Consider the following 288,358-nt stretch of genomic DNA (forward strand, 5'->3'; position numbering starts at 1 on the left):
AATTGAAAAGTGTGTCTCTGGTGTATTGGTTAGCGCAATTGCCCGGTATGCAAGGGGATCTGGGTGCGATTCCCGGAGGAGACAAATCATGTTCTTTCCAAATATCAGTTTCAGCATAACATCCAGAAAATTCAATTTCTCTCTACCGTGTACAGTTTTACACGGTAATGTGTTTTATATTCAATAATATTTTTCTATAAAATCACCTTCATAAAGGGAAGAGTAAGATTAAAATCTTGTTGGAAAAAAAAATTATTAGTTCTGAAAAATAAACTCAAATTCTGATTTTTAAAAAGAGCAAATAATTAAAATCCTTGTTTAGTGACTTGTGAATGGAAAATTTATTATCACAAAAAGTACATGAAATTTAAACATGACTAAAAACCAAATTGCATTGAAAATGGACAATCACTATATATAATGACTACATTTTTTAAAATACAAAATAACAGTTTTTAATGATGTCCAATCACAGAACACATAAAAAAAAATGATATGTGAAAGACACAAAAACCCTTATTCTCGATTCCACTCAATAGAATCACATAAAACCACACAAAAATTTTGATCTAACTTATCACAATATTACAAATTTTAGCTTGTTGAATTTGCAAAATCCATAAAAAATAATGAATTCCAGTAATACTTAAATGTTATTTCACATATAACCGTAGAACTTCCCACATCAACCCCCCTCCCCTTTAATGGCCAATATCTTGAATCTTCAGGATTAAGTCTTCAATAGATTTGACTAGCGTTAATGGACACTCCGTCAGCAGACAAAACAGAATACACGTTTATTAATGAGAGGTTTCACAGTATAAGTTTTGAATTTTTATACATTTTCCAGGTGAAATTGAAACTAAAGCATCAGAAACTACATAGCTAAGGTTAGTAGGGCTCTTTCCTTCCATAGTGATAGATAATTAAAGGAAGGTGGCACAAGCAGCCACAACAAGTTCAGGCAGTGCAAGTAAATGCAGCAGGAAACTGATTTTTATGTTTCAGACTACTGTTTGAATGAAATGCATTGAGATATTAATCATTATAAGTCTATCAGATCATACACATTAAGCAGGCTCCATTAGATCAAATGCCAGTATATGCAATCTGCAATTTAAGAAATGTGAAATATGGAAAATATGATTGGATGAATCATTTAACAATTCTCTCAGTGGCATATTTACAGGGAGGGGGGCTTAGCGGGCTATAGCCCAGGGTGACGAGTTCAGAGGAGCTGCAAATTTCAGGAATGAGTGCCCAAGAAAGTTAGTAGAATGGGAGAAGGGTGGTAAAATTTTTATGAATCTCAATAAATCCACCTATGTCCATACAGAGGGACTAGGTTAATGAGTGACCAAAAGAGTGGCCTAGAGAGTTTGCAAGTACAGGAGTGAGCAAAAAAAGTGATTGAGTGATTTAGAATGTGAGTAAGCATGTGAATGACCAAAAAGAGTGACATACAGAGCAAGGGATCAGGTCAGTGAGTGACATAGAGCATGTGAAGGACCAAAAGAATGATTTAGAGCGCAGGTGTTCAACCCTTTTCCAGTGGCAAGAACTGCCAATACCCATCATCAAAAGAAGAGCACCCTTACAGTAAGTTTGACACATCATTGTGGATGCATGAAATTAGGATGATTTCCATCCTTGAATGCTGTTTGCACAAGGTGTTTAACTGGAAAGTTGATCAAGTGCTCGTGAGCATAAAATTGGACACGGGAATTCAGCATCTGGGTGCTTTAGAGAGCACCATAGAACTAACTCACGAGCAATGGGTTGAAGATGCATGACAGTGCATATGTAAATGATCAAGAGAGTGACCTATAAAGCAAGGAATCATGTCAGAGAGTGACCAAAAGACTGACTTAAAGCGTGTGAAGGTATGAGGGTGACCAAAACAGTGTGCAAGCATGGGAGTGACCAAAAGAGTGACTTAGAGACACGGGTGTACTTGCAGGAGTAGGGGGAGGCCAAGCAGGTTTCAGCACGGGGAGGGGGGCAAATTCAAGGAAAAAATAGTCAAGAAAATTAGACTGGAATGGGAGAAAGGCGGCAAAACCATAAATGCGCCCCTGAACTCTCTTCAACTGAAGTTGATAATTTTATCATCATTCATCCAATACATTTGATAGCCATTTCAAAAACAATTTTTGTATTGTTAATAAGTCTAATATTTAGAGAATACATATCCCAAGTAAGGTAGAAACAGAATTCCATAATTTTACATGAATTGGTCAGCTAAACAAATAGCTTAAACCAGGGATGTTATACTTTGTTTCATTTCATTACTTTGTCCATAAAGTAAAAACAAATACATGCTTTAAACTTGACTTCTACAAACACAAGTTAGAAAGTGTGCAGTAAATAACTTTGCTACCGCCATAAACAGCAGTTGAACAATCAAGATACATATTATTAAACCACCCCCCTCCATTGTCACTATTAAAACTGCAGAATGCAATAACATCCTGATAATTCCAGTAAACATGCATAACAGTATTATAAGCTCACCTTTTTCATACTGATCATAATTCACAGTAAAAAAATATATTTATTCAAGATAAAAACAACATCTCTTTATCCTCTAGCATTGTGGAATCAATAACCGCTGCTCGTTGTTTACAGGATTCGTTGTATCTGAAACAGACAATCCTGCAGAGTCAAACGAAGACTGGTTTGCATTAGTAGTTCCCACAGGTTCAATACTTTCAGCATTGCTTTGTGGGGTATTTTTGTTGAAACCATTCTCTGGGGCTTCCTCTTTCTAAAAAAGAGAAATTGAATAATATAAAATGAGAATAACTTTTTTACCTTCCAGTGAGTGAATAAAACCCACTGTTTACACAGAAGAAAATATTCACTAAAACTTTTGCCATTTAAATTGGGGTTAAATTTGATTAAAATGTTTTGATTATATCAGATCAGAAGCATCATTATACACATTAGAACTATTCCCCATACATAAAGACATCTAGGTTTGCGGTTCAAAAAAAGACAAAAATTGTCTTGTTTGCAACATTTGTTTTCTATTGTAACTATGTTCATGTTTTGCATATTACATAAAATGTTTACAATCTCTAACAAGTAAGCACAAACTCAATGTAAAAAAAAGGGGCAAAAAAACTTATTTATGAGAAAGAGCATAATTTTTTTTTGACAAATTTAAAAAAATAAATATATTTGACAGTCTTTTTTTAATATATTTAAAAAATGCATTTAATTCATTTAACACATTTAAATTGTTACATTTTATATAAAAAGGTTTATTTTAAAATAAACTTCAATCATAAACAAAATTTGTCAGATTCAAAGAACTTTTGTTACAGAAAGCACAATGGATATAAATTATGATACCTTAACACCATTCCATATGAATAACAATTCTTTTCGTTTCCATGCTAAAACAATAGGTGGTATTATTGTGGCTGGGGCTAAATACAGAAGAGCTGGTTGTGCTGTTTCCATCAATAAAAGCCCAACAAATGTTACTATCATTCCAAGTCCATATGCTAATTGAATTTTAGTAAAATTATAATATGAAATTGAAAATCAGAAATGTGCATAAATGCACTAAAATCTCAAGTACTTAAAGTAGGTATTATGTTTACATCTCCATAAAATTAAAGTATCAATCATCCTTCATTTAACCACAAAGATTCTATATAGCTGTCAGTAATTATGACAAGCAAAAACCAAAAAAAGTTATTTAAAATACTTACAAAAATATATTGAATTTATAAATCATGATTACAAAGCAGAATATATTTTCAAAAAATTTTAGAACATGTAAAAATATTTCCATGATTGATAACCGGTTCATGATATTTTTATTTATTATTCTTTTGACAGTGTACATACTGAAAGTTAATTTGCAGAAGATGGCACTGAATATTCAATCATGTGGCTCCTCTTTTTAGATTATCAACTGATCTCAACTTTCATTATTAAATATCTATTGCTTCAACTTTCAAAATGGTTTTGTATAAAATTTATATAGACAAAAAATGAATAAAATTTTTTTCTTCAGCTTTCATAGAGAATAATGAGATAAGACTTACAGATGACCACGGTGAGAAAGTATATGTGTTTACTGCAAGCAATCAAGTCAAAGCCGTGGCAATACGATATCAACAGACCTATATTTAAAAAAATAATTAACAGATGTTTTTAGACCACATGCAGAATTAAAAAAACTGTTACTGAAATCACGAAACAAGCTAAGACTTAACATAAAACAATGCAGGCAACAACTTTTAGAGTGTGCATAATGTTGAATAGAAAGAAAATTCAAAGCTATATGGCTTTGAATAGGGTGAGGTTAATGGATGGTACATATTATAAGTATATTGGATTATGGAACTCTGTTCGGGAATTTCAACATTGTTACATAAGCTGTGTTTGACTGTCAATTATGCCCTAGGAAAATGAAAGCTTGTAGGCACAACAATTTTGTTTAATCAGAATCTGTTCAACCCCATTCTCACGGCGCTGAGCTTTGCTAACTAATTTGAAACCATAATTCTACTTTATAATATTTTTTAAATAAAACTTTCAAAAGATTATTTTTATTGAATATTAATTTGATGGCAATTAATTAGCATACACTATTTAGAGTATTTAATTATTCACCTGAAATTTTCTGGAAGGCATTCGCCTTCCCATTCTCCTGAGGAAATACACAGAGTGCTTCCAAGATCTGCCTCTAGAGTGGCTCTTTGTTTTACTTTACATGATGCCAAAAAAGTAAAGTGTTCTGATAATGGTGAGTCTAAAATTAGAGGGCTTAATCAGCAAATCAAATGTATTTACTATTCAGAGTGTCACCATTCGGCTACATTTTAGGTGTTATTTTACACATAAATCATGCATATTTATAATTCCTTCCTTTTGTCTGCATTTTCTAGTTTGTTGGACTATTTTGTATTCCTGGAAAAAAAATTAAGTTCAAATAAAACAAGACCTAACATTGCCTTCCTTATAGAGCAGTCACTACTATAGTCTTATGTTGAAATCATGAGGGGAGGCCTAGGTTTAACTATCCTTCACAGTGATGATCGGCTGAAGTTAGCTTTCTGTGATTTTCTTTAAGGCAGGAGTGTGAGCTAGTCTCTCCATTTAAAAATGTCCCTTGTAGACAGCAAGCAGCCCAGCACAACAATACCAAAAAACTCAAAACTAAAAATTTTATTGTGTATCTCTAGCTATAATCAAATTATTCAACTTCTTGAATGCTCTGAGAGAGAAACAATATCTTGAGAACATAATTTTTATCTCTAATACAGCAAAGGCTATGCATAAGGACAGATGATGGGAAAGCTAATTTGCTCTTTTAAGAAGAGATCAAATAATTGAGTTGTAAAATGTCACAATAATATATACAGCTAATATATTTCCCATTTGAAACTCACCATTTAACCTTTTAATAGAGCAAAGAATTCCATCACTATTCTTGTCTTATTTTATTTATGGGTTATACATTTTTTATTCAAAGGAAAAATAATTTAAAACAGGGGTGAATAACCTCTTTGGTCTGTGGGCCAAATATACGAGATTGTTACTGCTTGCTGGCTACAAATTTGTATGTTTATCATGCTGTGCAGCTATAACACCTTTTCAGAACACCTTTTGCAAACTGGATGGAAACACTTCATGTGCACCAGAGGTTGTGCATCTCTCATTTAAAACAAAGGGAATATTTATTTCAAAGGAATCATTACCTCAAGGTAAGTTGTGGTACATAATTTTCCAAGAAGCATGGCAGTTGGGCCTTTCGTGTCCATTTCCAAACTAAAATGCAAACTTAATCATATTCTAAATATTCACTGTCTTTTTTCTTGATTAACCATGCTAGACATCAATAACCATGGGCATCTGAATTTTGATACTTCCGGTATTATCTACAAGCCAACATATATCTCTAGCAGACTTCGCCATCTACATAAGATAAACCCTATCTCTGTTTCCACCAACTGCTTTAAATTTATTTCGATATTTTCGAAAAATGTAAAACATTACTTCCGTCACCACCAATTGCATTCTCATGTATAGGCCTCGGCCAACATTATTTGCACAAATAAATAAAAAGTAACATCGTTTTTTTAATTTTTTTATAAATACATATTTTCCTTTGCTTCCAGTTGATGGGAACAGTTTAAAAAAAGTTTAAAAAGGAACAGAGTTAAAAAAACATGATGGGCAGGGCATCAAGGCTCCAAAAATTTTACAAAATATCATTGAATGTGACAAAAGTCAATGTTCTTGACCAAACATGGAGGCAAAAAATAATTGTTTTTTATAAAAGTAATCTTGGTTACTGGAAAATTATTGAAAGTTCACATGATGTAATAATGTCTCTGTTACAGAGATGAGCAAAATTTGCTAAAATGTCCCAAATCATGTGTGTCATATCCAAATTCATATCTATGCCACCCCTCCCCCAGTATAGGCACACACACTGCCCTTTATCATATTAACCCTTTAATCTAAAATTGACGAAATGTCTAATTTTAGAATCTTCTTATTTTAGCTTTGACAAGCCCAGATATTTTGTAAAGGATTTCTCAATGAAACAGTTTTTCCGTACACCGCTCAGTTTACACCTGCCGGAAATTGGAAGGAAGCTTACTACATTAAAAAAGATATTCCATTTTGAAGAGAGTTTAGTGATTTCTGCTATGCCGCTTAAAGGGTTAATTAAAAATGAGTTGTGCTGCTTGTAAAGATAAATATGCCCCATGTTTTCCAGTTCTAGGAAACTGGGAACTCTGTACTGTTTTTTCTTTGTTAAGAAAACAGTGAGATTGAAGTTCAAATTTTTGTATTCACCTTCTTCACAAGTTTAGCCTTATTGTGCTTTCATTAGTTTCCCAGCCTAAAAAAAGCAGTGGTGTAAATGATCTCTTTCCTTCAATCGAATAGCTAATATGTACAGCAATAAGCTATTTCAACGATTTTCCAGAAACTGAATTTAAGGCGGCATAAAAGCAGTGGAGTATCACAATGGAAAAAGGTTTATTGAAATTCAGAAACAATATATTGAAGGAAACAAAATTTTAAAATTATAGTTTTCTTTTTTATTGTTAGATTGTGAACCTTCCTAATGGCTCAGGTATGAAAATGATTAAAATAATGATAATTTAAGTACAGTACTCTCTCGCTAATTTGGCACATATCAGACCAGGGTGTGAAGGATTACTGGAAGTTAGTTGAAAAAGCACATTTAAATAATATTAACTTCGCACAGAAATTCAGTGAAATATTTTCCTCTTCTACACTCAAAGAAATTCTACCTAAAAACGCCAGTAGTAGGTTTTTGTGCGGATTTACTGGATTAGCCCACAGCCCGATTATCAAGAGTCTACTCTAATTAAATATGAAACATGAAAGTTTCATTTTCTTTCAAGTAAACAATGACACTCATGGGTGAATAATTATGATGAAATTACTGTTAGAATATTATATACCACATATGTTTGATTAGATTTAGCTGTTGTTGTTGTTGGACTTAAATTGTATTTAAACATTAATTTTTGTCTTAATTTTTTAAAAAATGTAGTTTATGTGGTATAGCAACCATAATATTATGCATAGGAAACATTTTGACCAACAAACATTAATGTCTCTTATATGACAAGGGAATAGCCACAGGCATATTTGCAGGGGCAGGCTATAGCCCAGAGCTGAAAGTTTGAAGGGGCACCAATATCAAGTAATTTGTAGTCAAAACATCAAATTAGAACAGGAGAACATGCTGCAAAATTTGAATAACCTGCAAGCAGTGCAGTCATAAATCCACCTGAGAAAAGTAATTTGAAATATAATTTTATTTATAAATGTGATTTCAAAATTTATGGAATCTGCAAAAAATTTTTCTTAAAAATCTAAACTTACCAGGAACCAGAATATCACCAAACCCAAGCACTGAAAAGTGAGTGTAACACACGGTGAGTGCATCCCAAGTAAAATGAGGAACTCTTAACACCATGGGCAGCTGTATCACATTAAAGAAAATTAAAATGAACCAAAATACATATATACAAAAATATATAGTTTAGAACAAGCAGATCAAGGAAAAATTTCATGTTCCCCATGATGAAGTTACCAGACAAAAGATGTGTGACATAACTTAATTAACAGAAACCAAAAAACTTGAAAAGAAATGATAAAAGTTAAAGCTGGACTTAGGCAGGTGCGAAGGGTGTGACCACATTGGGTCACTAAATTTTAGGGGTACAAAATGAGATAAAACTTTGATTACAGTTTGAATTTAACGTTCTTAAATCAAATAACTTAAAATTTTGTCTAAGACCTTTAAAGTTCAAAGATCAAGCCCTCTAGCTTAGGGTTTTCACAGAACACCCCCCCCCCCCCAGCTAAGAGAAAGATGCAGGTGGATCTAGTGCCTCGGATGCTGGACCAGAGGGGATGCTAAATTCTTTTAAAATTATTCAAAATTACACAAAGAAGGCATAATGCATACTTGACCAGCTGAAAGAGTATCTGGCACATATTTTCCAACTAGGGTATGGAATTTCGGAAGTTACCATGGATTTCTACCATAAAATATGGAACTGCAGAGAATCATGAAAAATTACAGAAATCTGGTTTTTTTCAGAAGCTTCTTTTTGTTCACTGGGATTTCTTCTTTGAATTCCATTATCTTATCGAGTACACATGCAAAGACTGCATTTCCAAAGAATAAATATCAAATTAATAACAAAACAATCGACATAGAAAGGTGGGGTTTACACTAAAATAACTTATGACCTAGAGTTCTTTTTTGATTAAAAAAAAAAAAGTTAAAATTTAACTCACAGATGGCCCTGTAAAACAAAAACAAAAAAACTCAACACATACAGTTGCGCTCTAATTTAATGAACTCTGATTCAACATATTTTTTCTGAAATTCTGGCAAAAATAGAGGTCAAATGTTCTTTTAACGAATAAAAAACCTCGATATAACAAATATTTTTTGAACTATCCATAATTTCTTATTTCTCGTTACCCAAAACCCCAATCCGAAGATTTGACTTCCCAGGAATTAACCTTCAGGTCTTTTTTAGGGAAAAACAAAAAAGGGAGAACAGGAATCTGTTCTTTTTTGAGTAAAGGAGACAATAAAGCTATTCAGAATGTGTGTGAGAAGGTTCCAGCAATCGATATATCACTAACACCTTACAATATTGTGCTATCCAGATGTTTAGATTTTCAGTAAAAAAAATACAGTTACTTCAACTTTGTGCTCTGTCTTGACAAATAAGGGATGATGGGCCATCTGAAAAGAAAACGCTTTTCAATTAGCAAAAAAAAAAAAAGACAATTTTGACAGAATTTGTTGGACGTATCAAACAAACTTCTACCAAACAATTTTTTCTTGCATCCTGACTTTATTCTCAAGTTTTTTGTTTTTTTCCAATTGTTATCAGAAATAAGTTGCACCCCTACAGTAAGTAGCTTTTAATATTTGCTTTTTCAAGTGTGTTTATGTTCCCGATCTATTTGACCCAGATTTAATGATTTCCTTGATTTAATGAATGAAATTGTTGATCACTTCTGATTTGTTAAATTGGGTTAGACTATATATAAATAAAATTGATTTTTTTGTGTGTTTTGGAATGTCTACTTTGGTTACCACACAATGGTTTGTCACATTTTTAATGCTACCAGTATGGGAAGAAAACCTGGGTAGTACCCAGGTGTTACTGCTAGTTTGATATAGATAGAATGACAGATTTACAATTTTTTTCTGAAGTTGAAGAAAATTTATTTGAATTTAAAAAAAAGTTGGGGGAATTTAGTGGGGGGGGGGGGACTGTCCCAAAATTGGGGTATTATTTTATACCATCTACAAATTTCTGCATAATAACAGCTCACATATTATATGGAACAGTGTTTCACACTTTAGGGACTTCATATGATTTTTTTTAAATATTTCAGCAGATACATGATCACTGCACCTCGGCAGATCCTGCCTAGGCATTGCTCAGCAACCCCATTTAAACTTAGTTGTGAAAGATATACTAAAATTGCTCCTTGGAATGAAAATAAAAAGTTGAATTTTAAATTGTTACTAATTTTTAGGCCAAGATTTCTGGTACGCTATGATACATTGATGTTCTAGTATAGAGAATTAAGAAAAAAACAAATTTGATCCCTGAACCCATTGGAGAGCCATCATTCTGCTTATGCAAGGGTCAATATTAATGCTTGTCCAATCTTGTTCATGCAAAACAATAAGTACCAAAGAAATTATTTAATTGAGCTCAATTACTCCCATCTCTTATATTTCTTGGAGAGATCAATACGATTGCAGAGTTTGCCAAGAGATCTTCGAAAAGCTACATCCGACTACAACACTGAACTAAGTGGAAATTGCATTTCTCTTTTTACTGACAGTGAAGGCCTCAGAAATAATGCAGAATGTATTTTCAGTATACTACGTTGTGTTAAAATGTATCGTTGAAGTAGAAATCGTACGAAGAAAAAAAATTTGTAAACACAGGATCAAAAATGAGACATTAGCGTAAGAAACATGACATAAGCTGAAGAGCCAAAAAAACTGGTACAGGCATGCGTATGCAAATAAAGATATATGAAACCAATCAGAGTACTGCGCTGCGGTCGGCAACGCCTATATAACACAACAAGTGTCTGGCATAGTTGTTAGATCGGTTACTGCTGCTACAATGGCAGGTTATCGAGATTTAAGTGAGTTTGAATGTGGTGTTATAGTCGGTGCACGAGAGATGGGACATAGCATCTCCGAGGTAGCGGTGAAATTTGGATTTTCACGTATGACCATTTCACGAGTGTACCGTGAATATCGGGAATCCGGTAAAAAATTAAATCTATGACATCGCTGCGGCCGGAAAAATATCATGCAAGAACGGGACCAACGACGACTGACAAGAATCATTAAACATGACAGACGTGCAACCCTTCCGCAAATTGCTGCAGATTTCAATGTTGGGCCATCAACAAGTGTCAGCGTGCAAACCATTCAACAAAACATCATCGATATGGGCTTTCGGAGCCGAAGACCCACTCGTGTACCCTTGATGACTGCACAACACAAAGCTTTACGCCTCGCCCCGACAACACAGACATTGGACTGTTGAGGACTGGAAACACGTTGCCTGGTCTGACAAGTCTTGGTTCCAATTGCTTCGAGCTGATGGACGTGTACGGGTATGGAGACAACCTCATGAATCCATGGACCCTACATGTCAACAGGGGACTGTTCAAGCTGGTGGAGGCTCTGTGATGGTATGGGGCGTGTGCAGTTGGCGTGATATGGGACCCCTGATACGTCTAGATACGACTCTGACAGGTACGTAAGCATCCTGTCTGATCACCTGCACCCATTCATGTCCATTGTGCATTCCGACAGACTTGGAAAATTTCAGCAGGACAATGTGACACCCCACACGTCCAGAATTGCTACAAAGTGGCTCCAGGAACACTCTTCTGACTTTAGACACTTCCGCTGGCCACCTAAATCCCCAGACATGAACATTATTGAACATATGTGGGATGCCTTGCAACGTGCTGTTCAGAAGAGATCTCCACCCCCTCTTACTCCTATGGATTTATGGACAGCCCTGCAGGATTCATGGTGTCAATTACCTCCAGCACTACTTCAGATATTAGTCCAGTCCATGCCACGTCGTGTTGCGGCACTTCTGCAGGCTCGCGGGGGCCCTACACGATATTAGGCAGGTTACCAGTTTTTTTGGCTCTTCAGTGTATTAATGATGATATAAATTCCTTATAAGTATGACAAAATATAGATCTACACACTCTGAGCAACACTCAACATTTTTGATTTCCGGAGCCCATCTTCATTTGCCTTAAATCTTATATTACAGAGTCTTTATATTTCTTTACGGTATAAGGTGAAAAAGTATGAGTTCTTTAACCCTCTAAGAGGCATTAACGAAATATCTTGCTTCCTTCAAAGCCTCTTATTTCAGCATTGACAAGCCCAGGTATTTTAAGTTGATTTCTCAATGAAACACTTTTCCCTATACCCCTTATTTTGCCCCTGCTAAAAACCAGAAAAAAGCCTATTTTATTTGAAAAGATAGGAAACTTTTTGAAATTTGACCCTCCAGTTAATGGGTTGGGTCTCACAGATCTATACCACAAATTATATATTATACATAAAATATTCATATACTTTTGTTTTGATACATTTATCACTTTAGCTACAATATGAACATAAAATGAATAGAATTAACCATTGTTGTACTATTTTATAGTAAAATTCAAATGAACAGTTCTGGAACACTCATAACATCATTCTAAAGCAGAAACTCAATGACAATAAAATAAATTTATTTTGATGTATGAGAGATAAAACTCGTAATACACAGTCAAATCCTGTTTAAATGAATACCGTTGTAGCGAAAAAAATCTTGTTTCAATTAACATTTTTCTGATCCCCAGATAAGTTTACATGGGAATGAAATGAATATAATGAAATAAATGAAAAAATCTGAAATTCCTTCATAATGAAATTTCATTATAATCAAGTGATTTCTTGGGTCTCTTGGAGTTCGTTATAACTGGATTCCACTGTATGAAAATATGAACATTCATATCTCATTTTTACAGTCATTTTAATTAGTCCCTTATTAAACTGAAGAAAAAAATGTTGCCTTACTGCACGGGTTAGGCCTCAAAGACCCAGATACAGATAAATCAACAGTTCTGAAAAAAAAAAAGAATAGCCACAATGCCCAAAGTTGGTACATTAGATAAACAAGTTTGAATAGAAAATTAACGAGACCCTCAAAAACATTTTTCCTGCCACCAGCTGTAAATGAAATACGTATGCACAGACCCAACTCGTACACTCGAGGGAAAATTAACACATAAAGACAATACAGTTAACACAGATACAAATACATATTATATAGAGGGTTTAGTGATTTCTACAATGCCACAGAAAGGGTTTAAATATTACTCACTTTTTCTTCTGATTTTCTACCTGTAGCAACTTCCTCCATTACACTTTCACCCTTCTAAAAGAACATGATAATATTATACATACAATTTACTGCCAGAAAATAAATACAAAGACAGATTGTAATGTTAAAGCAATCACATGTTCACTGATGTAAGACATTTCTTTCATTTCGCTTATGTTTAGCTATTGTGTGTTAACCCCTTCCCTTTTTACTAATGTTTTGTTGAGTTTTTAATAAATTTTTTGTTGGAATTTTTATCTGTACTTTTCTCCATGTTTTTAACAGCCATGTTTTTTCTGTACAGCCCCTGCTCAAAAAGTTTAAAGATAAAAAATTAAGTTACACTTGGTGTGATTTGGCAATACCAATACCGGTTTTGTTTGGTATAGATGTAAAATATATATATACCCACTTCAGGAGAGAAGTGATTTATTTGTCTAGTTCCTTTATACACAGACATCTGCAGGACCAGCAGCACGTTGTGAGAACAGTTTTGTGGCCCCCTTCAATATTATGAAAGAGATGTGATGGGGGTTAGACAAAGAGATTGAATTTTGAGGATATATAAAGCCAAAATTACTTAATTTCACAGGTTCAGATCCGTCAAAAAAAGACATTCCAGAGGATAAGGTCTTAATGTATAGGCATACTCCGTTGTACAGGAGAATATGGAGTCTCTTGTTAACGAAACGTGCAAAACAAAATAATGCCTAATACATGAAATAGGATTTTGAATTCGGGTGACTGTCACTTTTAAGTGTGATAGTATGGCAGGTAAAGAGAATTAGTCACCTTTCTCGAGGGCTTATGGTGCTATTGAGACCATAGTCCCCGCATGGTGAAGGCTGATATAGCCCCCCGCTCTGAGAGCTTTATAGGTATCGATCTTATATTTTCCCAATACAGTCAGCCCCCCGTATTCGTGGGGGTTACATTCCGGGAGTGACCGCGAATACGGAAATCCGTGAATAACAGAAACCATAGGTTTTTTTATTGTATATATCGTTTATTGAACATCATGAGAAAGAGCAGGGTGACGCAGAGGTAGAAGGGAAAGTAAAAGAGGGTGCAGCGATTGTTGGTGATGTTTTCTGAAAGAATTTTATGATTTTTATGTTTGCCGTGTCTTCTTCTTCATATCATCAAGTATGTTGGAGTATGTCGACAAGGCTTCCTCTACTAATTTTTCTACATGTGAAGAACGTAAAATAGAGGGATCTATGTTATGAAAATAGTCTATTGCTGATTTGAGATTGCGATTCCCTTCCGCTATGTTACTTGTGATGAACTTCTACTTCTTTATTTCGATCTTCATCTGGTGCTGCTTCAGTTTCAGGACCAGTCAACTGCATTAACTCCTCCTTGGTCAACCCAATATCAAAGAACTTTGAGAATAGCATGTATTCACTATCAAGGTACTGTACCTCCTGACTTCTCGAACGAAAAACCGTTTAAACCAATCCAGAAAAAGGGTTTTTATAGTCCATTGTTTGTCCAAAATACTGGGAGCTTTGGCTTATCCTTCCCTTCTTATTCAAGGATGTGGGGGGGGGGCATATGGATTTAATACCATATGTGTGACTGTTAATATTAAAAAAAAAAAAAAAGACACATTTTTCATCAACAGATGAATGGCTTTGATCTGTTTTTTAAAGCAGATATAATGAAATATTATGCCTAATCAATGTAATAAATTCAGTTTTATGGCCTGAGTATTTTGTGACCTGGTGCGATTGCACCCACTCAAGTATGGACCTAGACATTTGTTTAATAGACATTTTTCAACAGTACATCAGCTGCATCTAAACTCCAAATTAGAAACGTGATCAATATTTATCTACGGTAAATGGCAAGCACACAATAGCGTGTCCAACAACCGTGAATTATAGAAATTGCCATCATGCCAGACATTTTCTATGGAAGAGAGTATTTCTTCTATTTTGATTTTGACCAATACCTCATTCAAATCAAGAGATGGAATCATTCTGTTACATATTATAAACACTAAAAAACAACACACAGCTTGAAAAACAAAGGCTTGTTGGAAAATTTAATATAAGACATGTGGCCACATGCACTGTACAGCCCTGACTTACCCAGTGTGACTTTTACTTGACTGATAAAATGAAACAAAATCTTGGAGGACAACAATTTATGGTAAAATGAAAACTGTCGTTTTGAACTGGTTATAGACAGTAAGCTGATGAACCCTTTTTTTACAAAGATTTCAAAAAAAAAATTAATTTTACATTGTGATAAACGCTTGAATTTATTAAGAAATTATGTAGAAAAATGAATGAAGGTTGTTTTTAAAATAAATGTGTATAATGTGTGCATGTCTTTTTATTTTGAATATTTAGACTTATATAAGTGCAAACTTGCTTTTTGATTCACCTACATCAAAAATGAGGGTTGTCCACAAAGAAAAGAACAGGAGATTGCGCACCACACCCGGTGCCGATCCTCCAACCACAGTGAGAGCACGAGTGCCAGTTAGCACCTTCCCTCGCTTCAGTGTGAGCAGAGTTTTGTTGCTGATTTATCGTGCGTTTTTGCTCTGCAACCTTTCGAAATGGCTGCACCCATCAAAAATCCCACCAAATGTAAAGTGCGCAGTGTCATTTGTTTTCTGAATGCACAAAATGTTCGGCCTATCGAAATTTATAGGCAAATAAAGCATGTTTATGGTGATAGTGCAATGAACAAGGCTTCAGTGAGGAAATGGTGCATAATGTTTAATGAAGGAAGAACCCGTGTGCATGACGACGATCAGAGTGGGAGGACATCACTCGTTACGGATGAGTTGAAAGCAAAAGTTGGAGACAAAATTCAGGAAAACTGGCATTTCACTTTAAGAAATTAAATGCACCTTTCCCACAAATTTCACGATCGCTCCTACATGAAATAGTGACAGAGCACTTCGGTTACAAAAAAATGTGTGCTCTGTGGGTGCCTAAGAATTTGATGTCCATAAGATGAAATGGATGGGAGCAGCCCTTGAATTTTTGACCCAATATCACAATGATGGCGATGAATTTCTCGATCATATTGTAACAGGAGCTGAAACTTGGGTTTCTTACAGGACTCTGGAAAACAAGCATCAGTCTATGGAGTGGCATCACACAAACTCACCCTCAAAACCCAGAAAAGAAAAACCAAATTGCAACAACAGAAAATTGATGGCAAAGTTTTTGGGATCGAAAGGGTTTGATCCACGTGGAGCTTATGCCAAGAAGTCACAATAAACTCAGAGACCTATTGTGAAACTCTTCCATGACTTAGACCAGAGTTTTCCAACCGGTGTTCCGCGGAACCCTAGGGTTCTGTGAGAGCTTTTTTGGGGTTCTGCAGAATAAAAAGAGACGGAACCCCAAAAATCCCGGAACTCTGGTAGCTTCAAAAATTTTCTTGTTACTGTTTCACCAAAGTAATTTTTTTTATATTTCTGTTGAGAACGGGTACTCTAAAATAATTCAGAGAAAATATTGGGGTAATCGACCAGTAGGAGGCAAACAATATTCGTGCTGGCTCCTTTCTTCCTATTCTCGTTAATAACCGAATATTGTGAAAAAATAGTTCTGCCCCGGAAAATATGGTCACACTATGTTAACTCATAAATATAGGCCTATATACAGGGTGATTATAAAAAAACAATCCTGACATATGGGCCCCTAACTATCATACCATTCACAGAAACTGAATGAAATTTTGGCATAAGGTATTTTGATGTATGCGCTCAAGAATGATATGGAAAACAACAGTGTCACTCTAACAGTTACGGTTACAGTGAGAAAATTTCGAAAATATCAAATGGCAACACCAAGTTTTTTGTATTGGAATGTGATCTCCATTGTGAAAAACCCTAAATAGCGTTTGAACGGCAACTGTAGCATGAAAATCACCGGCAGTAGATAGGCTAAAAGTGAGGACAACCAATAAGGACAGAGAAGCAGCATAAAATAAAGCATTTTATTGTGTTTCACAAATTTTCCACATGACCTTGTGGAGGACTAATCAGGCTGGGATCTCAGCCAAAGAAACGGTGTGACGAATGAAACGAACATTAATGCTCTGGTGCACGGCAAAGTCCTTTTTACTTTTTCCTTGCCTAGCTCCGGGGATTTCCGTGCTACAGGTGCCGTTCGAATGCTATTTAGGGTTTTTCACAATGGAGATCACATTCCAATACAAAAAACTTGATGTTGCCATTTGATATTTTCGAAATTTTCTCACTGTAACCGTAACTGTTAGAGTGACACTGTTGTTTTCCATATCATTCTTGAGCGCATACCTCAAAATACCTTATGCCAAAATTTCATTCAGTTTCTGTGAATGGTATGATAGTTAGGGGCCCATATGTCGGGATAGTTTTTTTATAATCACCCCGTATATATTTTACAATTTTATCTACTGCAAGTGAGGATTCTTGTTTCGAAGAGCAAATGCGGACTTTTAAGACACCCTGTATGTTGAAGAAATATTTAAAATTTGTTAAGGGTTCCATGGAATAGCCTCGTTACCATCAAAGGTTCTGCGTGAGCTTTCACATAGGAAAACCCTGACTTAGACGCACCATCCAAAATAAGAGATGCGGAATGTTGCGGAATCAAAAAAATGGTTTTGATTCACGACAATGAGCGCCCTCATGCATCAGCACGAACACAGCGAGAACTTCAATGTCTTGAGTGGGAAATTTTTGGACATCCTTACAGCCGTGACTTGGCATCAAGTGATTTTCACTTATTCCCTAAACAAAGAATGTTTGGGTGGAAAAAAGTTCGCAAACGATGAAGACCTCAAACAAGAAGTGACATCCTTGCTCAAATCTTCGGCGGTAGAAGAGTATAACATCTGAATTAAAAAACTGATTCCACGTTACAATAAGTGCATTGACAGCTATGGCGACTACATAGAAAAATAGATTAAGGTAGTGTGACTTTGTAAATAAAGTTTTGTGTTGACATTCTTTCATTTTTATTTAGCTATGCCAAAACGTTCTTTACTTTCTGGACAACCTCCTTATCATTTACTAGCATATTAGATGCACCTACATACTCGTACAAGAGCAAACACTCCGATTTTTTAAAACTCAATCAAATTCTTAGTATTACCCTATCTTAGATGTAAACTTGAATTGGGTTCAGGGGTTTGACCCCCCATCCCCCTTATATTTGCTACACAATTCTCATTATAACTACTGGAAATTGTGTCAGAGCCCTCCCAATATCTTCAATAACTTTGTCTATGTAATTCATATACTACAATAAAACTTCGGATTGCAAGTGTTTTACAGCATGAACAAAAAAACTTTACACAAATTTCAACGTGATTAACGAGTAATGTCTTGTAAGACAAGCAAACATTTTAAAATTTTCAACAGATTTTGACTTAATGAACTTTGATTTGTTGTAATTTTAGTAGTATGCAGGGCCACAACTAGATGTTTGATCAGCTGGGACAAGCAAACATTTTTGCACCCCCTTGTCATGATGGAGAGGTTAGAGGTTTGTATTGTCTACAGAACGACACATGATCACAATTAAGCAACAGTTCTCTTTCTAGCGTTGCGATCAAAGCCATCCATCTTAATGAGTTCACGAGCTAGACCCAAATATTTCCATGGCTTTCTATTGTATCTTCTTTATTATTTTAATGAAAGACCGAATTAAAAAATATACATTATATATGTATGAGCGTATTAAAGAAAACACTAAATAAATTAGGGACTGTCATCTGACTTAGGCCTATTTGTTAAGAAACCACTGACTATGGGAGTGGTATTCAAAGCACAAGTTCACAAAAGACTGTTTCACCCTCACGTGTTAATGCAATCAAGGATTTCAAAGCAAAATAATGCAGTGAGGATTTGGAATTCCCTTCTGTTTTGTATCATTTCAAAAATATGATATAAAATAAATAAAATACAATAGTATAAAACAAATCAACCTGCACTTTATCATCGAAAATAATTGTGGCTGGTGTGAAGGAGACAGTTGTGGAATGAATCATTTCAGTTTGTATTATTTCTTATGGGAAAGTTTGCATCATTATCTGAGTCTGATTATGGTTGTAAACTTAAGTTCCACTGCACTTTCAAGGGAGAAAAAGCGTGCCTTATAGCACAGGGAAAAAACAATGTTTAATAAGCAATACTAAATCAGAGTACAATAACTATGCTAAATAAGTGCATTCATAGAAAAAGAAATTTAGTTAGCATAAAAAAATTAATTTAAATTTTCAGAAGGACTATGAAGTTCATAACTTAAAAAGTTAATTTTAGGCTTTTACTGCAACTATGAAAAAAAAGCGTGCACACGCACACACTGATTTTTCCTATAACTTTATTTAAAAAAAGGTTACAGATTATCATAGGCGTACACAGGATTTAGGGGAGGGGTTAAAAATTTTTCTTCTAGGAGGAGTATACTTTTTCCTGCAAAATAACACTATAATCTCGGCTGGGGGGGGGGTGCTATAACCACCCCCCTTTGCAAATGCCAATGCAGATTATATGGACAAAAAGTTTTCTATCTCAGTTTTTAGTTTCATACATGATTTTAACCATGAGCCCTGGCTATCTTGTATTATAAGAGTCAAATGCTCTTACTATTATATGTATATGTATGAGCTATAAAATTTTAGCCTTCAATAAAATTATATAAGTGAGGAAAAAATATTACTTACAGCAGTCAAGAAAGGAGTGATAAAGACAAAGAATATATCATAGAAGAACAAGAGAACCAAAAGAAATGTGCAAATCTGAAAAAATAAAACCATTAAAGATATCAGAAATAAAATGTATAAAAATATAGATTTTTAAGAAAAGTAGGTGAAAATGAATTATTTGGAATCGCATAGAGTCGAATCCCATTATAACAAACTCCAAGAGACCAGAGGAATCACTTCGTTATAACGAAATTTCGTTATGAAGGAATTCTGGTTTTTTGGAAAAAACACACACATAAGCAGGGCTACATTGAATGAATTTAAGTCATGGCAATCTTTTGGCACTGTGTACTGTATTTGTCTCAAAAGAAAAACTATATTTCTTCTACACAGAATACTGTGTATTGTATCAGGCTAATTGGTTTTTATATGAGTATTAGTATTGTGTGAATATGAAACAAATTAAACACATTTTTATTGTTTTAAATGAGGAAATTTGCTTCGAGATAGTTTTTTTATGATATTTGTAGCTATACTATTACATAGCATTCTTACACTATAATATGAAGTAAATTTTAGGAATGAATTAAACTCTCAACTTTCGAGGTACCATTATATATAATAATAATAACACAATAATATTGTAATAAGATACTTAAAGGGAAAAAAAGCACAAATAATTTCAGAAAACTGTTTTGATTAAAAGCATTGACTCACTTTAAAATTTGGTAGTCGAATTGTCCGCAGCATATTAATGCAAAATAACACTCCTAATATATCTTGAAGAATCCATGAATACCTGAAATGAGTCATATACTCATAAAAATAATCAAATACAAATCATTAAGATAAAATTTGTTAAAATTATTTTTTCAAGTTAAAATGTTTAAGAATATCTGTTTAACACTTTATAGGCCTAATTGATGAAACCTGAATCACTCAAAGTGCTTAACCCTTTAACCGCACAAATGATTGGATATTCCTCCCCCCCTTCTCTAAACAAGAGAAAAAATTTCCATTTTTTTCCCAGCAAGTTTAGAATTCATCTGTTTTATTTTTGTGGAAGATAGACACTCAAATTTAGTCGTTGTGTAGATCCAACAAATAACAAATCCAAAAAGGAGGGGGGAATATGGCACAAACAAACCTGTGAGAAAATAGGAAAATGATAAAAGAAAAAACTAAAACACATATTCATGCCCCATATACAGGTCATTTTAAGAATTTCATTTCAAGAAAGCAATGATATTGCTGTAATTTAAATTCTTCTTCCCCCCCCCCACCCCTTGTTTTCCAGAAGCATTGCCATACATAATTTTTTCCACAAGCATACAATAATTCTTTGAAAAAAATCAAAATAATCTTTGCTAGATCATAAAATCCATGTAGATGCAAAATCCATGACAATTCACAAATGCTAAATTACTCAAACTCACTCATTTGCTTGTTTTGTCCTACTATGGCCATTTTATGTATTTATATGGGCTAATTATTAAGAGACCTTAATTTAATCATATGCATTCTCAGCAGATGCAATTTCAAGACCAAACTTTATGAAAAAAACTGGTTTTCATGGACACCAATTTTTATCAAAGTGATTATAAAAAACATGAATTAGACACATGCCAAAATAAAAAAAATGAAATTTGATATAAGAATTAGATTACCTTTCATTCCTAGTTACAACCCAAGTTATAGGAAGAGAGACTGATATAGCAAATAACAGAATATGCCTATAATCAATCAATCTGAGTTTTCCTCCACAATGACACTGGAATAAGCTGAAAGTATTTTGCACATAAATTAAACAATGCTCTAGCTATCAATGATGCACAATTTTAGCCATTTCTCTGTTAAAGGGCAGGACTATGTAAGAGAAAACTGTATTATATAAATAAAACATGATATACATAAATAATATGATGATAAAACAGGGTGTTCAGTTGAAGTGGTGACGAACTATATCAATATACTAGGAAAACAACGTCGTTCAACCCAAAATAAAAAGAGAACAGCAGCTAGATGCATTTTGGAAGTGTATGAAGTTCCTTCTTCAGTATCCAAGAAAAACTGAAAGATAGAGAAAAGGCAAATACTCCATATAGCAGGAGTAACTCGTTCAAGACAAAAAGTTGAAATGAAATGACCAGCAACATGAGAAAAGAAGGAGCCAATCACAGACAAGAACATGATAGTGATGCTGATGGGAAAAAAATTATTGTAGAAACTATTGATAGATTTTTGAGAAAGGTAGTGTGCTAGTTAGGTCATTGACCAGTTGGTTTGAGTTTTTGTAGATGTGTAATAATTCTTAGAAGTCCAAGTCAAATGGTGAGGGGTATTTTTGAATAATTTTTTCTGATCAAAAGTCGAATTTATGGTCAAAGGACCAGCAATGTTGGGCTATGGATGTGTGGTTAGAGTTTTGGTTGGTTAAACATATCTTCTATGCTCATTTAATTGGTATTAAAGGACATGTTTAGTTTGACATATATAATAATCCACACTGGCATGAAATGCTGTAGATGCCCCAGTACTTTTTATACTCACAGAGAGGTTGGTACGCTAACCCCTTGGTATGGGATTCCCTGCAGTAGCAATCTTTCTCTATAGTCATGTCACCGTTTCAGTTGTACCCTTGCATCAGCAAAGTTTCTAACAAAGATGAACCCGGTATCAAACTTGCAACACCTATAAACATCTTTTGATACTTTAGTTGAGTATCTTGACCTATGCTACTGCACCCACAGAACATTGTAACATAAATTATAGACCAAGCACAAATGTTTGGAAAAAGTAGCTGAATTTATAAGTTATTGTTAAAAAGTATTATTTTTCCCTTTTTGTTCAACCAATCATCAGCGGCTGATCAATTTCTTATTGTTGCCACTCAAATTGATATAGCTTGGGTTATTATTTTCTATGTTGATTCAATATGCAAATTTCTGTAAAATGTATGTTCTATGACATTTTTGTCGTCTTGAGAAGAATGGTACCTGTACTCTTTCTGTACCAAGATTTAAACAGGTTATTATTGTAGAAATACCATTCAAGTTGGTAGCAACATCACATTTCATTTAGTTTTAACATACTGATTGACACGTATTCAATGCTTTGTTGATGTATTCTCATTCATAGTACCTAAATCTCATTTGGGCGTTGGCCTGAAAAGTACCCTATATACAAATACAACGCCACAACAGGCAAATTGCCCAACGAGGTGGCTGACTTAAGAACATCATGGATCCCCGAGCCCCTACCTACTACTGCTACACCACACATGCACCCCTCCCCCCCCGCGGAACCCCCCAACAAATCGGTACATGCGGGAATGTGCGTGTACGTGTAGTGCAACCTGACGTAAAGTTTGTTTCTGTGTAATGCTTGTTATGTGTAGTGCTGCCATCTGCCCCCAGTTTTACTAACTATGAGTGAAGTGTTATGGTTGAATGATTTACCGTTGTAGGACTGTTGCTCTCTGTGGCGAGACTTTTTAACGGGGAGATCGGCTCGCATTTGCGCCTTGAAGTTGGGAACCACAGAAAACCAACTTCAGCCGACCACCACTGTGGGGTTCGAACCCGGATCCTCGCATCACGAGTCCGGCACTATAACCACTCGACCACCACAGCGGTATATAATGAATTATTTAACGTAATATGATCCGTAATAATTAATAATATGATAACGTAATAATTATGCGCATATAATGAATTAATTAACGTAATTTATTGTCAATGTCTTGGCTGGCCTAGATTTTTATGTAAAATTGAGTCTAACATTCTCTATGAATAGATTCTTTGAAGGTTTTACTGAAACCCTAGTCTTTGATGAACTCTTGCAAAAAATTACATCCTGCTATACAAGGGTTCATTTCTGAAGAACCGGATTAGACTGGTGGCTATGATCCGGTTCATTCCTGAAGAACCGGATTAGACTGGTGGCCATGATCCGGTTCATTCCTGAAGAACTGGATTAGACTGGTGGCTATGATCTTCAGTTGACAAAACCGCTACAACTGGTGAGATTGGGAAATTCCTTTTCAGGCTCTTTTGGTTGCTCTTCATTACGTTGCATGTTCGTGACAACTACTTTATGAGATGATTCGCAAAGATCACCTGGGTTGATCTGCTACTTCACCAAACACCAACTCTGGCCATATCGCTATATTGCAATTTACTGCCATTTGTGAGATGGGTTGGAAGTGAAAGCGCTGTCTATCGGTGGTCGCCTCAAGTTCGTTAGGGAAAGTATGTTATCTATATCCTCCCTTGGGTTCGAACCCGGGACCCAGACAACACCCTTCACGATGGTAGACGAGTATCTTACCACCATGCCACTCGGGCACCCGAGTGCCCTCATGATCTGCTGCCATCTGATATAAAGGATAAGATGATGACGATCTTCTGTTTGTTCTCAGAAGTCAACTTCTGTGAAAAGGTTAATTGTAAAGTTGGCAACAAAACATCATGAAAACTTATTGAATCTCAGTGAGGTACATTTTTATTTTTGCAGTGAAAGCATAATTCTATGATGAACTTTTAATGACTAAAAAATCATGTTGTGATGAAAAATTAATTGTGATGTTAATTGATAGCTTTCTCTGTGATAATAAATGTCTCTTGGTGGAAAATATTTTCTCATAAGTCCATTTGTTGTCTGCATGGTTTGGATGTGTTAACCAGTCATCTGACAACAATGGCATAGGACGTCGTTCTAATTATTTCCAATTTAGAAAACTAAAAAAGTATAAAAATCTGTTGATAGGTGGCGCTGTAACACAAATGGTATTTATTTGCATATATTGAACAAGTAAAACACCATCAGCATTACAGCGCATGCTCGTTGCCATTATTTCTTGGATTAGAAGAAGGTAGATTGTGCATGAGCGTTACTCTTATCTGCACATCATACCTATGCTGCAGCTGCCGCATGAAGCAGATACAAAGAGGTCCAATGTCTTTGTGTACCATATGCAAGACGATTAAGAAATTTGAAAGAACTGGCCAACTTGGCATTCTTCCTGGTAGAGGACAAAAGCAAATCCAGTCTGCCTGCATCTAAAATGTAGCCACCATGGTAGTGGAGAAGCCAACAGTCAATTGCCACATGGTAGTGAGAGTGTGTTAGCCGTTTCCTGTGCTGTGGATATGCCATACCCCACTGTAAACCATCATGCGATGAATTTTATCCCTACAAAATCAAACATGTGCACCTATTGAATGAAGGACTCGGAAATTCTTAAAATCTGCATTTCAGTTCCTTGCTTGAATGGTAATTGACATCACTTAGCCATAGAACATTCTGTGGACTGACAAAGCCAACTTTTGCTTCAAAGGCCAAGTTAACACCCAGAATTACTAAATTTGAGCAGTGGAAAACACTCGCACTATCCAGGAACCCTTGCGTCCTGAAAAAGTCACAGTATGGTGTGGTTTTATGGCCTCTTATCATTGCGTTGTATTTTTTTTTTTTTTTTTGGAAGAAATAACAGCCAATGGAATCAAAACCTGTTCAGTCACCGGGCAATGATACCATGGTATGCTGAGGGATTTTGTAATTCCACAACTTTAACAGCATGGATGCCTTCAAAGACATCACTTTTATGCAGGATGGCATACCTCCTCACATTTCTGGGCCTGTAAAGAGATTGCTACACAAGCATTTCACAGATGCATGGGTGATCAAGCAGCATTTTACTACAGCATGACCCCCTTGCTCACTGGATATCGCTCCGTGGCACTTCTGGTTATGGGGTTTTCTGAAGGACACTGTTTACCGTAGAAGACCCACATCTGTGCCATATCTCAAGGACACCATTCGGTGCCATGTTCTGGATATTTTGGCAGACTCACTACGTTCATATTGTTCATATATGTACAATATGAATGCATGTTTGTACACATATTGTTCAAAATAAAGGGAGACATATTGAGCAGTTTGATTGCTTTATATTAAATATTTATAAGTAAGCATATTCATGTATGTGCAGCAATGCCATCTACTGATGGATTTTTTTAAAATAAATGACAAGCGCATCATTTGAATAATCTGTTGCACAAATTTTGACTCATTTGGAGCAGTAAAATACACTCCAGTAAGTGGGAAACTTATTTCTTGCTGACTCTGCATATGCATATAAAATTCAAAGGATATGAAAAACAACTATGTATGCAAAACTTCCTTATATGCATGTTTGTGATAAGTGGGTCTGACGATATATTCATGTATAAGTTTATAAAACAACATATGTACTGAGAATTATACAAGTCTTACTTGAATGAATGTGGTAATATTTTCATTAGCACTGGATACACGCAAACATAGGTAGAGTTTATAGTTGCCAATACAAAAAGCCCAATAAGGAAATAAACTGAAAAGAGATTGATTATTACTATTGATCATTAGTGTTGTGCGTGTTTATATACACATGTATAGTATATTGAAAATGTATACAAGGTAAGATAAAAATTTATAAAATTTTCCCCAAAGAAAAGGAAGAGGTTGAGTTAGAGACTGCTGCTCTAGGATGTTGAGATTTTATTCTTATGCAGTGAAAACCAAAATTAGATACTTATGGTTCCATTAAAATCTGTCTAATTAAGAAAGGTGTCCAAGATATAGAGGCACAAAGAAGTATCGTACACCATAAAAAGACTTAACTTGTAGAACATAGGTCTTCAACCTTTCTCTAGTTGCGAGCACTGACTGTACCCATCATCAAAAGAGGAGCACCCTTAGGGGACAAGTTTGACATGCGAATGCTTGAAATCAGGATGATTTCAATCTTTGAATGTAATTTGTACAAGGTGTTTAATTGTAACATTGAACAAGTGCTCACAAGCATGAAATCGGAAACAAGCATTGAGCACTCTGGGTGCTTTAGGGCGCAGGTGGTGCTCATGAGCAATGAGTTGAAGATGCCTGCTGTAGAATATGACAAAAAAAAATTAAACATGTATACTTATAAACATTAACCTTTTGAATAGGTGTTGGAATATAACTATGTGCAAAATCTCTCTTTAATTACTAATAACACTTTATAATGAAGAAATTTACATGCAATAATGAAATATGTATTTTTGAGTACATATAATAGCCATTTCATTTTTTTTCACTTATATAAAAATCAATGCTTATGGAAAAAATCAGTTAAAAGGCATTGCTTTGTTCTATGGTTGAAAATGCTCCACTTTCAATTTTACATTGTAATCCAAACAAAGTTTCAATTATTTCAGGTTGATTTTCAAAGTCATCAAGCATTCAATAACTTCATTTTTCTTTTTGATGGTCAACTCTACAAACTCTTTTGTTCATGAGCACTCACATACTACAGCAGAGCCCTAGGGCTGGGATCTTTGGGAGTCTCCACAGGTCAGATTTTCATGGACTGTAAAAAGCTTCACATTCTATAGTGAATTTAAAGTAAAAAAAAATTGACAAGAATCATTCCGTGCCCCAGGCTCGAGTACTGTCGATTTCATCCTTGTAGAGGCCATGATTTTGCTTACTCATAATGCCAAGTTTAAATTTACTAGCAGAATGTCAAAAAATGATACTTCACATACAGAACACCATTGACGACTGATTCAAAGTTTAAAATGTATAATGATAGAAAAAAAGGCTTAAGAAGTAAAGGGATGCACAGGATTGTGAGAAAAACACCATAATCATATTATTACACCCTATTTTGCAGGTTGATAATAAACCTGTTTTTTAAATCTGCCTGACAGACAGGGAAACCTACTCTCCCAACAACTTCATATACACTGCTAAGTATTTAACACTTAAGCAGATAATCAACAGATCCAAGATATCTAGTATTGTGGATATGCTTTGATATAGGATTATGGCCAGTTCCATTCAAAACTGTTGAATATAGGGAGGTGTTCAAAGTGACAGGTTATACTATACATTGGTTATTTCTTTTTGTCACTTACAGAATGAATGAAAAATAGAGAAGTTTGCTTACATGAAACACAAATATCAGATGTCATGCCCCCTCAAAATAGCATTTTATGTCTCGTACCATTTCTAATTTTTATTGATATGAGCTGTGTGTTAGCAGGATTTCAAAAAAAAATTTGCAGATAACAAAATTAATGGGTGTAGTCAAGAACTCTAGAGGTGGAGACTTGAATTTAATTACAATAAGAGCAGATCCTTCAATGCCCATGACAATCATTAAATTCGGATTTCACTGAGGGATATTCATGCTGAGGAAAATTGAGAAGCTATCTATTCTTAAATGAATAAATCGTGTTTTAAAGGACATTGCATTTCTTTATAGTTTTTAATTTATTTCTAATATTTCTTAAATTTAGGGTTACTGTACCAAACAACATTCATATTTGTTATGGAAGATTTTTCATTATTTCAACCACCTCGTTGTGCAATTTTTGTCATGGCCTTAACATTTCTATTTCAATAAAATTATATACAGTATGTATATATTAATTGAAAAAACAACAAACACAATCACATACAATACAACAAAATAATATACACTTAAGGACCTATTTAGTCTGTCCTAGAGATTAATAAAATTTCTATTATAATAAACAATAGCACGATCTGTCATTATATATTTCAAATTTCTTAGACATTAGTTCAAATTTTTCTTGAGCATTTATTTATATTTCCGATGAATGTTTCAAAATTTGATGTGGAACTTACAAATATAAAATTTCTTTCTTGAGATGTTTATTGTTACATCTGATAATATTTCTCTGAATTTGTTACAAAAATGGTTAGTCCCAAATAATTTATACTTTTTAAATGAGGTATTTATTTGTTTTTAGCATTAAATAAAAGAAATTATATCTATTTGAGGTTCTATCATTGTTATTTCTAAAGAATAAATTATGATTTTTTGCCATGAAAGCTATCATTTTATACACATAAATTTGCCTTATATCAAAATTAAAATTTCTGATTAAAGTAGGTTTGTATTATTAAATGTTATAACTTTATATTTTATACGATTGGAGGTGTTAAATTCTTGATGTTATCATGGTAATCACTTTCTTATGGTGTTTGATACCGTAAGTTACACTTAATTGAATGCATATAATTTTGCAAAATAAAAACTAGTACACCAGGCTGGTTGCAAATGAAGTGACCAATTTTGAACATAATTGAAAAAGAACAGGATAAAAAGTTTTTTTTACATGTATACATATGCATATTCTTTATTGTTTCTTTTAAAATAAGCACATTAATGACAAACTACAGTCGATACTCGTTTTTACGAACACATATAGACTTGATAAATAGTGATATGAAATTCCACCTATGAGTCTTGTGTAGGTGAGATTACACTGTGCTGGCGTTATACTTCATTACACCATGGTCCCATGTCATGTCCGACTGTAGGTACCTTAAATCACTCACTTATATTTGTTTGCTTCATCACAACATTTTGGTAAATATAATACTCCATAGGATTTATGGTTGGCTGGGATTATACTATAAAAATAAAAAAAATATTTTGCAAAACTTGAAAAATGCAACCAATATGTGTATCGGTTACATTTGAGAGAATGTAACCAATAGGCTTATTGGTTTTTTTTTTCAAGTTTCGCAAAAAAATCTTTTACCAAAATTTTAAAGTGTAATCTTGACTTAAGAAACGTAGAAAGTCCAAATTGAAGTTTACTTTTGGTTACAGCTGAAGGTGGGGAAGAGAGTTAATAGACATACTATGCAGGACCAACTGCAACGAGGAAGTCCTGATTGCTCAGTTGCGCATAGGACACAGTCGCCCAGGGATGCCAGAAGTCAAAAATGACTGATGTTGCTCAAAGTGTTTGCTTTACAAAATTATAAATAATAATGATAAAATTGCAAATAATTTCTTATATTCCCTAGAGACCATACGTCCCACTTTCAAGTAGAATGTCCTGCAATGTCCCAGGCGAGTGTGGTGGACCAGTTGGGATCTTAATTCACCCTTTGGACATTGAATCAACACTGCAAGAGTCTGCCAGAATATAATATATTCTTGTTGACCAGGTATCTAATTGTGGATTAGGATGTGTTTATGCATGTATTGTGGGTTTGGATTGAATTCTGTTTATGCAATGATTGTGTGGCAGAGATAGATTGCATTTTTATTGGTAACATGCGCACACATGGTGGACTTGAGAAGGTATGGCCGTACCCAGGGTCGCAACTAAGGTAGTCGCAAACAATTCAATTGTTTTCATTGCTAGTCTCTACTATGCACTCCCATATCTCGTGGTCACCTCACTACGTATTCAGTATAAGAGCAGTCAGGGAGTCTGGTGCCTTGGCCATTGGACCAGAAAGGGTGCTGGAATTACGCTTTTCCATTAAAAATTATGGAGACTGGGACACCAAAATGAACACCATCTCCAAGAGACAGAGTAAATTCGAGTTGCGAGTCGCAAGTTGCTTAGGTCAGGGTTGCAGTCCCACTAGATCGTAAAACAGGATTAAAGTCCATGATAATTCTCATTTAAATTATTTCATTTATATTAACACATCTCTAGAGCAGGGCACTGAGATCTCAGTTCAACCTCGTCTGACTCATACAGGGGGGCAGAGTGGGCATGGGTATCTCCACCCATGATGTGGGAGGCATTGTCTCCCTCCCCCAGCATCACAGGCAATTTACTATCTAGTGAGTTGTGCTGGAAGTTCAAGTGTGTACCTAGTGTTGTGCCTGATTTTTCAGTGTTGTTATCTATATGTCAGAAGTGAAGTGTAATGATTGAATATTTGTACTATTTGTAGACTGTAGACAGTAACCTACTGTTCTCTGTGGAAGGACTAACAAGAAGATCGGCTCCCATTCACACCTTAAAGTTGGGAACCACAAAATAGTTTTACTGTTATAGCTGAAAATTGCCCATGCAAGAAGTGTTAATTTGATTATATATTTTGTTTTGTCTGCAACTTTGACCAAAAATTAACTTGAAATTTATATTAGATATTTGTATGTGATGCCATACGAAACATGTGTCTTACGCTTTCTAAACAACAATTTGTAATTTTTTAAATGTATGTTTATTATTGATTAGAATTTTGTGCACATAAACTAACGCACCTTTTTTAAAAATTCCTCATATATGTTATTTGAATAATCAGTGAAATATGCACATAAAAATTGTGAAATTTGGTCATAAATCAAAAAGTGTGGTGGGAAATAGAACTTCCCCACATCCTTCAGGAGGGAACCAAGGTCGGTGAAAGAAATCATTTTGGAAATGATGAATGAAATATTAAAGAATTGAGGTAAATTCAAAATATGAGGCGTAACTTTGTATCCAGAACTGCCGATTTGCTGCATTGTCAACATTGCCATGTGGTCAGGTGTTACCTTGAACCATTAAGACTCCATGTCTATTCACGACTTTTTGGAGCCACAATTTGTCATGCCTTTGCATACAGAGGTTCATTTTGTAGCCTCAAATTTCCTAAGCAAAATTTTGCAAATTAAAGGTGAGTGGATCAATCATTAGTTGTTCCTTTACTGAATGCTTTATCTGTGTTTTTATTTTGCTGCAGAAATTTCCCAATTTGAACTGGTATACGTATATCAATCTTAATCAAATGAGTTCAGTGATTGACTTGTCAGCAATATTCAATACTCGTTGAACGAAACACAAATACAGTAGACTCACACTAATCTGACATATATCATACTAGGGTTGTATTGGACAGCGCGAGAGGGAGAGAAGGCAGGGCTGTTCCTTGGGACACAGGACCAGAAAGGGAGCAGAGTTTTTTATTTTTCCCTTAAAAATCACAGGGAAATGAAACAATTGCATCACTTGCAAGTGGCATTGTCACATGACAAAAAATTTGCATAAACCTTAGTGCTTACTTTCCTCTGCAACCAGTAGAAACCTAGTATCATGCAAAAGCCATTTAAAGAACCCAATATGTACTACATCAGCATAAGAACTATGCTGTTCTAATCAAGAAGCTATACAAATCAGGATTCATTATATTTACTTTATGATAGTTTGGAACCTAAGTTTATAATGGCTAGAAAAATATATCCATGCCCAAATCAAAATCTGAATTCTTAAACTGTTAGACTGTTTGATTTTGAATCATACTTTTTTCCTCATCTTTAAAAATCCTCCGCATGTCTACACCTATACTGTATACGATGCCAAGTTTTTATTTTCTTTAATGACATAAATTCCTATGCACCCAATGTTTCAAACTGACATTGAATGTGGTAATTCAAACCTGGCACAATGTCCATTACACAGCCTTACACTGTATTCCTTTGTCAAAATTTGTAACTTTTGTTCAAAATTTTACTTATCTCTGAATTCTATGTTCCCTGTATTTATAACACATTTATTTCAATTTTCTATTTGTTTAAATTATACTAATTCCTGAGCAGCTTTGTTTGCATCCTATATTGATCTTAAGACTGTTACCAATTGGCTGTTGTGGCCTTTGTGTTTGTACATAGATTTATCAAATTTTACAAAGTACTATGGTGCACTACCACACTTTCCTGTGGCATTATTGTGATTGCAGTTATTTTTACCATGTATTTGATGAATATTCATTTCTTCTTTCTTTTTTATAGCTATACATTACTCACTTTTTGCACCATGTACTCTTTTTCTTTTGGCAAAACCCTGCTGCACCCAGGAGTAACTGCAGCAAATTGCCACAAGGCAAGGGACGAAGTTGTAAGCAATAAGATCTATTCAGCCAGAAGTTTGCATGCTCATCACACAACTGCCATACAGCCGAAAGAGGCTTGGTTGGGAACAATTCTTACTGATTTTTATGAAACTGCCAGACAGCACTCTTTTCTGATTGATCATCACTCATGCTTCATTATTAAAATTTATTAACAAATATGAAAGATAGTAAAAATGAGTAATTAAAAATATATATGAGACGTAATTTAGAATATAACTTTATGTTGGAAGATATTTTCCATTTGATAATTCTTTAGTCTAAATAAATTAAGATATTACTTTTATGGTGAACCTTTTACTTTCATCATTCGCTTAAGAATTTTTCTAATACAGTCAAATTGTGAAAAATATGAGACTGAAATTCATAAAATATTTTGGGAAATACTACCAATAATAGAACTTTGCATTTTTTAGCCTTACCTAGATAACTATAAAAGAAGTATAACAGCAATAGTGTAGTGCCCATGCATACAACAAATAGTGCCACTTGCCATGAAGTTACATTTAATGAACTTTCTTCGGACTGGTTTTGTTGATTATTTGAAACTTCTTCTCTTTCTGAAGTATTACAATCTCCCTCTGGAGTAGGTACTTTGTTCTTTTCCTGAATATACCTTTAACAAAAACATCAGTATTGAAGTACACACTAATCAAAAGTCAACCATACAATTATAAGACATGTTCCATACACCTTAGAATAAGCCCTGCATTGGTATATGTACAACAGTGCGGAAAAGTATTCAAATATATTTGTGAGCTTAACTAAACACTGCACAGTATATCTGCTGATATACTTTTCTGGGATAAAATTAACTTCCCCATAATACAGTAGAAATTCCACAATCTAGACTTCTCAGAACATAGGTGATTACAGATCAGATTAAGTTCTATTCATTTCATAAAAATTTTCATATCTAAAATAGTAGTAAGCCTCTTCCATTTTCTGAAAAAAAAGACTATTTGACTATTTCATCAATAAAGCAAAATGTATATGTGTGCATAATCACATTAAAAACTCTTTTCATTTACCATTTACAGTTTACATTCAGTTACTACAAATCTATAAATCGATTTACTTATTCTTAAATCCCACTCAGACTTTAGGAATGCTTCATCTGCTTCTTTGGCAAGTGCCTATAATGTATTTCGATTATTGATTGATATCATCCATACTGTTCACACACACTGAACATCTGACACAAGAAAATTAAAAACACAAAGCTTCACTACAGTGTATGAACAGCATTGTCGATTTTCACTTTGTTAAGAAAAACAAAACATTGTCTCCTGCACTGAATCTGTGTTCAAGGAAAGTATTAAAAAATGTAATACTCAAGTGACTGAAAATAGACACACAGTCAAGTTCGGTTATAACATACACTGTTGGTGGCTTGAGAAGTCTATGTTATAACCAACGTGTATGCTATAAGCAAGGTCTTGAAATTAGCTTAGGCAGCAGTTGAGTACTTGCATCAAATGCATCAATGAGATTGCTGCGGCCAAGTAAGCATATGCAATACACAATTGAAATGTAATATTACATATTGTTTTTGATTGATATTTGAAAAGTTTTGAAAATTATTTATTATTAAACATGATATGCACCAACATGCATATCATATTTTTTTGGAAATTTTTATAATTTTTAAATTTATGGGGCAATGATTTTTACTTGAAGTTGACACCATTGTACATAACACCATGTTCATAAATTTTACACTTTGCCAATACCTTGAATTACCATAGCTTTTCAACAAGAAGTGATTCGATTTACAACAGATGTTCCTTTATCATTGCCATCCAAAAAGTAAAAAGAAAAAAAAAGTAAAATTTCCATAATTCAAAAAACATAGTAAAACATTACTTTATACAAAAATTTTATAGTCAAAATAGTTACATTAATTGTCGACAGATGGCGGTAAAGCTTAACAGAATTTTTTAGTGCTATTTTTTGGTGACAAGTAACTATATTTCATAGGCGGAGATAAGACCTGGAAGTCTGGGGGGGGGGAGGCACGGTCATTATTGCTGGGGGCATGATGATGTCAATTCATATATACATTAGATCAGTCGACATTCATATATACAATAGATCAGTCCTTTGATGCTGGGGGGGTGCAATGCCATCCCACGCCCCCATATCTCCGCCCATGCTATATTTTGGCAGTGAAATCTCTCGTTATTGAAAAAATTCATGTTATTTTTTTGTGAGAAAAACGTCAAGACATCACTCGCAATAATCATGTTGCACAAATGACCCAGTTTCTGGCTTCATTTTACCCTTTTTTTTTTGGGGGGGGGAGGTGCAGTATGTCATATCCGAATTATTTTCTAGGTTGAGGGAGTGTTTTTGGTATGTTATATCCACAATGTTTGTTTTAGCAGTGTATGTTATAACTGTTCTTGACTGTATTTAAAAAAAAGGTTTATTCATACATTAACTTTTATGGGGCGAGAATTTTACTTCGGATACAGATGAAATGCAAACATAATTAAAGTACAAATTATCTGTAAAATTAATTGAAATAAGTAATTAATTACAAAATAAATTTAAATTTTTAAAAATTGACTACTGGTATTTTAGAATGAATGTTTGTTTCGGCACCCCCTCCCCAGAATTTTCATCCACAAGCCACCACTGCTTATTATTATGGGCATCTTTTTCTCAGCCACCTCGTTGGGCATTTTGTCTGTTGTGGTCTTGTATTGGTATTGATGGAATATTGAGGAAAAGATATCCACAAAATTGAGTTGTTTAAAGCATATTACTCAAGAAACTTTAATTGACATTTACCATAGCTTTAATCTTGAGTTGTGAAAACAAACCTAATTTTAAACTCCCTTAAAAAGACCTTACCATCTTTTATTTTACTGATAGATTTCTATACTGGCCAGCCAATTCTTTGAAATTTTTAGAGTGACACTTTCCCAAGCTCTTGCACAATTTTCCATCATCTTCTTCTACACTGGCCTGTTTGATATGGTCATACACATTTTTACAGTTCAAAAACTGTTCTCTTCGCAAAATTTTGTACATCGTCAAATGCCCAGATCCATGGGCTGCAAACAAAAGTTCAGTTCAGAGGCAAATTTTTAAAACAAGGTGTTTTGAAAATGTTTTCTCATTGTTTTCATTCAAACAAGGAAAAACAGGAACAGAAAAAAAAATGATAAACAGATGAAACAGGTTTTGGGTAAATGAAAATATCAAAAGTCTTAGTTGGGAAAAAATAGCCTGACAAATTCATCTGGATCATAAGAGTTTCTACTGTACATTCTGCAAAGAATTATTTGTAATTGAAATAATGAATAACAAATAATTCTTTGAATGAATTCACTGAACGCTCATGACCAACTCTGAATGGTGAAAATGAAATTAATTGGCATTTAACCCTTTCAGTACATTATGAAAAAAATGAAATACAGTAAAACCTAGATAAGTTGTCACCTCAAGTTATCGAAAAATTATGATGGCTTAAGCGGAGTGACAACTTAAGCAGAGTGTCGTCAGTTTCAATGTGCAATGTTGTGAAAATCGTATAAATTTAAAGTAATATGAAACTTATTAAAGTACGAATCAAAATAACAATATATTAATAAAATTTATAGATCATGAAAGAATAAATAATAACAATTTTTTACCTTTTTTTATCTCTTATTACTTAAATTATTGTGGTAAAATGTACTGTACACTTTGATTTATGATAGTAATTTACAATTTCTAAAGCTATAAGTAGCTTTCTTGATAATAGAACTCTCTATTGCACATTAATTTTACATAGACATCAAATTTAATATTTTAGTAATTTAATTCTTCATCAGTAGTTCATGATACAACTACAAAGTAATCTCTAACACTTTTGACTTGGTGGAGGGGCCCTGGGCAGGAAAAAGTAAACAGAAGACCTCAACTTGGGAAAGAATGTCCAATTTTTTTCAGTAAAGATATTTTGTTTAAATTTCAAGCCCTAAATTAGGAGAGCCCATGCTTTCTATGATTATTTATTATCCGTACCCGTGCGTTGCACTTTGACTTGATTAATTTGATTCTTTGATTTACATAATTTTTGATTTCCTTGCACTACGTGTAATCTTTGACGTATCAATAAATTTTGGTTTTGCTGGAGATGCCCTGGGGGGCAGAAGTGCTTACGTTGCTTCTTGCGACAGAGCCTGGGTGTCTCGCGGTTTCTCCAGTAGAGCCCATGCAAAAATGAGACCTAGCTTGAACAGTCAAAAACCTTAGTCGGCAAATGAACTTTCCCAGCGTAACTTTCGTTACTTAAACTGTTCCATTTGGGTATATAGGACTTTATGGTGACTTTTAAGCATATGGCAATGCTATTATGGCAAGCTCTTTTTTAATGGGAGCCATAAAATAGTCTCTGTTCCACTTTCTCAAATTTTTTCATAGTGATGAGTTAACCGAAATTAGCGACGAGTAAACGAGGGTTTAATAACATTGTTGTCTATGAGAGGTGAAAGGGCCTGAAGAAAAATGATGACTTAACCGGAGTGACGACTTATTAGGGTGATGACTTAACGAGGTTTTACTGTAATTACGATGAAAAATTTTTGGTAGGTTATTTCAGTTCTAATTAAGGCTTAAAAACAAAAACAAAAAAATTCAAAAAATTATTTGGTACACACACAATAATTAACCTGGTACTTCAAAGTTTCATCAGCACTATACGCTTACAATAAAAATAAAAAATACCAATAAAATATGCTGAGTACATAATAATGCTTATTTATTTTACCACAAAGGAAGTCATAATTGGTTTTGTACTGCATTTGGTGTTCTACTGCATTACACTTTTGCATATGATACAGTAAACATTTTTACAGGGGCAAAACATCCAAATGAGTTTTATTAATCAACATATTTAAATTACTAATAGTCCCACACTTGCAGGGCCCAAGAGATTTTTCTGAAGCCGTATACCTGGCGAACTCTCGAAAAATGCAACTACTCATTTTTCTGAGGCCCATCTACTCTTGAGGCCCTTAAGCCATGCCCATATGGGCCCATGGGTCAAGATGGCACTGCTGAAATCATAAAATAATTACACAGCCTTTATACTTCAAAATACCAACACGCAACAACCTATGTAAAGGATGTCATGGGATTAAGAATAGGTTGGTGGTACTTTAAAGTACCATTGGTACTGAAAGGGTTAATACAACCTCTGACAATAAAGTTCGGTGAATAGTCCTGTAACATTAACGTAGATGAAATGTTAACGAAAGTTACCTTACTGTCCTTCGAAATTCGAAATAGTCACCTCCCATTACTATGCACCGCTGAGATCTCCTATACATGTCCTGGAAACTTTGAAAGAATTCTTCTTTTGGGATGGCGTTCAAAAGCCTCGTCACGTTTCGTTGGATGTCAGGAATATCATCAAATCTCTTTCCTTTCAAAGCGAGTTTGAGTTGTGGGAATAGGAAGAAGTCTGGAGGATTGAGATCTGGCGAGTATGGTGGATGTTCAATTTGCACCACCCCCTTTTTTGCCAGGAACTGTTTAACGATATTGGCTGTGTGGGGGCGAGCATTGTTGTGAACAAGAAACCATGAACCTTGTTGTGCGTACTGAGGTCATACCCTGCGTAGACGTTTCTTGAAACGGGTCAAAATTTCAATGTACCTTGCAGCATTCATCGTCGTTTCTTCAGGTAGAAATTCCTTGTGGATAATGCTTTGACTATTAAAAAAGGTGATTAGCATCGTTTTGATTCGTGATTTTTCTGCTCTGACCTTTTTCAGACGAGGTGATGCAGGAGAACGCCATTTCATGCTTTGCCGTTCAGTGTCATACCTGAGACACCAGGACTCATCCTCAGTGATCTTTTGTTCGTTCATTTTCCTGTTCTCAGTTAAGAACCAACGCACTAAACAAGCACTTTGTGAAACAAGTCTTTCACGGAACACAAACGACGCTCAACTGAACAACGGTGGCGGCAGATGGTCAACACCTGCCGCTACGCATGTGCAGCGTTTTGCTTCACCAGTGTTGCCAGATCGGCCGTTCTGACTTCATTCACTGAACTTTATTGTCAGAGGTTATAAAATAATACATATAATGTCCACAGTCAATTTCTTTGAAATTGTGGTTTATCAGAACAAAACAAATGTATAAGCTGTATCAGTGTAAGTCTTATACATATTTTTAAGAACATAAGCCCTGCGGAGAGTATCCCAAAATACACAGAATGTAAAAATACAACAGAAAGTAGTCACATCATGAAACGTTTTCAGCACTCACCCTAAGAATTACTCTCCTACACCCCAGAGATTGTGCCCCCCACACGTCACGTCCAGGGATGTGTACACCCTTGGATAAGAACTCCTGCATCAAGACAATCATCTTTTGTCATGAAATGCAGTCAGAAATGAAAATTTGGGCCCATCTTTTTTGAAGCAGTGACTGGTGATGTATGTGGAGAATGACATGAATGAATGAATTTTATTTAGCAAAATGAATGCTTGTAGCACTCTCTAGCACCTTTATATTTAACTTTTGATCTCATGCATCCTACAAAAATATATTTTCTCTGGATGGGGATGTTCTTAACACCTCCTAGGTTTGACCAATCTCCATACAGCCATTTAGAAAAAGAGCCAAGACAAAAATTAACTACTTGAGCAGTAGCTTAGTGTGTAAATATACTGTTATACTCATAAAAATCTATATAATTTTATATGTAGATAACTCACAATCTATGGCGTACTACACCAGACCAATATCCTCCCACAGTGACAGCAAACATTGCTACAAACCAAATGACTAGCAAGCTAAGATCAAAACTTGGTCCTTCAGGTGCAAACATGCTAACAGTTGAATCAGCCATGTACTGAAAAAATAAAAATTGGATATTGAGCCAAAATAAAACAAACCACATGAGAAATAATGATATCATTAATGTATTTTTTGCAACACAAATATTTGACACAGTGGAAATATCCAATACTTACTCTCAGTTGAGTTGCAAAATTTTCACTTATCAAACCAACAGTGATATTAACACCCTCAGTTGGATCATCTTTATCAAAGTGAATCTGAAAGGAAAGTTACTTAAAGATGCCACATTACTGTTTTCAATTGAACTGAAATAAATGTGCTATTATCTAAACAATTATTTTTATCTTACAGTTTCATTTCCTTCAGTTATGAACAAAACTCCAGCTGCACCATGATCTTGTAAAACACGAGCTTGTGATGCTATGCTGCAGTTGCTTGGAGAGAGTAAAATAATATTTTGGTTGTAATTCCACCTTGGCTCTGTGACACAAAAATCAAACTTAACATATTTTGGAATATGGGGAATCTGTAAAAGAAAAGAATTAGAATCATTCAAGTTACATAAAAAAAATTAATAGACACCAGGCTTTAGTATAGGTAGCCAATGAGGGAAAAAGTGATGGAAAGTAACTTGTATAACCGAAAAAAATAACATATTTCAGATTTTTCACACAGGGAAAGTATAATCTCTCAATTGACATCAAGCTATGACACATTGACTTAAATGAAAATGAATTTTTCATTGCGAATGTTATCAGACTAGCTTACAGTGATGTAAATGGTAAGTAAGTATATCTTTTAGGCATGAAAAGAGCTGTGCTAAAAGCTAAATATAATACACAAAATTTTTTTATTTTAAGTACAGTAAACATTTTTATTCTAAGACTGATTAGCAGCTGAAAATTAATGTAACTGATTTATAGGAAGCAAGCTCAAAATGTTTTATCATATAAAGATTTTTCAGGAAGCTGAATAGTGTTTAGATTCCAGTCAGATGAGGTTGAACTGAAATCAGTGGGAGTGAGTGTCTCACTTGTGATGTGTTAAAAACATCCTAATTCTTCATTATCAATTTTATCTACTGCATACTTATTATCTGCTACATTTTTTTCTGAGAGGTTGGAATAAAAAAATAATCAACAAAAATTAATTTTTTCAAAGATAACAGGCTTACAGAAGTAAAAGAATCAAAAAATTTTCTAAATAAGAGTAACCAACAACACCTACTTTTCCTTTTTTGTAACAACCTTTCCCCATGCCACTCCAAGCAAAATTGCATATCACCCAATGGCAACTAGGCAGTAGTACATAGGGCGTAACCTGCCTAGTTATCTTTGGATCAGATGCGTTTTTGAAATTATAAAATTGAATTATAAATATTGTTTTGTATTAATTAATATTGCAGTAGTGCACAGAAGCTATTGTTCAATTTAGGTTTTTTTTTCATAGTTTGGGTTTTACTGACAAAACATTTAGTAAAAAAAATTTTTTTTGCTTATTGTTTCTTCCCTTTCAGATTTGCCCCTCCTGGTGCACTATCCAGTGTGGCTGCATGGGTTGCAAACCCAAGAGTTCAGGACGAAATGACTCATTCTTGTAAAGGAAGCAATTAATATTCATAGATTTAAATTTATTAAATTGATTAAATAGATAAAAAATTAAAGAATAAAATGATGAAATATACTTACAGCTTCTGATCTTTGACTCGGCAATGAAGAAAATTGTGGAAAATATCTGATGCAGAAATTTCCTTTTGCAGAAGGGGATTCCACAGCTAAAACTGCATATTTCATAGCAAGCACCTATCAATAACAATTAAATATCTGTCAGAGATAATGTCTTAATTAATTTGTTTTTCATAAAAGGCTAGGAATAAATATATGCTTAATATAACTAAGAATGTTAATTTTTGAATAATCAGTGTAAAATTGCTTTTACCATAAATGCTTTAAAACATTTTTAATACAATATAATTTAACATTCTCAAAAAGTTACATTTTACCAATACCATATTGCCGGCATGCCACATGACATCAGCTTTTTTGAATGTTGGAGTCTGGTCTACTCCCAGAATGCCGGGAAAAGTGAGGTATGTTACAAAGTACACATACATGTGATTATGAAGGCCACAGTATATTAAAACAAGCTGCCATGCAGTCGTGTGGTCATAGTGACAGACTTGCATCACAAGGACATGGGTTGAAACCAAAAAGCCTCCTAAATGCTACAAGTCATAATGTATCACTCCACCAAGGCTATGACGTCGAAATCCGGGCCCATAGCATAGCTGTTATTGACGTATTCAATTCAAATTTCTCATGGTTTTAATCTATAGTTTACAATTTACTTGTTGCTATTTTATTCTTCAAGTTATTTTATATCTTGGCTGGTGGAATTTTGACTTGATAATCAACGCGAAGTTGAGAGAAATTTGCTATTTATCTGATGAAGGATTTGTAAACACTAAGGTAAGTTGCTATTCAAACAATTCAATCAATGTGTCTGAAATTTTTATTTTTGCAGACATAATTTATTTCAAGAGTAGATATTTTCCGATATATAATGTGTCTGAATTTAATTTCCTCACTTGTGTGTTTGACAGAAGTTTTTTAATTTTCCCATTTCAGGAAATTTTTTCATTGCTTTATTACCCTAAGAACTATAATTGAACAAATTTTTCAGATCAAAATTTTTTTTTTAATATTTAAAAGACCAAAAGCTGAAACTCCTTACAATTAAGTAAAGGGATAATTTTGAATAAATAAAAATATCTTCAAAAGCTAATTTGTGCTTTAAAAACAGCATGACATTTAAATGCATCCCCTCTCTTTGCATAAGCATTCCCGTAGTTCAATAAATTTGTTGCCTTTATGCTGTATATATTGTAAATACCACATCTGTGACATTTCACATTTTCTTTGTAGACGCCATGACTCTGTTGTGTTCTTGGCTGCAGGTCGAACTATAATGAGGAAATATACACGAATGTATTTACCTTGGAAGGTAAATACATTCGTGTATATTTCAAAAAAATTTGGAAAGAAACTCCTCATGACGATTTCAAGAGCACAAATGAATCTGTTGTGCTTCAAACACTTTGAGGAAAAATTCATTGAAAGAGACCAAGTAACAAGACAAGATGGAACTCTTCTTGTTGTACCATGAAAAAATCCAGTATTACCACCCGAGGCATATCCCACTATCTTTCCTGGACAACCGTCTCTTTTGACAACTAAATTATCATCAATACAAAAGATCCCAGAGAAAAGAGAAATTGACAACAGAAAGGAAAAACACTTTTAAGAATGACTCACCTCGGATAAAATCAGTAATCCCGAAGAATTTAAAACTGGCTTTGGGAGTAGACTGGACAAATCATGGTTAGTGTTATCTAATGTAAGCTTCATTTACTTGAAGAAAGCAGAATTGAGTGATGCACCATTATTTGTTATTGCAGTTAAAATAGCTGAAGATTTGATTTGTCACTGTCTGGAACAATAACCACCTTTTACCAAAATCACATTTACAGTGGCTCCAAGGGAAGGACTCAAAATGTTCTTCATGGTCAGAATCTGACTACTTGATTTTAGTCATCTCCATTCATTTGGTAAAGAAACAACTTTTCATACCTGGTTGGAAAATATTTTTGACAACTGTGAAAGTACACCACTGACTGAAACTTTATCCTTCCTACATGAACAGTTGGAGCTAAGTTCAATGAAAGCTGCTCATTATTCTACCCAAATGCCATTATGGGCATCCATGTTTTACTTCAACAGCCCAGCAGCATATAGCTTTGTGAAGGATTCTAACAGACTCTGATACTGCCTCATCCTTATTACTTGAAAACGTTGTTAAAAAATTTAGGGGGGTCTTCAGAGTGGAGTACAAAACTCACATTGGAAGTATCTTGCAAGAAAATTGGTGAACGTCTTGAAACTGGCTTAATGATGAATGAAATATATGTTAAACCTGGAATGTTTTACAAGGGTGGCACGATTAAAGGTTTGGCGTTTAATTCAAGTAACACAATTTTATGATTTCATTTTCATTAAAAAAAATAAAGATGCTGTTGTTCCCAGTTGAGATAGAGTGGAGGGCCATATTATGGTTAGGAGGAGGCTTGTTCCCAGTGAAAAATCAAACAGCAGATGATTTGTATTCAATTTTGAGGTACTCAGTTCTCCATGAAGCTGGATATATTGTTTTGTATGTAAGTGCAGGCAACAACAGAATAAATAGAAAGGCTTATGAAAAAATGTGTGGTGGATCATTGAAATCTTCTATTCAACATCCAGAAAATCCAGACAGAGAACTTCATTTTTGACACTGTACATTGTATGAAAAGTGTGTGCAATAATTGGCTTAATCAGAAAAATACTAATCAAACATTAAAATTTTACATACCCTGAATGAAGCCGCTGATATATCAGGCAGTTCTAATGACACCCCAGAAGATGCCGTTATGTATGCAAGTGTAATGAATTTAAAGACATTGCACAGAGAGGAATGTGATAACATTAAACTGACCCCAAGTTTGAACAGAAAAGTTTTATATCCAAACCACTTGGAACATCAAAATGTTGACCAAGCTCTCAAGCTATTTGATGAAAAATTCCTTTAACATTGCATCATGTTATACACCATCCCGCTTTGCTGCATTTGTGTTTCAGTATCTATTATGCCTATTATTTTCCCTCTTGCATCATGTTATACATCACCCATTTCACTGCATTCATGTTTCAGTATATATTGTGCCTATTATGTTCTCTGCCCACATAATGTTGTTATACATCATCCCACTTTGCTGCATTTGTGCTTCAGTATTTATCAGCCTATTATTTCCGCCCCCCCCATCATGTTATATCCCATCCTGTATTGTTGCATTTGTGTTTCAGTATCTGTTGTGTGTATTTTCTTCAATGGTGCAATTGTTTCAATGGTGCATTTCCTTTTCATATATTGCCTTTTACAATTTTATTGAAAAGTTAAGTATATAAGTCCTATAAAAAAATATTTGTTTCAAAAAAAGTCACTTGAAAAGTTTAATATAAATTTCTTTCCTAATTTTGTAAGAAATATTAAACAAAACTTTTAAGTACAAAAGATTAGAAATCAGTGTTTCATTTCTGGATTATTAGTTATATATTACTAATTAATATTATGTTATACATTCATTACACGAACTGTTAAAAAACTATGGCACCTCTGATTTCCCCCTTTTGATTTTATTTTTCAAAACAAAATCATATAGAAAATATGAGTTGTGTAGATGAGTGAATAAAGTGCAGCGTGTATATACAGTAGGACCTGGACTGTGATGTCATGAAGATATGTTTCAGGCTAGTAATATGTTTCAGGAGGTTTAGGTTCAAACCTCACTGGTTGGTCGATGGAGTTCAAACAATGGTGGTTGGCTGAGGTTAGTTTTCTGTAGTTCCCAACTTCAAGGTGCGAATGTGAGTCAATCTCCCTGTTATAGTCTCTCCACAGATAGCAACAGACAATGGTACAAATATTTAATCACTGCACTTTGATCAGTTTTAAAAATAGATGACTACACTGAAAGTTGCTCACAATACTAGATACACACTCAAACCGTTAGGTACACATGCACACTTTTGGCACATCTTATTCTGCAGTAAATTGCCCACGGTGATAAGCAGAGATAGATTTGAAAGATAGGGAACAGCGAGTAAAAATATGGTCCAAAAGGGGTCATGGGCTAAAAAAGGTTGAGAAAACACTGCATTAGGATATGATCGAAGTGTTTAAAGTTTTCAATGGAATGGATAGGATGGACCATGAGTTATTAATACACCATCAATCAACTGCTTCAACAAGGGGGCACCGCTGTCATTTAGTAAGGGACAATTCCAGGTTGTGGTGTCACAGGGAGTTTTCCTCTAATATGGTTGTCAATAAACGGAATAGCTTATCCCTGGGGGTTGTGAATTCTACACAATTTTTACATTTAAAAAGAAGTATGATAGACATAGCGGGATAAATCGAGAAGATATCTGTACATACCCCCCCCCCCTTTAAGATATAAGACAACCATAATCTCTTTTATGGGCAGTGAATTATATATTATTCAATTCTTTTTTGGTGATATATGCTTTTGTATTGAGTATTTTGACATTCATATCTTTTATGAGAGAATTTTTTCAGCCACCTCATTGAGCAATTTGCCTGTTATGGTCCTTGTGTTTGTATTAGATCAGTTGGCTCTGTCACTGATTATGGGGAGGGAGAAGAAGAACGCCACCGTGTCTCTGACCATGCTGATAGACTGGAGTTGAAAGAAAATCAGAATTTGAAAGAAAAAGTATATTCAAAAGACTAATCAATTTATAAAAAGTGATGAATAAATAAACAAATCAGAATAAAGTATTGTTTTCACTGTAACAAACGTGTTTGCCCAGAAATTTGATAATGATTATGGAAATTTGAGCATTCACTTATTGTTCTAATTAAATTATATTAAATAGAGATGGGACAAATATTCAGCTGCTATTTGATATTCAGCAATTTTTCAAAATATTTCATTCGGCCAAACAATGCTTAGATATTCAGCCAGTGTGTTCCATCTGTGTAAATCTAAGCACAACAAACTAATTTTAAAAAATTATATTAGAGTTTTTTGCATAAATTAACAATTTACTGATTATATTTTATTGTGTGGTGCATACCTATCCCTTTCTGTGGAAAAGGTTATGTCAGGGGAATTTCTCAGACAGGAAAAACATGAAACTGAAAATAGAATTCTACTGCAATAATGTCAGAGTGAGCATGAATTACACAAGTTTACTAACTGAGGGACAAAAATGTATTGAGCTACTGAAAGGGATAAAAAACATCTAGAGTGGAAAAATAAGTCAAATTTTATGACTTAATACTTGAGAGTAAATAATGGTTGACATTTTTTTAATTAGATGTAAAATTATAACAAGTGTTGAAGTGATATCTTGGATAATAAATTTTCCAGCTAATGAGGATTCTTTTGCTTCGGCTAACGAATACAGATCCAGCGAACAAACATTTTCGATAATATGATGCACACACCAACATAAAACAGCAGTGTCATGAGCTGAATTTTTGCACCAATCATCAAAATTATTGCCACATGGGCCAGATTAACTCATGTCCACCTTGGAATCTTTTTTCAGATGTACCTACACTTTCTGAAACACCTTTCTGAAATTCTTTGAACCATTTCATATCAAATGAAAGATTATAGCCAAAATAGAAAATGCATTTAAAAAAAGGTAGCCTACATTTTTCAGAGCATGCATTCTTTCAGTGCAAGACTCTTAGCATCAAGCTGAAAAGTCTGGAAAACTATCTTCTGCGTCTACATGTATCAAGACTGACCAAATCACAAATGGATGGGGACACTTATGAACTCGAATGGGTTGTGCCAACACGAGCTGTATGCTGTATAGTAGACTAAAGCTGGTGTTGGTTGTGTACATACAGGAAAATAAAAAGATCTTCAGCATCTCTCATCTTCCTGTATATTCTCATTTATACAATTTTGAAGCTGTTCATTTTAACCTTAAATCTGTTTTTGTATTTTTTATAGCATTTCTTGGTGTTTTAAAAAAACTTATCTTTAAATTTTGAGCAGAAGCTGGAACAAACCAAATGATTTTCCATAGAAGCCTATGGGAAATCATGTTTCTGCTAACGAACGTGATCCCAGAATGAATCATCTTTGTTAGCCGAGGTATCACTGTAATATTAAAATACATTATATTAGAGATGTGAGATGAGAATATTCTCCTGGATGTAAAAAAATTTAAAATAATTGAGAATATTCATTTTTCTTTTAAATAATAAAAATTTTTTTTACTAATTTTATTTATATTATAAAATATAAATTTCTCAGTTTTCATTGCCTGAAACATTTATAAACAAAGCAATTTCTGGCATAATTACTACCTAGTTACAACTTTTATTTCAATGGTCATGATGAGGGGTTTTAAAAGTTTAGTTATGAAGATTTTAGAAACCTTTAGATTAGAACCTTAACAAATTACTTTAAAATTAGATAAATTTTTAGAAATAAGTTCAAAACAAAAAATTAACCCAAAGTTGATTGATAAAGGAGGCTATTCTTATGTAATCATGATCATTCTAAGAAGATAAAGAACTGTTGTTTTCTTCAATGTACATACACTTAAATTTTCTGTATCATTCATATTTCTTTAAAAGTTGTGAAATTTTCAGCTTTGTTGGTTTAATTTTCTTGCTTTCAAACTTTAACATTGTGGGCTACAAACTTCAATATTTTCTGTCTTCTTGACGGAAAGAGAGAGTATTCTCAGAAATATTCGCAAAGGGCTACTATTATAAATTACTAGAGAATTTTCTTATCGAAAATAATAAGAATTATTCTCAAGTTATTTATAGAGATTATATTTATTATACATGTTATTACAAATATTCTTGCGGAAGGACTCCGTGGAAGGGCTTCTGTAACTGAAGAATATTCTCAAAAATTCTCCTTGGTGAGAATATTTTCTGGAAAGACTATTATTAACATGAGAAAAATTCTTATTTTCAATGAAAATATTCCCTAGTAATTTATAAAGTAGTCCTTCCAGAGAATATTCTCAAGGATATTATATGTAACTATATTCCAAATAACAGGAGAATTCTCATCAAGAATTTATAAGAATATTCTGAAGTTATTTATAATAGTCCTTCCAGAGAATATTCTCCTCAATTAAAATATTCTCAAGAATATTCTCCTAAAAATTATTTGAGAATTTTACATCTCTTCATTATATCATCGCTAAATTTGATTGTCAGTATCATGGTAATAAAAATCTTTCTCTAAAAGCTGCAGTTTTTAATATTTATTTAATCAATCATTTGAAGTTGCCAATAATTTTATTTTCAAATTAAAAATGGCCATTTTATTTATAATTGTGATGAATTTTAAGAAAATTGATATTCGGCCAAAAAATTAGCAGAATACCTGGTATTCAGCCAAATCACTATTTGTCCCATCCCTAATAGTTGACTTCTATAAAAAATACAGATACTTTTTTTTGCATGTTTTTTCTACATGTTTAGAGATTGAGGAAATATGCTGCCGCTTTTGTATTACATCACGTTTTGCTGTGGAATTCTTTGATTTACTTATACTCTACTTATTCCAATTTCACACACATGATCAAGGAAATACTTTGCAATTTCCTATTTCAATTAAACTCATGTAGTCTATGCAAATGAATATGCTTAGAAAAGCAGTTCCCACATACTTCAAGTCGTGGAACCCCGGAAATCTTGATGTCTGCCATGGACTGCACATCAAGGAGCAGGGCCAATAGGCTGGAATCTTTGGCGAGCCCCACTTCATAGTAAATTTATATAGCGTGAAAAACAAAAAATGATGAGAATATACCCGGGCCTCAGGGCTGGAGCCCACCCCATTTTCAATTGTGAATCTGTAACAATAGTTGGGAACCTTTTGGGGAATTTGCCAAACCTGCCTCCTTCTCTTATTTTTGAAACATGTTTATATAGTTGTAATTGTATAATCCTTAATAGAATTTTTTATGTTATCTTACCTTTTTATAACACTGCACGGTTGATTCAATTAGTCTGTGATGTTTTTATTGTCCAATTGTCCATAGTCAGGTAAAATGTGCGATCTTGATCACATCGCCATTTTAATTTATTGTTGTTGCCATTCTTATTTTTGTAAAAGTTCCTATAAAAAATCTATTGTCATTTATTTATGTAAATTAGACGTTGTATTTTCCTATTGGCTGTGCTCTGATGTGTATTTTCTGAGATGGTCGGTCCCAGGAGTTGGATCGTTCCGTATTTCCTTTTATAGGTATAAATTCCCACCGCCATTTCGCATTAGCCCGCATTCGTTCTCGCCTTTCAAATCGAGATACATCACTTTAGGTGAAGGTGAGTCATCTGAAGTATAAAATAGTTCGTCTCTCTGTTGCTATTACATCGCCGGCTGGTTCCGGACCCATCATGCCACATCTCTAGTCAATCGTTGTCGTTCCCGGTTCCTGTCATCGTTCATCCGTCCGTCTTATGGTTCCGCATCGCTTCCGATCATCATTTCCGGCCGTCGAGTTTGCAGCTCTTCCCGCTTCGGGTCGTGATCTTCCGACAAGGTCGATGAATGGTTCCGCATCGATCTTTGCTTCCGATCGTCATCTCGGCCGTTGTTTGCAGCTCTTCCCGTCACGTGAGGTTTCATCTCGGATCGTGACCTTCCTCCAAGGTCGATGACGTCACGGCACGTGTGATCCGATAAAGATCGCCTAACTCCTGCAGTCGGACTAGATTTAGGAGTAAACGGACTTGCATTGGTGTACAGTATGAAAATTGAGAAATAATTCTGTTATTCGTAACCTATTTAGTTATTAAGGAATTAATAAATTTACTTTTGTTAAAAACTAGAAATTTCTTTGAAATCATTTGTCTCTCTCCTTTGTGTATCAATTGCACCGATTTCGCCAGACTAGAATCCTGGGTAGTTATGCTGGGTTGTCGCAAATCCCCTAAAAATCTTGGTGTCTGCCATGCCCCCCCCATTTATAGCAGCAGAAATTACAGTCATCTGACAGGATGCTCTTGAACAATGGAGGGCATTCTATCCAGTACTAGTAAATAACTCCCGAGTGGAGTGGTGGTAAGATGCTTGTCTACCACTGAGAAGGTTGCTGTCACGGTCCTGGGTTTGAACCCGTGGGGGATATAGATAGGATATTGTCCCTAACGAACTTGAGGCGATCACCAATAAGCAGCGCCTCCATTTCCAGTCCATCTCATTAATGGCAGTAAATTGCAATACAGCGATATGGCCAGAATTGGTGCTCTGTGAAATAGTACTAGTAAATGTGGTGCAATAGAAATGACACCTACTGGACTGGAAAAAAAACTAAAGCAATGTTTCATACATCTATTGAGAGCTGTCACTAAAAAGTAAAATTTTTCTCAAACCATAACAGTAATACTACTGCAGTCTACCAATATTGCAGCAGTGCTTTAATTTTTAGCTGTGCATTAATTTAATTGAAATGTTTCTTTTAAGTAATTTATTTACTTTTTTTTTCAATTTAACATTAATTTTTTTATAATTCTAAAAATGGGCTGTGGACCACAAGTAAAAAGTCAGTGGATCGCTGGGGGCCCAGGCACTCCCAATTGGCAATCACTGACTTAGAGTGTATCCAACATTTTTAATAAATCATTTGCGGTAGCAAAAAGCAAACAAAGCTAAATATCTGGAAGTATTTTTTTAAAACAAAAAGAATCCCAAAATGCAGAGAGAAGACAAAGTTCAATTCAACAGATTCTTAGTCCAGATATTTAAGAATTATCTGGAATCTATGACTCAAATTTTCCAGCATGCTAGAAAATTTGAGTCACAGATTTAATAAGAAAATCTGATCTGTAATGTCAATTAAAAAAATAAGCATATGCATGTTTTTATAATCACCAATATGCACTTGAAATGACTTGAAACAAGAGAAAAAAATGTTTCTTCGAGTCATGATAAAAAATCCTGTTCATAGTTGTCAAAAAAATAGGCCTATAAAGTGCATTGTAAGTCTTTTTAAAATTATTTTTGTATGTCTTGTTTAACCATCCACCGGGCATGAGTTTTTTGTCGAATCGTTCTCAAAATGGCACGTCAAAAACACAAAACCATTCCAAAATCGGCAGGCTTCTCTAGTAAAACATGATGCCTACCCCCCCCTTGCGAACAACGGTATATAATACCCCGGACAGTGTGGTGACAATAAAGATTGACATTTCGGTACCGCCCAGTCAGTAACACTTTTTTCCTCTTCTGTAAAAAACATTTTCTTTTCCCTACGGTATTTGCAATACGGCACATTCAAAGGCAGTAAAAACGAAAGTCTCCTCATTGACTACAAAAACTAGTTGAAAAGAACTTGCACTCAGAATTCTGTTCATTTATTGACTTTTCATTTCTTTCAGATAAAAATTTCATGATAAAAATCCTTGGAGTTTCGGACACACTCCAGTTTATATATATATTTTTTTTGCAGTAAAAATGAACCCTCGCTTTGAGGGAAGAAAAGTCCCTCTCCCCCCCCCCCCGAAATAATCTTGCTCATGCTACTGCTCGTACATATCTGTAACATGTTCTGTAAAAAACAGTTGGGTAAAATAAACATTTTCCATTCTTAAATTTTGATAAAAGTGAGGAGAAATAAAAATGACGTTTCTCTCATAAACAAAGCGGTCACTCAATTAGTACGTAAACTGTGAACTCTGCAATCCCTTCCCAGGGCAAGCGTGGGTCCCGAAGGGGAGACGAATAATATTGGGAAAACTTGTCTGTCCCGTAAAATACTGGATTATTCGATGCACCTACACAAAAAAGCCGGATACATACTGGACCGATATCTATTCGCAGTTGGAGATTTATTTATTCATTTACATCCATAAAAGGCTAGTTGCATTTACATTGCGGGGAAAAAACGAAAAGAACATGATAAAATCAAAAGAAAAGGACCAAATAATGACAAACTGTACGTATATGGGGAGCATTAAATTAAAATGGATATCTGATCAAGAAACTCGAAATGTCAAAGCTTAACAGTCGTTTGAAAAATAACGTGTACATCGGTGTAAAAGATACCTAAATTTATAATACTTACAATGATTATGTATGAATCCAAGTTCATATTGGGAAATATGATAATCTTTCAATTAATTATTTGATTAACTGAACATAACTCTAGTCCAGGATGATGATTCCGAATGGCAACGTTGGTTTTGTTTGCACATGTTGACAGGCGTGAAAAAAGCCAACATTACAAGACTGATAAAGGTTTTATAGATGCTTTTATCGTCTTCACACTTATGTTAACTTGATTAAATTTTTATTGCAAAATATGTCAGAACCATTGAACATGTGTTCACTTTTACTGTATTGAACAGTTAGAAATTAATTTGTAATATATAAAGGGCATTTTAACATCAAAATTTAGTATAGAAACCAATTGCGACCAAAGTCAAACGTCGAATAAATGTGAAAGTTGTATAAATGAGATTCCACTGTTTTTATCGTACCTCCCATAAATTGACACTTCCCGTCAGGGCCGCAACTATGGGGGAGCATGTGGGTCTGCTGCCCCGGGTGCTGGACCAGAAGGGGCGTAAATTTAACACTTTTAGCTCTCTTTCAACATTGACAGGGGGAGCCAAAATGCTTGCTTGTCCCTGCTGCGGCTCTGCTTCCCGTTAGCGGACAAAATTTTTTGTCCCATGGTTGACCATTATCGAGATGCTCTATTGTATCTGCATCGGTTTCATCCGCTGCTGAAGACATCCGACTCCATTCCATTCGAAGCTGAAGATATCTGCCTCGACTTTATTAGCCGCTGAAGATGCCTGTCTTCACTCAGGTGGGGATCGTGGAGGCGATGGAAACAACCACCCCCTACCAAGAGCCAAATAAAATGTGAATATTTGTCTGCCCCATAACATATCAATATGGGTCTTGAGTATTACATCTGTCTTGAGTATTATATTTTATGGCCTTGCGTCTCTCTTTCTTTCCTGAGTAACATGGCAAAATCAAACTATGTTCATCATTAGTTTCATCTATCTATTTTGGCTTATAAGTGTCACTGAATACGAGAAACAATTATTTCCTATTTTCCCGTTTTCTGATGGTCACTGATCATTTTTCACGCATTCATCTTTTTACACCAGCATTTTTTAACCTTTTCTTGCCCGTGGCTCCCGTCTTACCCAGAGTCTTCGACCCTCATCTAGAAGCAAGGTTCTTTATACATATTGAATTGATTTCTTCAGTGAATTTATACTGAACGAAAATTTTGCAAATAAGATTGGCCTCCAGAACACTGGCCTAGAATTTATTGAGCTCCCTGTGGATACTGTAAGTGTATATAGTCACTAAATATAAAAGCTTTATTTCTTCACACCTTAATTTTTCTTCTCAGCTCTCTGCAGCCCTCCAAACCACCTGTCATGGCCCCCTTCTAAATTTTCTTCCGTGGTTCCCCCCTTGAAGTATCCAAGTGCCACCAGGGGGAAGACATATGGGGCCCCCCCCCCCAGTGAGAACCATTGCTTTACACGACGATTGGCCAGAACTAGCCAGTTTATTGAAAGAATTTCAATTGTTTTGTTCCATTAACAGAATAAGGGAAAAGTGTGCATGGGAAAATATCCAAATAAGCCGTTCATAACTGTTGACATTCTTTACTTCATTTTCAACAACAAAGACTGACGGAACATCAAAAGTTGTTTTTTTTCCCCTTTGCTAAGTGGCCATTCCACAATAGAAATCCTACGCCTCAATTTATTCAGTAGGACCTAGACAGAGCTGCACCCATCAGAACAGGTGCGTGCCGGGTATTTCTTTCTCTCCCCAGCGCGACCCAACCCGCAAGGGTAAAAGGCTTATATCCCTGGAGGGACAGAGCCTGGGTCGTGACTGGTCTGTCGGGTATTTCTTTCTGAAGTGAGAGAATGAGATAGCGACATATATATATATATTATGCTCGTGAGGAAGCTTTATCGATTCTGAAAACTGATAAGAATCACTGTAGTACCGACACAAGAAACTGCATGAAAATAGTAAAATGTCCTTCATCAAGTCTGCATTGTATATGGAGGCAGAAAAGCAAAACTAATTTTTTGTCTCAATTTGTTTTCAACTAGGAAGCCATTATGAAGTATAGGCGGTGCCAATTGTTAGAAGCAATGGCAAGCCCTCCAGTTACAGACTGGCCATGAATTGAAAGCTACGCCGCTGATTGAATGCTTGTGCTATCAGTGTCGGATTTATGGTTTGGTCGCCTGTGGCATAAATTTTGCCGCCCTTTCTTGTCTAATTTTCTTGATTTCACATTCTCAAATTCGCCACATTAGGCTGCAGCCCGCTAATCCATTCCCCCCCCCCCACCTAGTAAATATGTCTGTCTCTAAATCACTCTTATGGTCACTCAAATGTTTGCAGACTTTCTTGGTCATTTATTTGGTCACTTACTGCCTTGGCTCTTTGCTCTCAAGGGCACTCTTTTTATCATTCACTTGCATGCACCCTGTTTTGGGTCACTCTCACGCTTGTACACCCTAAATCAGTGCTTCTCATCCGACGGACCGTGATCCGGTACCACTGTCATCAGTCAAACTGGGCCGTGAGTAATTTATCATTTTATTTTTTTCCATAAATTTTCCATTAGTCGTGTTTATTTCCGGGTCTTCCACTCAAAAAAAAAAAAAAAAAAATCAACCGGGTGAGATTCTAAAGGTTGAAAACCACTGCTCTAAATCGTTCTTTCGGTTGCTCAGCAACATCGTTCTTCACTCTTTAGGTCCCCCTTTTGGTAACTCACTGACCAGCTCCTTCGCTCTTTCAATCACTCCCATGCTCAGACACTCTCTAGGTAAGCGGTTCTCAACTGGGACTCCGTGTGCACTTCTTCACGGGGACCCCGCGGCCAATTGAGAAAATTAAAATAAATCAGAAAATTTTTGATAAAGCTAAAAAAGATGCCTGTTTGGCTCCGCGATTAAAAAAGGTTGAGAACCACTGCTCTAGGTTTTTCTTTTTTTGTTACTCACTGCCTGCACACTTCATTATTCGCTCTTTTGGCCACACACCAACCTTCTTCTTCATACTCTAGATCAGCTGTTTTCAACCGGTGCTCCTTGTGCACTCTCCAGGGGCTCAGCGGCCGCTCGAGGAAAATAAAAAAAAGCAAGTAAAATTTTAAAAAAATAATTATAAATATTTTTAAATAGTAAAAATAAATCAGTAACTTTGATGAATAATTAAAAAATTGGCCTAAGGGGCTCCGCCATAGAATGTTTTAGTTGAAAGGGCTCCACGAGTCAAAAAATGTTCACCGCTGCTCTAGATCACACCACCTTTGGTTACTCACATGCTCACAAACTCTCTAGGTCTTTCTTTTTTGGTTACTCACTGATCTGTTTGCTCACTAAGGTCACTCTGATGGTCACTCACTGATCTGTTTGCTCACTAAGGTCACTCTGATGGTCACTCACATGCTCACAAACTCAATAGGTCACTCTTTTTGTCACTCACTGACCAAGTCCCTCAGCAGACACATATTAATTTTATACGGCCTCCTGTAAATAAACCTTTCCGCACTATCGAAGAAGTTTAGTTGTTTGTTGAAAATCTGAATTCACAGAACCAGGGCCGCAACTAGGGGGGGAGCAGACGGGTCTTGTGCCTCGGACGCTGGACCAGAGGGGGCACAAATTTCATTCCGAAACCTGTCCTTGAATATTACAAGGGGGCGTCAAAATGCACGCTTGCCCCGGGTGACCAATCATTTAGTTGCGGCCCTGCACAGAACGTTTCGATGTACGATGTTTTGATGTGAAATGTTGTACACAGGACACTGGCATACAAAATGGGGGAGGGATTTAATCCTCCTCCTTTTCTGAGACGTTTTTGTTTTGAGTAGAAATTAACCCTCTCTCCTCGGAAGAAAAAAAAGGTTGATGAATACACCCCTCCTTGACAAAAATTCTGTATACACTTTTGACTTAAAACGAGTTCACCTGAACTTTTCTGAAACGATAATGATTTAATGAGATTTTTTTTTTTTTAAATTTTTTGAGATCCAGCTCTTTCATAACTAAGGTTAACGTTTCCTGGGGTTTTCTCCCAATCCCGAAAAATATAGAATCAAAGTGATCCGATCCCAGAAATTTTCCTAGACTTCAATCTCATAAACATATGGGCATGGCTCCAGCCCTGGGGCCCAGGGCGATTTTAATCATTTTTTTTTTGTTTTCCACGCTATAAATTCATCATAAAGGAGTCCCCGTGAAAGTCTGGTCGGGGGGCTCGTAAAAGATCCCAGCCTGGGGGCCCTGCATCAGGATGTGGGGGGCTATGCATATGGGCAATTTAAAACAAAAGTAGTAAATGAGAATAAGTAATCAAAATAATACTCATAAAAAAATTAATTATTATTAATTTATTTTAAAATTGCACATTGGTTTGTGGAAATGAGTTCTTACCGGTTGTACTTGCATTACGCTTGCTTTTCGTTCGTGATTCGCAGCTTTGGTTTTTGGTTGATGAAAATGATTGTATTTGCTGCCACGTAAATTAGGCCGGGAATCGGGGTTCATCATTTGGGGGGGGGGTTAGGGGGGCCATTGAGGGGAGGGGGAAATGAATGAAACTATATGTAAAGTCCCAGCTCGGGGCACCATTGTACTTTTTTTGTGCTGTATGCCATCTATTGTTCCTCCTTTTCCTTTGTACATATTTTTCTTACTTTCGAATTTCTTATATTGGTCTTTGTGTGAATATAATATGTTGTACCAAATTTAAAATGTTACAATGCATAAATAGTCTTGAATCTGGTGACGGATAAAAAAAAAATTTAAGAGCACTACAATGATCATATTATTGGCCGAATTTATATTTCTGCCCCCCCCCATACCCCCATAATTTAGTTGTCTTTAATATATATTATTGTCGTAGGATCATGACAGTAAAAAACGATTTCATCGATAATATCTGAGTGAGAAAAAGAAAAACTAGAAAAAAAATGAAGCCGGCATATGGGAGGCTTCAGCTAATAATTATTTACCCTTGAAGGGAATTGTGTGTGTGTAATTTGTGTTTCACCCTTGTATTTCTTGGAAATAGCTATTTTTTATGTGTGTGGAAAAAATAAACTCTAAACAAACAAGTACAAAACCCTTTTCCCGCCATTTTTAGAATGAATAAACAACTTACAATTGTAGTTGTCAATTAACAAAACTGGGCATCTCGTGACCGATGCCAAAGTATGCAGCATTCTATCGAAGCCATTATATTATTTTTACCGAAGCCATTTTATTGTACTTATGGCTTGGAAATGCCTGTCGCCTGCGGTACTTGAACATAAGCACTGCGGTCTTGTTGAAAGGACACAATAAAATACGCACTCTTTCCTCAAGTATAATTTTCTGCTCTTGTGAAGTAGCCCCAAAGGGACACCTGAATGAGAAGGGGAGTTACAGCTTGTCAATCCCGACACAAAGGGTTTCGGGAGAAGGAACTAGCTTTCAAGAGCATCTAAAGATGCTCTCGCCCAGAATTGACATGGAAAATTTCAACGTCTTAAGACGCTCCTACCCAAAAATGACATGGAACATTTGAGCGTCTAAAAGCGCTCCTACCGAAAAGACGGTTAAGTAAAACAAACATTTGAAGCCTTTTTTATGGTTAATTCAAGTTTGAAGTTTTATGTAATCCGAGGAGGTCTTGATTCCCTCGACCTCTAACTATCTAGACTCATATGTACTAGTTACTGCAAAGAGAAAATTTTCCAATCATCAATATAATTAAAATTATTTCCTGCAAGCCTCGAAGTTGGGACCACGGAAAACCAAAGTCAGCCGAACACCAGTGTGGCAACGGTGGGATTTGAACCCAGGTCCTCATGATGTGAGTCTGTCATTATGACCACAGTGGCTATTGTAAGAAATTGAGTATATAAGTTATCCTGTAATCTGGAGGGAAAATAAGCACTTTGACCTCATTTTCCATACATAAGGCATGACCTTCCACAAAGGTGAGGCTGACAGGGCTCCAGCCTGGGACAATTCTTTGTTTCTTACACTATTAATTCACTATAGTGCAGAGGCGCAGACGTGAAGAAAACATTGAAGGGCTGAAAGTTGCTGGTCATCCCGTATATACAGGACTCGAGCACATACGCAGGAGGAGGAAGGTGCATTGCATTGTTTTTTCAGAAATTATTGGGGGGCTCACACACACACAGCTCCTTTAAAAAGTTTATTAAGAGGCGTCAAATGGCCTCAGCCCTTTGGTTAAGGTGCCTGTGCTATAGTGGGACCCTGATCAGGGGCCAGCCAAACCTCCTACCAGGGGTACTCCTGTAGTACATTGGGATGGGGGCAGGAGGATAGAATTAAAGATTGTGTCTTTCTCGCATCAAAATACTTTAGTAACTGGACAAGTTTCTCGGTTGTCTCACCTTCACTGTTAATAATTATCCACTTAATTACATTCCTCCCCCCCCACCAAAAGAAAATGGAACTTTATACTAGGATATTTTTTTTAAAACTTTTTACACTATAAATTTACAAAAAAATTATATTAACACAGTGGACAAACATCCTTACCTGATCTAGGAGCATTTTTTACACGGCATGAAGGTAATATTTTATTCTCAATATTTTATGAAAACTCAATAAGAAATATGATTCGAAAATTTTCTGGAAATACGGTTTTTTGTTTCGCATGGTTTCAAAATTTCGGGAATTTATAAATCCTAAAAAAACCAAGAAGCAGCTCGTAAAAAAAAGCTCTAAAGTTTTTAAAGTTTTCATAAATATGCATATGAATACGCCTACTATGTTTTTTTAATTCAGCCTTTCAATAAAATAACAAAAGCACATTCCTAAAGAATTTGTTAATGCCAATGAACTCATTAAGATAATTGTGATCATGTGATTTGATAGACAACGGTAATGCACAAAGCCACTTATGGATAGTTCTCATCTAGGAGACTTTGGTATACCTAATACTCATATTGAATTCTAAAAAATAAATACTTGTGCTGAAAGAAATCTAGTTTTATCCAGTCAAAATCTGTTAAAACTGGCAAAGTTTTTGCTTGTATTGAAAGACATTCGTAAACCGAGTAGTTCACAATCAGAAGTTTTATCATGCACAGGGCCGCAACTATATGCTTTGTCACACGGTGCAAGTGCACATTTTGATACCCCCTTTGTAATGTTAAAAGAGAGGTTTTAGAACGAAATTTGGGGCCACAATTATATGCTTGGTCATACGGGACAAGTGCACATTTTGACGCCCCCTTGTAATGTTGAAGCAGAGGTTTTAGAATGAAATTTGCACCCCCTCGGATCTAGCACCCGGGGCACGAGACCTGCCTGCTCCCCCCCCCCTCCCCAGTTGCGGCCTCCATAAGGTACATCCTGGAATGGAGTCCTGTCAATTTTCTACTTGTATAGGGGACCCATTAGACTATTTACAAAAACATCAGTGTTTCTCAAAGTGGACGATATTGCTCCCAGAAGGTGAGGGAACGGACTGGGGAAAAGCGATGGAAAAACAAAAAGATAAAGGTTATGAGAAAGAGTTCAGAAAAATTTCAACAGTTCGAACTATTAGTAACCTCAAACTTTCGACACACAGATTATCGAGACTCTACTGTATATATAGCCATACTTTTAATAAGTCAACCAAAAAGGTGATTTTGTTGAAACATAGTTTCTCAAACTTTTTTTTCTATTGTCTCCTTCAAAATGTTTTTGTTCTCACTGTCCCTAACTCAAGAGAGCCAACCCATTAGGATCCTATAATAAACCCATAGCTTTTACCACCCCCCCTAGTCTATTCCATTGCCCCCCAGGCGGACGTACACAATATATTCCGTCATGGCCAAAGTCATTAGAAATTTGACAAAAGAATATTTACCAGATGCACATATGGTTTAATTTAATAAAAGTAGTAGTAATGTGAAGGCTATTTTTTGCTTAAGAGATACTTTTTCGGGCCATAAAAGAGCTAAATCGGCTGTCATTCCATAAGCGAGGTGAATGACAACTTGACAACGTTCGATCACACCATTAAAAAATGATTGGAAATTGACATATTTCTTACACTGAAAAACAATATGACTGAACATGTTTTTGTAATCTGATTCAATACTGAACGTATGGTCAGTTAGATTATAACAATTCAAAAGGAATATTTACCCAAAATAAAAATAAAAAAATAACACCAAATCAGCAATTAGAAATCTTAGTTAAGATATTTTTTGCTAACTTGATGACTTATTTTATGATGTTAATTAGCACGGCTGGTAAAATCCCAGGTGCCGGGTCACCATGGCATCTGAAAAATTGACATTGGCGTCCAATTTTTTAAAATGTTTTACCATAAAACGGGGTGAATAGAAACAAAACTTTGTAAAAGCACAAACATATTTCCGTATTATAATCGCAAAAGAATTTTCCATTATCATGTTAGCCAACTGAAAAATAAATTGGGAACAAATTCTTTGTGAATACGGGAATATGTTTGTGTTTTTACAAAGTTTCGTTTCAATTCACCCCATTTTACAGTATATAAAAAAAATGGGTGCCAATGAATATAATTGAATTGAAATCTTAGGACTGCACAAAATTATCTGAAATTATGTCAAGTGTGTCTGCTAGCATGGAAAGGAGTCCCTAAGTCTGTACAAGTAAAAAAAATACACAATTTCCACAAATTTTGTCAATAAAAAATGCCTACATCAAATTTTTTTTTTCTGATTTGTTTTATGATGCTAATTAGCGGGACTTGGTAAGTCATGAAGTTTGTATTCACCTCGCTTATGGAATCATAGCCGCTAAATGACTCTCTTATTCACACGAGGTGGGAAACAAAAGTATTTCAACTGAGCAAGAGTTACTGCCCATGGAAAATTCAATGTAATTTCCAAATCCCAAATAATCAGAAATAGTCAAAATTAATAGGAAGGGAAAACTGGATGAAATAAATGGCTAAGTTGCTCGAAATTTCTTAAAACTGTGATATTTTATCACTGGCAATGCATTGAATAAACAGAGACAATCAACAGATATTCTTCTAATATTCTCATAACAACATTAACATATATGAATGAGTAAACACAGGTGTAATATGCGTTTTTAGATATTTGTTTTGCGATACTCACGGCATTTGCCCCACAAACAATCAAAAAGATGACAAAGTGCAAGTTCATCTTCTTCATAACTTTCCCAACTGCAATATAATTCGAACAGTATTGTTTTACAATCTTTTCCTCGCGATTTTCTAACTGTGAATATAATACTGTATCAGTCAGTAAGCAGACAGATTTTTGTTTCTGGTTTTTTTCCCGATTCCGATCAAATTATCCAGAGCTATCGGCTTCAAAAACAATTTCCTGCTTCCAGTTTATTTTCTGTATCCGTTAACACTTCATCCAAGAACCATACGTCCAATATTCAATAGGACAATCCCGTATTTTTTGACATGTCCGGAATGTATGGGTATGGTCACATTATCTATATCGATTTTTTTCCTTTGTTTAGGGCATAGTCTCCCAAACTTTTTGTTCCATCGCCCCCTTCATCAGAAATTTTTTCCTCTCATCGCCCCCAACTCAAGTAAACCCATAGGATCCTATGTTAAATCAGTAGGTTCTATCGCCCCCTTGGACCATTCCATCGCCCACCAGGGGGCGATATTGCCCACTTTGGGACACAGTGGTTTAGGGTATGGAGGAAAGAATATATTCTTTATGTTTCTTATTCTTTATACTTATTCTTTCCTCCATGGTTTAGGGGGTTACACAGTCTATAGGCTGTAGAATAAAGCTTATACAGTCACCTTAACACACTCAACCCTCGATTTACGAACTTAATTCGATCCTGAAATCCTTTCGTAAACCGAAACAATTTGTTCGATAGAAATCAAGGTAAAATGTATATGTTCCTGGGATTCCAAAAATTTATAGTGTAAAAATTTAAAATAACTCCCGTGCACACACATAACGTTAAAATTGAAAAACATTATGAAAAAATATAAATTAAAATCATTAAAAAACTACTGCAGTAGAACCTCTCGATAACGGGCACCCATAGGATCGAAGTTCAAAAAGACCTGTTCATCCATGGGATGAAGAATAGTCGTTATTTTGGGGATGGGAGTTTTACTCTGATGGAATTTAATTATTCAACCAACTCTCCTGTCAAAAAAAAGAAAAAGAAAATTTCACGTGGCCACAGACATCTTAAAACAGTGGTTCCGAAACTTTAATATATACGTGGCGCAGCACTTTTCAGAAGAAAACTTTATTACGAAGCACTAATTTCTACAACACTTATACGTTGGTGCCGTGCATATGTTACGGTAAATGTGATAGATATCACCAGATTCATCATCTGTTCTGGCCGCTAATAATCACCGTTATTATGCATTATCACCTTCCGTTTTGGTCGGCGAATATTTATCACATTTATCGTAACATACAAGGTATTCCTCGAAAATCGTGGGAAAGTTGAAAATTCTGTGGTCCGTTAAAGAGTTAAGTTCCATATGTGTGTGGAAAATTACCAGCTTGAATTCAGTTGTGTGATATTTTTAAAAAAAAATGATTATATATACACTGGTGTAAGAAATTAAGAGAATTTGCAGACTTGGTCGATTATCTCTAGAACTACTGTACCGATTTTAATGAAATTTGATATGTACATACATTGATACAATACAAAACAAATAACCATTCAATAATTCTCATTGGAGTCGGAAGGTATGAAACAGCGGTTGCAGAATAAACAAAAAAATGGGTTAATAGATGGGTTAATAGGGGGTATGGTCCCCCTTTTACAGATATACTGGTCTCGCAGCGTGATTTCATACTTGAAATAAGGCAGTTTATCATTTCCTGTGGCAATTGGTCCCACTCGTTCAGCAACGCTGTTTTCATTCCCTGGATGGTTCCCGGAGGGGGGTTGCGAGTTGCAATTGCCCTCCCCAGAGCGTCCCAGACATGCTCTATAGGGCTAAGGTCTGGAGATCTGGCTGGCCAATCCATCCGGCGAATATCCTCACTCTCTAGAAAATCGTCGAGCAGAAGAGCTCTATGTGGCCTCGCGTTATCGTCCATTAAAATGAACTCAGGGTCAACTGCACCCCTGAAAAGGCGAACATAGGGCTCCAAGACCTCATCCCTATACCTCACACCAGTCACAGTGCCTCTTTCAAAGACATGGAGAGGTGTGTGGCCATCCAACATGATGCCTGCCCAGACCATTAAACCTCCTCCACCATAATGGTCGATTTCGCGGACATTGGAGGGTAGGTAGCGGGTCCCTGGTTCTCTCCATATGAACGTACAGCGAGAATCGGTGCTTGGGCTGAACCGGGACTCATCAGTGAAGAGAACGGTCGCCCATTGATCCATACTCCAATCTCTATGCTCTCTGCACCATGATAAACGGATTCTCCTGTCCGTAGAAGTGAGCGGGACGCAAACAGTAGGTCTTCTTGCAAACAACCCTCTCTCATGAAGTCTTTTGGAAACAGTCACCCTTGATACACGGGTTCCTGTGGCTGCATACAAGTCACGAGAGAGCTGAGAAGCTGTAGCACTCCTGTTACGCCTCGCTATAATCGACAAATGCCGATCTTCTCTGGCCGTCGTGGCTCTTGAACGACCTTGCCCAGGCTTTCTCTCGATGGATCAGGTATCCTGGAACTGTTTCCATAAGTTACACACGACGCTGGGCGTTAAATTGAACTCTCTACAAATCTGGACTTGAGATTGGCCTGCTTCTAGCCTCCCCACAATTCGCCACCTCATTCCATCATCTAAACGTTGGTGGTTACTCATTTTTACTGTTACAATTTGAAATTAACCGATTGCTGCAAAATAACACCAAGAAATTCGCCGAGGTGTGCTAGCGAACGAAATGCGTCTTGACTTACGCGCGCTTATAAAGCCTGTTTTTCTACTGGCTCCGCCTACACACACGTTTACGCTTGCGTATTTGACGTACAAGATTTGCATTTTTGTCTAGAAACAGTGGTTTTACATTCAGTTCATTTCTTTTCATGAAATTCGATAAAATATGCAAATTCTCTTAATTTATTTCACCAGTGTATATAAGGGGAAATATGAAACTAAAAAGGTTTTACACGGTTGCCAATGAAAAAAATGCAAAGCAGTTACATTTGCAATATTGAGAAAGAAATTTACAACGAACCATTCGAAGAAAATTTTATTCAGACATCGGTGATTAGAATTTTCCCGATTTTTCCCACTTTTCACGTGTTAAAATGACCAGTAATGTAAAAACTCAAGACTTACCACTCAGTAGATGTAATTATTTTAAAATAAAAAGCGGCAAAAAAAAAAAAACGAAAGTTCCAACTGCTGACATTTCGACAAAAATTTCGGTTGAAAAAAAGGGCAAAGTTTTACTAATTTATATTGCAACTAGCTGTTACCTACGGCTTCGCTCGCGTGGATTTAAATCTGAAAATTACTAACGCCTCTTGATTCCCTTGAGGACTGAATTTTCAGAAATCCCGTGTTAGAGTGGGTATCTGCATCTATATACAGGGTGGTAATTATCGACCGCCCAATAATTACGCACGTGATTCCTTGTGAAAAACTAACTGAGAAAAGTGTTTTCCGTTTTTGGATCGGACGAATATCAAGTGATTTATAAGGTTTTGAAATTTTGTGAGGTGTCATTTTTATAATGTTCGGAGTTATGTGCCAAACTCCGAACGAAAGCACAGTTCTCCACCAGCAGCTAGTTTTTTGACACTACTTGAAAATTAACAATCCCCCCCCCCCAATAGAAGACAAATTCGTCCCTTTTTTTTCACGATTTTGGTGCTTCTTTTCTTCATGTAATGTGATATTGTAACCCTATCATTACATATAGCTTACGTGTTAGCTTTGTCCAGTATGTTGACAAATTTACAAATTTATCACCAGATTTGTAAAGTGTTAGTCAAATGAGGTCTGTTTAACATTTTTTTAGCCAAATCATTTTGTGGCAATTTGTTTACCTTCACTATCAAATGAAATTTTTTGAGGGTGATCAGTGCGTACGTTTGTACTGTGCACGATCGTTATTTTACGTTGCCGTTTTAATCAGATTACATGTTGATCAATAAAACGGCAATGTTTTTTTTGGGGTTTTTAGAACTTTCATCGAAACTGTTAAGCGTAAAAAACTCCAATGAAGGATGTAAAAATAGTAGCTTGACGAAGGTGTGACTGGTGGAAACAGTAAAGTAATAACAACGATTCAATCAGAAACTTTTAATCCAACTTATTATATTATGAATTGACGTATTCAAAATAATTTTTGGTTTTGGATTTTTCTATTTATTACACTACTCAACACTGATTTTGTTCTCAAAAATATTTCAGTGATTTTAGGGTGCTTTTCGGACACTTTTTGATTCCGAATCTGACATTGGCTTTATCAAATCGAATCTAATTTTTGAGTTAAACTGAAGTTGAATTTCAATGGTACTGCCATACGCCAGGCGCGAATCTATGGGGGGGGGGGGAGAGTGCAGGTCCAGATTAACCCATATGAAGGCCCAAAGCACTAAAGTGATTTTGATGCCCCCTATTTTTGACCTTAACGCATACTCCTCCCCCGTGATAATTAGATTTGTTTACAATTTTCTAGTACATGAGTATGCGAACTTTGATAAGTAGATAGTTTTTTTGGGAGGGGGTCAAAATAATAATTTTTCCCCGGAGCCTGTGATGCCACGGCTGGGAAGCCTCGAGTGCCGGGAAGACCTCGTGTCAATTGGATCTGGTTAAAATTTTAAAGAGAGTGAGTATGCAAATTGTGTGACAGTCAGGTATGTACAGGGTGTCCTTTAAGTGTTAGTGCAGTCTTTATCTCCTCAACCATCCGTCGTAGAGATATTCGAATTCAAAATTTGAAGGAAAGTGGGAAAGGACAGCAAAAGTGAGCGAAAGGATTTGTCGATTAGTTTTTTGCTGTCCTTTCCTAACTTTTCTCCAGTTTTTGAATTCAAATATCTTATGCACTTAGAAACATGGAATTTGTTCTGTGGGCATCACACACAGGAGAGACAAAGCAACAACTTTCTAATTAGAAGTTAGAGGACGGAGGAATCGAAGAAAAATTTAGATTTCTTATTTTCTGACCCACTGTATTTTCCAAGGATGATGTCACTCTCCGCTATCCATACGAAGGTTTCAATGGTTGGCTGATGCGAAGATGAATTTAGGAAAGAGAAAAAATTCGACTGCTCTTGCCGGGAATCGAATCCACGTCCTCGCCGGATGATCGCCCTAGACCACTAGACTACAAAAGCAACGAATATCTCAATTTTTCCTTAGAGCTTGTGAGCGCTGAACGGGACCGTACATGGACTGGTGGCAGTGTCAGCTATTGTCAGCTTTGGCCTGAGTTAGGTCCGACCGTCCATTTACGTTCAACGTACATGAGCTCTAAGAAAGATTGAGATATTTGTTGACTTTGTAATCTAAGGCGCGCACCCCGCAAATAAGAGGACGTGGGTTCGATTCCCCGCAATGGCAGTTGAATGTTCTTTCTTTCCTAAATTCATCTTGGCATCAGCTAATATATCGCATCAGCTGTATTTTCACTCTCAAAACTGGTACAGGATGATGTTTGAAAGCCTTTTGGGCATTTTTTAAATTGAAACTACCTTTCCGACGGACGGCTGATGCGATAAGGCCGCATTAGCACTTACCGGACATCCTGTATAGCTAAGTAGGGGGCGTCAGAAAAATTTGTTTTACCTAAGGGGAAGGGATGCTGCCCTCCCCCCATTGCCAATGACGGAGCCGACTGATCTAATGTACATGCATATATATAAATTGGTGTCGTCATCATGCCCCCCCGCCGTTCATATCTATCTCCGCCTATGCTTAAACCTCAGATAAAATTTATTTAATAGTAGGCAAACACATTGTCTTATCAGAAAATGAACTATCGGGGCTGTAAGCAACGTAGCCTACATCCTAAATTTTCGGACCTTTGTGCTGTTAAATGTTTTTATGCATGGACTCTCTATTCATGAGACAAAATCTCTCTTTTGTTGGTGCTGTACTAGGTGAATAATTAGATTGAGAAAAAAAATCAGAGAAGAAAAATCTTTTTTTTTTCGGAAGTTCAGTAGTAAAAATTGTCAAAATTTAGAATTTACATGTTGTATATCCATCTTCCGGAATATATGAGAGAATAATTCAGATGGGGTGTTTATGGCTGGAAACTGCTAAAAAGTTCTCAAGTCTCCTTAGGGAAACATCGTGACATGACAGTTCAGAGGTTTCGAGGAAGCCATTCAATTAACACTCCGGAGGAGTGTCGAAGTTGCCTTGCTACGGGGCAGTCATCATCTAGAGATGTTCATACTGCAAACCAGATGGTAACTCCAACGAGAGGGTTTCAAAGGGAAAAATTACTAGATTTCTTTTGTGGTGCCCCTTTTCGTTTGATGCCCTAAGCATGTGTTTTTCCTTGGTTAATATAGCCCTATTATTCTTTAATGGCAGAAAGAAAGGCCAGACTTCTTTTCAGGGGTAAAGAATGCGACTCCCCATCTGCATACTCTCTTTTCCCCTTTACAATAAGCTAATGCCATACCTAATAACACTAAAAATGATATTATAAGGTCTTTAAACTGAAAGCGTCCTTTCACAACCAATAGTAGCTTAGTGGGAAAAAAATTAAATTTTAATCAAAAATTTCCAAAACATCTGCTGAAAAAAGAAAGGGTTTCGTTTGTGTGTGGAAAAATTGCGGCCCATGAAATTTGGCGGCCCGGTGCGACCGCACCTTTCGCACCCCCTCAAGTCCGGCCCTTCGTGCTGTATTATTTATTGTAATGCAGTCCCAAATAGCACAAAGATATAGATGTATATCGTAAAATTTCGGTTTCCAAATATTGATCTGTAATATATCGGGCCACGATATCGTTCTGGCTAAAAAAGGCATAGTAAGAGATAAATAGATCTATATCGTGAATGTGATATATTCAAGTTCTTAAACTTTTGGACGATAGATTGTGCCCTTTCAGAAGAAATAAAAAAAAAGTCTAGTTTTCCGTAGTTTTCCTGAGGGTGGGTTTGAACCCATTCATCCTGATTTCTTCTCATCTCTGACTTGATGTCTACAGACATAGACTTGATGTCTATGTAGACTTGTCTGTAGACATCAGTCATGTAGACTTGATGTCTACAAACATCAAGTCAGAGTTGGTGCACAACCAGTGCGTCTTAACACATGGGCTTACCCGGGTACTGCCCGGGGGCCTCACAATAATAAGAACCAGTTGACATTTTTGAGAATTTGCTGGGAAGGCCTCAGAAAAATCCCTTACCCGGGGGCCCATGATGCTCTTAAGACGGCCCTGACCAAAACAGTACTGGCTGCAGGCTGCTATTATAGCATTAATTTACAAATAATAGATTTTCACTTGTATTTCAAATAAGGTCAAATTTATTCATTTTCATGTATACACAAAAATTACAAAAAGAAAAAATGTGAGACGTATTTATCATTGATGAAAATATTATATTATAATTAAGGAAATTAAATAATACAAAAAAAAAATGCAACATAAAGAAAGACAAATTAATGTATTAAAATTGATGTATTGTGTAATATATTAATTAATTTATATAAAATTATTAATTTATTTAATAGAACAAAGAATGCAAAATAAAAAATATGCAACACAAAAAAGTTAAAATTCTCAAAGTATGGTAAAAAAATGAACAAAACATCTAAAAGAAATAATAGTAATTACAGAATTTTAAGAAGAACACACACATATACAACAAGAACAAGAGCAAATTTTTCTAAATTAAAAATTATAATCAAATACATATTCGACTGAAAAATTAAAGACTTGATCATTAATATCATAAATAATTTGCACCATATAGGATGAGATCGTTCTACTTCATAGTTATGACACACCTGATATTCCTCTGACATTTCGATACATAACGATATGGTCCAGGTCCAGATGTTTTACTATGTCGTTGTGCTACTGGGGGTGCTTATGGCAGATTGTGGTGCACTGCTTATTGTGCTGTATTATGGTGCACTTTAAATAGTGATTTACTATATGCATTATGTATTGTAGTGAATCGCACGCTGTATTGCTGGGGGGTTAGCCGCCGAAGACGTCAGGGGAGCAAAGCCAATACCTTCTAAATACCTTCTTGCTCTAGAAGGCGTTGGCAAAGCCCCCCCTAGTAAGAAAATAAAATAGTACCTTACATACCTTACATATCCACAACAAAGAGGGGGGGGTGGCAAATGATTTGCCGCAAATCCATTTCGGATACGTATCTTCGTATATTTGAAATGAGGTTTTTTGAAGCTGATGAAATATAGAATTAAATGTATGTTACGGTAAATGTGTGTTGAATCAGTCAAGCATATCGGTAATGCATAATCCCCAATTGTCTCAGTAAGTTTGATAAATTTCGCAACATTTATCACTTTTACCGGCGATTATGTATATTCGTTTTCGACCTTGTATGCACAACCGTGCGAATTGTTTTTTTTCACTTTAGATATTCTTTTTTTAACCTCGGGAATATGTTCAGCCCAAACTTCAAGAATTGTGCGTTGTCGTTGAAATTGAAGCCGAAGTCCCTGAGGTTGAAAAAATTAATCTACAGAGAGAAAAAGCAACCCCTTCCCCACGGCCGTAGCGTACTTTCCCGGGGCAGTCTTTTCTTGGAGTCTCCTTGAAATGGTTATGCTCAGAAAAAGGAAGAGTTATAAGCCCCCCCCCCCCCTCCCATTCGGCTCTGGAGCTCGGGGTATGGCCCTCACAAGGGTGAGGCTGACAGGGCCCCAGCGCTGGATACCATTATTTTTTGTCTTTTCATACTATAAATTTACTATAGAAGGCCCCGTGAAAAGTCTGGCTTGGGGGCCCGCTAAAGATCTCAGCTTATTGGCCTTGCCCCAGGATGTGAGAGGTCATGGCCCGGGGCACCGCCCAAGTTGCTTCAGCCTAGTTACGGGTCTGGTCCTCACGTTTCTTGTACTGGATCTGAAAGGGATAATTTCAAATGAATTCATGAGTTTTGTAAATACGAAAGCAATCATATACGGAAATATCCCTTTAATTCAAGCCCGTCAGTGATACTACACGTATTTTACCATAAAAATGCAATTATTAAAATAAGTATGAAGAAGAGAGATAGATCCTTTGTGATGAGTATCTTGCGTTAAATGTGTGATGTTTTGTTTTTTTAATGTTTCTAAATCTCTTAATTAAATCAAACAAGTTGGTTTTATGCTTGTTTAATAGCAGTAATCCCATATTCTAGAAAGAAAGCTTTTCAGACTTCTTCGTCCCTTTATATCCAACCACAGGAAGGGGGGCGATGGGGACTATCACCCTACCAAGAGCCTGATAATATGGTAGAATGAATCTGCCCCGTATTTTACGGTAATGGCTAATAAAAATCGCCTCCTCCGACATATCACTTTGGATCCGCGCTTGGAGGGGGGGGGGGGCGACTGCCGTTTTTGCACAGGGCGCCACTGGGGCAATAGATATGTCCAGCCCTGGGGGGAATGTATCTCGCAGATTGCCAATAGCAATATAGTAGTGGTTTAAGCCTAAAATACTATTTGGTAATGGGTGCTGGTTAATAAATTATTGTAACTTTGTAAACCTATATAATTATATTGCATCATAATATATTCTCATAATTAGAAGAATTATCGCTGCATAAACTTTTCTGCAATACTGTTGGAAATAATGTAATTAAAAAAAAAACTTCAGAAAAATTGACCAAACTACGAAAAAAATCGAGTTTTTTTCCTTTTTGGAACAATTTCAGTATTTCTAGAACAATCCCTCTAACAATATGAGTTAGGATACTTTTTATTTAAAAAAAACAACATTTCATTGAATTAGTTTTGAAAGAAAGATATTTGCTGTTGCAAAAAAACTTCACGTACTGCACTTACAACTTTTCGGTGACTGACTTGTTAAATAAATAAATGAATTCAAATGAATAGAAAAAAAAGCCAAATTCAAGTGGCTTATTTATTCCGGATTCCCACTGTCCGTCAGATTGCTGACAATTTTCTCAACTATACAAAATGTCTAGGCTTGTCAATGCTAAAATAAGAGGAAAGAGATTGACGAGGTATCTCTTCAATGCCACCTAAAGGGTTAAATATACTGTGTGTAATTCATATTGGTATAATTTAATAATTTATCTATTAATACGATTAATTTTATTCAACATTTATTATATGTGACACATGATGTCCCTCTCAACTTATTTATGCAAGATATATAGAAAATTCGTTTTCTTTACAGATGTTGTTGTGAAGATGCTTTTTTTTTTGGAAAGACATTGATTTTTCTTTTAGGAAAGAAAAATTCGTCTCTGCTTCTACCGGGAATCGAATGCAAGTGTAGCTTAGTGGTGAGAGCACTCATGTGGGTACGATTCCCGGTAGAGGCAGAGATGAATTTTTCTTTCTTAATGAAATAAATATCTTTACAAAAAAACAAATAAATAAGCATTTTCACACAACATCTAGTTTTCTGTATATTTTGCATAAAATTTATTGATTGCAGCTTTTAAAATATGCATGCTTCTAGTGATAAAAATTTCTTAGGCCAAAATTACACTGTAAAAGTTTTAAAAAGTTCTTTAATAAAACTTGATAAATGCAACCAATAAGCGTATATGTTGCATTGGATCAAATGTAATAGATGCCCTTATTGGTTGCATTTTTCAAGTTTTATAAAAGAACTTTTATCAAACTTTTAAAGTGTAATTCAGTACCGAAATGTGATCTGCTTCAACCTTCTTCTTCTTTCGGGATCCCACGAAATGAGTTCAGATTCCCGGGAAATTCCCGGTTGTATTTTAAGTACTGGATCATCCAGGCCCGTCTTAAGAGCATCATGGGCCCCGGGCCAATTGGCTTTTCTGAGTCCCTACCTGGAAAATTCTCGAAAACTTCAATTAGTTCTCATTTTTGTGAGGCCGATCTTCTCTTGAGGCCCCCAGGTCGTGCCCGGGTGGACCCATGCATTAAGACGGCACTGCTTGGATCCCCGGGAGAGAAACCCTGCTCTGGGCGTAAATTGTGGAGATGTCCCGGAAAATACGGATCATATGGTCAATAAAAGTAGAGATACAGTAACGATAGACTGAATAAGAGGGAAAATCGAAGAATATCCGGATTGTTTTCAAAACCAAAAAAATCCCTAGTTCCCTCGCGCGCATTGAGCTCTAACCAAAGCGTATTAAAGAAAGCGTGTATTATTAATACGCTTTGGCTCTAACGACGTCAAAATTTTGTTTCCCTGAGAAAAGCGTTTGGGCCGTGGTTTTGACTTTCTTTTAGCGAAACAGATTTTAGTTTGAAAAGCATTCACGAAATTCATCCACAATGTGTGACAAGTAATTTTTAATGATCTTTGATTATTCTTTTCAATTGTAACCACGCTTGTATTTTGAATTGTTTAGCAAAAAAGTTAGTTTCAATTCGCCTCTATGGTAGTATTGTGCAATCAACAAGAAATAGCGTTTGTAGCTAAATTTAACAAATTGCCAATTAAGAAATAATTATTAATCAATCGAGAAAAATATTGCCTGTTAAATATAATAAATAAATAAATAAATAACTGTTGTTATTTATAATAAACAACTTATTTATTTTTTTTAATCACGCATTTGGCTAATTTTGTCATATTTTCCGGAAACACGCTATATATGTTCACATTTTGACTGAAATAAAACCTTTCCCCCTTTAATTATAATAAAATTCGGTTAAATCGTATGATGAGAAATAGTTTCTAGTAATCTTTGATTATTTGTTTGATTCAAACAAAGGATTTGTTGAGATTTTTTTTTTAGCACAGAATTTAGTTTCAGTTTCCTCTTCGCGGTAGTGGTTGGTAATCAACAAGAACTAGCTTTTGTAGCTAAATTAAATGAATTTTCAATTAAAAAATAATTATTATTACTCAATCAAGTAACAATTGCCATCCAACCTAATTACTTTTTTTAAAATCATTGCATGCATTTGGCTAATTTTGTGAAATTTTCCGAAAACATGCCATGCATTCTTATTTTGACTGAACTAAAACCAATTTTTTTCCCTGCATTTTTAATGAAATTCAGTTAAATTATGTGGTAAAAAGTAATATCTAGTAATCTTTGATTATTTGTTTGATTTAGACAAGGGATTTGTTGCGAGTGTTATAATGTAGAATTTAGTTTCAGTTCCCCCTCCATGTTAGAATGAGAGGTGTCTGTTTTTAGATTCTTGAATACAAGCTAGGCAATTTTTCACCTTTTCCTCGATTTCTTTACTTATTCCAAGCCAATGGACTGAAAATCTGGCCCTAGCTATACATTTTGTAATTCCAAGATGACCGTTGTGAATCCGATTCAAAACTTCACCTCGATGTGATCGAGGAATAATGATTATACAGCCTCTCATCACTATCCCATCCTGGATGGAGATTTCATAATCATGTTGCCAGAAAGGCAGACAAAAGGAATCGACATCTTTCTTTGTCGGCAATCCCTTCATTGCATATGATGGAAGTTTTTGACAAACTTTATTAGCAAGTTGCACTTCTTTCAGTTTTTCCTGTCTTTTCAATGAAGCTGGGAGAGTCTCTTTAACCATTTGGACATATGGATCTATTTCCTCTTCCATAGTATATTTTTAGTATTCCATAGTATATTTTTAGTATTCCATAGTATATTTTTAGTATTCCATAGTATATTTTTAGTATTCCATAGTATATTTTTAGTATTCCATAGTATATTTTTAGTATTCCATAGTATATTTTTAGTATTCCATAGTATATTTTTAGTATTCCATAGTATATTTTTAGTATTCCATAGTATATTTTTAGTATTCCATAGTATTTTTCCTCTTCCTTAGAGTATTTTCCAACTCATTTGTCTTGTTTGGATACACTTGAGGACTCCCGAGTAAAGCGCCTGCTACATACATACAGTGTCTTTATATGTCATAAGCGTATCGCATCATCCAGAGGCAGATTTAACGGAGGGCGCACCGGGCACATGCCCGGGGCCCCCGACTTATAAAGGGCCCCAAAAAACCAAAATTTTGCAGTTTTTTGTACATGTTAAAGTATTTTTCACAAAATTAATGACGATTCCCACAAAAATAAAGAATATTTTCAGAAAAAGCTAGACCCTATGAAAAGAAATCTAGACACACCCCCTGAAAAGGTAATTTTAATGTCTATTAGACTTTTTTGTAATTAATGAAAAGCAAGATCAGAAAGTTTCATGTTTTTAATTAAATATGTTTCCAGCTGATTTCCATCTTTTATATTTCTAGTGAATATTGATGTGTTTTTCCTTGTTACCCAATTCTTTTAAATAATGTTTTCCAGAAATAAGTATGAAAAGTTGGGAAAGGTGTGGCTAGAAAAGCATATTCTGCAAAAGGTTGTCAACAAGGTAATTTGTCTTAATTTTTTTATACTTTTTTAACCCCAGATATATATAACTAAACATTCATCTAATAGACTACCTAAAAGATTAGTTACTGAGTAACACTGATTTAGGTTTAGTTATCTAGGGTTGAAAATCTTTACAATAAAATTTATGAAAGCATTTTGATTATCAGATATTTGCAGTTGTACTTGAACAGTTGGTTTTTTTTTTTTAAAAACAGAATTTTTCTTCCGGAGGTAGGACCCAGTTCGTCCTTGTCAGAAAACTTTCCTGACACGGGTACAACAAAAAACGGCGACTTGACCGCAGCAAAAATTGCTACCACAGGGAGTCCCCCATCGAGGGGTTAGCGCACCAACCTCTCGATGAGTATGAAAAACAAGCCTGCCGTTCGGAATCGGCAATAAATTGTAGGTTCCGGTCTAATTAGCCCTCGTGTGCAGAAAATGACAGTGGTGCGACAAAAATGATCAAATGACCGGAGGTAGGATTCAATGAATTAATAGATATGTTTGCAATACAGTATTTTCAAAATATCAACCGTTTTATTGTACCGTATTTTCCTGCGTATGATCCGCGGTGGCGCATAATCCGCTTGCGAAATTTGAAGAAAGAAAGAAAAACCCATGTATATATATAATCCGTGGCTGTGTATTATACACAGGATTTAAAATAATAATAATAGCAACTTACCTTGTGTTTCAATAATCAATCCAATACGCTAATTAATGGTCGCATTGTAATAAAATCACTTTAAATAAGTCTATTGTTTATTTACGTGTTATTTACACTTCAGTCAAAAACCTTCAAATTTACTCATCAGTAGAGCCCGGATGATATGCACTAAAAAAGTGGCGAAATATGCACTTAAAAATGCCAAGATATGCATTAAAACTCAAAATATGCACTAAAATATCCTGAAAAACAAAAAATTCCGAAATATGTACCAAAAATGAGAAAATACCCTTAAAAAAGCTGTTCCAGTAACAAAAATTCCAATAACAAAATAATTTTGACGCTATTTCTAAAAAAAATTAAACATTTATGACATATCTCTCTAGAAATAGCGTTACAATAAAATGATTGATATTTGGAAAATACTGTATTACAAGCATATCTCTTAATTCACTAAATCCCACCTCCGGAAAAAAATATGTTATGAAAATATTACAAGCAATATATTTACTTGAAACGTTATTAAAAAAAGTGATTAAGCTTAAATAAACCTTTAAAAATATGCACTTATTCTGAAAATTTTTTTGATTTTATGCATTTATATGCATTAATGCTAAAAAGGCCAAAATATGCAAATATATATGTACATATGCATTTGCATATAATCCAGGCCAGGATATGAAAATATCATTTAAAAAAAAAAAAAAAAAAAAAATCTGTTTTTTTAAATTAAAATAAACTAATTGCTTATTAATTTCAAAAAATTAAATAAATCAATTAAAACAAACTAATTATAAATGGCCATAATTATCACACAAAAAAAACGGGTCGGTGACCCCGAATCATAGGAATCGATATAGGGCCAGTGAAAGCTCGAATTTCGGACATTGACCGGGTCAACTGGGCTGGCCCCTTCGCGAAGGGGCAGCGTCTGGCTATTGTAGTAATGTAATGGTCATAAGGCGCTTATGACAGCGTCTGGCTATCGTAGTAATGTAATGGTCATAAGGCGTTTATGACAGACAACCAATAAGGAGCTGACATTGTGACGTCACAAAACTTGTGTTCGCATCCTAAATACGCTCTCGTGTGACCAGGGGGTAAAAGCTGCTCGAAAACAGGTTTGCGTTAAGCAGGAAAACACTCCTGTGTGTCCATAGCCTTATTCTTGCCTGTGTGCAATGTGCCACACAGTATTAATAAACAAAAAGGGTCTGATGATAGTAAGCTGTTTCAAAAATGACTAGTCTGTATATATGTATAAATCAAATTCATAATGCTAATTTAGAAGTTTTCACTATTTAATGATAATTCAATACCTATTTTAACATCATTCAGCTGGAATGCATTGAGATTGTATACCACCCGATGTCTTTTGTTGCTCAACCAAGATTAGTGACAGTCTACTGTACAGTGAAACTTTGTAAGGCAAACACTGTATGATTCAAAAACCTATCTTGAATAGAATCAAAATATAGTCTCATTGAGATGATTAGTGCTTTGATGTGCACCTTTATGAAATTTGAACCTGTCTCAAACAAAATATTGTTTCTGTCTCTTGACGTATCATTTCATAAAGCTCCACTGTAGTTAATTTTCGTAAAACAACAGTAAATGAAATGTCAAATTTATAGTTTTGTTAATGCAAACTCAACTACTTTTTCAATGTGATTATGGGGGAAAAGTTCTTCTAGGAGATCAATAAATTCACGGGGAGAGGGGCAAAAATATGTGAGACCCATTTTAGGTTCTGGAAGTTTGTACGATTCAGTCGTTCACACACTGTTTTGTGAAGAGACCATTTTTCAGATTCATAATTTTGAGAAATGTCCAGAAAATTGCTACCACAGGGAGTCCCCCATCGAGTGGTTAGCGCACACACCTCTCGATGAGTATAAAAAACAAGCCTGCTGTTCGGAATCGCCAATAAATTGTAGGTCCCGGGGGGGGGGGTCTAATTAGCCCTCGTGTGCAGAAAATGACAGTGGTGCGACAAAAATTATCAATGAGAAATGTCCGGAAAGCACCTAAATATTTGCTGGACAGACCCATGAAATATTGATGAATAAGTTTCAATTTGTGGTCAATTACAGACACGATATTGATGAATTAGATTTTCATTTTTGTAGTGACCATAGGCATATGCAGAATTTTCTCAAGGGGGGGGGGTGTTACATATTTCCTGCAAAACAACGCTATAATCTTGGCTTGGGGGGGGGGGTTAGAACCCCAAAACCCCCCTTTGCTTATGCCAATGGTAAGGACCTTGAACTTTGAATAAATTTTACAGTATTTAATTTCTTATAATTTCATCATTGATTCATTGAGTTGGAACCATTTTTAATTCGCTTTTTCAGAAGTTTCTGTCAAAAATTGAACAGCTGGAGAAAGAGAAAGAAACTGAAAAGGTATAATATTTACTGCTGAATTTTACTTGTGAATTTAAAAAAAAAAAAAAAAAAAAAAAATCTTTAATAAAAATGTAAAATAGTACCTGTCATCTAATGAAATCACTGTTTAATAAACATCAATCAAATAGCTGAGAACCGATTAGAATCAATATTATAACATCGTGGACTCCCTGCCAATGCTGTCTTAATGCCACTCGGACACAGCACGGGGGACTTCAAGAGAAGAGGGGCCTTAGAAAAATCAGAAGTTTTTAATTTTTTGAGAATTTGCCAGGTAGGGTCTCAGAAGAATTCCTCAGGGTCCCATGATGCTCTTAAGACAGCCCTGCTTCCTGCTTAGTGAAATTAACTGCTGGATTTACCAGCTGCTTACAAAAATAAATGTGGGCGATGGATTTCATCCATTACAAAACTAAAATTTAATTAAATTTACTCAATTTAATTAAAATTATGCAATTATGAATGACTAAATAGTCAAACCTTGTTAACCGACTGGTGGTCCTGCATGTCTACGTACGTGTGAAGTTGACAACTTCCAAACGGTCCGGGCCATACTTTTACATGTGAACTTTTCGATTTCCAAATGGTCCTGGCCATAAATATACTGCCTTGCTTTCCCCCCATAAAGAATCACTAAGCTGGCATAGCATATACTCCTCTATTTTCTCCATAAAATGACCATTGTATTCGCAACAGCGCTGGGCATTGGAAACAACAAAATGGCTTCTGCCTCTTCGGTGGAAGGGGATAATTTTCAATTAACTTAGCAGATACAGATGTTTGACAAGCTCCTTTTGAATGGTCGGTTCAAAGAAGCCTTAATCCTTTTGTAAATAAAGAGAAATTTTCAGAAAGCATAAAGAAGGATGCTCTTCAGAAACAAATGCCCCACCTAAAAGGCTCGTTTTTAGCTTGTAATAGAAATTCTTATCGCTCGATTGTAGGATATGTACTGTCATTCACTTTTATTTTGGCATGAAAATTACATCATATTACATCTCATTGACTGCGAAACACTGAATGCACAAGACAGAAATAAACAGGATCCCCTCCCCCCCGAATTGTGACATCTTGGTTTTTCAGTGATTTTAATTTTTTACAGTATAGGCGAATTTTTTTAATTTTATTTTTCATTTGTTTATCTTTACCTCTTTATCACTACTCAAGTACAATACAGCAGAACCTCAATTATCCCATGTGATTGGATAGCCCTACATCAGAAAACCAAATACAGTATAATGTTTATTTATGCAGAGCATAATTGATACCAGTGTTTCTTAACTCCTTTACCCTCTCCCGTAACCCTCTTTAGACCATGTTTTCTTCTCACTTCTTTCTTGGAACCCGTGTTTGCCTGGGCCCACAACCTCACCCAGCAGAGGAAGCCATTTCTAAGTATACCAACTATTTTCTTTTTGAACAAATTTATAGTGAAAGCGAAATTTTTATAAACAAAGACTGTCATAGTGTCCATCAAGACTGTCATGTCTCTAGAGTCCAATGAGCTTCCCTCTTGTGAAGGTTAAACTGGGCCGTGATTTTAAGATCGTGCCAACCCCGCTCTCTCACGTACGAAGTTATATTCGGGGGGGGGGCAATATTTGGATGGAAGTAACAGCTTACATATTTACATACTTTCGAAAATTATAGTGTCCCAGAATTTTATCATGTAGGCACCATGAAGACATTAGACCCCCCCCCCCCCCCGGACTATGCCTGGATCAGCCCATACTTGTGAACCAGAGTCGGGCGAACATACACAGAGAAAGCATATGGCCACATATGCGCATCACATTTGTGATAAGCCGTACATAACATGTATGAAATTCTATTACTTTTGCAAACTATGCCAGAAAAAAGGAGCAAAACTTAAATGCAATGCTCATGTGAAAGCTTCAAGAAAAAGCGAGAAGATTTTGATCAATCCGGGGAAAAACAACTATTGCATGAATTAAAAAAAAATTCTTTCTAGAATCCAATCAAATCCTCAGCACTGGATTCCATTGGAAAATATTTGCCATACGACCATTGTAAACCATACATGACCATTATAGCACGTTGGATAATTCATTCAGAGTTGCGAGAAGCGGATCATATTTCACATTTGGAATTCCAAAGAAAAGTGACAATGAACCTTCTACAAACAAAGGAGATGTTAATTATTCATCCAGGTCCACGTTGTCAACTGAAAAAAGATGCCAGGTCATCTGATGGCCATTATATTGTGTCTGTGACGCAAGGACGGTGTGCAGTTTGCAAAAAAACATCATGTATAAATGCTACCAATGTGACAAACGGGTCCATCAAAGATGTTTTCCTTTTTTTTATCACGGACATTAGAAAAAATATTTAATTTTCTTAACACATTTTTATGTAAAAAAAAATTGGTATGTGTTGTGAATTTGAATTTGTCGTAGAAAATAGAATATTTCATCTGATAACTCTACTCCAGAAATGAATAATCATGAGAATATAGGTAATACACCAGTTTCTGCTTACACCTCTCCCCAAGTGCCAATGTTCCATTTATGGAACATTAGCACTTGGCATACACAATACACCTTGGCATAATGAACAAGGGATGTTCCATTTATGGAACATCGTGAAAAACAAAGAAAAAAATGTTCTTCAAATTTGATTTATGTATAGGCATGCAAAAGGACTTTGAATTCCAAATTTCAAAATAATAGGTGACTTTGCTCATAGTTCGGCCTTTAAATGGTTAATGGGCCACTCTTGGAAAAGCAAAATAGGACCCTGTAACAATGCTATCTTAATGCGTGGGCCATTCTATTTGGACGGTGTTCTTTTCATCTGACATGCGTCACTGTCTGGCCAGATGATTGGTACTAGCATGAGCTCCACATGCAACAAACTGCTCGATCATTCACACTTCACTCCATTCAATGTTGTTCTAGGCTCTTTTGCTCTGTTGTGAGCCTATGATTGCTATGATTCATGGCTAGCATGGACCTGAGTTCATATTGATCAATAGTCTGTTTAGTAGTTTTTTGTGCACAGGAAATATTTTTAATATGCATGGCTCACTTATATAGGTCCTTACACCCAGTGCCATCTTAAGGCATGGGCCTACCCGGGCACGGCCCGGGGACCTCAAGAGAAAAGGGGCCTCTTAAAAATGAGATCTGGTTGAAATTTTCAAGAATTTGCTTGGTAGGGCCTCAGAAAAATCACTTGGCCCGGGGGCCCATGATGCTCTTAAGACGGCCCTGCTTACACCGTTTCAGAACCATCCTCTCAGTTATGAAAGAAAACCAGAATCGGCCATAAACAGTATATCCTGGTTTATCTGGCCATTGTAGGCATAAAATGACTGTGGTGCTGAAGAAATAAAAGAAATTTTTCCTAGATGTGGAGAAATTTTTGTGTACTTTTTTGTAAGGACGGTGGCCTCAAATATTCAAATTTTAATTGTTAAGTACTACTACTTCATTAACTGTAGCATAGTTGTTACCATTAATACATAGTGACTTGTTTTTCATTTCCAGGCACAATGGTTCAATGAGCACCATGTTGGGTATCACCAGGGTTTAGCAAAATGGCAAAGGAAATCTAGGTGCCAGAACAATTCTTTAGGAGTCGAACTTTTTTTTTTGAAAAACACAGATTGGAAAATAATGTTTCTTTTAACTTTTCCAGAACATAGCGACCCATTTCCATGATAGGCTGATATAAATTCCAGAAAAAAAAATGTGTTATCCTAATTCCAATTAAGTAACCACATATAAAATTTCAGGTGCCAATTCAAATTTAATGGCTGCCTGGGATTTGTCCTTGATATCACTGTTATAATTAAAGACTCTAGCAAAGCTCATTTGGTCGGACAAAAGTCGAGGAAAAGTTACAGAATTTTCCTATGTGTACATGGTAGACATTCTGATACAGAGCCCTAAAGACTCTGTGGAGCACAGGTTGGGAACCACTGATTTAAATGATAGTCCCTCTTGACATCAGAAGCTCATCCCTCTATATCCCAACTTTATATATAATCAAAACATGAGGTCAGGTGGACACATTTTAATGATTTTTTGCAAATGAAAAAGTTGCAAGATATTTTTTTAAAAAGCACAGTTTTGTATAAAATTTTAATAGGAAAGAACTATGTAATGACAAATTTGAAGAAAAAATCATTTATGGCCACATAATTTAAAATATGTTCTGACATCCCTGTTTGCAGCACCTTAGCCACTGTCTGGTTGTTTGGGTAAAATAGAATTTAGGTATCATGATTGCTACAATTTTTGAAAGCCTAAGTTTTATCTCCATGATTGCACAGTGTTGGTGGTTGGTTGGCTTTCTATGGTTTTCCCAGCTTTGAGACTCAAATGTGAGCAAGTTTTCACTTCTGATAAATTTTTGCCACAGCGAGCAATAGGTCCACAACCTTGGGTTGGAAATATCTTCCAAACAAAAATTTTTAGTTATTAACTTTCAAAAAATTTGAAATTGCTTGAAAGAGCATTTAAACAGGTTTGTTTTGAATATTCTATTTTTTTTTTTAACAAAATAATTTTAGTTTTCTTCATTTTGTGCAGGGTAAATCTTTTAATCATACTTCTATTTCCAGCAATCAAGACAAGAAAAGGAAAATGAGCTTTTGCGCCTTCAGGAAGAACTGGCCAATATGAAGGTAAACAATAATGAGAAATTATAGATATATAAAGCACTTACAGGGCTTGACAAATCCCAGATTACCATGGCTACTAAAAAATTGGTATTGTGCCTAAAATTTTCTATACGTGTGATTACTCAATTAGAGCATTGAGAACAACACTAAATTTTTGGAAATCATGTCAGTGTCTACCTAAATAGAAAGCAGGGTTTAAGCTACGGTCACATTATTTGCAAAATGCAAAAAAAAATCTTAGAATGCGAAAGAAGTAGTAGCCACTTTTGCAAAAATGCATACAGGAGGTATGAAACGAGTAGACATCCAACCATCAATCATTAACATTGTAGCATTTTGCTAAAGATTTTCCTCCCATTTTTGCTTTTTTGTGAAAGGAATTTTTTATCTATCTTAAACCCTGATAGAAAGGGCTTATCAAATCTTGGGAAAAGTTGAGAAAAGAAAACCATTATAAAGAAATTGGGGTGATGGAACATTTTGAAATTGTGGCCATTACATGAAAAGTTTTTAACTTTCGTTAACCCTTTATCTACCACATTATGAGAAAATGAAATAATTATCATGTAAATTTTTTTGGTGGGTCATTTTAACTCAAACTAAAGACTAAAAATAAAAAATTTTGAAACAATTAATTAATCCAGTACTTTAAAGTATTGTTAGTACTATATGCTTACAATAAAAATAAAAAATACCAATTTGAAATATAGTAAATAATATACAGTAATCTCTCAGTTACACACCCTCTCATTTATGTTTCTCTCAGTTATAAGACGATTTTTCCACTCCTGGCCAAAGATGTAGGAAAATAATGATATTTCTAATTCATTTATTTATATATACGACTTTTTCATTTATGCGACAGACCTCTTAGTTTTGAGTTGCAGAAAATTTGGATTATTTGGCTTTTCTTTCCCCACACTTTACAAAGATTCTAAAGAGATTTTTGTTAAAGAAGCTATTATGGTTAACTATATTTGTCATCTTTGTGCTGCAATAGCAAGTGTTTTAGAAAGGTGGCACATTTCTGTTTTTGCTAGAGCCTGCATGTTGAATATGTACTTGTCATTCCAGCCTGTTTTGCTTCTCTACATTTCAGAAGAGGGTAAAACAAAAAGCAGTTATCAATTTCATTTTCATCAAAATCGAAGTTTGATTACTGAGTGACAACAATTACAAAAATATCGCAAAGGAAATGCATGATGACAACAATGAAGAGATTGATGCAGATATAATTATAAAAAATTCCCACCACATTTGCAAAAGCTTTAAATTTTGCTAGAACTTCTTCGTAATTGCATACAACTTCAAAAATTCATGCAACTTTCTTCCAATCATACGAGTGCTTTTTCCTGGAGAGATGGTAACAAGAACAGTCTTCGAGATTTTGAGTTAATAAAAGAATTACAAATGTAACAATGCTATATGGTTGATCCTTTTTTTCCACCGTGGCCCATGTCTCCTGAGATGAACCAGCTTATATCCCCTAGGGGGACAGAGCAGGGGCCACGGTTGGTCTGGAGGAGGTTGATCCTAGCTGATAAGAGTTTAAAAATTTGCCCCTGGGAGACAAGGTATACAAGACAAATAACCTATGCAGGGTTCGCACATCCTTACAAACTCCTTAAAAACTCCTAACTTTTCATTTCCATGTGTGGAACACCGTTGGGAATTTTCACAGCAGTTTTACTGATACAGCTTATTTGCCAAAACGATGTCTCAAGCCGCCTCTGTATTAGACAGTATACTGAGTGATGCCCGAGAATCCTTTAGTATCCATTTGATGGATAAGTATTTTTCTGAAATTTGCATGCCATCCTAACCATTTATAATTTCATGAATTATATAGCATTTTACTTTTTTTAATTCAGGTAGAATTTTCTAAATGAACTTGTGCCAAAAATTGAGTTCATAATTCATGCATTTTTAATAGATTTACAATAATATAAACCATTATTTTCTCGGTATTTGAGTATAGTCAAAATTTTACCATGTCTGAAATATAAAATTACTTTTTATTATTGAGTTATTCAGGGTCGGGAGTTGTCAGGATTTTCGGAAATTTTGGACTAAAAATAATGCACTTGATTCCAGTGCGATATTATTCTATTATACGAAGTTCTATTAATATTAATCATTCAGGTGACTAGAATGTTAAATTTTGAGTTATGATGATTTTCAGTACTTTAGCATCCATCTAATGAATTTTTATTTATTTTTAATGTTTTCACATGATCAGGGGACTGTGTGTCCCAGTGAGTGAAATCATATTTCGTTTTAGTAGTGCAAAATGTCGAAAGATAGACACAAGCGAACAAATTTTTTACTGAATCTGTTGTCTTCCTGAGAATGTTTTTTTTAATTAAACCATATCATCTTTTCTCATGCAGCACACAATTACTTTTTCTGATTATAGTTATATAACTTCCTAAGTACGGGGTATCCCACCTCTTTTTCCTCCTATAAGTTAGAAAACGGGCCACATTACCCTTTTTTATGGATAGAGTGTAGGATTTTTTCTTCTGAGGTTGGCAAGTCTGGATTATAATTAAGGGGAAAAGAGAAAGGAACGAACCTTCTCTCTATCTTTCTTTCCATTGATTTGCAGTACAGATTTTTTTTTTAATTTAAAAAGTCAACGTTTTCTACTTTTCTAGAAATTAGAACCTTTGAACACTAGTAACCACAATAAAAACCCTATTTTCATTGTCCTGTTAGTGGCTGTTGTTAGGAGGTTTGGAGGTTTTTTTATATAATTACCAACTATGATACCTCACTGTATTAAAAAATTTCAGGTAGCTATACATATAACAATGAAATCCTAGTAGAGTGTAACTATAATTTCTGGGCTGCCGTGAGGTTTGGATGTAGAAATGAGTGATTTCTTTGAGAGCCTTCCCCTGCCCCTTTTTTGGAAAGCCCTTAATAAGTCCTAAATTTATTTATACAGTGAAACCTGTCTAAGACAGACACTGTATAAAACGGAAACCTGTCTTAAGCAGAACAAATATATAGTCTAGTGAATAATTGATGCTTTTTCAATATTAGGAAACCTCTTTAAGACGGAAACTGTCTAACGCGGAAACAAGGCATATTTAGTCTATTCATATATATACAAAACCTGCTAAAACAGAAAGAATTTTTGGCCAAGTGGAAGTTTTCGTCCATTGGATGGGAAGAAAGTTATATCTTACTGATTCCCTCTTTTGTTAGGCAAACTCTTTAACTTCTTGAAAAAACTATAAATGCTTACTAGTTACCTGAACTGGTTCTGGGGATCAGCCTTGAGAGGAAGTGGATTTACTCTTCAAAATTTAGTAAAAGCTTGTTTAGCATTTCATTTATGATGGAAATGGTGACTTTTGTTAGAAAACATTCCTATTTCTTGAAAAAAGTTTGATAATTTTGGGAGAGTAATACGCGAGGGAGATTGAATTATTGTTCACAATTTAATGATACCGTATTTTGGCTACTGCAGAGATTTTCATTCAGTATAAAGATGGCCACCAGCAACAAGAAATGTGTATTGAATTTGAACACAAAAATGGAGTTCATAGAGGCATAAAAAAGCAAAATTTAAATGTTACAAATGTGTAGAATCTCTTTCACAAGCATTATCATTATTGGTTTTTGATCTCATTATCACTGTTTTTTTAAAAGGTATGAAATATCTCAATTTTTATTTTGAATATGGTGAAACCTCGCTGCAATGATACTCAATATAATGATATCCTTTATTACAATTAATCCCTCTCTAACAATATCTTTAGATTTTTGAAAAATCGCTATAAAACAATATTTTTTATATTTTGCTCAAAATCATTTTAAATTCAATTTTAACTTCGTCACTTGTTTTCTTTTTTCTGAAGGCATCTGATAGCATCAATATTTTGCACTAAAAAATCACAGAGAGCTAAAGTAAGTTATTAGTATTGCTACTTTCTGGGAGACATGAAAGTGAAATGCTCTAAACTTGTTTACAGGGGCAAGGCATCTTAGTAAATTTTTTATAATAAATTAATCAATTACAATTTTTTGTAGCGAATAAATACATAAAAGCACATTTTCAGATAGTACTAACAGTGTCGATGTAGAAAAGGTGACAACAGCATAAATTTGATCACACGTAAGGATAATTTTGCTTCTCTGTGTAACGATAATTTTGCTTCTCTGTGTAACGATAATTTCTCTAAAGCGATATTTTTATTGGTCCGCAGAATATCGCCATATCGAGGTTTCACTATACTAAAAAAATTTCATTTTTGACAAAAGCAAGTTTTCATTCTACTGCTATCCAGCAGAACATTTTATATTGAAGTTTAACTATTAGCACATGTGTAGTTATTTGAAACAGCAAACATGAAAAAATTTAAAATAATAATATGCATATCTCTATTTAACACTTGTTGGTTAATAGAAGTTAGGGTGATGTTCTCAAAACTCAAACAAGCCTGCCGTTCGGAATTGGCAATAAATTGTAGGTCCCAGTCTAATTAGCCCTCGTGTGCAAAAAATTACCGTGGTGCGACAAAAATGATCAATGTTCTCAAAACTCAAGTTTTGTAAACGATAGAAATAAATCACTGCATATATTTTTATGTGCACCTCTATAAAACAGAAACCTGTCTAAAACGGAAAATGATTTCAGTTTCTTGACCTTCCGTTTTATACAGGTTTCACTGTATATATTTAAAAAAAAATTGCATGCCAACTATGATACCTTTACTTAATAAGATGAATTATTTTAAAAAATTTTCATAATGAAAAAAAAATTTCTTCTCATTTCTCTACTTATAGAGGCTAAAAGAAGAGAAAGAAACTGAAGTCTTGCATATTCGAGAAGAGCTAGCTAGTTTAAAGGTAAGTCATATTGGAAGTTTTAAAAACGAATTACAAAAATATTTTTATTTCAAACTCTGTGTTGATTGCTCTATTGATGAATGATATTGGGCATTCAAGGCATTCTTAGTATTTTAGTTGAAAGATTTTGCGCTGTTTGGCCACCACAAAAGTAAGTAAATATACTTCAAAACTTTGCCAACATTCTTTCAAAGCAGAATGTTTTGTATTGTTTTACAATGAGCTCTCATCTGGCAGAAATGCTCTGCAATAAAAATTTACATATTTTTTCACATGGAAGAGTTTTTTCCATAATTTTTCGAAAAAATATTTCTGCAGCAGCACTGATTGCTCTGTGGCTTACGTTTATGGTATACTCTGCTTTGGATGTCTGTGCTTTTGAATCTTGATCAGCTGTCTGACTTGTCAGCTATATTTGAAAATATTTTTGATGTTTGATCGGTCTTGGATGGGCATGGACTCCTGTGTTTCTCCTTGCATAAGCCTCTGTCTGTAGTCTCTACTTTAGTAGAGCTTGTTTATATATTGTTTATATTTTAGTAGAGCTTATTTATATTCCACTAGAGCTTGGATTATAGGCAAAATATGCACTGTATTGAATTTGAACAAAAAAATAGAGTTCATAGAAGCAAAAAAGGACAATTTAAGTGTTACAGAGATGTGGAATCTTTCTTTCACAAATGATATTGGTTGTTGATTTCTCATTGTCAATGCAATTGAACCCTGTTACCGTCTGCAGACCCAATAAAAAGTTCACTATTATCCAATGTTCACTACATCCAAATTTGTTGAAACATTGATATTTCTTAGCATTTGATGATGGTTTTGTTGGAAGCATTCATTGCGGTAACACACAATTTACTAATAAATTATTAATCACCTAAATAGACAATCAAATATTAGAAAGGAAGAATTTTGAAGTGGTATTACTTTCTATTATTTTTACATCCTATGGAAAAAAATTATTTTTAATTGAATACATACCGCTTTTAAGTTCTTTAATTTTTTTATCGATGATTAAGAAAGAGTTCAATTTTTTTTGTCCACATTTTCCATAGAAAAAAAAAGTAACCAGAATGTCTGCAGCCACTTTCACTTCAGAAATTTAAGGTACTGACATTTCACTTTCTTCTTCTGAGGATAAGGGATCTTCTTCAGCATCGTTCTTTTGCTTTACTTCGGATGCGATGGCATCATCGGTAGGAATATCTGAAGCACACACCTCATTATCACAAGATCTGAAGTGTTCAATTTCATCTCTAGGAAAAAGATTTACACCATGCTTTTCCAGCCATATAACAATCGATAGGTTTTCATTTCCGTCATCCAAAATACTGCCTCTTTCTTGCTTCAATACATTCTTACAAAGACCCGCGTATCAAAAGCAGTTGCAAATTTTTACATCTGTTACTTGTCTCCAAGAATCTCCAGCAAAACGATTCCTTCCAAAAGAAAGATGTTCAAACACACATTTCATACCTTTCCAAAATACGCATAACTAACTGCTTCCTGTAGTAAGGTCTGTTTCACTATTTTTCTACGGGTGATTTGAAAAGAGTGGAGTTTTGTAAAAATGGACCAATGGTTGATTCCTAGAAACGGCAAGGAGGGTGAAAGTGGGATTTGCCACAGAAGTCAAGGAATGCTTTCTTTCGGGATCCTAATATGTGTAAGCTTACCTTTTGAAAAACTGGAAAAAAATCTGTGGAGAAGAACATATCAGTTCACTATAAGCAGAATTTCATTTTCTCAGCAGTTCACTGTAAGCGTTGAAAATAAAGTCTGTTACATATGTGTTTAGATGGGAGCACTGAAAAAGTTCACTATAACCAAGAGTTTGCTATATCCCAGTTCACTATAGTGAGGTTAAATTGTATTTTTAAAAGGCATGCAATTTCTGTATTTTTTTTATTTTAAATGTTAAAATTTTTCACTTTTGAAAAAAGCAAGTGTTCATTCTATTGGTATTCAGGTGTTCTATATATATATACAGGGTGTTAACTATCGACCACCCAATAATTATGCACTTGATTCCTTGTGAAAAACTGATGTATGGAAAATTTGATTTCACCCATAATTGATGACACTTCAAAAATTGATGACCTCACCTACCGTTCACCAAATGTTTAACTTGGCATTTTTTTTAACTAAACAATGATATATCCCTAAGAAATCGAGAAAGTAAACCAGTTTCTTTTTCCTCTTTTGTTGTATGTGTGTGTGTATGCACTTTTCAGATTTTTATGCTGTTGTAAATAATAACAATTTTCTTAGATTGTAGATTTTTTGAGTTCATTTATAAGATTTTAAAAAAAACTACTGCTGCCCTAAAAATTCTGAAATTTTGCTCAAAGTGTTAGTAAAACTCGCCATGTGTTAGTAAAATAAACCTCAGATTTAGAAGCTAACCCAAGTATTTTTTAAACATTGAATTCTCAGATTTTTGAAATTTATACATTTTTTTCAAACTTTAAAATTCATAAAATTCAGGGTTCACCTTACTAAAACATGCCATATAAACATTTCTGGAAAATTTCAGAATTTTTGGTGTAGTAGGTTTTTTTTCATACCTTAAACAATGAGCTCAAAAATTTCAATTTGTGAAAATTGTGTTCAAAGCATTTTTTCGTGTTCATGTCTCACATCTACACTATAATTCATTAATTTTTTATTTTATTTTGGAAAAAAAAAACTAACCCGATTGACACGAAATTTTTTGCATTTGATTTTCACAATTGAATGAGATATTGTTTAATCATGTTTAAAAATTCGACTTCAGGGGTCACCCCTTAAATGAATAAATCATCTCCAACAATTTTAAGATGAGATTTTTTTTCCAGTTCCGATTCAGAAGTTTTGGAAGATTTACATGTTGCAACACAGCTTCCAATTGAAATTCTGCTACACTATTAACTGAGTAACACAACAAACATAATGAATGAAATCAATCACAGTTTAAAATTTTTTACGGCATCTCATTTATGTTATGAATGTGCGTATGAAACAGTAGGCTCCTACTCAAAACCATATTTATAGAGCAACAGACAGTAAAGACATGGCTTTCATTTCGAAAATTGAAAACTGTGAGAGGAGTAAGCATGATTTTTCTCAAAAAAATTAAACGAAATACACATATAAAAGCAAAGGGGCGGCAAAATTAATGGTGCCTAGGATGACGACATTCTTAAGTCTGTCTTTGTTAAGACAATTACCTCCTTTCCTGACATGACAAGCACAATTATTTTCAATTGGTCACTTGTTTTGGCTAAGTTTGAGTAGTTTGACTTAATTGGTCCTAGCGCCACAAAAATAAATAATTTTATCTAATAATCTTAAAATGAAGGTTTATTCTTCGCCTTGGAATAAACCTTCATCTGAAAAAATTACCAAGTTCTGCTTGAATCATGCAGGCTGGAATAAAAGTTTCAAAGTAGTCCATTTTTTTTTTTTTTTTTTTTTTTGTGAAAAGGTATAGTAAAAATTTATTAATATTTCATCGCGATAGAAATCAGTTGCAGTTAAAGGGAAATGAAAAATTTTCATTGCAACATGCAAAAATCAGTATGAAAATAGGACTCGATGAATAATCAATAGAAAATATTCTAAACCATTATAATTATTTTGAATACGTCGGTCGATTCATAAAATGAATATTTTGATTGCAAGTTTCTGATCAAATCGTTGTTATTATTTTACTGTTTTTACAAGTCATCTTTGTCAAGCTACCGTTTTTGCTATCTTCATTGAAGTTTTTTACACATGACCGTTTCAATGAAATTTTGAAATAACTGGAAAAATGTTGTCTTGTTTCATTGATCAATATGTAATCAGATTAAAACAACAGCGTATAAAAATGATCGCTTAGTAAACACAATGCACTGTATGGACCTTCCCTCAAAAAATTTGACTTGATAGTGAAAGAGAACAAATTGACACAATTTGGCAAAAAAGTGTGGATTTGGTTTAAAAAATTTTCAAGTAAATCTCATTTGGCTAACACTTTACAAATATGGTGATAAATTTGCCAATATGGTAGATGAAACTAGCACGTACTATCACAGTATATTGAGAGAAAAAGCACCAATCGTGAAAGGAGGCTGAACTTGGCTTCTAATGGGATTGAATATTTCAGTTCATTTCCAAGAATTGGCAACCTGCTGCTGGCGGAAAAATTTACTTTTGTTGAGTGTGTTGGATGTAACTGACCATTAGAAAAATGACACATCACAAAAATTCAAAGAACCGTAACTCATTAAATATTCGTTGGATCCTAAAACAGAAAACACTTTTCTGTATTAGTTTTTCAAAAAAAATCACATGTGTAATTATTGGGTGGTCAATAGTTACCATCCTGTATATTGAATTTTAACTAGTATTAGCACATGAAATTTGAAATGTTTAGTAACTTGAAACAAAAAAATGTGAAAAAATTCAAAATAATAATATTCATGTCTCTGTTTAACACTCATTAGTTTATAGCAGTTAGGGTGATGCTCTCGAAATTGAAGTTTTGCAAAACAATAGAAATAAGTCACTGCATATATATTCTTATGTGCACCTGTATAAAATTGAAACCTGTCTGGAGTAGAAAATAATTTCAGTCTCTCAACGTTCTGTTTTACACAGGTTTCACTGTACAAACACTTTCTTACCAATCATTCTTCGTGAGCGGAGGAAAAAAATGTAGCCACATATATATTATGAGCAATATTCATTGGTAAAGTTATAAAAATGTTATTTTACTTTTTTAGAACTTCAAAAATATACACGTATTCTGAAAATTCCCAAATTTTATGCATTTCTATTCATTAATACTAAAATAGACCAAAATATGCAAATAATAAGGGGTTCTAGTAATCACACCAATACCAATTTATTGGTTGCCCTGGTGACCTCATGAGATTTGTCAAGCCCTGATTTTCACTCATGTTAAAAACTTGACTTAAATTATTTTCTATCAGTTTTGTTGTTTATAAATAGTTGAAAATTGTCTTTCCTCTTTTTTTGTATTTAAATCATTTTTAACTGTAACTCATTTTCAGTGTTATTAATTTTTTTTAGAAAAATAGTAGGTTTATGGAGCAAGAAATATTTGAAAAGGACAAGTTGATAGCAGATCAAACACATCTACTTGAGTAATTATGAGATTTGAATTTTTATTTTATTATATGCTGTGTTGGTGTAAGTAAGACACCTACAACCGACATCTCCAACTACTTGTATACCAGCACACACAGCATTGCTCATTTACCCTTACTGACTGGAACTTTAAAGTACTAGATTCATATTTTATGTACTAATTGTTTGAGAAACAGGGATTTTTGTCCTCAATTATAATTAAAAAATGATCTACCAAATAATTTACATGATTAATTATATTATTGTCTTCATATTCACTATTTTCTTGCTCTATTTTGCATAATATGGTAGTTGAAGGGTTAAATTAACAAAGTTTGTTTGATAATACTGCTCAATTTTCTATTTGTGAGGTATATATATATTGATATGTCAATTAAACGCATAATTCAAGTAGTGAGAAATTTTAGCGAGACAAATTATTTTTTATTTTTTCTCGGCCTAATGTATGAAGGAAAGACTTTGTTTTAGATATTATGCTGAGGTGAACTTGGAAAGAAAAATCTACTGGTCTCTGCTGGAAATCAAACCCAGCCCTCTTGCAAACCAAACAAGCATGCTATCAGAAAACACCACAGGAGACACCATTCTTTCCTTACATACCAACTGTGTCATGATGCGCTAAAGTAGAGGCTCAGTAGCCTCTTAACTTCAGCAAATGACCTCCAGGTGGCAGTAGTAGTGAGGTTGATTTGAAATAAAAAATTGTAAAGATAGGCTACCAAGCCTCTATTTTTCAGTGCATCATGCCACAGTGTGCAAATAAAAAAAGGAATGGTTGGGTCTCCTGTGATGCATAGGGATAGCGCACTTTGTTTGCAAGAGGACTGAATTCGATTCCTGGCAGAGACCAGTAGACTTTTCTTTATGAGTTTACCTCGGCATTATATAAAAAAATAGTCTTTCCTATTATCATTTTTCTAATATTATGTTATATGCATAAAAAAGCTCATAAAAACTGCTTTAACACTAGAAGGAACACACTGGTCCTTTTGACCATTTTCAATCTTCTCACTCGATTTTCACAGATTGTTTGGAGTATTGAAATTTCACGACTTTTGCTAAAAGTGATTGAATATTACGCTGTCCAGTTATCATAAATTTAAAAAAATAAATAAAAAATCAGCCGAGACATTTTTAGTTATACCTAGAAGGACCATCATTAATCAATTTGACCGGTAACATTCAAAAAGTGCAGAAAGTGTGATGTGCAAATACAATTGCAATTATAATGTTTAGAATGTAAATATTTTTTCATCAGTTATGCAATGAGGAACTTATTGTGTATGTGATATATAGGTATTATATCTTCAAACCTAAGCCAAAACTGACCATTAAAAAATGTTTTTTGATTGATTTGTGTTCATTATATGTCAAAATGGCATTTAAAAAAATGATAAAAAATTAAGTAACTTTAAGTACACCATAAATCTTAACTTGAAAAAGAATCATTAAAAGCCATTAAAAATAGGTACACATGTGTGTGCCATTGAAGCAAAGGGGCTAAAAATGAAATTTAATTACAAAATTTATTTGGAAAACTCTTACCTACACTCGTATCTACATTTCAACATAAAAATGAAAATTGAGATTTTGCAGTTGAGATCAACCTCTGGTCATTTTGAATAGTGTGGGTCCTTCTAGGTAGAACAAAATATTGGGGTCTTTCTAGTGTTAAGGGGTGTATCAAAATTACACCTACAGCCTTTAATGGGTGGTAGAGGACATCTAAATCAGTCTCCCAAACTGATTTGTCTAGGAACCTCCCCAATCATCAGAAGCCACAGGATTCTCAAAAATTCCAGTTTTTTCTTTCTGTCTCTTTAAGAATTGAACAAAGGATGGATTACTGATCACTTATCATACCACATGCTCCTTATAAACAACATTATTCTGATGCAATTCTAACGAAGGATGGACACAGAAAAATCTTATTTTTTACCTCTCTCTTGTTCTTAAGCTTATCGGGAAGCCAGGTGACATGTAAAAAGAGGTTGAAGACCTCACGAACATATAAAATATGTATTCACATAATAAAAATGAGACGTTACACAGTAATAAGTAGATGATACACGAGAGAAATCAGGAGTGGGTCGTAGCTGCTGCATCATCCTCATGGCTCCGGAAAACTACTCACTAAATTATATCCGTTTCGGCTTTATAATTTAGATGCTCTAAAATTTTCTGCAAATTCATGATTTCGTATTTTTGTTAGCCACTAAAATGTCATCAAGCTAAGCACAGCAATTGAGACCACAAATGATTTCATCTACAAGTCCCTGAAAGGTCTGGCCTGCGATTCTTAAACTGAAGGTCATGCGAGTACATTTGAAGAGTCCTACCTGAGTAATGACAGCTGTTTTTTTAATATCTTTTTCGTTGACAGGAATTTTATTAAAAGCTCTCATGAGGTCCAATTTCGATTAAATTTGAGGAAGCACTTAAAATGCCTCCAACACTCTCAAATACATTAGTTGCACACACACACATACAACACTTTTCGGCACGCGCCAATCGGTTTATATCAGGAACAGAAAAATTATGCTTTTCTAAATTTTGCTCCTACACTGGCTGCACCACTGTATTTCAGTAAGTACTTTGAAATATGGGTTCAATTCATTTTCATTTGAAATTCTTTTATTTCCAGAGAGTATCATCAGAAAAATTCTTTGAGGCTTCAACCAGAACACATAGTTGTAAAAGGTGAGTTCCCCCCATAATGTGTGCTATTGTCGTATAAAATCTTGAAATAATTCTTTCAATAAATAAAAAAATACTATTCATACTTTTGCTATTGATATGAAAGAAGTGAAACCTCATTAGTGGATAACTTATAATGTGTCACTCCATTTACCAGGTCACTTTTCAAAACCATTTGTCTTTTATGGGTATTCTTATATTATCAAATTTCTTATAATAGGTTTCAAGTGTTTCATGCATATTTGTGCTCTATGTGCTCAAATCAACTGATTTTGTCATTACAACTATACCATGTCTTTAATTTTCAAGCACATTTTCTGAATTAAAATCAAACTCCTGACCAAATTTTGCAGGTTGCAATTTCTTACAACTTTTAAAAATATTATGTTACAGTGAAATTGCATAAAGTGAGGGATTATCTGTAATCACTTGTCCTATTTTTTAGTAAAGTGTCCTACTTTCTTGGTTTTGTTCTACCTTTTCTGTGTTTTTTACCAAATCTTGCCAAAAAAATTCATGTAACTTTTTTTAAGTGAAAAACAATCATCAAAATATTGCCAAATAATACAAATGTAATAAATTGCAATAAATGATTCTGCCAAAGCAGAAGTTGTTTCATTTTTTTAAGACTATTTGGGGGGTTTGTTAATTTTAAAAACTTTTTCTTTTGCTTAGTTTGAGGGTTCTAAAACTCATTTTGTGTCAGTGCTTTGAGTAGTCATTAAAACTTCTGTTAGGATGGAAAAAATACTTTTTTATTTACTACTTCATGATCTTGGACTATTCATTGTACAGTAACTAACATTCATCATTCAAAAATATAGTGCATATATGTTGTAAGTGAAACAACAGTTTGCATAACAGCACAGTTGGATACATAGGCCTATTCTAGGTTTCATGATTTTGATGCTACCCAATAGTATTCAATTGTCTTATATATTTTTTGGACATCCAGAGGCATAAACAATGCTTACAAAGTTCCGCAAAGAGCTAGAAATAAAAGTGCTTTATTTCTCAAAAACGATGATGTTGTCATTGAACAGTAAAATGTAAACAAATCCTTTCAAAAAAGGATTGACAGCTTAGTAAAACTATACTGTTCACCTTGACTTATTTACATTGGAGCTTTAATTTACACATTTTGCACTATGCTTTTAGAAGTGGTCTCAAAGGAGCATCATTCTTAAAATTTGTATGGCTTCATAATTTGCTGTGCATCGAGGAAGAGAGTTGACAGACTGGACTTTGAAAGACTCCGGTGGAAAAAATGCAATCTATTGTGAGGAGAGACAGAAAAGAATTATCTGTGGTTGCTAGTACTCTGTTTTGGTCCAAAATTGTTTTTGTTACTGTCAGTTTGCTTTGGCTGTGGAGTAAATCTTATAGGATACTGAAATAGTGCTGTGAACAAAAATTTAATTAAATTTTTTTTTAAATAAATAAGTTTTTGAGGGTTTTTTCATAAGGCTAAGATTATAGGGGGTACCATCTCCTCTTGTCCTACTTTTTCTAATTGTTTGAGTAGGAGCCGTGGTAATTCATTTTTCATGTTATTCTAATTTTGTTGGATTGGAGCTGTTTATGTAATTTACCAGGTGGTTTTTAAAAATTAATTCAACAGATTTGTTTGTTTGGGATAAAATTGTTATATGGTCAGGGTTGTGGTCTGATTTTGCCCAACCCGAAAAAGCTCGGCAGGTTTTTTCAGAAAAAAACCCAACAAAAACTGCACCTTAAAACTGCACTTACTTGCAAACAGTATACTTTCTAATGATGTTATTGTATTGTTATACTCTATCTGAAAAGAAATACATAAATAAATCTGTGTATTCAATGCTATTTAGATTGTAGGGGTTAGAGAAAAAACCATTAAAAATTATACCTTAAAACTACTTACTTGCAAACAGTATGCTTTCTAATGATGTTATTGCATTGTCATACCTTTATGGGGCCACAGATAGAGTATAATGTTATTACATTGTTATACTGTATCTGTGCCCCCCCCCCCACAAGGGTGGGGCTTACAGGACCCAAATATTTGTCATATTTGCAAGGAAATGAAATGGAGTTAGTGCTTTTTCAAAGCGATGTGCAACACACACCTTATACGAAGATAATTCTTTACTTTCCAATACATTTAGCCATATTTCTGTCTGTCCAAGAGTAGAGCTCTATCTCTTTGTAAATTATCTCCCTCTAAGGCTTTACCATAATTATCATGGAAAAATACACAACCCCTAATCATGTCTTTTATTATCAGACTTTGGCCATGGATCCCCGGCCACTTTGCAACCTGGCCGGCCAAAGCCCAAAATTTGGACATTGGCCTAACCAATTTACAACAAAATTTGTCAATTCCCAATCTGGACAACTTGAACTTTGGCATAACATACATAAACAAGGGAAAGGACACCACCTTGGGCAATTTGCCTGTTTTGTGGCCTTTGTGTTTGTATTGGTACATAAAATTATCCATGATTCTAATAAATGACCTCTACTGTAGTTGGAAATGTCAGCTGCGCACGCACACACAAAATTTGAGAATACGATTTTGGATTTGATCGGGGTGAGTAGAAAAGGGTTTCAATTTTTTTACAAGATTCAGAAGACCTTTCGGGAAAAAAGCAGAACTGGAGTTGTAAAGAAGTATTAGGGAGGAGTGGGGTAAGAGGAAAAAAACAGCAGAAAGCCCTATTGAATTCACAGGCAATATCTAGAAAGAAGTTAATAAATTCATTTATTGTATTATTCAATTCATATTTCCTTGATTATTCCACACTGAAAATTACAAGGATGATCTCCTTAAAAAAAAATTAATTATTTACTATTTATTATGTTGAAGATGAACCTGAAGACCAATCTGAAAATGAGGATGAGAATGTCAATGATGATATGGTTCAAGACAATGGCCATAGTTCAAATGATGATAGTGATTTTTACATTCCACGACAAAAAAGGGTGAAAGGCATGCGTAGAAAAAAATCAAAATCTGTGATTTCCTTCCAGTTGTATCCAATCACATGTTTAAAACGTGAATCATCGGATGAATCCGACATCTCTGACTCTGAGACATGGTGAGATATGGACAGGAAACATGGATTCATAAAAAAAATGCCAAATATATCATATACAGGAAGTGGCTGTACTTTATTTTTGCTGTTGTAAAATTTTCAACCATGTAAATATGTAATTGTGCAATACATATGTATGCTGTCATTCATAATCAAGAAATTCCTTTGCTTATGCTTTCTTTAGTTAAACTATCAATGGGACATTATAACTGCTTTGCTTTCTTTAGTTATACAGGGTGATTACTTAAGTCCCTTGGCATAAATTACTTGCAAACTGTTAATCCTAGAGGCATACTTTCCTCTAGAAAATGTATCCAAATAGTGTGCAACGTTTGAGTTTGACGATGATTCCCCCACCTACAATCCACGGGACTTCCCATTGCATATCAGCAACTAGCGGGTCCCTCATGTTACATGTGGATCTCAGATACGTCATTCATATTGTAAGGTTGTAAGGAGTTGCATATTAACTTTTTATTTGGTCATCCTATCTTAAAAACCTGGTTGAGAGGGGGGGGGGGAATTGTTTCCTGTCTGTCATGAGGCTAAAAATTCAAATTTTAAAAAAATCGCTGAAAAGAAGGAAAAGAACAGCATAATGAGCTTGTCTGTTGGTTTATGCTATTCTTTTCCTAATTTTCAGCAATTTTTGAATTCAAATATCTCAGTGAATAGAAACATGGATTTTTTTCTTTTTTCAGCCTCAGGAGAGAGGGCAATAACTTTCTCTCTCTAATTGTGTTTTTTTAGGACAGAATGACGAAATAAAAAGTTAATTTTTTTATTTTATTTACTATGCAATGCCTTACGATATAAATTACCATATCAGGTCTACATGTTATTTGGGTACTTTTTCTGGATGGAAGTATGCCTCTAGGATCAACAGTTCGCCAGTAATTTGCAGCCACAGGACTTGAGTGCCCTGCATAACAAATTTTGTGTTTTCATTATGGCAAATGAAAAAATACTGCATTTTACAAATATAATTTAAAAGCTTGTACTTGGTTCTCTCTCTTTTTTTACTGGATGTTTTTAAAAAGGTTAACAGTAAGTCAAAGAATTTAAAAAAATATTGATTTTTATCAAGTATTTTTACTATTTCAGTTTATTTGATCTAAATTCAAACGTTATATAAGAAAGTTGCTACTAATTCTTTGAACATATTTCATAACAATTTAATTATTTGATTTATTTTATATATGTATATGCTTATATAAAAAGAGATACTGTATATACTATTTGTTACATGGTACATATAAGCATTCTTATAAGTATTGTGTGTGTACTCATACAGCTTTTAATAAAAGATGAAGATACCTTTAAAAAAACTGATTTTAGAAATCAACCCCTTTAGATACAGAGCTGAGATATCTTGTATCTTTGTAAATGGAAGCAATATATATACTTGCACACACTCTCTCCTCTCCTTCTCTTCTTTTGAGACTCTTCATTGGTAACCCTGTGATTGAAAAAAAAATTATTTATCTAAGCTCACATTTTCTTTTGTTTTATCTCCTGCTACGGTTTGAGGAGTGAAAAATATATATATGGGCAGTTCTACATGACATGTTACGATCAGAGGCGGTTTTTTTTTCAAAGTGAGTTAAATGTGAATAAAATTTCCATTAATAAACCAGTTTTTGTTTTTGTAAACATCAAGATATATATATGTGCATTCTTGAGTGACTGGTATCATAATTTTAAATGTTAAAATATAAATAAATCACTTTTGTCACCATATTTTTGAAAAAGGGAAGTCACTCACAGAAGAAGAAAATATGTCACTGCATGTCTTTCCACAGAAGTTTATATTATTTAAATGGGCATTTTCAATTGACCTCCGGTAATCACAAAGTATAACTTTCCCATGGAAGCTATTTATGTATTTTTGGAATAGTACTCATATGAATATACAGTGATACCTTGGCTAATGAAGGTAATTCATTCCGGAATCACATTCGTTAGTGGAAACGTGAGAGATTTTCCCTAGATTTCTATGAAAAATTGTTTTTAATTTTTTCTAGTAACTGCCTAAAATTTCAAAGTAACCTTTTTAAAGCACTATAAAAAAAAATGATAACTGACCATAGGCTAAGATAAACAACTTCACATTTGGATTAAGAAGAATTCAAAAGATGAGAAAATTTTATTTTACATTCTGTACACACTAGAAGGGTTCATGAGTAATGGTGGAAGAAACGAAAAATGTGTGAGGTGGTGTACTATAGGGTAATATAGTCAGCTCATTCCTCTCTCACACACATGCAGATGGAAAAGATAAACTTCTAGAATGTCCAGTTTGATATTAACCCTTACAGTGGCAATCCAGAGATATACCCCCATCTAACTTGATCTGCTTTATTTCGGCAAGCCCAGCCACCTCTGCGTTAAATTTGTTTTTACATATAACATGTTTTTTATTCTTCATTCCAATCAATCAGTTGCCAGTGGGGGAGTCCGCTTTGTTTTTTTTTCAAAGTTAGATTGCAGAAGGGAAAGAGAAAGGATGTTTTTCCTTTCCCTTGGAGGTAGACCATCATGAGATAGGTTAGTTTTACCCTATTGTTGTAGAGTGAAGCTTAATCTAACACTGCTGTTGTGCAATGCTTGGATCAAGGCTATAGATCTGTATCTTTAGCAAGAAACCAGACAATGGACATTAAGAGGGTGGCACCCCTCTCAAATTTCAACTCCATTGGCACTCGATCTGAGATTTATTTCTGTCTTGCCCTGTCTGAATATGTACTGAGCAGGATGGCAGCATTGAGTCTGCAGACTTTAACCCGGATGCCCTTAGGGGCAGGACGGGGTGCAACTCATACATTTCCCTTGGAGGTAATATAAGTTTGTTCACAGCATAAATCACTGAAAACTATAGTTTTTCCCTCTCCCTTGTTTTTTATTACTATTACTACTATATTGTGTTGGAGGAAAGCATTTATCAACTCACACAAACAGAAAAAATACCCTTTTTGAAAATAGGTGGCAATATTTTTTTCTAGAAGGTTTAGTGATTTCCACTACTGTGGCAGTTATAATGTATGAGTGAGAAAACTAAAAACCACTTAAAGCAGTGTTTCCCAAAGTGGGCAATATCATCCCCCGGTGGGTGAAAGGTCCAAGGAGTCAATAGAAGCTATGGGTATAACATAGGATTCTATGAGTTCGCTTGAGTTGGAGGGTGATGAGAGAAATATATTTCTCTGAAGAAGGGAGTGATGGAACAAAAAGTTTGGGAAACTACAGCTTAAAGGGTTAAGAGTCTTATGTTATGCACTAAAAACATCAAGTCTAAGACTTTCTTTTCTTTTTCATTACCCCTTGTAGCTTAATCTCTCATTTTACATAAAATGGTTCAAAATCTTTCCGAAAGAAATAGAGGTATAACTGAAAAGAGAGAGAGAGAGAAAAAAATTGCAAGGTGGACATAAATTAATCTGGGACATTGTGGCTGTTTTATACTAGCGTGTGCTATGCAACCATATCAACTAAAATATTTGTTGGCAGAGGCAGAAAACATCACCTCGAAAAAATTTTCATAAGCCAAGCCATATCACTGTGTATTGTGAGTGAGGGGGCTTTTTGAATACCAAGTGCTCTGAATAAACAAATTAAGAAAGAAAAAAAAGTGTTCTAAGAGATATTCACACAATACAGATGGCCCTTGACTTTCGTACATAATTTGTTCCAGAAAATGTGCGAGAGTGTTGAATATTCAAAAGTAGAGGGATGTAAAAAAAACATAAAAAAAATATTGTGCATGTATTTTAAAATATTTATTGCACTCTATACATAATTAACTTAATAAGGCGTGCTTAATTGCTTTCACATAGGTGTTTTCTTTATAAACTTGTCAAGAGTTAGTTGAATACCACCTTTTTTCTTTTGTTTTCTTGATGAAGTATTCTATAACATGCTGTATCTTTCTCAATCATCCTGCGCACTTGAGATATACGTTCTTCATTGGGATCACGTTCTTCCATGGCAGTCAAAAATTTGTCAAGATGCATGAAGGCTTCATTCATATTTTTGATTGTCAAAGTCTTGATTTTATCAGCTTCTTCCTCACTTTCATTGTGTATTTTATTTAACTCTTGTTGCTCAATTAAGTATTAATTTGACAGAGGTACTGAGTGAGATTCAATCAACTTATTAACATCTTCATTGTTGATATCCAAGTTTGGTTCATTCATTAGGCTAACTATTTCATCTGTGATAGTTTCCAGAGTTTTTTTCAAAATTTATAAAATCACTCATCATTTGTGGGCATAGTTGTTTCCTGGAATCTTTCATTGTTTGACTCTCTTATTTCAGCCCATGAGTCTCCAATATTGTTAATTGTGTTCCATACATAATAATTCTTCTAAAAATCTCTTAATGTTGGCCGCCTTCCCTGTCAGTTGCCTTGATGGCCTGATCCATTATTCCTCATACAATATCGTTTAAACATATATATAGCTATCATTGTTTGGTCCATCGGCTGTATGAGGCAGGTAGTATTGGGAGGAAGAAACACAAAATCGATTTCCAGGTATAAATTCTGCAGAGATTTTGGGTGTCTTGGAGCATTGTCTAAGATTAATAATGCTGTAAATTTTATCTTTACAATATTGCTTAACTGCCGGCACAAAATAAAAGGGAACCAATCTTTAAATATTAACACAGTGGCCCAGGCTTTTTTTTATTTTATTTCCAAATGACTGGAAGCAATTCTTTATCTTTCCCTTTCAATGCTCTGGGATTTCTGCTTGATAAACTAACATTGGCTTCAATTTTAAATCACCAGCTAAGTTTCCACGAAGAAGCAATGTCAATTGGTTTTTAGAAGGGGCAACTAATTCTTCCTTCAAATACAAATACAACGCCACAACAGACAAAATGCCCAACGAGGTGGCTGATAAAAAGATGCCCATAATCTTCAAGAAGAATGTCTGATTGTAGGCATTTTTTTTTCCAAAATAAACCCGTCTCATCTACATTGAATATTTGGCCAGGAAAATATTCTTCATCTACTATAATTTTGGACAATGAGGAAATAAATTCTTTTGCAGCATCTTTTTTTACCTGCATCAGCCATTCCAGTGAATTTAATACTATGTAAAGAATACCTCATTTTAAATTTGTCGAACCAGCCATTACTTGCTTGAAAAACCATGTTAGAATCTTCTTTTAATCTTCATGCAAACTAAGAGCCTTAGCTTGAATAATTGAAAAACTCAGAGGGACATTGTTTTGATGTTGATCATCAATCGATGACAACGAAGATCTTTCTATTTCATCCATCATTATGCCGTGTCTTTGGGAAACAATCTTTGAAGATATATTTCTATAATTTTGAATGTATTCCTTAATTTTATTCTTGTTTTTCAAAATTGAACATGCCATAGACCAATTGAACATTCCAATTAAAGCAAAAGATTCACCATTTTCAGAACGTCCAATTATTTCCATCTTTGTCTCGATCATGTGAAGTTCACGAGTCCTTAATTTCTTTGTTCCTATCAATGCTGCAGTTTCTCACTCATGTTTGTAAATTTATAAGGGTGAAATATTTAAACTTTAACAAATAAATTGGCAAAACACACAATGCGCACAAGACTAAACCTGTTAAATATTCAGTCCCGCCACTACAGCTAGGAGCCCTAGTGACATCACAACAATTCTGAGAAATTTCTACTCTAGGAGGCAATGTGTGAGTGAGCTGCCGTGCTCCATGGGAGCAACTTCATAGAAGCGAATAATTTTAGCATTATTGACAAAAATTTGAAAAATGCGCTTCATAATTAGAACTTTTAAAATGTGAAAAATAGCAAATTGTGTGAAAGTCAAAGGCTAGCTGTATCACAAAAGGAATCAGTTCAATAAAAATCCAACAAGAATGAATAAGTAAATGTTCAATGATTGACAATTAAGGTCTTATATTTTTGAATATGAAAACTCAAGATTTTTCAAATGCTGAAGTAATTGAAAGTGAAGGATTGCATTTTAATTTGTTGTCATTTGTATTCATGTAAATGTAATTGTGCAATACGTATATATTAACTTCATTTTTATAATAAAGCATTTCTTTTGTTGGTGGTGAAAGATTTTAAGATTCTCCATTTTGACAAAAAAAAAATTACATTATGTGGAATAAGATCCACAACTACTTTCAATTTAAACTGACTTATGGTACAAACTTTAATGGGGTAATAAAGCACACCTGAACAATATTTTTTTTTGAAGGGTTGCAAGCACTGTAATGATATGCATATTAATGAAACTGATTTTGTGGACAGGTCCTAAGGGAATGGGGAATGTCAATGGAGAGTAAAGTGCCCAATGATGGGTCGCACAAGATTGGTTAATGTATCTGCAAAAAAATACCGATCATATATTTATTTCCCACCAAGATCATTTGAAACGGCAAAGAGCCTTGTATTTTTTCTGTGTTGTGAATAATTCTAAGTAATAATCAGTGGAGGTGAATTTATGCGGAATGATTACTTAATTCCCCTTACTGCATTTTACTGAGGAACAATTGATCCTAGAGGCATACTTCCAGCTAGAAAAAGTATCCAAATTACGTGAACTAATTCACATGCTATAAGGGGTTGTATAGTTATTAAAGTCAAAACAATTATCTTTTTATACGGGCACCCTGTCCTGCAAAAACTCCCTGTATCATTGCCCTGAGGCCGACAAAAAACGTCCATGTTTCTAAGTGCAATATTCGTGTGGATTTTTTTATTCATAAATCGGAGCGAAATTGGGAGGAACAATAAAAACAAACGAACACCACTTCTTTCCCTCATTTAATGCTGTTCTTTCTAAACTTTCCTCCGCGCGATTTTTAAATTCTTATATATCTACGAATATTGCACTCAGAAACTGAATTTTTTTTTTTTTTGACCATCTTGATTTTCACGATGTTGCAGTTGTTGAGCGAGCAAAAAATATCCAGGTCGCGAAGAAGGAAAAACTTTGGCGGAACCCCGCTTATGGAATCTTAGCCACCCTCGGTTTACGAACTTAATTCGTTCCTATGCCGAAATAATTTTCCCCATAGGAATCAATGTAAAATGAATTAATCCGTTCCGAGACTCTGAAGATTTCTAGTTTACTCTGACGAAATATAATTCTTCAACTAAATTTTGTTGAAACAAAAAATTGGAATCTCAGACTTCTGAAATGTGCTTCCTTCGAGATTTAGACAGTTTTACGTGTTCGTAAACCTAGGATTGACTGTATTCGGTTGGAACTCCGAAACGCATATGGCTAGCAAGCAATTTCATAACATTTGCAACTGTAAAATTTCTCAATTTCATTAAATCTTAGATTAAGCTAGGAAAAGAATCGGAACAAACAAGCATACCGAAAACATTTTTTTGGACTGTTCATTGCCGTCTTAACGCATGGGCACGGTCCGGGGGGCCTCAGAAAAATCACTTGGGCCAAGTGACTTGGCACGGAAATCGTATGATGCTCTTAAGACGGCCCTTAGCGTAATAGACCCCCAGCTGGTATGCCGTGGTTCTTGTTCTCTCTGTACCCTGTAGACGAGTGAAAGAATGGAATAGCTCGGATTCGAATTGTGCACCACGGTCTGTAGTAACAAGCTCTGGGACACCAAATCTTATGCAGGCGTTTTTATTATTATTATGTTTATTAAGCGTTTTTTCACTCATCTATTCATCAGATATTAAAATTGGTTGTTTTGTCATGTGTATGCTTTATTCTGAAAAATTTAATGGAATTTTTATTGTTGAACTCGTTTCATGACAAGCTGCCAAATTATTGTGTTGAAATTGGACTTAAATAGAGATGCGCTGTTCAGTTGTAACTGGGGTAACCATCCGTCCTCCTTTTTGATGTCATTTCAAGCGTCCTCCGACGTTTTAGAAAATTCGTCCTTTTGTCCCCCTTTTCAGATCATCGAAATTTGCTGTCAAATCTAAGTTGCCTCCAAGCAGGGCAGATGCTATTCTAACCATGGCCCAGCGTTCCCCAAGATAAGAGGAAAAAGACAGTCGGAAAAACCATTGTGAAGAAATATAAGTAGAGGGCGAAAGCCCATTCACGCGCTCTTCCGAACAGGTGCTCAGAGTGTACCACGTGACTTATATAAGCAAAGCTGCCATATTTGGCGGTTATCTTACGTAGAACTCCTTAATACCTTAAGTATATGAAGGCGTGGTATGCAGTGTATCTTCAGAAAATGGATGAAAACTAGGAAAGACGATTAATTCTAGAATTAATGAAAAATAATTTCGGAATTAATTAAAAAATAATTTCGGAATTAATTAAAAAATAATTTCGGAATTAATTAAAAAATATTTTGGATTTAATGAGAATTCTAGAACAAATTGATGAAAATTCAGAATGTCTGAAAGAAATAATTTTAAGTTTACTGGTTTTTAAAATAATTTTTCAGAAGTTAAAATCCTATCCTAATTTACAATAATGTTTTAATTGTCCCGTAAATATTTTTTCCTTTTTTTGTTACATACGAGATTTCCCCCAATCACAATCTTAAATTATTTTAAGTGGATACTGTTAGTTTGTATTGGTTAAAAAGTTAAATGGAAAGTTAAATTAAAACCTTTACAAAGATTAAGTTACATTAAGTAATCTTTGAATACTTATGAAACATAAAACCTCAAGAGTGATATAATAAAGCAAACACAGTGAAGAACACGTTATTAGATATTGTATGCGTGTGGCACCAACTTTTATTTCACAAATATAATCATCCGTTCCAAATTCAACTCAAAAATTTTCAAAAGTCAAACAAACATCAAATTGTTTATTCAATAGTTTTGATGATATATGGTGCAAATAACTGATGTATAAACACGATGTAAATAAGATGCAAATAAACATGATGTAAATAAGATGCAAATAAACATGATGTAAATAAGATGCAAATAAACATGATGTAAATAAGATGCAAATAAACATGATGTAAATAAGATGCAAATAAACATGATGTAAATAAGATGCAAATAAACATGATGTAAATAAGATGCAAATAAACATGATGTAAATAAGATGCAAATAAACATGATGTAAATAAGATGCAAATAAACATGATGTAAATAAGATGCAAATAAACATGATGTATAAACACGTTGCGGCAAATAAACATGATGTATAAACACGTTGCTGCAAATAAACATGATGTATAAACACGTTGCTGCAAATAAACATGATGTATAAACACCAAGGGCGTAGCAAGGGGGGGGGGACTTGGGGGTTTGGTCCCCCCCGAAATGTGAGAAAATGACCGAAAAAAGGGAAAAAGATGGCCAAATCCATTGTTCTGTCACTTTGGTCCCCCCCCCGAACGAAATTTCTGGCTACGCCCCTGATAAACACGTTGCTGCAAATAAACATGATGTATAAACACTATGCTGGGAATACGATGCATAAACACGATGGGAATAAATATGATGTATGAAACAATGCTGCGACTAAATAAATGCTTGAAATATGGTTTCATGTTCCATATTATGGCTCCATATCTTTTGGTTGTTGCAAAATTACAGCTAGTGCCATCAATAGTCATAGAGATTACTTCCACACCAGTCTCTTGAACAGATTTCAAACATTAATTCATCAGGTTGGCCATCTGATACATTTTTTGAATGTCTTCCTCATGAAGTTATAAGCCTTGCTTGAATAAAAATTGTTAAGGCAAAGGCTCCAAACTCTTGTGGATATTTTTCCATTTTTGAGCTTTCGTAAGTTCTGCTGCTGGACCAGGCAATGAAAACTATAAGAAAGGTGAAAACGACTATCAGAAAAAACAAGTACCAAATAAAGGAGCGGTTTATTTTCAACATTTCAGGAATTGGGGGTCATTCAAGTATTACGTAAGCAGATTTTCAGCCATTTTTGACCCCCTCCCCCCCCCGTCAGCAAAAGGCAACAAAGCACTGACCCCCTCCCCCCCCCCCTGTCAGCAAAATTTCGTCAGCAGCTTAGAATATTCCATATCTTCAAAAAGGGGTGGTTGATGACGTAAGCAACCTTCAAACCCCCCCCCTGTCATCAAAAGTCAGCAAATCCGACACCCCCTCCCCCCTTGATGCTGACGTAATACTTGAATGACCCCCCTTGGTTTTGAAACTTTTTATATGGCACTGAACTATGTGTATACAACATATACAGTTGTATACAATCAAATAGCAAATTGCCACAAGTCGATTTTCCCAAAAAATTTATTTGTTCGCATTCTGGAGTCTCGCTCATCAAAATTTTAGAAGGTGACAAAATTTTGTCTATCTTTCGGTTTATGAGGAACCAACGAAGGCAAATTGCAATAAGTCAAAAAGCCACAGTATCACATTTTTACAAATATTGTTTACAAATTTGCCGTCATGAAATTTTGAAAAAGTGACATTTTGCCATTAGAGCACAGAAATGAGAATATTGAAAAAAATTTAACGTGGACATACATAAAATATAAATGATAAACAAAAAAATTGATTGCACATATACCTTCATTACTTGTATAAATTTCTATAGTGATTTCAGCAATTTTTAATTGTCTCTCTTTTCATTCATATTTGCAGTCTTGCACGAATAATTACTATGTTTTACAAAGTAAAATAATATTCAGGAAAAAAAATTTAACGTACGAACTTTTGAGATTTGGATTTCTTTCCATTTCATTAGGCTAATAATTTTTCTTTGTTTCAAATCTAAAACTTTACTTGTTTGACATTTTCAAGAAAAGTCTACACACAATCAAGATGTGTTCTGGCATTTGTGCATTACTCACAACCGAGCTAAAAAACTACTGACATGACCATACATACAACAAGAGATTTGCAAGCACTGTTGAGAAGAAATAAATAAATTATTTCTCCTCTAAGAGAAAAACTACTTTTTGGTCGGCATGATTAGGATTTTAGGAAATACGTCCCGTATTTTCTGGGACAGCCCCGGTTTTTTCTGTTTTTTTGGCCGTCCCGACTTTTTAGAGAAAGTGTCCCGGTTTTTTCCGTTTGTTACACGAAGCTTACTTGAATTTTTATTCTTTATTGAAGTCAAAGATAGAAATTATTTTTCAACTCATAAATTATATTATGATAATTTAATATATTTTCTGATATTTCTCATCTTGACCTTGCTACTCGATCTCTGCCCATCATATTTATTGCTTATACTGTACGTTTTGGCCCACCTGATTATTTTATCAAGATTTTTGAAATACAATATCAAGATATTGAAATTTTTTATCATAAGCATTTGGTCTTGTTTTTCCTGGGTTCTTGTGAAATCTCAATTTTTTTCATTTCATGTCATTGAGAGATAACCTCCGTCTCCTTCAGTGGAATTGTAGTTAGAACAACTGTTAGAACATCTAAACTTACTCTCCTCCACCAATTTTTACATAAATATGATATCATCTGTATTCAAGAATTATGGTTGGGCAATTAATGCTCATCCTTCTTTATTCCTGGATTTCATATTTATCGATCCGATAGATTATATTCTCTTGGCGAGGGCCCGATTACTGCCGTCCGCTCTAATATTTCCTCACGATTCGTTTGGGAATATAATAACCCTAATTTTGAAATTATCTGTGTTAAAATCATTATTGACAATCCGTCTCTCACGATCATTAATCTTTATCGACCTCCTTCTAATTTTGATTCGATCCTTCTTGATCAATGCTTTGGTCAAGTGACTGGTGATTATGTTATGCTCGGTGATTTTAATATTCATCATGTTAATTTTTTCGCACATATGAACTCTCCTGAAGGTATTGCCTTTTTTAATTGGTTTCTACAAAATCGCATTTGTTTTAGTCCCCCTCCTGCCCTACTCATTATGGTCACGACACAAACTCATATCTGGATTTCTGCTTTTGCTCACCCACTGAGCACATTGAGCTATAAGTAAAGTTTACTTATAGCTCAATGTGCTCACCTAACATGTTCAGGTCAATTCTTTGGTCCCAGTCAGATTGTCTTTATGGTAGTGATCACCTCTCCATTTGCATTTAATAATATCGTTCCTCTCAGATCAGTTCGTTTCATCAATTGGGCTTTTATTAACTCTTCTATCTAGCAGTTCCCTTGCTCTGATAATTTTGACATTATTTATCAATTTATCCTCTCTCTTTTTTAGAGGGCATCATTTTGCAAAACTCGCACTCGTTATCCTCGCATCAAACTTGATAAAGACGGTCTTCTTCTTGTAAAAAAAAGAAAGATCTTTCTTGCAATATCGTAGTGCCCATTCTCCGATTAATTGGATTTCTTACAAACAATGTTCTGCCAAATTTCGTCGTCACCTTCAATCTCTCCGTCATAAAATTTTTGTCTCGGAAGTTCAGTCTCACTCATCTATATCTAATATTTTTTCGATCCTCCGACGTCATCGTTATGTTACATCCAAAACCTGGGATCTTTCACATTTAATTTTTTCTGTAGCTCATCGTAATTTTTCTGAACCACTCGACCAGATGGAGTTACTTAAAACGCATCTTATACCCTTTCGTCTCGTTCTGGCCTCCCTCAAGTTTATGGCCCTCCTTCTGATTTCAATTATTATATGAATCTTGATTTTACTGTTTTTGAAATACGTAGAGCGATTAATTCTGGCAAATCAACCTCTCCTGGTCCGGTTAGTATCCCTATGAAATTTTTTAAATTACTTCCGAGTCATGGTTCTGAACTTTTCTTTTTTAACTCAATTTGGCGCTCTGCTTCCGTTCCATCTCTATTTAAAGAAGGGAAGATAATTTTTTTATTCCCAAGAAGCTTAACTCTTAGCTCTTTAGGCCTTTGACAATGATCAGTACCATTAATAAAATTTTTGAACGTATGATTCTATTCAGACTTACTTGGATCACATTGCAATATAAGCTTTTCCTCTCATGCGTTTATGGTTTCCGCCCAAAAACCGGTGCTGAATCATGCCTTAGAGATATTATCAAATATGCATTTGACGCTTTTGAAAAGTCTGAATCTATTTATATTATTGGTCTCGACATCAGATCTGCTTATGACAGTGTTCAACACAATATTTTAATTGATAAACTTAAAAAAATTGGCTTCGAGGGTAATTTTATCAATTGGCTCTGCTACATTGTTAATCGCAATCACTTTATTTCCTGGCATGGTCACTCTTCTGATCAATATTCTACTGGCTGCGGCTATTGTAGGTATTCACTGAGCGATCTTTTACTCTTTAGATGTAGTAAATTCTACCTATCAGCAATTCCCTCTCTCACTCAAGATCTTAATAATTTATTTGATTCGGGTTTTAGCCAGTTATTTCCACCTCTTCTCAAGAGGATGAACAACTTCATGTCGTCACATCAATATTCTCATTCCTTCACTCTCAGACCTATTCTTTTATCCCTTGGACTGTTCACAATGTTTCCATCATTATCGATGAATTGGAATTCCGAACAACTCAGGATATTTTGCTTCGTCCCCAATTATTTCAGCAATTTCTGAGTTCTTTGGACCGTTCCTCTGTTCTTATTGTTGCTGATGCCTCTAAGAAAGACCATGTGGTCTGTGGCGCTTTTTGCCCTTCGACTAATGTCATTAAAACTTGGTGGATTCATAATCAATCATCTGTTTTAACTGGGGAAACTATTTCTATTGTTCAGGGCCTCCGTTCGTTTTTTCCGTCAGGGCCAACCTATTTTTGTCTTTTCTGACTCTAGGTCAGCGTTGCTTCCACTCAGGGAATTTCCTATTCATTCCATAGGCGGAGATAGACTTAGAAGTCTGGGGGGGGGGGGCATGTTCATTATTGCTTGGGGGCACGATGATGATGATGTTAATTCATATATACATCAGATCAGTCGACTCCACCTTTGACTCCTCCAGACCTGAAAAATCTTTTATATTGTACACACACTCCCTTTTTTCATCTCCCATTTCCAATTTATTGCCTTTTTGTGTGCCTTGCTATTTACTTTGATATTGTTTGTATTTTGCCTTTTTTTTTTGACTCATTATCTTTGATCGCTGTGTTTTTTTTGCTCTTTACTAGGGTGACCATACGTCCCGTATTTCCCGGGACAGTCCCGGTATTTTCTGTTTTTTTGGCCATCCCGACTTTTTTGGCAAAAGTGCCCCAGTTTTTCCCGTATTTTACACGAAGCCAACTTGAATTTTTATTCTTTATTGCAGTCAAAGATTGACATTATTTTTCAACTCATAAATTATTTTACGACAATTACAACTATATATGAGAATATTAATCTCCCACATTTGCCTTGAAAGTTTGTCTTTCGTGGAATACATTGTAATTCACTGCAATTTGCATCATTTCCCGCCATTGTGATTTTACCGTAATTTCAACAATATTTGGCAACTTTGTTTGGTTTTGGCGTTGTTTTTGGCGAAAATGGCGATGTCCCGTATTTTCCCGTATTCGGAAACACAATGTCCCGTATTTCTCTCGAGGAAATATGGTCAGCCTACTCTTTACCCTCTTTTCAGCCTAAGAGAATAACAATCAAGGAGTAGCCAGGCTACTGAGAACCCTGTATAATTGGAATTGGAACGTTGTTATGTGCCACTGAGTGTTTGTAAACAATTCGAAATGCGATGAGATATAATAGCTGATTAATATATAATTATATGAATATTACTCTTTTCCGAATTTCGTAGGGAAAGGACTTTTTCTTTTCACAGAAAGAACAATGATGGGAATAGGAAAACTGGTATATTTATTACGTGTAATTCTATCTTAATTGAAATTGCAGTAATACCTCGGCTTATGAATTTTTCGGCTAACAGTTTTTCATGATTTTTCTGCCTCAACTAACAAATGCGGATTCGGCTAATAAATATTTTCGTTGATATGAATGCATATTAATATTAAAGAGCCGTATCGTGAGCTGAATTTTTATGCCAATCATCATAAGAACTACTCACTTGAATCAATTGTGGCCATCCATGTGACCTACAACAATACAATTATTCAGTCATTACACTTCACTCATAGTTTGAAAAATTGATGGCAGCACTATAACAACCATGACACAGAAACAAGCTTCATGTTAGGTTCACAACACATACATGCATATTTCTCAGCATAGCTCAGGTTTTCAACCACCTGCTAAAATCTCTTCATTGAGACAGAGTGGCGGCCATGATCTGATTAGGAGGAGAATTAATTCATGTTGCCGCTGTGGTGATTGAGGGGAAGTTAAAGGATAATGGTCAAAGTTTGTGCTGCCAATATATACGCAATAACACATCTTTCTCTGCCTATACACGACGTATTTTAAACTTCTGAACAACCCTCACATTATCGAAAGTCCTGTGATGAATGGCAGAATATTCCTTATTAATAATTGAGATAAAATTTTATACTACCATAGCAAGAAAATGAAAGTGTCGTTACAGTGACCTTTCTGTCTCCCTTTTCTTAGCATCGGTGGCTTAAATTGCATGCCAACATGCACTAAACAAAACAGCTATTTGCAACCTTAGGTAGGGTTAGATTTGGAAACGGGGGATGATGCCTGTGCATGCACCCTTTATAATGTCGTTTCCCTCAATTTTTCCAACAGATGGTGCCACTTCCAAAAAAAGAAACCATCACCGCAATAATTTTTCCCAACTAAAACAGAACTGCTATATATGTTATGGAAATTTGATAAATTCAGTTATTATGCGTAATCACTGGCTATTATGCATAGTTACCAACCATTTTTGCAAGTTTAATAAATTTTGTTTTCAACATATACCAGTGACTGTAATCCCCAGCTCGTATTGGTAAATATAATAAATTGTCAATAAATTATTTAAATTTACTGGAAATTTTCTCAAATTTCAGCATGGGATGATGGATTTGATCAGTGATGTTGCTTATGTTCAAAAAGTTGATAAATGTGAAGAAAATATCTACTTATTCTGAAACTCTTCAGTTTTAATGCATTTGTGTGTATTAATTCCATGGCCCACAAGGGTGGGGGCCCCGGGATGATTCTCATTTTTTTGTTTCTCCACACTATAAATTCATTGCAGAAGGGCTCGTGAAAAGTCTGGTCTGGGGACTTACCAAAGGTCCTAGTCCAGGGTGTTGAGGGCCATGATTAATACTAAAAATAAAAAAAGTGAAAATTTGCAAGTACCATGGGCGGAGATACGGGGGCGTGGGGGGCCCCCCAGCATCAAAAGTGGAGTGGGCAGATCTAATGTATGTGTATGTATATGAATTATCATCATCGTGCCCCCCCCAGCAATAACGACTTTGCCCCCCCAGACTTCCAAGTCTATCTCCGCCTATGGCAAGTACATATGCATTTGCATATAATCCGGGCACTAGTTAGGAAAAAGATTATTCGAACTCACCCGATAAGTTGTCAACAAAAAGAGGAACAAATATAAATGATATGGTAGATATATGTAAGAACTGTCATAATCTGCAGAAAGTGATATATCGTTGCTACAGTTATCAAGCTCATTTAGTTTTGCCGTCCATTTTTTAATTTTTTCCCCTTTAGATTTTCAGACCAGGCGGGAAGGGAAGTAGGATGATGAGGGTCAAAAAACTGTACAATTGTCTTGGACTTGAAATGTCTCGACATTTTGACATACGTCCAGCACAGACATTTTATGACTGAGCAAAAAAGCAAAAAAAAAACGATCTCTCTCCCCCCCTGCTTTTAATAAATTGTGCCCACCCTCTCTGGTCAGTTTTATTACTTTGCCTGAAGCAAGGAGGGTGTTTTCTTTCTATACCTTCAAAAAAATTTTTTAATCATTTGGGAATGTTTGTTTTACCAGAGAAAGCAGCATTGAGTGTTCTATTCTAGTTTCTTTATTTCTGAATGGAATAGGTAACTGCCCTCACCTACTTCAGTACATGGTATCTGCTATTACTGGGTGAACAATTGTTTTCTCAAAATTTATGTTGCAGTTTTCTTCTTTCAGAGCTGTTTTTCTGACTGTCTTTTAATAATAATAATAACATGATCTTCACGTATTCCCAAGGGATCAGCATGATCCGTCCAGGAAATTTGTAAGTGTTAGTAGACATCCATGCCTGAACCGGGATTCGAACCCAGACCTGCACAGTGAGAAGCTAGTTCCCTAACCACTCGACTGCCAGGCGGCAAGTTTTTTCATGTTAACTTGGGCAAGCTAGGCCATGGTTAGAATAACATCTATCCTGCTTGGATGGAACTTGGATTCGTCAGGGAATTTTGAGGCCATTGGTCAAAGCGTGTAAAAATGTGTGTGTGTGGGGCGGGGGGGGGGGGACACACGCACTCAAACACTCATGCCAATAAAGATATACTGTATGTTTCAGAGTGAAAAAAAAATAAGAATAATTCTGGAAATCTGAAAAAAGAGGACAAAAAGACAAATTTTCCAAAAATACGGAAATGACACCAAAAAGGAGGACGGATGGTAACCCTAGGTTCTATTACAAATTTTTTGTCTTGATACTATCACCCTTCTAATTATAGCAGAGAGTTCTGGAACACCCTGTATATAGAATGACTATTCAACTAGTGAATTGTTCTAAAGATTATGTTTCTTTTTTGAAAAGTCAACTTGAGTATGATGAGCATTTCAAGTATTAAAGATGAATTTGGAAATTTTCAAAAACTTGCTAATTTTTTTATTAAACTATGCAATAACAGTGCAAATTCATGTTTTGGTATATAGATTTTGCTATTCAGATAGTCTTGGCATAAATAATTTGTTCTAATAATTTTTGCTATACTCTTATTATTATTATTCTCAATTTTCAGGAATGTTCACTGAAAAAGTGCTACAAAAAAGTTGCTTCTATTCCTGAAATATTGGATGCATGTTTAATTCCTATACATGAAGAAAGCAATTTCATCATACACTATACTGCAAAAAACTATGATTTCGATTCCATGAAAGATAGAAAGTTTCGAGTCTCTATTTTTGGTTCTAAATCTGATAAAAAAGTGAAGGTAATTACAAGTGTTGTGAATGATTGTAATTTCATGTAAGTATCTAATTTTATGAACTATTATGGGTTTTATAAATTGTAAATAGTTATGGGTATTTTTACATTAGCCAGGCATGTTAGTGGTTTCTGAAATTTCACAAAATTTGGCACTAGTAATATACTTTCTAATCTCGTTGAAATTTATAAACCAAATAATACCTTTAATAGCCAGGGCTGCAACTAGATGCTTGGTCAGCTGGGGCATGCACACATTTTGGTGCCCCCTTCAGAGGCAGATATAACGGCAGGTGCACCGAGCACCAGACTTCTGAAGAGCCCTGAAAAAACCCAAACTTTACATTTTTTCTAATTTAAGGGGTCCAATGTTTTCTCTTGCTCCTGGGGCCTCAAAGGGTGAAATTTGTGCCTCCTGGTTTGCTGCCTGGGGAACCAGACCTGTATGCCCCCCCCCCCCCCCAGTTGCTGCCCTCTTAGCAGCAATAGTAACTTAGAATTTTTTGTTTGTATATGAAGTTTGCAATTATGAAAGCCATTTTTAGGAAATTTTCTATAAAAATTTGACATTGTTTTTTATGATATTTCCACATTAGCTGGCATGCCATGAAACTATGGGCCAGCTTTTTGAATGTTGGAGCTGGTCCTTTTCCGGTATGTGGGGAAAAGCAAGGTTCAATAAAAATCGTAGAATAAATTCTAAAGCCTGATATCAATTTAAGGGTTTAATAGGGGTAATGGAAATTGAGCATTTATTTACTGTTATAATTTAGTCCTAATTGTCACCAATCTAATACAAAATACAGATATTTCACATGATTTTTTTTAAAATGTTCAGAGATTGAAAAGATATGATATGGCTTTGCCGTACATGTATATATGCCATGATTTTTGTGTACAAAAATACATTAAATAAACTTTCAAGTTGGACTGTAACAAACAAATTTATGTTAAATTTTTATATAGGGTTTTTGCTTTTAAAGATGTGAAATTTGTTTTGTGGGATGAAGTTTTTGCTTAGGTTTAGCTACAAAAAAGGTTTTTGAAGGAATATTCAAGTGCAAAATGTCTTTTCAAATTGATAAACATAATATGGATGTGCAATATTTTATAGAGGTTGAAACTATATATGCTCCCATGTTACGATTTTACAAATACAGAACATCCTTATTCTGTATTTATGTATGAAATCTGTATACTTTTTTAATTTTTCTCTCCTTTTTTAAAAAAATAGACAGTTTTACTTGTAGGAGCTTGCTCATATGTGTACGTAGGGAAGGGCATAGAGGGTCCATGCTCTTCCAAAGTGATGGAAGAAAAATGGTAGAAATATTTAAAAGGGATTTAAAATTTAAAAAAAAAATTAAAAGGGATTCCGAGTATAAAAATAAAATACATTTATACATGCTGATTTAATCAATTTCTTTCAACTCAAAATGCTACTTTTTGAAGGTTATGAAAATTTCTCTGCTAGATGCTACCTGTGCCTCTTTATCTTCAATTAACCAGTGTACCCCCACCCAGAAATAGATACTGCAACTGGACATGCTATATATATGCTTATTATCATTTAAAAGTTCATGTTTAAATTTTCTCATCTTTGAAATATAATTGAGTTGTATTATAAACCTTCTAACTTTTGCATTAAAATTTTTAGGGACAGAATAACCTATAACAGGTCTAACATGCAGCAAGTCGTTTTGAGAGAAAAAGAAATGAATGGGAAATTAGAGCAATACATTGAGGTAGGCAATAAAATTCCTACATTTTTTATTTTTCAGATTTCAATAATTTTAAAACAGTTTGTAGCTTAATTGAAGGTCATGCCATATTTGTTTCTTGAACATGTAGGGTGGGAGAATACACAGGCTTGTTAATTGTAAAGAAGTTATTTCAGTTCAAAAATAATTTCTTATTCAGGTTTGTTTAAAAATAATTTTCATTGGAACCCTTTAGTCGGAAATTTTAACCAAAAGTAAAGTTGCAAAGTTTCTGTAGACCAGCCTTCTTGCAAAATTACTTCTACATAATGCAGTATAGTAAAGCTTCCATGCAAAAACTTGTATTCAATTAATATTTAATAAAGGCTCACATATTTAATGCAAAACACTTTTCCTGTATGACTAAGACATTTTTAAAATTTTCTCTCATTTGCTTCTGTTGTTGTCCTTTTTTGGGCATGATGTGTCTTATTTGATTTTTGAACTATTTGTCTTAGCAGGTGTTAACAAAGTTGTTGCTGCTCCTACTTCTGAAAAAAAAAACCCATGAAATTATCAGTGCAGGATGGTAACTCTCCCACTGTCTGTCTCATTGCTGTCTAAATTTCCTGTGCCATTTCTTGCAATCTTTTCCCATATGTCAGTGTTTGAAAAACAATTTTTGGAATGCATTTTTATTATGCCCATTTAATAAGGCTTCTAAAAAGTTTCTAAGTTTATCTAATAAAATGAAAATTTTATCAGAAGTTGACAAGGAATCAGAGAAAGGGAGACCTCACAATAAATTCTTAGATCTATGACTTTGCCTGAGACTAGAAAATGGTGGAAAAACAATGTGGCAACTAGTAAATGATAATAAATTTATGTCCATTGATTGTTACAGCAGTCGTGTTGCATCGTGAAAGATTGAAAGATCACAAAAAACTTCTTTACCTGGCACAAAGCGTCGTCAGAATGAGTAAGTTTCCATGATGTGTGTCAGAGCTGCTTATTTTAATTGGGTGTTTTGCTTTCGGAATCAGAGAGTTGTTGACTTCTGTTGATAGTGACGTCATGTGATTAGTATAATGGATGTAAAATGATAAGTGTACAGACCAAAAACTTGCACAGTGTTGCCAACAATACTTCCATGAATAATAAAAGAAGGAAAATGATTATAATTTGATATCAATTTTAACAACACTTCCCCTAAATCAAAATTTCCAGTGAAAGCCGAATATATATATACAGTCAACCCCCTTGGTTTACAAACAGGTGAGCTGACAAAAAGCAAGCATTACGAACATGAAAAATGGACTAAATCCTGCACTGAGCTATAGGGAAACTGGAGTGAGGATTCCGTGAGCTGCCCCTATACAACCACATCACACCCTTTTGAAGTGAAATAGGTAAAACACCCACTGAGTGTGTAAATACAATAGAGAAAGTTCATACATTTTTTCCCCTTTTTGCATATAATTATGCATTCTTTCACTTTAAAGAAATTTATAACAATGAATACTTACACTTTTAAAGAAGCAAAACACCCTTATTTAGAAAATTTAAGAGGAACTATTTTATGTTCAAAATTGAAGTTAAAAAACAATGCTATTTCTAATAATACTTATGTAATATTTTGATGTACAGGGTGAATCCGATCTATTCTGCTAAATGAAAGGGGGTGATAGACGAGCCCAAGGAGATCATGAAACACTTCATCAACCCTGTCCTATCTCAAACCGTTTGAGTTATGGTGGATAATCAATTATGGAAAAAATATATGTCAAGTCTAAAAAAAACTTGCATTTGTGAAGTTTCTAAGAGACTTACATGTGAACTAAGCACATATTTGGAAGGAACAAAAAAAATCCTATAAAATGTCATAATTTTCATCAAAATATTTGTGTGGAATGTTGCCAGATCACAAGAGGGTTGACTGTACGTATTTATTTCAAAATATTAGAACACCCCAAAATGTTGTAAGCACAGTTGAAGAAATGTTTTTTTTCAGCATATCCGTATTAAAACATCATTTTCTATTTTTAAACAAATAAATCTTTCAATGCTGGAATCAGAAAGTAGTGATCAATACATCAGCAGACTTTTCTGGAGGTGGGTGTACATTATTCTCTACTTTTTGATTCCAGCAGTTGAAGACTTGCATGGAAATGGCAATTTAATTTTCTGTAAAATGTTTTCCCATGTTAATTATAGTAATATTAATGCAGCTTCATGGATGTGACAAAATTTTGATAGAAACAAATTGTATCTCAATTGGTCTTCAACTTCTGAAATCAAAAAGTAGAGAGCAATGTACATCCACATCAATCTTGATATATTGGTCTCTACTTTTCGATTCCAACAGTTTAAAACTTTGTTGATAGAAAACAAAGTATCCATTAGAATTCGGCCATGCCCATAAAACTTCATCAGTGCTTCTGTGATTTCATGATAACTGAAGATGGTGCCTGATTCTAATCCTGTCAAGAAATTGTGGTATTATACTTAAAAGGGAACAAAATATGCAAGCCAGCTATCAAATTTTCAACACCAACTATAGAAGTCATGGACATACGCAACAAAGCTCAATGCTGATATGTGTCAAAGACTATATGCTAGGGCGACTCTAAAGCTGTGTGACCTGTGCAGCTGCATGGGGACCCTGCTGTAATAGGGGCACCAAATTAGAGACACAAAGAATAATTTCTAAAAAATTAAAAAAATATATTTTGTATGTAAAATTTAAACTATGAATGTATTGGATAGAATAATTTGGAGAGAACTAAAATTTTTTATGCATTTCATGTAGCTAGGAACACAGCTGCGAGTTTTTGGGGTCAATTTATTGGTGTGGCTTTTAATCCAGAGGGGTGTCAAAATTATCTCTTGCAACAGTGATACTTTTGACTTGAGCCGTCCCTGTATATATGATTTATAGTCTTTCATAAATATCATATATCATTTACTAGAATATAATTCAATGCCTTGATGCATGAAATCCATGATTAAGGACAAAGATGGTCCTTGTATAATTTATTCTAAAGCTATCAATGTGTTTCCCCACAATATAGAAGCACATGCACAAGTAATTTAATGTTTGCAGAAATGTCCTCTTTCTGTACTTTGTTGTTAAGATAGAGGGATCTTGGGTTTACATGCATAACTAGAGTAGATGTATGCATATGCAATGCAAAATTGCATGAAAGTGTTATAATTTATGAAGTATGGGCATCCTGACGTGTTCAGTCCTTGGATATGTTAAGGTTGAAATCATTCCTTGTGAACTTATATCATTCTACCAATCCCATATGTGTATTTCCATATTCTTAACATGTGTTCAATGCTTTGTCTGATGTTGTTCGCAATTTCTTAACATTTGCCCACATTTAAAACATTTCAGTACACAAAAATCCTTATATGGCTTATTTTTTTTTATTTATTTATGATGCAAAAAATATTTTTCAAATATCAAATATAGAATGAAAATACTTTTATACATCATAGTCAATTTATATAAATTTCAATGTAGAGGATTCTATAAAGCAATCCATTAGAAGAGGACTTATCAATAGGGGGAATGTTAGTTCAGGTGCCCACAAACTAGGGAAAGGTTTTTGGTATTCCCAGTAAAAAACACCCTCCCCCCCATTGATGCTGATGTAATACTTGAATGGCCCCTTTGTACTCGTACTACATAAATTAATTCCTTAACATCAAGATATGAATGATACACAAATAATAAGCAAGTACAGTGCTACTGTGGATGATAGTATTATCACTACATACATTAATTTTATGTGATTTTACGTCCCTGTATAAGAAGTACAATTCGGAATAGTTATTTTAAAATATTTTTCTCCCAGCTTTCTAAATTCTTCAATAATTATGGAAAAAAATATGAGCTCAAAATAAAAAATCGTGCATTGTAAGGTTAACTTGAAGCATTTCATGCTCCTAACTTGGATTACTCCTAAGTCTAAATATCACTGTGTATTTCCAAGTTATTATACACAAGTGCTTATACAATTACATTCTAATTAATCATAAAATTTTTCTTTTCTTAAAGGTTTGGAACAGAGACAAGCCTGTCCACTCTTTTAATACTTCTGATTTCAAGTGCCATGGGAAAATCTACAGTAAAAGTACTTTTTCTGTTTACTTCACTCATTTTATTCAATCCCAAAATAATAATCATGAGAACTTCATTGATTCAATATTTAATTTTGAATTTTTATAATACAGTAACCCCTTGTTATATCACATGTTGGGAGACAAAGAAAAAGAGTGATATACTGAAGAAGCAACATAATCAATGACTTCTAGGTTCTGATGTTAAATTTTCAGCAGCGGTTGTAATAAAAGGGGTAAAATATCCAAATGTGGGTTTTAATCAGGCATGTAATGAAGGGCTATACTGTATTATATTTATATATAGGCTACAACCAACAGGTATTAAATCATTTTTTGTCATTTATTGTGTTTTCTTGCATCAAAAATTTTATTTCATTGCATGAAGCCATACTTTTGCATTACATACATACAGTAGAACCTCATTATAATAGACATCGCTCATAATGGACTGTCAAAAAAATGCAATAATAGTAAAGAGTGCTTATATTTTTGTCAGACAAGTTTTAAATTTCCAAGCAAGCAATTAATTGTTGATAATTGTGTTGTTTTGCATAAACATGAATGCGCTGCATGACTCAACCTCTCACCAGCCAGAAAAATTAAGATTAATGCAGTGTACATGTACACATATTTCTCAATTCAACCTTTGTTGAAGGCTGTTTTTTACTTGATATATAATCATTTTTTATAGCTAACTACTGTATTTTCATTGATGTACACTTTGTTACATTACACCCCTATAAGAATTATTTGTTATAAACCAGACTTTCGTCAAAGCGGACAACCTTCAGCCCCTATTAGTCTGTTATAATGTGGTTCTACTGTATTTATATATACAGTCAATTCTTGGTTTTTCATTCCTGAAGTCATAACTCATAAACTGAATTGTTTATTCGAAACCAAATTAATTTTTCCCATAATGTGAAATGAATTAATTCCTGCAACCCCCGGAGATTTCTAGTGTGAACTTTTCATTTGATCATTTTTGTCGCATCACGGTCATTTTCTGCACACGAGGGCTAATTAGACCGGGACCTACAATTTATTGCCGATTCCGAATGGCAGGCTTGTTTTTTATACTCATCAAGAGGTTGGTGCGCTAACCCCTCAATAGAGACTCCCTGCGGTAGAAATTTTTTTGCTGCAGTCAAGTCACCATTTTTTGTTGTACCTCTGTGTCAGGAAAGTTTTCTGACAAGGATGAACCAGGTATCGAACTCACTACACCTCGAAACATCCTTCTGTACTTTAGGCGAGCATCTTATCGACCAGGGCTACCGTGCCCCTGAACTTTTCATCGTTAAGCGCTATTGAGTTTTACACTCACATGCACAACATAAAAAAAAATTGGAATCAATCATAAACAATCCCAAGGCTATTGAAAGGAGGGGGGACCAGGGGATCTTGTGACCCCTAAATTTTAGAAAATGAATGAATTCTATATATATAATAAGCATTGGTGTTAAACCTTAGTTTTAACCAAGTAATCACATAAAAGTGGCCTAAATACATTTTTTTCTTGAAAAATATCATTAGTTCATTATTAGCCAAAATTTTTCATTCTTACCAAATTTTCTATTCTTGGGGTACATTCTGATGGTATATCGTTGAATGGCATAGGATGATATAAGTGGTTTTTTTTTCATAAAAGTTAGTTATATACAGTACCAAAATTTCTCAGTCTTACCGCATTTTTTAACCTTTGGCTGCATTCTGATGTTCTATTTTGAGCAAATTTTCATGAATGAGGATCGCATCACACATCTAAATCTAGTGATGTATTTATCTCACAGGTTTTTCCCCTTCACAAAGAAGCAGCAACAGTAGGGACTTCATCATCGTTCTAGGGCGGGTGGTCTTATAATCCAATAAAGACTCCAGCTTCCCCCAAAGGACAAAGACCAGTGTACTAGTAGTTACATTTCCTCGCAGATATTTTTTCTTTTTTTTTCTTCAAATCAAATCAAATTTATTGTATCGTACAAAAAAAAAAATTCCTTTCCCATAAAAAGCAACACATCTTCTATATATCACCACCAGGCTTACCATTCAATCGTTTTTTATACTTTCACTATTACCCCCAGTTAGTTAATTAAGGTTCTACTGTACAGTAGTAAGTGATTTGTGAAAAATAATCAGCTGTATACAGGGTCATTTTAATTGAAGTTCTGATTCCAAAACACTATACAATAAGAATCACTAGTCAGAATGACTTGAAAATTTTCATGGATACTCCTGAAGCAATGGAATTTTCTTTGGTGAAAGAAAAGAAAAAGGACAAGCAGATGATATTATACTTGACCAGTGGTGTAATCTGTTTTGTGCAACCACATCATTTCGGCACTTCAACAGCATCAGTGTGTGGATAGTACAACTGTTATCAATATGCTAACATTGCAACACCAGCAAAGCAGCTGCTGAAGACCCATTTTGACAATAACAGGATGGCACAACACCTGGCCGTCATCTGACCTTAACCATGACCTCCTATATAACCGGCCTTTACGTAGCATTGTGACGTCACTGGAAGTAGTGCTAAACCTCCTTCTCCCTAAGCCTAACGATCTGATCAGATATGGTGACGATATTTTTTGAAGTTTTTTTCTCCCTGAAGAATTTATCATGTAACCAGTCAGGAAATTTTCTTAAAAGACATATATTTTTTCAACTATATACACATTTTTTAATGACCCATTTAAAAAAAAATTATTTTCCCCTTTCCCATCAGTTATGCACTGCACTATTCACTTTTTTCAATTAAACAATGATTTCATTGATCTTCATAGTAGAGTCATCTTAATTCCTTAATTGTTTTTCTATTTGAAAAAAACCAATCATTCTGTACAGATATCATTTTTATAAGTATGAGACTTTTTTTAAAAAAACTTGAGTGTTCCTAAAATTAAACCTTTGCAGAAATATCTTGAAAACTTCTGATTTTTGAACAGATGAATGAGAAAAAAAGCCTTGTATCTTTTTTACTCCTAAATATTATTTAATAGCAATAAAAGACACCATAATAATGTCCAGTTGGAAAAGTTTATTTACATGTTTCGAAAAATATTGACTTTATTTTACATGAATATAAAATCTTTTCATTGATGTAGGAAAAACAAATCTGTTCACACATGAAATAAATTCAAAAATACACATTTGATAAATGATTTCAATGATTTGATTTCAATGATTTTCAGTAATTTCAAATATATTTTTATTTCAAAAATACACAAATTTGATTTTAATGTAAGTGTTGGTGATTATGGGTAAACAGTACAGTTAAAAATATATTTTTTGTGATCATCTGTGGCATGTACCAAGTAAGATACAATGGAACCCTGATAACTTGAAACCCTAACACTATCGAAAAATAATTATGTTGACTTAAGCAGATGTCAAGTTAGCAAATTTTATTTCATTTTGTTTTAAACAATTTAAAAAATTTTTTTATGTATGTATATTGTTGAACACACACACACATAATTCTAGATATTCACAAATTCATAAATTTTTACCTGATCATGATCTTTACCTGCAATTTCCTATGAAAAGTTTTCGTATTGGGAATAATCTCAAATTTTAGGTAGAAGGGGCATATATTTTGATTGTTGGAAGATGTTATTTGTGAATGAGCATTGTAATTGACCAAAAACAGATAAATTTCCTCCGCTCATTTAAAACATCAATTTAGCTTTCTCGTGTCATCTCACACACTCAAAAATTTCAAAAAATCATCCACACCTGTGGCTTTTATATTAAACGGGTTGAGTTTTTAGGTTCCAAACAGAGAAATAATGAGAAGTAACCCCTACTGAAAGGAGTAGAGAGAATTTGACGCATATCAATCAACAAATAGTAGAAACAATGAAAAATGCAATTTTCTACACACGAGAGTAATGTCACAAAAACTGATCAACGCATGGGTGATTTCTGAGTACGACTTATGGTAATGCAGTTTAAATCATAGTCGACTCAAGTGGGATATGGTTCCCATGTGTCAAGTTTAAATATTTCCCCAGTGAATCGAATATTGTGGCAACCATGTAAATAATAAACGGTGAGTTATCAAGGTTGCACTGTATTATAATTTAATGATTTAAAATACTGATGTTGCGATACAAAAAAAAGTTAATGAATAAATTTGGACGTTGATGTCTCCTTTCCAAATCACAGTAATGTTATATGAAGACATGTTTGCATTTAACGATTATGTTTTTATCATTTTTATGTTATAACAGGCTGTTTCAAATTATATCTGCACCATATTAAAAAAAATCCTTACTTAGAAAGTATAGACAAGTAATAATCCTTTGCCTGATAGGCATAATTGAAAAAGAAACCAACGATAAAGGCAAAGCTATGATTCAAGCGAAAGTGGGGGGAGTCATGATTTTTCTTACTCTGAAACAGAGTTCCTTACTCAAAATCTGAAAATTTTCGAAAAACATTAGAAAATCATGGCTTTTCCTTATTGTTTATCTTTATCGTTGGTGACTTTTTCAAATATTTAGAAAGTTTTTGCATTTTTCTATTACCTTTCAGTTGGCATTTTTTTTTCCTTTTTGTTTCAAATTCATCACGTCATTTTTTTAATAGAAATTATTTCTATGTATCAGTGATAAAACATACATACTCACATACGTGACTTCATAGTGTTATCCATAAATGTTTTTCACATCTTTCTGACAGAAAAATTTCCCTTCCAATCAATAAATTGCATGTTATTTCATGTGCTATTCTTACGAGACATGAGTTAATTGATGTTAGTGGTGATTAAGGATATGCTATATACCTTCCAAATTATCACTACTAGCAGAAACATTTAAATCGCTGTCACTGACAACAGATAATTTTATCATTTTTGGATTGGGAATCTACTATGTGAAGAAACATACCACAGTCTTTGTTATTTACTAGTGTCCAATAATCTCAATTTCAAGGAAGTTCATTATATTAAATACAATAGGAGCTTGTTGTTTACACATTTCAAACACTCCTACTGGTTTCATATTCTTTTTCTCTCTGGCTTGTTTTGAAGTGTGGAACGGGGAAATGCAAGAGTCCCAGTGTACAAAAACACATGAAAGAACCATCTGAATTGACCATAGTAAAAAAATTTGTGACCTGCTTTGATGGATATGAAAGAGCAACTCCCTGGCAACCTAGCAATTACTCCTGCCCTGTAATACGTACAGAGTTACAAGGGAAACCCAATTATCTTAGGTCTGCTTCTAAAGGCTCTTGGAAGTCTTCACAGTGACTACACAACTATCTCTAGAAGTCGAGCAAACTGTCAGAGTATAACACTTGATTTTTGAAAGGCATCACCGATGGTCGAAGTGATTCAACAGTGGTACATCATTGAGACAGTTTCTTGAGACCTTACTGTATCCGTAGATTTGCCGATCAGGAAGCTTGTTGAATTCGTTGATGGAGGATAGATGTCGTTGAGTCACGACCGTGTTTGGTGCTGAGCGGATATGAAATCAGGAATGCTTCCTCAGGGTTCATAGTAGCTTGTTGAGAATATGGCTTGAAATGTGGTTTACATACCTGTAAGATGAGAGAAAAGAGCCCTTATAAAAATTTATGGCATTAAATCAGTTCATTTTGAAAATAATATAATTTTATTATGATTACAATTTTTTTTTCTCTACTATCACACGATTTCCTACTTGTAGGTACATCTTGAAACATGCCTAGTCTCAAGATGTACCTACAAGTAGGTACCTTAGATTATTGCCGGTCTCTCTCTGCAATATACCGGACTTCTGCTCTCACACCATGTAGAGAACCAGACACCATTTCCTTAGTGCCATTACGAAAGAGGGGGACGACCTCCCAAAGTTGGAACTAGTAGGAACACTGAACAACCTCCTACAACGCTGCTTGCCAGGCTGTCTACGAAACCAGAGGGGGAGTATGCAACAGGCAAGCTGTTGACAAGGATGTACAGTAATACTTTTATTCACGAGACCGCGTGAGGTTTAAGTTGTATCAAGAGACGAAGACATTCTCAAAGAGTTCGATTTTAACCTTCATGGTGAAGGGTCGCCAGGTTCACATATTAACATAGAGTTGTTCGGTATTAATGTAGAATAAAGGAATTTTTCATGTTCGCTGCTCCGTATACACCTTTCACGACCATCACAACTTTTATGTAGGCAGATTTCAGATTTGATTTCAGACTGTTGACCACTTATGGTTCTCTAATAGTATATTAGTATAACATCAAAAGAACAAAACTAATTGGTTACCATTTTGAGGTTTTGGACACTCAAGAGTTTCAGGCTTTTTTTTGCTTTTCGGAATAAAATTTAAGATTATTATTTATAACAGAGGGAGGATTGACAGGAGAAAGGTTTAACAGAGGAGGGTTTGAGATCAGGAAAATTTTAACTGGCTGAAAGAGGTTTTTGGTTGTCTACGTGTGGTCAAATATGGTCATGAAACTGATTTAGTAATAATTTTAAATGTTTCTCCTACATTATTTTTGTTTTATTAAAATAATAAATAATAAGATAATCAAGTGATAATTAAGTGAATTTAAATAGGCTAATAGTTGTAGAAACTGCTGTCAGAGCTGCAACTAGAAACAAAAATTTTCTCTGTCTGCCCCCCATAATTTTTAATGTAAAAACAGTAAATACCATGCCTTTCCTGATCCAGTGCCCGGGGCACTAGAATGCCCTTGCCCTTTACTACTTTACTAGTTGCAGTCTTGCCTGTTGTGAGGAGAGGGATGGCATGACACTATGGCAGATCTGAGAAACTACTCATTAAAAAATTAATAGTGGAAACATTGGTTGCTGTTGCTTTTGACCATTTGAAGTCATCTATAGTAGTAAACCACAAAAAATCGTTAAAACTGGTATCAACCAGGATGGTTAAAACAGGTTTTCCGCATGACTAGAACCGCACTTAGTCAAAGTGAATACAACCCTGTTTTAAAAAAAACATTCTGATGCTTGTTAAAAGTAAAAACCAATCTTAATTTTAAATTTAATATGAAAGATGAAAGAAAGCAGTTAAAACTATTATTACATCAGTTTAAGACCATTCAATAGTTTAGACCAGTTTTGATCCCTTTTAGCCATTAAAACCACTTTTGGCCAGTGGCCTGATCAAAACCACTTTTGGCCAGTGGCCTGATCAAAACCAATTTTGACCAGCTAAAATTACAAACCTGCTTACCACTGAAATAAAATTAAGTTATAAATAATATAAACATTCTTCAAAAACTGCAGAATATTTTTTATGACGATAAAAATTATTTCAGGATGATGTCACTCTCTGCTATCTATACGAAGGTTTTTTTTTTGAATAAAAAATTGTTTATTTTTGTTTTATTAAAAAAACCTTCGTATAGATAGCGGAGAGTGACATCATCCTCGGATAAGTCGCCATCTGGTGGCAGTATCAGCAATTGTGAGCTTTGACCTGAATTAAGTCTGGCCTTCCATGTATGGTCTCGTTCAGTGCACATGTGCTCCAAGGAAAGATCGAGATATTTGTTGCCTTTGTAGTCTAGGGCATTCACCCGGCAAGTGAGAGGACATGGTTTTTATTGCCCGCAAGGGCAAGTGAATTTTCTCTCTTTCCTAAATACATCTTTGCTCAGCCAGCTATAAAAAAACCCCTTTGAATGAAAATTGTACTTATATTTGTGAAGCTATATTCAAGTTTTGATATCTAATCATTTAAATGATGCAAAAAAGTATAAATAATAAATATATGTCTAATGATTTTTTTTTTTTTTTTTTTTGACCAGGTGAGTTTGCTTGTTTCAATCTGAATGAAACTGGGGATAAACTTATGTATACAGCTGAAAAAGATTATCATGATCTAGTCTCGAAAAATGAAGTGGTAGGTTACATATTCAAGATAGAGAGTACTGTTTTGATCTCTTTCACTTGATAACTATGAGAACAATTATTGTTTATGTGTACATATTCAACCTCACAATTTGAAGTTTGAATTGATTTGATGGTGCAACTGTACATGTATGAAATTTTGGAATGTATTTCGTTATTACTATATATTTTCTGCATATAATCTGTGGATTTTATACGTTAAAAAACATTAGGATTTCTTAGTTGGGGCCAGATTAACCATTAAGCAAAATAAGCATGTGCTTAGGGCATCAAGAAAAAGCGGTCACCACAAAAAGTTATCAAAATGTTTTTTTTCCCAAATATCTTAGAATTTTCGATTGATTGTATAGTTGAACACCTTCATCAAAAGGATATCACGAATGCAGAAAAATATATTGCAATTAATTGATATTGCAAACTGCAAACTAAAGATCATGTTAATGCTGAGTTTTTGGAATGCGATTTCGTGCAATTTCCATAAAGTAAACTTGGGCCTTCTTAACAGCATCATAAGACCCTTGGGGGCAAACTTATTTTTTTGAGCCCCCCACCTAGATGAAAATACCTGCCCACCAATTTGCATGTCTGTTGCAAATTATAAACAGATCTAATTGTCATGAGGTCCTCAGATTGTGTCCGGATGAGACCCATGCATTACGAGCAAGCCAAGTTCTTCTACACAATAAGGACGTGAACTTAAAAATGTGCAAATCTTTAAGAGTCATTAGGGGATCAACTGTATGGTTTCAGGGGGTGATACAATGAATGGGCGATGATGAATTCAGGAACGTCATTTTATCGTTTAATTATTATAACCCATGCAAGACAGTTTTGGCACCTCTTTGGCATATAATCGGCACCAGTAAAATAATCCTGAAAATTTGCTGCGGTGTTCTCAGCCTGATTAAATGCATCAAAAATCATAGTTTTCTCTGTGAATCATTCAAATGATGCCTTTGTTTTCCTTTAAGTAATCGTTATCAGGGCTACAAGACTATGTGGGAGACTAGAAGGTTTTCTCTTCCCCCTTCTTTGATGACAAAAATTTCCGTACTTAATGTTGTAATCAGTCCTCCACTGTATTTGTTGTGATTTATGTACGAGTGGAACTGATATTTTGCAATGGCCTTCCTATAGTGAAGGCAAATGTATAATGAAAAAAAGTGCTTTTGTTCCATTCTTGATCAGTTTTTTTCAGTTGACCAGATTCAAATTTCTCTTACCAATAGACTTTTGCAAGGGATTTACAACATATTGTGTACATTAAAAAAATATCTTGATTTGTGACATTTGACGGTTCTTATGCATTCTAACCCCTCACAATGGCTGAATAACAAAAATGCAGAATTTTAGTGAAAAGAAAAAAAAAGTCCCCTAATTTAGAATGGAATTTTATTAAAAAGGGAAACAATTAAACATTTTGCAACCCATTACAAGGGAAAAGAAAGCAGTTGTCTCGTTTTTACTCAATACCCATTTCCCCCACTCCCGTTCAATCAAATGGGTACAAATTACTGCACTTGCAAACAGGACTTTTTCAGGTTTAGTTATCATTCAGTTGTTGTTATCATAAACCTCCAAGTCCTGATGTGATCACATTAAGTGGCATGGACTGTATATAATTTCATTTATAGATTCAATATAGAGTAAAATATACTTGGAGAGACCGGAAGGGCCACCAAAACCATTCAAGTGCTTAGGGTCTTCAAATGTCTTAATCCGGCCCTGTTCTTAGTGCAGATTATGTATTGCTGTCTATTACCTACAGCTTTTTTTTCTGCTGAGAGTTGGGAATAAAAATAAACTTTTTTAAATTAACTTGTAAAATTTTTTAAGGATTTATTAATAAGCATATAGATGCGAATGTGCAAAAATAGATACCATATTTTAATGTGTATAAGGAACTCCTTTTTTTTGTCAAAAATTTCATCCCAAAAATAGGGGGCTTATACATGTATAATATTATAGATATTAAAACAAATTGCTCAATAAATCAGTTAAATTAAGTTAAATAAACTTAATAAATCAGTAAATTAAATAAGTAAATTAATTAAGTAAATTAAATAAGTAAATTAATTAAGTAAATTAAATAAGTAAATTAATTAAGTAAATTAAATAAGTAAATTAATTAAGTAAATTAAATAAGTAAATTAATTAAGTAAATTAAATAAACTTAATAAATATCTCAATAAATCAGTTAAAATCAAATTCCTATAAATCAGTTCCCTCAATTTATGATAAGAATGACTCTGATGATGATAATAAACTAGTTGATGTAGCTGATTATGATGTATCAGATGAGAGTGATGAGGGGCTTTAATAGTTTCTATGATGAATGAAAAATACCCTTGATGAAAAATTTTTTCCAAATTTTGTACCCAAAAATCAGGAGTTTCTTATACATGTTAAAATATGGTAAATTTTGTACAAAATGTGACCAACAAGCCCCTTCCATTTCTTACGATTTCATTATTGACAATTGAGATTTGATATGTGCATTATATGCCACTACAGACTATACGATGAAATTTTTTTCTCAAAGTAGAAAAATTTGCATCTGTGGATCATATACACGCAATAACTGTCAAGGAAGGTTGGCTTTACTGATCGGAAAGAACTGGCATCCATAGTGTTCTCAGACCACGAGAAAAACTACTAGAGCAGGGGTTCTCAAAATTTTTCCACCCACAGCATCCTTTTCCCTAATCAACATTTATCTGTGGCTCCCCAGAGCAGTTTAACAAAGGATCTCTTCAAAAACCTTTGTCCACAGCGGGAAACTTCTTGTCTTTGAAATACTGCTGTGGAACGGTGTGTAAAGGTTGGTGGCACACCCCAAAGCAGAATGTGCCAAAATCTGGGACGTGCGTCACAGAACAATCAGTGCTACTGCAGAACAATCTGAAAGAAAAAGTGCAGAGAACACTATTACGGGGATTTTTACAGCAGAGCATTCCCAGTCAGCCGAGGGTTCATTGCAGAACAATGAAAAACATTCTGTTTTGGGAGCAGCACAGAGTTTGAGAACCCCTGTACTAGAGAATCATTAAGAGTTAAGCTGATTGTTCAGCCTCAAGAGCAAAATTTAGTTTTGTATGGTAGGACAGCTCGTTGCAGAGACGCGAGGGTAAGTGCCCCCCCCCCCCAGATAATTTCAAACTCTTGCTTTAATGCCCTGTGAAAAGTGCTATTTTAATATTTTTAATGTAATATGTATATATCCCATGGATTTCAGGACTTATTTAAAAATATTCTAAATCTGAATATGTGTGGTTGCAATTTACACAGGCAAGTTACAGTAAAACCTCTTAACAACGGCCACTAATGGAGCTGTGAAAATGTGGCTGCTGTTGGGAGGTGGCTGTTAATTGGGAGCAGTAGTTTCATTTCTGGAAAAAAACACTAAAATTTAAAATCTATGTATATAGCATGTGCATAGGTGCCAATGTTTCCGATTTACCTGGAAGCCTTTCGGTTTTTATCCCTATTAAAATCTTCCGGTCGAAAACCAAATTCCTCTGATTTTTTGTAAATTTGTACCCTTCCTGAAAATTCTCAAATTGTTTTTTTTGTAAAAATGAAAAATCCCTAAAGAAAATCTTTCAGTCCTTGCAATCGTACGCTTACCATGTTTCCTTGTCAAAAATTTGGGAAAATTTAGATTTCAATCCATTTCGAAAAACTGGAAATTGTCCATTGTTGCCAAATATGATGCCAAAAGTGAACTAGCCAATTATTGCTAGAATGATGGAAAATGAAGTCTGACTGAAAATCACAGTGCATTAAAATGAAAAGAATGAATGGAATTATTCCACACAAAAAAGAAGAAAAAAGTTTTAGCAGGACAAACTGGTGATAAATATTCATATTTATAGTTATAATTATATAATATTATAATTTGTAAGTTGCAAAATAATTTTAATCCATGATTTTAGTGAAGAATAAATCTTGATGATTTTGTTGAAAATTCAGGAGAAACAGGACATCTAAAAAAAAGAACAGGCAGGAAATATACCGGAATGTCGCGAAAATGGGTAATATGGTCACCTTATGCATTCCCATTTTCCCCTTTTTTCTTGTATGACACTTTTTTTAGCAGCGAAGTATTTCGTCACATGACAAACTACAGATTTTTTAGGTCTGAGAATTGGCACCTATGCATGTGAAATGACAAACCATTCTGTAACTGATTACGATAGTTATATAATTGATTATATTAAAATATATGATTATATTTTGGTAAAATTATAATAATTGATTAATCGATCTACAGCGCTATTATGACATCCTAAAATTCAGGCCTGCAGTGCTCAGGTAGAACACAGCAAGAGAGAAAATTGATATGGACCAATAGATGGTATACCAGCAACACAAACTAGTTCTTTGTTCACACTGGACCTTCAACTATACCTTCTTTCCATGGCGCTTCCAAGTCCAATCCAATAGCTGAAGACATAGGCGCTGACATAAATTCTTGCATAAAAAAAATTGACACATCCCTCTCAAAAAATTAATACCCTGGACATTTCTATTCCTATTTGTGAGTGCCATTTTTAGATACATTATGTAGAAAGTATACATAATCTTCCCCCCCCCCCATAAAGTTCGGGGAGCGGGAAAACTCCCTTGAAAATGATTTTTCTCATCGCAATATGCATATTTTTCCCCCGACTCCATGTCCAAAGTGGCAGATGTTCTGAGGTTTCTTGTAATGTTAAATGTACAGGACACGTTCGGTTTCAACAAAATGTGGCCGTTGTTTGGAGGTGGTCATTTGAGGAGGTTTTACTGTATTTAGAAATGAAGTTCTGTTAATCTTTTTGGTGCTTTAATCTGTTAGACTTTTGAGGAGTAGCGCCTTGGTTCATAGAGCTCTGTAAGGAAGTAAAGATGTAACAGAGAAGAGGGAAAGGAAAGTTCAGTGTGGTTTGTTATGCATTCTAGGCACATGAAAAATCATGCCAAGCTACTTTCTTTTCTTATCATGCCCATTTCTCAGGATGATTTTGGTCTAAACACCAATTTTTTTTCATTTTCTGAATTTTTAGTGAAAGATATAGAAACTGAAAAAATGAATACTATACATTGAATACTATATATTTGAAAGGTAACTGAAACCTAAAGATATTTTGTACAGAAAAAAATGACTCTGTGTGCGGGGTTTGAAGTGTGAAATTCATTTTTCTGCTATACGTACGTTTTGTTTGCTCCTCAGTTGGTGACTTGTAGGGCTTAGGACTTTTATGCCCTAAAAACATGTAAAAAATGTATTTATGCCCTTAAAAAACTAAATATTCCCTGTAAAGCAAAAAATATGTCCTAAAATTTTTTTATTCCTATCTCAGATGTACCAAACACACACATAGAAAAGTTTATTGTAAAAATTAAAAAACATGAATTTTTTTCTTGTCCTCTGGTCATTGAAGACCATTTATTTTTTTCGGTGTTGATGTGCTGCAGCACAGTGGATTTCCTTTCTGCAGCAACTTTAGTATCACACATTAGCAAAACAATATTGTTTCATCTGTACAGAACACTTTCTCACCATACTAAGCAACAAATTTTTTCAGTTTCTGTTTAAGTCTTTTGCTTCACTTTTGGCATGTTTAGAGAGAGAGAAAATTCAATAGCACAATAATACACAAATCATTCACAAACAATACAACAATTATTTAGTTACTATAAAAGTAACTTCTGAAGAATTTGAAAATATTGATGTCCTATATGGTTTTTATCAGGACCTGCTTGAACTTGATCAGATGCAGTGATAGTAATCTCATCGAGTCAAAATTTTCCTTTTGAGTAAGTTTTTCTCCCACAAATTCAGAATTAATGTGCTGCCATCAATATCTAGCTGAGTATTTAGCTTTAAAAAGCATTGCACAAAATTATAAAAAAAATTAATCATTCTTTTTATTTGATAATCTTTCAAAATTTCCCACAAACACTAAAAAATTGTCCCCATTGACTATTATTAGCCAATTTTTCCCACGAGTTACCATGAAGAAGAAAGCTTTCATTAGCGGCGGGAACTGAAGAAAACCAGTCTGAAGCAAAATTGGAAAGCTGGAAAAAATTTACTTTTTATCAAAAACCATGACATGTAAATATGCCTTAAAATTTTAAAAATATACTCTATCATGTAAATATAGCGAAATTTGCAAAAATAAAAAAATATGCAAAGACAGAAATCTGAGCCCTGGTGATTAGTGTGTGAACATTGTTTATGAAGTCAAACATTTGACAGGAAAACATTAAAAAAAACTTGATGTTTTATTTCAGCATATAAACTGCATTTGGTAGAAAAAACTGTTTAATTAATTTACCATATTAAAATCAAACTTAGTTATTTTTACTTTTGCACTAAGAATAGTAAGTTACAGGAGTTTCTTAAGCGTCATAGCCAGCATTACCGAATTAAAGGACATTTTGGTACAATAATTTTGTATTTTGATTGCTAGATATATTCAAATGTTATGCACAATAAGAGTATTGTTTTAAGTATCAGTGATTATCTAGATAATTTAATAATAACAGAAATCAACGTTACATGTACAAATTTGTTAACATTTGGACTCAGGGCTGGCAGCAGGTATGAGGTGACTAGGCAGCTGCCTAGGGCAACAGGATTGCAGGGGCAGCATTTTTTATGCCAGATTTATTATGCTGCAGTGTTTCTACTTTCGCAAATTTTTACATATCTGAATAATTTTGAAGGAAAAGCACTAGTGGATAAATAAGAGCAGCTAAATGAAACTTTCAGTGTTGAAATGCTCTATTCAACTCTTTGCTATTCAATGCTTAATTCATCTCAACACACTTCCTTTCTTGCACTTCAAAAATACAGGCCAAAAGGGGTTCTCCAAAAATTGCATTACAGATATTTTTGCAACAATATCGGGGTATTTTTCGCAACTTCGTTGTTTAGTAAGTTCAACCATAGAAACTATGGACAAACCATAGCAGTTGGCAACTTTGCATATATGAGGTAAAAGAACTTTTAAACACCTATCGGTTATGAAAAGAGCACAGCAGATGTTTATATCTACACACATATATATATAAGGAGTTAAAGAAATTTTGGAAGGTTAAGGACCATCTTGAATTGAAGAATGTCAAATCATTTCATAGTTTTTTCTTCAGCTTTTATGGTATGCTTTATTGAAATTATATATTTTAAAAGAAAAAAAATACATATATATAATTTTGTCCAAAATAATTCTGTAGAGAGTAGAAAATTATTTTGCAATCATAATTAAGTATTGATTTTTTGTATAACAGTCACTTTAAACAATTCAATTTGTGTATTTTCAACAGAAGTTTTTATATTTGAAAGCAATATTTGAGGTTTTTGATGTGAGAGTTTAAACCGCCAAAAACTGCCATGTGTCAAAAACCTGCCAACCCTGCTTAATACCTTTCTAACTCATATAGTATGTCCTTCAATACATGCTATACAAGGGAAACCACATTGTTTTAGCTGAGTGACCAAAGAGTCACCTAACTAGAAGCTATATATTGAAATAAATAACCATAGGCAATAAATAAACTAAATTGGAAATATCATGAAAATTTTTATCAAGAAAGAGATCTGGAAGAGTTTAAAATCATTTTCTTATTTGAAAATCATATCTAAGTCTTAAAATTTAGGCTCTCATGCGTTAGTTATTATTTATTGGAAAAATAGAAAAAATAACAAGTAAATTCCACTATACAATGAGTATTTACCTTATCGCTTTCTTTCAATTCCAAAACGCATCTAGCTGTAGTTCTCTTATTATTTTGGGTCCACTGAAGTTGGTTTCCCTTGTACATTATTCTTTATTCTTCCTTTTTTTGAAAGAGTCCTCTCTGATATTTTTTATCAAATCAAAAAATAAAATAAATAAGAATATACATCAGTGCAGAATTACAATTGGTTGTCAATGGAAATGAATAAATATGTTTGCTATATACATTACAATTTTTTGCTTTAAGGATCCATTCCAAGATGACTGGGGAGAAAAACATGATAATCAACGAAAGTCTGTGATTTGTTGTCTTGATATTAAAAATGGAAGGACATCAGTTATCACACCTTCTGATGATTTGATGTTTGGCCAGGTGATTTATTTTTGCATGAAACATACTATAGTGAAACCTCCCAACAATAACATTAACAAAGCCATGAAAATGTAACTTTTATTGTGGCTTGTTGAGAGGTTCAGTAATTTAAAAAAAATTTTGATTGCATATCATTTGATTTGAGTTTTGATGGAGTTAACAATCTATATTATAATGAATTAAATGAATCGGTTTTGTAACACATAGGACCTGTAACATCTATTTTATATTGAAGAGATATTTAATTTGTGAGTTGCAGTTTTAGATGGATAATGTCAAACACAAAGTTGTACTAATTTATGCATTCTGGGGGGGGGGGGCAATGAAGTGTAATACAGTGGTACCTCAGCTAACGAAGATAATTAGTTCTGGCATTATGTTCGTTAGCCAAGACATGAATTCCCATAAGTTTCTATGAAAAATTGTTTAACTTGTTCCAGGTACTGCCCAAAATTTAAAGATAAGTTTTTTAAAACACCAAGGAGCACTATAAAAAAAGACAAAACTTACCCAAGTCTAAAATGAATATCTTAAAAATTGAGCATTTACAAGATGATGAGACACTGAGCACATCTTTTTTATTTTACACTATGCACACAACCCAAACAACCTAGTTGAGTTTTTAGGTGTCCCCAACCATTTTTGATTCGATCAGCTCATTTCTGTGTCTCTCAGAGGCACAGACATAATGAAAACATTGGGGGGGGGGGGTGAAATTTTAAGTCATCCCATATATACATGACTCAAGCCCATGCACAGGAGGAGGATAGATATATTGCATTGTACATTCATTAATTATTGGGCGGGTTGGGGGTTAGCCCCTTCACAAAATTTATTGGGTGCCTCAAATAGTCTCAGCTATAAGTTCAGTGCTTATGGTATCTTATGCATACAGATGGAAAAGATAAGCTCCTAGAATGTCCAGATTCTTCATTTTGATGTTGTGTCTTGTTCTGAAAAAACACATGCTTTAAAAATACTGGTTTCTTTTTTTTTCAATGCATTTCCCATTAGTTGAATTGTTCATTTTACATGAAATGGTTCAAAAACTTTCAGAAAAAAAAGTGGAAATTTCTAGGTGGATATGAGTTAATCGGTCTTGAATGACAGTAATTCTGATGATGATTTGCACAAAAATTCAGCTCACAATGTGGCTGGTTTATGTTATTGTATCCATATATATCAATGAAAACGTTTGTTAGCCCAGGCAGAAAAACCATGAAAAAAATCTTTGTTAGCCGTAAAATTTGTAAGCTGTAGCATTTGTTACCCTAGGTATCACTGTGCAAGTTTTGAAAAATAGAGGCACTACAGCTGCTCATTTATATAATCAAAATAAAACAATAAAGCGAAAAGACTGATTAACCATAAGAAATAAATTAAAAGTGAATAAAGTAATTTTAAAATAAATTTGGTTTAGATTAGGACAAAAACCGGACTCAACAGAATTGTTGTAACATGATCAATGCTTAGATCTTCATAGGGTGGTGAACTTCTTGCATTTGATCAAAATATAGAGACATTTCTGATGGGAGGTAAGCAAAAGATAACAATAGGTAAAGCATGGATGGTTACAATCTGAGGTGAAAATCAGAGTCATATGATGTCAGGCAGAAAGCTGGCTGAAGGATCTCGCATGTAATGTTATTTCTATGGTGGTTCCCATGACTATCTCTATGTGCTGTTACATTTTTTATCAAAGTGGTTAATGCTTGTGCAGCTTTCAAGATGCTATGAAAATTATTGGAAAGGAAGACCTGTGTCCTTTCATAAGTGAGCTTATTTTCCTTATTTGATTAAAAATTAAATTTTTATGTTGCTGGTTCAATGGATTTTGGTCAAAGTCGCAGTTGTTGATGGTTCTAGTTGTGATTTCATGTTTAAAAAATGTAATCAAGCTTGGTTATAACAAAGTCACAGAAGACACTAAAAATAATTGTTATACAGGTGCCACTCCTTATAATGACCATGCATTATAGTTACTGTTCTGTTAAAGTGACAGAGTGCAATGTATTAAGTACCATATGTTTTCATATAGCAACTATTCTATATGTTTTTCTTTTGATATAACAATCAGCCAATATAGTGTCCATTTTTGATGGAATGATGCCGGTTGTTATAACAAGCGTTGACTGTATTCTGTATTCATTACCGCTGATCCATGATGAAAATTCAAGCTCAACAGAAAAAAAATGCATATAATTTAGAACAAAGGGTTCTGAAAACAAAGGGTTTTGAAGCTTTAAACTTCACTATGTAAAGGAGAAAATTGATGAGTTTGCAAATTTCTTTCGCAGTTTGTATTTTAGAATTTCAAAAAGCATATTCAGATTTAAATGTCACTAATTTCTTAGTTAATTTAATTTAGATGTCTGCCTCTTTTGAGTCATCAGAATGTATGTTCTAACATTATAGCTGTAATTTTAATATTTGTTTGTTTTGCTTCTGTTTTTATGTCACTATCGCTTACACCTAAACATTGAAAAATTTTCCCTATAATTTGTTGTGAAAATGATTTCTTCTCTAGGATGGTCTGAAATTCACCTTAAAATTTGAGAGATTCTTATAACTTTTGAATAGTTCTTAGTTCAACAGGAAATCATGCATTATTCCAAAATTTGCATGCAATTATTAATTCAGTATTAAAACTCAAAAGCGAATTGGCTTCATAATTGTCTAGAACTCTTTAGGTGATTTGAGATCTATCTATGCTTAAAATCATAGTAATTTATTTTTATTTCACTCATATCTTATGCTTGGAGTTTTTTAGTTACCTTTTACAAATGAAAAATGATAAAATTGTTAAATTTGATTGGTGACAATGTCAAGGTCAATTACGACCCTACATGCACTAAACAGGAGATAGAGATATACTCCTTAATGTAGGGAATATTCTGCGGTTTTATGGTATCTAAACTTATTCAAGAAATTTTGAAAATGGTCTGAATAACCCTTGTGTTTATAGTAATAGTATTTCCCCCTATTCCTGTGAATGGGTAACATTAACTTTGAATCATAAGTCACGTAATTGGAAGATACAATTTTTTTGATTTTTTTCCAAAAACACTTTTACAATACTAATACTAATAACACACTACAATATCCACATAATTAGCCATTCATTTAATATTTTTTTGGTATTGCAGGTTCACAGGGATGGAAAAAAAATTGTTATGACCTATACTTTGTTATCTTATTTTTTTTTATAAAGCTCAATTATATTAAATTACAAATATTTGGTTTGTAAATGATAGTGTATTTTAATATTCATTGTCATTCACATTATAAATTAAGTGAGATTCAGTCCCAGGCATTTATATTTTCTTTGTTGTGATGGCTTTTGTAGGGAATTTGGATTGATAGTAACAAAATATCTTTCATTGGTTGGGATATTGATCCGGTTATCCATGGTATTCTTCATTGCCATAATCGTAGGTAAGTAAAATAGAAGATTATTTGTATCAAATCATCTTCAAAAACAAAGTTAAAATGTTAATGTCTAATATAAGGGCTAGTAAAAAGATATTGAGAGTGAATTTATTTAAAAAAATGAAGTTGATATACAGCAGCCAAGTAAAGCTTAGCTAATAGCTTGTATATAATCTAATTGACGAAAAAAATTCATAGTAAATCTGGCAATGCTAGAATAAAATAGAATAAAACAAATACATGATACTTTCTGTTTTGACTGCAGAAATGGAGTCTGTTTTCCTTTTGTATTCATTTGCAGAAATACACTAAGAAATTTGAAATGTTGCAGCAAGCATATGGGTGAAGATGCACATAATGTTGATTTTTACCTTAATCAACAGCATTTCTATGATTCCAGAAAGATTTTCATAGTTCAAAAAGTCTTCAGTGTGCAGCGCACATCCTCATGTGAGAGACTAGTTAGTCAAATTCAAAGAAACTGCATCAATGTAATAAAATTAGTGTATAATAGATCTTCAAACATCCCAACTGTTACAACAAAAGAGAAGAGACAACGAAATTAAGTCAGTCTTTTGGATCATGCCTTGAGCAGAGTAAAGTATGACTGTCTTCATCCCATGACCAACATCAGAATGAACAAAAGAGCCAATTTAATGGCTCTGCTACTGTCAACCAGAAGGAGTATTCTGGATGCATAATAATGAACCAATCCCTCTGTAAGTCAAGTCCATTGCTGAGTCCGTCTGAAAGAAGCAGAGTTTTTTAACGATTTAGTCTGTAAAGGAAGACAATAAAAGTTTTAACTCATTTCTGTTTGTTGCAGTGAGTTTCATCTGATATTTTTAGATGATGCCGACCTCTGGTGTTGGAGAAACATTGTATTGATACTAAAACTCACAATAGCTCCTTAACCTGAGAAAATCTCATTCATCGTATTACACTAATGTTTTAAAATCATGAAACTGAATGATGACAGCAATATGTTGTATTTGCTCTATCATTACTGATACTGGAAAGCTTAAGAGACCACTTCAGCCTCAACATAAAATTTTTAAATTAACTCTTTGGTTGGCTTGGTCAAAAAGTCACTTGAGTAGGCACATTATATCTCTATTTAGAGAGATACTGATAGCTTTTTTAAATCTTAGAAAGCACTGATACATCAAAAGGGAATCAAAAATCAAAGTAAGCTACTCAGTAGGCTGTTTTTCATTTATTGTGCTATTCTATAGTATAACAACTCACACATTTTAACTTCAAACTCATACATGACCACTGCTTAAATGCTTATGAAATATTTGAGAGATATCACACTTATTGAAGTGTATTAGAATTTCCATCTACAGAGTGTTTGTTGTTTGCTTTGAATAACATATTTTGATTAATAAAAGAGAAGGTATCTAAAAAAAGAAATATTTTTATTTATGTGATTTGTTACTTGTGCATTTGATCTTAATCATATTATAAGATTTTGTCCTGTATTAAAAAATTAAATGACTAAAATGTTGATTTTTTCTACATAAATTTTGATGAAGATTGAAATTTGTTTATTTTCTGCTGGTCTGTACTCAACTTGTCAGAGTAACATCAAATAATTAAATATGTTTCTCTCGCATTTAAATTGTGTTGTATATCAGAATTTTATCGATTGCTTTTTCCAGAAGTGCCGTCTATCTTGTTGATACTACATCTAATACCATTGGTAAGCTTCATGATAAACTAATATATATTGTGCTAGTTTGTTAAATTCTCTAACACAAATTTAACATATCCTCTTTTCACCCTTTTAACCCTTTGTACAAAAAACGTATTTGTCATATTACAATAGTTGTCTATGAAAAAAACCCTTAGTATTTCAAATATACAGAGTGTCTCAAAGCTCCTCATAAAATGTTCAGTGGGGGTAGAGAACATTGATATGAATCATATTCATACAGTAAAACATGACTGTAAACACCACTCACAGGGGATAGAAGAAACACAGCAGAACACAATACAGGGAGGAAGTGTATTTGTGCTCATGCTTGACACTTTGCCACATGTTTTATCAAGTTTGTTTAACAATACTATTGTCTTTCAAGATTATGTGTTTTACTTTTGTGAAGAGAGGTCATAGTTTAGACGCTGGACGATTCGGATCAAAGTTCATGTTTTTCCATCTCTGGAATTCATTTTTTCAAATACAATATAGTACAAAGCTTCTTAACAGTTGGCTTATATGAAGATGTATTTTGGAAAGAGAAAATTCAACTGCCCCTGTGGGGAATCGAACCCACGTCCTTTCACTTTCCGGGTGAACACCCTAGACCACTAGACTACAGAGACAACGAATATCTCAATCTTTCTTTGGTGCTCGTGTGCACTGAACAGGACTGTACATCGATGGTCGGACCTAACTCAGGCCAAAGCTCACAACTGCTGACAATGCCACCAGATGGCGACTTATCTGAGACAAAGATTGAGAGATATTCGTTGCCTTTGTAGTCTAGTGGTCTAGGCCGTTCATCTGGAAAGTGAAAGGATGTGGGTTCGGTTCCCCATAAAGTCAGTTGAGTTTTCTCTCTTTACTAAATATATCTTCACATCAGCCAGCTGTTAAAAAACCTTAATATGGATAGCAGAGAGTGGCATTGTCCTCGAACAAATTACTCTAACCTGAAGTTTGACTGTATCATGTTATACAATAAGTTTCATCTTAATTGCCTTTTCAAGGAAAACCAGAATGTGCAAATGAAACTATGAATGCTTCCATTGACACGGAAAGTGAAAGGACGTGGGTTCGATTTCCCGCAGGAGCAGTTGAATTTTTTCTCTTTCCAAAATATATCTTTGCATCAGCCAGCTGTTAAAAATTTTTGTATGGATAGCAGAGAGTGACATCATCCTCGGATAAGTCACCATCTGGTGGCATTGTCAGCAGTCGCGAGCTTTGCCCTGAGTTAGATCTGACCATCCATGTATGGTCCCATTCAGTGCACACGAGCTCCAAGGAAATATTGAGATATTCCCTACCTCTGTAGTCTAGTGATCTAGGGCGTTCACCCGGAAAGTGAAAGGATCTGGGTTCGATTCCCCACAGTAGCAGTTAAATTTTCTCTTTCCAAAATATATCTTCGCATCAGCTGGCTGTTAAAAGCCTTTGTATGGATAGCGGAGAATGACATCATCCTTGCATACAATATAGTGTAAAGCATTGTATGAAACAAAATTTGACAATTTACTACTGATAGACACAGAATAGTTTCACAAGAGGTGTTCGAAGTTCAGATCATTTGGAGTAATGCAGGCTTAGCACCCACACCACTGGTTGTGATGAAAATTTGGTGATGTGGTGCACATCTGGTTGGGTACTTTTACTGATACATTTGGACAACAATTGGTCCATTATTTCTAGTTATATTATTTGCTAACCCATGCAAGAGGCGAATGCCTGCCAGCCCACTCTGTGCTCTGTAACATATCACCCTTATAGGGTTGTATATTCCATTTACCACCAAATGTCATATCACCACTAAACCCCTAGCAACTAACACTAATTGATCCCCGGGAGAAGACCCAGTCAAGTCATGGGATTTATGAGTATATATTTTTTATTTATGTATAATATTATGTTATTTCATTGTGTTGAAATATTATATATATGTGTGATGAAAAGAATTACATTGTTATGTTAAATAGTTTGTCTCATGGGTGGAGGTACCCGCAGGCTTTCATTCCGTAATAATAGTTCCATGATCTCAAATTGAAATAGCCATATAGACATCAGGGAGAAGCATGATCAACTTCATCTTGTTGAGACTGTTGCCACTGAAAATGTAATATTGTTCAAAAATAATCCATGCCATGTGTCTGTATGCAAATCACGTTGAATGACATCATCCATTTCTTCATTTACTGAACGCCAGCCATTGGTCTGAAAACAAACCAGTTTTCCTCTGCTATAAATAGTGTGGGAAGACACAACATTATTGCATTCGTTCATCCAGTGTTCTTCAAATGACTCATTCTTGTTTGTGTGCAGCTTCAGGTGATGTTATAACATCATGTGATATTGTTGCAGTCTATTAACAATGTATAATATCTTCGAAGTTGACTGCAACATACTACTCCAGCTGGTCTGTCCTTAGTAATCATGTTTTCTCTTGCTAATTCATCAATGATTTCATAAAGTTCTAATTTATGTCACAGTTAAAATAACAAAATCTGGTGGATTTAAGGATGTAAATGAGACAAATGTGGATGTAAAGTGCAAATCCAACTAACTAAAGCTCACTAAAGAACATCATTTGGTAATACTTTGTCTTTAGTTTGCAAGCTCAATTTCAAGATTAAAATCAAACTCCAGGCATTGAGTTTTGAAATCTTTTAATTTCCTGCTGTAGCGAAATTGCATAAAAATGCTTAAAGATAAGTCCTGCATATACTATTGCGTATATTATATACTGTGTAAATATAGTTCATATTAATTTTCTTTACTTTCCCTCAAATATTGCCCCAAAATTTTGAGACACCCTGGTATGTGAACTAAATCTATTTTTTTAAATTTTGATATTATTTTCTTACATAACTTATATCAGTTGAATTGACTGAGAATCTGCTAACACTGTTTAAATGATGGTCGATATATACTATTGCTGGATATGCTTATTAAAACAGATTAAAGCTATAGAGAAAATGAAATAAATCTTGAAAATTTAGGTGAGTAATCATAAAACTAAGGTACAGAAAAAATTTTAAATTCACGTCATACAGGAGCTATTTTTAAGATTCTTTAGATCATGTGTGAAATTTCATTTTTTCATTCTTCAGACAATTTGCTTATCGAATTGTAGTTGAATAATATTGAATGTAGTAATTTTCTCTGTAGCTCAGTGGTTCTCAAAGTGTGCATCGGGGCTTCTTTGGGCATCACCAACCTTTCTGAGGGGCATCGTGGTGAGCTAGAGATATTGATTGATATGTATCTATTCTGTGCTTTGAAAGGTTCTTTGTTAGACCAAGGTGCAGCAGCTGCAGGTGACAAAAGTTTGAGAACCACTGCTGTAGCTTGATGTTTTTTTAAATTTTTTATATTTGTAAGAGTTATTTGTCATGGTTTCCTGCTGTTAAAAAAATTCACAAAATTTTTTATCCTTCAGTGACAAATGCTGTCTTATGATTAGTATTTCCCTTGCACCGAGTTCTGGTTCAACATAAAAATTAAAATAATTTATTGATAAATCATATGGACTTTGGTTATTTGTATCAAAGATTTTTTTAAAATCTGATGCTTTATCTTGTGTATCTTGTATCACTGAACATAGTTTGATAACTTGTTAGTTTAAATGTCCGTTCCAAATCATGTTTCTTTCTATTTTCCTCAAGCTGCTTCTCCTTAATTACTTCTGATTACCTTTATGAACACTTTTAAATTTTTAATTTAGTTCAATTATAAAAAATTAAAAATATTTCAATTAAATACTATTATTTCAACACTGCAAAACTACCACCATTAAATTTTTGTATTTTGTGTTTCTTTTTTGATTTTTTTCCCTTGATTTTTCTTTTTTAGTTCCATTATTATTTTTTATTTATTCTGAATTATCTAATTTATGCATCTCGTATTGAAAATTTGTGATTGCTAGTAAGAGCCATGTTGGCTCTTTGGGTATTTTTATTTTCCCCTGTATTTTACTGTAATTTCTCTGTGAATAAACAAAACACTGTATGTTTTTTTTTACTTAATTTTTCATGCAACAAAACTATTTTAAAAAAGCTAATGATTGATTGTATTTACAGATATAGTTTCAAGTGATACCCATAGTGTTCGTTCACCACGTTGCAGCCCCAATTCTAAAGTACTGGTTTATCTTCAGAACCGTGTGAGTGGATCCCATAAGAAATGCAGTCAGTTAATGAAGGTATGAATTGTTACTGTGAAAAAGACTTGGAAACTGAGACTGCCAGGCAGCAGTTGATTAATACTGCAAATGTTTTAATTTTTTCCCCCTCTAACTGTAACTAGATATTTCTGTTGTTGGAATAATGATAATGATAGCTGATTCTGTTAATAGAATCATTTCATTCAAATATTGAAACTCCACATTCATTTTTTGAGTGAAAATGAAAAATGTGAAATTTTTATTTTTTTAGATGTATAACATATATTTTGATTTTTTTGCTATTTGTAATTTTAATTATTTATTTTAATAACGAAAGCTAAATTATGCTTACAGTTCAATGTGGAAGAATCAACCACTGAAACTCTTGTTGGGATTGTTTATGCAGCTTCAGGTATGCTCTTCACTATATACAATTGCCAGTTTTACACTTTCGATTTTGAATATACAGTAGACTCCTGTCATAATTACCCGGTCATTCTATGGAAAATGAAAAATTGTTGAAGAATGGCAGAAATGTTTCTCACTTACACATGACATTTCACCCCAAAACCCAAGGGTTAACGATCCTCAAGCGTCCTCGCTTGGCTTAAGAAAAGGAGACTAGACTTAAGTAGGAGACATGTTGTTTTGAGTCATCTGCTGATGATTGTAGAAGCTTCATGAAAAGCTCACAAGTAAAAATCAAACATTTAGGAGTTTCTTAGAAGCATCAATGCTGAAATGAGCTCAATATATAAAATTGAGCTCATTTGTCTTTACTTTAAAAAATTTAAAAAACCCATGTTGCTTTTGAGAGCAACACAGTTGAATAAAGGGTTAAAGGGAAGGCCGGCTCTCATTTCATGGCTGGAAGTTACAAAACCACAGAAGACTAACTACAAATAACCACACTGTGGTCTGGGAGTGGGTAGACCTTGGGTCCTCACGATGCTCACATGATGGCAGTCATGAAATATGCATCAGGTCTGCAGATTTGATCCCAGAGATTGGTAAGAGAAAAATCCTTCCCTCTTGAACCTGAAGTGACTACAAATAGAGATGGCATCATATGCCTGCATGCACACAATATATATATAGGCTAAATGGAAGTAGAATATACGTCATATAAACACATGACATCTCACCCGGGATTGAAAGTATATTTGTTTTAGAGTTCGATACTCTATAAATACTTTCTCTAGAAAGAAAGAATTCTGACCAATTTAATCAGTAGTAAATTGCTCTATGGCGATATAACTGGAGTTGGTGAGAAAGAAAGCCATAAATTACTGGTGACACTATAGGTGCCAGAACCTGTGCTATTAGGGTACTTCAGTCCTCCAATAAACTTTCTGGGTGGGTTGAGCCCCTCTTGAAATTCATGAATACAGATTTCACAGCATGAAACCTCTGCATCTGGATGTCATAACGTCTGGCAACCCTATAGTCGCCAGATGCTTTCTTCATGTCAGTGAATTACAAAATTCATTGGGATTGTCAAGTGGGAATTTTAACCACTTTACGATCACATGCATAATATTACACCCAAACTCCTGTGAAATAAATTCAAACAAGCTCTCTGCTTTTTTACTCACCATTACGAAGCTTTATTGCAGCCCTATTATCTACGGAAGATTTTTTTTCTACATATATAATGTATCTTTCTACTGTATGCATGTAAGAGCAAAAGAGACCATGTAGGTCGAGGGTGAAAAGAGGACTCTAAAAAAAACCTCTTATTTACCTTTTATCTGTTATACTTTTTCCTGTTATATTCTTCTTTCCCTCCTTCATTTTTCTAACATGCAGTTAGGTTACGACAGGGTTACCACATATCTGTTGCTGATTCATTAAATAAAGATAATCCATATTTCTTGCCAAATGCTTGTACATGAAGTGGTTAAACAAAAAACCATTCAGTTTATATAAAGCAAAACAGATCATTCTAAATCTCACAAAGTTTCTACTGACAGATATAAAATTCAACTGGAAGGTAAGGTTGAATCAACTATATCAAAACTATGGTCATAGGTATTAGCAAATTAGAAATGCCTGAAAGCAAACAAGTTTGATCTTGGTGAATGAAGGTGCAAATGAGGGAACGAAGTCTAAGAGTACTAGAGATTGCTGTGGATTGCTGTGGCAGATTCCAGATATCAGGTCATCTGTGGATAACAAATGTAAATTTTAAGGTGTTGACACATTTTTGTCAGGATCTGACAAATGGTAGAGTGAAGAGCATTGGTGGCTGGAGACCAAATCTTCCCCGGTGGAAGACATATTTCCCCCCCCCCCCCGAGAAAAATGGAACCCAAGGTCATCAAAAATAAGAAATAAAAATGTTTTGAAAGACTAAAAACATTTTTCTTTAATCTTCTCTATTAAAAAATTATTGTTTTTTTTAATTTAAAAAAAATTAAAATTTCTGTGAAAGTACTTCCTTGACACCACCCCCTCCTACCTCAAGTGTAATTCCATAGTATGTCCCCTCCACTCACATATCTATCTGCTTCCAAAAATCAAAAACTAATATTTGTCCCATTCTCCCCTACACCCTGTTTGATCTAAAACTGAGGAAGTCTTCACATAAATAGAATATTTTTGGATTTGTGCCAACGATATTTATCTTCATATTTTGTACATACTTCTTGAGATGCATGAATCCAAGAAGCAGCCCATTTAATGTGCAAAACTTTTATGTAGCCTACTGACATTAACTTTGATATAGGTCCCTGATATAATTATTTCTTAGAAAATTAATTAAATTAAAAAAATTTTAATTTCAATAATAAATTTAAAAAAATTACATTACATACAAAAAAAATTAAAAATTAAGTGAATAAAAAAAAAGATTAACATCTGTTTGCAGAAACCATTATTTATAAATCTATATTTTTTATAAAAGAGATTTGTTATTTTGCTTAGCTCCAAATTATCAATTTTATTATATCATTCACAAATTATTATAATATTCATTACTAGGAAATACCAGTATTAAGCTAGTACAATTAAAAAAACTTTCTATTATTACTTTATTATCGTACAATTGTAAATTTAGAAAAAAAAATGGAACATTTGCATTACTTTTTTTATTTTGATTATATAGGTGAGGAGTTTCCTGGCATCTACACAGATTCTCTGCCTCACCATTGTTGGACTAAAGATAGCCAATTTGTAATATTCTCATCAATATGGAAAAGTGATGAAGTTAGTTATTTCAACTGCCTCTTTTTTTTTTTTTTTTTTTGTAGAATTTAATCATGCACTGCAATTTCTGGAAAATAAGTTCCTGTAGCATCATAATACAACTCCCATTAGAAAAATGACATCATATTGTAGGTGTGGGGGAAGAAACATGAGTATAAGAAAAGATTTTAAAAAATCGCTTTTCGAATTTTAAAAGCACTTGTGCTGCTCACTTTTTCGTCAGTAATAGAATTAGTAAGAAATTTCAAAGAAAGAAAACATTTGACAAAAAATGCTTCAACTTCATTGGCTTTAGGTCCACTCTTTGTGAAAAGCTGTAAGTTTTTTCTTCCTTACAAGGAATTCGATTTTAGTATTGCTTTCAAGTAAAAAATAGTTTATTTCCAACTAAAATCACTAAATCTAAAATCTCAACCTCACGAACAAAAAAGACTGCTACTGCAATAAACCAAGCATTCAAAGCATTGTAGATGGCTTTCATGGACACACCATCACAGACAACCTTAATATCATAATAAAAAAATAAACTCAAAGAAATTATGTCAAAAAGAGCCAAATTCTAACTTAAAAACCATTCTTCTGTGTATAGCATCATGAACAATCTCTTCAAGGAAATAAATATCTTTATCATAAAAATTGTTTAAAAAATTCAGTTGGCGCACGAAAAGCCATAGGCATACGCAGAATTTTCTTGGGGGGGGGGATGTTTCAGTGTTTTTTTCTTCTGAAAGGGGGTTTGTGTTTTTTCCTGTAAAATAACACCATCATCTCAGCTTGGGGGGGGGGTTAGGCCCCCTCAGCGTATGCCAGTGCTAACTCTTCCAGAAAAGTTTCTCTTTCAATGCACCTAAAATAATGAATTTTTTTTAATCTGAGTACCAAACAACTAACAACACTAACAAAAAGTATGAAATATATCAATATGTAAAAACGTCTGAAATAATGAAAATGATATTTTCCTAGCATTATGAAATGTTTTGATTGCTCTATTTCATTTTCACATGTCCTGCCAATAGCATATCTAGACACTATTACATAAATTATGTCTTGCACACTGAATCACCTACAATATATATAATTCTCAAATTTTTTGCGAAACCTTCACAATTGTGAAGTTACAATCGTCTATTTTATTATTTTTTTTTCTGTGATAAATTTTATCCCATTGTTTTATGTCTTCATGCAAATAGAAAACCTAATAACATTGTAATGTACTTTGGTACAAATTGGCGGCTAAACAAATAGAAATATTCAAAGGAAGAGAGAAGAAAAAAAATGTATATATATGTATCACTCATTGTATTACTTTTATAATTATTCTTTTTTCTTTTTATTTCTTATTTAATTTAATTTTTTTTTCTCTCTTATTTTGCTTGTGTAAACAGATAAGATATAATTCTTATAGGCTTCCTGGAAGGACAATTGTCCCTTGGGGCCACATAAATGTCTTTATTGTTTGTGTGCGCACTCAGCGCTCAATTTCATATGTATATTTGTGTATTGTTAAATTAATATAAAAAAAAATAAATAAAACAAATGTAAAAGCCTGAAGCATTTTTGAAACAGGACAACACATGTGCACAAACAGAAATTTTCCTTAAATAATAAGTGTTAATTTTTTTTTTTCGGTTTTGATGGTTTTTCATGATTTTTTCGAAATAGCACATGGAAAAGTTTATTTTTTACATACATTTAGCTACTTAAAATCAAAACTTTTTATTTCTGACAGGCAATGGGTTCATAATTTATAATTTAACATTATAGTTTGAAGTGTTCTAAAATTTTTCTGCCTGTGAAGTGCAAAAATTCTTCCAGTGACGGAGTGGACATCATTGCAACAGAATACACAGAAATGTTTAAGAGAAAGATATCTCAAGTATTCTAAATAGGCCATGCAAATACACTTTTATTTTCTCAAAAATTATATACAAAATGTGATAGATGACCCAGAAACTCCTCTTATAACTTTTGAAGAACGTCCACCCCATCACCAAATTCCAAAAACACGCCCACCTTAATTTTGGCCTGGTAAAATTATTAAAATCTGGTCAAAGTGGACACTGGACTTGCTCAGCTGTATATTATGTCATCAGGAGGATTTTTTTTTTATTTCAAAGTTTTTTGTTGAAATTGAATAGTAATTTGATGGTATAAATCCTGCGTTTATGCCTCTCACATTATTGATCGAGAGTGGAATGGGGAAGGGCAGAGTAGAGCCTGGAAACAAAAATAATATAGGAAGATAATGGTTCTGTCCCATAAAATACACAATGTATTGTCATATAACAACCTGTACTCGTACTAAAATGCCCCTTACAACTCATTTCGCTGGATCTGTGCCTGGCAGTGATTTTAACGATCTGAACTACTTTACTTTTGTATTTAGTGAAAAAAATAACATGATGGATAATGTGGTAAAAGGTTTAAATTGAATAGATAACTTATTAAGTTTAATTTAAAACTTCAAAACCTTTTAACTAAGAAAAATTTACTTTAAATCATAGTTTCCATTCTGTTGCATTGCTTGAGTTTTTGGAAGACGTAAAAAGAGTGGACAAACTAGCCTAAATAATTTTTTTTCCATTAAAAATTTAATGCTTGATGAAAACTTTTATTATATTTTAAGACATATCTCCATGTACTATCACTTGATGTTGATATAGATAAAAAAAATCTTAATTATTTATGATAATGATGTAACAGAGAGTGGACATCCGAGAGAGAAATCTGGTACTAAAGACATAACATGAATATTAAGTCATTTTGCAAAAATCAAATCCAAAAAAGTTGATCAAGCATTAAAAGTAAACCTTCCAATGAGCTCAAAAGTGTTATCAGATTTAATCTGGTATAAAAATATATTTCCCAAATGACACCGAAACAGAGTGGACATTTTAAAATGGGGAAAAGTTCAGGACACAAACAAAAAAAATAGTTTTTCATAAGAAAAAATTTTTTTTTCAAAATTTTATTGTCAGTTTTATTCATCTATCTCACATGTATAAAATGTGATTCAAATTTTTTTGAAAAAAAATTCCAGATTTGCACCCAAGTCTCTTTATTTAACACTTTTTTCAAGCTGGGACAGCCAGATTTTGAGGTTCTGCTACAAACAATGATTTTTTTTAAAAATCAGGTACCATCCAAAACTAATTAAGAAGTACCACATGAGAGAGAATTAAATAAAGACCTAGAAAAAAATTTAAATTACTACCAGTGCTCTGAAATTTTTTACAAAAAATTTCAAAATCTTGGAAATGGTTTGTACACTTTTTTTTGGGAATGACCCACATACAGGGTATCCTGTAAGTGCTGGCATAGCCTTTATCTCATCAACCATCCATCATTGAAGTATGATTCCAATTTAAAAAATGCTCAACAGGCATTCAAAAATTACCCCGTACCAGTTTTGAGAGTAAAAATACAGTGTGTAAAACAAAATAAAAATCTGAATACGGTTCCCCATGCTCTACCTTCCAATTAAAAAGTTGTTGCCATGTCTCACCTGATGTCAAAAAAAAAAATTCCATGTTTCTAAGTGCAATATTCACAGAGATATTCAAATTTGAAAAATGGGGGAAATTTAGCAAACAACAGCGTTAATGTGGGTAAAACCATTTTACCCACATTTAAAATGGTAAAGCTGCATAATTGTTCATTTTTTAATATCTCCTTAGTTTATGAAAGCCAGTGAAAATGTCACAGTGAATGTGATAACACTGGTAAACAAGGTTTTTGTTTTTTGGACGCTAAGTACTATTTATTATGTATTTTTCTATGCTGATTCTGAATCTGTCATCAGAAATTGTCCATCAGGCACCAGTTTCCCGCTATTGCATTTTCCATTGTTGTGGGTTAGCCGAACCAGCCTTAACCCATTAGCTGCCACGATCCCTATTTGGGGATTTTGGAATTTTACGTGCTTTACGTTTACAACTTTTTGTACATATATATAATTTATCCAGCGAAAAATTTCAACAAAAAAAAATTTCGGCAGTTAATGAGTCTAAGACTCTATACTTAGAAGATCAACATTTTTAGATTAATAATGGGTATTATGAATATTAAAACTTGCCTCATCTCTGACTAAATATTATGGAATAGTACATTAAAACTTGCCTCATCTCTGACTAAATATTATGGAGTAGTACATCAAGATTCTTTTGAGATACCTCTAATCATGTTCTAGCCATGGGGACTACGAGCCCCTTTCACCCTTTCTAGGGAATTCCTGACCAAACTGTCCAAGCTTTGCTCCTCGACCAAAGCAATTTGAGCACCTTTTTTTCTAAGGAAGATGACTTAATCTATTGCAATGATATCGATGCTCTGTATGTTGCATTGGGGCATCAGTATAATCCCCTAAAGTGGAGGTTATTCATAGATTCCTCTAAAACCAGCTTGAAAGCAGTACTTTTGAACAATGGTAACGAAAACCCCTCCATTCCTATCGCTTACGGGGCCCACATGAAGGAGACATATGAAAAAATGAAAGTTTTATTATGGATGGTTCAGTATTAAAGACATGCCTGGCACTTTTGCGGAGATTTGAAAGTCATTGCTCTTGTATTCGGTCTTCAACTAGGATATACCAAATTTTTTTGCTATTTCTTGTACTTGTGGGACAGCAGAGATAGACAAAACCATTATGTAAAAAAACATTGACCACCAAGAAGACGGCTCTTTCCGGGAACCAAAAATGTTGTCAGTCAGCCCCTGGTGGATCCCCAGAAAGTCTACCTGTCACCTCTACACATTAAACTGGGATTGATGAAAAATTTTGTTAAAGGAATGAATTGAAACGGCGATGGTTTTAGCTTTCTAAAAAACAAATTTCCACGGGTCAGTGATGCTAAAATCAAGGAAGGCATATTCGTTGGCCCTCACATTCGAGAATTAATGAACGATCCTGAGTTTGATGACACCCCAAGTGAACAAGAAACACCTGCATGGGAGTCATTCAAGAAAGCAGTCTAGAGCTTGCTTGGAAATAACAAGACGAACAAATATAAGGACCTTGTGGAGGAATTACTTCAGAACTATATAAAGCTCTTGGTTGCAATATGTCACTGAATAGATACATTTTCTTCATTCACATTTGGATTTTTTCCCTATAAAAAGAAAATCTAGCCGATGTCAGCGATGAGTACAGTGAGCGATTCCACCAGGACATATCCATCATGCAATGGCATTATCAAGGCAAGTGGAGCCCAAACATGCTGGCTGATTACTGTTGGACATTAAAAAAGATATATTCCTGCTGCAAAATACAGAAGAAAATCATGTAAAAATACCTTTTGAACTGCCATTAATATTAGAATTTAAGTTATTTTAAGTTGTAAGCAAATGTGAAAAATATACGTTTTTCAAAATTTTGAACGTGTGTTACTCAAAAACTATGCCTGACACAGAAATTCTGAAAGCAGATTCGAAATCAGTGGGGAAAATACTATAAGAATGACCCTATTTGATCAAAGAAACACGAAAAAAGTAAAAGTTTGTTTACCAGTGTAATCAGTGATTATCCATAATCACCAATCATCTCAGAAGTTCAATAAATTTTCCTACATTTATCACTTTTACCAGTTATTATGCATAATTCCTGAATAAAGTTGGTAAGCTTGAGAAATATGAAGGAAATCACGCAGAAATATCACTTCAAGTCAACCACTTATCAGTTTCTTCCGTTTTTTTCCAGTACCTGATGGGTGCACTACACACAAGGCCATAGTGAGAGGGAGGGGACCAGAGAGTCGGTTCCCCCAAAATGTTAGAAAATACTGTTTTTTATGGAATAGCATGGTTAAATCTATTATTTTATCAGTTTTGTCCCCCCCTCAAAATGAATTTCTGACTACAGCCTAGACTACATATATTTTGCCATAAAAACTGAATAAAAATAGGTGTTATAAGGATAAAAACATGAATTATTATCAATCTTGTAATGTTAGCTTTTTTCATATTTATCGTTTATCAACATGATAAATCGAATCAATGCTGCCTGGCAGTCGAGTGGTTAGGGAACTAGCTTCTCACTGTGCAGGTCTTGGTTCGAATCCCGGTTCGGGCATGGATGTTTACTAATGCTAACAAATTCCCTGGACGGATCATGCTGATCCCTTGGGAATATGTGAGGATCACGTTATTATTATTATTATTACTTAAAGTTACTGAACATTATACATAAAATTTTGTCTAGGATGATGAATCAGTAATGCTGGTTATGTTTGTGCATGTTAAAACATGTGAAGAAAGACATTTTAATTTTGATAATAATTTTTATTTTTATCTTTTTCACTTAATTTAATTTTTATGGCAAAATATGTAGGTTGCTATAGAATTAGCAAAATTGATGAACTGGATGAATGAAGAGAAGAGAGGTGATAAATTTTTTCTTATTCATCAAACCTACCAGCCTCATTTGGGAATTATACATAATCATTAATAAAAGTAATATGTGTAGTGAAATTTATTGAATTCACAAAGCAATTACTCACTCAATGGCGATTTATCAAACTTACCAAGCAATTTATCACTTTAACCATAACATATATATACAGAACTCCTATAATTATTATTTTTTTAAATCCCGGTGTCCCCCTTGGGTATGTGAACATCTCAATTAAATTATTTCCTCAACAAATAGAAATTTTGGTCCTGTCCAATTTATTTACATATTTTTTTGGGATTCAACTGTATCTTTATAGAAAACTTAAGCATGTAATAGGTAATGGTAACAAATTTTCATTGTTTTTGTTTTTCTGTTCATTTTCTTGTTTTATATATTATAGGCTATCATTGTCGTTAATACAAATAATGGAAATTGCAAAAGGCTGACCACTCGTAAGTGTTTTTTTCTTCTAAGAATTAATAATTAACACTGAAAAATTCAGGTAATCTGTTAATCATTGGGAGGAATGCATGTGATGCCACACTCACTCCTCTGTAGTCATGAGCAATGAAGAGGAAAGGTGGCTGAATATTGTGGAGTATGACTATATCATTAAAACTGTGGAGTACAACTGTATCATGAGTACTGGAGGCCATCCGGTAAGCAGACAATGCATCAGGGATATAACTAAAATTTTTGTGGGGGGAAGGACTCATGATTTTGCCACCTCTGTCCCCTCCCCCACACTGTAAAATTTTGGAGCTTTCTAACAGTTATTTGTTTCTGCCTAAAATTTACTGTCCTCCTCTTTAGTTTGCCAGATTGATAAATTCTTGGATGGATACTGTAGAGAGAACTGTAAACACCATGATGAAGCATCTGTTCTTCCATGCACATCACTTTCCTTAAAAAAACTGTTCGTTTCAGATTGTTTTGTAATCACACACTCACACATATTAATGTATAATTTCTGTAGCAGTCTCATTTTGACTGCTAACATCATTCTAGGTAGCAGTTTGTTTTATCGCTTGATAAAAACCTACAAACTGATATTATCTTCCTAGATTTCTCTAAAGCTTATGATAATGTTCCCTATGTTAAACTTCTCTTTAAACCCTCTAATCTTGGCCTTAACGTACAATTACTTAAATATATTGAGGTTTCCCTAAAATATTATAAACAGTTTGTTCATTTTGAAGATAATAACTCCCCATCTGCCTCAGTAAAGTCTGGTCCTCTCAAGGATCAGTCTTCTCCCTGTTAATATTCTTAATTTAGATGAATGACCTCCCAGAATCCCTCAACTGCACCATTAGATCCTTTACAGATGACTGTGTAATTTACTGTATCATTCACCAAGAATCTGATCAAGAACTTTTCCAACATAACATGGCTTCCATTGCTTTGCTGGTGTTCATTATGGCAGATGCTTATCAATATTTCAAAAACAGTTCACATGAGAGTTGACTGGTTCACAGTTGAGTCACAGTTCACCCGTAAATTCCTGAATCTCAGATACTCTTACTCTATCAATAATTCAACATTATCCCAAGTTTCTCAATATTTTATTAGCGGCATATATTTTACTACTGTTACCTGCGGCTTCACTCAAATAGATTTGGTAATCTGAGAATTCCCCCTTAAGAACACTTTAGGGCAGCGGTTCTCAATCTTTTTTGACTTGTGGAGCCCTTTCTAGTATATAATTTCTGTGGAGGAGCCCTGTAAGCCTATTTTTCATTCATTCATTAAAGTTACTGATGTATTATTCAAAAATACTTATTTTTTCCCCGAATTTACTGTTTTATTGTATTTTTCTTGAGCTGCCGCGGAGCCCCTGAGGAGTTCACATGGAGCACCAATTGAGAACCGCTGCTTTAGGGGTTTAATTTTGAGAAAAACCCCTTTCTTAGTGAGTATCGCCATTATAAAATAGAACAACTGACCAAATTTCATGTTTATAGTTTCAGTGGTTTCGGCTAAGCGATATTGGCCCATATAATCTTTGAACACGCATATGACCCCCTCAGGGGTTGAATTTAAAAAAAAATCCCTTCTTAGTGAGTCTTTACATTATAAATAAAACTACTGATCAAGTTTCATGTTTATAGCTTAAGTGGTTTGTGCTCATTGATGTCACCCCTTTTTACCTTTGAACCTTCCCCCTTATGACCCCGTTAGGTGGTGAATTTTAAAAAATCCTTTCTTGGTGGGTCATTTACATTATAAAATAAAACTATTGACCAAATTAGTATTTATAGCTTCAGCAGTTTTGGTACGCAATGATAAATCAGTCAGGACATGTTATTTTATATATATAGATGAAATCAAATGCCTCAAGATGATGAAAAATGTCACAAAATATCAATAACCCGAGATTAACTGTTTGACTGTAATCTCATGTTCAAGTAACTTTGTGGTTGAAATTATTATTTTGTCAATCATTGAAGAAGTGTGTGATGTATAGTGAGGTGATATGTCACTGAAATTAAGCTTGGTGTTTTTTCTTAAATAAACAATAACACAAACTGGGTAAAATCAACTTACTGCAGTGCTGTGAAAGACCACCAAGAAGGTCTGGGTGTCAAACAGGAATTGTACTACTATTATAACAGCATATGCACCTTATAACCATTCTTTTGAGGAATTGTTAATAGATAATGGTACATATACAAAAAAGTTGTGTTTCTAAACCTTATTAGTAGGCCTATATTTTTAGTCTGGAGTTGTATTTTGCAAATTGAAGTGAGATTTTGATGAGTAAATGGATTTTTATGTAGTGTAATTTATAGTCATATAGACTATAAATTACACTAAAATGTATACATTCAGTATGCTGCTCTCTGTGTAGAAATTTCTTTGCGGTAAATAGATACCAAAGGTTGTACTAACAATGGGGATTTAGAAAATATGTCAAGAACAGCATAAATTTGGTGGTGTATTATGATGTTCCTCTGCCTCCCAATACAACAATAATCCCTGTACAAATATTTTTAGAATTCTCTCTTAGTCTATAGAGTATCATAAAAAAACAAGATTTCATTTTTACTGCACGTTCAAATTATAAATTTCAGTTCATCACTGTTTACATACAATCTACACCTCACCATATTCCGATGGTACTTACTGGTACTGAAGTACCAGACCTTAGTATTTGAAATATATGTATTATGTTATATATATACGGGGTGATTATAAAAAAACTATCCCGACATATGGGCCCCTAACTATCATACCATTCACAGAAACTGAATGAAATTTTGGCATAAGGTATTTTGAGGTATGCGCTCAAGAATGATATGGAAAACAACAGTGTCACTCTAACAGTTACGGTTACAGTGAGAAAATTTCGAAAATATCAAATGGCAACACCAAGTTTTTTGTATTGGAATGTGATCTCCATACTGAAAAACACTAAATAGCATTGGAATGGCACCTGTAGCACGAAAATCCCCAGAGCTAGGCAAGGAAAAAGTAAAAAGGACTTTGCCGTGCACCAGAGCATTAATGTTCGTTTCATTCGTCACACCATTTCTTCGGCTGAGATCCCAGCCTGATTAGTCCTAGGTCATGTGAAAAATTTGTGAAACACAATAAAATGCTTTATTTTATGCTGCTTCTCTGTCCTTATTGGTTGTCCTCACTTTTAGCCTATCTACCGCCGGTGATTTTCATGCTACAGTTGCCGTTCGAACGCTATTTAGGGTTTTTCACAATGGAGATCACATTCCAACACAAAAAACTTGGTGTTGCCATTTGATATTTTCGAAATTTTCTCACTGTAACCGTAACTGTTAGAGTGACACTGTTGTTTTCCATCTCATTCTTGAGCGCATACATCAAAATACCTTATGCCAAAATTTCATTCAGTTTCTGTGAATGGTATGATAGTTAGGGGCCCATATGTCGGGGTAGTTTTTTTATAATCACTCTGTATACAAAAAATTCTAACCTAAACAAAAATTTGGATTAATAATGAGTAGGGGGTTTTTTCCTGAAGAGCCTGGTATGATAGGCTGATAACTCTTTTTAGTTAAATAGTCAAGATTCTGCTGACAAGCATTTTTCGTCTCATAAAAATTTTAGAGTTAAGCCAGAGAATTCAGCACATTTCATTCAAATATGAAAAGTCTAGTTTCACTGGAACCACTTTTTTGATTAAATTTCTCATCTCATTGTCAATGTGCTTCCAAACGATGTTCATTGGTGAGATCTGGTGAGTCATATATGAGAATTTCTCTCATATGTATCTCAACTAAATCATCATATCCAACATATTTTGTTGGATATGATGATATGATATGATATATTTATTTGTCATCAAAGGGTTTAACTATGTTGCATATCTTCAATTTGCAAGCCAATTTCCAGGATTAAAGTTAAACTCCAAGCTGAATTTTGCAAATTGGAATTCCTAAAATCAATATTTAAAATTGCGTTATAGCAAAACTGTGTAAAGCGAAAAAGAGATACCTGCATATTAAATATAGAATTAAATTTTTTCTAATTTTAATTTTTTTATTGTATTATTTCCTCTATAGTTCATTATTATAATAGAGCATATTGTCACCTTATAATGAAAACCTTGTACATCAAAAATTCCAATTTTGGTTTTACAAAAAAATTAGGTCATCCCATTGAATAACACACACATATGGCACCTTTCTTTCTCCATAGAGCAGATCAATGTGATAATTTTTTTCAATAGCTATAATTGTTGAGATATAATTTTTCAATCTAAAACTGTCAAAAAGTCATTTTTGAAAAAAAAATTATATATGAGGTTTTTATTACAAGGTGACGATGTGTATATATGTACATAGTTTCAAAAATATACATGCTGTGAGCTGAAATCAGTTACTTAAACTGTTGATTCTGTGAAATAACCTTGGTCTCAATGAATTTACACTCATGTCCATAAATTAAGGATAATTCAGAATCACACGGAAATCAAAATCTAAAGTAAAAATTTCACCTGTAGAATTATCACACACATCTGCAAGATTGATATGCAAATTTCAGGAAGCCTCCAGATGATGCCGATAGTACGTCACAATGACGAGAGTGTAAGAGGGGGTGTATATAAGGAATGGTGGCAAAGAAGTGAAATTGTTCACAACAGTTAAAAAATTATATATTTAATAACTAATTCCTTTACGCCTTCTGGCAGAACTTATCAGTCCCTTAAGGCTACAAAGTATTTGTATTATGTGTGTATATATTTTTTATTACATATTGGTATTTGTGTATTATATGTTTGTATTTGTGTATTATATTTTTGTACTTGTGTAACATGTCTAAATTTGTATTATATGTTTGTACAGTGTGGCAAAAAGTCTGTAGAAACGTCAAAAATGATATAAAAACCGGAAAAATAACAAATAAAAAATGGTTTGCAGGGCTATCATCGCTAAGTCACGGGAGTTTTTTTGACAGGGCAAAAAATTAAAAAAAACAGCCAATAGGTGGCGCTGATACGAGCAACTTTGGTTATAAGAACTTGCACTCCTAATCCACAATCAGTTCACTGTTGTAAACCGTGTATGTGGACCTACTGTACTCTGCTGTTGCTGGATTTGTGACTCGCCTGCAATGTGTTATCCCCTGTGGTGATGGTGGTCATGTGGAACAAACACTGCTGTAATAAACGATTTGGACCTAGCGATGCTAACCCTGCAAACCGTTTTTTATTTCGGTTATTTTTCTGGTTTTTATGAATTTCTGCAGACTTTTTGCCCATACTGAATTTTTGTGAAATTTAAAAAAAACAAAAGTTCACCTAAAGGTCTGGACACACATATCCGCACCGCTCCCAACGAGTGTGTCTGCAGAGTGTAGGTCATCACTCTGTAAAAGAATTGCACAATACTAAGCAATGCAGCCGTTCACACACCTCCGCACTGTCACTGCAACGAGTCCGCACCGTCAGTGATCAGTTTAGTTTATATTTTTATAGTGGTGGTGTGATCTCAGGGAAGAGAGAGAACATATATAGCCTATATTTTTTTTGTTATAAAAGCTGTATTTATTTTATTTCACTTCTCAATTTTCATCAATTGTGGAATTATAGATTCCATTCATTTCTTGATTTTCATCAATTCTGGAATTATTACTTTCATTAATTCTGAATTTTCAATAGTTCTGGAAATATTTTTTTGTTAGTTCTAAATTTTAATCAATTCCAAAATTATTTCTTCTATTAATTCTGAATTTTTATTGGTACTGGAATTATTTCTTTCAATTATTTTTAATCCATCGATTCTAAATTTTTCATTAGTTTCGGAAACAGTTTCTCCCACATTATATATATAATTTAAAATTACCTCCATTAATTTATGTGTTAATTTAATTTATTATGTTAATAATTAATTTGTGTGTTTAATTTTTTTTTGTATGGATATTTTTCAGTGTTCGTGTATACTTTGTATGTTTATTCCCTTTCCCCACAAAATATATGAAATCGGGTTAAAGTGGGGTGGATGGTGTTAAACATTTTTTTCTGCCCCAAAATTGTTGAGACACACCTGGCTTCGCCTCTCTGGCCCTAGTGGAACATAAAGAAAACATATGGAAAAATATTTTCACAACTTTGATGGGAAAAGAAAGTTTAAAATTATGTTTCATAGTATATAACGAAATTTTGCCGGGGAGATTTTTGTTAAAATAATAATGTGAACTTGGCAGGAAACTAATTGTGCTTAATTTCCAATGCTCTATAAATGAATCATTGTTTTGGTTTGAACATACACTAAATAGAAAACAGTTAAAAAATTTTTGGTTTTTTTTATGTGGAAATGTAGGAGACATCTTAAAGTTGGTACTTGCATCACATCACGAAACATGTTGAGCCATAAAGGTTCAACCCATGTCCTGTGGGCAAAATGTGGCCTGTGACAAAAAAACCAAACCACTCAAGTGGTCTCAAGCACATTCCGAAATCACTCGAGCAACTAGCGACACACCTCCAGCTCACTTAAGTGGATCATGGTCCATTTGCAGATTAGCCTATTGAGTGGTTGGCTGCTCATTTTGAGATCTCTCGGGTGGCCCAGCAGCATGCTTACATTTCACTCAAGTGGCCCATCCATGGCATTCTTATAGATAATTTTGGAAGCTTGAGGCACATTTTCAGATAACTCAAGAAGCCAGCGACATATTTCCAAAACAATGAAGTGGTCCATACTTCCCAAAAAGTTGAGCACCCTTGTGCTAAATATCCAACATAGGTGTCTCAGCAACTGGAACTTTGTCAATGAGTGCTTTAAATTATTATAGAATACTGGCGAGGTTTTGTATCATTGAATCAAGCCCCGACAGACTAAACACTCGCAATTGTTATTGATTTTATCTCCATTTTATCCGCGTTGTTTCATATAATATGCTCCTACTGAGTTGAGATACACTCCTCCGAGGTGTTATTAGAATTTGACACAATCTGTCCTTACAGATGATTATATTTATAATGGCCGTTGACTCTGAATAACAACGAGTGTGTTCATGAGGAAGAGAATACCACTCTCCCCCACAGATTTTTTTAATTACTATATATATATAACTTTCCTCTCTCCCTTTCTATCACTCCCGAAATGATCTTTCTCAAACAAGAATATAAGAATATATAGACAATAATATGTTTGTATTCACACACAAACTGAGTAAATGCCCCGTCTTTTTATTTTCAGCTGAATTTTAAGATTCTATCATTTTTAGAGGTTTGTCACATACAAAAAAAAATCTGGCAGAGATCAATCCAAAATAAAAATTGCTATGGAAAACATACACTCACACTCAGAGACAGACAAAAAACTTTTATATACATATATTTATTATATACAGAAATATTTAGAATTATAAGTTATTATTAATTTATGCTAGGGCTATTATAGCTAAATCACTATTGTTAATTAATTTACTGAACACTTTGATTACACCAAACTGGCTGCATTAAAATATTGAAGCAGATGACACAAGCTAACAGCCAGCATACATACGACAATGGCACAGGCAAGATGCAGAAAGGTGTGGTCTGAAGGGGGGACGAGCCGAGTCACAGCCAACTGCTGCCCGAGCTACGGTCCTAGCACTGTACGGATATGTGTGTCCAGACCTTATTGCTACAAAACTGTTTTGATTGGTTGATAATGTTTTGTTATTATATTTCAGCTTTTTGCAAAGGTAGCTTCAAGGCCCTTGATGTATTTGATGACACTATTCTAGCTCAAGTTTCTGCTATTAATATAGAGCCTTTTCTGGTATATATTCAAGTTGATTGATTACATATTCAGCTATTAATTGAAAGTATTTTGATTTGAATGATATGCATTTGTGTTTTTTAATAATTGATATCTCGAGAGTTAAATTTTTACTTTAATTATTGAGGGGGGAAAATGTTAAAAAAATTGAAAGTGCTCAGTGGTATAATCAATAGAGAGAAGATATCTTTTGAGATACTTTTCGTGGGTATATACAGGGGAGCATCATTTAATTAACAAAAGAAATATACAAACATATACACAAAAATGGAGAGAACTAGTCATCCAAAATGAACATAATTGTCATATACTGGATGTTGAGTTTTCATAAAAAATATACAATGTGAAGGATGAAAAAGATCTATATATACTTATATATAAACACACAAATATAAAGGGGGGTGGGGTTTGATAATCAGTTAAATATTAAGTAATGGATGAAGGGAAAGGAGAAAAAAGTAGTTATACCATATTATGGCAATGCATGGTGGGTGCATAATATCAAATGATAATGAGTATGATTAGAATAATTGAGCTACTGATGTAAAATGGCAAAATATTTAAGATGCTGATAAATTTAAGGGAAAAAATTCAATAACAATGTAATTAGTGACGGGAAAAATGTTTAAAAAAATTGAAAGTGCTTGGAGGTATAATCAATAGAGAGAAGATATCTTTTGAGATACTTTTTGTGGGTATATAGGGGAGCATTCTTAATTTTAGTGGAAAGAAGCATTATATAGATAAAACTTAAGTATTAGGTAAGAGAAAGGTATTTTTTAAATATTTTTTATGAATAATTAGTAATTAGTATGTGACATTATGCCTAGCAAAAGATTGAGTAGATATTAATGGTAGGAAGTATTGGTGTTTATAAAGAGAAGCAACAGATATTTATAAAAATATAAGTATCTAAGTGGTAGGATTTCTATTCTTTGGAAGAGAGAGATGAAAGAAGTATAACACAGTCATTAGAAATTAGCCTTATAATTTTCTTGTGTAATGATATCATATATTTTACGTTAGTAAAATAATCACTACTCCAAATAGGTAAACTATATAAGTAGGAATGAACTAAAAACTGATATTGTTAATAATAGTAAAGGCTGATTAGAAAAGAGAGATTAAATATAAAATATTAAAAAAAATATAATATAATAAAAAAAATATAATATAAATATAATATAATAAAAAATATAAATAAAATAAAATTAAAATATTTTAGAAAATAAAATTTATACATTGTAAATTTTAATTTGGTTTGTAGATTATGAACATGGAATTTCCATTTCATATCACAGTAATACCCAGTACCCACAAGTAAATACCCAAATATTTTATGGTATTCACTTGTTATAAATTATGACAGTTAAAATCTGTGTTAATGTTGCATATAGGTTTATGAAGCAAAAAGTAATACTCAAAGAAGGAATGTTATGTAATGAAAAATTAATACATTTATATAGAGATATCAAGTTGTACATAATTTACATGAAACTAGTCTCTAATTTTTATCATGTCAGAATTTACTGTATTTTGAAGAGATTCATTTGAAGTAATAGAGTAAAGAATAACTATCATCAGCAAACGTGATTATCTTGCCACTAATTTTGAGATCACGTAAATCATTTATGAATATATTGAAGAGTGGGGGCCAAGAACAGATCCCTGTGGTACTCCTCTATTAACCCTGAAGAAATTACTTAAATGGGAGCTACATCTTATTTTCTGGGATCTGTTCGTCAAATATAACTAAGAAATTTAAAGGGACGTGTGCGCGTGTCTCTCTAATTCCACATGGCCCAAGCTTATATTGAACGATTTCACAGTTAACATCAAAAGCTTTTTTTATGTCCAGGAAAAGGGTTATGATTTTTCTAGATTTGTCGAAATTATGTAAGTACTGAAATTTAGTACAGCAGCTTCAGTGTCATGATCAGTGTCATGAAAACCTATATTGATTTGGAGAGTAAAAATTAGTATGAGATGAGAGTATTTGTTTTTTAGAACAGTTTCAAAAATCTTGGAAATAGGAGGTTAAATGGAGATAGGCTTGCGATTACTCAGATCATCACAATTTCTTGATTTAAAAATAGGGAAAGCAGCAGATTTCAAGGAATTAGCGTAAACATGGTTTAGTATACAATTATTTATCATATTGGTTAGTAGTACAATTAAATGATAGTGAAAACATGTAAGAATCAATGAAATGATCACATCATCAGTAGAAACTGAATGGACCAACCAATCAATAATAGAAATGATTTCTTCAGGGTAAGTTGTGGAGATGAAAAAAAATCTGTAAGAATAAGGGACATAAATTTCTTATAGTTATCCATAGGTGGATTGGATGATGAAACAATGTTCACAAAATGATCATTCCATTTATCAGGAAGTATTTGGGGTTCAATGTTAACAGGGAGGCAATTGCTATGATTTTTACTAATTATGTTGTCAATAAACTATTCATCAAAAGCACCATCACATTGGGAATCATTTATGCAAAACGTAATTCTGTAGATATAGCTTGAGTTGGGAACAATTAATAATTTTTTCCTAAAAAATTGATTTTTTTTACCAGCATAGAATTAGTTTAGTATGATAATTTACTAAGAATCAGGTAATAGTCAGTCAAATCAGTATCCCGTACTACAGATTCAGGGAACAAATGCTGAGAAGAATTTCTTATAAAAATGTGATCAATGCGTGACTTAGAGGAAGGTCTAGTGATTTCAGATATCATAGGTAGGAAACCACGGCTTGATAGAAGATCGAGATATTCTTAGTGGTTAGTATTAATTTGATCCAGTAGATTTATATTAATATCACCAATAATAATGACATCACAGTTTTTTGTATTAGCTCTCTCTAATAAAGTTTCAAACTCAAGAAAAAAATTTGAAACAGTAAAGGCATGAGACCTATAAATACAGGTTATTAATTAATTAGTTGGTGTGAGAATCTAAACAATTTCAGCAGTATTAATTTTCACTTGGTCAGTGAAAACAAACCCAAGGCATGTTTTCGAGAAAATGCTCACACGACCAGAATTATTATATGATCTGCAGCATGAAAATTTCTGGAAACCATTGATATTGAAAAGTTTTAGCTCTTTTTTACTCACTCATATCTCTGACAAGATCAATAAATCAATGTTGTCAACAAAAAATCATTAATTTATACAATATGGTTTGGCTGAGGCCTATACCAGAGCATGCGGTAGTGAAATATGACAAATTACAGTGTATGTGTGTGTGTTACAAATAAAATCTGAAACTGTTGCACAGTTTCAATAATTTTTGATGGGAGGTTGTTCCAATCGGTTACTGTTCGAGGGAAGAAACTAAATTTCAAAAACAATCTGTGGATGCAAAGATGGGTTTCAATTTTTGGAAATGATTAATTCTATTGAGGAAAAGTGAGAAAATTGGGTTAGAATATGAGAAGTGTCGATAAGGAAAAAGGCTGTGGAGGATTTTGAAAAAGAAAGTTAATCGAGAGATATGTCTACAAGTGGAAAGTGGTCAGATATTGAGTTGGTGCTTAAGTTCAGTAACGGAGATGAAGGAAGACCAGCAGTTTAAAATGAAGCAGGTGGATTTATTTTAAATGTATTCTAACTTGCCTATATTGGGGAGCTTATGGGTGTCCCAGATTTCATAGGCATATGGGGGTATCAGAAGCAGAGATGGCAAAGGTGACGGGTAGAGTTTTTTAGATTTTGGCAAAGAAAAAAATGTTTTAGTGACACTTATGAAAATCATAATTAAGCATGGTGGTTCCAATGGAGGTTGACAGAAATTATTACACCCAGATATTTATAGAGATGACACCTTATGATGATGATGCGAGGATCATCAATCAAACACAACAAAATTAGCTCTAAGGCTATGAATATTGAAATGAATAATGTAGTAATCGAGTTGACAGGATAATCAGCAACATTAGATTTTCCTAAAGACTTTTCAAGTTCCTTTGGGGTGCAGATATTGTGGCAATTTAAATCCATATCACTTTATGTATGTTTATCAGAGTCAGAATGCAGTCTGAAAATTACAAAGTTGTAGCTGAAAAAAAAAACAACTAATATAATTTATAATTAATAATTATTAATAATTTATTAATATTTACCAAAATATTTTATTTCACAAAAATGAAATTTCTAGCTTTTCATCACAAGAAAATAATTGTATTTTACAGTCATGTTTGGTTAATTTTAAACTGCATGTATGAACTACAGAAAATAAAACTATCCAAAATTTGAATAAACCAATTCATCAATACAAGGTAACTATATCCTTGCAATGAAATTATAGTTTAAAATGCTTAATAATTATTGGGAGTCTTTGGCAGTTCAGGTCTGGGTTTAAATCATAGTTTCCCAAACTTTTTGTTTCATCCCCCTTTATCAAATTTTTTTTCTTCTCATTGCCCCGACTCAAGCCAACCCACACAATCCTACACTAAACCCTGAGTTTTCACTGCCCCTCTTCCTGGATCTTTCCATCTCCCCTTTGGAAAATACTGGTTTAAATCCTGGTTCAGGCAGTGATGTGTACTAACACTAACAATTATTTTTGGATAGCTCACACAGAGCTCTTGTGAAAACAAAGATTGTTATATTTATTATCATAAATTAATATAAAAATGTATTGAATACGATCACTCTTATACCAGCTGTTCTTTTTCGGCAGACAAACACTGGCAGGGTATCATAGTTTGTCAGATTTTTTATTACCCATACATACAGTTTTGAATTTTCTAAGTACTGGCATTGACTTCATAACCATTTGGTGGAGGGGAGTAGTGAAGTTGTCGAAATCTGATCAAAAACCACCTGCTTTGGGAAGGATAGAGGTCAGTGTGCAGGATCGTTAATGATATCATTACTTTTTGCTTAGAGAACAATGTCCAATTCTTATTCTCTCTCTCATTTTAATTTTTAGTATAAGCTATAAAATATCCATCCACCTTTAATAAAAATGTGAAAGTATATCTGTTTACAGTCACAAACATTCAACAATTCTTTTAGACATTCAGCCACCAATCTTTCATTTGAAATCTTTTACTTGGCTTAATTTTCACAGATTACTATATAAACAATGTCTAGATTAACTAGATAAACTGCAAGATTTTCTCTTGAATTAATTCTAATTTCTTTGATCATAAAATTACTTGATTTCCTTTACTTTTTTAGTCATTGAACCCAAATAAAATTTTGGATAAAAATTGATGCAGTTCTATATGTATCATATCCACACCTCAATGGCCATCATCAAATCTATGTATTTTTATTTTATTGAACAAACAGGACATCCAAAACTAATGAAGAAAAAAGACAAAAAATTATAAACAAACACTTTTTGACCCAAAGGGATATAAATAACCTTACATGGGTTGTACACCCATAGAAAATTTCTTGGCAACATACAAAGATACATTCTACTACAATAGCTGCAGGCAAGTCACACAAAATATATTGCTTTCAAATGTTATACTATAGTCTGATGTGTTACATTAAAGATATGTTTTCCTAAAACAAACATACACTCATTGCCATAAAAATTTGCACACCAAGAAATAATTGTGGGATCGAAATGAAAGTTGGCCTGAAGGTACATGTCGGGCAGATATGCAAATGATTAGAAATGCAGCGTGATTGCGCATTGCGTAATGCCACTAGAGGGCGTTGAACTTCGTTCTCCTTGGAGTATAAAACAGGTAAGCAGAGCTTGCTGGAGTGTATTTAATCCTTTGCAAAGGAAATGCTGAGGTAGACATACCGTTATGCCGCCGTCGAAGACCATATGAGCAGTTGTCAGAGTTCGATAGGGGAAGAATCATCGGGATGATGGAAGCTGGGTGGTCAGCTCGACGAGTAGCTCGTCAACTAGACCGTTCTGATTTTACTGTGAGGAGGTGTTGGGACCAGTGGACAGAAGAGACGTCATTTACACGGCGACCAGGACACCCTCGACAGACCAGTCGTCGAGAAGACCGTCACATCATCAGAAACGCACGCATAGAACCAACTGCCTCATTGGCCGCTATCCAGACACAAGCAGTAGCTTCACTACGGGCCCCTGTGTCTTCCCGAACCATCGCAAGGCGCCTGGCTGAAGGACATCTGGTATCGCGGCGCCCATTACGTGTGCTGCCAATGACACCCACCCACCAACGCCTCTGTTTGGAGTGGTGTCGAGCACGACGGGATTGGACAGCAACGGAATGGAACCAGGTCGTCTTCAGCGACGAATCGAGATTCAACTTGAGCAGTGATAACAATCGTGTTCGTGTGTGGAGGCCCCGTGGCGAACGCTTCAATCCTGCCTTCGCTTTACAGCGACACACCGCTCCCACAGCTGGTGTCATGGTATGGGGTGCCATTGCTTACGATACACGGTCACCCCTAATATCGATCCATGGCACAATGACAGCCAGGCGGTACGTCCATAACATCCTTCAGCCACATGTGTTGCCACTCATGGCAGGGCTCCCAGGAGCCATTTTTCAACAAGACAATGCTAGGCCACACACAGCAAGGATGTCACAAGACTGCCTCCGCCACATTACCACCCTTCCCTGGCCTGCTCTGTCCCCAGATTTGTCACCAATCGAGCATATCTGGGATCATTTGGGACGGCAAGTTGGACACCCTACAAGGTTGGTCGAACTAGAGGCGCATTTACAGCAACTGTGGAACGAGATGTCTCAGGACATCATACGGAACTTGCATGCCTCAATGCCCGCTCGTATCGCATCGTGCATTCGTGCTAGAGGGGGGTCCAACAGAGTACTAAAACTTCTGTTCATCTGTACTTTTTTCTGCAATAAATTATCCTTTTTCTTGGATTTTCTAATCACTTACTTATATCAACGTAGTACTTACATGTGTAAAATTTCGTTTCATTTTGACGACTTCTTCTGGGTGCGCAAATTTTTATGGCAATGAGTGTATATACAAATTTTACTCCTTAATATTTACAAATTCATTAACCATCAAATGAAACGAACCACTCAATATCTGTTATTTCGAGTATGCGATTTTATAGCCTTTTTAAACATATACAGTGATTGCTGCTGTCTAATATAATATCATCAAATTCTTTATATATTCTCGGAGTGAGAAAACTTTTAGATTTTTTGAAAATTGTTTTTTTAGGTTATGGTATATGATATAGATATTGTAATCTATATGTATATTGCATCTTTGTATGTTCACTCTAGGGTATCAATCAGGATTCTTATACATAAATAGTAAAACTTTGTACAAATAAAGTTGATATATATTAAATTGGATTAATGTCACTCTATTATGTGAAGAACTGTTGATTTGTAGAATCTCATGTCAAAAACAGTCATAGAGATGATTTACAGTATAGATTGAATTTTTATATGTCCCCCTCCCATAAATAAACTTGTAATCCATATAAAATATGTGGAAACACCCATGCAAAATACACTTCTTTCAAACTTTGGTGTGAGATGATAGTCTTCAATTTATACATCATTGCTGTAATTGCTTGTAATTTATGACAATTTGATCAGCATGATCTTTTCATTTTAGGTTAGCTGAAATAATAATTCCAAGATATTAGTAATGCAGTGCTCTTTTTATATATGAACAGTATTATTCATGAAGTTTCCTTAAATCTGTCTTCTGTCTGTGTGTTTGAGTTTTTAAGTTGAAAAGAACCTATTTAGTTTTGTTAGCATTTAGCCTAAGTCAAAGATTTCGAATTCTTTTATTTATTGTATAGATATCTTTTTCCAAATTTTTTTTATCAGTTCTTCAGTTGTTTCAGCAGAGGAAACCAGAACTGTATCATCTGCAAATGAGACAAGTTGACCAAAAATATTGATATTATGAATTTCATTAATGTAAATAGAAAAAGTATTTGGCCCAGAACTGATCCCTGAAGTACACCTGCATCTATTGCTCTTACCCGACTTATCGCATTGCCTACTTTAATGGTCTGTCTTCTATCTGTTATAGAAGATCTGAACCAATCAAGCTGGAGCCCTCCAATACTTTTTCCAATAAGATATCCCAGTTTACCATATCAAATGCTTTACTGATATCTATAAATACAGCTGCTACTTTTTGTTCTTATTTATTTTATTTTGTATACAATCCATTAATTTAATCACAGCTGTTTCAGTATTCCTTTTTTCCCTAAAGCCAAATTGATGATGTAAGTAGTAAGCAATGCAGTGTAAATAACTATTGAGTTGTTTTACCCATTTCTCTAATAATTTCGAGATTATAGGTAAAATAGAAATTGGTCTGTAATTGTTCATGTCCTCCTTGTTACCTTTCTTGTATGTAGGCGTAACAATTGACTTTTAGTTCATTATAAAATATTCCAGTATCTAGAGATTTATTAATCAAATGGGTTATTAGTGATGGATGGTGACAATAGACAATCTTAACCATTCTTGATATCAAACCATCACTTCCTGCTGGCTTATTAATATTAATTGAGTTAATTAAGCTTTCAGTTTATGGTAAGTCAATTTCAGTTCTTTTTTTTAAATTAATATTATATTGTTTATATTCCATTCCATAATGATGTCTGAATGGATTTTTACAATGCTTCATATATAGTTTATCCTTAATACACTGCTCAAAACAATTAGGGGAGCAAGCAAAAAAGTGAAGAAAACCGTGCGAGACAGCCACGTATTGGCATACAATGGATAGTACACGCGTATCAATGCTCAATACAGAAAAAAGATGTAAAAAAATTTGGAATTAAGGTTTAATTCTTTGAAAATATGGAAAAAACATGAAAAGATGATTTAGGGCAACAATTTGGTTACATGTAAACAATAAAAAAAAGTACTGTTTAGACATGATGTGTGAGTTTTAATAGGGCATGTGGTCTCCTCGAACAGCTAAGACTGCTGCACACCTGTTTGCCATGGATGCGATGAGGTTATCGATCAGACTTTGGGGAATACTGTTCCACTCCTCAAGAAGTGCAATCTGCAAGTCTCGGACAGTAACAGGCTGCCTTGGTCGTGCAGCAATGCGTCGTCCGAGCATGTATTGGATTCAGGTCAGGAGAGCACGCTGGTCATTCCATACGCTGTATTGTTTCAGCTTCAAGCATGTTCTCCACCAGACGAGCTCTATGCGGTGGGGCATTATCATCCTGGAAAACAAAGGAATCTCCAATGGCTCCAGCGTAAGGGATGACATGAGGTCGCAGTATCTCGTCTGCATACCTTCGGGCCGTCAAAGTGCCATTCCGAATGATATGCAGGTCCGTACATCCGCCTATGCTGATTCCACCCCATACCATCCAACCAGCTCGTCTGTATTGTGACCTTTCACGAACTAATGCAGGGTTATTTCGAGTGCCCCTGTCCCTCCATACCAGAACACGTCGGGTGTCACACTCCAGACTGAATCGGGACTCGTCTGTAAACAGCACTTGGCTCCAATCATGTTGCTCCCAATCTCGATGTTCAGCAGCCCATCTTCTTCGGGCCGCACGGTGGCATGGGGTCAATGGAATGCAGACCATTGGCCTACGTGCATAGAGCCCTCCCTCATGAAGCCGATTACGTACTGTTTGGCTGGATACCCTTCGTCTTGTTGCCAAGAGCAACCGTCTTTGCAGCTGCGTAGCATTCTCTGTTCTGTTTCGACGGGCTGTTAACCGTATATACCGGTCATCAGTTGCTGTAGTGGCGCATGGCCGACCTTACCCTGGTCGACGTCTAACATTTCCTGTTTCTTGGAATCGATTCCACAGCCTTGCAACAACACTTCTGGCGACTCCAACAATGTCCGCGACACTACGTTGTGTTTGCCCGGATTCCAGTCTGCCTATAACACGCCATGCCATGGATTCCGGTAAATCACTTTGTTGAGACATCCTCAAGTCACCTTGTCTCAAAAAAAAAAAATACTGCGCAATCGAATTTCACAGTTACGGCAGTAAAACAGACGTTTCTGCAACATCCCGATTTCTGCCCTTATCTCCTTTTTCTGGTTTTTGACGTCATGAACTTTGATTTGCATATGAAGTTTTCTTCTTCTGTTTCCTGCTAGGCTTTAAATTATGGATGATTCATTTTATGTTACTTATCGGTATACATTTTTGCGTAATTTTGTTAAAACCATGTGCTCCCCTAATTGTTTTGAGCAGTGTATTTATTTTTTTAATTAGGTGATCCGTAATGCATTCATTAAGTTTTGCCCTATTTTTATCTTTAACATAATTTTTTTTTATAAATAAGTTGGAATTTAATTTAAGGATGTCAATAAAACATATATAAGCCTGATTTGCACTGATTTCATGGATAATCCATGTGAAATCAACATCTGTAATAAATTGTTGAAAAGAATTCACAATTTATCCAAATTTTTTCTAGATAATTTAAATTGTCATCGTTATTATATGGTGAACATTTTCTTGTGTAATCAATTAGTAGATGATGATCAGTAATTCCCACATCATATACGCTTATTTTACACTGAAAATTATTTTTTAGCAAACGGTAAAAAACATGGTCAACATCAGTTTAATCAGTAATTCTGATTCTTGTAACACATTGTTCAAATGAAGAAAAACCATTTAAACAGAATAAATTCATTAATATGTATGTCATTATCATTGAGTAGGTTCACATTCATGTCACCCATATTAACCATATCTGAGGTTTTAAATTTGTTTAAATACAGGTTGTCCATAATTAAAAGACTGTATTTCAAAGTAGCCTACAAGCGAAACCAGTCATCAGAAAAGTGTGAAATTTTGTGGAGGACTTCATGAAGTGATGGGAATTTGTTTCAGGGGGAAAAATTAGTTGCACATGTTGCCACCAGAGGGCGTTTCGCTTTGAATACCTGTAGTAAACATGTAAATTTATGTGATGTCATGCAGCAATTGTTATAAAACCTAGAAACATTCTGGGAATCTTGTTTCGCAATGTGTTTGCTGCTCACAATGATGATAAGTTTACGAGATCGTGCTTTCTTGTTCAAATTCTTTTACCAAAATAGTAATTCTGCAGTAACTGCTCTATGGAAATATTAGTCTTAGAAGGGGATTCAAAAAGTTCCAGTGAACGTTAAAATACTTTCGGTGTATGATAACAAAATTTAAAACCACAAGATCATTGGCTGTTTGTCCTGAAAGAGGAAGAAAACCTGTTTTGATAGGTGCAGTACAGGAGGTTCCATTTCAGGTGGAAGAGGATAGAGCTTCTAATTCTCGTGGCAGCCCTAGTGCAGGTGTGTAGCACAGTCACTGTATAGGCCACGTTGAATTGTCCATAAGACCATGCAGAATATTATCCGTACAAACTTTCACTTGTGTAGCAGTTGCTTCCACATGATTATGATGCTCAACTCCCGGTTTCACTGCAGTTTCTAGCTTGCGTTGAGGTAGATTCAGAATGACCTTGGAATATCCTCTGGACAGACAAAGCACATTTTCACTTGGATGGTGCAATCCACAGCTGTTGAATTTGGGAACCAGGAAATCTGCACACTATCTTAGAGGTTCCGTTGCATTCACCAAAAGTGACAGTGTGGTGTAGATTTGCTGCATCATTTATTCTCTGTCCCTACTTCTACGAGGAGTTATGTTTTACAGGTCCAGTGACATGTTCGATCACCGGGAAGCGATATGCATTGCTGTTAGAGAACAAAATTGTTCCGGCTCTGCAAGCACGGCACTTCCTTGCAGACACAATCTTTATGCAAGATGGGGCTACCCACACATTGCAGTGTGTGTTAAAAATGTTCCTAAAACACGTTTTACAGAAGAACGTGTCATCAGCCGACACTTTCCTAATCTTCCCGGACCTTAATCCATGTGATTTTTGGCTTTGGGGGCATTTAAAGTCTGGTAAGTCGTGACAATCCAAGAACTTTACCTGACCTTAAAGACAGCATTTCACGCCACATGCTGAACATTTCCCCACACACACTTTGGTCAGTTGTGGAACATACCATGTTGCGATTTCACATGGTATATGACAATGATGGCCATTATGTGGAGCATGTTTTGTTGCAGTAACAATTGTAAAAATTGTAAATGTTTGCCCAAATGTGTCATTTCTTAATAAAATGCCCTCTGGTGGCGACATGTGCAACTAATTTTTTCCCTCTGAAACAAATTCCCATCACTTCATGAAATCCTCCACAGAACTTCACAATTTTCTGATGACTGGTTTCGCTTGTAGGTTACTTTAAATTAGGGTCTTTTAATTATGGATGCCCTGAAGATGGCAACTTAATCATTTTTCATTTAAATTTAGGGTTAATTATATTTATTTTCTTTGCATCTTAAGTAACACAGCTAATTGTACAAATGATGTTAATTTTCATTTATTGACGTAGTTAAATATATTCTGCATCACTCACCGTATTTAGCAATCGAAGAATCTAATAGAAAATAAAAAATTTTAGCAGCTTTACACGGGCATGTTTGTAAACAACAGCCACTGTTGCCAACTGAAACAACTTTTTGTTTTTTTCTAGTTTGTCTTTTTTTTTTCTTATTTATTATTTTTTCCTCCTCTCATTTATTATTAGTTTTCAATTTTACTAAATTGTCTAATGTCACATTTTTACTAATTTGTCATTGCCAGTAAGACTCAGTTGGCTTCTTGGTGATTTTATCTTTTTAGTGTATTACTGTTACTTTTTTCTTTTTTTCCTGAATAAAACGTTGATTTGAATTGAAAATTCATAACAGCTAAGGAATGATTTATATTTTAAGCTAATGTTAATGATTAAATTTATTGATTTTATGATTATGAAGGCATTAATAGTGTACTTAGTCTGTTGATTTTTCAAAAAGTTGCAGTTTTTTTTTGCCTGGAGAGACATTTTTACAGTAATTTCTATTGATTTCAGGTGTTTGGTAGAATCCAAATTTTTAATGATGAACTATATGCATCATGGTCTAAATTGGATCCACTTGCTATAAAAAGTCTCCCAATTTCTTGGCATGTATGTGATGTGAATGTTGGTATGTTTTCAAATTTATTTCAAATTACAAAAAAATAAAACATCATTCATATACAAGTACAAAACAACTAAGGAGACAGTCCCATAGTGATTGTTACTATCAAAATGTTTGTGTGTATGTTAAAATTACTACAATAAGTTAGAATTCTTGACAAATAGATAGAAAAATTATAAGTAATGAAACAAAAGTAAAAATATATATTATAAAGAGATAAATGAAAAATAAACAACAGAAAACAAAAGAAAATAAGAGAAAGAAAAGAGAGAAATGTAATTGAATTTAGTATGACAGTAGGCGGTGGCAAGATATATACAATTAGTGTGAATAATAAACATGTAACGGGATTGAAGGTGCTGTGACACTTATGCGATATGAGAACGTGAATCAACATATGCAGAATACAATAATGTACATCCATGTCAATGCAATGCATTTGCAATTGTCTAAATTTTTCTGAACAAAAAGTTGGATGTGTTATTTGACAGAATTTTTTCCTTTTTTTTTATTTAATTCATACATTGAGTTGATAAAGCAGAGGGGGTAAAATGAAAGTTATGTTTAAGAGAAAAGGTCTGAGGATAAAATTAAAATCAATGTCTGGAATTTGAAAATGATGGAACTTAAGATTTTTTTAAACTCGAATGCAGTTGCCTCTTTAATCTCAATGGGAAGGGTATTGTAAAATTTCGGAATGAGAAAACAAATGTTTTGAGAACTAAAGGTAGTGAAGAAGTGGAATTAAGGCAAGCGGATGTGCGGTATGAGTTTGAGGGTAAAGTGTAATTCTGATTTAAGTGTAATAACTGATTCTTCTTAAGTATCATTACTGATCTGTAAAAATATAAATAACGTAGAGGTAGGATCTGGAGTTGATGGAAGAGTTTGTTTGATGGAGTGTTATAATCAGATGTCAATAGCCTGATAGTTTTTTTTTTTGTAGAGACAAAATAGGAGTAATATTAGATACATAATTGCTTCCCCAGACTGATAGACCATACAGTAAATGAAAATGAAACATTGAGTAGTAGTAAGTTAGTAGAAAGGTTTTACTCATGATAGGTTTGAGATGATAAACGTTGTATAACATGAAACTTAATTTAGCTTGTAAATGGTTAATATGAGAAAGCCATTTTAAATTCTGGTCAACATGAATACCAAGGTATTTTACCATATTTGTTTGTTCAAGACGTTGACAGTTGCATGAATTACAATAAAAACAGTTTGGTCATGGAGTGTTATATTCAAGAGATGGAATATTACGTAAACAGAAATTAATGAATTTACTTTTAGAAATGTTTAACTTGAGATTATTATTAATAAACCAGTTTTTTTTTTGAATTGTAATTAGATCACTATTAATTGTTGTGATAAGTGGTTACTCTGTTGCAGTGTAGAGAATGACAGTATCGTTGGCAATTTTAACACTTATTTTAAGATTACATAAGTCATTAATGAATAATAGCGGGCCTAATACAGATCCTTGTGGGACTCCGCTGATAATCTTCATAAAATTACTGAAATGAGCATTACATTTCACTCTTTGAGTTCTGTTAGTAAGATATGAGTGGAAAATGTTAAAACCATTGCCTCTGATACCACAAGAATACAATTTAGAGAGCAGAACTCTGATCGACACTATCAAATGCTTTCCTAATATCTAAGAAAATGCTTAGTTTTTCAAGATGAATCAATATTTTTGTTCACATATTCAGTAAAGTTTAAAAGTGCAGATACAGTGTTTCTTTTTGGTAGAAATCTATTCTGGTTAGAGGAAAATAATTCACTGTGGTTCAAGAAAAAGAGTAAATCCTAATTTTGAGAATCGTCTCAAAAACTTTAGAGGTAGAAGGTAAAATGGAAATAGGTCTATAGTTGCTCAAATAATTAGAATTTCCATTTTTGTAAATAGAAATAACTATTGCTTATTTTAGAGATTCAGGAAATTCCCCCCCCCCTTTTCAATACAATTATTAATTAGAGTTGCCAAAATTTGAAGAATATCGATAGGAAAACTTTTGAAAAGGTTTAGTTATACTGTGAAAACAGGAAGAAGAATTTGGAAGTGATTTAATTATTTTTGATATTTCATGCTGATCAGTAGGCATCAGAAAGACAGATTTGTCATTAGTGTGTATATATTGTTTATTATGTATTGTTTAAAATTATCATTTTGTGCCTTTATGTTCTGAAATATTCATGAAATGGGTATTAAAGTTATTAGCTAGTAATTGGGAGTTTGTTTCTGAGGGCAATATTTTATTTTTGATCTCTGATCCAATTATTTCATTAATAAATTTCCAGCTTTTAGCTGATGTATTGCAGTTAGAAAATTTAGTAGTGTTAAAAAAAAATTTATTTTATTTGACTTTCGAGAAATTATGTTACATTTTTATAAGCTTGTTGAATTGATAAATCATAGATATTTCTAGATTTCAAGTAAAGTTTTTGTTTAATTTTGGTCAAATTGACCAATTCAGGTGTAATCCAAGGCGTGTTATGTTTTTTGTTATTTTCTATATAAAGGTATTTTGTATGATTATTAATTACAGTTTCGAGTTTAAAGATGAATTGATCAAAATTCAGCCTTTGAGTATTTTTTGTAAGCGCAAAACTGTAATTTTGAAGATATGATAAAATTCTGGTGAGATCTATTTTTTTATTTTTTTTTACCATTAGCAGGTTTAAGATTAGACAAAAAACTTTAACTTACAAGAGATTGGATAGTGATCAGTCAGAGTAGTGAATATAGCTGAAGAAATTTCATCGATTTTAATTGAGCAGCGAATAAATATGTTTATCTGTTAAATATTATTATATATATTATATTAATATTATTAAATCAATGCACGAATATGAATGTGGCTGTAACATTGAAAATTAAAGAAGTGAAGCCGTGACTAGATAGCATATCCAAATAATCAGAATGAGTACTGTATTTAGTATTTAAGATGTCAATGTTAATATCTCCTATCAAAACTACACATCTCTGTAGTTTTAAGGATTTTTTGTTCTTGAACTATAATCAGTTCACCAGTAAGCATTGAAAACCATCAAGTTCTAAAAATTTGAGAGATTTAAGTGTGTAAACAAAAATTCCCCCAGAGTTGTACTTTCTACAACACGTTAATAAATTATCATCAGTTAGTGTATAAAAGTTAATTTCATCCTCATAGACCCAAACCTCTGATAGCAGCAAAATATGAATATATTTCAATGATTGATTCAATAAAACAAGAAGTTGGTCAAAATTTTTCCTAACACTTTGTATGTTAAAATGAACTATATTTATCGAGAAAAATTTGTCATCGGAATGATTATGAATAAGCAAAAAATTATTAAATTCCTCCAGGGTGCTGATATTATGATATTTCAAAATCCAACAGCATCCAGAAGGAAATTTGACAAGATTCCAATTCAAATAGTGTATGGATGTAGCAAAATTTGTAAATATGGCAGAAGTGTTGTGAGGCCGGATCACGACAAAATCAAATAAGAAAAGATGAAAATAAACAATATACATTGAGTATACTGAAATGACATTATTACGTTGTTCCGCAATTGAATTTTAATTATTTATTAAACTTCAAAACAATTAAGCTTCATACAAACAAAATATAAATGTATCATTTTAATTGCTTAACCTGTGATGTCGGTCGTTATATAGGAAATCAATAAAACAAAAAAAAACAAATTCATATTACGGAAAGGATCATATTAAAAAGCCGCTCAAATAGAAATTATAATAACAGGTAGGATAATCTCACTAAAAGCCGCTCAATATATAAAAAAAAGCACAACACTCACCCACCATCATCCCCTCCCTTTGGAAGCACCCTGTGGCAGGAAAATTCTTATATTCTAATTCATTACATTTTTAAATTGAATTTCCAAGCAATTTGGCTCGGTCCGGGTGGGAAGGGCTGGACCTCCCTACCCTAAAAGTTCCCGCCAAGAAGTGTGCGATACTTAGTAGTTAATGTGACTGTAGTCACTAAGTGAAAAATACAACAAGTCAGTAAATAAACTTCTAAAGGCTTTCGCCGAAGATAAGAAATAAAGACAGGCCTCAGCCAAAAGAGAAAATAATGTTCAATTCTATGATTCATTAAAAGGAATTAAAAATACTAAATAGTGGGAAAATGCTCTCACGACAGAAGTGAGAGGGCGATTTTGGAAACTAAAGTTTTTGAACAAATTCATATATTAATTATTGTATTTAGGACATAAACACAGGAATTATATGAGCAGTTAAACAATTTATTTATAATTTCATCAGCGATGTTTTGGACAAAATCGGAGTGCATCCAGAGTGTACATTCTTATACTAGGGCTTTTATACATGTTCATTAATGCAATTTAGATCATCAAGATTACTAATTTTGTACACCCTAGAGTCCTCCAATTGTCTTAAATATATTTTTTCATTTCTCGTCCAACAAAACTTAAAATTATTTTCAGTTTTAAATTTCTTTGCAAAATAAAATACCTGTTTAACAAATAGTACCAAGTGCTCGTTGAAATAAATTGGGTTAGGTCTGAGTCGATCATTTATTTCAGATGCACAAATCTTAGATTTACGATTGGTGTTGTAGAAGATGTCATGGGATTTTTTGGTCTTGAACTGCATAATGATAGGCTTGATCTTAACTTTACTCCCTGTTGGAGCAGGATGAATTACATTAACGTCGGGTTCTAAGTCAATAATATCAAGATTTTGCAGGATCCTTGACTTGACTTCATCTAAATTCTCATTTTCAATTTCTGGAAGACTGGCAATTTCAATGTTGATCGTTTCAAGTATTGTTGGAGATCAGCTATATCAATTTGAAGGTTCATTGGGATTTCATCATTCAATCATTTGAGATTTTAAAGCACTGTTTTCCACTTCTGGTGATGACATTTTGTTGTTGTAATCTTGTATTTCTGATCGCTGATTTTCAACTATTGCTTTCAGTGAGGTTAGTTCCTGGGATTGAATTGAAAATTGATGTGTCATGAGACTGATAAGCGACTGGATGTGTTTTTCAAAGATGGAGGAGATATATAAAATGAATTCAGTAGATTCTTGTGACAAAGGACCTATCGTTTCACTCACAGTATCACAGATGTTCAGCTACAGGTTGAAATCGGTTCGATGACAGTTTCTTGATCAAAAGGGTTAATAATAAATGACTCACTTTGCATTTCAGGTTTACGGATATCGCCCTCTGGCATACTGGTTGAAGTGTTGCTTTGTTCATTAGATACACATTTAACACACACCCAGTTGGCTTACGGCTTTTGGCAATTTTGTGAAAAGTTTTCTCATTATAACCAGCGCAATAGAAGTGATAACATGCCTCACATTTAATACAGACAATTTTTTTATCCTCAACTATGATGTTTCCTTCACATTGAATGCATGAACCTGATGTTGGATTCATGTTTTCTTTAAACAGACAGTTAACTCACCTATTATATCTTTTAAATTTAATTCACTTTATTGTTCGAACGTTTTGTTGAAATTTTGAAATAAAAAATAACTTGGAAAAAAAAAATTGTTTAGGTAAACAAGATGTCACATCTAGAAAGCTCAGCAGCCTCCTTTTGTTTTGTCTATCAAAGTAAAAAAAAATTCAAGTACAGTGGATACCTCAGCTAACAAAGATAATTTGTTCTAGAATTATATTCGTTAGTCAAAATCTTTGTTAACCGAAACATAATTTCCCATAGATTATGAATATAATAATGAATATGAATATAATAAATAATAGGGCAGGCCATTTAATTTTTTCCGGGTTCTGCCTAAAATGTGAAAATGCGTTTCATAAAACACCTAGAAGCACTGTTAAAAAGACAAAAACTGACCAAAGTCTGAGATGAACAGCAAAACAATTGGATAAATGAGAATTTAAGGGAAGTTTAGTACTGAAAATTTTTTATTTTATATACCCCATAGCTGACCACATCACATAGGGGCTATGTGATGTGGTCAGCTGATTTTTGTCTCCATACATGCATATGGAAGAGATAAGCTTCTAGAATGTCCAGACTGGTCAACTTGTTACTAACAGTTTTGAAAATGCCCAATTCCAGGCTCTCCTTTTTTATGCACTTTTGTAGGCTCAATTTTTTTATTTCACATGAAATGGTCCAAAAACTTTCTGACAGAAAAGTGAGAATAACTTTTGAGGCGAAAATGATCTAATCAATATCGAGTGCCACAACTCCAATCATGATTGATGTAAAAATTCAGCTCACAACATGGCAGCATTATATTAACGTATGCATCAATGTCAACAAAAATATTCATGAGCCAAATCTGTATACATTCATTGAGGTAGAAATATCGCAAAAAAAATATTCATTAACAGAAGTGTTCGTTAGCCAGGGTATCACTGTATTTGAACAGTTATAAACAGTTCATTTACAACACATCACATGCTAATGTGATAAGAGGGGCACTTTATTGTTTATGTCCATAAGATCTCCTAGTATTTCATGAGACAGACAGATTTTTCCCACATTATCTGGCTCTTGGAAGGGGCAGGCATCCCCATTGTCCCCCTTGGGATCTGCACTTAATAATGGTTTGAAGTGAGAGCCACAGCAGCACTTTATCAAATTTAGTTCTTTCTGCAGAAGAGACATTGACTATACTGTTTCTTTGTTTTTCATTTCAATTCTTAGTCCTCAAAGGTTGAATAATTACTTTATTATAATTTTGTACATTAGAGATGAGAAGTGTGCGACACAGTGAGCGATGAAAAGCATTTTAAATACACAATAAAATGTATCTTTTAAATACGCAATAAAATTATTTAAACAAAATGACCAATAGTTGAGGTTTTTATTTGTTAAAATGAAGATTTTTCAAGCCAATTCAAGCATGCCAACACAGTAATAAGTTGCCGAAACATTGCAACTTCTCATCTTTAATATCTTGATATCTTAAATTATAGTAATCAAGAATTTTTCACAAATGACTTAAAAGCTGGTTCTACATTTCACTAATTGGGTGTTTTGTCACACAGGACTGTATAAAGAGTTTATATTTTTTTTAATGTGGCCTCTCAAAAAAATTATAGCATTTTAAGAAACCGCATGTCATTTGAAAACTTTTTGTAATTACATAAATTAAATCAAATTTTATTGAAGTATGAAAAGTCAATGGTTTGAGAGAGTCCTATAGACAAATGATTTGAAATATTCTGTATAGTGTATATGCTGGGGATGATGTAATGAATAGTCTGACATGACCACATATATGCTACAAAGAAGAAATATGACTGCTTCTCTATAGCATATTTTTATCCACACTGATCCAGAAGGCAAGATGTCATGGGTTTGATACCCCATAGACATGGCCCCCCGGGGGGGGCAGCCAGGGCTCCAGCCCTCGGACCTGATGATTCTCATCATTTGTTGTTTTTTCACACTACAAGTTCATCATAAAAGGGCCGTTAAGGTCTGGTTGGGGGGTAATAATATTGCACAAAAAAGTAGAGAGTGACATCATCTATATATAAAAGTAATCTATTTAATTTCTTTCTGCATGGAACTGACTAGTTTTTGAAATAGCATGAAAAGTAAAGTGCCTAAAATATGTATTATATATGCTTATTTTTTTCATGTGAATTAATATAGATTTTTTTCAATTTTACAGTTTCTCAATGTTTTGAGTTTATATTTATAACCCCTGAGGATGCACGATTGGCTAAGCCAGCTTTAATTGTTTGGCCTCATGGTAATATATACTTTATATATTATAATCATTACAGCAATTTATACACAGGGTTGTGTCTGAATTCATGGCCCAAACATGAGAGTATGATGAAATGAAACCTACCAATATTTATTATAGAATATCAGTTGCAAACCCAGTGAGGCATTGAAATTAATGAAAGACACAAAGGTTTCAGAGTGACATTTTACATTATAACCAATGAATTGCTGAGGATTAAAATCAGTGGTGGGATTCAAATAATTTGACAACTGGTTCTTTGTGAATTGGTTTTCGAATTGATTGTACATTGAAAACACACTGGGCAGCTGCCTATGTGCCTACATGAGAGATTAGGGGCCATTCAGGCATTACTTCAGCATTGGTGGGGGGGGGGATTTCTAATTTGCTGACTTTTGATGACAAGGGGGAGAGGTGGGAGTTCAAATGATGCTTACATCACCAACCACCCTTTATAAAAGTATGAAATATTCTTTATGATATCTTTACTAGCGAAACCAAAGTGAGAGTCAACAAGAAAAATCTTTCCCTAGTTTGTGAGCACCTAATTAACATTCCCATCAATAAGTCCTCTATAGACTGCCCCCATCCTGTCTTACTTATAGGGGGAGGATATACGCTGAACTGTTGTGTCCACTCTGAGGCACAAAAATTTCATTCCGGAAAAATTTTAGTTACCACCCATCAAAAAGCACTTAAATCAACAGAAATTGATTAAAATACTATATAAAAGGTATTTTCTTTTAATATTTTAATTTTTTTCCTTAATTTGTGGTCATCTTGGATGTGGGAGCACGAGCCTTTCTATGCCCTTTTCCCACACATGGGCCTCCATTGTCATTGACTAGTTAACATCTCTGGACTGTAGAGAAACCACAATGAAGAAGGCAAGAGCTTAGTGCTTGGTACTTTGCACCAACTAGCAACAGCAATCGATCTATACTACTACATTAATTAATGCTTGAAACTGAAAACAAGCTACAAATATAGTGTGCTCGGTCTGTAATCATGTAAAAAATGATCCCCTTGCATACATGGGTAACTTCATACTACAGCAGTCTCAGACAATGGTGGTCAGACTCACTATGAACCTATATTCTCTATGGGCACAATCCCAATCAGGGAGATGTAAGCAAGATTGACCTTTGTAGGGGGCACAAAAGGCGAGGTGGTGGGGCGCAAGGAATTTCTCTTAAAGAGAAATTTTGAGTTATTAGCCTTCAAATAGCATTGAAATTAATAGAAATTGTGGTTATAATTACATATAAAAAGGTATTCTCTTTCGATGCTTCAACTTTTTAAAAAAATAATTTTCATTAAAAATGAATTTTTGATCGTCTGGGGAGGGGGAATGACACAAGTCCCCTATGCCCCTCCCTCATGTAAGCCTCTGATCCCAATGTGTGGTAGGAAGGCGGGTCAGAGCTGACAAAGGGCAGGAGAGGTCAAAAATCTGCTGACATAATACTTGAATGACTGACCTTTTAGGGACTTTCAAGTCTCAAAAAGTCATGAAATCTAAGCGAAGGTCAGATTTTTTATTTTATTCTTGAGAGAATGCTTTTCAATTTCCCCCCTAATCTAAGCTTTTGAAGATGTGACATTCAATGTTTTTTCTCTTAAGTTTTAGTTCACATTTTTACCATGTTTATCTGTCTTAGGTAGTGCCACCAAAGCACAAACATACTACTCCATTGAAGGGAAATGACGGAAAAGTAACACAAATAACAATCTTCAGGGTACGAACATAGTGCAGGCAGGTTTTTTTTATTCCAACAGTTGGCACCAATCAGAGTGTGAAAATGTGCAGCTGGAAATCTGCTTACAGTGTACACACCCTCTACTGTGCTTCTCTGTGTGGGTGAATGGCACACTGACTGTCGGTATTGGATAATCTGCCTGTGCTATATTTGTACCTTTGCACAATGATTTCTGTTCTCATAAGCAACGTTCCTTCTAATTTTTTGTTTTATTTTGCCAGTATGTGGTAATGCAATCTGTAAAAAATTGGTATGGTCTTGCAAATTATATTTAGAGCGGTATTTTCTTCTTCTGACATGCATCACTGCCTGGCAATGAGCGTTAATTCAGGCCAAAAACTGTTGATTGTCAAACTGATGGAACAAACTGCTCAATCACTCACACCTCTCTGTTCAACAGTATTCTAGGCTACTTTGCTCTATTTTGAGTCCACTATTGCTACACATCGCAGCACTTCACAACACAACACAGGTGGTGTGGACATGGCTTCATATAGATTAATAACGTGTTCAGTAGTTTTGCATGTGCAGGACACGTTTTCAGTGTGCTTGAACGTGTCCATAGAGGTTGTATAGAAAATTTTGTTGTAGGTGTTGAAGGAGGTCTGATATGACGAAAACAGTGGGGGTCTAGGGTTGCCTGACATCTGTATATGCGACTCCCAAGAGCATACACTGGGATGTATTGCATTGAATATTTATGAATTACTGAGGCAACCTCACAAAACACAAAGTCGCTTGGGGGTGACAGGTGGTGATTTTCCCTGTTCATTCAAAAAATTGTATTATTAGCATAAGTGGGTTTGCGAATTCTGTATCTGCTTATGCTTGTGGGGGGGGGGGGAAGAGGCTACTTAATACACCCTGTATTGCTGTATTGTTATATACAATATTATCCATATAGATGGTATTCGATGAAAGTTTCTCTTTAAAATATTGCCATATAACTGAAACCAATCTGATTGGAAAATAAACAAAATCATTCCAATTCACAAATCTGGACCTCTTACCAATCCCCTCAATTTAAGACCTATTTCAATTACTTCATCTTGTTGTAAGAATCTTGAGCATATCCATAGCAAAGAAAAACCGCCCCCACCTCAACTCCAACTTTTTCTTCCCTAATCAACATGGCTTTAGGCGATCACTCTTCTTTTCCTCTCAATTTTAGACCCTTTTATCCCTCTCAGGAGCAATCGATAAAAACTTACACACTGATGTCATTTTCTTAGATTTCTCACAAAAGCATATGATAAAGTCCCCCACGACACAAATTATTTCTTAAACATACTACACTTTGCTTGAACATTCAATTGTTTAACTCGATAGAAGCCTTCCTAAAATACAGTAGACAATATATCCATTTCAAAGACTTCAACTTTCCATCGACCACCATAAATTCTTTGACCCCACAGGGACAGATAATTTCCATGCTTTTGTTCTTAATATATATTAACGATCTCACAGAAACCCTCAACTGTACCACTAGATTTTTTGCTGATTGTGTTATCTACCATACCATAAATCACAAGTCAGATGAAGAAATTCTCCAACATAATCTCAATTCCATCTCTCAATGGGCCTTCACATGGCAAATGCCTCTCAACATTACAAAAACGGTTCTCATAAGAGTTTCACGTAAACTTTTTCATTAATATGAATTGTGTCTACAGTTCAAAATGTTATTGTATTTTCTTGATACAGCAATATTCTTTACTAAAATAAATCCCTTTATAACACTATTTTTTAAGATATTTTGAAATCGCTGCAACAATATTTCCTTATATAAATTTGCTAAATATTACTTTCTATATATTTTTCAATTCTTAATTAGTTTTTTCCCCGAGGGCATCTAATAACATCAGTAACTTCATTAACACTTTTAGGGGAAGCACAACGTGCCCACTGCAAGTGTTAATGACGTTTGCAATGAAGCTACTTTTTTTAAGTAGTACACACAAAAGTGTAATGCATTAAACTTCTATACTAGGGCAAGACATTTATTAATTAGATATTTACATTTACTAATTTTACTTTATTAATTAGATAATCATAATTTTTTTGCTGCAAATAAATACTTATAAGTGCATTTTCTTTTAGTGCTCTAACAATGCCAACAACAGCATAAATTTGTTAGCGCATGATGGTAATGTTATTTCTTGATGTAACGATAATCTCACTTCCATTATATTTTTTCTTGATCCACAGAGTGCCATTATAACGAAGTTACACTATAAATGAGAATTGCCCAAGATTAACATGTACACCAGCTGTTTACTCTGTATAGAAACCATCATTGATAAAAAGATTTCTTATTAAAAGTGATGGTCCAGAGGAATTTTCATTTCAAAATGCCTATCTACAACTGCAACAGACAGTTTTTAATAACTAATTGCTTTCTGATAGCTTAATTCTAGTTGAAATTTTAAATGATGTACTAACCCATTATCATTTAAGTTTTTTTTATAAATTCTGGTGGGAAGTATTCTATGAATGTATGCATCTTCATTTTTTTGTGTTCAAACAGTGATTCATCTCATTCTCACATTCTTTGTTTATGTTTGTAGGTGGTCCTCACACAGCATTCACAACTGAATTCAATGTGCTCTTGACATGTTTTGTTCTTCAAGGTTTCAGTGTGTGTTTAGGTTCGTACAAACATTTTTGTGCTTCATGCTTATTGATATTGAAGAATGGGACAGCATAATCTTTTAGGTTCTTATGTCACTTGATGACCAAAAGAGAGCTATTGCTTTTTATCTCTTTGCTGCAAGCTAAAGCTCTTTACTTAGTGTTGGACCAGGAAATAAACATTTCTGAGAAGACCAGGAGGAAGAATAACCATCTGTAGCAATTATTGTGACATCCCTTGAGTGCAGTGATACCTCAGCTTACGAATTTTTTGGCTAACAAACATTTTTGTTAATATGGACACGCGTGTTAATATAAAACAGCTGTGTTGTGAGCTAAATTTTCATGCTGATCATCATCAGAATTACTATCACTAGAGCCTGTTAACTCATTTCCACCTTGTAATCTTTTTCCTGGTCTACCACCATTTCTCTTTCTATAATTTTTTTGAATCATTTTATGCAAGATGAAAGAAGCTTATTTTTACTATCTGCATGTATCGGACACAGAAATGAATTGACCAAATCACAAATGGATGGGAACACCTTTGAACTTGACTGGATTGTGCCAACACCAGCTTTAGCAGACTGAAGCTTGTGTTGGTTGTGTACATTAGTGTAAAATAGAAAGATCTTCAGTATCTCTCATCTTCCTGTAGATTCTCATTTGCCCAATTTTGAAGCTTTCATATTAGCTTTTGGTCAGTTTGCCTTTTTTTATAGTGTTCCTTAGTGTTTTAAAAACTCATCTTTAAATTTTGGGCAGAACCTGTAACAAATCAAACAATTTTCTTTAGAAACCTAGAAATCACATTTCTGCTAATGAATGTGATTCCGGAATGAATCATCTTTATTAGCCAAGGTATCACTGTACTTAAATCATGGGATTTAAAATGAACTTCAGTGGGCACCTACCAAGTTTGGAGGAATGGACCTTCCTTCCCTCAAAAGAAAAAAAATCTGGCTTGCCCTGCCATGTTTCTAATCACAAATTTATTTAGTTATCAAGCATTGCAAGGCTACTCACTGCCCTCATATCTGGTTGAATAAAATGTTTGTTACTATGTATTTTTAGAAAATGTCTATTGAACGCAGTTATTTAATATGAATTATTTTTGAAGTATTTTTATTCCAACTTCTCTTGGAAAAAGCTTCAGACAGTTGTATATTTATTATGCACTAAAAAATTCAGATGTCTTTTAGCATATAATCCAATGAATTTTATAATGTCAAGTACTATAAAAGTGACATGTCCAGTTTTCAGCCTTCATATTTTTTTCATGCCCCATTTTGCAAGGGGTCCTCCTTTGTTCATGTCCCCAGTCTAGCATCTTTGTGAAATGGACAGTGTCAGAAGTCTGGGTGATGTTCAATGTGGCTGGCTACTTCTTGAAAACGCTAGACTTTGGACTTGAACAGTAACATATATATACAATATTTTAAACAAAATAATATATGCTATAACATCATAGAGCCTACTATCGATTATCCAAAACAATTAGGGACTAGGGGTTTTGAATAATTGATTTTTTCAGATAACCGATCATTTACAAGAAAAAATAGTACCAGTATCACTTTGGGGAATATATCATTTGGGGAAAGCATTTGCGACTGCTAGCGGAATTCTACATGGCATGCAAATTGGAATTTCCCGACTGAAACACTTTCAGTTGATCAGTATTCGAATAATCGATGCTCTACTGTATAAATCTTGGTTTCATTATATGACTTATTAATACTACTTTTCATGGTTCCTTGAATAATTTATGAATTGTGTCTCTCCGCAATTCTTATCTGAGATATTGCTCTCACAAATTTTTCTGTTGTCATTTGCCAGAGCTTTCTCATACTGTGGTTTTTCTTCTATTACAGTTAATTACAGAGGATCACTAGGCTTTGGAGAAAATAACCTGAAATCATTAATTGGGAAAATTGGTGTGCAAGATATCTCTGATGTTCATGTATGTGTTTGATTTAAATTATTTTTCATCTTCGCTAAGAATAATGACTCACTCCATACATGCAAAGGGAGGGGACCCAAAAGTAATTGGAATGGTTCTCTGCTGGGTGGGCCTGTTGTAGTGCATACTTATACTGCTAAATGTCTCTCACATGGAACAGTCTCTATCAATCTGCTGATCAGCATCATAGAGTGAAGTCACAGTACCATATTATAAATTTTTTTTGTTTAACAATCTTCGCTTGTGTAATTTGGTGATTTTCTTATTTTGCCATGGTGTACTGCAATTCTGTTTGGTAGATTTAAATGTTTGACCCTGCAGAGATTTCTCTTTTAACAGTAGAAGAGGTGGATACAAACTTTTCTTTAGTTATTGTATGCGTAAAATTCAGCTAGTGCTTCCACTATTTAGTATTTATAAGTTCATAAACATATGTTTCTAGAGTGATGTAAATAGTTTAATGATGTCTATTTATTTTTTAATATGTTTTTTATGGGTGGGGTAGCTCAGGTCGATGAGATACTCACCTAAAGTACCAAAGGATGTTTAAAGGTGTCACGAGTTCGATACCCGGCTCGTCCCTGTCAGAAACTTTCCTGGCATGGGTACAACAGAAACCGCGACATGGCCACAGAAAAAGATTGCTACTGCAAGGAGTCCCACATCGAGGGGTTAGTGCACCAACCTCTCGGTGAGTATAAAAAAAAGGCTGCCTTTCGGAATCTTCAATAAATTGCAGGTCTGTCTAATTAGCCTTCGCGTGCAGAAAATGACTGTGGTGCAAAAAAAATGATCAATATATTTTTTATTTTAGTCATACTCTCCTTCCTTATGGTAAGATTAACTCAAGAACATCCGGACATTTATACATTATGAACATCACTTAACTACCTGGAAGAGTAGACAGGGTTGTTTGGTTTAAACCACGGTTTTAACCAAGTGGTTTATTTAAAAAAAACACTTTGGTTTTTTTCAAAAAATCAAATTAAAGTTGCCTACATTTTTTTTCCTTGAAAAATATCATATTGGTTCATTATTAGCCAAAATGTTTCATTTTTACCACATTTTATATCCTTGGGGTACATTCTGATGGTATATCTTTAAATGACATAAGATTTTATAAGTGGTTTTTTCAAAAAGTCTCATAAAAGTGGCCAGAATATATATATATTTTTCATATGAAGTATCTTAGTTATTTAAAGTTATATATATAAAAGCCAAAATTTCTCATTCTTACAACATTTTCTAACCTTTGGCTACATTCTGATGCTCTATCTTTAGCAAATTCATGAATAAGGATTGCATCACACATCTAAATGTAGTGGTGTATTATCTCACAGGGTTTCTTTTTCCCTTCACAAAGAAGCAGCTACAGTTGTGACACCATCATGCTAGGGCCAGGTGGTCCTATAATCCAATAAAGACACCAACTGTCCTTAAAGGACAAAGACTAGTGTACTAGTAGTTACATTACCTCACATACATTTTCATTCCCATAAGAAGTAGCACATCTCCTACTGTATATCTCCCAGTCTTAATATTCAATAGTTGTTTTTTTTTATACTTTCACACACACACTGTTAAGCCCAGTTAATCAAGGTTCTACTCTATAGTAGTAACAGATTTATGAAAAATAATCAGCTATATACAGGGTGATTATAATTTAAGTTTTGATTCCAAAACTATACAATAAGTACTGATCGGAATTACTTGAAAATTTGCATGGATACTCCTGAAGCAATGGAAGTTTCTTTCTCAAAAGAAAAAAGTGCATAATGTGCAAGTAGATGATGCTGTACTTGGCCAGCAGTATAATCTATTTTGTGCAACCACATCATTTCGGCACTTCCACAGCATCAGTGTGTGGATAGCACTTCTATCAAGATGCACATTGCAATACCAGCAAAGCAGCTGCTGAAGACCCATTTTGACAGGATGCACCTTAACCCTTGCAACTTCTGGCTGTGGGGGTACCTCAAAATGTTATAAACAGTGGTCAGGTTGCAAACTTTGGTGAATTGCAAACTCCAGCACATTCCCTATATGTTAGAAGTTCCTCAGGAATATTAACGGGGGGGGGGGCACGTTTGGTTTAATAAAGCTGAATTGCAAGCACATCCACATTATGACCATGGCATACTCCGATTCTGTTGTTGAACAAGAATTTTTGTGCTTCCAACCTCATAGCCAGAACACACGGTGGACAACATATTTAACATTTCTCAAGTAAGTTGTAGTTATTTGTTCAATTACTTCGTTTTTTGTGATGTTTCCATGAATTATGAAATCGTGAAATGCTATAATTAAGGTATCATTCTGCCATGACTGGCTATCATTTCCATTCTGCAAGCAAATTTCCCACATGTTGGATGATGTCATTAATTTTACATTTTTTAGTATTTTTTTCCCCTTTATCACATAAAATTGAATATTTTCAGAAATATTCATGTCAATTTTCAAGTCATTCTGACAATCGTTCTTTTTTTACAGTGTCTTGAAATCAGAACCTTAGTTATAATCACCCTGTATATCGTAAATCATTGCTAATTAATCTGCATTATTTATGCTTCATTAAATACATTATATTCACCTAATTTTTATTACTTTTTGCAAAATAGCTTCCTAATTAAGTATACTGAAAGTAACTGGAGAAAAACCTTTATATATTATATGATTAATAATAACATTAAAAGAATTTTCAAAAACACAGTAATCCATTGAGTTAAGCAAAAAATAATTAAATTGCAAAAGTTGGTTTTTGTTAAAATGTAATAAATATTTATTGATTAATTAGCATGGTAATAGTGTTAATTACATTAATAAACATTTTATTTTAGTTAATTATTAGAAGTTCGAATGATTTTTCAGAAATTTCATTGTTTTTAATGTTAATACTATTTAAAACAAAAAAACTGGTTTAAACCAAAAAAAACTGTTTTTTTCGGTTTTTTTTACCAACCCTGAGAGTAGATAAACTTTGTCCAAGAATATTAAGAAGTCACCATGGTCAGAGATGGGGGGGGGGGCAGCATTGCTTTCCCCAGCGTCAAAGGCGGAGCCGACTAATCTAGTTTATATGTGTATAAATGAACTGACATCATCATCATGCCCTCCCAGCAATCATCATCTTGGTCTCCCCCCCCCCCCAGACTTTAAAGTCTATCTCCCGCCTATGCCACCAATTGATAAGGCAAATATACAAAAAACACAACAACTCCTAATGCATTTCAACACACAGTGGGTGTCATCTTCAGAGGAAAAAAATACTTAACCACCAATCATGCTGATTGAGAGGATCCCACTTGCATTAGATACCAAATCTTAACTCTCTGTTGCTCAGCAGAAAAAAGTATGTCTGTCACTTCAAACGTCAGGGTCAGAATGAAGCTCAGAGCCTGGTTGTAAGACTAATGCAGTGCCTTGATTGGTCTATTAGAATTTTCTTAGAATTCCCGCTCAAAATAAATCTAAGCCATGACCCTACGATTGGTGGCATTGATTGATTTATTGAAGGCTGTTCTTTTTTTAAAACCAAGCACAACACAGGTCTATCGTCATGGGAAATTTATTACCTAGTAAGTTGTGCCAGAAGTGTAAGTGTGTGTACCTAACAGTCTGAGTGAGTATCTAGTGGTGTGTCTGATTTTTTAGTGCTGCTATCTATATTTCAGAAGTTAAGTGAGTGAAGTGTGATGTTTGAATTACAATTGTACCATTTGTAGTTCTGTTGCTCTCTGTGGTGAGACTTTTTAAAGGGGGGGGGGATCAGCTCGCATTCATTACTCAAAGTTGGGAACCACAGATTTATGTCCCTTCATAAAAATTTAAATCAGCTGTGGACTTTACTTTGTGAAAAACTCTCACTTCCTGAAATTTAAATCGATGTCCCTCTTGCAAACAGTGAGTGGCAATAGTCGATTTTTCACATTTCTGATTCTTAAAACAGCGAACGTGCTCATTTAACCTTGCTTTTATGGGTCAACTTGTCTGCACCATATAACCAAGAAGACAATCACCACATGGAATGTAATAAATGTCCCATTGTTTATTCTATGGTATAGGATCTTTAGGGGAGTTGAAACCTAAGTTTTAGTAGGCACATCTCTGGTTGCTAGGTTAAACTTTTGAGAATATCGGTTTGATCTTTAGTGAGATTATTGGATTGTAGGGTATGACTACACTTTCTTTGAGTGGCATTTCTGTAATGTTTACTGAAGTGGTTCTTCATACTTGTTTCAAGAATTTTCTAAATATTTGTCAACGATCCTAGTGTCGAACTCCCCTGTCTTTTGCAATTGTTCTAATGGTTTCAAGTTCATCATCTAATCTGTTCCAATCTGAACCGATGTTAAATGCTTTTGCTACATAAGTACAAAACGGCGCGAATTTCTATTGCATGAGATGACAAGAGCTAAAATGATGTGGTAGTGAGATAGAGAAAGGCTTACGATGGATAGTGGTTTGGAAATGCGTGATTTCGGTTTTGTTACTAATACATCCAAGAAAGAAAGTTCATTGTTTGTTTCAAATTCAGCTGCAAACTGAACGTGAGGCTGTCATTCATAATGAGTAACAATTGCTTTAAGTCATCTTTGTAACCATCCCAAAGCACAAAAGTATCATTAAATGAAAGGGGCACGACATTTAATAGCTTACTGTTGAATTAGTCCATATATATATATATATATATATCACACAATATATCAAGGAAACATATTTCCTGAATTTTATGCTGAGTTGAACTCGGAAAGAAAAGTCAACTTGTCTCCATTGGGACACAGGCCCTCTTGCACTTTGGGCAAGCATGCTACCACAAAGGTTTCAACAGTTGGCTGATGCAAAGATAAATCCAAAAAAGAAAATTCAGCTGGCCTTGCAGGAATCGAACCAACATCCTCTCACTTGCTGGGTGAGTGCACTAGACTACAAAGCCAATGAATCCTCTTTCCTTAGAGCATAGTTTCCCAAACTTTCTGTTTCATCATCCCCTTCTTCTGAATTTTTTTCTCTCATCGCCCTTTGAATCAAGCGAACCCATAAGATCCTATATTATACTCATAGTTTCTATCGCCCCCCCACCCCGGACTATTCCATCACCCACTGGGGGCAATACTGCCCACTTTAGGAAACAATGCCTTAGAGCAGGGGTTCTCAACTGGTGCTCTGTGTGCACCTCCCAGGGGCTCCGCGCAGACTCGAGGAAAATAATATAAATCAGTAAATTTGATAGATTGATAAATAAAAGAGGCCTACACAAGGTTCTGTCATAAAAATTATGTACAAAAAAGGGCTCCTCGAGTCAAACGGGGCTCCGACATAGAAATTATATACTGGATAGTGCTCTGCGAGTCAAAAAAGGTTGAGAACCACTGCTTTAGAGCAAGCCAAAGCTCACAATTTCTGATGCTGCCACCAGATGGCGACTTATCTGCAGATAATGTCACTCTTTGCAGTGAATTCAACTGCGGATAAGCATGCTACCATCTACACCAGTGGAGACACGACCCTGACTTCTGACCCGACGCTTGAAGTGAACAGATATACTTTTTTCCACTGAGCAAGCGAGAGTTAAGATTTGGTGAATCTTAGTGAAATCCTTGTAAAACTCAATTGAGATCCTTGGTTAGCATGTGATTAGTGGTTAAGTATTTTTTCCTCTGAAGACGACACCGCCCTATGTGTCAAAATGGATTAGGAGTTGTATTTTTTATACATTTGCCTTATTCGTTGGTGACTACTTAATAACTTAACTACCTACTGTGTTTACAGCCAGCCCTTTTACATAATCGAATCATTTGTCATAATTGTTTTGTCTGTTAATATGAAATTCTGTCATTACAAAATGTTTTATACATGTTTTAGATTTTTTCTTTACAGGCTTTGACTGTATTTAGTTTTTAAAAATGTTTTCTGACTTTTAAATCACCCTATATGCCTTTTAAGCTTACAAGGATAGTCTTTGACACTTTTGATCAAAATTTTTAATAAAAATATTCTGATAAAAGATTATTAGAATTTAATTTTTACTGAAGAAACTTTATCATTAACAGGGGTGCAAGAGCTGCGCCAAACTGCGCCGAAACGGTTCTCTTGCTACATGGTGCACCAAGGCGCCGAATCCCTGCGCATTTGCACCAATTCTTGTTTCTGGTTCGCGGAGGTACCGCTAATGCACTGTAGTGCGTCAAATACCGGGAATTTAGGAAAAAGAAGCATGAAAATTTTGTTCACAGGCGGCGTTCTTTCCGAGACACGAAAAAAAATATGGAGGGAGACAATTTAATTTTTTTTCCACTTCCCACCATCTACCACAATCGCGTTATGTCGTGACCTTGGAAAGTAGTTCTACTACCTTGAAGTATAAAGTCCTATACTGTTATTGGTTAACCGGCGGGCTATCAAAGTCCCTGAATGAATATGCAGAATTTTCCGATTTCGGAGACCGTTTTTTCTCCTGCGGGTTATATACTGAAAATTACGGTAATTTCACGGCTGCCAACCTGCGTTCAAAGCATACATCAAAAAGAGGATTGGTCTAAATTACCAACTTTTTTCGAAGATCATTGGAAAAAAATGGGATCTGTTAAAACTCCAGCTAAAATATTCATAGTTTTGTCATCTAGTCACTATGCGGTTGTGTGATTATCGTCGGCAGTTGCAGATCGTGGCAATTTCACATTGCGAAAATCCAGATTTGGTGAACACAGGGGCGGCTCGAGGAAAACAATTTCTACCCATGCGGAATCTGTTTTTGGCGCTACTGACTGCATTTTTTTTTTTGGTAAACAAAGCTTTTTTCACCCTTTCAATTCCATTTGGCACCCCTCCTAGGGCGACCCCAATATGGCCGCACTGTTCGCCACTGCATTGGTGGGGGAGGGGCATGCTTTTAACAATAGTCAAAGGAAGGAGTTTGTACTAGGAGCATGTGCTCATTTTGCATAACTTCTGTGAGATACCTTTTTTTATATTAATGTCCTACCTTTCCAAAACATGTTGTTAGAGAGAATGAAACGTTTGCACTCCCTCTCGTGCATTGCTGGGATGGTACATTACTCCCTCACGTATAGCTGGGATGTTGCTCAACTTTGTATTACCAACAAAACTATTAATTATGTGTGATGAATGGGTTGCACTATAATGCAAATAATTACAAGAAGTGAAATCAGTTCAGAGAATAGATAGATATTGGGCAGACATATTCAAACTTTGTAAGCAGCCCAAAGTTCAAAATTTTGCCAGTTTTGGTGAAGGCTTCAGCACATGGTAACGCAGACAGTGAAAGAGAGTTCATTGTTAACAAATAAATAAAAGTCTGTTCGAACATTGAAAAATCTGTCCATCCAATGCTTTAATGGAATAAGACATATAAAATCTTATGTTCAAGGGCATGAAATATTTGAAAAAAATTGTCATTGAGATGCTGAACTTCTGAAAGCAACTCGTGATTTGAATTTATATTAACATGCTATTAGGTTGAGAAATTGTTTAAGTAAATAAGGTATTTATATTTTTCTCGTTTTTTGCATTTTGCTTTTAAATTTAATAATTCCTTTAAATTTTGTGAGAAGCTAATTTTTTTTCACGGAAACCCTTATTATATTCTGCACACACTTTTTTGCACACACTTTTTTTTTATATATCAGGATGAATAAGATTTTGGTGTTCAAGCAGCAGAAATTCTTGTTGCCTAGGTTTTTAGTATGCATGTTGCTTAATTTGAAAAGAGTCTCATAATTTTTATTCGTCATTTCAGTAATGCATGTTTTAGTAGTGACAGATAAGATAATTCAGAAAAAATTTAAATGAACTTTAATTTGTGAAGGAAATTTATTTAGAATCATTTGTTTCAACCATTTTTGGCAAAACTTTTGGCATTTCACAGAAAAATTACTCCTTATATTGCAGATATAGTTCGTTTTTAGTTCTGCTCCAAAAATGAAATTTGCTGCTCTGAAATAGATGAGGGGCGCTTGCACCCCTGCATTAATCTTGATATATTGTTGCAGTTTAACAAGAAATATAACTTTTTGCCATGTAAAGCAAATCTTATTTTCCAAATAATGAATTAAATGCAATATATTTTCATATAAACAGAAATTAAATGCAAAGTTATTGCTAATGTTCACATGAAGCTCTAGTATTAAACCTCATATAATCAATCCTTACTTATTTTCAGAAAATGGTTTTTTCCCCATGCATTTTCTTTATCATGTGATATAATTTTCTTTCTGATGGAATTTTCTTCTAATGATATTTTAAAAAACTTTGGTTAGAATTAAAATTTTTTTTCTAGTTAGCTGCAGGGATTGCAAAATCTCAATTATCAAAAGAGTTTGGGGATTCTGAAGTTGACCTTTTTTTATTTGGCGGGTCTCATGGAGGATTCATTGTTACTCATATGTGTGCTCAACATCCAGTAAGTTTAACAAATTTTTTCCTTAAAAAAAGAACATTTGATGCATTTATATACAGTGCAACCCGTATGAAACAGAATGTCAATAGACTGAAACAATATTCCATTTTAGACATTCTTCCGTTTTGTAAAAGTGCAAATAAAAGCACTATCATTGAACAGACTATACAAGGTGTTGCCTTGAAGTGGCAATAAACTCAGAGGGGTGATATTAGGCATCAAGAGCCATAGAATATGGTACGACAAACCATATTCGCCAAACCAACAAATCTCCTGTCACAAGGAAGCACCAAAGAGAGGTGCAGAAGAGACTGAAATGGGAACGAAATCATATATTTTATGGAGATAAATAGCTTGGTATGTTTAGTAGTACAAAAAAAAAATAGAACTCACATATTCCAGACGGATGTTTCAGCCTACAGTACAGTAAGGTTGAGCTTCAATAATGGTATGGGCAGCATTTGCTTCTAATGGTCAGGCTTTAATTTTTGGAAATTGGTTGTGAAAACTTTGATCCTCGAGGGATCTCCTTGCTTAGAGGAGATCCCTTGCTACTGATTGGAGAAGATTTAAGGGGACAAAACTTGCTATTTCAACACTATAACACATTTATTCAAAGATCTGCTGCTAGAAAAAGCTATTTAATCACAAAAATGTATTGGTTTTAGACTGGCCATTGATGAGTCCTGACTTAAATCCCATTTGGAAAGTATGGGGCATATTTACAATAAATATGTTTGGAAATGAAATACACCAAAAAAATCACCAACGAATGAGGCAAATACCAAGAAATACTAAAACTTCTTATGCATTTCGACATGCTATGGGTGTCGTCTTCAGAAGATAAGAATATCTCACTGACCGAGTCTCCCACATGGATTATTTGCCACATCTTCGATCTCGGTTGCTCAGTGGAATGAAAAATCTATATGTCTGTTCAAGTCAAACGTCGTAGCAAGAATGAAGTGAAGCACCTGCGTGTAAGTCTTTTGCAACAACCTGATTGGCTGCTTGAAAAATGGAGCTATCCGATTGGTCTATTTGAATTTTCTTCCAAGTCCTGCTCATAATGAATTTAAGCCATGGCGTTGCAATCGGTGGAGTTGATCTATTGCCGTTTACTAATTTATTTTTGAAGGCCCAAATGTATGTGCCTTCGTAGAAGTCTAAATCCGCCTTTGTGAAAAACTCTTGTTTCCTCAAATTTGAATCTATGGCCCTCTTGCCAGCAGTGAGTGGCGATGGTCGACTTTCCACATTCTTTTTAACACAGCGAGCATGCTCATTCAATCTAGTGTTTATGGGTTTCCTTGTTTGTCCTATGTAGCCCAGCAAGCAATCGCCGCATGAAAATAAAATAAATGCCTTATTATTTATTCTGTGGTATAGCATCTTTAAGGGGTTTGAAACAAAAGTTTTTAGTTGGCACATCTATGGCTGTTAGGTTAAACTTTTTGAGAATCAGCTCGATCTTAAATGATTTGGATCGTATGGTGTAGCTACACTTTCATTTAGTGGCCTCTCAGTAATATTTTCCAAAGTGGTTTCTCTTGATGATTTCATGAATTTTCTACTCATTTCGTCAATGATCTTGGTGTTGAACCCCCTGTCTTTAGCAATTGCTCTGATGGTTTCAAGTTCAGGGTCTAATGTGTTCTGATCTGAGCAGATGTTAAATGCTCTTGCTACATAAGTACAAAATGCTGAGAGTTTCTGTTGCATGGGATGGCAAGCTCTAAAATCTAAAATGCGATGATTGCAAGACCAAACCTCTGTCTATCGTAATTTTCTGCTATGTCTGGAAATCGTAATGATGCCAATAACAACAACAACAAAAGATCAAATAATTTGGGATAACTAAATCAGCATTTGCAAAGAAAACAAGAGATTTTTAGAACACAAACAAAAATTTTAGTATCTTGAGATCAAGTTGAAAATGGCAACTATTAACAAAAAAATGGCACCATGTCATAAATTATGCGCTAGTGCAAGGGTTCTCAAACTGTGCGCCATAGTGCATTTGAAACCTTTGTCAGGAGCACCACATAGTAGCGGTGAAGGTTTTTCGAAGCGATCCTTTGTTAAATGCTCTAGGGGAGCCACAGATAAGCGCTGATCAGGTAAAGGGGTGCTGCTGTTGGAAAATGTTTGAGAACCTCTGAGCTAGTGTATTTGACTGATCTACATGTTTAGCTGAAATGTGCTGGGGCTTAAAGTGCTGATTTCTGAAGCAATCATGAGAGAAGGCCTAAAAATTTATTTTCTAAGAATTGTCACTCTGCTTATACAGCAGAATATATACATTTGATAATACATCGCAAATGATGTATCATCAATTGTGATAATGCATCACATTTTTGGGGTGTTTGAGGGTGATGGTATACAGAGGTTCCACATTACTAATTATAGAATGATATAGAAAGAATCATGATTAGTAAACTTGAAGAACTAAATTAACTCATGCCATTTGTTTTTAGGCAGATTACAGGGCTTGCGTGTGCCGTAATCCAGTGACAAACCTTGTTGGTAAGTGATAGTGATATTTATTATTAAATTTAAAATACAGTTTATATATATATATATATATATACATACATATCACCCCCCTCATGCTAGAAGCACGAATTTGCAATGTCCTTGGGAAAAAAAGAATGCAGGAAATGACGGAATGTTACTCCACCCATGTTACTCTATGGAAGTTATTTTCCTAAAATGTTTTGTAACGTTTTTCAGTGGTGATACACATTTGTGCTTCAGACAAAAGTTAGTTAGCAAAATAAGGTATACAACCAGCTGATTAAAAAAAAGTGAAAATTTGTACATTCATGCTTTTAGCATGGGGGGGGGGGAAGGCAATATATAAGGTGGATGAGAGAAGTCCCGGACCCATTTTAAAAATTAATAACAAATAAGCCAATTGACATAAAAAGGTGCAGTTTGCACTAAAATACTTATCATGACATAGAGTTTTCTAAATAAGTTTAAAAAAGTTCAAATTTTACTCACAGGTGGTGTTGTAAACAATAAACTCACCATAACATAAAATGAAACTTAAACAGTGCATGATTAATGTTTATGACAATTTGCATTACATAAAACTATCACATTTCAATATGAACTCCCTTTTTTTGTTCGAGCTACATCTAAACAGGCGAAAGGGTGCTCATGTTAAAATATGGTAATTGCAAGTTTAACCTAGCATCTAAGTTGAAGACGTCAATGGAAATATGTCAGCAGGGGTTTTTTGAATCATTCTATTTTCATGGCATTATATGTAACCTCATTTTCTTCAAGAAGTCTTCATTTTCTTCAGTGTCCCCTTTTCAAGATTAATTTTGTTGGGACAAGTGGAACCTGAGACTGATTGTGCTTTAAAATTATTCATATAATGATGATTCATAAATAAAAGAAGGGGAAAAAATTCATTTAAACCATGAAAAGCACAAAACATTTTATTATTCTGGTATACATATATACAAAGCTAATTAACAACCTAAGTAGGCAGAAAACATAGTAATACCCCCACTCCCATAAATATTAACAGACATTACATGAGGGAAATGTGAATTTTCTCGTAATATCAAACTTGATAGGTGAAGGAAAGGACAGATCACACACCTCTAATGATACTTTAACTATCATTATTAGGCCATTGAAAGGTATATGTGGTAACGGTTCTTTTTTTCCAAATTTTGCTTCCCTATGAGTGTTTCAACTTTGGTTAGTTGCCCAATATTATAGAAGATATTATTGAAAGAGCTAAGAATTTTTAAAGAAATGAAAAATCAATCAGAAGGGAATTTATAGATAGATAATAACAGTAAATATATGAATGTGTGCCTCTAACATTTAATTACAGTGGATCCTGATTATAACGTTTTTCAAAAAACTGTCATAAAAATGTTGTAAGCAAGAAAACACTTCAAACACAAAATCTTGATAAGAATTACTTAAGAGTTGGAACCATAAAAATCAGTTGTACTAAATGGAAAAATGTTCTGAATGGGAATGTTATAAGCAGGATCAACTGTATATTTGGTTTAGATTTGTTATATGTGCTACATTCCATGTTAAATTCTCATTAATGGGCTTCTTTGAAAGCTTTTCCTACTAGTAGACAATGAAAGTAAATGAACCTTTGGGTAGAACATGTTTTTAGAAATGAATTATTTGATTCATAGAGATACTTCCTTCTCCTACCCAGAACATGGCCCACTGCTCTGTCTCAACGAAGAGATATAAGCAGGTGATCAAAGACCTCGGGCATGCTGGAAAAAAGAGATACCAGTGAATTGTGAGGGAGGGGATATACTTTTTTCCAGAGAGACCCACTTTTTCACTCAAAAGGAATCCAGATTTTTTGAATACCTTGGGTCCCGGAACCCAGGTAAATTAAAGTACAGCAACATCTCTGAAAGACAATCTCTCAATCTTTGCCTCAGATGAGTCGCCATCTGGTGGGGGTGTCAGCAATTGCGAGCTTTGGCCTGAATTAGGTCAGATCATCCATGTACGTTCTCGTTCAGTGCACGCGAGCTCCAAGGAAAGATTGAGAGATATTCGTTGCCTTTGTAATCTAGTGGTCTAGGGCATTCACCTGGAAAGTGAAAGGCTGTGGGTTCGATTCCTCGCAAGGCAGTTGAATTTTCTCTTTCCTAAATACATCTTTGCATCAGCCAGCTGTTAAAACCTTCATATAGAGTAACTTGATTTATGCGTTACACTGCACTCTGTAATCTATCCAACAACAACAACAGAGTCAAGCTTTGCTGAGTACTTGGCCATTCAGATATCTCAGGTAATGTATACTGTGTATGTAATTGGCTGACAAGAGCTGGCTAGAAGGGTTTCTAGGACTCTGTTCATTGGCTCTGATCCAGTTTTGAGCATTTCATGAGAATTGATTAGAAATACTGGTTTTAACTCCTTCAGGAAAAAACAGTACCAAACTTGGCTGAACATTGATGGTCAGTGACAGGCAAAATTATGAATTCCCTAGTTTTAGGCAGCAGGAGCTGATGAAGCTCAGCAAAAATGATATTGGTTACTCTGCTCTTAAAAGGCATCTTAATGTCATAGGAGTTAGTAGTGGAGGGTCTCAAACATAATATTTCTATAGGTTGTTATGGAGATAAGGCAAATGTGTTGAGGGGGGAATGCGGACCCATGGGCCTGATAAAAGTTTATGTCTATGAGTGCCACATGATCATAACTGAAAAGCCTATGGCAGGGCTGTAGCATGCCTTCTCTGACAAACTTTTCTTGGGAGGCCCTCAGAAAGGGCTATGCTCAAAGAAAGGAGGGCTTCCCCTCATTTTTCAATGATTCATTTTCGAATTATACAATTAATTTTGGAAACGTGTCTCTCTTCCAGATTATTTCAAAAAATAAATTCAGCATTTCTAAGAAATATGCAAAATGAATGTGTATATATAAATTTTTTTGTTTGGCCCCAAGCCAAATGGGGCTTCTCAAAAGCCCCAGCTTAGTTACGGCTCTGGCCTATGGTTTTTTTCTCACTATGGGCAATGTTGTCTTATCGAGTTCAGGAGTCTGGCTCCAAGCGTTTTTGGTCTCTAATATCTTATGCAGTGTGAATCACATTGAATATTTTCTTAATATACCAGTGCCTTAAGCCCTTATCCACCAGCAGGTGAAATAAGAGTCCTTCCTCTGTGTGTGTGTTTTTAAGTTTTATCAAAATCAGTTTTTAATTTTCAAAAGTTTCAAATTAATTAAAGGAAAGAATTATAATTTTTTTGAAATATTTATGTCAGTTCTGCAACTTTTACTTGGGAATAAAAAATGAGTGAATGCAGATCATTAAATGCTTATTCATTACACGTAAGACCAAACATTTGATGAAAAAAAAATTGTAAGATGAAATTATGTCTATAATCTTGAGCAATTTTTTTAATTTTAATTTTCTTTCTTACAGGCATGATTGAAGGCACTGATATTCCAGATTGGTATATTTTGCATAGATTCATTACTGCTATTATAAAAATAGTTTATCGACCACTTCTATTCAAGTACTTCAATCTTAAGCAATGAAGAAATATTTATATTAAAGAGTGTTATATGGAGGCACACGACTGTTGAAATTTACAATTGGGTTAAATATACCATATTGTAACAGGGAGCACCTATGGTACACAACCCATTAATTGTACATGGAAATAGGACTTCACACACACACACAGTGTAGAAACTATAATGAGTAAGAAGAAGTATGTTCAAAGTACAGATGACTGGATACCAAGCAAAGATAATTGGAAAGAAAAGTCACATTCCTCTGTGGGGAATCGAACCACCAACCATTCAAGACATTTTCTTTCATAAGAACACTTAGGAAAGAAAATGTCTGTCCTCTGTTATTTAATGGTAGAACACTCACCCAAAAAATGTGAGGTTGGTGGTTCGATTCCCCACAGAGAAATGTGACTTTTTCCAATTATTTTCGCTCAGTATCCAGTGTGTGTGTGTGTCATCTTAACTTCGTATAATTAGTGGAGAGGTTTATCGTTTCGTTCCAAGAAGTATGTTATACAGTTTTTTTTAAAGAAAAAAATGACAAAATCATTTGCTATGCTGCAATTTCAATATATTGGCTTGAAATAAACATAGCTTGGCAAAAATAGAATGCATATAAGTGTGTATATATTTAACGTGTAATCTTTATTTTAAGCAAATTAAGCATTTCACTAGTCTGGCAGTTTTGGGATTAACACACAAATCTTTAGCTGTGTAGGGTCTGGGAAATTATCCTAACTGAGCATGGTTGTTTTTGTTCAGTCATTTAAATTTGACTCTAAAGGCTGTGAGCTCATTTAGCCTATCCATCAAAATTCATGGAAAGACTGGTGTAATAAAATGAGAAGAAATCACCAAAACGATTTTATAAAAGGTAAAGATTAAAATCAATAAGGCATTTTTTATGTGGAAACATGAAAATATATAAACTCTCACAGTTGTTAGTGTTATGTCAAAAATATGCATAAATATTTTCTTGAAATTAAGGTGCATGGAATTTTTTTAATGGAAAATTTTTTCTATTCTTATTTTTTACCAATTGTAAAATTGATCAATTTTAAAAGCAATTATCAACTTTTTTACAGTTAAACATTTTTAAATAAGTAAATATATATATATATATATATACCGGTTAATAATTCAAAACTTAATCAACAAACTTTTAGGGAGGTAGAAAACACACAAAACAGAATCACACAGGAATGTGTAACAGGAAACCCAAACCTGATCAGTTGGAGGATAAACAAAGATGCAGAATAATGGTGCCAATAATGGATGGAAAAACTCTTTATTTAGCGATACTTTTGCACAAGGACAGTGCATGTACACATTAAGTTTCACAACAAGTGCTCAAAGTTCTTACCATCCACAGTTATGCACAGGAAAAAAAATTGTGATTCTGTTTTGTTTTTGTGTTTTTACCTTCCCTAAAAGTTTGTATGTTGAGTTTTGAATCACCCTGTACATATATACACACACACATACATATACTGGGCAATTACATAATTCCCCTTGTCACATTTCACTGGCAAACCATTCATACTTCCAGTTAGAAAAAGTATCCAAATAACGTGTATAACTCATATACATCATTCATGTTGCAAGGGGTTGTCTAGTTATTAAAAGAAAAAAAAATTATATAGACACCTTGTCCTCAAAAACCCAATTAGAAAGTTGTTGCACTGTCTCTCCTGAGGTGAACAAAAAAGAAAAATTCCATGTTTCTAAGTGTAATATTCACTGAAATATTTCAATTCAAAAATTGGAGGAAAGTTGGGGGGGGGGGAAAGCATAAATCAGGGAAAGAAATGTTTCAATTAGTTTATGCTGATTTTTTGAATTCAAATATCTCTAAATATCTTGCACTTAGAAACATAGAACTTTTTTTGTTGGCCTCAGGAGAGACAGCAAAACAACTTTTTAATTGGTTTTTGAGACAAGGTGTTTGTATAAAAAGTTAATTTTTTATTTTAATAACTGTATAACCTCTTACAACATGAATTATGTATCTGAGTTCTATACTTATTCTAATTGGAAGTATGCTTCTAGGATCAATGGTTTGCCGGTAAAATGTGCCAAGGGGTATTAAGTAATCACCCTGTACATTCACTCACTCCTTCCTTACTGGTCATACAATGGAAGCTCATTTTGAATAATGTAAAAAATTTCAAGCTTTTATTTCAATCATCAAAAATATGTACTTATTTTTTATGATTGCTATGTACTCTTTATGCTCAAAAAGAGTGGCAGATTAACCCTTTATGCGGTTTTTGAAATTTCCCTCATTCACATTATAACCCACTTTGGAAATAAAAGTATGTTAAAAACGCGAGATATTTTGAGTTACTAAAGTAAAGCAGATCAAGTTTAACGAGATATCTCGGGCTTGCCGCTGTAAGGGTTAAGGGTATTTTGAAAGATATTACAAATTTAAAGATTAAGGACTTCTAAAATGTTTAATATATTTTCAGTTTTGGTGTAATTAATTTCAGATAAAGATCTGTCTTTGACAATTTCCTGGTCAAACTCAATAGAAAGATAAAATAATAGATTATTTGTTGCATGCTTGAGTGATTAATGACATGTGCAGTTCTTATAAATACCATAAATTAAAATAGGTGCTATTTTTCTGCTTCATTACAGTGTTATATAAAACTATAAAATTATATGGTAACTGAATATTAAATTAATCCAACGTTTTTTGAAATTTTGAATCACCATGGTGTGTTTACTATAATAAACAATTAGTGCTTGTGATTTGCACTAAAGAGAGAAACATTTACAGTATTAATTCCTCCATGAGGAATTTCATTTATTAGAATTAACTGGAGGTAGATAAAGTGTTTAAACTGCTCAGCTCCAAAAAAAGCTTAGTCAAATTATTAGTAAAATATTGGTGAGCTGTTTTGAAGTTTCAAATTTATCATTTTTAGGGTTTGGGAGGAAAGTGGACTTGGATGTCATGATGAGAAGAATCTATATTGTAAGGGTTATCCACTGGAATTGTGGCAGTCATCACCTCTTAGCTCAGCAGAAAAAGTAAACATTTTTCTTTTACTTTCTTTTAAGCTGTATTATTCAAAAAATGAACCTTCCCTAGTCATCCACTTTTAAAATTATTATGCTTGCATTTTTTATTTTTTATTCAACATTTATAAAATTTCTGTAGACATGTTTCCTTTCACACAAACTATTTTTTTTCTGTGCTTGCAAAAACACCTGACAGGAGATATACTTTAGCATTATAGTCTTTTTGCTGGCAATTCTCGTCATATGCTGCCCATCAGTTTTTAATGGTATATTTTGGTTTATTACGGAACTTTCAAGTTGGTACATATCAATAAAACTTTGAACAATACTTTTTTATTATGAGTGCATGTGCAGACACAAACAGGTTAAAAGTGATTGTCTCTTATCACACCAATACAGGTATCCTTTTACTTTACGTAGTTAATTGGTTCCACAAATTAATTGTGTAAAGTGAGTCGAATTTAACATAGATAAGATAAGAGGGTACACATGATAACATTGAATAAGGGGTTTTCTTTAAAAAGGTGAAGAAATAAACACAACTTTCATCAACAAAGTGATTTTTTTTATGAATTAATTATTTTAAGCATTTAGATTAATCTGATGAATTTCAGCTGTATAAAATGAGTTCAATCAATAATTTTTACTTCTATCTTCTCACTACTTTGAATTAAAGTTCTATTGAGTGTGAGTACATCCTGGTATGATAGGCTGATAACTTTTTTTTGATGAAGCAGTCAAGATTTGGCTGATAAGCAGCATTCTTAGTTTTTTTGCGAAAACTTCATTAGCAAGAGAATTATGAATATCTCTTGCAAATATGGCGATTCTAGTTTCATTAGGATCTTTTTCTTTAATATTCTGATGGCACTGTCAATGTTACCAAAAGATGTTGATTATAGAGATCTGGTAAATTGGACTGTAATTTTGGTAAATTTTAACTGTCATATCTTTTATTTGCAATCCCATTTTCAGGATTAACATCAAACATCAGGCCAGATTTTGCAGGTTACGATTTTTAAAATCTACTTTTTAAAGTCATGTTGTAGAAAAATTGCGTAAAGCAAGATATCTTGTAACCACAGAAAAAAAAACTGGGCTGCGCAGGTGGAAAAAAAATAATGGAGGGAATGTTTGGTCAGCAGTAAAATAAAAAATTTATTTTTGAAAGTTACAGTGAATTAATCTTTCTAATTATTGTTTGGATTTTTCTGGCTGTCATTATCATATAGGAAAGCAACTCTAAAGTATATTCTAGTTAAAATAACTAATTTTATGACTTAGAATAAAAATACATGTTGCATGTAAAATGTCAGCACTTCAAATACTCATGTGGATTCAGGCATTATAGTTCAAAGAGCTTGAATATGTATCCTTTTATCCTGCAAAATTAGATAATAAGAGGTATGCAACATTTTTTCTTCCTTTCATTCAATTCATAAATAAACTGAATTATATGCAACATGTTTTACACATTTCATTTTATTACTTACCGAATGCTGCCAAAGCACTTTTAAAATTTTGTCAAGGCTGGTAAAAATGTAGTACCTAAATACCTATTTCTTTATCAAAATGCAGTGATCCAGGCCAGCTCTCAGTTGAGTGTGTCTAATTTGTAATGTGAATAGCACATTTAGAGCCATGATAAAATGGGTATTGTGTATTTGAATAGTTTTCAATTTATGAAGCTGTATTACAATGCATTTTTTTATTTCGCTCAGATTAATAGTAAAAATTCATTTTCAGAATATAATTAAAAAAAAACATGGTTTTTGACATTTTCTTTCAGGTAGACACTCCCACTTTGATTCTTTTGGGAAAGAATGATAGGCGTGTTCCTCCATCCCAGGGTTTAACATATTATCGTGTGTTGAAATCAAGAAGGGTTCCTGTAAAGTGAGTCTGGTTTTTGCATGATAAATTTCATGCGTTTTTGAAAAGTCATCCTCTTTTGAAAATCTTGCTTATATCTTGATACTCAGCCAAATTGTATTTTTCATTAGTGAGAGATGATCCTTTTAATGATGATCCTCCTGACACTACACACTAATTTAGCTTTGTAAAACTAAAACTGGTGAAATCCTTTCTTTTAATATGCACTTTGTTGTTAAAAAAATCATGCAACCAGGTGGAGTTGTTACTTTTCTGCAAAACTTGGTATGTAGCTAAGTCTCAAGCAGATATTCGAATATTAAATGTTATTAGATGAATGAGCTTCCAACCAGAGGGTGTAAATTGCTTCTTTTGTTGACCTGTATAAAAGCTCTCTGAGGCTTTTTGTTAGGGGTGGGTGCACCAATGTGGAAAAGTCATGAAATGAGTAAAAGGTAATGGAAGTCAAGTCCACAGATTCCTATGTTGAGTTAACACCAAGTCCATCATAAACTGGAAAAAATTGTGACCAATCTTTACAAAAACTTAGTTAACATGTATTCAAGCTGTAAAACATGATTTAGAGCATCTTAATGATTGATATAGATGATATAGAAAAACGTGTCTCTACATCTAATCCAGGCCTGTAACTGGGCTGGAGGCAACTGGGACCTCCCGGAAAATATACTCTTATTTTGCACGTTTCTTAGAAATTTTGAGTTTCTTGTTTGAAGAAATCTGCAAAATTAGAGGAGGGGAGAAACTCGTCCTTTTCTGAGCATAACCCTTTCGGGGGGCCCTTTGTAAGTAAAAGTCTGCCCAAGAGCTCCGAGAAGGCATGCTACAGCCCTGATCTAATCTTCCCTCTCAAGGCCGTAGCCAGAAGGTGGGAACTGGGAGGGGGGTCTAGTCTCCTTGGAAATACTTGAAAATGAGTAGTATAAATAGAATCTCATGGTTAAGCCCATTGTTCTGTTGAGATTTGGCCCCCTCCCAAAATATCAGTTGCCCCCCACCCCCGGAAAGAAATTTCTGGTGGCAGCCTTATATTCTCTCTCCAGTGTTAAGTTATAACGCCCAAGTGGCGCCATGGTAAGATGCTTGTCTGCTACTAACGAAGGTTACAATCAAGGTCCATGGGTTCGAATCTGGGCATAGAATGTTCGAAGCAAGTTATTTACCTACCGAACCTGGGACGACTACCGATAGATGGAGCCTTCATTTCCCACCTAACTCCTATGGTTGAAAATTGTCGTATGGCGATATATGACCGGAGTTGGTGTGCTGTAAAGTGTTAAGTTATGTAAAAGTCTGTTTCATTACAGTGATGTGTTCAGGACAGCATATGGCTGCTCATATTGTCTCTGAAGGCAGATCTCTCAGGAGGCATTTACCAGGAGGATTTTTTTCGGTTCCACTTTTTTAGCTTGTTCAGTTATCAGACATGTCACCAATGGATTATGTACGGGACTATCTGGGACACCAACCTGGGACTTCCTATGAGCTTGCATGATGGAGAGGTCCAGTTGCAGCAACAATAAACAGATTTGCTGCAGGATACCATACAGGACCTGAGGCCTCCAGACTATTCTGTAATGCATCTTGCTTTCATGTGCACAAAGTTGTTAAAAACATTAGAGGCCACTACGGCTCAATATTTCATAGATATTATCTTTTTATTGGCATAATAAAAGTTTACTCCTATCCTTGTCTTACAGGGTATTGGAGCCTCTTTTTTTCATGCTAGCTTCCTGTAATAAAATACTTTTATCTCGAATGTTACGTACTATTACTGTGATACTTATACTGAAGTTATTTGATACTGAAGTTACAATGGTAAAAACTAAAGTACATAAAGCTTCATTCAATTTCAACAACTCCTATGCAGGGCATGTTGTTACGAACTATGGACAATAGATGGCGCAATCCTTTATTGCAACCTTCCGTTGGCAACGAGAATTGATACCGGTTTCTTGGAGGAAGATGCTATTGGTGAGAACATTCCAGAAAGTCCCGCCCCTCCAGACATTGGTTCAACCCCTCTGTACGGTGGCGCTGCCGACTAGGGAACTGTAAAATAGAATTTTGTGGAATGTTCTTTTTCTCGAAGTTTCTCCGGGGTTATAAATAGTGTGGCGCTCTTAAGATGGCAGGCTCAAGGAGGCTCAAATAGAGACAGACTCGATGAAAAGTCAGTCGCGATTTAAAGTTTGCGAGAAAGTTGTTAGCTCTCTGATTGGGCTGCAAATACGTGTAAACTGCTGTTTTGTAAGTAAATCGGTGTTTGTCCGTCGAACCGCTTCTTGTTTTGCAATCTCGAAGTCTTGTGGAAAATTAATCAGCTGTTGAGAAACACTGCCTTAGAGCCTGTTTTGTCCTCTTCATCAGAATATTCAATATGCAAAGTTATTCTCTACTTATTCACCAACGTCTGCATCTGTAAATAAGCCACATTTTTTTTTCTAACTAGGGTTGAACAAGCATTTGAACCTTGTTGGGACATGGTGAAGAATGTTGCTAAGCTATATTGATATTCCAAAATAAAATAATTTTATGCTATAGAGACATGGATTTCCAACACATTTTACCAAACTTGGATTTCAACACTAAAACTTTTAAACATTCCATCCGAGTTGAGATTACCACTCACACATACAAACTTTCATATTTCCTGAGTAGGAGCATTTGCAACTGCTCTTGGCAGGTGCTAATGAAGAACCAGTAAAACTCCAGTCCCATGGAAAGGCAAAAGCTAGTGTGCGGAACTTGTGACAAAAACATTGCTTTTTACTTTGAGCCACAACAAAAAGTTCAGATTTTGTTGATTGTAATTTTTTCTCATGTTGGTTACATGTTATATTTTGGGAAAGATCAGTGAGCAACATAGGAAAGAAAAGGATGACCAAAATATAGCCAAAAATTATGAGAAAACAGACATCTTGCAAATGAAATATCTGAATCAAACTTCAAATTATCCAAAACGAGAAAAGAAGATCAAATTAAACAGGTAATTTTAACATTAAATTAAATTAGGTAACTCAAAGAGAATTTATGAAATTCAAATTAACCATGTTTGAATTTACCAAGTTCGCCTGTAATGTGTTCCAGTGCAAATTCGAAATAGGTGATTAATTTTTGTGACATTTGTTCACTTATAAGCAAGTGTGGCATACACACATGCTAATGAGATGGCATGTAGATGGCGCTACAAGTGCAACAATTGATCGGAAGAGTCGCTGATAAAAAAAGAGCTGTATTTTTGTGTTCACTTGCTTACAATTCATTTAACGTCAGATGTAAATAGTTGTTGTTTTGTTCATTTAAGTTTGATTAAATAATTTAATAACCCGGCATGGAGTTGTCCTTCTGATTTATAGAGTTAGCCCCTCGCCATAACTGGTGACCCGGGCGTGATGCTTGAAACTTGTGCATCTATATATATTACATGATTATTATTAATTTTTCCCAGTCAATTTTTAAAAGACTAAGCATAAACTCTACACTGATGCACTAGAAGTACTTGTATATCAGCCTAATCTGTAATAATAAAGCTGGGATTACGCTAAAAGTTTGATCAAAGATCTTTTACAAAACTTGAAAAAAAAACAATTGATAAGCCTATTGCGTACATTCACTTGAATGTAACCGATATGCTTATTCGTTGCATTTTTTATAAAAAGACTTTTGTAAAACTTTCATAGTGTGATCCCAGCCTAATTAAGGGCATTCATTGCAAAAGCTATTATGGCATTTCTTGGTTTATATACATACATATATATATACACTCATTGCCATAAAAATTTGCACACCAAGAAATAATTGTGGGATCGAAACGAAAGTTGGCTTGAAGGTACATGTCGGGCAGATATGCAAATGATTAGAAATGCAGCGTGATTGCGCATTGCATAATGCCACTAGAGGGCGTTGAACTTCGTTCTCCTTGGAGTATAAAACAGGTAAGCAGAGCTTGCTGGAGTGTATTTAATCCTTTGCAAAGGAAATGCTGAGGTAGACATACCGTTATGCCGCCGTCGAAGACCATATGAGCAGTTGTCAGAGTTCGATAGGGGAAGAATCATCGGGATGATGGAAGCTGGGTGGTCAGCTCGGCGAGTAGCTCGTCAACTAGACCGTTCTGATTTTACTGTGAGGAGGTGTTGGGACCAGTGGACAGAAGAGACGTCATTTACACGGCGACCAGGACACCCTCGACAGACCAGTCGTCGAGAAGACCGTCACATCATCCGAAACGCACGCGTAGAACCAACTGCCTCATTGGCCGCTATCCAGACACAGGCAGCAGCTTCACTACGGGCCCCTGTGTCTTCCTGAACCATCGCAAGGCGCCTGGCTGAAGGACATCTGGTATCGCGGCGCCCATTACGTGTGCTGCCAATGACACCCGCCCACCAACGCCTCTGTTTGGAGTGGTGTCGAGCACGACGGGATTGGACAGCAATGGAATGGAACCAGGTCGTCTTCAGCGACGAATCGAGATTCAACTTGAGCAGTGATGACAATCGTGTTCGTGTGTGGAGGCCCAGTGGTGAACACTTCAATCCTGCCTTCGCTTTACAGCGACACACCGCTCCCACAGCTGGTGTCATGGTATGGGGTGCCATTGCTTACGATACACGGTCACCCTAATATCGATCCATGGCACAATGACAGCCCAGCGGTACGTCCATAACATCCTTCAGCCACATGTGTTGCCACTCATGGCAGGGCTCCCAGGAGCCATTTTTCAACAAGACAATGCTAGGCCACACACAGCAAGGATGTCACAAGACTGCCTCTGCCACATTACCACCCTTCCCTGGCCTGCTCTGTCCCCAGATTTGTCACCAATCGAGCATATCTGTGATCATTTGGGACGGCAAGTTGGACACCCTACAAGGTTGGTCGAACTAGAGGCACATTTACAGCAACTGTGGAACGAGATGTCTCAGGACATCATACGGAACTTGTATGCCTCAATGCCCGCTCGTATCGCATTCGCGCTAGAGGGGGTCCAACAGAGTACTAAAACTTCTGTTCATCTGTCCTTTTTTTTGCAATAAATTATCCTTTTTCTTGGATTTTCTAATCACTTACTTATATCAACGTAGTACTTACATGTGTAAAATTTCGTTTCATTTTGACGACTTCTTCCGAAAACGAATGAAAAATGCTTACATTAAGTCTATATTTTATGGGGTTTTTTCACACTGCACAGCCCATATGCTTAAATGACACTTATTCTAGGGTATACAGTAGTTCAGGTATTTACAAACTTTTTCCACTCCCAATGCCCCTTACCCTAATCAACGCTCGTCTGTGGCTCCCTGGAGCAGTTTAACAAAGAATCTGAATAATCTCTGAAAATTCATTGTCGGGGCTGCCTTACTGTGCCGTCCCTTGCATAGGTTGGAGACACACAGTTTGAGAGAGAATCCCTGCAGTAGCTCAAAAAATCAGTACTAGGGTAATTTTGACTAATTTGTTCTGACCGTTATAATAGAGTATAGCAACGATTTGGGTAAAAGCTAACAAGAATATGTTCAATATGTTAGCCAACATTGCTTAACATTATCCAATTTCAAAGGAATTTCAAATATCTCTATTGAACAGAAAAATTCCTTAGTCTTTCCATATCTGTGAAATTTGCTATGCTCACAAGGCCTGTGTTAATGCAGCAGTAGCTGAATATTGAAATGCTTTTAGGCAAATAGAAGAAAGGCAAAATATGTAGGTACTATATAAAATAAATTTCCAAAATTGTTAAAAATACATTTTTGTGTTATATTAAATTTCATTCATGATTAAGATGTTTTTTCCTTAGACTGTTCATGTATGATGGTGGTCATGCACTAGATACATCAGTTGCTGAAACCTTTTATGAGTCAACAAAATTCTTCCTCCAACATTCAAGTTGGACTAATACAGGTCATTCAGATGTTGAAGTTGAATCCGATGGTGAATAAGTTCAACACAGGTGTGACTTACTATATATGTTAAGAAATACTAACAAAAACTATTCAAGTTTATATGTTTATAAAAAAGATTATTCTATTGAACATTGTGAAATACTTTCTGAAAGTGCCTTTTGTAATTTAAATAAAATTTTTCATTGATTTTTCAAAATGAGTTTAGCATTATTCAAAAACTCATTCAGTAAGCTACACAAAAATTATGCTATCAAATACAGAAAACCTCAATTATCCATTGTAATTGGAACTGAGCAGATATTCAAATGAATATTGATTTATAACCCTCTATGTACAGGCTTTTGTTAGCAAATTTGGATAATGTATAGTTGAAATACTAGTAATATATACAGTTTATAGCGAACTCCAAGATGCCAAAGAAATCACTTTGTTATAACGAAATTTCGTTGTAAAGGAATTTCTGATTTTTAACATGCGCGAAAAAATTCATTGTAGCAGAATTTGATTTTAAGGAAAAAAATACTTATTTACGTTCTAGATAATAAAAAGAATGAAGTTGAATTTTAAAAATAACACAAAGCAACTCAAATCAACTAAGCATTGAAGTTTTTTGCATAAGTTTTACTTGATTAAAATTTTAGAGGCAAATGATCCATAATTTTTTTGCACTACTATTGCGGAAGCTGAGGAAACAACAAATTCCTCTAAAGTATACTCATGCTCTAACAAATGGTCCGGAAGGTTCTCTTGATCTGATAAATATCGTTTTAGAATTCCAAACTAGCTAAGGCTTCAGATGCTGTAGATACCAAAGCATACTCTAGTGAAAGCTCTTCTTCGTCACTGCTGTCCTCAAGCGATTGTTCATTGTTTTCTTGTATTATATGAGTGATATCGTTGTCTGTTAACGGTTCCAAAGTGAAGACGTCATCATCACAGAAAAGAAATCATCAATGCACTTGTCTTTTTTAAATGTCAAAGTTTTGTTAGGTAACAGTAGGAAAAAGATTCCGGCTTTGTCTGCGTTGAATGCATCGGATCATATGACTTCATCACTCACTATTTCACCATCTTTCCATTCATTCACGTTTTCCATGTCAACTGAATTTGCTTCCCGCAAATCTGTTTAGCTACCACACCATACCGTGTTTTGAAATGATTCAGCCAGCCGACACTTGCTTGAAAGTTTTTGCATCCAAAAGCATGTGCGAATTCCAAAACCTTTTCTTGTATGAGTGGACTGGTAACTGGCACATTTCAGGAACAAATGTCCTGAGACCAGGTAACGACAGCTGCATCCACATCTTGTAAATTCGAAAGTTAGATATTTTTCCTACGAGATCCTGTAACTACTGTTTGAATTTGCAATTTCAATTTTGTCAAATTTTTTAAAAAATGTTGAAACAGTAGAGGGAGATTGACTCTTTTGTTTTTCGGAAACTTTTTTTTGAGTTAGTTATTACAGATTTTTCATTTTGTTATACTGGAATTGCACAATACATTGTTGCTATGTAAATTGATTTGTAGGATTAGAAAAGTTTTCGTTACAACAAGATTTTCACTATAACAGTATTCGTTATAACCGGATTGACTGTATATATACGAAACAGGTATCTTTGTTAACTTGTAGGAAATGAAGGAAAAAACAGATGTGAGCGGAGCAGGATTTATTTTCTTCCACCCCCCCCCCCCCAGCCACTCTTTCCTTATGTAAGTGATACTATTTGTTTTTAACTCAATAAATTATGGGGAGGAAGAAAAGAAAAAGAATAATACTGAAGTGAAAGAAAAATGATCCTGTTTATAGGGTTACCAATGAAGAGTCTCGAAAAAAGAAATAGAGCTGGAATGGAATGTGTTTCGTCCGTTTACTCTAGTTTGAGATATCTTGCCCTTGTATGGGTAGAGGTTGTAAGCCCAGTATCAACTATACATTATAACTTGTATTTTAGGTTCAATAGTATTTTAATGCCAAAAGTGTAAAAAAAAGAAAAGAAAATGATTGTTGTGTTATTTAAATTAATTATGAAAGTTATCTACTGTATTGTTCAGCATACAATTTTTCTATTTTACAGTTTCTCTTCATGCTGCAAATAGATGACATACCTAAATGGATATAAAATAACATGAATATAAAATGAAAATGAGACTGCTTCTCCGCGTAATGGCATATTTGTACAATGACCCATATAAGCTTTTCTTCCCCACTTAACTTTTCTTTTGAATGAGTTTTACAATTTCAGAATTAGGAGAGATTGCTAATTGGAATAATGCTTGAAGTTTTACTGATTTCATAACTTGGAGTTTTTGCACTTACATTCAGACTGCACAATGCTAGAAATTGAATATGAAAAGAGGGCAACGGAAGGGCAAAATTATTACTCAGAAAAGATAGTCATTGTTCTTGGCTGGGGTGCACATCCACAAGCTGAATGGGATCAAAGGAATTCCTTCCAGTTCTCGGAAGATATTTCTAAATAAAAGGATCAATGTGTGTGTGTGTGCACACAACAAGATAAGTACGTCAGTTTGTAGCCCACGATCAGTAGCCATCTCTCATTTTTGAGTCTTAGACTGATAATAGGTCCCTGTTCTAAAGCAATAAAATTTATCAGTTACAATATCTGGCTTATAGCCTTGACTTAGACAATTTCTTATTGGTTAATTGTAAAAGATATACAACACTATGTTTTTATCAAGTAATCATTATTAATTTTAGAATTCAAAGCTGTGTCTTGAAGGGAGAAATGATTCAAGATTGAAATAGTTTACTATGTGACTTACATCAGCAAAAAAAATGTGACATTATGTTTTTTATCTGTCAAAAGAAACAGTCATTATATGTTAAAAAGATATATGCATAGTTGGTTTTATGTAGTATAATTACACACTACTCACAAATCCAGACACTTATGCTGGTTAACAACAGCCAGACAATTAGCAGTTAGGACTTAGCAACAAGCAGTTCAGACTTTAGCAACTAGATGCTTGTTCAACTAGGGCAAGCACGTATTTTGGTACCCCTTGCAATAATGGAGAAGTTAAAGAATGAAATTTGCAATCATTTGGTCTAGTGCGCCTATGGCCCTGCTAGCAGTGAGAGAGTTGTCAGGGCATTGCTTTTAGAATGCTTGTTGTTCATACTATCATAAATGACACTGGATTTGAAGGAGTAATAAAAAAATGACAAACCATGTACAGACATGTGATCCTATTTCTTACTAGATATAAAAGTGGTCAAAATTGTAGTTCCATTTTATTTAAACTGGTGGTACCTCTTAATTTATTCACTTAATGAAACCTAAGAATCATTGAGATTAAATGATACTGAAAGAGAGCATTGTTGCGAAAATCCAGTCTCAACAGCCATGTAGAAGAAAAAGTATCTGACTGGTGATGAATTATAAAAGACTTTAAGTCACAAGAGTACCACTTGCGAAATTTGTGACAAGTACAAACAAGCTGTCAATATTGAAAACTATGCAGAACTAGCACGAAATCATAGAGATCAGATATTAGCAATCAGTGCTGATCTCCAAAAGGCACTTCCATTTCCAAAACTTGCTGTTTCAGATATTATTATCGCTGTAACATGTACTGCTACAATTTAGGTGTGCATGACCTTGCCACTAGCCAAGCTATTATGTAATTTGGAATGAATGTATGACATCAAGAGGTTTCAAGGAAATTGCCTCTTGCATCGCCAAGTACATTACATTGCATGCAAGTACTCATAACTACATTGTATTATGCATTGATACATGCATGGGGCAAAAGAAGAATATAAACGTTGCCTAATTGTTAATGAAACTAATACAAGCCAGCACTTATGTGGATGTTGTGGAACAGAAGTTCATGGTTTCTGATTATCCATATTTGCCCAATGATTACCATTGGTCTAATTGAACTTTCTGCTAAAAGCAATCCCATCTACCTGCCTGGGGATTGGTATTATGCTATGGCATCTGCCAGGAAAAATAATAAATTTATTGAAAAGAGAAGGCAGGCAGGCAGGCAGGCTTTAACACGGCTGGAGTTAATAATAAATTTCATATTTTTCAGGCTGTTATGCCGTGTTCCAGGCTTCTTTGAAGCAGACCTTTTATCCACTACTGTGGTGGATATCTTCAGTGCTGTTTTTGATGAGTGAGGAGATGACCTCCTTGGATGACCATCGTCCACTGATGCTTTTGCTGGGTATGCAGAAGGATCAACCTCGTCACACATTGAGACGTTGATCAAGTGATGTGTTGATGTTGATGGAGGCTTATCATTGGGTGAGTGGGGATCTGAGTAGTCAAATTTGAATTTGGAGGGTCCGAATTTGGAAAAGTTGATTTTCTAACCGTCGTGATCTTGGTATTTCAGATTGTTGTGTGGCATATCTTGCTCAAGTGCAGCCCTTCTTCCTTCCTGTTGAAATTATCTCTGTGCTTAACGATCTCTAGCTTTGTGGTTTAGTCAAAGTATGTTTCTGAAGAAAGGATATCTGCATTTTGGAAGTGGATGTCATGACATTTGAGGAAAGAAGACATGATCAGCAACAGCAGGTTTTTCTGTTTGCTACAGGCGACAAGAGCGTTGATGCTTGGTGAGGCGAGTTTTTATCGAGTGCAAAGTGGTGCCGATGTAGACAGATCCACATGAACAGGGAATCCTATAAACTCTTGCTTATGAGAAAGGGTCTTGATGAAGGTCTTTAGCCAATTGAAGAAGAGTACCTATTGTTTGAATGGGTTTGTAGATCATGGAAACATTGTGTTTCCAAAGTACAGAATTGATTCGATCGGTGACATTTTGACATATGGGAGGTAGGCTCATCTTGTCTGGAACATCTTGGGATTTTTTGTTGGGTCTTGTGGGGTGGATAGCTCTCCTGATCTCGTGGGGTGTATATCCATTTGATTGCAAGGCTCAGTTTAAATGATCAAATTATTCATTGAGGTTAGCAGGCTGGCAGATTTGTTTGGCATGGTGGACGAGAGTTTTTAGTACCGCACGTTTTTGTCCCGGATGGTGATTTGATGTGTTGTGGAGATACCGATCTGTATGTGTACATTTGTGGTAAACAGTGTCTCAGACTACAGCTACGCTTCCTGGAGATGGAAACGTCCAGGAATGGTATTTGTCTGTTGTTTTCTTTTTCCATTTCAAATTTAATCTGATGATACTGTCGGTTGAGATGTCCCAGAAATTCATTTAGAGCCCCCACAACAAATGTGTCATTGACATAGCGAAGGCAAGTCATTGGGCGCTGGGGGGGGGGGGGCGGAATCAATGGTTTTTTCTTGAAGGACTCCATAAACAGACTTGCAACAGGACTGAGACGGCTACCCATAGCCACACCATCAGTCTGTTCATATGATTCGCCATTCCGCTTGAAGTAGGTGGTTGTCAGGATGTGCTTGAATAGATCAGTGAGATTCCTCGGAAAGATATAATCAATAATTTCGATAGTGTCCAGGTTCCTGTCTACATCAGCACCACATTGTGCTCAATAAAAACTTGCCTCACCATACATTAACATTACTGTCACCTGGGGCAAAACAGAAAACCTGCTGTCGCTGAACATGCCTTCCTCAAGGGTTATGACCAGGGCTGTAGCATGCCTTCTTGGGACTCCTTGGCAGACCTTTTCTTGAAAGCCCTTTGAAAGGGTTATTATTATGCAAAATAAATGTATATTTTTTCCGGGGGCCCCATTCAGCTTGGGGCCCTGGGACAGCACCCCGGTTGCCCCAGCCTAGTTACGGCCCTGGTCATGACATCCACTTCCAAGACACCGATATCCTCTCTTCAGAAACACACTTCTACTCCCATCTAAACCGCAAAGCTATTGAGATCGTTAAGCACAAAGATAGTTTCAACAGAAAGAAAGAAGGGCTGCGCTTGAGCAAGATATGGCACCCGACAAGCTGAATTACCAAGATCAGGACGGTTAGAAAATCAACTCTTCTGAATTTGGACCCCCCCCACCATTCAAATTTGAAGACTTTAATCCCCACCCACTCAATCAGAAGCCGCCATGTTTCATCAATATCAACACGCCACTTGCTCGACGTCTAAATGATGAGATTGATCCAGCAAAAGTGTCAGTGGACTATGGTTATCCAAGGAGATAGTCTCCTCGCTCATCAAAAACAGCACTGAAGATGTCCACTGCAGTAGTGGATGAAACGATTGCTTCAAAGAAGCCTGGAACGTGGCAAAACAGCCCAAAAGGTATGAAATTTATTATAATAAATTTATTATAATAAATTTATTGTAGTTAAGATGAAAGCTGAGGATTTTTTTTTGGACAGATTCACTGGAAAAAGCTGTTGCCAGGAGTTCCAAAAAACATGATAAAAAAACTGCTCGGTGACGCTCAATTCATGTGAAAAGGAGAGAAATTTCAGATCATGTACAAGACTAGGCTGGATGTGGACGAAACTTTTCAAACCTTGGATGTATGACCAAAGGTCAATGTGACTTCTTGAGCAAAACTACTCTACAAAGAGCCATGCATCATAACTACACTGAAGAAATTAGACTCCTTTGTTGCTAAAGTACATTCCTCTTATCTATCATCAATATTTTGAGAACAAAAGTTCCAACACTGCAGAAGATGTTAACATCCTTCCAGATGAAAAAGAAAAATTTAGTGCAGATGAATGAAATAAAATACGGATGCTTACGTACCTGTCACCTGTCAGAGTCGTATCTAGACGTATCAGGGGTCCCATATCACACCAACTGCACACGCCCCATACCATCAAAGAGCCTCCACCAGCTTGAACAGTCCCCTGTTGACATGTAGGGTCCATGGATTCATGAGGTTGTCTCCATACCCGTACACGTCCATCAGCTCGAAGCAATTGGAACCGAGACTCGTCAGACCAGGCAACGTGTTTCCAGTCCTCAACAGTCCAATGTCGGTGTTGTCGGGCCCAGGCGAGGCGTAAAGCTTTGTGTCGTGCAGTCATCAAGGGTACACGAGTGGGCCTTCGGCTCCGAAAGCGCATATCGATGATGTTTCGTTGGATGGTTCGCACTCTGACACTTGTTAATGGCCCAGCATTGAAATCTGCAGCAATTTGCGGAAGGGTTGCACGTCTGTCACGTTTAATGATTCTCGTCAGTCGTCGTTGATCCCGTTCTTGCACGATCTTTTTCCGGCCGCAGCGATGTCGTAGATTTAATTTTTTACCGGATTCCCGATATTCACGGTACACTCGTGAAATGGTCGTACGTGAAAATCCAAATTTCATCGCTACCTCGGAGATGCTATGTCCCATCTCTCGTGCGCCGACTATAACACCACGTTCAAACTCACTTAAATCTCGATAACCTGCCATTGTAGCAGCAGTAACCGATCTAACAACTATGCCAGACGCTTGTTGTGTTACATAGGCGTTGCTGACCGCAGCGCCGTACCCTGATTGGTTCCATATCTCTTTATTTGCATACGCATGCGTTGAACCAGTTTTTTTGATTGATTTGTTTTTTTTGATTTGTTTACCAGATCATTTACAAAACAACAGTCAAAGTATTAAAAAACAAGATTAAAATAGCAAAAAATGAATTTTACTCTAAACATTTTAATGAATGCACAAGTAGTAGGGAACAATGGAGATTTGTAAATGATATTTTAAAAAATAATAAAAGGTCAATACTTCCTGAGGGGGACGATTGGAACATAGCTAATTCTTTCAATGAATACTTTACCTCAATACAAGCTGACAAATTTAATAAGAAATGATTTCAGGTTTTATATTAAAAACAAATGTCCCTTCTCTTTATTACACAGAAACTGACCAGTAAAAGGTTCGAAACATTATACTAAGATTGAATGAAAGAAAAAAGCTCTGGAGTAGATGAAATCAATGCAAAACTACTGAAAATTTTCTCTAAAACTCATTTTAACGAGATTGTTTTACGATCTCGTAAACGAAGGTATTTTTTCGGACTTAAGACACCGATTTTTAAAAAGGGTGACATCAACCAACTTTCTAATTACAGACCCATTTCAATCGTCCCTGTACTTTCTAAAGTTTTCGAGAGTGTTTTTAAAAAGGTAAATTACTTGAATACCTAAATGCGATAAATTTCTTCTCCAAAAACCAATATGGATTTCTGCCCAAGTGTCTAACACCGAAAAAGCCCTAATCTCATTCACTAATTTTTGCCTATAATAGTGTAGACAACAATAAAGAAACAATTGTAATATTTCTAGACATTTCCAAGGCCTTTGATACAGTTAACCACGACATTTTATTATACAAACTATTGTATTGGTGTCAGAGGTCATATATATAACTTTTTAAAATCGTACTTGACAAACTGACATCAGTATGTAAAAATAAATGGCTTACTAAACAACAGTGTGTCGATTAAAGGTGGATTTTTCCAGGTCAATCTTGGGCCCACTGTTATTCCTTATATACACTGCTCAAAACAATTAGGGGAGCAAGCAAAAAAGTGAAGAAAACCGTGCGAGACAGCCACGTATTGGCATACAATGGATAGTGCACGCGTATCAATGCGCAATACAGAAAAAAGACGTAAAAAAATTTGGAATTAAGCTTTAATTCTTTGAAAATATGGAAAAAACATGAAAAGATGATTTAGGGCAACAATTTGGTTACATGTAAACGATAAAAAAAAAGTACTGTTTAGACATGATGCATGAGTTTTAATAGAGCGTGTGGTCTCCTCGAACAGCTAACACTGCTGCACACCTGTTTGCCATGGATGCGATGAGGTTATCGATCAGACTTTGGGGAATACTGTTCCACTCCTCAAGAAGTGCAATCTGCAAGTCTCGGACAGTAACAGGCGGCCTTGGTCGCGCAGCAATGCGTCGTCCGAGCATGTATTGGATTCAGGTCAGGAGAGCACGCTGGCCATTCCATACGCTGTATTGTTTCAGCTTCAAGCATGTTCTCCACCAGACGAGCTCTATGCGGTGGGGCATTATCATCCTGGAAAACAAAGGAATCTCCAATGGCTCCAGCGTAAGGGATGACATGAAGTCGCAGTATCTCGTCTGCAAACCTTCGGGCCGTCAAAGTGCCATTCCGAATGATATGCAGGTCCGTACGTCCGCCTATGCTCATTCCACCCCATACCATCCAACCAGCTCGTCCGTATTGTGACCTTTCACGAACGAATGCGGGGTTATTTCGAGTGCCCCTGCCCCTCCATACCAGAACACGTCGGGTGTCACACTCCAGACTGAATCGGGACTCGTCTGTAAACAGCACTTGGCTCCAATCATGTTGCTCCGATTACGTACTGTTTTGCTGGACACCCTTCGTCCTGTTGCCAAGAGCAACCGTCTTTGCAGCTGCGTAGCATTCTCTGTTCTGTTAACCGTATACACCGGTCATCAGTTGCTGTAGTGGCGCGTGGCCGACCTTGCCCTGGTCGACGTCTAACATTTCCTGTTTCTTGGAATCGATTCCACAGCCTTGCAACAACACTTCTGGCGACTCCAACAGCGTCCGCGACACTACGTTGTGTTTGCCCGGATTCCAGTCTGCCTATAACACGCCATGCCATGGATTCCGGTAAATCACGTTGTATAGACATCCTCAAGTCACCTTGTCTCAAAATAAAATACTGCGCAATCGAATTTCACAGTTACGGCAGTAAAACAGACGTTTCTGCAACATCCCGATTTCTGCCCTTATCTCCTTTTTCTGGTTTTTGACGTCATGAACTTTGATTTGCATATGAAGTTTTCTTCTTCCGTTTCCCGCTAGGCTTTAAATTATGGATGATTCATTTTATGTTACTTATCGGTATACATCTTTGCGTAATTTTGTTAAATCCATGTGCTCCCCTAATTGTTTTGAGCAGTGTATATAAATGATTTATGTGAATTAAAAATGGAAAACTGATAACTTATCAGTGATAAGTTATGCAGATGACAATCCTTCTTTACTTAGACAGTAATCCAAATCACCTGCAAAATATGATTAACATGAAGGCCTCCTGAAAACTCGGAACTGCTATTCGGCCAATGACATGGAAGTCAATGTTGAGAAAACCAGATATATGTGGTTTAAACTGAAAGTAAAATATAATGATACAGAACATAATCTCTCACTAATGTATCACAATAATGGCTATCAAATTTCACTTAACTGTGTGGTGGGGACTGGGGAGGCAAGTAGAGATACAAGAGGCAAAGGATATGCACACGATAACGGGAAAAAAGATTAGCGATTTATTTCGTGAGCACATTATATATACAGGTTTTATACAAACGCCACTTTATGCGAATTATTTTAAAACGCCATTCATCGATTACGATCGAACATATCGCCTCCCTTGAAACCTCACACAAAGGGGGTTTCAAACATAGCATACAAAAAATTTCTGCGAACACAAAAATAATGCAATTATTACAGATAAGGCAACATAAATTTTGTTAATTGCTCTGGTCAGCTGTCCATCTTTTGTTTTCACAGTCACCACACGAACTCTGCCGTCTCTCCCGACAGAAAGACTCTATTCTTCCCAAAGGCCATCTCAGTGGAAGAGTATTCTCTTCATGTACGATGGCCAACTCTCCAACTCTCAGAATCGGTTTCTCTCTCCACCACTTAGAGCGGGGTTGAAGCAAGTGGAGATACTCCCTTGACCACCGGTTCCAGAACTGATTGCGAAGTCGTTGAATCAATTGCCATCTCCGAGAGAGCGACATGACTGTCATCTTATCGGGTTGTTCTGGAAAGCTCTGGAGAGGACCACCAATGAGGAAATGCGCTGGCGTCAAGGCGCTGTGCTCGGATGGATCCGATGACAGCTTTGTGAGAGGCCTAGAATTAAGACAAGCTGCTGCCTGCAAAAGAAGAGTATAAAGTTCTTCGAAATTTAGTAAAGCAGAATTTATGACCTTTTTGCAGATTCCCAATAGTCCTCCTAAATGCGTAGTATAAGGGGTATAAATGATCACTTTAATCCCTTCACAGAAATGAAATCTTGGATTTCACGATTGCACCACAATTTTTGTACATCGCGTAGATATCTCGCGGCGGCTCGAAAATTTCTCTCATTGTCAGACACTATCTCGTTCGGGCATCCTCGGTGACTAATAAATCTCCGCAAGGCCGCGGTGGTTAAGTCTGACAAGTTCTAGATGAATCGCCTTAGTAGTCGTGCATACGAAAAGGCAGATATAGGATTTGATTTTGGTAGCCTTTCTCTTATGAATTCATTTTCCAAAAATCTATAGCAAAATTCTATAATCCAAAATCATCCGCCAAAATCGATAGCTACCTTTACGAATGGTCGCACCCGTCTATCAATCCTTATTGAAGGAAGTTCACCCATAATTTGTTGATTTGAGTTTGGATTAAGCTTGTAGCATTTTACACATTTACGAAGCTGCAATCGAACTACGGATCTACCGTCCACAAACCAAAATGGTTGACGTATTAGAGATCAAGTCAGTTCAGGACCGGCATGAAGATTCGCGCCCTGATAATAATTAATCACCTTACTTGCGAAGTCGTGGTTCTTCGGCAATAGCATCGGGTGCTTTTAGTCAAACGAAAAATCAGAGTCTGTAGAAAGTCTACCTCCGACACGGTCAGAGTCAAGAAACGGATTCAATGGAAGCAACTTACTTCTTGATGGCAAGTCTCTTCCGTCACCGAGACACTTCATTTCATTGGAAAAACTTGACGTCTGTGTCATGCGCACTACAACGATCAGTGCATTTCGAATTTCTCTAGAAGTCAAACACCCGAACACACTGGTCACAGATGGATGAGAATTATTTATGAAACTTAAGATCCACGCGCACACTCGAATTACCTTTTTGAAGGATGAAATGTTAACAATAAAGTCGGGCAAAATGACAAAATTTACAATCGTCACACGGCTTTCCTTCTCTTCGACAGAAAAGGCTCCCTAGTCTGGCATATCGAAATTTCCAAATGAAAAATCGATTGGACATTTTTGCAATCATTCAGGATCGTTCAGCCAAAGATCAGATCGAATGAGTTCAGATGGCATCAGGCCCCTCGTGCCAATGCCCGCGGGATTTTCTATTCCGGGTACGTGATGCCACTTCACGTCAGGAAACGTGGATTGAATTTTCGATACACGATTCGCGACAAATTGCTTCTAACGAAATGGTTCTGACGCTATCCACGAGCAGGGCCGCAACTAGGGGGGGAGCAGGCGGGTCTCATGCCCCGGGCGCTGGATCAGAGGGGGAGCAAATTTTATTCTCAACCTCTCCTTCAACATTACAAAGGGCGCCAAAATGCGCACTTGCCCCGGGTGATCAAACATCTAGTAGTTGCGGCTCTGTCCACGAGAGGACTATGATCGAATCGGACCAGGCGACCGAACATTGAATCGGTAGACGTATGTCTTTGAGAACAGCCTGCAGCACATCTGCTAGTAGTCAGGCCGAGCACAATTCGAGTCTTGGCAACGACTGCGATTTTAGAGGAGCAACCTTTGTTTTTGACGTAACCAATGCAACGCGTACACTGACATCGGATGAAACACTATATAACGGCACAACACGCCTTCTCAGACGCGTCGCAAAAGGCATGCAATTCCACCTCTACACTATTACACTGAATAATACACCTTGGAATTTTCAACTGTTCTATCAGATAGAGTTCCTTTCGAAATAATTTCCAAGTCTCGTTGAGCTCCTCAGGAATGGGTTGGTCCCACGTAAACACATGCTTTCACAATTGTTGAAGTAGTATTTTCATGAAGACTACTCACGGAGAAGCCAAACCCAATGGATCGAATGCACAAGCGACGTCAGACAAAATTTCACGCTTGGTATAGGTTTGCTGAGGGCCTATCGGCGCAACGGCGAAGGTGAAATAGTCCGATTCGGAATTCCAATTAATTCTTAATACCTTGATTTCATTGTTCTCGCGACTCAGGAACAAGCCCCTAGATTCTTCGGGGAGCTGGAAACCCTGTTGAAGTACGACTGGGACGTTAGAATGCCATTTCCGAAGGTTGAAACCTCCTTTGCTCATCATGTTTTGAAGCTGACTCACTAGCTCGACACTTTCCTCGAGCGTATCGGTGCCGTTCAATAAGTCATCGACATAAAAGTGAAGGGTCGCTTTAGAGGCTAAGGGATATTTTCCCGCTTCGTCTGAAGCTAATTGTTTCATGGCTCTGATAGATATAAATTGTTCGCACGCGGTGCCAATCAATCATATATTGCTGTCCTGCCCCTAGAGGCATACAGCGGGTTCTGAAGTTCAACATTTCACGATCAATCCCTCTCAGCACAAAGAGTCCAATTTTCTCAGAGCTATCTCTAAAAAAATATATTTTTTGTATATATTTATATTTTAATATATATATATATTTTTTGGGTTATTTAAGCTACCTATTTATTCCATTCCTTCCTCCTTCCCGTTTACTTCTCCAACTCTATCTCGAAAAACAACAAATAAAAGTAAAATTATAATAAAATCAATCGCACAACAATGAACAAAATAATCAAATAAATAACAAAGGAAACATGGAAATCAGGGCTTCGACAAAATATAAATCAAATTTTAAAGTCCCAGGAGGTATCTTAATTGCTACTAATTTGTAGCGAGATATCCCGGAGCTTCCTATCAACAAATCGCCGGAAACAATATTAAAAATACGAAAGATCACATAAGAGTCTAGACAGTTTCGGAAACACCATCAAAGCGAACAGCCTGTTCGCGAGGAAAAATAAATAAATAAAAATAATAAAATAAGTATAAATAATAATAATAATTCCCTAGCTTTTGGGTTTTTATAAAGAAAAGAAAGATTACATATATATAAACTGAAGAGCCGAAAAAACTGGTTCAACGCATGCGTATGCAAATAAAGAGATATGGAACCAATCAGGGTACGGCGCTGCGGTCAGCAACGCCTATGTAACACAACAAGCGTCTGGCATAGTTGTTAGATCGGTTACTGCTGCTACAATGGCAGGTTATCGAGATTTAAGTGAGTTTGAACGTGGTGTTATAGTCGGCGCACGAGAGATGGGACATAGCATCTCCGAGGTAGCGATGAAATTTGGATTTTCACGTACGACCATTTCACGAGTGTACCGTGAATATCGGGAATCCGGTAAAAAATTAAATCTACGACATCGCTGCGGCCGGAAAAAGATCGTGCAAGAACGGGATCAACGACGACTGACGAGAATCATTAAACGTGACAGACGTGCAACCCTTCCGCAAATTGCTGCAGATTTCAATGCTGGGCCATTAACAAGTGTCAGAGTGCGAACCATCCAACGAAACATCATCGATATGCGCTTTCGGAGCCGAAGGCCCACTCGTGTACCCTTGATGACTGCACGACACAAAGCTTTACGCCTCGCCTGGGCCCGACAACACCGACATTGGACTGTTGAGGACTGGAAACACGTTGCCTGGTCTGACGAGTCTCGGTTCCAATTGCTTCGAGCTGATGGACGTGTACGGGTATGGAGACAACCTCATGAATCCATGGACCCTACATGTCAACAGGGGACTGTTCAAGCTGGTGGAGGCTCTTTGATGGTATGGGGCGTGTGCAGTTGGTGTGATATGGGACCCCTGATACGTCTAGATACGACTCTGACAGGTGACAGGTACGTAAGCATCCTGTCTGATCGCCTGCACCCATTCATGTCCATTGTGCATTCCGACGGACTTGGACAATTTCAGCAGGACAATGCGACACCCCACACGTCCAGAATTGCTACAAAGTGGCTCCAGGAACACTTTTCTGACTTTAGATACTTCCGCTGGCCACCAAAATCCCGATATCAACATTATTGAACATAACTGGGATGCCTTGCAACGTGCTGTTCAGAAGAGATCTCCACCCCCTCTTACTCCTACGGATTTATGGACAGCCCTGCAGGATTCATGGTGTCAATTACCTCCAGCACTACTTCAGACATTAGTCGAGTCCATGCCACGTCGTGTTGCGGCACTTCTGCGGGCTCGCGGGGGTCCTATACGATATTAGGCAGTGTTCACCAGTTTTTTTGGCTCTTCAGTGTATATATATACATACGCACTATACAATACAACAAATTATCTCTCGCTCTGTAAAAATAAATACGAAATATATGCCCATAATCTTATATGGGATAACTTAATAATTTAAAACTTAAATCAAAATGTCACAAAATTCAGTATTCACACATTATTCGCAATATAGCCAAGAAAAGTTCTCTTCTCCTTTTTTTTTTCTTCTCCACCTCCACTATTTCTCACCAATATTCGAGTTATATATCCATTGATTTTCTAATGACTTTTATGTAAAATTCATAAATTTCCTTGTTTCTTAAAAGAGTTAATATATCGAGATTTTTTTTTATCCGGAGGTATGATTGTCTCTCTTTCACTTTTCCAGTAACGGCAATCGTACAGGTAATGTCTTCTTCTTGCACACCTTCCACTACAAAATACACCACAAAGTCATCTTTCTGGTGTCTCCACCCTTGATAATAACTAAAAGCGCCGTGTTCGGTCAGTATCTGGTTAACATAAAAGTTGCCTTTAATCCTGCCACAGCTTACCTTCGGGTATAAGTAATATGTAGCATGACCTTTAGTAGAGTTGTCCAATAGGTGTTGCCACTGGATCATGTTGTCACGATTTAGTAAAGTTCGAATCTGGAACTTTGAATATTTACAGTGAATATCGATGGTAGTCTTCGTTGTACTTTCTTTAGCCAATCTGTCTACAAGCTCATTGCGAGTGTTGCCTACATGGGGTTTTACTCAATGTAATCTTATTCTGATCTTTTCTTGCAGTTGTCTAATATTTTTGGTAATATTATCTGTCTTCTTTAATGATTTCAGTTTTTCTAAAGGTGACATCGAGTCTCTATAGATGTCAATTTCAGATAATCCTAGCTCAATTGCTTTCTCAATTGTCAGCTTTATTGCAAGCAATTCTGCCATAAAAACTGAAGAATTATCTGACAATTTTATTTTATCTTGATATAAAATATTCTCTCCTTCAAATATTATATAGGCCAGGCCAGTTCCAAAGTCTGTTTTTGATCCATCTGTGTATGCTGAGTATCTGTTAGTGTCTATTTCCTCTCTGTCGTAGTTGAGGATTATCATCTTCCATGGTTCGTCAAAATCCTGATCATCTTCTTGAACCTCGTTGGCTTGCATTTGTCTCATTCCTATTTAAATGGGCATTCTAAGTTTAAACAAAGTGAGCATCTTGTGTATGCTTCTTGCTTTGTAGAAAAGGGGCACGCAGTCGGAAAGAACCTGTAGAGCGTGGCCTGAAACACTGTCATAACATTTAGTGACGATCAACAATACTGTTCGCTGTATCTGTTCAAGTTTTGATTCCAAGTATTGTAGTTCCTTGAACCATACTTCTGCTCCATATAGCACCATCTTTTCCACGCAAGTAATGTAAATCTCTTCCACCACTATTGGCGATAAGCCCCACGTGGCCTCAACAATTCTTCTTAGCTTTTGAATATAACCATTTACTTTATCTAATTTTATATCTAGATGGTCTGTGTGAAGTTCATATGTGAAAGCAAGACACCCAAGTAATTTATCTTATTGACATGGGGGATACTATTTCCCATTAGCCTTATGGGAGGATAACGTCTCACTTCCTGGTCTTGTTTGAATATTGCGTATTTACATTTATCAAAGCTAAGAGTTAATCCATGGGTCTGGCACCAAATATGTACTCTATCTAATACTGGAGTGGATAGTTGTTCGAAGATGCTGTAATTCTTCGACCTAAGTAAAATTATGACATCATCGGCAAATGCCTGAATTTGTTCGTGCTCATCCAAGTGCATTTTCAATAGGTCATTGATTAATATAAGCCAAAGTATAGGGCCTAAGGATGAGCCCTGCGGCACGCCTATATTATAGTATTTAACTTCTCCCGAAGAGCTCTTGCGAATATACTTCTTTGATTGAAGAAATCCATTACCATGTTAGCTAGTGGTATTGGCACTTCGTATTTGTTCATTAGACTTCTTATTCCAGACAATCTGACAAAGTTAAACGCATTCTTCACATCCAGTGTGATGAGGCATGTGTAGAAGCCTCCTCGTATATTATTCTCTATGTTCTGGGTCAAAGCATGCAAGGCGTTGTTAGCACCCTGACCTTTTCGAAAACCATACTGTCAGGGACTCAATTTCCCGCCCCTCTTCAAGTAATTTGTTAATCTTCTCCTCAACAATTTATCTAAAACCTTCCCCCAGACGGGAAGGAGGCTTATTGGATGGTATAACTCCGGTTTCCGTAGGTCCTTGCCATCTTTGGGTATATAAACAATCCTGGCCACTTTCCATGGTTTTGGAAAGATACTGTTTTTGACACAGCAGTTTAAGAGTTCTAAGAATCCTTTTCTGTCTGCAATGTACATTTCTTTTATCAACTCCAGAGTTATTCCATCTGCCCCAGGAGCTTTACCAATCTTCATTTGTTCGATGACACTCTCTAGTTCTACCTCTGTTGGGGCGCGGTAGCCCAGGTCGGTAAGATACTCGCCTAAAGTACCAAAGGATGTTTAGAGGTGTCGCGAGTTCGATACCCGGTTCGTCCTTGTCAGAAAACTTTCCTGACACAGGTGTACAACAAAAATGGCGACATGACCGCAGCAAAAACTGCTACCGCAGGGAGTCCCCCATCGAGGGGTTAGCGCACCAACCTCTCGACGAGTATAAAAAACAAGCCTGCCGTTCGGAATCAGCAATAAATTGTAGGTCCCGGTCTAATTAGCCCTCGTGTGCAGAAAATGACCGTGGTGCGACAAAAATGATCAAATGATCTACCTCTGTTATTTCGGCCTCTCTATCTATTGTCGTAGAGTCGAATGGTGGCATGTCGTCAACAGCATAGCTTGTATTTCTGAAGTGATGGCTGTCCAATTTTGCTAATGTCTCTTCATATGTGTTTGTAATTGTTCCATCTAGTCTTCTTACGCCACTTGCAACAGTAGGCCTATTTATCTTGTTTGTTATGATTCGATATGGGGTGCTACAGGTGTCTTTGACCGATATTTTTTCCAAATAATCCCTAAGTGAATCTCGCTTCGTGTCAATGATCATTCTTTTATATTGTGTTTTTTCTTGTTTATAAAGCAGCTTCAATCTTGTTCTTTCATCACTATTCCTTTCCCTCTGAAATCTCCTCCTAAGGGCTCTTATTTATTTCCTTTTGATCTTCAGGTAGATTGTCCACCATTTGGCGTCTTTCCTTCTCTTATAAAATTTTCTTTTGCTTTTTATCGCAGCCTCATAATGGCCATCCTGTGCTTCTGTTATGTATGAGTCAATATTCTACTCCTTTATTTCTGTTTCTTGCAGTTTATGTGTAAGAGTACTGATTTCCATTCTTAAATTCAAAATGTCGATGTCAGCCATTCTCAAGGTTTTTTTGAAGTACGGCGTTGGGACACCAGTAGCCACTTCAAACAGTATAAGTGTATGGTCACTAAGCATTTCATGATCCGAAACCTGCCAATGGAGAATGTCAGTAGCAGGCATGTTCTTTATAAGTGTGAGATCGATCCAGCTTAAGCATTTGTGGAAGAATATGTTGGGTTACTTGCAGGGTCATTTACGACTATCAAATCAAATGGATTGATATGATCCAACAAGGTTCTACCCCTGCTATCCGTTGGTCGTGGACTCCATGCTCTTGATTTTGCATTAAAATCTCCACAAATGACATATTTCTATCTTTGATCCCTCTCATACAAGTGTTGGAGTTCTCTCAAGTAATCTTCAATATTAATGGAGGTCTCGCAATAGATCGACAAGAAAACAAATTCCATATCTTCACTTTTTTACATTAATTGCCGCTATATTTTTAGTGCAATAATTAATCTGTATTAGGAGTTTGTTATCATTAACAATAATAGCAGTCTTTGGATCCTCATCAATTGATACAATGCGAAGCTCCATGGGATAGCCAACCAATTTACGTTTTTTTCAAATAAGGACCATTTATACTAATTATACTAATCGAACGCGGTACCATACGTCACGGTGGTCAGCCGAAATTTCTTGACCGATTCCGCGGGTGAATCTCTCCAAAGGATCCGCTGGGCGCGATTCTAATTTGTCGAAACATCTTCTCGACGTCAGCACAAATAGCCGCTCTAAATGTTCGGAAACGAAGTAGTATAGGATACAGTTCTTGTTTAAGTCGAGAACCGACGAAGAGGAGATCGTTGAGGGAGAACACGGACGACGACTTCGAAGAGGCGTCAAACACCACCCGAAGCTTGGTAGTCGTACTCGATTGCATGATGCAGCAGAAAAGCATTTTCCCTCACTGATTCACGTTCGGGAACAAGCTCCATATGTCCCAAACTGAGACATTTCTCATAAAGTCTCTATATTGATCGTACTTGACGAGATCTCTTGTTAGTGATTTCTCGACACTGATGAGTCGTCGAAGCGCCGCAGAACGGGACTCACCCAATCTAGAAAGTTGCGAATGAAAAAGAAGCTTTACCACATATCTACCATCACTGTCTCTAGAAAAATGCATCTTAAAATGATATTCACATTGTTGTTCAGCCCTTGTTAGAACCTTGGCCTCAGGAACGGTATCTATCTCAATAAACTTAGAAACCACCTCATCAGAAACTTGGACTGTATTTACGTACGTAACGGAAGGGTCTTTAATAAAAAGGACACTACCAGCAATTACTCAGCTCAGATCGGTACGCACTGCCAATGGTCTGGTGGGGTCCGTGGGAATAGTTGGTCCCTTAATTATGGGAAGCAATATGTCTCCGCCCAAGAGAATATCGATTTCACTAGGCAAATAAAATCTAGGGTCTGCTAACGTGAGATCACGAAATTACTCGACACAAGACTGCAAGCTACGACGATGCGACTGTCCCACAATTTTATTTATTTATTCACACAACCCAGTAGGCAATATTGCACTTACACTGGTAAGATTCAAAACCAAAACACAAAAGAACATAAATCAAATAGGAAAACACTTCATATAAGGTGTAAAGTTAAAATCGTCTAAGGAAGAAAGAGGTCACGTGGAAGACTGTTCCACAGACTGTTCTAGCTGAACGGCATCTAAAGCCATAAAAATAGCGGTCGTCTCTGACCACTGAAGACTGTCTGCGGAGGTTAGGTTGTCTGTCCAAGATTTGGAAAAAAGAGTTATCAGAAAAGGCAAATGTAACATATTGTGTATATACCAGTTTATAGTACATTATTAGGTCAGCTCGAGCCCTCCTCTACTCCAAGTAGTGGAAGCCAAGTATCTCGAGTCTCTTGGTATGATCTTCCACCAACACCTGGAAGTCGTTTTACGGACACCACACCTGCGAGCAGTATTCAAAAATCGGTCGGGCATATGTGCAAAAAGCGGAAGTCAGGGTATGCATATCGCACTTACTGTACGCCGTGCGTATCATATATGCGACTCTATTGGCCCTGCAGACCATATTACGATAATGATCAGTGAAGTCAAGAAAATCGGATATCGAAATACCCAGATCGGAGCATATGGTCAAGAGTTGCAAAACTTCAGGACCCATCTGATAGCAGACAGGGTCGGTGCGTCTGCCTAGACGCATAGAGCCACTCTTGACTATAGAAATAGGAAGATTGTTCTATCTACTCCAAGGGAATAGATAAAAGCAGGCAGTCTCAAGGCCTATTGTGTTGTCCGTCTTTGAGAATAGCTTTACATCGTCTTCGAATTGTAGAATGGGAAAGATGACTTGAGCTATTCCTAGCGGGGGGGGGGGGGCCTTGGGGGTCTTGTCTTCCCCCCGAAATTTGAGACAATGACCGAAAAAAGGGAAAAAGATAGCTAAATCTATTGTTCCATCACTGGCCCCCCGAACGAAATTTCTGGCTACGGGCCTGGTCATTAGTAAACAAAGTGAATAGAATAGAACCCAGCACAGATCCTTGGATAACGCCGCTTGGTACGGGGCGACGCGCTGACACAGCCCCAGCAACTGGAACACGATGGACTCTGACAGTAGGACATGAATCATCGGAACCATGACCAAAATTGGAAAAACAAGAAGTTATTCCTGGAGATCCCTCGGCACGATCGGGATTCAAACTTGAATTTGAAAATGTTCCAATTTGACTAAAAGAACTCCGGTGCACCGATCGACAATCGGGTCGCATTTTTTGTTCCAAGGGGTAGATTTGAACCAGGTTCTGCCTTCTCGAAGTGCAACAGGGCATTTGTCAGAAGATGAACAAGAAATCCAAACTTGCTGAGGAATTCGGCCAAAAGGAAGGTCAACTGGAAAAATGTTGATAAAGAGTGAAAAGATCCTTCAAAAAGAACCTAATATTTCAGAAACCAGCTTCTGTAGAGACCCGAACCAGATGCACCCAAGTTGCCATCCTTATGAGATTTCGAACCTTCCCGAACCTAGGCGAAACGCATAAAGGATGCATTTCGCCTAGCTTCGTTCCGTTATATGCCTAGTTGCGTTCGTCAAAGAATGAATGCAACTAGAAAGGGGCGGGGAGATGTAGTCCGGCTATGTCCAGCCAACCTGTAGAGACCGGTGGCACTTTTTGGAAGTGTAGGAAAAGGAGTTGTATTGAGATGAATTGTGCACTGAGTAGCAAAGAGTTGAATAGAACATTTCAAAAATATTGGAATCCTGTTACCCTTCCTCTTGGAGGGGGGAGGGTTCTGCAGGCCCTTCTACTCACTGGCGTATGCAGGAGGGGGTGGGTTTAAACTCACCTCCTTTGAGCAGAGATTATAGCGTTTTTTTGCAGTAAAACACGAACCTCTTCCCTCCAGAAAAATATTAAACACCTCCTTTGAAAAAATCTTGTGTACGCTACTGCTCCTACTGATTACTAACAGATGTCGCTATTGAGCTGTGGAAAAAAGAAGTTTATATCTCAACCGAAACATCACAAGCATAGATCTCAGTCCAACCTCGCCTGACTACTCCTTCACCAAACACCAACACTGGCCATATCGCTATATTGCAATTTACTGCCATTAGTGAGATGGGTTGGAAGTGAAGGCGCTGTCTATCGGTGGTCGCCTCGAGTTCGTTAGGGAAAATATCTTATCTATATCCTCCCTTGGGTTCGAACCCGGGACCCAGACAACAACCTTCACGATGGTAGACGAGTATCTTACCACCATGCCACTCGGGCACCCAACCTCGTCTGACTGGAATTTATAACTCGTTCTTCAGTTGCAGGATGTTGCCGAGTGTGGAATCTTTTGTCACATTTTTAAAACGGGGGGGGGGGGGTACGTCCTTCTTTAGAAAGGCATGCTCTCTTTTTGATGTCATTTCAAGCTTCCACCTGCATTTCGAATAATTCGCCCTTTTGTCCTCTTCAGATTTTTCCGAAATTATTTCTTTTTTTTCCACTCCTTGCTTCATTGACATGAGTGTGTTTTTGAGGTGTTTTTACATTGACCAAAAGCCGTCGAAATTCCCAGAATATTTTGTTTTTACTTTTTTTAGCGGGATTTAGTGTTGAGAAATTATTGTTGTGGCCGGTTTTATTGGTCGGAATAGCAGCGTCACATCTATTTTGAGAAAATTAGGAAAAGTGACGTTACCAAGGGTGCGCACCATATTGAGGAGAAATATGAATTTATTTCTCCTCTAAGGTAGGGTTACTAGATCCGAAAACTGAGAAAGAGGACGTCTGCGCAGAACCAACACCTCCTATAACTACATCTACGTCTAGCTATAGATGGCGTTGGCAGAACCCCTTTATACATATGAAGGCGTCTTACATCTGCGCACGCAGCCTTACTGACGTCACTTATCCCAATTTTCCCAATAGATGGCGCTACTATTCCGACGAATAAAGCGCCGACCGCAACAAATAAGTTTTCCAACTTAAAACACAACCGCGCTAAAAAAAAACAGAAACAGAAAAAATTCTGGGAATTTCGACGGCTATTGGTGAATGCGTTTGGGGAAAAAAACACAAAACACTCATATCAATGAAGAAATACATGTTTCAAAGTGGAGAAAAAAATTTCCCCAGAAAAAATGAAAACTAATTCCGGAAACTTGAAAAGGAGGACAAAAATACGAATTTTCATTTGAAACGTAGGAGGACGCTTGAAATGACATCAAAAAGGAAGACATGTCCTCTAAAAGGAGGACGGTTGATAACCCTACTCTAAGGTGCACACGCAGGTATCTTCCTTTCTCAGTTTTCGAATCTGGTGACACTAAACAGGACCGCTAAAAAAAGCAAAAACAAAAAATTCTCTGAATTTCGACGGCTATTTGCAGGGCCGCAACTAGATGTTTGGTCACCCGGGGCAAGTGCGCATTTTGTCGCCCCCTTGTAATGTTGAAGAAGAGGTTTCAGAATAAAATTTGTGCTCCCTCTGGTCCAGCGCCCGGGGCACGAGATCCGCCTGCTCGCCCTAGTTGCGGCCCTGGCTATTAGTCAATGCGTGAAGGAAAAAAAAAACACTCGTGCCAATGAAGAGATATAGTATGTTTCATAGTGGAAAAAAAAAATTCCCCTCAGGAGAAAGAATGAAAATCATTTCGGAACGTGAAAAGGGGAGGACGAAATAGCGAATTTTCCGAAACGTAGGAGGACGTCTGGTAGCCCTACCTTTATCTGCAGCATACAGATATGTACCGTGCACAGGCCCGACCGTACCAGAAATTTCGTTCGGGGGAGGGACAAAGTTGTAGAGAACAATAGATTTGGCCATCTTTTTCCCCCTTTTCGGTCATTTTCTCATATTTCGGGGGGACCAGACCCCCAAGTCCCCCCCGTCGCTACGGCCTTGACCGTGCTTAATATACAGGTTGATCCCAAAGCAGGGCCGCCCTTACGAGATGCAGAGCTCAGTGCAAAAATAATCTCGGAGCCCTGCGAACACAACAAATTTTTTTTTTGGTTAACGGAGCCTAAAGAGAAAAATTAGATGCTGTCAGTTCCCTCTTCTCTCTCCCCTCCAAAGAAAAAATCTTATTCAGTATTAAAAAATTTATGTAAAAATGTTGATACCTGAGTAAGTAAAAAGCAGTATAAAAAAAATACAAATATATTTTTATTTTTTTAATTTTAATAAAAATAATTTACTAATTAATATTTAATACGACTGATTACTGCTTATTTTCAAATGCTTTTCAACAAAATTTCACAACTTAATTGTCTGAATTGACTCGCCTTATAAGAAATTTATTTTTCTTGCTTTCACACCAGCAAAGTCCTCTATTACATCATCAACATCTATTAAATCAATTATGTCTGTTTCGACTGATAATGTCACTAAAGATGACTGTCTTGACTAATTGCAGATCTTAAATAAGATTTTAATAATTTTAAGCGTGAAAAGCTTCTTTCCGCATTTGCCACTGTTACTGGAACAGTAAGCAGTATCCTATATGCTATGAAAGCATTCGGAAAAGGTTTTTGGATCTTGTTCATGAACTTTAAAATGCATTGAATATCATCTGTTAATAACTCGCGAAGCACTTTGACGTCGGAGGATTCTACACTCAAAAAAAATATATATAGATGCGTATTATTCAGTCATATTGTTGGTGGCTGAGGCTCCATTTGTTGTGACATATCTCTCTCTCTCTCTCTCTCTCTCATCCACTTCTCTTTTCTCTTTACCAGAAGGCTGAATTCTGAATTGCGGGCTGCAGAAATGTTTTCAAACGCAGCACGTTGTGTGTCATGCCGTATTGTTTCGCTTTTCCTTTTTTTTTTTAGCCTTTTTACTACCAGATTCATATTTCCTGAATTTGTCACGCTCTCTTGATGACATTATCCCTAAGTTGAAAACTTGAATCTTACGATCACACTCACACAGAACAGAAACTTAAAATCGCACAGAAACTGTGTATGTGTTAGATTGAAATATTGCACTGCAGGGGCGTAGCCAGAAATTTCGTTCGGGGGGGGGGGACCAAAGTGACAGAACAATGGATTTGGCCATCTTTTTCCCTTTTTTCGGTCATTTTCTCACATTTCGGGGGGGGGGGGGGGACCAGACCCCCAAGTCCACGCGCGCAAAACGCCATGCGTCTCGAAATAAGTCAGAAACTTCACCGTAGCACAGTGTTGCGTTTTGCGAAAGATGACAGTTGGAACATTAAAAAAAAATTGTCATTTAACCCTGATGTCAACGACGTATAGAATAAATAAACCTCCACCACTTATAGGCATGCAATTTTTCCACTCTGTTTCTCCCGGGAAGGAGCTTCAACATGAGGGACATGTTGCGAATATTCGACTGACGGTTAGTGTATGTTGTACTATAGCTACTTTAAATAGCTTAACAAGGCACCTTATGTTGTACTTGTTATATGTGTTTATGTGGGCTAAAAAGAATGTTCCTACAAGTCAGTCTCGGTGGCTGTCTCCACCTGCACTAGGGAGACACTCCAACACCCTTTATTGCTGTAATCTTGAAAGATATAATACACACGCATATATACATATATATATTCCCATAGATCAGTGGTTCTCAACCTTGGCAAGCCCGCGGCCCGGTTTCATTCATTTTTGTGAGTAGAAGGCCCGGTCAAACACAAGACCAACGGAAAATGAATGAGAAAAAATGAAATGGCTGATCACTCGCCTCCCGGTATGAATGATGTCAGGGCCCAGTACCGGGCCGCGGCCCGGCGGTTGAGAAACAGTGCCATAGATAGATATTGGAGCGGGGGATGTTTAGTGCATCCTTTCCCTAAGGCGGTCCTGTCCTAGAGACATACTTTCAATTAGAAAAAGTATCCAAATAATGTGTAGACTGCAGATTTTCGTATTTCAAGGAGATGTGTAGTTATTAAAATAAAAAAATTAACTTTTTACACTTACATCTCCTGTACTCACAAACCACATTAGAAAGTTGTTGTCTTTCCTGAGGCGAACAAAAGAACTTGTTTCTAAGTGCAATATTCGCTAAGATATTTGAATTCAAAAAACGGAGAAAAGTTGGGAAAAATAGTATAAAAAAATGAGAGTAAAACGCGTTTTACCCCCATTATCAAGTTTCCCCCCCCCCAAATTTTCCCAGTTTTTTAATTCAAATATCTCAACGAATTTGAAAAATCTGCACTTAGAAACTTGAAATTTTTTTTATTGGCTTCAAAAGAGACAATAACTTTCAAAACGTTTTTGAGCACAGGAGATGTCCGTATAAAAAGTTATTTTTTTTTATTTCGATAACTATATACAATCCCTTGAAACATGAATGACTTATCTGAAGCCTACACGTTATCTGAATACTTTTTCTAACTGGAAGTATGCCTCTAGGATCAGCGGTTCGCCAGTAGTGTTCGGTGCGTGCTATTAGCTATGCTCCCTGCATAAGGATACATGCCAGGAACAGGGGAACCCGTCAGCTGATGAGAGTGGGGAATAAGCAAGAACAAGATGTGAGTGCGTAGTTATTGGAATAATCTTGTTCTCAACAGGGTTGCAACGCACCAGTGTTGGGCCTAGAAGAAACAATAAAACACCTATACCATTACAGACAGTCAGACATGACCGCCCAGAGAGACCATCTTATACCATTACAGCTGAAATTCGCCCACATCAGGAATATTTAATCTAGAATATTACCGCGCGTGCTGCAATACCGGTGGTTTCTCTAAACTGTGCGACGTGGGGCTCTGGGGTGCTGTGATACATGGCCCCCACAAGGGTGGGGGCTGACGGGGCTCTAGCCCGTCCCGAGCAATTCTCGTTATTTTTTGTTTTCCCACGCTATAAATTTACCATAGAGAGGCCCGCGAAAAGCCTGGGCAGGGGGGCCCGTCGAAAGTACTAGCCTGGGGGGCTTTGCTCCAGGATGTCGGGGGTCATGTTGTGATAAAAGTTATTAGCGCTTTATACATCACGAGAAATACGATATGCAAGAAGATCGGGATTCGATTCCCTGTGGAGACCAGTAGACTTTTCTTTCAGAGTTCACCTTGTGTGTGGCATAATATCTGGGAAAAAGTCACTTTCGTTGGTTTCTTCGTATTATATAAAATATTTTAAAGATGAATTCTTTTCGAGTAAATAAATCACGCAAATACAGGTGAGATTGAAAAAAAAAGCTTAATCGACAAATTTTAATTCACATATGCATAAATATATCACATTTATAATTTCTTTAAGCACAAGCCCCCAAAAAGGTCTGCGAGTGATATCCAAATGGTGCTGGCATGGATTCATTTGGAGCATGTACTGGGAAATTATTGTATATAACTGAGCTAGAATGCGTGTTGAATTGATTTTGACACAAATAAATCGATGACCCAGGATTATCTTCATTACCAAATGCAGTCATCGGTGAATGAAAGTTTTCACTTGAAGCTTCTGTATCAAGACTATTAGTGACAGCACTTGTGCAATTATTTTTTTTCCTCTTTCTCTTTGCCACTGTTTTCCTATTTCGTGTCTGTATTCCATCTTTTTTCATTGTTAGTGGACGAGACATCTATGGGGAAGAAAAAAAAAAGAGAAATATCACGATATCTATACTGATTGCCTAATTCAGGACCACCCTTACCAGATACAGGCTCCTTGACTGCGGTACGAATATACAGTGCAGTGGAACCTCGTTTATACGTCGCTCAGTAATACGAATTTCACCTTTATACGACGTCTGGCTTCGGTCGCACAAATGGTTCCTTTCCATTTTAATCTTAAAATAATTCATTTATTCGACGCAAGACCTCAATACTCGACGTTTTCACTTCGACTCAAACTCCGAATCTTTTGAAAAAACGTCATTTGTATCCATCAAATGCGAAAAATTTCTGTATGCAGTGAAAACACGTTGCTGCAACAGTTCTTCTTGCATATTGTCACCGCAAAAGCCACAAATTTTAGGGTGATTGTTGACGTATACGAAAATAACCGGTGAGCTGGCTGATGGCCATTTAGAGTGGACATTCAAGTGCAGGGGCGGCTCGAGCTCACCTGCCGCCCGGGTGCAAAGCCTCCTGTGTCGCCCCTAAGACGACGCTGGTGGTAGGTTGAAAGGGTTTTCAGATTGGCCCTGAGCCTAAGGGGACTATGGGATAAACCTGATTTTTTTTATCCATTCTAAGCCGCACACATTGTTTACCCAGCAAAATGTACTTGACCATCCGTCCCGCTTTTAGAAAAACTGTCCCTTTTTTGGTACACAGCTATTTCACCGTTCTCAATTATGCCAGACAATTTTTTCTACATTACAACTCTTATTGATGAAACATTATATATTTTTTTCCTTTTGGGGTTAAATTTTTTTAATTAATCTCGAATCTCCGACATATAGAGTTGAATATTAACGTCAAAATACCTACTCCAAGGTTCTTAGGACAGAAACTAGGAGAGGGTAAGGGGGGTTCTGGTGCTCCCGGCTTTGGTCCAAGTGAGAACCCGATTTCTTTCTTTGCCCGCTCCCAAAAAATTACTGGGGGTGGGAAGAGGCGCCCAAAAGCACACTTACTCCGCTCTCTAAGCCATACATGCTCAATCCATGGCCCGCGACCTCAAACCTAATTTTGTAAAAATAAACTAAGTGGCACATTACCAGATCACTTTCGTGACCTGGAGCGCTGTACCAGATCACTCAAGTGGCTTGCGGCACACTCTCACTTCAATTAAGTGATCCGCGTTAATCCCTTAAGCAGCCCGCAACACATTTAAAGGTCACTTCACCGCATATTTAAAGATTTCTTGAGCAGCCCGTGGTGGCACATTTCTAAATCACATAAGTGACCCGCGGTACATTTACACATCACTTAAGTGACCCGCGGTACATTTACACATCACTTAAGTGACCTGGGGCCCTGTAGCAGATCACTCAAGTCACCCGCACTCACCAAAATGTTGAGCACCCTTGCTTTAGGTCACTCTTTTGGTCACTCACTAACCTAATCCTTTACTGTCTGGGAAGAGGTGGATTTATTGAGGGTTATAGAAATTTCGCCGCCCTTCTCCCATACTACTAGTTTCCTTGGCGGCTCATCACATCATCCTCAATTTGCCGCCCATCTGAACCGCCTTGGGCTACAGCCCGCTGAACCCTTCCCGTAAATACCCCACCGATTACGAATCAATTAACGAGACTTTTACAAAGATAATTGGAAGTGATATTGCTTCGAAATTTTCTGAAGTGAAGGATAAACCAACATTTACATATACTTACATTATGCAATCTATAATATAATCCACATGCATTACACACGGGTTCGCCGTACGTATTACGTCTCCAGAGAGTTGTAGAGGTAGTTCTGCAATTGGCACAGCTTGTTCCTGCTCTTTTAGAAGCTGTCTGTATGTATGAAAGTAAAAATTTAAGAAAATATAAGACTTATATTATCACATTTAATTTTTTATTGAATTTCTGTGACCAGTGTTGCTGAATGCAACTGAAACTATAAAATTCACATAAAGAAGAACTGAATAAAAAGGGATTTGTTTTACGGATTCAAATGTACAGGGTAATTATAATTAAGGTTCCTGTACTCTGGGTGGTTTTTCTCAACAACTGCTTATCCGAAAATACAGCAAAATTTTTATTTATTTAAAAATATAAACTAAAGGCAAAAGCCCAGTTACAGTTTGCATATATGAATACAAGATAAAGATAAAAACATATGTATATATAAAATAAAAGTTTAAAAATATACATCATCAGTATTACTGCATCTTAGAAATCGGTACAATTCAGAATTTTTCAAAACATTAGAACGATATGGAGGAACATAAAAAGATTACGGCATCTAAGATTGATTCGTGGGAAATAATAAGTAATAAGGTGTAGAATATCAGGTGCATCAATATCAAAGTGAGAAGAATTTTTACAAAAACCTAGTATGGCCCTGAGACGGCGAGTTTCAAGGGAATCATAACTGAACGATGAGCCTAAGTAGACCATAGGAAGAGGCATTTATGAAATAAAAAAAAGTTTGATTTTCAACCACCAGGTTAAAAAGTGGTGCTTTTTCATCGAATTTTCCTTTCTCTCATGGACCATATAGCGTATATACCAAGTTTCAATGGAATACGTCCTCCAGAACGGACGCTATATAGATCTGAGAAGTTTCAGTATACTCACACGGCTCAGGCCAATGTAGCACCCATCGTGATACTGACACTGCTCAGAGACCAATGTAACACCCATCATGATACTGACACTATTCCGACCTATGTAGCGCCCGTTCTGAAGGACGTATTCCATTGAAACTTGGTGTATATATATATGGTCCATGGGAGAAAGGAAAATCCAATAAAAAAGCGCCACTTTTTCACCTAGTGGTCGAAAATTGAACTGCTTTTTTTTTTAATTTCATCAATCTCTCTCCCATGGTCCCATTAAGATATCCTAAAAATTTGGCTGTATTAGGATATGTAGTTTTTGAAAAAACAACTACTCAGATTACGGGCACTTTAATTATAATCACCCTGTATTTTTAAAACATGTATTAACCCTTTAAGCGGCACAACAGAAATCACTCTTCAAAATGCCATATCTTTTTTTAATGAAATAGGCTTTCTTCCGATTTTCAGCAAGTGTATAAGTATGGGGTATAGGAAAAAATGTTTAATTGAGAACTTCTGAACTTAACTTTTGAAAAATCACATTTATATTACAAATACAAAGGTCACAACAAGCAAAATTGCCCAATGAGGTGGCGGAAAAATTATACACATAAAAAATATGGATGTCAAATATCACCAAAATACCCAATATAAAAGCATTATCACCAAAAACAAAAAATAATAATAATATAACAGGGTGCGTAGGTAACAGGGCATATGGCATTTTTCTGGTGAACCGTTGATCCTGGACGCGTACTTCTAATTACAAAAAGTATTCAAATAACGCTTAGTACCCAGACCTGTCATTAATGTTTCAAGGGGTTGTACAGCTATTAAAATAAAAAAAAAAACTTTTATACAGTCTCCGTGTGCCCCAAAACCCAAATAGAAAGTTGTTGCCCTATTTATCTTGATACAAGCAAAAAGAATTCCACGTTTTAAGTGCAATATTCACTGAGATATTCGAATTCGAAAAATGGGGGAAAGTTGGAAAAAACAACTCTAAATGTGGAGAAACCATTTTATCCGCATTTAACGCCGCTTTTCCCCAAATTTCCTTCGTTTTTCGAATTCTAATATCTCGGTGAATATTGAACTTGGAAACAGAAATTTTTTTAATTGGCATCACGAAAAACAGGGCAACAACTTTCTAATCGGGTTCTTGAGTACAGGATGTCCTTATAAAAAGTTAACAACTTTATTTTAATAACTATACAACCCCTTGCAACATAAATGACATTTCTGAGTACTATACGTTATCTGGATACTTTTTCTAATTGGAAGTATGCTTCTAGGATGAACGGTTCGCCAGTAAAATGCCATACGTCCTTTTACTTATGCTCTCTGTATAATACACTGCTCATAAAAAACGAATATTTAAAAAAGTAGTACTGTGTAGGCATTTTAAACATTCCCAAAAAAATGATTTGTTACTTACAAAAATATAATAAGCCTATGCGTGAAAATTACTTCGAAAAAAAAGACAAAGGCTTTGCGCAGAAGCAACGTCAGTCAAAAAATGAGTTTTAATAAATGATTAAAAATTTATTCAAAGGTAATCCACATGTTTTTTCGATCATTTTTTTTTCCACCCTTAGGGGTGTGCGAAAGGGCAACACCTACTAGAGAATTTTCATCATTATCATTTATATTACTGTAATATGAATTTATATCATACCATTTTACCAAGAAAAACAATTTACAAAAATTTTTTATGCTTTTTTGATCCAAGGTTATGCAATGATTTAAATGGTATTAATAGGCATTTAATATACACTGGTGAAATAAATTAAGAGAATTTGCATATTTTATCGAATTTCATGAAAAGAACTGAACTGAATGTAAAACCACTGCTTCTAGACAAAAATGCAAATCTTGTACGTCAAATACGTAAGCGTACACGTGTGTGTAGGCGGAGCCAGTAGAGAAACAGGCTTTATAAGTTAAGACGCATTTCGTTCGCTAGCACACCTCGGCGAATTTCTTGGTGTTATTTTGCAGCAATCGGTTAATTTCAAATTGTAACAGTAAAAATGAGTAACCACCAACCTTAGATGATGGAATGAGGTGGCGAATTGTGGGGAGGCTAGAAGCAGGCCAATCTCAAGTCCAGATTTGTAGAGAGTTCAATTTAACGCCCAGCGTCGTGTGTAACTTATGGAAACAGTTCCAGGATACCGGATCCATCGAGAGAAAGCCTGGGCAAGGTCGTCCAAGAGCCACGACGGCCAGAGAAGATCGCCATTTGTCGATTATAGCGAGGCGTAACAGTAGTGCTACAGCTTCTCAGCTCTCTCGTGACTTGTATGCAGCCACAGGAACCCGTGTATCAAGGGTGACTGTTTCCAAAAGACTTCATTAGAGAGGGTTGTTTGCAAGAAGACCTGCTGTTTGCGTCCCACTCACTTCTACGGACAGGAGAATTCGTTTATCATGGTGCAGAGAGCATAGAGATTGGAGTATGGATCAATGGGCGACCGTTCTCTTCACTGATGAGTCCCGGTTCAGCCTAAGCACCGATTCTCACCGTACGTTCATATGGAGAGAACCAGGGACCCGCTATCTACCCTCCAATGTCCGCGAAATCGACCATTATGGCGGAGGAGGTTTAATGGTCTGGTCGGGCATCATGTTGGATGGCCACACACCTCTCCATGTCTTTGAGAGAGGCACTGTGACTGGTGTGAGGTATAGGGATGAGGTCTTGGAGCCCTACGTTCGACTTTTCAGGGGTGCAGTTGGCCCTGAGTTCATTTTAATGGACGATAACGCGAGGCCACATAGAGCTCTTCTGCTCGACGATTTTCTAGAGAGTGAGGATATTCGCCGGATGGATTGGCCAGCCAGATCTCCAGAACTTAACCCTATGGAGCATGACTGGGACGCTCTGGGGAGGGCAATTGCAACTCGCAACCCCCCTCCGGGAACCATCCAGGGAATGAAAACAGCGTTGCTGAACGAGTGGGACCAATTGCCACAGGAAATGATAAACTGCCTTATTTCAAGTATGAAATCACGCTGCGAGACCTGTATATCTGTAAGAGGGGACCATGCCCTCTATTAACCCATTTTTTGTTTATTCTGCAACCGGTGTTTCATACCTTCCGACTCCAACGAGTGTTACGCACGATCATGCGTGTGTATTACAATTATTGAATGGTTATTTGTTTTGTATTGTATCAATGTATGTACATATCAAATTTCATTAAAATCGGTACAGTAGTTCTAGAGATAATCGACCAGGTCTGCAAATTCTCTTAATTTCTTACACCAGTGTATATGTTTAAAAAAAAGCTATAAAAATGTATTTGAAATAACGGATATTGAACAGTCAGTTCATTAACTCTGAGGATTTTATTTTCAAAAAGAACATTTCCACGTTTTTTCTGAAACATTTTAACGGTTTTATGAATCTTTGGGATAAGTTCGGTCAGATTATGAAACCGGGATTATGCAAACGGGAATATTTCTGGTAGAAATTACAACGTAAAGTGGGTCGTTTCTATCGAAAGGGAACACATATCCACCTTTTTCATACTCTTCGGTATTTTTCATCTCTCGGTAATAGACACCCACGTGAACGAGAATTTTGTTCACTAACGAGGAGTATTGGTTAATGGATAGTAAGATACATATTGAGTCCTGTGTCGATGTAATTCAAAATTGCGTTCGTCAGTGGAGGTGTCCGTTATGGGAGGTTCTACTGTATAATGATCGTGTTCCTTATGTTAGTGACGAGAGGGCAGTAAGGGTACCTTCCTGGGGTTCTGTAATCAATAGGTGACGTAGGAATTTCCAATTTTTCAGAATTGATCAGCTCAAGTTTTAATCAAAAGGTAACATTTTTCCACTATTTTTTTTTCTAAACGGAACATTTCCAAAATTGAAATGTGGTTAACTCTCTTGAATGTTGATCAAGAAACATAGTAATTAAATATTCTTCTACCATTCCTACATCCTACCTATTGGGCTATTTTCTACTTTTGTAAAGCAAACATATTAAGGAAGAATAAGTTTTTTACGTCTACTGTAAATTTAGCAAAAATGGAAATGCTCTCTTTTGAAAATAAGCTCTTCAACTAATCACTAATTTGAGAGAGAGGGGCAACTTTTAAGAGTATTCTTTAAAAAAAAAAAAATTAAATTTTGGATATTGATTATTATTGTTTATTGTATATTATTTGAGTATTATTGTTTTTGTACATTTTCTTTCTCTCTGGGTTGCTAAGAAAATTGTCCCATTTGAGTTACTTTCAATGACCCATAAAAGGACCCCTTTGAATCAAATACAAAGGCCACAACAGATAAAATGCCCAACCAGGTGGCTGAAAAAAGATGCCGATAAAAATATGGCTGTCGAATATATATCTAAACAACATGAAATAGTGTTTGTTTTGTAGTTTTCTTTTTGTCTCTTATAGTTATTTTTTTGTCTTTCTCTCTTGTATGTTTTTGTGATGTCTTGCCTAATAATAACAAATGGTGTTGGACAGATACGACCTTACGCTTGGGGTAATAGAAATAAAAAGTATTTTATAAAATCCCCAGGTGGTTGCACTTCAACTATGAAAATGTAAAAAAATCTGAATTAGTGAAAAATATTCGTTCCGCGAATTGGCACTATGATTATTTTCATACCGGGCACCGAGGATATCATGCTATATGCTTGTTATACATTACCCACTTAACTTGATCTGCCATAGATCAAGATTCAATCATAGATTCCCCTTCCTGATGAAAGAGATAAGTAGAAGACAGGTAATTTGAAACACAATTAACAGTCAGTTTTAATTTGAGTGAAGAAGATGGTATGAATTTGGTTTAAAAAAAAAATCCATTGTTATCCATTTATGAAAGACATTTATTAATTTCGTGAGCTTGAGCCTCTTTATTTGTATCTCAACAGTATGTAATACGAATATGGAACATGTTACACGGCCTTTAAGTTATACTAGGAAAGAAACAACAAACCTCACTTGTGTTTTTCAACTGTAGCGGGTGGGATTTTTATCCTAATGATTTTTCTTTGAGACTGTTACGTAATATCTTTATACGATTCTATTTAGATTAGGAAACATGTCATCGTTCTTGAGATTCTTCCCTTTCTCTGAAGATAATGGCCTAAAGAAATTTCGGGAGATTCTTTTAGGAATATATTTTTTTAATGCTCAACTTTTGAAAAACGAACAGTTCCGATTCCTGGAAGTAGCGCAGAGCAGAAGCACAAGTCATTAGATGAGGGGACAGGTGCAGGAGCCAAGATCTTTCGTGTGTACATCTTAAAAATCAGATAAAGATCCTTCGAGATGCCATCTTGGAGCTGATTACGCCTTACCAACTCGCAGATCTCTACATAGATTAGACATGAGATGCGGTTCTTACACGGTTCTTCCCACATATTCAAACTTTTCTTCTGTTTTTTTAAAGCTTTGCTTGTGGATCTTACATACAGCGGCGTTCAAGCATCACGCTCTTAAATTTCAGAGCCGACTTCCCCTCTCTTTTTATTCCAAACGCCATTGCTGTATATTTTTAGAACAGAAACTGGTTGAAGTAAAAAAAAAAAGTTTGCCACACATTTAACAAGTGTAAAGTTGTGTGTAAGTTCATTGAATTAGATCCAATTTCTATAATGTGTTAAAGACTATATGGTCTTTGCTCCTCTTCTGTTGGCCATTTTGTCTATCGCTGTAAAAAAAAAGTAGAGATGGCTGGCAGTGCAAGCAATTTGCTTCAGAAAACGAATTGATGAATACAGATTCTTAAAAAAGAGATCGACAGAAATACTCCATTGCGTAATATACTTTGTCTAGGAACTATTTCTTGACACAAAAGTGTGTACATCTTGAGGTATTCAACCCTCTTCGAGTCGCGAGCACCGGGGCGACTTAAATGACTATACAAGAGGTGATTGCACCCGGGTGGCAGGTTGTAAGGGATGGCAGCTTAGGTTTTAGTTGGACAAAAAATTTTTTAAAAATTTCCTTTTGTAAATATTCGTATGGCATCATGCTTTTGAGCCACACTTTGACCACGAAGCTGTTTAGCAAACTTGAGGGAACAAACAGGAGCTTGGACCAGTGTTTCCCAAAGTGGGCGATGAAATGGTCAAGGGGGACGATAGAAGCTGGACTTAACATAGGATCCTATGAGTTCACTTGAGTTGGGAGCGATGGGAGAGAAACATTTCTGAAGTAGGGGGAGATGGAATGAAAAGTTTGGGAAAATATGCCTTGGACCGTCACACCAGAAACGAGAATGTTCTCAATCACAAGAGGCAAGTGTGAATTTTGGCGCCCTTACCCAGTAAGTTTTTGAAACGGTCAAACAAAGAATTCGGCTTTCATTTGTTCGGTCCTTGGAGCACCAGGGAAACGAATTTCAAATAAATTTCTTGATAAAAATTACCTCGTTATAAATCCTCTTTACAGGATGAGTGTAAGTGATAATAGCTCATCAATGAATGCTGCTTTGTGGATTAAGCGTTCTAGCATAATTAAGAACTGTGAAATAATTCTGAACGAAGAGAAAGACAATTTCATTAAAATCGGGACGTATGGTCACAAACTCCTTGCTTGGTAAACAATAGTGTGCAGCTTTGTTCTGGAAAAAAAATCAGGTTTATTCCAAGGTTCCTTAGGCTCTGTCAGCCTCCTGCCAGGGTCGTCTTAAGGGGTGGCACAGGAGACTTTGCACCAGGGCGGTAGGTAAGCTCGAGCCGCCATTACTCCCAGCATCAGGAGAAGAGCACCCATACGTGGAAAATCTGACATGGCTTAAATTAGGAACTAATATGATGTGAATTAGACTGCTTTTTTTTTTTCTCAGCCCGATATATCCTTTGATCATTTTCGTCGCACTACGGTCATTTTCTGCACACGAGGTAATTAGACACGCTAATTAGACCGGGATCTACAATTTATTGCCAATTCCGAACGGCAGACTTGTTTTTATACTCACCAGCCCCGTTCACATAGGAAATAGTCCGCTTCGAGAATTTTCCCTAAGGACTGCTCTCCATTTCTTTCCTTACGAAGGAAAAAAGTCGTCAAGTTGGGGCTAGAACTCCTAATGCTACCACAATATTTGCACATGTGAACGGGGCTATCGAGAGGTTGGTGTGCTAACCCCTCGATGGGGGACTCCCTGCTGCGGTAGCAATTTTTTCTGTGGTCATGTCGCCGTTTCTGTTGTATCCCTGTGTCAGGAAAGCTTTCTGACAAGGACGAATCGGGTATCGAACTCGCAACACCTCTAAAAATCCTTTGGTGTACTTAAGGCGAGTATCTTATCGGACTGGCTACCCCCCCCCCAATATATCAAGTAAACAAATATTTTCTGGATATTATGCTGATGTGAACTCGGAGAGGGACTCGAAACCAGGCCCTCTTGCAAACCGGGCAAGCATGCTACCATCTACCCCACTGGAGACACGACACTCTCTGACTTCTTTATTTCAATGCGTGAGGTGCTGAAGCAGAGGCATTAGTAGCCCCTCTTAACTTCAGCAAATGGCCCCCAGGTAGGTTTGCAAGAGGGCCTGGAGTCGAGTCTCAGAGGTGACCAGATGGCTTTTTTTTTTAGTTCACCTTAGCATAATATCCAGAAAATATCTGTGTACATGATGATGTAATTTCTTGAATGCAACTAGAATGGGATAGATAAATTGGGGGCTTTGATCAAGACCACGCGATTACAAAATCAGGTACAAGCATCGAAGATTTTTTTGTTTGCTTCAGTGAGTACCGCAGCGTTCGCGAGTAACAGGTTGAAGATGTATAATGTACATAATTAAAACACAACTATACAGGGACAAATTATCAGGGTAGAAGAATCACAATAAATTTGATGGTACAGTATGATTTATGATACAGTAAAAAATGCAAAAAATACATATATATGCAGGGTGATTATAATTAAAGTTCCCGTACTATGAGTAGTTTTCTCAAAAACTGCTTATCCAAATACAGCCAAATTTTTAGGATATCTTAATGAGACCATTGGGGAGAGATTTATGAAATAATTAAAAAAAAAAGTTTAATTTCCGCCTACCAGGTAAAAAGGTGGCGCTTTTTTTTATTGAATTTTCCTTTTTTTCCCCACGGACCATATAGCGCATATACCAAGTTTCAATGGAATACGTTCTCCACAGAGAACCGGCGCTACATAGGTCGGAGTAGTATCAGTATACTGACGGCTGCTACATTAGTCTGAGCAGTGTCAGTAGGCCTATATTGAAACTACTCAGACTTATGTAGCGTCCGTTCTGGTAGACGTATCTCATTGAAACTTACGCTGTATGGACCAATGTAAAATGCGATAAAAAGCGCAAATTTTTCACCTGGTGGTTAAAAATTGAACTATGTTTTTATTTCACAAATCTCTCCCACGTTCTCAGTCTCATTAAGATATCCTAAAAATTTGGCTGTATTCGGATAAGCAGTTTTTGAGAAAAACTATTCAAAGTACGGGAACTTTAATTATAATCACCCGGTATATATTTTTCAGATGAAAAAAATCACTTTTGATACTGAAATTTTAATGATTCTATTAGACTTGAAAATATGTACCAAAGTATTGGAAGTTGTCCAGTAGATACCAGCAGAAGGAGTTCGATATCCATCTTAGGTTTGAGAATATTCGATACATTGATAATGTTCATGGATTTATCGTGTTTTAAGATCATTAAATTTCTGAAATCCATCAAAAGGGAAAGAGATCAGAGAATTTTGTTTCCCCTTTATTTTTCCACTGAAATTTGTTGTATTCGGTACATCTGAGGTCAGGAAAATACTTAAAAAGAAAAAGTAAGGAAACACACACACACGCGCAAACACAGATTTAGTCAAAGAAGTGCTGTTTTGTGCCGCGCGTGGATCTGCAGAGCGTATAATTCCAGTAAAGATACCTTCGAAGATAAGTGATGTCTCCGTTGATTGCAAAGTTAAGAAGAACGATTTTCGCTGTTTGAATGAGCCTCTGTTTAAAATCATTTGTCGATGCAAATCTGTTTAACCGACTTGGTAACAACACTAGGGAGGGGAAAGAATACTTATAAACACTCTACATCTCCTTGCGTCAGATTTCTAACAAGACTACCTTTTTTTACCCTTCAAAAAGTATAGTATAAGCGCAGAAATACAGTGAAACCTCGATATAACGATACTATACGGACCCAAGAAAAAATATCGTTGCAGAGAGGTTATCGTTATATCGAGAGGCAGCATTATCTAGAACAGTATTTCTTAACCTTTTTCAGCTCATGGCCCCCTATGGATCACATTTTTTTCTTGCGCCTCCCCCTGTCCTATCCAGGGCCCCCTCTATCCTCATCCACGAGATACTTTCTATTTTTTTTATTATGAATGAAATTTTAATAAATCATGTCAATCTCTAGAATCCTGGCTAGACACGGATTCAAATGATGGATTATCATCGCTCCCAGGAGTCAAATTATACAAATTATGTGGTAAGAAAGGGTCTGTGTAAAATACGAGATGATCTAACGAACATGCACGATAAATTGACCCTCCCAACACATCAACCGTTGCTCTGGCGGCCCTCCATACTTAGCTGGTACTATGATTTAAGTAACACCTTACATATGAAAATCATAGTACCAGATCCCATATAGTGCAGAGTCCCCTCCCTCCATTATATACATGAAGACCCGGATCATGCCCACATAGACCCAAGGGTTAAGATGCCCCTATTTCTATGGACGGATCTGATGAATTCTGAAAGTAGTAATATTTTTCAACGATGTTTCACTTTTAAAGCTTTTCTCTTCTCTATGACTCCCTTCACCACCTGTCATGGATCCCCTTTCTTCTGATTTTCTCCCGTGGCCACCAGGAATCCGTGGAATATCCCAGGTACGCAAGGGGGCCATATGGCCCCAGGTTGAGAACCACTAATCTAGCAGATGCCGCCAAATTTATGCTGTTGTTGGTATCTCTTCTGAGTTCATATTGTTAATGTCACGATAACATGCATCTATATAAATATTTATTCGCAGCAAAAAATTCTAATTGTTTAGTTGATTAATAAAATTCAGTTAGTTGTTTTACCCTATAAAAAGTAGTTTACCGCACAACATTTTTGTGAACTACACCGAAAGTAGCAATACCGACAACTTCATTAATACTTTCGGTAATCAGGTGGTGCAAAATATCGATGTTATTTTACGTCTTAGGAAGAAAAAATATATACATACATATATATCGTTGTAGCGGGTTTCGAAATTTCCTAAAAAAATATCGTTATAGAGGGTTTTATCGTAGTAAAGGAGGCTGTATTTTTGAAACATATGACATCCATATTTTTATGGGCATCTTTTTATCAGCCACCTCGTTGGGCATTTTGCCTGTTGTGGCGTTGTATTTGTATTTGTATATCATTATATCGAGTGGATTTTAACGTTAGGCTTTTGGCAATTCCAAACCAGAGCCTTCTCAACAGCATCATAGATGCCCAGGCCGAATAATTTGTTTTCAGGCCTCCCTACCTGGCTACAAATACTTGCCTATCAATTTATGTATTTTCTCTCAAAAATTTCACGCAGATCTTATTTTCATGAGGCCTCCGGGCCGTATCCGGGTGAGCCTGTGCGTTGAGATGGCCATGTTTTAAACACGTTTTGAAAAAATATCGTTGCATCGAGTATCGTTACAGCGAGGTTTTACCGTACTGTTCTTACCGGATGCAGGAATATTAAATGAGAAAATCTTACCAGTCTTTTTTTTGGCTTGACCAACGGTCGGCTGTGTCCGTTCATCTTGTGATAGAGACCGCATGCATTACACAAGTAATGTCCTTTACCGTCCCTCCTCCAAAGAGGAGTAGATGTGGCACCACAATTTACGCATTCTCGTCCTTCTAACGAAATGGACAAAAATCTAAATAAATATAAGCTACTATCCTCATAATCACGCACAACATGGTAGTAATATAAGAAATAATATCGCGAATATGGTCCTTATCAAAGTTTTTCCCTCACCTAAATGCGATCTTCCCTTGGTTTTGGTTTTTCCATTTTGCTTTTGAGAATCGGCTTTTTTCTTGGATAAAACTTCGGTGTTTTCGGATTTTGCTGGAACATCCGATTTATGGTCGTCTCTCGCCGTATTTGTTGGTATGGCTTGTGTGGCAGTAGGTCTTGGAACTGAAGGAGTGTAATGTAAAAAGTGTGGTTGTACATGGTTTCTGTGCGTTGGGAATCCTTGTTGTGCTTGTGATGATGGGACGGGGTGGCTTGGAGCATAGTTCGGTTGGTTGCATGAGCATTGACTGTTATAATTAGGTGCGTAGGCTGTGTTGATAAAAAGAAACAAAAATAAAGTGAAATAATTACGTTATCGGCAACATACAACCAGATATTTGATCATTAAAAGCTCCAAAATAAACTGACAGTCAAAATTAGAAAACCTACCATGATTAAAATCGGCTCTTGCAGGACTTTGCGCATATTGTTGTCCACTCAATCCGACCATATGATGGCAGTCCTCCAAGTAAGGATGGTTTATTGGTCCTGTGGTCACATCTGCCGTTATCTCACCGGGAGGTGTTGGAGGAAAACCAAAAGGATGATTCTGATAATGATGGGAATGTGCATAAGATTTGGTTCTCGGACGATATGCGTATGCAGAGCTGGATGCAGGGTACCAAGAAGGCGGTGGCGGTGGTGGTGGTGGAGGAAAATGACAAGGGTTTTCTGGTGGTATCCAAGAAGATGTTGGAGGTGGCTGTGGTTGCAACGATGCTGTGCAAGCAACAGGACGACACATGGCTCCCGCTGAAATTCAAGTTGTTTAATGTGAAAATATCTAAGCAATAACTGATACTCTCCTTCGGTTCTGAAAAATAGCAAATGAGGGCCATATATATATCCAGGGCCGTAACTAGGATTTTTGCCGCCTCCAGCTTTAAAATTCGATAATTTTGTAATGGTATTCTTTGTTCCCACCTAAAATTGCCACCCCTAAATTTTGTGGGGGGCCGGGGGGGGGGGAGTTACGGCCCTGCACATATCCCTTTCAGACCTTGCATACACAAATGTGGATGTTGCTTTTTCTCACTGTAGAATTTTTTTTTAAAACCTCAGGGAGTTGAGCCCTGGCTTAAAGGATTGTTTAAGTTTCGAGTTATTGAACTTTCAGGTTTTTTAAGATATCAGGAGAAAAAAAAGTGTGAGTTATTACATAAAATTTAGCAAAAAAATTCTGTAAAAGATTAAAAATGAAGATGAATATATATACCTTGCATCATCTTGGCTGAAAAAATTTTTACGAAGTGAATTATTTCTTCACAAAAAAAAGTTGAAAATTTGAAAAAAAAATATATACTGACATTTATGTTTTTAATGTATTTTTTGTATATCAAAAATGCAAAAACATCTTGAAAATTACAAAAATGGAATGCTTGGGTCCGAAAGGGTTATTCAAAGATATTGAATGGGTGAGGGTTAAATACACAAAAAATATTTATTTGTTTTTGACAACTGCTGAATTACTACATGGAATGTCGTAAAATAAGTAGACCTTATAGCAAATTATTATAAATGGAATATCATAGAGTAAAGTAGCTATTTTCTTAAAATTTGTTTTTATTACTATATAAAAGAAAATAGACTGCTAATTGGACAACGCAAAATTTTCGAAAGATACAGTATTTCCCAATTTTCTAGGATTCTTTCATCACAGAAATATCATTCGAAGTAGCAGTTCAGCTTCGTTCCGGGATGATCAACCATCATCCAAATGTTTGAACATTTTGACACATGGGCTTCCACTATAGATCGAAATAGAGCTTTATAAATACAAATGCATGTAAGTACAGTTGTCTCGATAACCCGAGGTGAAAGGGACAGAGACCAACTCGGATAACTGAAAACTCGGTTCCGAAAGTAAACCGTGTGTTACTTTTTTAGTTTATAGGAAACGACTTTTTCGAGTGGGACCTACTCCTGCTTGTTTTACCCTTATTTACAACTGCCCATGGATTCTGCCCTGACAGCCTCACCTTAACCGGAAATTTTAATGAGAGTTAGAGGTGAGACCAGGGGCGACTTAAGCGAGGGCGCAAGGAATGTGGCGCACCCGGGCGGCAGGTTGTAAGGGGCAGCAGCTTAGATTGTAGCTAAGACCCCAAAATTAAACACAGTAAAAATTCACATGACATCCCGCTTTTGAGTCATACCTCGACAACGGAAACGTTGAGAAAACTTGAAACAGACAGGGTCTCCGACTGTAATACTAGAAACTAGAATGTAAGCTATCGAGGCGGCTCGAGACAAAGTCTGTACCCGTGCGGGACTTATTTTTTGCGCCTCCTGCGTATTCCCCCCCCCCCATAGCCCTACATCCTGCGTGAGAGCCCCTAGGTTGGAATATTTCGCGGGACCCAAGCTAGATTTTTCATGGGGCCCCATCTACAGTTAATTTATAGTGTGAAAAAAAAGAAAAATGATAAGGATTTAGTCCTGGACCAAAAAGCTGGAGCCCTCTCAGCCCTACCCTTGGGAGTCATGCCCCTCCCTCACAACTTATCCAAACAATTCATAACAAAAAAAAAAAATTAAAAAAAAAAATTCGCCCTTTCATCTCGGATTTAGTGCCTCCAGAGCAGACAGAAAACATTTTCTTTGATTTTTTTTGACCAATGGAACGTTTTTTACCCATTCACCTCGGATTTAGCAACCCTCTTGTGCGGCCGCAATGGTTCGCATGCCCAAGCGCTGCCCCCGTACTCTATCGAATGGGGAAAGTGTGCATTTTGGTTCTCCCGACGAGAATTTCTTCCAGAATAGTCAAATGAAAGTAAAGGAAAAATTCGGCTTCTCACATGCCCGGTCACTGGAGTAGGCTACCAGAAACAACTTTGAAAAAGATTTCTTAACAAAAATAACTTCGTTATATATCATCTATACAGGATGTGATGATGGCTCCCAAAAATAAGTGTTGTTTCAAGGATTAAGTTATTCGGTATTACTAAGAATAGTGAAATAATTCTGAAACAAAAAAAAATTTTCAACTTCAAAAGCAGATCCTATGGTCACGAACATTTTGCGCGGTAAACAATGGTGTGTGGCTTTCTTCTGGAAAAAAAAATCAAGTTTATCTCGAAGTCCCCTTCGCTGAAGCTCTGTCAGCCTCCTGCCAGGGCGGCATATGAGACTTCGCACCTGGAAGGCAGGTAAGCTCGAGCCGCCCCTGGGTGAGACCACGAAAATGAGCCGTACCAAGTATGAAAACTTTATATGGGAACGTTATAAGCGAGATTGACTTTGTTTCAGGTAATATGGAATAAAATTTTTATTTTTTCGATTAGTCCAATTCGAAACATGTTAGAAACCCGAAACCTGTGTTACTATAAAATTTGGTTTCTTGTCTTTGCACATTGACAAGTGTATCGTTATAACTGAGAAAAAGGGAATTTAAAAAATCATTTTTTCGTTTGAAAATATGGAATAGAGGGTTAAAAATGAAGAAAACTAATTCGAATGTTGATCAAAAACAAGATTTCACGAGTCTATGATAATGAAAAATGAAAATTTCATCGTTTGTTTTTGTAGTTGATGATGCGGTGGTGTCATAGTCTATTTACAAGAGTCACAAATGTAATCTTCCGATTCTGCCCTAAAACAGTTGAGGTGGGACCACAGAGAACATGACAAACATCCAACTCAGATAATACTTATAGTGGGCTTATCCCATATTACTCGACAAGAAGAATTAGCGTCCCGTCTAAATGGAAAGAATCGCTAGCTGAAAAATGAGCAGAACAGAATGAAATGTAATCCTTTTGATGTACATTGTGCTTAGTTTAAAATTATTGGGCACATTTTCAATAATTAATAAGCACTTTAGAAAACTTGGAGTAAATTTCTGGAAGTGGAAAAACAAATGTTCTTCTATAGCAGCATCAAGGGGGCATGTTGAAGTTGTTTATCACTGTTCCACTTGGAGACAATACCTGAAGGCAGAGAAAACCTGGTATTCCATATTTTGCCCGACTACTCCATATTACCCGAATGTACTATATGTAGCCTACATTATGTACGAAACTGTCTCATTAAAATCATAGAATAAAATCAAGCCAAACTTAAATATTAGGTACATGTTACACTGATGGTTAAATGAAAACTTCCAGAAGTGCTCAGTTATTATTATCATTAGGGACCGTAAGTTTAGGCACTAAAAAATAGTTGAAAAATGCCTAAAATATTCACTAAAACAGGCATTTATAATTTTTGGAAGAAAGAAAAAGTAACTAAAACTAAGTCATTAAGAGTCCAAAAACTAGCTGAAAAATTGGTGGCATTTAATTAATTGCATTTCTACTGCTTTAATTATGGTTTATAATAACCACATTACTATCCAAGTTAAACTGATTTTAAGCCCAAAATAAAATGTTAGTAGACCCTCAGGATTAGGTCAATTACTGGCCACCATTAACAGACGCGGACCCCGTAGAGAAAATAATCTGTGGGGAGTTGCGAATAAGTCTCGTTTATTTGGAATAATCATTTTATTTCTATAGTTGAAACATAGCTACCTTGTTCTATATATAGTAGTAAAAAAATTAAACTTTTTTTTATCTTACCACGTATGCGAGACTTCTCCAAGCGTGGGGCTCTGTGTGGCCGCATCTGCTAAACATCCTCCCTTCCCGAGGACAACTCTGGTCAATTTAATTGAATACCAAATACGTATGGATGTAAAATAATAGCCATGGTTGTTTGCAGTGCATTTATGAAGTAAAAAACAAGATCAGAACAACATAGGCCCCAGAGCCCTGGTGCAGCTCCTACCCCGCTTGTGTGAGCCATGACGTCAACTGATGACCTCTTGGGACAGCATCGGTCAGCTATACATATACAATGCAGTCCAGTTCGAGACATGTGAAGCATGTGAAGGAGCAAACATTTCTAATTTTCATCTGCTTTTCTAACATGGACTGCGTTCACCTGAAACAAATCATTCACGTCTAACACCATCTGGTCAAAGCAAAGTCAATGCATGGCAACACCAAGTTTCCTATCACTTATTCGCGTTTAAATGAGGCTGGAAAGGGGTGGGGAGCTTTCTGATGATAATTAGTATCGAGAGAGTAGGAAAATTTTGAAAAGGGCAATTCTTTTCAATATTCAATTCAAAAAGGAAATTCTTCTCAATACTCAATTCAAAAAGGAAATTCTTTTCAATACTCAAAATATCCAAGTTGTACAGATTATGACCTCTGAAATTCACTAATAAACTTAAAACATTTATGGCAGAAAAATTTCAAAAAAGGCATTTTTACCAAAAAAAAAAAGTGAAAATAGGCAAAAAAAGGCACTTATGACATTTTGCCTGAACTTCCGGGTTCTAATTATCATTATCAGCACCATATAAATTTGCTTGACATATATATATATAATTACACAGTGCATGATTATAGGATTTCTGACGTTCCTAACATTTAAGATACCTTTTTCTACTAACCCTTAAAAAAATATCAAGAATATTTTTTCCTTTCTAAAATAAAACATTGTATTCAAAATTTAATTAATTTTTTCAAAGATTGCAAACAACAAGAACTTTCAAGAACTATAAAAAGAGCTTTCAGTTCTTACGTAAACGAGAGAAAATTATATTTTTCACTGAATATTCAGATATTATTAATAGTGAACTTTTTGTCTTCATTCTTGATAGTCGAAATCGAAACACACCCAAAATTTTCTATCAAATATCAATGGAAAATTAAAATTTCAAATCTAATTTTTCTTATGTACAGTGAACTAATTTCCTAGTTTGAAGTTACATAGTAGGCCTATATAAAAACTGATATTCATGCTATAATCATGTTATAAAAAGTGATATTCATTAACAGTCCTCCACCTCGTTGGGCATTTTGCCTGTTGTGACCTTGTGTTTGTATTTGTATAAGGCTACACAAATCAAAAATCATCTCCTGCACTTTTTGCTTTCACACAATACAATTTACATGTGTTATCTATATAGTAGGTATCCCACAAAATGCCTATTAAACTTAGATAGACTAACGTTCAATTTATATATTATTAAAGATATTCATGAAAATTAGACTTGATTTATACATTACGGTTATGTTTCTTCCCTCACTATAAATAATACCTGACTTCATCTTCTGATCCATCATGGACACACGGAGTTTCATTATTAAGTGTTAAATAAAGGTTTTCACTGCATCTTTTAGTTTTCTCATTTTAATTTTAATGATTTTTTTTCCCTGAAGAGTCGATATTTTGCAAATTTTTATACACGCAATATTTAGTCGGTTTTATATAGAATATAAATAGAATTTCTCTCTTGTATAAGATTTACACATATTATTATTGGAAGAAATATTTCAAAATGAAGGTATAAAACTTTGTGTATAATGAATATCATTATCAAAAAAGAATGAAATACGGAAAAATTGTTTAGCTTTTTTTCTTACCTCTATAACTATGGATGGAGGCGTTCGCGTTCGGATAATAATGTTTGCTTTCGTCTATTCCGCAGTGAAAATAGCCATCGACTTCCTCCCCCATGCTCATTGCTAATTGGGGATCGGGACCGTAACTCCAACGAGGTGGACCAGATGCTCCAGCTGCCCCATCGTCTTCGGGCCATGTACAGGGGGCCATACCCCTGTCGAGAACACCACAGTAATCCACCGTTAAGATTGGATCAGTTATCGAATAACACAATAGGAAACGGATATCTTGATTTAAAGCTGAATGGGTTAATGACTTATCCTTGATCGACTAATCTTTTTCGGAACAGCAAAAGCTCGATGGTGACATCGAATAGTTCTTCACCTGCAAAAATGTTCAATATGGGGGTAAAATTAAAAAATTATTAGAAATATATTTATTCATAAGAATGATCGTCAGTTGAACTTGAACATTTTTGACATTAATATCGAAAATCATTATCGTAACCACGTTTTGCTGATTTATTCCAGTTTATTTTGTGTTTGTTACGATGTATTAAAAGATATCACGACATTAAAATGATAACTCAAGAATATAAAGTTCAAGAAGATGATAAGCACTTGTCATATTAAATAACAATTATATATCTTTGAATCTAGTAAATTCAAACAGTACACCGATTGTTTAATCTTTTCCTTGTCCGAAATATATTTGATTGTAACGAGCAATAATTGGATTAAAAAACGTTATCATGCATCAAAATAAGATTTTTCGAGACGATAACATAAAAAAATGATAACATACCATTTTAAATGATAAGATACCGATCAGCTATCATTTTAGACTTTTGATAGAGGTTGAAATTATCTACACAATCTCTCGAGAGTCTCAAAGTTTAGGATTTTTATCAGAAGACAGTTCTTACCAATAGGGGTCGAGATGGGATCCTAGAAGAACCAATCGCCAAGCGAGAAACAGGGAAGTGAGAGAAGCAATAAAAGAGTACGCGAGATTGGGGCGTTTCTAATTGGGGTTCCAAAACGTACGACCAATAAGAAAGTCACGAAGGGTTATTTCACCCTCCCTTTTTCTAGTTAGATTTCTAAGAAATTAGGCAACTGGAGAATGTGCGGAAGAGGATTGTTGTCTCGATCATTGCTATAAGGTTCTGGTAAACATTTTTTTACGATACATTCAATAGCACATGTTATAAAACTTGTGCTAAAATTTAGTAACATAACTAACTCTTCGGCTGTATAACTATTATATAAATTCTCTAATTAATATTCTTCAAGTTTAAGAATGCGTATCTGGTTAAAGCTCCAGTTTCATTTTTTTATGTGGAGTTATTCCTATTTTATAATTATTTCCACTATGAGATGTGACAAGTGCATATCGAATACTTAACCCTCTATGGTTCATCCCCATAAAAACGTATTGAATTTTTTTTTTTACAAATACGGATATAAATGGGTGCTGTTACCATATTTTAAATTGAAACAGCACATCAACACGGCAATTTAATTAATTAGAGTGTATTTTTTAATTAGTTACAATGCTCAATTAAGGGTAAAATATATGAGCGTTCCTTTCTTTTACTATTTTAGAAAAATCTATGAACAAGTAAAATCTTGCTTAGAAAAGTTAAATAGTTGTTGCCTTAACGTCTATTTCAGATTCCCTCAATTTGGTGCGATTTTATAAATCTCTTAGCACGTAAAATTCGAGCAGGTCTCAAACAAATGACACCGACAAGGAAGAATCTCTTTCCAGATAAATACGTGCTTATCTAGCCTACTTATCCAGCGGTATTTTGTACTGAAATGACACTAAGACCGGTATTACACTATACAAGTTTTATAAAAGTGCTTGTATAAAACTTGAACAATACAACGAATAAGCTGATGGGTTAAATTCAAGCTTATCCAACCAATCAGTTTATTGGTTGTATTTTTCAAGTTTTATCAAAGCACTTTTACAAAACTCTTACATTTTATAAAAGTTCGATAAAATATCTTTTGCAAAACTTGAAAATAACAACTAGTATGCGTTTCGGTTACATTCGAGCGAATAGGCCTATTGGTGGCTTTCAGGTTTTGTAAAGATTTTTTACCAATCTTTTATAGCGTAATCCTAGCCTAAAAAAGATTAGACTTTCTAAAATACCTAAAAAAAAAAAAAAATTGAGAAAAGAAATAGGTGTAGAGCAAATTTTTTTTACCATGTATTTTGCTGTGTGTGGGGGAGACCGGGGATGGTTGTCGCACTTTTTACATTTCAATTAATTTCAGGTATGTAATCGAAATCAATCTAAATGTTTGATGTATCTACATCAAGTTTTAACAATTGCTTGTACTGCGAGTACAAAACATCACTCTTCCTATGAAATATTGATTTTTAAAATTTTTTTGTCGAGTGTGACAACCAACCCCATATGTACTTATTAATTAAGAACTGATAATATTTCCATTATTTTGAACGACATCAAACAAATGATCTTCCATTGAAAGAGCTAAACTTTGTAGGAGTAGTGGGTCCAAATTATACTATTCAGTTTCTGTGGCATGTTTCAAGGCGTTCGTCGAGGTGAACTGTCGCCTATTGGAGTAGATTTAATGAGTATATTGCTGAGATCAGGACTCATCGGTGGCCAATCCAGTAGAGCCACATTTTTCATTTTGAAATAGGTTTTCGCAACGTTGAACTATGTGCATGGGAGTATTGTCCTGCTGCAAAAACGTTCTTCCCCCTTACCTAAAATTTAACCAAAAAGAATGAAATGATTTCCTAGTGCCTCTATGTATTTTTTGCGTCCAGTCTCTTATCTAGGATTGCTAAATATGCGTGTCCATTGAATGTGGAGTTTGCCCATCACAAAACCTCTACCCTGATGTTTGCTGAAGTATGAGCGTAGCTTTTCCTTCAGAGATAGTGACAATACCTTGTATATGTGCATCAAGACATCTAAATTACATTTTCTTTTCGTCGTTTACATCTATTTCTCTCTATAAGCTACGTGGTTTTGAGTCCACTCTAACATCTCGAAATGTGGTGCGTTGTGTGTTTGAATGTTTGGCTCTGAGAGGGCTGGCTGGAGAAAAATTTTCCATATGAACCATAAAACCAGTTTTTTTTAAATTATTTTTAAAGCCTTATCTGGAGATATATTCAAACCAGAGGCCCGAGAAACCCATATATAACGTTTTCCCACTTGGTACGACTCATTTTCGTGGTCTCGCCCAGGGGCGGCTAGAGCTTACCTGCCTCCCGGGTGCGAAGTCTCATATGCCGCCCTGGCAAGAGGCTGACAGAGCTTCAGTGAAGGGGACTTCGAGATAAACCTGGTTTTTTTTTCCCCCAGAAGAAAGCCCCACAACACTGTTTTCCGCGCAAAATGTTTGTGACTATGCGTCCCGCTTTTGAAGTTGGAAAAAAAAAAAATTTGTTTTTGTTTTTTTTTTGTTTCAGAATTATTTCACTATTCTTAGTAATACCAAATAACTTAACGAACAAACATTATGTGGGTGGATACCATTATTTTTATCAACCTATCATCGTATGAAGTCACGTGTCAAGGTTTTCTAAAAAGTGAATTTGGATAGTAAGGCGACTTTCTGGCGTATCTTTCTGACTAAAACGTGATAAATTATGCTTTTGCCACGATTTACTTTGAAAAATATTCAATAGGCTTACTTTGCGATTTAATCTCAAAATTTTGTTAATCTCGTCCACAGAAAGCTACGTCACTTTTGCCGTCTAGCAAACAAAAGATTCACTCGCACCTTATTTGTCTTAATGCATTTATAGGTTTCAAGACTTTTTCTCAACCACCTCGTTGGGTTCTCAGCCACCTCGTTGGGCATTTTGCCTGTTGTGGCGTTGTATTTGTATAAGACTTGCGGCACTATTACGAGTTTCAAATTTGTAGGTATTTTAATAGTTTCCATAAACTTTTGGCACACGTAATTTTAACAAATTAACGATTATAAGCACAATTTTTATTATACATTACATGAATCACAATATATTATCACAAATATTGTGAAAAATGCTCTTTGTATCATCAAAAAAATGATTTTCCTTTTCTGTGAAAAAATTGCATTTCATTACACTGCGTGCTACAAAAGTTATACGAAAAAAACAAGATTCCATAAACTTTTTTCGAGACGGAGTGTAACAGTTCAAAGTAAAGTACAAATTTTAAAGTAACTGATAATTAGAAACGATGATTTTTCACGCTTCGCTGCTTATATGAAATGAAACTAAAAATATTAAACAAGTTAATAAAATTATTTGACAACACAAGCCAGAGTAGTCGCTGTTTTATTTTTAATGAAATTCAAGATGGCCGGTGTAGGCTCACCAGTAAAAATCTTTTCAAAAGGGCCACGCTGCAAAAAGTTTGGGAACCACAGCCGTACGATATGTCGAGATGTTCCTGCAAAAATCAAAATTTTGGGTTTTTATGATGTTTTGTATAACGTTGACGTTATTTTCGTATTCCGTGTTTCGATTCTGGCTTGAGTACGTTCATCGCCTCATTTTTGCTAGTTTCTGTTTCGAAAACTGAAATACAAATACAACGCCACAACAGGCAAATTGCCCAACGAGGTGGCTGACTTAAGAACATCATGGATCCCTGAGCCATTTTTTGGAGGCCCTACCTACTACTGCTACACCCCCCCCCCCGCGGAACCCCCCAACGAATCGGTACATGCGGGAATGTGCGTGTACGTGTAGTGCAACCTGACGTAAAGTTTGTTTCTGTGTAATGCTTGTTATGTGTAGTGCTGTCATGTGCCCCAGTTTTCCTAATGAAGTGTTATGGTTGAATGATTTACCGTTGTAGGACTGTTGCTCTCTGTGGCGAGACTTTTTAACGGGGAGATCGGCTCGCATTTGCGTCTTGAAGTTGGGAACCACGGAAAACCAACTCCAGCCGACCACCACTGTGGGGTTCGAACCCGGATCCTCGCATCACGAGTCCGGCACTATAATCACTCGACCACCACAGCGGCAATGATGTGTGAAGAAAATATGGGTATAAATTTTATCTTTCTTTCTTGAGGTACATTATTAAAACCCTTTACCGGCAGAATTAAGATTTGATTTTCTAATTTTTTTCCCGTTATTTCCTGTCCTGATCCTTTAATTTAGTGATATCAACCATAAAATTCATGAAAAAAAAAATGTTCTTGTATGTTTTCTACACTTTCCCATGTCCATAGAAACAACATTAAAATCATAACAAAAAAATTTTATTCTTCCTTAAAAATAGGTGATTTAAGAAAAATTTATGGCATAAGTGATAAAATACATGAATGAATTTTTTGTTTTGTAAATTAAGTTTGGAATCTCATGCATTCAGCAAAAAAAAAATAAATAAATAAAATAATCAAGTGCTTTCATGCAAGAGAAAATATTTTTTTAAATTAATAAAACCGATGTTCCTAATTGAGAACATTGACCGTTAAAGGGTTAATAGCAGAATCACCATTACTGCTTCCATTGTCACTTGAAGATAAAGATATTAATAGGCTCATCATTATGGGAATGCCGAAGACACACAACAAATCCCTTAAATAACTTTGCATTTAGGTATCCCTGCCCGAAATAGTAATGATGCTTGATGGAGGTACCCCAATTTTAAATATGTATTAGAAATACAATACGGAAACTAGATCCGTATTGCTTGTAATTTTAACTGCTTGTAGTCCGATTAGGGCATTTTTCATAAATATCTAAATATATGTCACATGACCTTACTTTTGGAATATATTAACAAAAAACTATAACAGTAAATTGTGGTCGTTAGTCAATTGTACTTTTAAAGATATACATGAACATTTTTTTCCTACTTACTTTGGAACAGCCTAAGGACTATAGGTGTTTTGCTAAAATATTCGAGTGATTTATATCTAAATCCCAACACTTCTCCACAGACTACTACTTATCAGTGCATACACCTCGTAAGCATTCCTCTGGGGAATTTATAACAAATTGATACGTGCCGGAACATGCATGTGTTCCGGAGTGTGTTCCTGAGTGTATGTGTGTCCCGTACGTATTTATTATTAGTTGTCAAATTTATGCGTGTTCTGTGTTCTAGTGATGCTGCTCTTCATTGACTGCAACGATGCGATATTCTCTCATAAAAATGATTGCACCAGCCAAATTTACGTCCATGCACCATGAATTTTCGATTTTACGAAGCAAAACTTAGGGTGCGAACATAGTGCACACACTGGTTTCCGATTCTGTGAGTCGGCGCAGTTACGAATTGAATAGAAAAACTTCAAATTTACGTTTTTTACCAATCAGCAACAGGGAAAGGTTGGAAAAAAACAGTGTTAAATCCGGATAAACCATTTTACCCGCATTTAATGGTGTTTTTTTTCCCCAACTTTCCTCCGTTTTTCAAATTCGAATATCTCAGAGAATTTTGCACTTAGAAACGTGTAATTTTTTTTAGTTTTGCATCAGGGGAAACAGGCAATTCTCATATTGGGTTTTTGGGCACGCGGGGATGATATTAAAAATACTTTATTTTATTTTAATAACTATACAACCCCTTGCAACATGAATGACACATCTGAGCACTACCAGCACCTCCTACAGATAGAAGTCCTCCGCAGTCTGCTTGTGACGTCAGTAAGTAGTCCATTTTCCCTTAGAATATTCAGCGAAAAAAAATGTCAGTATCACATCGTTGTGAGGAAAAGAAATGACCGGGCTCAGAATTGGCGATTTCTATTCCCCACATCCAATCACTATGCGGTATTTGTGAGCCAATCAGGAAGATTCTACGCCAAAATAAAAAGAAACGAAAGCAAATAGGATGCTGTGTTTCAAAATGTGGCAAACTTGCTAGGTAGTCTGAATGACAAACACTGCAGAGTCCTTCTATCTCTAGGAGGTGCTGATACTACACGTTATTTGGATACTTATTCTAATTGGAAAAAGTATGTTTGTAAAAAAAGTTGCCCTGTTACCTCTAAACCCTGTATATAAGGTGCCCTGTAAGTGCTGATGCGGCCTTTATTTCATCAACCGTCCGTCGTAGAGGTACGCTTCCAGTTTAAAAACTGTTCAAAATGCGTTTAACAATTACTCTGTACCAATTTTCAGAGTGAGAATACAGTGTGTCACAAAATAAAAAAATCTAAATTTTTATACGGTTCCCTGGTCCTCTAATTACTTGTTCTCCTTAACTTCCAATTAGAAAGTTTTTGCCCTGTCTTTTCTGAGTTCAACAAAAAGAACCCCATGTTCCTAACTGCAATATTCACTGAGATATTTTAATTCAAAAACTCAGAGAAAAGTTGTTAAATAAAAGCAAAACTAACGTACAACGCTCATATTTCCCTCATTTATATATAAATATGCTGCCCTTTCATATTATATAGCCACAAGCTACAGACCCTGGAAACCTCAAGCAGACATTTCGGCCACATTTGTGCAGTCAGGCGTCAATAATCATTGCGCTGCTCCCTGTTTTTTTTTGTTTTTTTTTAAGGATTACACGTCACGTTCAACATAAAAACATAAAACTGGTTTTGACATTTTAAGATGGAGGGCGATGAGTCCGTTCGGAAAAATACGCTTATTACCACTGGCCGATCTCCACCCTCCATTAAACGTTATTGAACATAGGGTACGCTGGCGCTCTCATGGCAGAAACGTATTCGTCAAGAAAATTGCAACATAGGGAAATGGCAAGCAAGATATTAAGAGATTTTAAATAATGTAATGGCATCATCATCATCAACAACAACCATTTTCTATCCACTCCTGGATGAGGTCTCTAAATTTCTCCATTTTGCTCTGTCTGATGCTTTAGTCATCCAGTTGACTCCAGCCACTTTTCTGATCTCGTCGATCCATCTTGCGTGGGGACGCCTTCTCGGACGTTTAACACCACGGGGTATCAATCTAGAATATTTGTGGTCCATCTGTTGTCCTGTCTTCTTGCAATATGTCCAGCCATTTCCATTTTAGACATTTAAACGTCTAAAAAAATGTGATGTCTACGACGAAATTATAAACTATATACGTAGTACTAGCTGTTACCCACGGCCCGCTCGCGTGGATTTGGTGATTTTTAAAATTGCTTGGAGATGACTTCCAATGACATTTGAATCCCCCCATGAGCTATTTGGGGGTTGTATTTCCAGAAATCCCGTTTTGGCGAGTCTATATTATAAAATATAATAATCTCAGAATTTCATATTTATAGCTTCCAGCGGTTTGGGCTCTAAGCCCCATTAATTATTGAACACCCCTTACGACCCCCCTTACAGTATGAACTTTGAAAAACCCTCGTTAGTGAGTTTTTACATCACAAAACTACTGACCAAATTTCATATTTATAGCTTCAGCACCCCATATAACCTTTGAGCCCCCTCATGACCACTTTAGGAGCCGAATTTCGAAAAACTCTTCCTTAGGGAGTCTGTCATGGAATCATGAAACAAAATTGCTAACCAAATTTCACATTGATAGCTCCAGCGGTTTTGGGCTCGGTATGATTTCTGTATATAACCTTTGAGCCCCCCTTATGACCCCCTCAGGGAGTGGAAGTTTGGAAAACCCCTTCATAGTGAGTCTTTACATCATGAAATATAAAACTACTAACCAAATATTATATTTATAGCTTCGTCCGTTTCGGCTCGGTGATGATGAATAGTCAGTCAATGAAAATTAGTCAGGACATGTTATATGTATATAGATTTTGTTCGAGTATTTCAATCGATTCGTGGTCATAATAAATGAAAAGTTGATTTGAGATAGCTGAAATGAGATATATATACACTCATAGCCATAAAAATTTGCGCACCCAGAAGAAGTCGTCAAAATCAAACGAAATTTTACACATGTAAGTACTACGTTGATATAAGTAAGTGATTAGAAAATCCAAGAAAAAGGATCATTTATTGCAGAAAAAAGTACAGATGAACAGAAGTTTTAGTACTCTGTTGGACCCCCTCTAGCGCGAATGCACGATGCGATACGAGCGGGCATTGAGGCATACAAGTTCCGTATGATGTCCTGAGACATCTCGTTCCGCAGTTGCTGTAAATGCGCCTCTAGTTCGACCAACCTCGTAGGGTGTCCAACTTGCCGTCCCAAATGATCCCAGATATGCTCGATTGGTGACAAATCTGGGGATAGAGCAGGCCAGGGAAGGGTGGTAATGTGGCGGAGGCAGTCTTGTGACATCCTTGCTGTGTGTGGCCTAGCTTGTCTTGTTGAAAAATGGCTCCTGGGAGCCCTGCCATGAGTGGCAACACATGTGGCTGAAGGATGTTATGGACGTACCGCTGGGCTGTCATTGTGCCATGGATCAATATTAGGGGTGACCGTGTATCGTAAGCAATGGCTCCCCATACCATGACACCAGCTGTGGGAGCGGTGTGTCGCTGTAAAGCGAAGGCAGGATTGAAGCGTTCACCACGGGGTCTCCGCATACGAACACGATTGTCATCACTGCTCAAGTTGAATCTCGATTCGTCGCTGAAGACGACCTGGTTCCATTCTGTTGCAGTCCAATCCCGTCGTGCTCGACACCACTCCAAACGGAGGCGTTGGTGGGCGGGTGTCACTGGCAACACGCGTAATGGGCGCCGCGATACCAGATGTCCTTCAGCCAGGCGCCTTGCGATGGTTCGGGAAGACACAGGGGCCCGTAGTGAAGCTGCTGCCTGTGTCTGGATAGCGGCCAATGAGGCAGTTGGCTCTACGCATGCGTTTCGGATGATGCGACGGTCTTCTCGACGACTGGTCTGTCGAGGGCGTCCTGAACCTGGTCGCCGTGTAAATGACGTCTCTTCTGTCCACTGGTCCCAACACCTCCTCACAGTAAAATCAGAATGGCCTAGTTGACGAGCTACTCGCCGAGCTGACCACCCAGCTTCCATCATCCCGATGATTCTTCCCCTATCGAACTCTGACAACTGCTCATATGGTCTTCGACGGCTGCGTAACGGCATGTCTACCTCAGCATTTGCTTTGCAAACGATTAAATACACTCCAGCAAGCTCTGCTTACCTGTTTTATACTCCAAGGAGAACGAAGTTCAACGCCCTCTAGTGGCATTACGCAATGCGCAATCACGCTGCATTTCTAATCATTTGCATATCTGCCCGACATGTACTTTCAGGCCAACTTTCGTTTCGATCCCACAATTATTTCTTGGTGCGCAAATTTTTATGGCAATGAGTGTATATACAAACTTTTTATTTCAAACATTCTAAATCTCACGTGAAAGGGGTCGAACATGCGTTTGAAAAGCGTGGAAATCTCACAAATTCGTTTGTCACAGCGATAACTTCGATTCTCCACCCCTGCTGGAAATCGGATGGTTCCCGAATTCTGTCCATATATCGTGTTTTTGAGTCGTGCAATGATGAAAGTTAAAATATGATTGTGACGTCACCGATTAGATCAAATGTGTGGCTCTGGTTCACATATTTGGCCTTCGAAATTAATGAAAGTTTTCAATATTCAAAAATTATTAATTCAATCTTAAAAAATTATTATTATTCAAAATTATGTCTTGCATAAATTCTCATTTTCATCAATTCTAAAGCTCTCATCTCATTTTTCGACTATTTATTTATTTATTTATAACCGAATATTCAAGGATGACGTCACTCTCCGCTACCATACGAAGGTTTTAACAACTGGCTGTTGCGAAGATATATTTTGGAAAGAGAGAAAATTCAACTGCCCCTGCGGGGAATCGAGCCCACGTCCTTTCACTTTCCGGGTGAATACCCTAGACCACTAGACTACAGAGGCACAGAATCTCTCAATTTTTCCTTGGAGCTCGTGTACACTGAAAGGGACCGTACATGGACGGCCAGTGTACACAAGCTCCAAGGAAAGATTGAGAGATTCTGTGCCTCTGTAGTCTAGTGGTCTAGGACGTGGGTTCGATTCCCCGCAGGGGCAGTTGAATTTTCTCTCTTTCCAAAATATATCTTCGCAACAGCCAGTTGTTAAAACCTTAGTAACCGAATATTATTTTTATTTATTGTCAAGTCCCAAAATGTTCTTAAAATAAAGGTGTGTAGCCTTGGGGTGATTTGTGAATCAGTGTCACAGTTAATAACAGCATTAGACTTGGCTCGTCTAGATAGATATCAGAACTTTTACGGGTAAAGAGTCTCGAGACTTGGCCACATATTTTACATGAAATGTTTTTGATGGGATTTCATTTTTTTGTGCGCGCGTGTATATATATATATAGTCCTGTTTTTTTTTTTACGTTGCGCGCTTTTTGTACATCACTTTATTTGAAGACCAGACACAGCCCGCTTCACGTCTCAGAGAGATATCGAAGCGTTTCTAGAGGATATATGGGTGGTCCGAAAAATCTATTTTTCACATAATCAACACTCGCCAACGGGTGGATCATAATACACAAAAAATGATCATACAACAATTGTATATATACATCTGATATCATAATGTACATTCGCTAAAATATATAAAAATAACTATAAAACCTGGAATCTTGTACAGGTCGATGATTAATAACTTCGTCCAGACCAGCTGTGACCCCCCCTAGGGCAGCGGTTCTCAACCGGTGCTCCGTGTGCACTTCCTAGGGGCTCCGTCGCGACTCGAGGAAAATAAAATAAATCAGTAAATTTGATAGATAAATAAAAAAAGAGGCCTACAGAGGGTTCCGGAATAAAAATTATATACAAAAAGGGCTCCTCGAGTCAAACAGGGCTCCGCAATAAAAATTATGTACTGAAAAGGGCTCCGCGAGTCAAAAAAGGTTGAGAACCACTGCCCTAGGGGATGTAAGCTGGTTTCGTCTGAGGAGACGTGGGCCACCGTGGAAAAGATGATTAATAACCGTCCATGCGCATAATATTGAATCTTGAGTCGTAGATGTCGCTGATGGTTTGGAGCGTCCATGAGTTGATCAGCCAACCACCATGATGCAAGCCCTCGTAAGAAGGGATGATAGAACCGTCGTCACTGCATCGAGAGCAGTAGCTCTGAACGGGCTCATCCTCCCCGAGCGCAGTAGCTCTGTACGTGTATCTCTCGTCTCTTAAGTAAGTGCATTAATGTCCAGTCGCGAATAGCTGCGCTCGTAGCGACTTTGCGATAAGTATATAATCGTCTAAAGTGATATCGAGTTCAGAACTGTCCATATGAGATTTACAAGTGATCACACCATTTATAAGATTTGCAATCACTTGTGATTAATCGTTGGGTAATCGGCGTAAATCGAGAAATAGAACCTGATTGGATCGACAACTATCGGGTGTCCATACGCATAAATCACAGTGAGCATCGCAAATATATATGTGTATCCTGCGACATAGGAAAGAATCTACGCTGCAACGCTGTCGCCGTAATTATATGTTAGCGACGAGGACGTAGATCATATGTTCTGATGATATGTGGACGAAGGTGCCTGGTTGGTACGTAATCATCGTCTCGCTTCCGCTTCGTACCGACTCACTGGGTGTGTAAGCGATGCGGAGATTCTTGTCCAAGCAACCGAAGTCAATGGCATTCTGGAGTATTCTTCGTTTTCAGCAAAGCAGACCGTTGTCCGGAATATAGCCAAAATGAAATTGTATTCTAAGTAATAAGTAATGCCGTAAAGATCGGTCCTCACGACAATCACACCTATCGTTATTAGATTTTTTGAAACGTTCTAAGTAAGCTAGAAAATCGGACCATGTTCCGTAACCGTAATAGTTTCTACACTCGACTATATTAGACTATGTCAGCGGGCACTTCGTTGGATGCCGTAGGCATCATTCCTGATGTCAAGATTCCATTGCACTTGCCACTGTCGAAACAGTTCATTCTTCAAGTAAGTTCGTACGTGGCGACGTGATAGTAGATGTTAATCCACATTAGGTAAGCTGGTGGTATCCTCAGCTAGTCGGTCGGCCATTTCGTTGCCCGTATTTCCTTAACCTGGAGCCCCTTAAAGGGCTCACCCTTATATACGTATATGAAGGTGTCTTACCTTAACCCATCGCAGACGAATCGAACGGTGGGTACAAAGTAGTCGTCGAATTTTCCAGATATTCAAGTGCGTAGTGGGGGGGGGGGGGGTTTATAATATGCATGAAGGAAAAGATGCACTATCAGTATGTGTAACAACTGGTGAATGTTTCTGAGATGTCCAAACTGTAGCATTCATACTATGGCAACCGCATGACCGGGCCGTAGCCAGAAATATATTTCAGAGGGGGCAACTAGTGTTTGGGGGACCTAAATGGTTAAACAATATAATTTACCATGTTTTTCCATAAATTTATACTATTTTCTCACATTTCGGGAAGGGGGGGGGGAACCGAGTCCTCTGTTCCACCCCCTCACTAAGGCCTTGCCGCAGGATCCTTATTTTATATATAAGGAACACTAGAGTAATTTTTCTATTCCAACCCTGTTTTTGAAAATATGTCCAGTTTTTTTCATAGTAGCTCAGTTGAATTCGTAGTATTTACTAAAATCATGGACGAAAATAATGTATAACAAAAATTATATATTATGATAACTGCGACAAACATTTGTGAATGTTCATTTCATATTTTTGTCGTACATAACAAATACTGTACGCACAGACCGAATTTTCAGATTGGTTTTTTTTCATTATTTTTTCCCTTCTGATCCCCTTCTTTAGACATACTAACCCAAAAATTTACGGCAAAAAATGTATGTTTTCTAGATTCATTTATGTTTATGAAAAAAAACGAAAATTAGGCTGTTTTTGCCTTCGAAAATGTGTGATTTTAGGAAAATAAATTGATGACATAAGAGCTAGTGCCATCTTAACGCATGGACCCACCCGGGCACCTCAAGAGAAAAGGGGTCGCGCGATGGAAAGATCGCGTTACAATTTTCAAGGGCAAGTACATAAACTAGTAAGCGCAGGTATTTTTAGGGCTATGATGCTGCTCTAAGACTGCCCTGACTAGTGCTATAATAAATGAAATTTTTTTTTTCGAAAAAGTAACACTGACTTTAGATATTCACGCAGCACTAAATCAACACTACTGTAGTTTATAAACCTGCGAGATGAAAATGGGTTTCGTCTGTCCACAAAATGTTCCATGGCCATGTATTGTCCATTTCCATCCGAGCAAGAAATTGTAGGGCGGAAGTTTGTCGTCTTGGCGGGTCATCAGGAAGCAACTCCTGGACGTGCGTAATTTTAAATGAATAGCAGCACACTGCGGAATGTTTCACAAAATTTTAGGAAAATTATAAATTTTCTTAAAATTTCCTCGTGCACTGCACGTTTCTACGCCACTGCTCGTCTCTTCCTACAATGCTACAGCAGCCACATCCTTCCATGGACGTCGAAGCAATTGCTTTCCTCCCTCTGCCACATTTCACGTAAAATGAACAAGTCCCTTCGAATTTTTTGAATCATCTTCCGTAGACCATTTCCTTATACCCATCATGTCCGGAACTTCTTCAGAGCAATTGACGCACAGTCACCGTTCTTGTAAAACAGCTTTACAAGCAGAGCCCGATCCTTCATTGACAGAGTCATGACGAGCTTCTCAGACACGAGATGACGGAAACTGCATGTACCCCGCGTCTTTAAACAAGTGTAATGTGCGGTGAATGTCACACGTCTTTTAATTTGCATATTAAGACGAGTACAGAGCCATGTATTGATAACATTTTGAACAATTTTTTTCTTCCGCCAGATAAATTCCCATTGCCTCACGCATGTTCAGGTCAAATTTCAGGTCATTCTGACAAGTGGTTCTTTCTTTACAGCGTTTTGAAATCAGGACTTCAATTATAATCACCCTGTATATAAAACCCTTTATTTCCCGTCCCCATCAATTTTGAGCAATTTAAACAATAATTGGCAATTTAGTAATCATGTGGCATTGTTTTGGCGACAATTCCTAATATATCCGGAATTTAGCCGTATTTCCAGTTCTGAGAGGAATTTTCCGGATTTTTTAATTTTTCGTTACTTTGCACCCCAAACACCACCAAATTTCATATTTCTAGGGCTGCTAGAAACGCCTGGGATTTTTGATGATCGAGTTTCACAAAACTGGACAACAATTTAGAATGTTTTCTTTGCAATTAATGTAAATTTCCAATTAATTAACTTCCTAATTAATAAAAATTAATTATCTTAGTTGAATCAAAATAATTACAGTTGTAATTTTGGGAAACATCATGTACCATATGACAAAAAAATTTGGAGGAAAATTATTTTTTTCTATCTTTAAAAAATTTATTTCTGTTTACGGTCAGGAAAAAAAAAATTTCAGATAGAAAATCGGAATAAAATTTCTGAAAATTTCATGTTTGAAAAATCGTAAAAAATCAAATTTCATCGTAAACAAATTTTAAAAAAATTATGACATTCATAAGACCTTTTTGTTACCAAAAATGTTCGTTTCATAAAAAAATTTGAATGAAAAGCATTTTAATTTTTTTTTGTCAGAGCGTTGTGCGCAAATGCAACGTCAATCAAAAATGGGTTAACACGCTGTGTGCCAAACAAAGATCGTTTACTTTAATTCGCTTAAGGGAGAAATTAAAATTCCGTGGTTAATGGTAGCGAGTGATGAAGTCGCCGTTGGTGACAGAGGGACTGTATGACCCCTTTATAGTTCGCCATTGGCGATAGGGCCAGCCCTGGCCATACATTTCAAAACAGGAAACATTTTTGTGGGCATCCTTAAAATTATATACTCTCTTGGTAGTAAGCAATCTTAAGCCGGGTTTTCCTAGGAGCAGGTTTTTTACGGTGCGTGCAGCGTGAAAACACTCCTAGGAAAACCCGGCTTTAGGTCATAATCGGACGTTTGAATTGGTGCAGGTGATAGTGCACCAGACTGTGAACCTGTAGACCAGTCGTTCGTAACAATTTTTTTTTGACTCGCGGAGTAGTTTTCGGTATATAACTTCTATGGCGGAGCCCCGTGGGCATGCTTTATTTACTACATGTTAAGCCGGGTTTTCCTAGGAGTAGAATTTCTGCGCCGTGTGCAGCGTGAAAACGCTGATTGGTTAAAAAATTCATGTTTTTTGACCAATCAGAGTTTTCACGCTGCGCGCGCTGTAGAAACCTGCTTCTAGGAAAACCTGGCTTTAGGCGCTACCAACGGCTTCGCTAGCGTGCATTTGGTAATCTGAAAATTACTCGGCGACGATTCCTTCATATAAATAACATTAGTAGTGGTGTTTTGGGTCGTTCTGGCTGCACCCTCACAAAATGTATGCTGGATGACCATTGGCGTACGCAAAGGGGAAATTTTGGGGTTCTAACCCCCTTTGAGCCAAGATTATAGCGTTATTTTGCAGGAAAAAACGTAAAACCCCCCAGAAGGAAATAAATCTGAACCCCTCAAGAAAATTCTGCGTACGCCTATGCTCATGACCTCCTCAGGGGTTGAATTTTCATAAATTCCGCCTTAGTGGGTATCTACATTATAAAATATAACACTGATTAAATTTCATATTCGTAGTTATAGGGCCATGATTGCCTATATAACCTTTGAGCTTAATTATGACCCCCTCAGAGGTTGAACTTTCTTAGTGGGTCTCTTATATTATAAAATATAATACTCTCTGAATTTCATATTTATAGCTTCAGCGGTTTCGACTCGGCACGATTTACCTATATAATGTTTAGACCCCCCATGAACCTCTTTAGGGGTGGAATTTCAAAAAACCTCTTCTGAGTGAGTCTTTACGTCATAAAACAAAACTACTGACCAAATTTCATAATTATAGTTTTAGCGGTTTCGGCTTAGCGTGATTTCTCTATATGTTATATTCAAACCCCGTTATGACCCCCTTAGGGGTTTGATTTCGAAAATTCCTTCTTATATTAGTAAGGCTTTACGTCATCAAATAAAACTACTGATCAAATTTCTTATTTATAACTTCAGTGGTTTCGGCTCGGTAATGATGAATCGATGAATCAGTCAGTCAGGACGTCATTTTATATGCAGTCGACGCTCATTTTTACGAACCCGTACGGACGTGGGAAATAGATCGTAAAATCAAAAGTTCGTAAATGGGAAAGGCGTTTAAAGGAATAGTTTATTCTTTGGGACCAGAAGATTAAATCGTAAAAACGTGTAGTTCGTAAATTAGAGGTTCGTAAAATACGAGCGTCGATTGTACTATATAGATTTATCAATCTTACTGATTTATTTATTTTCCTCGAGCGGTCGCAGAGCCCCTGGGACGTGCACACGGAGCACCGGTTCACCAAGGTTTGACTCCAGCTCGTTGAGATTTAATGTTTTTTTTTCACTTCTCGTCCAAAAATGATTTAAAAATCTCTTCATTTTTCTTTGCTGATACATTACAATATATTTTGCCGACTGTAATTTTTTTTAGTACATTACGGTATTAAAATAATTAAATACTATAACAAAAACAAGTAGAAAAAATTATTAAGACCGATAATGATGTTCTAAAAAATTTTTCCTTTTAGCATTTTTTCTCTTTCGAAGTTCTGATATTTAAATTAGATGTTTAAATATTTTATAGCTGTTTACGATCACAGAGGCGCCGACATGAAGAAAACATTGGGAGGGCTGAAATTTGCGGGTCGTCCCGTATATACGGGACTTAGACGCGTATACAGGAGAAGGGTACATTTCGTTCTTTTTTCTAAATTATTGGGGGAGGGCCTCAGGCCCTTACAAAATCTGTTGGAGGGGGGTGGCTCAAGCTCAAATGGCATCAGCCTCAAGTTCCGGTGCCTATGTTTACGATTACTAACGTGCAAGATATATTTTTCCATGCTATAATTTATTTGTTTATTTTTAGTCGATTTGCTATCGAAAAATATATTGATAAATTGGAGACATTTTTTACTAAAATTTGCAAAAATGTTCCATCAAATTTTCAGAAATTTAAAATCTTGTTCCGCCTGCAACTGTTTGAATATTTCAGTTTGGTATCAAGAGTATAAATTTGTTTGTTAAAAAGTGTTTATATTGTATTGAAAACAGCGCGATTGCACATTTGAAACGTTTTGCAGAATAGTGGTGGAAATATCTGAGGCGACTGGATAAGGCTATAGAAATATCTACCTCTGTTCGGCGATCAGATACGAAAATAAAGATATCGTAGAGGCTGAAGCAACGTGATTGGCTGTGTTCACTGACTTCTGGAAGCATTTTAAGGTCCTACATTGCTCATAGTGTTTATTTTTAAAACTTGGCGACAATTGACTCATGAATTTGGTTGGGAAAGCATTGTAACACAGATTGTTTTGCAGGCAGAAATTTCGAAGGGATTGTTAATGAATGAAATTTATCAGACTAAACATGTGTCCGGCTGTGCCCTGGTATAAGATACAACCAGGGCCGCAGGCGGGTCTGGTGCCTCGAGCGCCGTACCAAAGGGGGGGGGGGGCGCAAACATCACCCTTTTACCTCTCCTTAAATATTACAAGGGGGCACCACAATGCGTTCTTGCCCCAGCTGACCAAACATCAAGTTGCGGCCCTAGATACAACCTATTATCTCGTAGGGTTGGGATTGTCTTACTCTAGAGAAAGTATTTTCAGTGTCAGCATGAAGATTTCAATTTGTTTTACGTTAGGCACGATCTAATCCATTTTATATTGATTCCTATGGGAAAAATTATTTTGGGTTGCGAACGAAGTTCGTAAACCGAGGGTCGACTGTACGTTACTTGGACTGGAAAAAAGATAACTGCGATAAAAGCACTACTTTTTCACCCGGGGTAAAAAATTCAACTATTTTTTTAATTGAGTCTTTTCCCCATAGTCCATATATCCTTATATACCAAGTTTCATCAGAATTGGCTCCACAAACGTCTGAGTAGTGTCAGTTTATTTATAACCACCCTGTAGTTTGCCTATCGTGCTCACGACGTAGAACTATCACTGTTTTTTTTCTTGAAACCATACACGACTCCAGCTCCCCATACATGTCCCCTCCCACCAACCCAACGTAAATTCCGTTTGCAGCGGCTTTGAGGGGTGAAAAAAAGTTCATTTCACATTTTTTGTCCCGGATTTCAAAAAATTCACCGCTATTTTTCCTCACTAAAAAAAGTTGTACTTCAAAAATGTCCCGTATCACCTTTCAGAGTGTCCAGTGACTAGAATCACAATATATATCCTCTTCTTTCTGTGAGGACCTCAGGTTTAAAGCATTTAAACGTGTTTTAATGATTATTTCCAAAGATTGTCAGTATGTATGTGTGCCTGTTTAATGCTACGAGATGGTTCTTTTCTATATTATTCCAGGGAGCTGCAGATCAACGATGACTAAGGCAAGGGAGCTGAGCGTGGTAAAAGTATGAAAACCATTGCAATACAACATTTAAAAATACTGTATGTTTTGCTTCACACATAATACTTTGAATTTTAAAATATACTGATTTGAATTACTGGTTTCACAAAAAGTTCCTCAAATTATGATTCATAATATCAACACCTTGGATAAAAATAAACATATTTATGGGATAAAGTCAGCAGATTCAGAATAAACACAAAGTTTTAAAAATCTAAAAAAAAACCATTTCAAGTGATTTTAATTTTTTACTGTGAGCCAGAATATCTAGTCAATAAATAGCAGTAATTTCTCACTAACAAAAACATATTCTGCTTTGATTACCAACAATTTACCAGCTACCCTCAGAGATGAATGTTGCTTTTGTTTTGTTGTTTCATTACCCTTGAATATTTTTGATATAAACTGAAAATAATTATTTCTTGTATACTGAATTTTTGAAGTTTTTCCCCCTTAAATTTAACTCCTTCAGCAACAGGCTCTCATTAAATGAATGGTATGAGATAGATACATATTTAACCCTAAAACTACTCCCAGGGCCATCTTAAGAGCATCATGGGCCCAGGGCCAAGTGGTTTTTCTGAAGCCCCACTTGGTAAATTCCAGCAAATTTTAATCAGATCTCATTTTTATGAGGCTCCTCCACTCTTGAGGCCATGTCCGGGTGGGCCCATGCGTTATAAGATGGCACTGACTACTCCTATCATCTACAGATGATGAGTATAGTAGCATGCTCAATTGCTTTATGATGATTCACGTGATACAGGTTGAATTTTTTGTTTTTCTCTCTCACCCATACAGAAATGCATAATAAACATTTTGAGCAGCTAAAAAGTTAAATAACTCAATGCACATACAATGTTGGTAAAATGGTCCTGATGGGAGGGTGGTTATGCAAGTTACATACCCACACACATTTGGCATGAATGTATAAAAAACACTAAAGAATATCTCTATACTAAGGCTATCCATACTTAGAATAAGACACCCATAAGTATTCTTAAGCAAGTATAAGTAAGAATAGGGGAGAGCAGGGAGGATGTATGTCTGGTAGTACAGGTGACGGACATAACAGGTGGAATTTTTCAGGTCACGACGAAGGAAAAGAGTTTTTGGAGACATTTACTAAATATATAATCAACGTGAAGATTCCAGTGTAGATTATAATACCCAGGTATTTATAATGGGAAACCTCAGAGATCAAAGAATTATTTATCGAGTAAGGGGAAATCGTGGAGAATTCTTTTCCGGGTAACTTTTATAAAAACTGTTTTTGAGGAGTTGAGGGGCAATTCCCAGGTAGAGCACCATTTGGAAATAATGTTAAGGTTGTGTTGGAGAGATTCTTGGTTGGATATATTGGACACTGTTTTGTAAATGACGCAATCATCTGCAAAGAGTCTGATACAGCAGTTTATGGAGTTGGGTAGATCATTTATATAAATTAGAATGGCGAGAGGACCGAACCCTGGGGGTGTGCCAGACTTGACATGAAGAAATGGAAAGTTCTGGCCCTTGAATGAGATGAACTGGCTGCGGTTAATGAGGAAGGCCTCCTCACATTTAAGCAGTTGAACATTTAGACCAAGGTTTGAAAGTTTTAGTAAAAGTTTATTATGGGGCACCTTGTCAAATGCTTTAGAAAAATCTAGGAAAATGATATCAGATTGAAGGTTTTTGTCAACAGTGTTTGTTAAGTCATGTATGAAAAGTGTTAACTGGGTAGATACAGTGAATGATGACCTAAATCCATGTTGGTTGGGGAAGAAAAAGTTAATCATGCAACGGTGGCATGAGGTGAGGCATTAATAGCCCCTTTCCTTCAGCATGCTTGCCCGGAATGCACGAGGTCCTGGTGGAGACCAGGTGACTTTCATTTCTGAGTTCACCTCAACATAAAATTCAAAAAATATGTTTCCTTGATATATGGGGCTAAGAGCGAGCCGTCTATCTCTATAGTTGAGAAAATTAATTATCAGCATATTTAGAAAAGATTTTGTTTAGCGGACCAGTAGGGTTTTGTAGTCACTAGTCCGTAAGACCAGTGACTTTTATTTTTCAATTCTAATGCTGAGTGGTATAACTGACACACTATAATGCATCAAATACCCATAATATTAGGAAAATATACATAAAAGTTTAATTCACAATTCCTAAGGTATACTTTCTTTCAATTGGGATGAATTATAGACAGTAATACCCAGGGTATTCTTAAGAGAATCGTAGGTCCTTGGGCGAAGGGATTTTTCTGAAGCCCCCCTACCTGTCTAAAAAAGGCTGCATGTCTCAATTAACGTGATTAGTCACAAAAATTTTTTGAACGAAATCTCATTTGCATGAGGCCCCTCTTTAAGGTGCCCGGCTAGGCCCAAATGTTAAGGTAGCACTGGTTATAACCTGGGAACACCATTGATTGCTTTCTTTCTCATGCTTTTTATGTGCACAATTTAATGGAAACACAAATTTTGAATACATTCAGAACAATACCAAATTTTATTGAATGATTAAAAAAACAAAACTTCAATGGAGAAACATGAACAAATTCTTCTACAGATGAAACACGAATGGCACATAACGAGGTGAAATTATTGCACTCAACTACAGAAAACATAATGATTATAAAAAAATGTATGGAACAAATTCCAGTGCACATGAAGATCATGAACTTTTACAACATTTATTCAGTTGTCTTCTAACATCTTTTTTTTTCAAGCAACACCAACAAAGATACCCTATGAAAATACAACATATGATAAAAACATACATTCAGCTAAATACATCAAATAAGAAAAACTTAACTTTTACATAGCACATTTTTTTATTTTCTGCCACAGTATCCAACTTCCCTTCTTGAGAAAGGTATAGATACAACTATCATATTTTCTTGCATATAATCTAATTTAAAAAAAACATAGGAATTTATTAGTGCAGATTATAGTTGACCCTTGGTTTACAAACCTGATTCATTCCTGAAGTCTATTCAAAAACTGGATTGTTTGCAACAAGGCCCTAGCAAGGGAGAGGGACTAGGGGGTTCACCTCTGAAATGTTTAGAAAATTTCAAATTTTTTATAGAATGTTAACATTATATATTAACATGGTTAATTTTATTCTTTTGTCACTTTGGATCCTTCAAAACATTGATTGTTCCCCCTCCGAAAGAAATTTCTGGCTACAGCAATGGTATGCAGACTAAAATCATTTTTCCCATAAGAATCAATGTAAAATGAATTAATTCACTCTCAGGACCCCAAAGATTGCTAGTATGCACCACACAAAGCTTGAACTTTTATAACAGTGCTTCACGCTCAAGTGCATAACAAAAACCAATTGAAATTATTAAACTAACACTCAAAATGCTTGTCTCTAGAGAGAGACGATTCCAACCTTACGAGAAAACATGCTTACATCTTTCCAATTGGTAAGGTACCTTACCTTCAGTTTATATATATATATATATATATAGCCAAATATATTTGGTTCTTCAGTTTTTACATATATATATATATATATATATATATATATATGCCGCTGTGGTGGTCGAGTGGTTATAGTGACTGACTCGCGATGCGAGGATCCGGGTTCGAACCCCACAGTGGTGGTCGGCTGAAGTTGGTTTTCTGTGGTTCCCAACTTCAAGGCGCAAATGCGAGCAGATCTCCCCGTTAAAAAGTCTCGCCACAGAGAGCAACAGTCCTACAACGATAAATCATTCAATCATAACACTTCACTCATAGTTAGAAAAACTGGTGGCAGATGGCAGCACTACACATAACAAGCATTACAGAGAAACAACAAAACTTCACGTCAGGTTTCACTACACGTACACGCACATTCCCGCATGTACCGATTCCTTGGGGGGCGCGGGAAGGGGGTGTGGTGTAGTAGTAGGTAGGGCCTCCAAAAAAAAAAAATGGCTCGGGGATCCATGATGTTCTTAAGTCAGCCACCTTGTTGGGCAATTTGCCTGTTGTGGCGTTGTATTTGTATCTTATACCAAGGCAGAGAGCCATGTCTAGTTTCATTAATATCCATAATTTCAGTGGCAAAGCCTTCAAATATTCTGTCTGCAAAGCAATCTGGCCACTATTTCTTTGAAATCAAATTCCTGGTTCTGTAAGTCACTTGTAGCCAACCTTTGTGCCTTAATTCTGTGAGTGAATGTTAATTCTGTGTCAGAGATTATTGCAAAACATCTTTAAAACAGTTCTTCGATGTAAACCTTCTCAAAGTTTGAAATGACTTGCTGATTCATGGGATAGAAAAGAGGAATTGAGGGGGGTCAGAAGCAAAAGAATGCAAGTGACAAAATTTGAAAAATTGAGTCAAGTGCATAAAGAGGTTCCTTTACCCAACTTCTGACTACTGGCAGATGGACAGACCCATTCTATATAGGCTACTAGGGCTGCTTTCTAATGACCACTAGTTTGACTTCTTCATAGAACTTTTATGTAGTAGATAAACGTTCAAGTTGATTTTCTCAAAATTAGATTTTGATCACTTGCACCCCTTTGTTTCTGACTCCCTCAATCAAAAAGTACCAAATTGAAAATTTTAAGAAGCGAAAAACAAGATTCAGGGGCCATAAACCAACATGTCAAGTAACATCTACTAACACATTTTTCAACTACTTAGAGTGAGTTGGACCCTCACATCATTT

At 35.5% G+C, this 288,358-nt stretch overlaps 6 protein-coding genes across 9 annotated transcripts in view; 2 read left to right on the forward strand and 4 right to left on the reverse strand.

Annotated features, from left to right (window-relative positions):
* Positions 1-320: 320 nt before the first annotated feature.
* LOC149065764 (signal peptide peptidase-like 2A) lies at positions 321-61,078 on the reverse strand. Of its 3 annotated transcripts, none has more exons than XM_089254029.1 (16): positions 60,884-61,078; positions 40,832-40,945; positions 39,493-39,669; positions 39,317-39,400; positions 39,059-39,195; positions 32,759-32,952; positions 25,917-26,013; positions 21,308-21,421; positions 20,358-20,439; positions 19,659-19,733; positions 12,975-13,028; positions 9,233-9,277; positions 7,894-7,993; positions 4,062-4,139; positions 3,358-3,512; positions 321-2,767 (listed from the first exon to the last, which is right to left on the reverse strand). In XM_089254029.1, exons 1-16 carry the CDS (start codon positions 60,938-60,940, stop codon positions 2,588-2,590), a joined length of 1,743 nt encoding a protein of 580 aa, XP_089110155.1. In that variant the 5' UTR covers positions 60,941-61,078; the 3' UTR covers positions 321-2,587. The 3 variants fall into 3 exon arrangements, with proteins under 3 accessions (XP_089110155.1, XP_089110153.1, XP_089110154.1); XM_089254028.1 differs by lacking the exon at positions 60,884-61,078 and adding an exon at positions 54,759-54,845 and having other exon boundaries at positions 2,451-2,767; XM_089254027.1 differs by lacking the exon at positions 9,233-9,277 and having other exon boundaries at positions 60,884-61,071.
* A 10,937-nt stretch (positions 61,079-72,015) lies between these two features.
* LOC149065765 (uncharacterized) lies at positions 72,016-103,797 on the forward strand. Its single transcript, XM_089253964.1, has 8 exons — positions 72,016-72,169; positions 74,149-74,215; positions 77,245-77,295; positions 81,887-81,949; positions 86,744-86,806; positions 91,868-91,941; positions 94,590-94,645; positions 97,485-103,797. Exons 1-8 carry the CDS (start codon positions 72,159-72,161, stop codon positions 97,718-97,720), a joined length of 621 nt encoding a protein of 206 aa, XP_089110090.1. The 5' UTR covers positions 72,016-72,158; the 3' UTR covers positions 97,721-103,797.
* An 8,419-nt stretch (positions 103,798-112,216) lies between these two features.
* On the forward strand, positions 112,217-217,117 carry LOC149065766 (acylamino-acid-releasing enzyme-like). 2 transcript variants are annotated; one of them, XM_089253553.1, is made up of 23 exons: positions 112,217-112,393; positions 115,442-115,668; positions 117,284-117,371; positions 121,393-121,468; positions 129,226-129,320; positions 137,306-137,431; positions 140,778-140,866; positions 142,525-142,565; positions 146,642-146,763; positions 147,079-147,136; positions 149,831-149,931; positions 156,723-156,774; positions 164,486-164,574; positions 177,455-177,569; positions 185,215-185,295; positions 189,620-189,700; positions 191,555-191,643; positions 199,940-200,062; positions 202,537-202,585; positions 205,998-206,028; positions 209,026-209,131; positions 210,912-211,018; positions 216,816-217,117. In XM_089253553.1, the coding sequence occupies exons 1-23, from the start codon at positions 112,373-112,375 to the stop codon at positions 216,955-216,957; spliced, it is 2,109 nt and encodes a 702-aa protein (XP_089109679.1). In that variant the 5' UTR covers positions 112,217-112,372; the 3' UTR covers positions 216,958-217,117. The 2 variants fall into 2 exon arrangements, with proteins under 2 accessions (XP_089109679.1, XP_089109680.1); XM_089253554.1 differs by lacking the exon at positions 216,816-217,117 and adding an exon at positions 212,421-212,623.
* Positions 217,118-229,658: 12,541 nt separating this feature from the next.
* On the reverse strand, positions 229,659-230,069 carry LOC149065767 (uncharacterized). Its single transcript, XM_089254020.1, has one exon. It carries the CDS (start codon positions 230,067-230,069, stop codon positions 229,659-229,661), a length of 411 nt encoding a protein of 136 aa, XP_089110146.1.
* Positions 230,070-243,977: 13,908 nt separating this feature from the next.
* On the reverse strand, positions 243,978-264,775 carry LOC149065768 (GATA-binding factor 2-like). The gene is made up of 6 exons (XM_089253802.1): positions 264,412-264,775; positions 258,383-258,745; positions 257,951-258,262; positions 257,684-257,829; positions 246,056-246,181; positions 243,978-244,354 (listed from the first exon to the last, which is right to left on the reverse strand). The coding sequence occupies exons 1-6, from the start codon at positions 264,599-264,601 to the stop codon at positions 244,028-244,030; spliced, it is 1,464 nt and encodes a 487-aa protein (XP_089109928.1). The 5' UTR covers positions 264,602-264,775; the 3' UTR covers positions 243,978-244,027.
* A 21,397-nt stretch (positions 264,776-286,172) lies between these two features.
* Positions 286,173-288,358, reverse strand: part of LOC149065769 (uncharacterized) — an 18,487-nt gene continuing 16,301 nt past the window's right edge. Inside the window, exon 4 of the mRNA XM_089253857.1 lies at positions 286,173-286,430. The gene's annotated coding sequence lies outside the window, so the exon portion shown is untranslated. The remainder of the gene's footprint in view (positions 286,431-288,358) is intronic.

The sequence above is a fragment of the Pholcus phalangioides genome, unplaced genomic scaffold (assembly GCF_987345545.1).
Source record: "Pholcus phalangioides strain wild (caught in Gottingen) unplaced genomic scaffold, Ppha-v1.0 ptg000039l_1, whole genome shotgun sequence".
NCBI classification, from domain to species: Eukaryota; Metazoa; Arthropoda; class Arachnida; order Araneae; family Pholcidae; genus Pholcus; species Pholcus phalangioides.

Excerpts from the sequence above, each read along its gene's own strand:
- LOC149065764 (XM_089254029.1), bottom strand. The coding sequence starts at position 60,940 with ATGAAGAAGATGAACTTGCACTTTGTCATCTTTTTGATTGTTTGTGGG. Across the intron at positions 20,440-21,307 it reads GTTGTAACTAGGAATGAAAG|GTATTCATGGATTCTTCAAG; the intron begins GTAATCTAATTC and ends GACTCATTTCAG. Across the intron at positions 7,994-9,232 it reads AGACAGAGCACAAAGTTGAA|CTGCCCATGGTGTTAAGAGT; the intron begins GTAACTGTATTT and ends AATGTGATACAG.
- LOC149065765 (XM_089253964.1), top strand. Across the intron at positions 81,950-86,743 it reads AAGAACTGGCCAATATGAAG|AGGCTAAAAGAAGAGAAAGA; the intron begins GTAAACAATAAT and ends CTCTACTTATAG. Across the intron at positions 91,942-94,589 it reads GATCAAACACATCTACTTGA|AGAGTATCATCAGAAAAATT; the intron begins GTAATTATGAGA and ends TTTTATTTCCAG.
- LOC149065766 (XM_089253553.1), top strand. The coding sequence starts at position 112,373 with ATGATGGGAATAGGAAAACTG. Across the intron at positions 191,644-199,939 it reads AAGATATCTCTGATGTTCAT|TTAGCTGCAGGGATTGCAAA; the intron begins GTATGTGTTTGA and ends TTTTTTTTCTAG. Across the intron at positions 211,019-216,815 it reads TCAAGAAGGGTTCCTGTAAA|ACTGTTCATGTATGATGGTG; the intron begins GTGAGTCTGGTT and ends TTTTTTCCTTAG.
- LOC149065767 (XM_089254020.1), bottom strand. The coding sequence starts at position 230,069 with ATGAAACAATTAGCTTCAGACGAAGCGGGAAAATATCCCTTAGCCTCT.
- LOC149065768 (XM_089253802.1), bottom strand. The coding sequence starts at position 264,601 with ATGGCCCCCTGTACATGGCCCGAAGACGATGGGGCAGCTGGAGCATCT. Across the intron at positions 246,182-257,683 it reads TCAAGCCAAAAAAAAGACTG|ACAGCTTCTAAAAGAGCAGG; the intron begins GTAAGATTTTCT and ends TCATACATACAG. Across the intron at positions 244,355-246,055 it reads TATATTATAGATTGCATAAT|ATGTCTCGTCCACTAACAAT; the intron begins GTAAGTATATGT and ends TCTTCCCCATAG.